The sequence below is a fragment of the Microtus oregoni genome, unplaced genomic scaffold, assembly GCF_018167655.1.
Source record: "Microtus oregoni isolate MIOR12 unplaced genomic scaffold, Mior012 000013F_ref0000133, whole genome shotgun sequence".
In the NCBI taxonomy this organism is placed as follows: domain Eukaryota; kingdom Metazoa; phylum Chordata; class Mammalia; order Rodentia; family Cricetidae; genus Microtus; species Microtus oregoni.
Genome location: NW_024543072.1, coordinates 46,569,804 through 46,816,703, shown reverse-complemented (window position 1 = coordinate 46,816,703; position 246,900 = coordinate 46,569,804). Strand labels below are relative to the sequence as shown.

The following is a 246,900-nucleotide window of genomic DNA, read 5'->3' as shown; positions in this document are numbered from 1 at the left end:
CCCTGGTGGTGTCAGTGAGGGAAAGCTGGCAGGCTGACCAACCCAGCTACCACCCAGAACCAGGACTATGAGTTCACCCACCCCAACATCCACCTCATCTGTGATCTGCTGGAGCACATGAAGGGGTCAAACCTACAGATTCAAAACTACAGGATCGCCGGGCGATGGTGGTGCACGCCTTTAATCCCAGCACTCAGGAGGCAGAGGCAGGCGGATCTCTATGAGTTCAAGACCAGCCTGGTCTACAGAGCTAGTTCCAGGACAGGCTCCAAAGCCACAGAGAAACCCCGTCTCGAAAAACCAATAAATAAATAAATAAATAAAACAAAACTACAGGATCTCTGTGACACAGAGCAACAAGGAGTCCTAATGAGGGCCAGCATCGGTAGTGTAGTAGAGGAAGCCAGAGGCCTTGGATCAGACCGATGACTCTTTACAATGAACACTTACAGTGACTCAATGGACCACACTACAGCTCCACACCAAGGTTTTGTTTGTTTGTTTTTTGTTTTTACTTTTAAATTATTTTTTGTTTTCTGTGGGGAGGTTGCAAGGACAGAGGGCAGAAGTGAGAGGACAAGGAAATGAGTGGGATTGGAATGCAAAATGTGAAATTCATAAAGAATCAATTAAAAAATACTATTTGATAAAAAATAAGTATATATTACATGTATAGAATATAAATATAATAATAATATTAAAAAGAATAACATAGTAATATAATAATTTGTATATTATGTGTATATTATATGTGTGTATAATATATATTATGCATATATGTATAATAAAACATTATTTCTCAATATAAATAATGAAACACCTAGAATTATCTATCATATGTGAACTTGTCTCTGATGAATACTTAAATAAAAACACTCACAAACACACATATCGATAGTCATGATCTTAACTCATTTATTTAACAAACACTGAATATTTCCTGTGTGTCAGGACATTCAAAACCTGAGAGTATAACAATAAATCGAAAGCTATAGAAGAAACATAAATAGATGAATAAATAAATAGTAAACAAATGAGTTTTGGGGGAAAAGAATGTTAAGTGCTGTAGTAATAAGAGCGCTGCGGGGCTGCGTCCCCAGCACCCCAGCCACCTGGCTAGCTTATGCTCCGAAATAACAACACACAAACTGTATTCATTTAAACACTGCTTGGCCCTTTAGCTCTAGCCCTTACAGGCTAATTCTCACATCCCGATCAACCCATCTCTAATAATCTGTGAGCACCGGTCTTACTGGGAAAGATTCAGCATGTCTAACCTGGCGGCTTGCTTCATCACGTGCGTCTGCCCGGGAGAGTGGAGCATGGCATCTCTCTGAGGCATCAGTTCCCGAGAGGAGAGCTGTGGAGTCTGAGCTCACTTCCTCTTCCTCCCAGCGTTCTGTTCTGTTTACTCCTCCCACCTATCTTCTAACCAATGACGGCCAAGCAGTTTCTTTTTATTTAACCAATGACCTTCCTCCATCAAAGTGCATAGAGAATAATGGAAATCAAGATGGGCTGAGATTCTATTTTAAATGACAGATATCAGCATATTAAAATATCTGTGGTTATCTCTGGGTAATAGGAATTGCTCTTTCTTTATTGTATGTAGCAGTCTCCCATTATCCACAAGGGGTTTTCTAAGATTCCCAGTGATGCCTGAAATATGAAAGAATAATAACCTTACATAAACAGTGCTTTTTTCCCCATTCATAGGTATCTTAGGATAAGATTTAATTTCTAAGCCAATCATAGTAAAAGAATAAACGATACTTCTAGTTGTATTATGATAAAGCCTGTGTGAATATGGTCTTTCTCTCTGTCTCTCAAAATACCGCACTGCACATGCCTTTCTTGTGATGATGTGCAGTGATGTAACATCCACAAAAGATGGGAAGTGATGCTGAAGTGGTGATGTAATTGGTACTGGAATATGACGTCAGGAGATGTGGGGTGATGCTGAGGTGAAGATGAAGCTGGTACTGGAATATGACGTCAGGAGATGTGGGGTGATGCTGAGGTGAAGATGAAGTTGATACTGGAATATGACGTCAGGAGATGGGGGTGATGCTGAGGTGAAGATGAAGTTGATACTGGAATATGACGTCAGGAGATGGGGGTGATGCTGAGGTGAAGATGAAGTTGATACTGGAATATGACGTCAGGAGATGGGGGTGATGCTGAGGTGAAGATGAAGTTGATACTGGAATATGACGTCAGGAGATGGGGGTGATGCTGAGGTGAAGATGAAGTTGATACTGGAATATGACGTCAGGAGATGGGGGTGATGCTGAGGTAAAGATGAAGTTGATACTGGAATATGACGTCAGGAGATGGGGGTGATGCTGAGGTAAAGACGAAGTTGGTACTGGAATATGACGTCATGCTGCTGTGTCAGGCTCCCTTAAACACAAGCACTGATCCACAGTGCCAATTCATCCAATAGTGGATACGGGAACTAAGTAACTGACTGCCAGGCGGGTAACAGATACAGAGTGGATATACTGGCTACCCTTTGAGAAAAGTCAGAAACCCAGGTAAAATCTTCTCATTTTAAAAACACTGTTTAAATTAGCTGAGACAAAATTCCTGAGCTAACCAACCTAAGAGGAGAGCGTGTTGCTTCTGGCTGAGCTTGAGGGCTTTCGGCCCATGCTTGTTTGGCTCTGCAGTTCCTGGACTTGGGTGAAGCAGAGCATCATGGTACTGTGCAGGCAGCAAAACTGCTGTGGTAACCAAGGAGCTGAGAAAGAAAGGAAGAAGACCTGCTCCTAATATCTCCTTCAAGACACATGCCTAGTGACAGAAATTTCCTCTACCTGAATCCCATTTCCTAAACATTCTCCTGCCCCCCCTATTGCCTTAGTGTTACAGGCTAATCACCTAGACAGCAGTATATAAGCTCCTGGGTGGCATTTAAGGTGTTAGACATTTTCAAAGTGGCAAATACCCAAGAGAAACAAAGGGGAGAATGGTTTATTTGGGTTCATTGTTCAAGGCTTCTGTACTTGGTTGTCTTACTCCATTGCTGTGGCTATGGTGAGGTAGAGCATCATCCTAGCAGGCCGTGTGATGGACGCTGCTGCTCGCCTCAGGTGGCTGGAAAGCAGAGCAGCGGAGGGGAAGCAAGGAGCCTGGAACAGGTACATTCTTCCATGGTAGACTCTAGGGACCTCTTTCCTCCAGTCAGGTCCGGCTTCCCAATGTTTTCATCACCTCCCAACAATGGCATCGAGTTACAAGTTCAACAGCCCATTCATGAAGCCAAAGCCCTTGCAGCTCAATCCCTTTGCTACAAAGCCTACCTTTGAGCCTTGCTTACACTGGGGTCCTAGCCTTCAGCACACGAGCCTTTAGGGCAGGGGCATTTTCGATCCAAACTATAATAGGAGAGAAACTGTAACCGTGTTTTAACCAAGCAATATGTGTGAGGGAAAAGGTTTCCAGTCTGCAGCCTGTAGCTGGTCAGAGCGTTCGTTACTCCACACTTGGGAGCAACAGCCTCCCCTTCATTGTTGTTAGAGAGCCATCCCCCTCTTCAGCTAAAGATCAACTGTGTACACCGAAGGCATCCTCCAAAGGCTGAGGTTTTCGCAAGCAGGTGTGTGATTCTTTATTCACGTGGTAGCTTGGCAAACTGTAACTGTAGTTTACAGAGATACTCACAAGCATCTCTAAGGCCAACCAGTCAGCCGTTGGGAAGCCCGGGAACTGGAGGTCCTAGTTATGCCAAAGGGGTGGGAATGGAAAAGAGACTGCTCATAGACTTGGGGCTCTGGTTTCTCAGCCAGGGGATGTCTATCAGATCCTTCAGATGGTAAACAAGTGAGCTAGCTCTCCTTGTTTCCAAGGAAACTGCCAGTCTCACTGATCTTTGGCTCTTTCATCGTCTGCAGTCCACACGCCAGACCTAAGAGACATCTTTAAAATATAAACAAATCCCACTGGCAGGCAATTTTGCCGACTTGCCCCTAGGCTGGGAGCCCCAGAGGTGAAGGAGAAGTGACCAATTGGCTTCCATCTAGTCTAGGCCAGTCTGGGGAAGTCAGGAGGGGTGATACTAGCTAGCCTTTGGTGAGCTGAAGGGAGTACCTAGTCTGGAATGTGGGAGTAATCAACACCTCCCCAGACATTTATCCTTAATGAGCAAGGGTTTGAAATCCCTGGGAAATGTCAAAGAAATGACGCAACAACTTTGTGTCCAGACAATACTGAAGAAGCTTTGGGTTTTTTACTTGGAAGAGAACATAGCTCACATGGGAGCCTTGGGATGTCAGAGCCAAAAGGTTCTTGAGAACGTCATATCACCCGATCCCTTCAACTGGCTGAAAACAGAGGCCAGATGTGGGGAGTGACACACCCATCTGGAACCCACCCCTTCTAAGCTTCCTGTGCAAGAAGGCTCTGCGCATGTGCCTTGGGGTCATGGCTTCTCTTGGGAGACTCTGCTTGCTCATCCCTCCTTCGCAAGTTACCATTCAGCTAGTGAGATCATTACCGACTTCAAAGCTGGCCCGAGATGCCATTCCAGGCCAGGCTCCACCGCCTTGCTGTAACATCCACCGACATAGATAGCATTGCTCACTATTTAAACATGCAGCACATTTGAACAAAAATGTCATTTAATTCCTTAGAAACTGGCTCTCCTCACTGGAAGTATCTGTTCTTTTCCTGATGAATAAATCCATTCATGAAAGAATACATTCTGTGCTTTTTTTGTGTGTGTGCTGTCATTCATCCCAGTTAACTCAGGCGTGGGCAGAGTTCAGAGGAAAGAGCGAGGTTCAGATTCTCAGCTGGGTGGATCTCAAAATCAGGGACTTTGTGGTGATGGCAGAACTAGTTCTCTTTAGATTCAAATCACTGAAGTGGCATTTCTAAATTTGTAACATAGAAAGCAGATGCAGGAAAGAATAGTAATAACGCCCCCGCCCTGTGCGGATGTGTGTGTGTGTGTGTGTGTGTGTGTGTGTGTGTATGTGTATTGGAGGTAGAATACAGCTCCTTGTACTCTGTCAGTGACTTGCACTTCCAGCCTCCCATAATCTCTTGTAATAATGATGCTCATTTATAGGGTGAGTACAAGATACATACCTTTGTTATTCTCATTTTGCCAATGAGAAAAATAGAAGGCTAACAGCTGGGATTCTAATGCCAACTACTCCATCCTCTGTATCCTTCTTTTCCCTCCTCTGTATCTCTTATTGAAAAAAATTTTTACACAATATATTTTGATCATGTTTTCCCCTCCTCCAATTCCTCCCAGATCCTCCCCACCTCCCTACTCACCAAATGATGTTCTCTCTCTCTCTCTCTCTCTCTCTCTCTCTCTCTCTCTCTCTCTGTCTGCCTGTCTCTCTCTCTCTCTCTCTCTCTCTCTCTCTCTCTCTCTCACACACACACACACACACACACGAAGAAAGAAAGAGCAAAAAAAGAAGCAAAAGACCAATAAGTCAAAAAGTTGTCAAAACAAAGAAAAATAAAACAAAAAGTCCACAAGAATCCCACTGAGTTTGTTTTGCGTTGTCCAGCTACTCTCGGGCATGGGGTCTGTGAGATGGGATTCATCACGGAACCTGGAAGCTAACTGATTTGGCTAGACTGGCTCAGCAGCCAGCTGCAGGGATCCTGCTGTCTCTGAGATCACAAGTGTGTGTGCCATTGTGCTGGACTTGTGCGTGGTTTCTAAGAAGCAAATTCAGGTCTGCATTTGTATAGCAAACACTTGACCAGGTGAGCAATCTCCCCAGCCCTATAGGAACATCTGTAAAAGAAAATCAGTCTTAGTAACGTTACATGTAGGATAACCTTTAAATGCACAACTCTTTTCAAAATCAGACATATTTCTCCATGTGCTTATAAAGTCATCCTCCAAGCAGAGATTTGGAACTAACACATGCCATACGATCTGTTTTGCTTGTTAGGAGACATAGCCCTCTGGTTGGTCATAGAAAGAGAGAAGTTTCTTGGAGAATCCCAGTGAAGGTACCAAGGGGACTTGGGGTGCAGTGGTTTCCTTTGTACACACAGCAGAGCTGTCTTGTGAAGAGCGCCCAGACGATTTTACCTTTTCTGTCCATATTTATTGATGTTACTATTTCATTTTTTGGTCTTTGAAAACTGACTTGGCAAACTAGTACAGCAAAGGAGATGAGCCTCGGCATCCATGCCTCATTCCTGAAACTATGTGATATAAAACTGACGCCCTCAGCCAGGAGCCTTTCTCCAGGAGTGCTGACAGTCAGGTTAGGTCCTTGCCTAGAAGGGGCAGGCAGGAGTCATGATAAAAAGGAAGGCAAAGAAAGTGCTCTAATAAAAAGGGCTACTTTGAGAAGATGGAAACTAATCATTTTGTTCAAACAATCACGAGTTTTCGGTTCAAACAGAGGAGGAATTGGGGATGTGTGTGTGAGAGAAATAGTCTTACACAGTCTTGGTCAAACTGTGACCTGATTAGTCATGACTTCAGCTCGATTCTCAAGAAAACCTCTGGAAGTCATTATGGCTTGCTGGGTGGGGACAGTCCGGTTCCCGTGAGATCATCACTCCTACTTGGTGTGACAGATTTTGACAGCTGTCTCTGTGGGTCTGCTATTCCTGGAATCCAAGGTGACTACAGGCTTAGGACCATGACTGAAGATTTTCCAGTGTCTTTTAGAGTGTCTGGGACAAGGTACTATGAGAACTGACAGAGGCATAGACGCCTCAGCCACGCCTGCCTGTGTGCCTTCAGCTTTGAAGGGGTTTGACAGGTCAGATGTGGCCAGGTTCTAACACGGGCATCCTTAAAGGAGATGGCTACACACAAGGATGCCTGACTTCCTCCCTCTCTGCAGACTAGGTTGGCCTTGAACTCAGGGATCTGCTTGCTTCCTCCTCTCCAGTGCTGGAACTATAAGCATGTGCCATTCCCCCTCCTTGAGTTACCGTGTGGAGGTACCAGGTGAGGAGTCAGGGGTTTTTTAGCAGATATGGTTTCTCAGGACCTGTTACAAATATTTCATTATTATATTTGTTGTTAGCTGTATGCATTTTCAGAAATGCCCCTTTCCAGGTTGGGTAACTTCCCTCTAGTCCTACTTTAATGAGAAGGTTTTTATAAATGGCTATTGTATTTACTAAAATACTTTATATAGTGCCCTTACAACATAAATTGTGTACATTTTCTTCTTTATAGCATTGATTCAATGAATTACATTGGTTGATATTCAAATAAATCAACTTTGAACTTTTGGGGTCAATTTTGGTTGATAATGACATATTTGTTTTTAAATGTGTTACCAAATTGTATTAATATTTTGTGTTAGTATTCATGAGGGAGAGATGTTTGATTTTATTTCTTTAGCATCTTTATCAAACTTCGTCATTAAAATTATGGTGGTCTCAAGATTAGCTAGGAAATATATTTTCTTCTAGTTTTGGGAAGAACTTCAAAAATGTGTTATTTCTTCTGTGTGAGACAGAGTAGAATAGGCCATCGATGTGGGCAGGAAAAGATGCAGCAGGACACAGAAGAGTAAAGAATTTATGAAGACACAATACAAGGATCCGGCAGCCAGGTTCCCGGGGAGACGTCTGTGGAGCTGAGAGGAGTGGGGGGTCTTCTCTGCCAGATGAGAGGGGAATTATTTGATCTTCTCTCAAGGAGCACTTGTATGGAGCCCATCTACCCCAGAGAGATAGGCAGGTATCACACTCTCTTTAGAGTAGTAAATTTTACAGTTCAAGATGTTTTTTCTGGAAAGAGGCCGTGGTTCAGTAGGGGCTGGATTCCAGACACCCGCTATGTCGTATGAATTACCAGGAGTTAGGCTCCGTAGGCACAAACTAATGGCTGAAGTATTGGCCTTTGCCTGCCTCATTTCTTTTTTTAAATGTTTGATAGAATTGGCGAGTGAAGTTCATATCACCTGAGTGGTGACGGAGATGAGCTGATCACAAAGTAGATTAGAATTAGGTAGACACAGGACTGGAGAAATGGCCGTGGGTGAGAGAGTATTTGTTGCTCTTCCAGAGGACCCACATTCAGTTCCCAGCATCAGCTGGTGGATCACAAATGTCTGTAGCTCTAGTTTCAAGGGATCTGATGCCTTCTTCCAACCTACGTGGGCATCAGGCATGCACATGGTATACATATATACGTGCAAGCAAATCATTCATACATATAAAAAGAAAAAATAAACGTATAATAATCTAAAAATAGGCACTTAGCTCAAATTTCCCATTTTCCCATTTTTTAGGCTTTGATGATAAGTTGTGCTTTTCAAATAGTTTATAGCTTTTACTTGAACTGTTGAAGTTTTATAGAATTAAGTAGAATTGTTGGATTTATATAGACACAGTTACTGAATTATAGAATTTATATCAATAAAACTACTGACAATTAATTCCTTACACTCCTCTTATTGCCAATACAATTTATAGTGGTATTCCCTCTCTGTCAATATTGATTCTTTTTTATTACTAGCAATATTGCTATTAGCTATTAGTGGCTTAGCAGTTTTTTTCAGTGAACAAATACTGACTTTGTTAAATTCTTCTACAGTTTATTTACTAACTCTCTGATTTTTAAATATACCCTCAATATATTTAAAGATTTTATGAACCTATATATGAATTTAATGATTTAAAACATTTCCCTTCTTGTTTGTACCACTTTGGATATAGGAATTTATTTTGTTGACATTAATACAACTCAAAGAATAACACCCATAGTAAACACTTATTCCACGTTCAAAGTCACCAGATAATACTGAAACGTTTAAGTTTCAAGACTGGGCAGATGAGGAACACTGACATGTGCGCCTTCCATATCCCACAGTCACAGAAAACTCTGCTTGTTGGGAGTTTCTGCAGTAACTGTCTCATGCTCTAAAAAGTAGCTTCTCTGACCAAGGCTGTAGTGGCATTTCAACCGTAGTTTAATAAATAAGACTTGCCTGAAGATCAGAGAGTAAAACAGCTCTGCTGGTCAGCCTTACAGACCAGGCAGTGGCAACACACACATTCAATCCTAATAGCATCACTAGTTGCCATAGAAACCAGGCGATGCATGCTTTTAATCCCAGCCCTATAGACGACTATAAAATGGGAGGAGACAGCTCTCAGACACAGTCTCATTCTGAGATTCCTGGAGGCAGGATCACCACTTCAGACTAAGGTACAGGTATGAGCCAGTGGCTGGCTGCTTTGCTTTTCTGACCTTCAGGTTGAACCCCAATTTCTCTCTCTGAGTTTTTATTAATTGTGCTTCACAGGGCAGAGTCGATCTGCGAGTACAAACATAGATATTTAAAGCAACAGTGTTAGCCCCCAGGCCCCTGGAAGTGGGCGCCTATGGAGTAGGTCTCAAATCAAACCTGAAATGGTTTTGTTACCATAACGGTCAGCCTTGCATCTCAACACACACATATATGAATATGCGCACACCACAAGCACGCGTGCACACACAAACACACACACACACATACACACAAACACCCTTTTCATATTTCTCATTTAGATTGTTTGCTTTCTTAAAATCAAGTTATTTAGATCCTTTGTGTGGTTTTGATAATGGCCAGTGCTAGATCTATCTTTTGCAAATGTGTTCTTCAACCCGTAGGTTATCTCTTTTCTCTGGCAGGTGTAAAAAGTGTATGGGTTTGATGCAGTCCCACTAGCAAACACATGAGACTCTCTCAGCATCACTGAACACTAGCAGGATTGAAAATTCACAGCACAGTGCGGCATTAACTCTGCTGTCAGAATGGTTATTATCACAAGGGCTCATTGGAATGTAAGTTTGTACTGCCGTTATGGAAAACAGTTTGGAGTTGTTGTTTGTTACAACATAAGTAAACAGAGAGAACATTGTGTTAAAGGAAGTAACTCAGAAATACAGACCATTCCCACTCTCCTGTGGAAAATAAAACAACCTGTAGAAGCCGACCAGAGGAGACCAACAGACACCAGACTCTGGGGTCCGGAGATACAGGGACACCTTGCACAGCGTGGAGGAGGCTTCAGTGAGACAGCAGGGGTAAGGTCTTTGTGGTCTATTACAGTGGGCTGGTGACAATTAACAGCAATGTTGTTGCTACTTCAGAATTGCTAAGAGATTAGCTTTTACCCATCCTTACCATAAAAAAAATAAATATTTGAGTTATGAGTATGCTAATTTGTTTAATTTAATTTCCTTTTATTCAGATATGACATAGATCACATTGCATCCCCAGAAATGTATACAATTGTAATTTATCAGTTAACATGTCTTGAAAAGATAATGGTATTTCATTTGTATTTTAATAAATAAAGCTTGCCTGAGGATCAGAAAAGTAAAACAGCCACACTGGACAGCCTTACAGACCAGGCAGCAATAACACACACCTTTAGTCCCAGTAGCCACACTAGTTTGCCATAGAGACCAGGCAGTAGTGGTGCATGCCCTTAATCCAGCACTAGAGAGAATTGTAAGATGGGAGGAGACAGCTCTCAGTGTGTCTCATTCTGAGATTTCTGGAGGCAGGATCGCCCTTTCAGACTGAGGCAGAGGTAAGAGCCAGTGTCCGGCTGTTTTGCTTTTCTGACCTTCAGGTTGAACCCCAATTTCTCTCTCTGAGTTTTTAATTAATCGTGCTTCATAGTCTCAAATCATTTTTCTGAAGTGGTTGCATCAGTCAATATATGATTTTACCAGCAGCCCCCGCGAGACCCTGTGTGACAGCAAATGAGGTGGCCTCCCAGCATTTGCTTCTGCAAAAATGTGCCGCTTTTAGATCCAAGGAGAGGAGAGTATTCCTAAAAACAAGCCTTGCTATATCCTGATTGCCGGGGAGGAGTTGGGGGTTTATGCTGGCTGAAACCAACAACAGCGCAAACTTTCCAGTTCTCAGAAGCTTCTCCCAGCCACGAGGAGGGAACAGCGTGGGTGGAAGAAGGCAGGGAAACCGCAGGACAGGTGGTGTGGGATGCTTTCTATGAGATTGCACTGCAGGTCTGAGTTAGACCCTGCCCCTGCCCCAACACTGGATCAGCCAGCCTTTCCCGCACTGCAGAATGTGTCTCAGCTCTATGTTTTGCTTTCTTCCCACGCATCTGAGACCTGTCCTGCGTGTCTAGTTGTTTTCTGAACTGGCAAGTGGGCAGGTCTGCTCATGCGCTGCAGAAAATAAACTCAGAAGCCTGCCAACCGACGACAGATCCAATGGTGGCACCCCGCTTGTCTTTCTGCCACCTGGGGCATGTGTGGCGACCTGCTAGACATGAGGATGTCTGAGTCACCCGTCCACTCTCCGCAAGGTAGGCAGCCCACTTGAAAATATACAGCAAAACAGTAGAGATTATCATTTTGAGGACCAAACTTTCTGACGGCTCAGCTAGGGATTGTCAGTCGGACCAAAGCAGGGGATGGAGATGCAGGACGATTTGCAGTGTAAATGCCCACCATCATTGGGTGGTGGGGTTCCCAGCAGACTTAGCAGAACTTGCTCAAAGTTCTGGAGAAAAGAAGACAGCTGGAGAAGAAATAGCATTCTGTTGTATTTTTGACAGAAATAGAGTAGCTTCAAATAGCCTCTTTGACATATTTTGTTTCCAAGCTGAACACCCTTTGAAGAAAAGACTTTTGTTTTAAAAAGTTTGAAAGGCAGCGATAGGACCTGGGACCCTAATGGGAAGAAGAGTGAGTGACAGAAGGATAGAGCTACAGTCTCTTTAGGACGGCAGAGTACTGTAACAGGAGGTTGGATATCACCAAGAGCCAACCAAGTAGGAACAGGCTTGCATTATCTCATACAAACTAAGCAGCTAAACACGAGTTCTGGGGTTCAATATGACATAAAAGTAACGAGGTGCTATGATTTGGATGGGATTTAGTGGTATCCTCCCTAACACTTTGTGTGATTTGAGCCTGGGTCTGTAGGGTGGCAGTTCTGGGAGGTGGTGGGTCGAGGGTTGCTGGAAAAGGAGCAAGCCTGCCCTCTGCATTCTAACTCAAGATAACAGTTTTTCTCCCAAATTGACTCTCAACATTGTGATGTACTCGGCCTACAATAAAAGTTTTCTTGTTTCTCACCAGTAAATACAGTAAAGAAAAGCTGAGGATAATAGTGAACCAGTGCTAGCACTCACCCTTCACACTAAGCACATGTGTTTCCCTGAATCCTCCAGTGGGAACTGTCCATGAAAGGACGCAGAAAGAAATGAGATCACCTATGCTCTTTAGTTATAAACACGCAGATTTGCCTTAGGAACCTACATCAAAAATGACTTTGACTTAGCAGTAACTGGTCCTAAGTGTGTGTGTCTGCCAGCAGAGAGCTCAAAGCTCCATTCTTGGTCCCCGATTTTCACCCGTGTGACCCTTTGCCCAGGAGACCACTCTCCTTTCTGTTTGCAAAGGTCGTCCCATAGTGCTGGAAATCATTAGCGTGTATGTTAAGTGTCGGACGAGGCATGCCTCAGATGGTGCTACTCGCTGGGGGAAAATGTGTGTGTTTCAGAGAATTCAACAGAACTAACTTCAGCTCTGAAGCTAGCGGCAGATGCTGGCTGGCTACATTGACCAGTTATTGACTGGTATTGAGCCTAAGCAGCTGAATGCAAAGCTTATTTCAAAACTCACAATGTGGTGTTGGGGAAGGCCCAGCATGCACACACACAGAAGATCTGGCCTCTCATTGATAGGTTCCTGCATGAATGGATCAATGGCCCTGGGACACTGTAGGGCCTGCACTCCTGCTGGAGATCCCAGGCAGAGAAGCTCTGGAAACTTCAGCCCTGACCAAGAAGGGAGCATTTAAGTTTGTTTGGTAAAACCAAGCAGACAGTCGTTTAAAAGAAGGGGCCCACACTCGCTGCCTTTCCCCATGGACTGAAGCTGAAATGCCACACGGGACCTCACCCATTAGACTACAAACACACCTCAGGGGAGAAATCTCTATTAGAGACTTGGGCTTTTTTGAGATTTAAATGAAACTATGTAAACATGTGACCCAAAGCCTATCAGAGAGGAGTATGCCAGTCACAGTTTCTAACAGTTAACTTTTGGAGGGCTCTGCTGCTTAAGGCTGCAGCCCACCATGTCCACACAGCTCTCTGAGCTCAGCGTAATATAGAGGACTCCCTTTGCAGCAAGTCTCCCTTCCTACCCTGCTTGGATCGTGTCTCTAGGCCTGGATGCCTGACCTTATTTGGAAGCTGTCCCTGAGCCTGGACGCCTGACTTACCTTAAGTGTGACCTCTGACATAGTTCCCTGCAAATGCCCCCTACCCTTGCTGTCCGTATGATAATTAGGTACTGTGCTCCAGTTGTGTGGTAGCATCATGCTGCCAAATGCAATTAGGTGATGCCCAAGCCGTTGTCCCCAGCCTGTATATTCCCCTTTCTCTGAAAACGTTGAGCTGTAACATTGGAACAACCTTCCAGAAGGCTATTTCCATTGTACTCAGAGTCTATACAAAGTCGGGCATACAACCCCTGCTCCCTCTGTCCTCTCGGACTGGTGGCCAACAGACACGAGGAAAAGGGAGATCTCACCCTGATAGAGATGAGTATGAAATGGAATAGCTAGCCAGCCCTTTATGGACCAGATCCGGTGATTTAAAAGACTACATTTAGCAAAAGGCCACTGAGAAGATTAATCATTCTTTGTTCCTCATCTCAACCCCTCACTCTGGTTGATCCAATTGTGGGCACAAATAGGACCCAACACAGCTGTAAGGTGACTAAGGAAAAGGGGAACTTATTTATCTGTCTCCACATCTTCATGTCAAAGATGGATTAATTACAACATATTGCTGACAGCGACTGCAGCGATGACACTCCCCCTGAATGTTTCCCCTGCTCAGGTGCTGTTTATCCACAGACATGCTATAGAGGAGGGATTTTAGCTGTGGAATTCACAAACACACAAGGCATTTCTCAGGGGCATTTCAGAGTAGAAGTGGGGGAGGCAAGAGTGTCAGTACCACCATCAATAACTGACTGGCCAATGGACCAATCAGAGCAGCTGCCTTAGGTGTGGCGGTAAACTAGAGAGACAGTGTTTCAGATAGAAGTGGTAGAACACCTTTAATTCTAACACATATGTGGGTGGAGGAAGCAGAGGCAGGAGGCTATCTGTGAGTTCAAGGCTAGCTTGGTCTACGTATCAAGTTCCAGGCCAAACATGGTGAGACACTGTCTCAAAAATACTCTGTGTTTCAGAGACATTTGCAGCTAGAGTTGGTGTCTAACAGCTAAGTGGGTTAGAGATGTCTTACAAGATAAAATGAGTCTTAGTCACCTTTAATGCATTGGTGGCAAAGGAAAGAATAACTTTGGCCAAAAGGTGAAGGGAAAGACTGGTTGGAAGAGCATGGTGAGGCGGGGTCTCTGTGAAAGATCCTTCACTCATCCCTTAGTGGCCTTGTCTCTACTCTATCACAAGGGAAGTGGGGGCGTCTCCGTGAAGGATCTTGTACTCACCCCTTAGTGGTCTTGTCTCTACCCCATCACACAAACCACTCACTCCTGGACTTGGCCAGAGGCTCAACATTCTTTGTTAATGCTAACATCACCTAACAATAGAAGATAAACTTCTTACCACTCACAAACCATTCTAGTCCAAACCTGGGTTGTTACGGCCATCACGATCAGTCTTTCCCGCTGGATTATTTCCTAGTAGATGCTGTCTCTCTCTCTAACTATGCATCATTTCTCATCTGGAATTTCACATCGTCACTCCCCTCATCCGTTATGCTATGGTTCTCAACTCTTGTGGTTGACCGAATGAGCAAACGAGTGGGAGACGGGATGGATGCATGGTATCAACACAGACCATCTTCACAGTGGATCTCTAGGTCCCCTTCTTAGATGATAACCTACAATTCTCCTCTGTGAACTAGCTCAACAAGAAACTGCTGTGTAAGAGATTATATAAGAACCCTCTCTTGCTGCACAGGATAACACTGGCTTTTGAGAAGCTGAGGCAGAATAAATTCCAGACTAGCCTGGACTATGTACATGGTCGGATCTTGTCTCACTGCACCCACCCCAAAGAACTTTCTCCCCTTGCAAGAATCTCTACCTTTTTTTGTTGATTAACATTGTCAGTTGTAATTAATTAAATAATTTAATTGGAAAAAATAAAGTTGCTAAATTTTGTGGTTTTCAGAGTGCTTCATTTTGCCAGGTGGGTGTTGCCTCATGACAAGTAGACAAGTCAAGAGAGTGAAGGTCTCACACAGCGATGGGTTCTCTCACTGATCTGGCAAGTTCGACTCGAAGGCTTACTCTTGAGCAGTGTGCAGGTGTAGCGCATGCTCAGTTCCCGGCAGGCGAACTTCCGCCTGCTGCATTGTCGGGACGGTGACGTGCTTTGTTTGCCCCATGATTCCTGTGGTGACACATTTATTTCCACTCTTCCGGGGCAACAGGAGGCTTCCTTGCTAATTCACCGTGATGCTGCTGTCTAATTAGGTGTCTTCGCACAGCAGGCGTTCCAGTCTTGAACATTTCTCTTGGCTTTAATGTGCCAGCCAGCTGCCCGCCTTTGGGCTGACTAGTCTCCTCATGTGAACCAGGCTAACACCCAGAAGACACCGAGCCCAGTGCCTGACACCTGGGAGCCCGTGGAGACGTATTCCTCATCTGGCATTTCGGTTAACCTTGGAAATAAAATAGTGCCATTATGTGGCTCCATTTTTCTTCATCCCATTAGAAGCCAGCGACGCTGTAAATGCAAACTACATAAATTGAATATTTCATTTCTGTTCAGCCTCATGAGGCAGAGATTTTTATTCCCCTGGCTGTGCAGGCGAAGAAGCCATCACTGAGAAGTGTGGTAACTGAGGTCACAACTGGGTGAGTGAGCAAAGAAGATGGAATAAATTTCCTTTTTTTTTTTTTTAAATATTTTCGAGACGGGGTTTATCGTAGTTTTGGAGCTTGTCCTGGAACTAGCTCTTGTAGACCAGACTGGCCTCGAACTCACAGAGATCTGCCCGCCTCTGCCTCCCAGTTCTAGGATTAAAGGTGTGCGCCACCACCGCCCGGCTACCTCCATAAATTTTCAACCCCAACTTTACCCTTCAGGGACTCCAGGTGGCCACTACTTAAGAGTGTGAAGGTACTAAACACGGTACACAGTGGGGAGAGAAACCAGTCCTCCCTGAGCCTGGAGAGGCTTCAGCACAGAGCCGGACCACTTGCTTCCCATAGGCGGCCTATTTAGTGGCCCAGCTGCAATGTGGACAAAAAACTCCGTGCCCTAAATGGCACAACATGACCCTCCCAGGGACACTGCATAAAAAGGAGCGAACAGCAGGGGCTCTGGCACCCACACTTCCAAGGTCTATCTGTGCTCCAGCCCACGGACCCGGGCATGAGTAACCACAGAGCGGCTCATACCAAAGAGCGCTTCTGCCGGTTGTCTCCAGCCCGCCTGCTGGCATCTTCCGGATCCTGGGTGAAGCCACCTGCCCTGTGGGGCAACAGAAAAAATCAGGGACCGGAAGCTTGTCAGGGACCATTCCCAGGAAAGTCTTCAGTTGAAACCCTGCCTCTCATGATTCTTGAAGAGGTCCTGGAGTAGGGAACAGAGCTCACGCTCCAGTCACCTGCCAGGCAGACGGACCACACAAGACGCTGACGCCCAGCAGGAGGTCACTTCGGGAATGCCAGGGCCTGCCGGCTGGGGGCGCTCTGCTCCAAATGAGGCACAGGTGCTGGACACCTGAAGGCAGAGGGCTTCTGGAAAAGCCCACAGCGCAGTCTGGCATTTGTGCGCAGCCCATGAACTTGAGAATCCAAACACATTCATATTCAAGTCTCAGCTCCTGAGTATGGGTAATTTGTACCCGGCATTGTGCGAAGATTTTTTTCATTATTGTGCCATTTAACGCTTGTAGCAACCCTTTAAAGAAAATGATGTAAAATATTCGTCTTGATTTAGGAAGAAATGGGCAGTTAGTTCAGCTCCTTGCTTCCCGACACACTCCTTGGCCCACCTCTCAGTTCTAAAGAAAGGCCAGGTTTTATCCATTAGATAAAAAAGAAAAGATGCCTAGGGCGGGGACCCCACTGGTCCTTACAATGAATTTCTTAGCCCTCTAAACCCCGGCCAGTCCTGGGCCAACGGAAGAACTCTTGTGAGGACTAGTGGTAATGTACACAATGACGAGCGGGCGGCGGTGGCGCACGCCTTTAATCCCAGCACTCAGGAGGCAGAGGCGGGCGGGTCTCCGTGAGTTCGAGGCCAGCCTGGTCTACAAGAGCTAGTTCCAGGACAGGCTCCAAAGCTACAGAGAAACCCTGTCTCGAAAAACAAAACAAAACAAAACAAAAGAGTGGGGATGCTTCCGTCCATGCCTTTGGCACCCAGAATCTTTGGGTAGACATGACCCAGGACTGGAAGAGATGTCCAGAGCCCATGCTACAGTTGCTATTTATTTTAAATTAAATCTTCTTCAGAGACATACATGAAATCAAAATGTAACGATTTTTGAATTTGAATGGTATGGGTTTTGTTTTCAATTTTATACTTTCTAAATGAAAAGTGTTTCCTTAGTATAACAGTGATACACATTGATGCATTCATTACCCGTGAAAAATAAAGTCGCTGTCAAAAAGGTACTGGGAAAAAAAAATGTTCATTATCACTGTTCAGATTTAAGTATTGTTAGATTTTTTTTCATTTACTTTCTGTGATTCATTAGTGAATTTACCATTTTTCAGACTTGGCTTCCTTCTCTGTAGGTTGCTAGCCTATGTTCTGCACTTAAAATGCAGTACTTCACTCTGCATGGCTATTTTAGTCTTTTCTAGAAAACTTGCATGCAACATACACACATCTTCACTTATACTTGAAAATGTCTCTAGATTACTTCTAATACCCAATACAATTTTAATGCAAATAAATAGCTATTGTACCATATTGCACAGTGAATAATGCATGAAAAATATCTTAAAAAGTCTAGATATCTTTAAAGCAAACACCTTTTTTTTAAAAAAAAAAATATGTGCTTTCTGGGCTAGCGAGACAACTTAGCACCAAGCCCAATGACTGGAGTTAAATTCCCAGAACCCACATGGCAGGGGACAAGCAACCCCATAGGTTGTCCTCTGACTTCCATGCATGTGGTGTCATGCACCTCCAAATAAATACATATATGTAATAAACAAATCTACAGTATTTTCTGGGCTAGGTAGATGGCTTGATGGGTAAAGTGCCTCCACTTTAAAAAATATGAGGTCCTGTGTTTGGATCTTCAGCACCAACATGGGAAGGTCAGGCCTGTTTGTGTGCATGTGTAACCCTAGCTTAGGACGGGACGGAGAAAGGTGAATCCCTTAGAATTCCCTAGTCGGTCAGTCTAGCCAATCGGTGAGCGCTGGATTCAGTGAAAGACTCCGTCTTACAGGATAAACTACAGAGTAATCTAGAAAGACATCCAGGCAGCTGGCATAAAGTTTGCTTGTGGTTTATTGGACTTGAGTGGTCTGTCCCCATCTTCGCATGACCCCCGTGGACCCAACAATGGTGTTGACCTCAGGCTTCCAGGCACACAATTTGTACATACACATATGACACATACGCAAGATAGTTTCTCTCCATGGTTGGTTGAATCTGTGGATGTAAAATACAGCCAGCTGGACATTATAATCATTCTAACATGACTACAAATACTCTTAAAACACGCAAGGAAGAATGACTGCTTTCCAATTTTCTTTACAAAGTTGTTTATTGCCTTTGGAATGAAAACAATTGTTCCCAGAAGAACTGCATTGTGCTAAAAAGATGTTTGTAAACTGTTACATTGCTGGGCTGGAGAGATGGCTCAGTAGTTAAGGATGCTGACTGCTGTTCCAGATGACTGGGGTTCGAATCCTAGCATCCAAATGGTGGTTCACAACTGACTGTAATTCTACTTCCAGGAGATCTGGTACTCTCTCCAGACATGCAAGAGGTGTGCAGAGATACATGTAGACAAAGCACCCATGCTCATAAACAACAACATAGATTGTGGTACCCTGCTTGCTGAGTGGGTAGACAGGTTAACAATGTTTCCTGTGAGCACAGGCCATGTAGGAGACGGCTGTCCAGGGACAGTCACACCACGTAAAACAAAGAAGGAAGGGTTGGCTTTGTGGGGATCAGATGGGATATGTGTTATGTCTATAAGACAGGTCAAGTCTTATATGATGAGGAATGGGAGAGCCGTAGCAATCAATGACAATACAGAGGGAACAAGATGCATGTTGGCTGACCGAGACCTGGAAGACAACTCTGTCTGCTGTGTGCCGCAGCTAGCTCCTATAGGTTCCGGAGGCTAAGTAGGCCATAATCAGGAACTTTGCAGGCTTGCTGCTAAACTGTGTCAAAGTTTATTGGCAGCTTGAAGTCTGTCGTGCTGGGAGTCTTAATACCCCAGAAATTTGACATCATCAGGTGTTACGCAATTAGAGCTATTTTTTTTTTCCTATTTGCTTATTCTACAGAGAGCTGATTTCCAGCACCCTGGAAGGAATGATCCAAAGACAGGCTTGTGTTGCTTCAGAAAGCTCTGGAGCCTGCAAAAACTAGAAGCATTAATACAGTTTGTTGAGTTGTGTGCGTATGAGCTGAAGTCTTGACCCTCTGGCTCTTTCTGTAACTAGAAACATGGATAGAAAAGCATGGGCTCTGGGAGACCCACAGGGACAAGTCCTGGGTGTTTGGGGATCCTCTTAAAGCAAAAAGACTTAGATCAGAGGAAGAGACATCATGAGGCAGGCACACTTGTTACTTGGTCTAACAAGGCCCTGTTGATGTAAGTGAGTAGGAAGTTCAGCGCTGGAGAGTCACTTCTGATTGAGGAAAAGTTAAGTGAAGGATTTGAAGCAATGGCTGTACATCCAGAAGTCTCTTCCAGTGTGCTCTAAGGAGAGAGGTGGCGGCAGGATTAGAGGGACCTCAGGTCTACCTTCTCTTGACTCCATCACTTACTTCTAGAGTTTCCCCATGCTCTAGGTGCCTAGGGCCAGGCTATGCATTCTTCCGTTCCCACTTTCTTATTGCGCTAATGTGCCCTCTGCACTTGCAGTTAGGACAGATGCTCCAAATGCAAGACTGTGGGCTACTGGAGAGAAACGCTTGTGAAAGGCAGGTGAGGAAAGAAAGCAGATGAAGAACTCCAGTGGGGTCTCAGAAGAGTTGGTACCTACCCGATGAGGAGTCCGAAGAGTTGGTACCTACCCGATGAGGTCTCAGAAGAGTTGGTACCTACCCGATGAGGTCTCAGAAGAGTTGGTACCTACCCGATGAGGAGTCAGAAGAGTTGGTACCTACCCGATGAGGAGTCAGAAGAGTTGGTACCTACCCGATGAGGTCTCAGAAGAGTTGGTACCTACCCGATGAGGAGTCAGAAGAGTTGGTACCTACCCGATGAGGAGTCAGAAGAGTTGGTACCTACCCGATGAGGAGTCAGAAGAGTTGGTACCTATCCGATGAGGAGTCAGAGTGTGGTATTACCTTTTAGGTGTCATAGGCCACTTAAGCCAGGATTCTAGAAGCAGCATCCCTTTGTCCCCACATGTAAGCCTGCTTAGGAAGGGAAAGTGGCCCTCTGCCGCTGAGGAACGCCCTGGAAGAACCACCTGCGTGCCCACAGTCTCCTAGCCTTGGGAGAGGTGCCCATGAGGTCACAGTATTCCTTTTTTTCCCCTTCGGGAAGGAGCAGCCTCCGAGTAATTCCCTTCAGCTTTGCTGCTCTTAGGAAGAATTTTCTAAAGGGCTGGGACACCGAAAGGGAAGGAGAACATGGTGGGAAATGTGTAATAACGAGGGTGAAGGGTCTTGGTCCTGAGGTCTTGTTTCAGGCCCGGCTCCTACAGGTGGGCCTTCTCATCTCTCGTATCTACTCAGCTCCTTCACTCCATATCCACTGCTCAAGGCTAGGATAGAAAAAAGGGCTCAGCCTCAGCAGAGCACATGGCTGGCCTTCCCTGGCTTTGTTACCTGTACTAAGAGCGCAGCCTTGCCAGTGATACTCAAAGTGGAATAATCACTCTTTTCTAGAGATGTCATTTTACACCACAAGGTGGCGCTCGTGGGGAGACAGCCATCTCCCTCCAGTTTCTCTGCAGATTTTGGCCTGTTTACTGACCAATCGTGGTTCAGCTGCCTTTGGTCGGTCTTCTTTTGTTTTTGTTTTTTAACTGCATCAGACTTGTTCCTCCCGTACCTCTCCCTCCCCGTTCTCTAATTCTTGCAAACAATGCTTTACAAAATCCTTTTCAGTCTGTCACATTCCAGACTCATTCAGAAAAGGGAAGCAGTCTCTCCTTTTTTCTCTTTTTGTCCACGTCATAAAAAACAAAAACAAAAGGCTCCCACATATCTACCAGGCAGAAAGGAACCCTAACCCAGCCTATAGGAGCCAGCCTCAGGCACAGGCTGACACAAGGGATGAGATTGTCACACGCTGCCCCTTCCACTGTTTCATAGGCCAGATGATTCTTTTGTGGACTGGAGATGATTTTACGATTTTCTCTGAATGAAATTCTTGAGGACAAAGGGCTTATTCACGTTCCCCCAGAACAAAAGGGAAGTCTAGCAGAAGTGAGTCTGAATTACCATCTTTTCAAGAAAGAGTGCCTTCGAATGTTTACCCCGAGCACTGTTTACCACCAGCTTTTACTCAGCCAATTAAAAAAAAATTAGGGAGGAAATTATAGCCACCAGATGGCAGAGATACAAATAACTTTTAAAATGAGGAAAAATGAACCAGTGAATAAATTGAGACTAGTTTATGTGAGAAAGTCTTACAAATTAAAAACAGAGGAAAACTATAGTCTAATCAGACCAACAAATACTGTTGCAAAAAGATTGGGTTTAAAATGAGCAAATAGAAAGCTGTATCATAAGAAAAATGTTTGATCGGGGAGGTTTTATTCTAGGAATGTGGAAATGGTTTTGTAATTCATCATGCTGGTATATTAAAGCACATTATTATTCTTTAACCCCCTGAGTATAAATAAAAGTGTAAGTAACATATGTGTATGTGGTACACAGGAACGAGCGACAGCAGCAAGCATCATTGCTCGCGATGGCAGGGAAAGTGTCTCTCATTAAAATCAACACTGAAAAAGGCATCCACATGGTCACCCTTACAAAGCAATATTATTTAGGGGTTCTCTTTTGTTTTGTTTGTATTTTGTTTTTCAAGACAAGGTTTCTCTGTGTAGATGTGGTTGTCGTGGAACTTGTTCTGTAGACCAGGCTGGCCTTGAACTCTGAGATCCTCCTGCCTCTGCTTCCCAAGTGCTGGGATTAAAGGCTTGCGACACCACTGCCAGGCTTACTTAGAGGTTCTACTAAATGCAAGAAAACAATGAATTGAAATATTGTCTACAAATATTGGGAAATATGTGACATGTTAGAAATTTGGTCAAAGCATGTTTATCCCTTGAGAATCCCAGAAATACAATAATATTGGAACGAAAACAACTTTTCTAGAATTATTAATGTAGTCAAGGGGCCAAATGGAATGTTATTTTATCAAAGGACATAAGGCTAGAATAGAAAAACAGTGAAAACATGGAGATTGGAAAGTAAACTTCCATGCCATAACATATAATTTCCCCAATAACATGTATAATTAGCAGAAGTCTAATTAGAATCTAAGTAGAGTCTTTAAATATGACATAGGATTTAGGATCTATGTGGAATGCTAGATATCCAAGAACAGTCCTGCAATGATGAAGAAGATTGGGGAAGACTTTCTACCAGACAATAAATTGTTAGAATCATTGCAATATGGAGCTTTACGTTTTTCATAAAATTTCCAGAACAGCAAAATAGCTTAAATATAAATATCAATAGTAATATACTGTAGGAAAAACAACATCAAATCTAATAAGGTCCATTTCTATACCGTAATAAATGATGCTGGCTCCCTGTGAAATCCATCTGAAGAAATTAAGAGTTTGAGCCTTATCATAGTAAAAATAGTTTTGGCTGATTAAAACCTTAAAATTATAAAAAATTTGTATATATATATTTAATTATATATACTTAGATACATGCATGTATATACACATGTACATACATACATATGAATAACAATTGTCTTATTGCAGAGACCATTCTTACTAATACAGGAAAGTCAGAAGCTATGTGTCTATATCTATCTATCTATCTATCTATCTATCTATCTATCATCTGTCTGTCTGTCTGTTTGTCTGTTTATCTATCTTCTACCCTCCATCAGTATTGAATGAAGGGGGACACATACATACACACCAGCAAAACATTCATGCACACAAATTTTTTTTAAAAAAATCTCAAAAAAAAATCCCACAATAAACAAATAAAGTTTGAGGCCAGCCTGGTCTATAAAGCGAGTTCTAGGATAGCCAGGGCTGTTACACAGAGAAACCCTGTCTCGAAAAAAAAATCAAAAACCAACCAAACAAATGAAACAAATAATAAAATTGAGAACATATTTTCAACAGAACTATAGGCGAAGGATTTTTACAGTAAATATCTACATATCAAAAAGGTCTTCATATTGAGACTCAACAGGCAATCCTACACAGGTGTGAGTAAAATAAACAAATAAACACTTTATAGAAAACATCCCCAAACGTCCACAAACAGATGGATACACCATTTACCCTGCAGAGACAGAGACTGGTGCTGTGACCACGGTAGTTATGGAATCTCCTCACGCTTTGGTTTCGTGGTCTTAGATGAAGATGATCGCACTACCCGAACCCTTGACTGCCCAAAAGGTGAAGGCCAACATATGTCAAGTGTGCTGTCTGGAGCCTGCACACACAAGAAGCCTGGTGCATCGCGAAGCGTGGTAGAAACTGTTGCTGAAGCTATGAATCAGGAAAATGCAAGTTAGGAGAACCCCAGCCACACTGCGCTGGCAAACCCAGTGGTGACACTGCTGGTGGGGTTCATAGCAGGGAGGTGGAAACGTGGTGTTCTGGCAGCACCTCTTGGCACCGTACTCCACAGCATCCTTGGACTCAGGACTAACTCAGGAGTGCACTTGGCAGGAATAAAGCCGCCAGTACAAGGATATTCGTGACAAGCAAACCGGGAAGGAAGCAAAACCAAAGTGCAGGAGAGGGAAGGAGCAAAATCAAGTCAAATATCTCATTATTCTATCATGCCATCTGTACCTAGTGCTTTATCAGTTTCCTTGAGAGATTTCATTTACAGTGTGTTTTTAAGTGATACAAACAAATGCCAGAGAGCGTGGGTGTGGTGGTTTGAATGACAATAACTCCCACAGGCTCCATCCCTGTGTTTGTATGCTTGGTCCTCCATCAGTGGAACTGTTTGAGAAGGTGCAGTCTTGTTGAAGGAGGTGTCACCGCGGGTGGGATTTCAGATTTCAAAAGCCTGTATCACTCCCAATAGATTTTGATCTCTTCCCCCTGCACCCCCATGCCCTGTGCTTGTGGGTCAGGATATAAGCTCTCACCTACTGCTCCAGTAACATAAGTTATGTGACTTATACATATAAGTTATATAACAAGGTATATTATAGAATATATTATAACTTATATAATATAACTCTGCAATACACACACACACACACACATATATATGCATACTGTTAAATGGGTACATGAATGCAAGAAAGGGTAAGTATGAGGTTGTTGCTGATTTCCTACCTATCTTATGTTCAGGACATGTTTGTATACATGGAATAAATTCAAAAAAATATAGGAAGTTAAATGCATTGCTCTGATGTTCCACTGCTTGGAAACAATCATCACTAACGTTTTAGATTTATCTTTCATGCGTTTCCTTATTCACAGCTTTCTGTGAATGGAGTGAAGGCTGGTCTCTTAAATCATGTGCTCTTTTATAGACAAAATACAACAAATCCAAATCTAGTTCCATCGTGGGGGGAAATCTCAACAAAACCTCACACTGAGAACTTTCTGCATGGGCTAAAAAAAAAAAAGTCTGGGCTAAAGTCAAGAGGTGCCGAGAAGTGATGGTCACTAAACCAGCCACGTGACTCTGAGCGGTCATTTCAGTGTTCTCGGCTCCAGTTCCTCCCACACGGGAGGGTCAGATTGATGACCCCTCTGAGTTTCCCTTCTGCTTTAAGCATCCATGCTTCTATATTGTTCCTGGGGAAAAGTTGGAGTGATGCACCGGAAGAAAGGTACAAACTGCAGAGTCAGACATCACTGGGACGAAACACCAAGTCTGGTATCACAGCGCATCCTCAAGCTGGAGCACTCCTTGCTCGAGAAATGGAGAAGTCTTACAGCTGCAGAGCTGCAAAGACTGCTAAGAAAATGTACACAAATCGGCCCAGAAAGTCGGCTTGGCAGTTGAGAGCACTGGTTCTTGCAGAGGACCTGGATTTGGTTCCTATCACCCACATAGTGGCTCACAACTGTTTGTAACTCTATTTTCAGGGGATCTGATGCCCTCTTCTGGGCATCAGACATACAAGAAGGACACAGACATACATGCAGTCAAACAAAATAAAACAAATAAATCTAAAATAAAAAAAGTTTAGTGGCTGGAGAGTTCGCTCAGTGGTTAGGAGCGCCGGCTGCTCTTCAAGAGGACCTGGGTTCAATTCTAGCACCCATATGGCAGCTCATAACTGTTTGTAACTCCAGTTTTAAGGGATTCAACACCCTCACACAGACAAAACACCAAGGCACATGGAATAAAGATAAATAAATCATTAAAAAAGAGTTTAAAGAAAAAGTATAAATCATGGAACACACATACATATACATGTGTATAAGTACAGATGAATGCATGGGTATATATGTATTGGGCTTAATTATATTAACATGCCTATATATTTACATGTATAGCATATAAATTCTGCATTGTCACATATTACGTAACATTCAATGCTCATGTGCATAGCTTATATTTTATATGCACGTGTATATATGTATCGCTATGCATATAAAATATGCTTAGCAGCACAGCACTCTTTCTAATTATGCTAATTGAGTAAAACTGTTTTAATAAACAAATAAACATAGCATGCTTTATCATCTTCAAAGGGTTACTCTGTTATCACAAGGCAAGAGAGCTGAAGAATAGGACCTGAAATTCAATGCAATCAGCGATGAACCAGCAGAACAACCGTGCAGCCATTTTGGAGGCTCATTTCTGTGCTCTCTACCCCTGAAAAGCTAAATGGAGATTTTCCTTATTAGAGATGCTTGTACAAGTCCACCCAAACAGGTTCTACGGCCTTCTGGGTTTAAGGAAGGGAGGAGAGGATATGGTTTCTCCCAGAGCCAAGGCTTCACATTTCCATTAGGAGAAAGAAAAAAATGTGAGTGGAATTTAATCAGCAGGAACATTTCCAAAATGGGATACCTGGACATTTTCACCAAGACAGAATGAGATGCAATCTCTTGTTATGCACGTGGCCGTGGTTTTGTACCATCTTGTCCCAGGAAGGATACCTTCACTTCCCAGCATTCCTGCCGACTCTGAGGAATCCCGGCTACTGCTGAGCTTGCCCTTCTGGAGGAAGTCAGATCCTAGAACATTCTTTCTTTAAAAAAGAGTCATTAGAAAGCTTCATGCAGATTCAATATTGACCCTTCAGCTTATATCAACTATATTGAAAGAGACAATTCCTTTGTTGTTTTTAATTTATATAGAGACAGGATCTCACTATGTAGCCCAGGCTAGTCTCAGACTCGTGATCCTTGCCTCAGCCTTCTGAGTGCTGAGATTACAGATGAGCACCAGGCCTGGCAAGATACAATTCTTTAAAATTGAAAAATTTACAATTTTACAATACTCATTCTGTATGGTGACCTTTAAAAGCCAAAAAAAAAAAATTAAAGTAACATATAAATGGAAGGTATTTTTGATTTTTTAATTGTTTTTTATTGAGCTGTACATTTCTCAAAGAGACTCACACCTTGAGTAAAGAACAAGAAGGTAAACAAATGGGTAGAGGAATTTGGAGAGTGTTATTTTTCTTGACATTAATGTGTACTATTCATCATGTGTCAAAGACAGGAATGTGATGTCGGGGCCAGAATGACAGCCTTGCTAGTGACCAGCATGAGCAGTGAGAAAGACACATTCTGCAAGGAAGACAGATGCTTTGGGTGGCTTAAGAAAATCCCCCTTTCCCAGAGAACTGTGGTAGGGGGACTGTCTACGTGGGAACGGCCGTGTTAGAATTCAGTTCTCTCCAGTGAGTTTCTCCTCCTCCCATAAACAAACAGTCTGCCCTTCTATGCAGCAGCCCCTTTGGTTGAAGGAACTGAAGCTTTTCCTGTAGCACTAGTGGCCAAACTGAATACCAGGCACAGACAAGCCGTTTGCTCATTTTCCTTTGTGACCCAAATGCTCAGCTGAAATGACATTGGAAGTGTTAGTCAAAAGAAGAAAAGAGAGACACTAGAGGATTTGCTCTATCCCTGGAAATATGTGTCATTACCCCCAAGGAATTAAGACCCGATAGGGCTGTGGGGACAAGTTCTAGGCAGGTGTTTCAAATGCCTTTGGGTCAAACTTTGAGATTCCTTCGGGCTTGAGTAGATAGCTGCAGTAGCTAATGGGTGTGCTAAGCTGCGATTCACCTTGTGCTTCAGAGGAGTCTCAATGACCAGTGGAAAGGGCGTGGTTCTGAGATTGATAATCCCCTAAAAGAAATCCATAGCCCAAAAAGATCAGATAAGAAACCAAGATGTATTCGCATAATAAAGACTCTGGGGGCCTCCTGTGCTCAGGAAATCCATTTAATGGTCCTTAAGCTGGCATTTCCAAACATTTTATTGCAATGCATTAAGATTCTGCAGAGCTAAGCAACTCCTAGCCTACAAGGCTGCTCAAATTCCTTTCAGCTCAGTGTTTTTAGATCTTTTAAACACAAAGTAGGGCTGGGAGGACGGCGGAGTACTTGAAGTGCTTGCCTCGGGAGCACGAGACCTGAGCTAGATCCACAGAACCATGAAAAAATGATGGATCTGTAGTAGCATGTGATTCCAGTGATGGAATCCAGAGAGGGGCTCCTGGCTAGCCAGTCCACCTAACTGGTGCTCCAGGCCAATGAGAGACCCTGTCTCAAAGGGAGTGGATTATGTTCTTGATGGTAACGATAAAGACTGCCCCTTCCCAAACGGAAGTGGCCTTGGAGGCCACTTTCTTCATCCCAGATGCTGTGATGACTTTAAAATATGTCCACAAACCCTCTGGCTCCTTTTTCTTTGAGAGAGAGAGGCTGAATTCTAAACCGGACGATGGTCTGAACGTAACAATCCACTTCCAGCAAACAGAACATAGAGCAAAGAATGAAGAGACTTCCTGGAACTTTCTTTCCGATGCTCTGTATGGAGGACAGCTGCCACGTTATAAGGCCCTCACAGGCTCTAGGGGACATGCTTGTGTTGGGGGCAAGGCCTCTGCAGACAGCCAGTGAGAAACTGTTGGTGGCCGGAAGTGCGGATTCTCCGGCCCTGGTCAAGCTTGCAGATGATGGCGACTTTGGCTTCCACCCTTGAGCTAGAACCACCCAGCCTTTCCGGCCTTCAGTTCCTGACCCGCAGGCACTGCGAATGATTGTTTATCATTCTACACTGCTAAGGGTTGGCGGCGACTTGCTAGGTGGCAATCTGCACCATAAATCACGTGGTCCTGGAAGCTTTGGCCCTCGGCTTTGTGGAAGCTCTTGACTGTATCCCGATTTCTCCTCCACTGGACGCCAGGCTCTCTAGTTATTCCCGCCTCTCGTACTCAGCTTAGTTTATGTCGTCTGTCCATCCGTGGCTCTCAAACACAGCAGGGAGGGCGAATGGCACTGTTTCTCTTCATCTGGCTGGTGCTCACTTGGAGTCACCTGGAAGAGCAGGAGTGTGGGTGGGAAGTCCAATTAAAAAAACCTGTCCTGGGGCTTCAGGGATGGTTCAGCAGATAAAGTCCTGGCTGGGCAGGCTTCCACACGCTCTTAAACTTCACTCCAAAAGGGAAGCCGGGATGCAACAGACTCCATTAACATGATATAAGAAATGGACTTGAAGTCTCTGACTTTTGGTCCAGGGGGAGCGAATCTACCTCTTTACCCAAAATACTAATTAACCACACCCTCCGTCAGAAATCTCTTGTTTGTTAGCCACATCTGTTGTCAACAACTTTGAGAGGGCAAAAATAAGCTCAAACTCTCTGACCTGCAGTCATGGCGGGACAGGCTCACATCTGTGGGTTCCCACAGGTCACCAGTTCATCTCAGGGCCTGGGAGAGGCTGCGCCTGGCTTCTTCTTGACAATGAAGGCAAGAGTGTGTTCCTGTTTGCCACAGACCTTTCCCACGTGTGCTTGCTTTCTCTCTTGTGCCTTCTCCTGTTGACTTGCAATGCCCGTGAGCACTGGACGTGCCTCTCCTGAGCACCAGGTCGTGACCTCTGGGAGAACTGTCTCTTCCCATAGACTACTGGATACTCCACTGGATTCTTCATAAAATAAACTTTCACTATTCACTGGGGCAAACTTCGTTAGCGGGTAAATACCCAGCAGCCTCCAGGCACAGGGTCGGGAGCTGTGTAGAAAGAGCCTGTCCTTAATGGGTTCCCTCACATAAAATGTAGCAAACATTTTAAAAAGGCAAACCCTCACAGGTGTGTGATGCAAACTGCCCAGAATGTGGCAGCTCCTCCTAGGAAGATTTTGATGGCGGAGACGGGGAATGGCCCACAGGGTCCATTCCCATTCTCCTGGTAGGACAACAGCCACATCGGCCACTGCACATGGCTTCAATCCTCACTGAGAAGGATGGTGACCAGCCAAAGAGCTGGGCCCTGTGCCTCCCAGAATCAGTCCCTGTCCCCTGGAAAGCAAGAGCTCTTCTGACAGAAAGACAAAATAGACGAAAGATGCCTCAGCCCCCACATGTCTTATTTTTAATTGATTTGGACACAGACTCTTCAATCTAGATATTAATATTTAATTGTTCTGTCAGGGCAGATCCTTCACAGTCTGACAGTTACAAATGGCTTGGGACAGAGGAGGACATGAGATGGCGGAGCCTCAGGAAATGAGAAAAGTGAGGTACTGACCCAGAGGGGATTATGATCTTAGAGACAAGGAGGAGCAGACACTGGCATCGGGGGCCTGGGAGGCAGGCGTTCACTCCTTTTTGACTCTGTTCCTTTTCTACATGTGGAAGCACAGACTGCTTTTTATTTATTTATTCTTCGCCCCCCAATGCATGAAGGAACTAGGTTGGGATTTAGGCAGTGAGGGTGTCTTCAATGAAATGTCCCTGAGGAAGAAGGGGTCATCCAACTTTTGACATTGTGACACAAACTGTCCTCTGTCCTCTACTAGCTTCACACGAGAGGACCACAGAGGAGAGAGAGAGAGAGAGAGAGAGAGAGAGAGAGAGAAGAGAGAGAGAAGAGAGAGAGGAGAGAAAGAGAAGACAGAGAGAGAGAGAGAGAGAGAGAAAGAGAAGAGAGAGAGAGGAGAGAGACAGAGAAAGAAAGAAAGGCAAATGATAATGATATGTTAGGCAACTTTATGGATGTGTTAGGTTGCATTCACAGTTGTCCTGTGTGTAGGCCACAGGCCACTGGCAGAATGTTCCTGCAGCGGATAATGTATTCCTGCCTCTTGGTGTTCCCTGCAGCAGATAATACATTCTTGCCTCTTCATGCTTCCTGCAGCAGATGATGCATTTCTGCATCTTGATGCTCCCGGCAGCAGATAATGCATTTATGCCTCTTGTTTTCTAAGTTTGTAAAGAGGTCAGTGGTGTTTTTTTTTGGGGGGGGGGGGTTCCAACCAGCCCTTCAGTCCCAGTGAACCCTGATTTTACATGCATGTTTCTTTAGAAACAGTGCCCACCATCTTGGCTGCCCCGTGTCAGAGTACCAAAGAAAAATGGCTGGGGAACTATTTTAGGTGAAAGCACTTGCAGAAGCAGCTAATAAATGTTTCATTGTGACTCATTCATATGCTATTAATAGGCAGGAAATGATTGGGGCCGGCTAAATTCCATTCATTTTCAGTTTCTCCCTTTATTCCTCTGTGTGTGTGTGTGTGTGTGTGTGTGTGTGTGTGTGTGTGTGTGTGTGTTTAGAGGTGCATATTTGTGTGAGTTACCATGTATATGTGTGCAGGTACTCATGCACATGTGTGGAGGTGAAAGGGAAGCCTTGGGTATCATTCCTCAGGTTCGATTCCCCTTAAAACAAAAACAACAACAACAAACCACTGGTCTCTCACAGGCCTGGAGCTCACAGCTGGCCAGCAGACCCCAGGGTTTCTCCCTTCTAGACTTTGCCTCCTCAGTGTGTCCACACCTGGCTTTCTAACATGGGTTCTTTTTTTTTTTTAATATTTATTTATTATGTATACAACATTCTGTTTGTGCGTATGCCTGCAGGACAGAAGAGGGCACCAGACCCCATTACAGATGGTTGTGAGCCACCATGTGGTTGCTGGGAATTGAACTCAGGACCTTTGGAAGAGCAGGCAGTGCTCTTAACCTCTGAGCCATCTCTCCAGCCCTAACATGGGTTCTTGTAAACCAGCTCAGGTCTTTGTGTTGTTAAACAGGTCTATCTCCCTAGCTCTTATTCTATTTTAAGGAACCAAGAGGTAAAGTCTATCTTCCTAGGTTCCAGCAGGGCAAAGGGCTTTGTCCTTTGAGCAGGCATGCACAGACCCTTCCTCCATGGCCTCCTCACTTCTGGTCTCTGTTGAACAAAATCCCATCAAGTCTGTTAGTCACAGGAAATCACACTGATGTGGTGATTCATTTTCACGGTGCCCTGCAGAAACAGAGCTGATTCTAATATGGCTTTTAATTCTCCAAGTCTGCAAGCTCAGGGGCATTGGTCCTCTCTGAAGTGGATTTTTGACATCCTGGTATAGCTGGTTGTCTGATCAGACTGGTTGGGATGGTCCCAGTATTTAATGGAGAAAGAGGGGAATACTGAACAGCTTCTCCTGAGCACTGGGTCATGACCGCTGTGAGAACTGCCTCTTCCCATATGACTGCTGTATACTCCACTGGATTCTTGATAAAATAAACTAAACCCCACTTTGTTCATGAACATGGAGGCCCTATAGTATATTTTTCAATGTTGGGAATGCACCTGTTGTGAATCAGCAAAGGACTGCATTTTGTGTTGTTCAGAACTTTGCCAAGATTTGTTTCCCTTTTGGAACACACACACACACACACACACACACACACACACACACTGACAATATCATTGCAGTCCTTGAGTTACCAAAAATCATGAGCACCTGTACCACGCTGCATTTTGTATCTGTCATAGTCTCCGAGATTCTATTTCTGCAAGCATCCAGCTGCTCCTCACGGCTCCAACTGCCACCAGGTGAGACCTTTACATGCTAAAACATATGGTGGTTATGTCATCTAAAGTGACTTTTGTAAGTTTCTACCAATTCTCTCTCTCTCTCTCTCTCTCTCTCTCTCTCTCCTCTCTCTCTCGTCTATCTCTCTCTGTCTCTGTTTCTCTCTCTCTCTCTGATATTTAATTTAATTCCAGGATACAAAGGAGGACTTTGCAGAATATATGTTAAGTTGTAGTGGTATATTATTAGTATTTTGGTAAATAAATCTTGCCTAAAGACCAGAGGCAAAGCTAAAACCACTAGAGGTCAGGCAATAGTGACACTTTTAATCCCAGGATTTGGGAGACAGAGTCAGATGGATCTCTGTGAGTTCAAGGCCACCCTGGGCTACATAAAATCAGTGCAGAAATACATCCAGAAATAAATAAATAAAAATTACATTTTTAATCCCAGTACTAGAAAGTCATATGCCCCTAATCCCAGCACTAGAGGGAATACAAAATGAGAGGAAAGAGAAGCTTAGCTGCTTAGTTTGCGGTCGCCCAGCCTTGGCAGAGGTAATACTTCTCTAGTGGCTTGGCTGTCTTGCTTTTCTGGTTTTTGAGTTGAATTCCAGTATCTGACTCTGGCTTTTTGTTATTCGTGTTATTTGCAGTTAAGGGCAAAGCGATGGATCCAATACAGACCCTAAACTGGGACTTAAGTCAGTTATACACTCCAGAATGGCGCACGTTCCCGGAGCTGCAGGGCTGCATCACCGATTGACAGTGTGTGCTATTCTTGCAGAGGAGACAGGTTTTGTACCCAGCACCCAAGTTGGGCAACTCACAAGCATTTGTAACTCCAGGGGATGCAGTGTTCTCTTCCGGATTCCAAGGGCACCTGTCCGAGTGTGCATACTCCCACCAACGCACAGAAGCACACATGTTAAAACTGAACAGTAAAATAAAATGGCACAAATCCCTGTGGACTGTCAGCAAGTAGATTTCCAAGCTGTACTCCACTCAAGGGTTCAGTACTTGAACAAGACTTGAAAATGCAAAAATCAGGCAGACTGTGCAGAGGATAAAGGATCAGCGAGGGTGGGGACAGTCACAGCGGCTCCCAGGTTCATGGGGAACCATGGGACTTGTGACAGACTTTTCCCTGCATGAGCAGGCAACAGTGATACAAAGTCTCCCAGTGTTTCAGCTGGATGCTGCAGTTCCGGGACCCTGTTGGCTGAGATCAGACTGGGTGCTTTGCCGAAGTGCAGTGGCTTAAGGAATTTGGTTGCACCAAACTCGTTTGCATGTCTTCATAATAAGAAAGGTCATGACGATAACAGGGTCATTACCTTGACTGCATGTCAGTTAGTAAAAGAGGGAAAGAGTGGCCAGGAGGGCACACCCAGGTGACATTTATGAAGTCACAGATTTGGAAGAGATGATGCACTGTGACTGGAGGGGCAAGCTCTTTTTTTTTTTTAAACCAGGCCACCCATTCAATGCATTTATAACACCTCACATGGACCAATTCTGTGCAGTCCATGGGGCTGGACTCAATAAAAGGACTGCCCATCTTGCTTGCTGAATTTAAGTTCCTTGCATGGAGAAAGGAAATAATTCAGAATGGAGGCGGTGTGATGCCTAATTTTGACACAATTGGAAAGAGGGATCCTCTGTTGAGGAATTGCCTCTTAAGTTGGTCTATGACCTATGTCAGTGAGATACTGTATTAATTGTTAATTGGTACAGGAGGGCTGAGCTGCTGAGGGTGGTATCAGCCGCAAAAGCTAGTTGTATACAAAAGCTAGTTGCCCAAGACAGAGGACCAGGCCACGGAGCTCTGTGTGTGTTCCAAGTTCCTGCTGTGAGTTCCTTCCTTGGCTTTCTTCATTGGTGGCCTGTAACCTGTAAGCCAAATAAACTCTTTCATCCCCATGTTGTTTTGGTCCTGGTATTTTATGACAGCAACAGGAAGCAAACTACAACCTGTGGGTAGCTATATACACATCTCTACAGAGAAACACTTAAAGGACTTGCTGGTTGTTTTAAGCTAGTTTGATCAAAGCTCTTTCTTGCAAAGGCTTAATGAAAGTATGATTATTTTGTTGTTCTGAAACAGATAGACTGATAGTGTGACAGTTTTGTCAACTTGACCTAACCTGGGGTCACCCAGGAAGAGAGAGTCAATAAATTGCTTAGATCACATTGGCTTGTGGGTATGTCTGTGGGGATTTTCTTGTTAATTTATGTGGGAGAATCTAGCCCACTGTGGGCAGCACCATCCCCTAACAAGGGTCCCTGAGTTATACAGATACAATCAACCAAGTAAGTGTGCTGACCAAAATTCACTTCTCTCTGCTCTTGGCTACAGATGTGTCGTAACCAGCTGTCTGAAGTTCCCGCCCTGACTTCTCCACAGCTATGGACTGCAACCTGGAACTGTGGGACAAAAGATACCACTGTCTCCCCGCAGCTGCATCTAGTAGACATTTAATCGCAGCAACGGAAGTGAAACTAACGGGGAAAGAAATGAGAGAACCTAGACGGTCTTCTGACATTCTCTTGTGAATCTTTAAAACAAATTCAGGTAAAATCATGGACCATTTCAGTAAAGCTGTGTTCCCTGAAAGCTCCTTACTTTGGTAAATGCCGTTCCTCTACTCTTCAGAGCTCTTTCTCTCTCTTGTCTGGACAACCCATATTCAACCCTGCTTCATTCCTTTCTTCTTCTTTGACTCCTAATAATTGCCAAGTGTCGAGTCAGGAGCTGGAGAATGTGAGTCAGGGCGTGCCATCCACCCGTTCACTCGGCAGGTTTTTTATTTATTTATTTATTTATTTGACTTTGTTCTGTGTTCCAGTTACAGCATTAAGTAGAGGGAATCTATGCCCACTCAGGGTTGAGCTCCCCGAAGACTCAGGATAGTTTTGAACAAGACAACATTCTTTCCTTCACAGACTTGTCTCTGAGCTGAGTTTACACTAGCCTGTGAGGAGAGTGACATCACCCTTCATCTCCTACCTCCACATGTGGAGCTATCCCAAGGACACGGTGCCTCAGTTACAGACGATGCCGTCCAGTTACCCAGGAAGGAAACATTGCCTGTGGGAGAAGGGACTGGGCTTCCCTCAAGCCCACTGGGGTATCTCCAGCAGAGGGTGCAAAGAGGACAGCGACCAACTTTAGAAGGAGAAAGTAAAGATGATCCAAACACACAGCCACCAAGACCTAGTTGGGGAAGGAAAGCCTGGCTCCCAGAAACAGCTGGAGGGGGGATCCATGGCAGGGTGGCTGTTATAGTCATTGATGCTGCCATGAGTTTTTCCAACATGAGATTGGGGAGGCTGGAAATCAATAGGGCAGCTAAGGGAAGGACAAGTGCTGGAGACCCTGGGTGGAAGCCTCTGGGAGGTGAGGTTCCCATGCTGGGGTCCCATGGAACCCTTGGAATGAGAGATAAAAAGAACATGGGGCTTACCTGGTGAGTCAAGTAGACCACATGGATGAAAAAAATTCCATCTTTAAGGTAGAATAGGGAAACCCTGGCTGTTATGTCATCATATAGAGACATTTTGTACAGACTAGCTTTTCTTTTTTCTTTCCCTCCCTCCCTCCCTCCTCCTCCTCCACTTCTCTCCTTTCTTCTCTCCTGTACATTCCTCCACTTCTCAAGAGCTGATTATCCTTCTGCCTTAGGGACTTGGATAAGAGTCAGGGATTGACGTGAGGCCCTGAGGATGGTTGCCACCCAAGAAACTACAGGCAGGGAGACGAAAGCTCTTAGGTAATTGCAGGTCAGTGTGTCAGGCAGAACATACATGAGAGCTAAGGGAGCAAGGTTGGAGAGCTAAGCTGGGGTCATCAGGTCACCTTCTGAAGAAGGACGCCTATACTGAGTGAGTCCTGAAGAATGAGGAGGAGAAAGGCATTTGGTGGGCTTTAGGCAGGCACTGGTGATCCCTCAGAACTGCACTTTAGGACAGCGGAGACTGTGTGAAGGGCAGGGCTTTTCTCTTCTCTGTGGTACCCAGAGTTCTTCTGTAGGAGTACTATGATAAGTTACCACAGGTGAAGGGGTCCAAAAGATCTCTGTCTCTCTTTCTCCTGCTCTCTCTTCCCTTCCTATTCCCTTTATCTCAAACTCCACACTCAAGTTCTGTCTGCATGGTGCATTTGTCTCCCGTGGTCCTCACCTGCTGTTTAACAACAGCATGCTGGTTTGGAACTCTATTATCTAGGCTTACTTTGAACTCATGGCAATCCTCCTGCTCCAGGGCTCCACCAGAGTGCTGGGGTCACAAGTGTGAGCTACCTAGCTTCGAGAGAGTAGATGTAAAATCTGTCCCTTCTAGGTAGAAATTGTCACTAATTATAAAATAAAGGATGCGAGTTTATGGTTCCTCTGAGCCAAGCAAGTCTTGAGAATTCATTTTCAGTTAGATTTATTAAGGTATAATTAAATAACACAAAATTTACTTCTTAGAAGTGTTTGGTATACCATTATTTCAAGAAATGGCTTCGTATTCTTTTGCAATTTCCTCAGCCCAGATCTTCTACCATACTGAACTGTTTTCAGTTTCTTTAATTTTCCATTATGTCATAAAAGGGGAATTGGCAATTTTCCCTTTTTGCATCTATGAGTAGCTACCCCACCCCCTGTTACTGTTGTTACATTATATGTACCTACCATGACTGTTAAGGCATTTGTCAGTAGATGAACATTTGAGTAGGGTATGCCTTTGGAGATCATGAGTTGGTTTGCCATGGATATTAGTATACAAGTCTTGGGTGGGTGGGTTTCTTTCTCTTGGATAACTACTTGAGTGTGGGAGTTTTGGGTAACACGCTAAGTGCAGTCAAATGCTCTACCACTGAGCTATACTCCCATGGAACATGCAAAGTGGATGCCCCCAATTCTGGGGTTACAGACACTTGAGGCCACACCCAGCTTTTACGTGGGTGCTGGGGTTCAAACTCAGGCCCACATTCTTGCTCAGCGAATGTTCCTACCCACTGACCCATCTCTCCAGCCCACGATTTTATTTCTGGAGACAGGGTTTTATGTAACCCTTGCTAGGTAGCTGAGAAGGACTTGGTGGCTCTACCTTCTGTCCTGGGATTACAGGTGTGGAGCCACCACATCCAACATCAGCACCATTTATTTAAAGGACAAGCTAAGCCGGGGGATGATAGCATTCATGGTGATCCAGAGGCTGAGGCAGGAGAATCAGGAGTTACAGGACAGCCAAGGCAGCTATCAGTGAGTTTCTCCGATCACTTCAGAAACAATGATTACTTTGTCTCAAAACAAACAAAGAACAAAAGGCCTGCTTTCCCCAGAACAAATTACCTTGCCACCTTTGTTTGAAAGCAGTCGATCATGAACGGGCGGGTCTGTTTCTGGACTCTTAGTCCTAATTACGGTGATCTTAGAAACAAGCTTTTGTTCTTTCAGGAAACTGGTCAGGTTTTAAAAAGACTGAGCATTTAGAAACCCGCTGCTGTCGGTCTCTCTGTGTATCTCAGGGCTCAATACAAGCATCATTTTCTGGTGATGGAAACACGGAGGTGGGCACGCCAGGCTCCAAGGGCTCCCGTTTTGTTCTGAGGAAAAAGCTAACGTTCGCCCACGGGTGACATCACATCCGCGATGGGGAGGTCAAGAGGAGCTGTTCCCACCCAAGCAAAGCAACCTGCGGCTTTATTAAACAGGCCCCCTTCCCTGTGCAGAGTTCAACTGGTTGAGAAGCAGTCTAACTCACAGTGAAAGAACACTACAAACTCTAGGATGAGCGAGCACTTTCTGGGAAGAGGCTGAGGAGGGGTAGAGAGAAAGCCAGGACAGAGGCACAATGTCCTGGAATCTTTGCCACTGTTAGGGCAGGGTCCGCCAGCTGGCCTAATAAGAGGCCGAGGCCACGATCGCCATGGCTAGCTCCCCTGGGGCTTCTCTCCAAAAAACCAGCATTTCAGCTACACAGCCTTCGCCTGTTCGTAGGCTTGAATTGTTCGGAGGCTCTAAACAGACCGTTCATTTTCTTTTTCCCTTTAGCACAGAAGGGTTTCACAACTCCAAATACCACCAAGGACCTGAGTGGTTCAAGTCAAAACATTCTCCTCAGGCCTCTGGTAAGAAGAAGGGCTTTGGAGGGAAAACCACCACGCAGCAACCTGGAGACCAGGGAGTACACAGGAGCCTGGGGCCTCTTGCTCTTAAATGCTGGGGGTCTCCCGCCACCATTGATACATGCCCCTATTATCTTCTCAGTCAGCCTCAAGAAATAGATCCGTCTGTTAGGCCAGGGGAGTATTGATTGGTCACTAATTGCCATGTGCTCTCAGATGCTGCCTGTCACAACCAATTGAGCAGTAGGACTGGAGTCCTGGTGAGGACTTTGGCAGAGGTGACCCCGTGTGGGATGAGTGCCATTCTTCAGTGTCCTTAGTAAATGAAAGCATCCAGCAAACACAGAAGGGAGCGTGTGTTGCTGGTAGCGATCGGAGACCTTGGGTAGACAGGGCCCAGTGATGACAGTGGCTTTGTTATGGGCTGAGTTCTCAGGAGTGGCCTGGGGAGAGCCAAGCAGAATGCCTGAGATAGGAGATGACACTTGCAGAACATCACTGTTTAAGTTTCAAACCCAGGAAGGATGACTAAGATGCCTATTTAACATACCAAGTGGGCCTGGCCATCAGGTTCTCCCAGCATCCCTCAGTCTCTGTTATAGGGTATGGCTGGCATACCCTGCCCTCTACCCTGAACTCTCCGGCTTGGGAGTTGGGCTGTTCTTCCCACAGAGAATGTCTGTATTATCCAGACATTGTGGCTACCCATCTCTTTCTGGACCTTTAGCCTCTTGGCTGCTGTACCTGGTTCCCCGCTTTCCCTTCTCCTCCTCCTCTCCCCACATGGCCCAGCTCATTCTGGACTCTCCCAGATGTCCCTGCCTCTGGCTGTGCTCTCCCACACATCTAAATTACACCTTCTCCTCCACCATACCTAGGAGCAGCCATGTCCTTTTCTTTCCTTTTCCTTCAGTTTCCCACTCATCCATCCCATGAGCATAAAAGGTTGAGAAGAGAGTAGTGAATTAGGAAAAGCAGCGAGGGAGACATGCAAAGGAAGGAAGAGGGACAGTGAGGAATTAGTAGACAGGAGCTGTTGTGAGAAGGGCTCTCCAGTGGCTGCTTACTGAACCTTCCCTGTGCTGCCGAATCCGAGGCTCTCAGTCCTCAATAGGATAGCTGCAGAACCCAGCATCAGATGCATGGCCCAATGCTGAGCATACAAATGACCAGCGCTCTGTAAACAATTGGAGCAAGTGCTTGGCATTCCAGCCACGAGCCTGGTTGTTCTGTTTTGGGCAATTTCCAAACTTAACCAGATGGACTTCCCTTTGCCAGGAACGCAACCATTGCAGCCACAGTATTAGTGATAACAGACCCCCCCCCCCCCCCCCCCCGTCCAAGGCCCTGGGTGTGAAAGTCCTGACTTTCTGTTCAGTCAGCTGAGGAGACAGAACAGGGAGTCTGAGTGGGTTCTGCCCTCAGTCCCGTAAGATTTTTCCAGAGTATGGTTTGGCTAGCAGGTTTGCTGGCAGCAGGATGTAAAGGGTTCATCTTTCTGGGTTCTGAATTCCAGTTAGGCTTGCTGTGGGTAGCAGGGCAAGCTGGGTTGAAGCAGGGATAGAGCAGGCTTAGGCTACTTCAGTACAGTGCATGAAGTTGGCCGGTAGACTGTTTCCTGTACAAGGGTTGCCAGGAGATCCAAGAGGTTTTCTGTCATTGGATAGTCACGAAGACCCTTCCTTTGCAAAGGGATGAACTAAAGCATGCCTAGAAACCAGGTAATCCCTGAAGGTTTGTCCTTATGCCAAGTACTCAGTCATGTGGGAATTGGCCCTGACCCACAGGAGAAGCTCTCTGCTTGCTTCTGTAAGCGTCTGTATGACCCAGTAGTCATTTCTGTCCAAGGTCAACTCATCTTTGTTCCGTCCCTAAGAGATGTTTCCCTCTAAGGACTTCACAGCCCCTTGGAATGAATGCACTGTTTGGGATCTCCAGCTCAGGGTCCCATTCCAGACCCTACCCTTAGCACAGCAAGCAGCAGCTCCCTGGAGCTGCCCTCCCCAGACCCCGCCCCTGAGAAAGTCTGCCAACCATCAGCTCCACCCCCACAGGGTATTTAAACTCCCTCCTAGGGGTTTCTGTTTCTCCTCTTCCCCTGGGACCACCTGGGAATGCTTTGATCAGATTAAAACCTGGACTTTAGTTCATCTTGATTGGTTCATTCTATCTGTGGAGTTACTCACTACTAGGTTGTCCGGTAGGGATATGTTTTTATTACTTACCAGCCTGTACCCTGTTCTTCCCAACATCCTCAGGGGTGGCCCTTTCTCTTTAGCTGTTTACTAGTGTCCAGTCCAGTAGCCGGAGAGGTGCACAAATGGATCTCCTCCAATCCCTCAGCTCACAGCTGTCTAGGAAGATACATGAAAATCCTAGGGACATTGGAATTAAGGAGAGGTCCTCAGTTATCCTTAGGGATATGGTGGAGAACCAACAGTGCACACTGCTCATGGACTGATGAGGACGCTCTGGCAAAGCGGCATCCTATCTGCTTGTTTATTTAATGTGTATGGCAGGGCAGATTCTCACCCCCTATCTACCACGAGCACTGGTTTGATCCATGAAGCCCTGGGCTGAGCATGTTTGGAAGGAGAGCTCCTGGCAGGTTTTTGTCCTTTGGTGTATGGAAGCACACTGGGTAACTCACCAAGTCTTAGGGAACGCCTGCTTCCCCACTGGCTAGTCTGCGTTCCCAGCTGCTAACCTTTGGCCTCCATGTCTTCTCACCAATCAGCTCTGCTTCCCACTCGTCAGGCACCAGGCTCCACTCCTGGATGTGGAGCTTGGCGTTTTTGCTAAGTCGGATGAGATGACCATATGCATATTGGTCATCTATGGCTATCATCTATGGGTCTGCCTCACCCTTGTGCATATAATTAAGATGCCTCCCCCATCCCCCACCCTGCTCCATAAGTCTTCTCATGCATTTGGGGTAGGACTCAATTTTACCTGACATTACCATCCACATTGGCCAAGAGTTCAGGGCCTCTTCTGCCCTGAGGGCTTCTGCCATTGTGGAGAGCAGTCGTGGGCATGTCTGAGAGTGCTGTGTGTGAGGGTCCAGCTGGCCTTTGAGCAGTGGGAGGAGATGCAGCTAGATGAGGTGTTTCAGGCCAAACTGCCCACCAAATCTCATGGGTTAAAGTCTCATCCAAGTCAAAGGCCTGAACAGAATTTGATCTCAAAGCATTGATCAAGGTCCAGTTCCGTTCCCAGGTCACGGGAAATATGGGATTTCAGAGGATCTGTCACGTAAATGGGGAAACTAGAGGAAAGGTTATGGAACCGTGGTACGAATCAGAGTTCTGACCAGAGTGCTGTCTGTTTCCTGGTGAGTCAGCAGAGATGACTGGACCTGTTCATCCTGTATCCATAGCCTTCAGGGAAACTGGGCAGGAGGCAGAATTACACTGACCTCTGCTTGGGCGGGAAGGGCGTGGCCTTTGTGATGCTATGCAGGTCTGTGCTAGAAGAGACAGGGTTGTTCCTGAAAGCTCCAGCAAGGGTCATTCTGGGCTGGAGCTTTGGCCTTGCTTGAGGGTTTGTAAAACTCAGCAGGGAATTTGAACTTCCAACTTTTTGGCTTGGAGGAAAATGCTGGGGGCTGGTTATCAATTGGCCCTTTCTCCCACTACTGTACCCTCAGGAAATCGTGAAGATACCCTATTTCTATGAGCCAAAGGCTGGTGGGCCAACTGATCAGACGAGGGCTTGTCAGAGGACAGCTGGTGCCATGGAGAGACGTCAAAGCCACTCAGCTGCAGAGCTGAGCAGGGCATGTAGGGATGCAAGGTGCAGGGCTCGCTATTCATGCTGCCCCTCCGGCATGCCTGACTTTGGAGTAGCAAATCCCCCCACTCTATACTTGGGTGACTCCAGAGCTCAGCATACAGTGAACAAATAACAAGGGTCAACTAGCAGGACGAGGAGACAAATAAATAAGTCTTTGGGGAACAGATGGGTTTTTGCAAGGCAGTTTCTAAGGGATCCCCTCCAGTCAAACTTGGAGAGAAGACTTTTTTTTTTTTTTTTACTATGCCCGAAGAAGTTAATTTATTTATCCAAGGTCGCAAAGTGTGTGTCTGTGTGTCAAGGGAGTACGCAGAGATAAGAATAAAGCTCAAGGCACCATATCGTATCACTTCCCACATGTGCTGTATGGCTAGGGGCTTTACCTCAGCTCGCTGGCACCCCTTTATCCAAAAAGTCTGGAATGTTTGGTTGAAAGCATCACCTCAGCTCCTGAACACCCCTTTATACAAGAAGTCCGGATTGTTTGGCTGGGGGTGTCACCCCAGCTCCTGGCATAAACTCCCTCCCCTGGGAGTTGCCTCAGTCCAAACTTCACCTCTGAGAAAGCCCACCAGTGACCCCTCCCCAGGGAGGGTCAAGAAAGCCTGATAAACGGTAAACCCTCCACGGGGAAGGTTGGGACCACTCCCACAGGCTTCTTAAACTGCCCCCCAGAGAATGAACATGTGGTCTCCGGGTTTTGTGTGGGCTCCACTTCCATGTTTCCCGGGGGCCACCCAGGAGCACCCCATTAAACACAGGCATCTTTAAAATGGTTTGATTTGGGCTGATTGGGATTATTTGTGTCGGCAGGGATGTTTGGTGTTCTAAGAAAATATTTAGCATGCACATTACCAGGTCTGTGATTTACACATTTTCTGAAGTAGACAGGAGAGGTTGGAGACAGCCCAAAGATCAGGGCTTCCATGGGTATCTGATATAATAAATGCCCTGTGGAAACAAAGTACTGGAAGAAACAAAAGGGGGCCCCTCCACAAACTCAGAGTCAGGAAGACAGAAAAGGAGGGACAAGGATATCAACAGGGTCTCACACAGACATTTCTACCCCCTCCCTCCCACCCAGACCCAGGTAGGAAGAAAGGCTTAAAAAAAGGACAGAGCCAGAGCAACTGTTAAAAATTATTTAATAGAAACTCCAATGTCAAAATGTAACAGTAAACAAAAATACACATGTATAAATATGTATATATAATTAGACTTGTATACTTTCTCAGACCCTTTTCAAAATGGAACAGAATTATCAGAACATCTTGATAGTCCAATCAAAAATAATACTCAAGCCACAGTCCACTGGTTCCATGGGATTCGTACGACTGAAGCACTCTGAGGGTTCAAGAAGTTCCATTCAGGAGAGAGTTGGGTATTGACAATGTCCTTTTCAGGAGATGCGGGAGGGAAGGTGAACAACACCCGCTCTATACAATGTACCTGTTCTCAGCACCGGTAACCACTACCATGTAGGGACAGCTCTCCTGTGTGTGTGTGTGTGTGGGGGGGGGCTCAGTTATTTAAATCTAAACTGTGTGAGTTTGCATGCCCCAGATTTCTCAGATTCAAAGCTCTCAGGGATTACCTTGTGACTTTTTCCTTCTACAGGCTGAGTGCCAAACAGTGATTTGGGATGCAATCATGGTATACTGATTTGCACCAAAGTAGTGGTATTCAAGTTGGGTATCCAACATACCGGGAGATAGATACCCATGGCCACACTTAACTGTTCCAAGAGAAAATAATACACTCCTTATACACTATTTTATGTATGGGTTTCAAAATTGTGTCCTTGTTTTTTTCTCTTCTTGGTATGTCTCTTACTATAAAGTAAATGTGCGGATACCTTAACTGAATAATGTACTGGAGGATGTACCTCACAGGGTAGCCATGTGGGAAGGAAACAGGCCCTGACTGCCTCACAGGTCCCTGCAGGGCAGCACAGCCCTTCTGTGCTCCCAGGCCCACCCCAAGCTGACTTCTCAGGAGCCCAGAAGAGCATACTAGGCTGAGGTTGAATGCTTCACCGGTAGCTTTCCCTTGAATCAAGGCCTTGTTCCTAAAGAAATACCAATACCTGTGGGAGGAGCCATTCTATGGCCTTTGACAACTGGCATGGGGGCCGTCTGACCACCTCTTGGCAGTGGGATGGAGATGAGCGGGGAATGAGCCAGGGCAGGAAAATGAAGAGAGGGAGCCCTAATTTTCAAGTGGGTGAGCGAGAGGCCATATGTTCCATTGGCTTCCAGCATCAGCATCAACACAGGCTAGAGGTAGCACGTGGGATACTCCAGAGGGAACCACAAGACACGAACTGCACATCCTTGGCTGAGGAGCCAGAGGACTATCTGGGAAAAGAGTGGGCGTCTGAGCAAAGAATCCTTCCCTCCAGTCTAGAAAGTGGGTGTGGATGGTAGGCGTGTCTGGCTGCACCCAGACAGCTTGAAGCTGCATACCCCAAGAGCAGCAAGTTAGGCCTACCTGGGATCCCCAAGCTGAGGACCCTGTGGCTAGAAAAGCTGTGCTGGGCCCCAAAGCCCCCAGCATCTCAGGGAACCTAACCCGTGATTCTTGCCTTGGTTTCCCAGCCATGCTGGCTTATTGCTGATGTATCTAATTCTGCTTCTTCTGCCTAAAACTTCATTTTGTGTGTGTGTGTGGAAAAGGAGAGAGAGAGAGAGAGACCCAGTGCTGCAAACCCTGAAAAGGTTCTTTGGAAAACCTAAAAGGCACTGCAAACTGTTTCCACAGCCAGATTCTGCTCACCTGGGGCCTCCCATGTCTCACTCCAGGGGAGATCCCCCCTCAATCAAAGTCCCTGCCAGGTCCCCAGCCACTGTGCAGTCTTTTGGATATTCTGCATCTACACATTGTTTATCTGTACTTTATGATTAAAAAAAGAAACAAAAAGACAACTCAAAAGCAACACCCCCCCCCCCCAACTCCTCTACTCTTGTGTCCTTGGCAAGACTCCAGCGTGTTCTTGGGACCTGGCAGAGGCTTGGCTGCCTCCCGGGGTCAGTGCAGGTGAGCTAACCCAGGGAAGGCTACGCAAAGGCGCTGCCACTGCTTAGAGCAACACAGGCAACACGGAAGCCCTCGCCACTTCCTAAATAGTTATTTATTTTAGGGAGCACTCTCATCTCCAGGTCTAGGCCAACCTAGTCCCAAGAGGTACTTCAGTTATCTCTCTAAAGATGGGTCAGGATGAACTAGCTGTCTCCAAACCAGATCCAGCCGTGGCCAAAGACCTTGAACTCAAACAGCGTTTCGGGAAGAGAAGTTGGAAAGGGAAGAAAGGATGGCTGGGCGTACATCTTCCCAGCCAGCAGCTCTGTATTTCCAAAGGAAGTCAATTTCCACTCTGGGAATGATCGCACTTAGCTTTCGGGGACACACACTGAGTGAAGAGCGCAGATTAAGTTTCTGAAACTCTCCTTCACTTTCCATGAATCCACAGGAAAGCCCTGGGGCCTGGTTTGCTACCCTGTTCTCATTTTCTGCTCTTTTCTCTGCTATTCCTAAGCTCCAACCCTTTCCCTGAAAGGAGGCCCCAGATGGCCCCCTCCACCCATGGGAAGTCCCATGTTGTCCTCTCAGAATTCTTCTGGTACTTTCCCTCTGTGCCCAGAGAAGTATGGATTTTGCTGCTATTTTCTGGAAGCTTCTATGCCTGAAGCCAGCTGGCTACCATTCCATCCTGACCCCACAGTATCCCTGATCTCCCTCAGGTAGATCTCCTTAGTGTAGGTTCCTGAAGGGTGGAAACTGTTTGGTTCACCTCTGTATTGCTTGGCCATCGGCTCAGGGCCTGGAGTCTACTAGGTGTGCAAATAATCTGGCGAATGCACACTGGGACTGGAAAGGAGAGAGCTAACCTATACCACACCTAGGACAACTGACAGGTACCCTGACTGGACACATTGATAACCGAGCGTCCCAGGGGAGTTACGGCAATGTCACAGCCAAGGCCACATGGATGGATGGGAATGTGTGAGCAATGCTATGGCTGGGCCTGGCAAGCGTCTTCAGTCCCACTGTGGGCTGAGAAAGGACACGAGTCAAAGAACCCACCCGGAGGCCCAGGGGAGCCTGACACATGCAGACACCAGGCACAGAAGGGCACAGGGCAAGAAGACCATGCACACACCTTGGCACTCCCACTGGAGTTGCTAGGTTTTCCAGTTTAAGAGTCCTTACAGTTATATGGATATTCCCCTAGACATTATTGTAGTGATTACAGAAGGGCAGAAGACAGATCCCCCATCCCCCAGCTTGTCTATGATTAAGCATTTATGTTTACTTTATTGATCTATGTTTGTGTATGTGTTAAAGAATAGATCCAAATTTAACGTCCTAATAAGGCAACTGCCTGGGTCTGAGCCAGCAAAGCAGATCTTTATGACTTTACATCTTTCGCTAGATGGAAAAAATAATACTTGGAATCTCCAGCAAAACTTCCCTTTGCTCACTTGCCTGTCAAAGGGGAAGGGCCCCTGAATGTCTGCACTGAAATGTCAAGCCAGGGACTGCTTTTTTTTTTCTTTTAAACTCCTGGGTCTGAGCCAAGTAGCCCTACGGTCTGATTTTCAACCCCGGAGAGCTGAAGGCAGGTCTCACTAAGTTTCGGCTGTTCTTTTTGCTTTAAATCTTATTCAGTCAAATCCAAAGGCTTGATCTAAAAATAATCCTTGAGAAGGAACGAAGAATGGATTCAGGGCAAGAGACAATGTCATATAGGAGACTTCAGCCTAGTGGGACCGTCCTGACTTAGGAATTTCTCTGGCTTTCAAGAGCTAAGAGCCATTCCCACTACCCTGAAGGAATCTAGAAGTTGCTAGGTTAGAAGCAACCAGGATCCTGGGGACCTACTTCCCAAGGAACTTGGGCAAGAACTTCTTTGGGATCTTGCTGTGTGAGTCAAGGAGGGCGTCTGTCGGTCCCCTCCAGGTAGTATCTTCACCAGCTGCTGCAGAAATGGCTCATCTTTTACCCTGCGGACTTTACAGAGCAAGGAGATGAACTCTGTGGAGTTCCTGGGCTGGCCTGACCTTGGACCACAGTAACTCTTTCTAGGTCACCACTGAGAGTCACCTCTGGGTGTGGCGCTTAAATGAGCCTGGAAAGATACAGACCCAGTACCCAGCAATCAGAAAGAGAAACATCCAAGCGGAGGCCACTAGAAAGGGTTTCCACGTAAGTCAGTGGTCCAGGCATTGCCTTTCCTCCTCAGAGCCTCTCAGATCTCTCTGCAAAGGTGAGGCTTTTATCTTTCAAATTATTCTTACTCTGAAGAAACAAGCCTAGGAAAACCAGGGAAGAGCACCCAAAACGTGGTGCAGGCTGCATCTTTCCTCAGAAGCTGAAAAGATGTGTCTAAATCCCCCAAGTCTTTCCCTTCTGAGCCCCAAAGCTCTTCTGTCACCAGCGGCCTCTCAGGGTTTGTATGACACTTGTAGCATTAGCGAAGGCCAAGAAAGACTCTCCATGAGGACAGCAAGCTGGTAAGGAGCCAAAGACAGACTCTAGAAGACGGGTGCCCTAAAAGGCTTTTTTTTTTTCTTCACAGTGTTGCAAGGTGAGTAGTAATAATAGTAATTATATACTTGAATGACATTTTTCCTTCTTTTAACATGGCCATCATGGGCAGAGGAATTCAACATGTAGGACACACTACTTAGAACGTGTGTGTGTGTAGTAAATGGTCTGTTCTGAAGAATACATCAGCTAAAGACAGAATACTGAGGGCAGCATCTGTCACGAAGTGAGCACAAATAATAGCCATTAGTTCCCTTTCCTCTTCCCACTCAAGATAAAATCAGCTCTCAGATATGACAGAGGATCCTCTGAAAACCATGGCGACACCAATGGGCCCCAGGGTTTGTCACAAGAGACATGTATTCTCCCACAGATTTGTGATTTTTTTTTTTCTGGAGACACGACAATAGAAAAGGCGACTGTGGAAATCAAAGGCGTCTTCCCCATTAGAGGAAGGCACTTCTTTGTCTATAAAAGTGATCCACAGACCTTACTCAAGGAATCCCAAGCTCAGAGCAATGGCAGAGGGCTCACCCAGCTTGGAAGAGGCACACTGGGGTCTGCCGACCACCCATGACATACTGAAGGCCCTCTTCCAAATGTCTTTTCATTTTGCCTTTAAAACACATATTCCCTATCCACTGACCATGCCTTGTTCTTCTACTGGAGTTTTAAGCCACTTAACAAAGAGATCAACTTCTAAAAAGGAGTAATGCTTCACAGCTCAGAGACAACTTTCTGGTAGAAAAAGCAAGGAAGGCAGAGCTTATGTAAAATTACAGAGTACAATGTGATGCCGCCCCCACCTCTTGCTTTTGAGAGAAGCCTAAGGGAGATGATTTCGATATCCATTGTTATATCTATTATAATGAAAATATCTGGATTTTAAAGTCTAGACTCTTTGTACTTTCCAGGATTAAGAAAGTGATATTCCCTCTTATTGCAAAACAAACATGTTTAATGAAGTGTCTTTTCTTGGGACCAGCAGAGATGGAGCAACTTTTAAATTCTCACCCAGCATCTAAACAGGACTTATCACTCTGCCAACCGGCACTATAGGTGAGTGAGGTATTCAGGAGAGGTACACTCTCTCTTAGCAGGGCTACAGGACCACTCCTGCTGGAACAGAAAAAAAAGATGGTGATGAGGGTGGGCAGAGGACGAAGTTGCAACTCAAGTGTCAGAGGCCATCCACCTGGGAGCTAGGGGTGAGGCTTACCATCCTGGGCTGCCATCTCTCTAGCATGGTCACTTGGTGCTTGGGTACACCCACAACACAGAGAACCTTTATGCCTCACAGTGGAGGAACAGACAAGCGCCAGGGGGCTGGGAACCAAGGCAATTCCTGGGCCACGCATTTCTTACTTGAGTCACCCCAGGCACAGCAGACAGGAGAGCCCTGCCACTGTGTGGCTGTTTCTGGGGGCTGACCTAGTTTTCTCATTTCTGGACTTTGTCCCTTCTTTGTCCCTAAATAGACCATAATGTCACTCTATGCTCCCACTTACGCCTGAGGCTAGGAGGCCTCGTGGAGGTAAAAGCGTCTTTTGAGTCTGTCTGCCAGCAAGAAACACATACTCAATTATGAGAGCGGTACTCCGTGATCCTGAATCTCTGCCAAGCAAAAGAAAGCTGGGCACACACGGCTGAGCCTTTACAACTCTATGGCTTGGAGGACACGAGGCGTGTGTAACCTAGCTGCAAATCTCGCCAGCAGACCCGCTCCACCCCCTGGCCACTAGACCAAATGCCCTAGCTAGCACAGAGCCCTTCCAAAGGCTCTTCAAAACAGCTTCCTGTCCATTTTCAACAGTTTTCTTCCTGCACCCACCAGGCCAATTCCTTCCCTCCCCCCTTCCTTCCAACTGCCAAGTCCTACAGACATGACAACTAGCAAGATGTACCAGCAGATATACTGGATAATTCTTCCCATTATGTCCTGATGTGGGGGGTGGAGTGGCTATTTTTAACTGAGATCCTTCCAGAAGGTATAGAAAAATAAAGTACAAACACAAATCACTTGACAATTTTATGATTCAAACCAACAAATGGAAAACAGACAGTTTTGAGTGTTGCTAACATAGTTAAGCCATTTCATGCCAACCCACTCAACCATCCCATTTCTTGGACCTATTTCTAGAGGTACCAAATGTGTCTGAAGATGAAATCACTTCTGTACAGTGAGGAGGTATCCAGTGTGAAACACAGGAGACAGAACTGTGACAACCGCTGCTTCCTAAACAGCACTTAGGGTTTTATTAACACTCGAAAGTCAGGTTCCCAAGAGATATGGGTAACATCCAAAAATGCTAAACGTGACTGAGGCAAAGGACACGGGTGTTTCATCTCCGGGTCGAGGGTGTTGACGTTCTGGGAAGACACTGTCTTAGACACCGAGTAGAGGAGTCACGTGGAAGACGTTACCATTCGTCTCGTTCTTGCACGGTAAGAACATGAGAATCCGGAAAAGGCCATCCACAGAACAGCGAACAAAGTCTCCAGTGAACAAGCTGAGGTGGGGCTTAGCAGTTCATTTACAGTTGAGGAAAACTATTTTCGTCCTTTGGCCAAAACCGTACAAGGGGAGGGAACTTAAAACCCTAGACTACTTGACTCTCCCTGCATTTTTCTGCTTGAAGCTGGATAAAAAAGCCTTAGCTTCTGGCTGCAACTCTATTTATGTAACAACCACAGCTGCTCCCCAAAATAGCCACTGCTGGCTGCAAGAATTACGGATTTTGTTGCTTACACTCGGGTCCATTTCCCATAGCACTCGGCTGCATTTTCTCTCCCTCACTTTTGTTGCCCTGGGTCTAACAGGAGATCTTGACATTCTGTGGACAGATTTAAAAGTCAAGGCTCATTTCAGCAAGAACCAATTTAGCTCCTGATTCTATTCTGCGGCGGACACCTTCTGACAGCTGGGAACATCGTAACTGTCCCTCTGGTAACTATTCCACCTTCCAAAGGTGGCAGTGTGGCTGATAGTGAGGCCCTGAAACTCACAACCCTCAAAGTGAAAAACACAGCATTCCTGTGTGTGTGTGTGTGTGTGTGTGTGTGTGTGGAGGAAAAACCCAACCCTGGACTGCTGGCATGGTGGCATGGCATTGAATAGGGTGCCCTCCCCTGAAAGTAACAAAGAGAACCCTCATCAAAGCTATCAAACATGATAAAAAAATACAAAAGTTATTTTCTCCTTTTGATTGCTATTTACTTGTGACAATATTTGTTAAAAATATTACTTCTGTCTTTGAGAAGAGACCATTCTCTTCATATAGTATGGAAAAATAAACTCTACTGAACACGTAGTCAATACTCCCCACCACCAGGGACTTTCGGCTTCCACATCTCCAAATGGCATGACCGGGCGACTGTCCTGTTTTCCTTTAGGCAGACACCTTTCACCCATACTACTGGTGCTGGAAACACAATGGAAGGACGTGGCAAGGCTCACAGAGCATTTTGAAGGGGGGAGAGTTAGAAAACCTACTAAAACCAAAAGTCACGGTGGTTTCCAGCCCTAAGAAGTCACAGGGTTGTCCCCTCATCTCTTCTGAGCACTCAAAGCCCTTCCAAACCAGGCAGCTGTCAACAGAAGGGTGGGGATCCATTCATCAGTGTCACTATGAAGGAACACTTAACTTCCACACTTAGGGTCATCTTAAAAGGGGAGATTTTAACCTGGATGAATGGGAGAAGACAAGGATACATAAAAACAGTAAAATGTTTATTTCTTAGAAAAAAAAGTGAGGAGGAGGGATTCAAAATGATTGTGGTCACACTTCCATTTGCATCTGAGCAAAGCCAATGCTACAAGCTTCATCCTGCACTAAGAGTCCTAGTAAGTGGCACGCCCTGCTGCTCACTCCGGTGTCACTTCCAGGAGTCAGGTCACAACATGCTCTTAACCAACCGTGGCTCTTCAACTTTGGAGCAGTGAAACAAGGCTCCCCATGGCCACCATCCCATCTCCAAACACCCACATTAACCAGTGAGAAGCAAGGCTCAGGCCATCTCTGGACCACTTGGAAGAGATGGATAAGGAGGAAAGAGGGGAAGAGAAGCTTGACCTCAAAGCAGAACCAGGCTAGGACTGAAGTCTGTATCAGAGTTCATCACTACATCTTATAGAAAATAGGCAGGAGAGCATCAGAAAACCAATAGTATCTTTAAGGTGAACTGCAGAATTTTGCTGCATACTTGGACACGAGAGAAGTGAAAAGTTGCAACAAGTTTTAACTAGCAGCAACAAAGAAAGTTCCAGAACAGTTTTTTTTGTATGTGTATGTTTGTGTTTAGCAATATTCCTTTGCAGATTCATTAAGAAACACTGTAATTTAATGGGGCATACGATATGGAACAGTCTTCGTTTGCTATAGTGCTGTTCAGTGAAGAGAACCGACCTTTGCAAAGGTTTCAACTGGGGTGTAACCTATTTACACAGTAGTAGCTCCTGGTCCGAGTGGGAGAACCGATGCTATGTAATATCCTCTTCTTCAGAACAGTAATCCCGACCCTGGCAGGAGAAAAGAAAAAGGACACGTGAATCAAAGACTCCAACCAGGGGCTGAAACAGTGACTGGTGGACCGTTTTCTTCCAGCTCCAGTCTGCTTTGTGATGGAATTCAGGCTTCATGGGTGACCTCTGGGTGCAGAACGATGGATTCATCACAAACCCACGCTGGCCGATTTTTAAGGTCCGTTTATCTCAAGGCGTGATATACCAAGCCCATAATAAGCTCTTTTAAAATGCTGGCCAGGATTTATGTCGACTTACATTACAGGTGCACACGAAATGTGGCTTACACAAAGAAGTTAAGGAGATGAAGCAGCTAGGAGTCTTCTCTCTCATCAGGAAGACTCAACAGTCACTTTCTGCTGCTCACACTCTATAGCTCCACACTTAGTACTTACAAATGCCAAAGGAGGGGAAAGTGTAATCAAAGGATGCCCAAGTTTTAACTCACTCTAAGGCGGTTTAAGGGAACAGCAAACACAGATTTTTACGAACATGTGTGACAGATCTGGGGCTGTGCCTGGTCCTCATGAATGACTCCAAGGACAAGAGGCTTTTGATGTGCCTGCCAGCAAGCAGGGAATGGCTGCTTCTGAGCATCTTGTATCCCTTGCCACTACCGAGACACAGCTGGGACCGGGATTGAGGTTCCATAACCGACCTGGCTGGGTTGCCTTGATCATCGTATGTAGCTCTCGGAGGGCAAGTCTCCAGAGAGGCACAGGACAGAACCGCTTTCTTGCCTGTCCCAGTGTCACAGGCCTGGCTTTTGTGAAGGACAAGCTGGATTATTTTGTTTGTGCCCTTCACTGAGTTTTCTTTTCAAATACAAACTAGACGCTCTACATTTGGGGACAAACGCTCTTTTAAAAACAGAAATTTTGGCCCTATGACATATAAAAATAAGAACTTTAAACAATTTAACCACAAGTCGTGTACGACAATGGATGCTCCTATAGTTTATCTTACTCAGATAAGCAAGCCATTTATCCCACACTGTTTTTTTTGTTAACTGTTTTACAGTACATTTACTTCAGGCAAGTTCAACTTAGAAATCTCATTTTTGTAGTTGATAGCATGAAGTATTGGTAGCAAACAATTCTGTTTACTGTGTATATACTCCTTTGATTTCAGGCTGAATTTTTACTAATATAAGTCATATTACATTAAAAACCCAGAATTTTTGGTTATTGAAGGTACTTTTCTAATCCCTTAGCCCACCACTACTTCCTGCATATTCAGTGAACTGGTTTTCTTTCAAACAAACCCAGAATTTTCTAAGTCACTGCAATGCTTTCTTTTATTGTCTATTTTTGTTGTTGTTGTTGTTGTTCATTTTTCAAGATAAGGTTTCTCTGTGTAGCTTTGGAGCCTGTCCTGGAACTCGCTCTGTAGACCAGGCTGGCCTCAAACTCATAGAGATCTGTCTGCTTCTCTCTCTTGAGTGCTGGGATTAAAGGTGTGCACCACCACTGCCTGGCTGGAATGCATTCTTAAAAGCACCAATGCTTATATATATATATATATATATATATATATATATATATATATATTTAATACAGCTATTCCTTAGATATATAACACGCTTGCATATTTCTTTGTTATATTATATATCTGCAAATTGGAAATATTTCACATTTCCCTAATGCTTAAGTGTCACTATAACGAATTATTACACCCGTCTGGATGCTAATCCCAGCTGTATTTCTTACTAATTTTGGTATCTTGTTCAAGTTACCTCTTTGAGTCTCAGTTTTCTTATCGGTGAAATAAAAACAGTGACAGTTAACTGGCATGACTATTCAAAAGTTAGAATTAACAGTGTCTAAACGGCAACTGGTAAATGAATTTGTTCATGGTGTGCACGCAGATGTATTCAAGTGTGTTCCACATACAACAACAAAACAAACAAACAAGCAAACACACACACATGCACTGCCATGCAATGAAGCCCTGGGATCGGCAGAAGGAAGAATGGTCACACAATCCTTGCCACACAGCCCCAGACTGCTTGTTCTGTCCGAATGAGCTACTTCATAGCCTGATTCAGTTTCTTCCACCATCAGAAAACAGCCCAGTGTGCCCTGCAGAACGGAAGTCCAATGACAGAGAAAATGGGTAACCAGTGCTCCCAAGAAGAGCGTGCAGGTAGCAGTCACCCCCATGACCGCCTTCCCGGTGACATGGCTCAGGCTGACACCATCCCTAGCTTTCTTTCTTTCTTTCTTTCTTTTTTTTTTTTTTTTTTTGATTTTTCGAGACAGGGTTTCTCCGTAGCTTTTGGTTCCCATCCCTAGCTTTATTCTGGACCAGGCAGGAGTCACTCTCTCTGTCGTCAGCTGGAGAGTTATAAAGGAGATTCCCCGCCCCCACCCTACAAGGTTCCTGACCATTGGGAGTTTCTTCTCCAGCATGGGAAACAGGATTTACAATCTAGCAGCACAAGGTCACAAGCATCACGTGATATTCTCCACGTGGCTTTAACTTGGGAGGCTCAGACTGGACTTGCAGATGGATGCCGGATAAGCAGCTGGGCAGGATAGGCTGGAGTCAGAGTTTTCATGGAGATTTTATCAGCATTGAAAAGTGTTCCTAGGTAGAACAACAGGCTTTGGTTTCTTGGGCATAGTCACTTTCTCTATCCAGTAGGGCGGTGATCAGGGATATGTTCAGAAAAAGATCCCATTCTGTTAGTCAATAAATGCTAGCTGTTACCACTTCCGTTGTCATTGTCATTATAAACACTGGGCTTGTTCAGGCTTCTGACAGGAGTGAAAAGCTTCATTTGTGAGTGAGGGCAGTGGTGGTAAGGCGAGACCCGACAGGAGCCAGAGAGCATCCCTCTGTCCTCAGCAGTGTATCCCAGGCAGATCTGAATCCTGAGGTACATAAAGATAAGTTCTATGGCTAAAATTAAAGTCCCTTCCCATCTGATGTCAAAGTAAGGCCTCACATCTAAGGAAACACACACACACACACACACACACACACACACACTAAATAGACACACATTAAAAACAAAACAACAAAACCTACAGGACCATTTCCGAGGCTCCAGGTTTACTGCCAGCACACACAGGCCCTCTATCACACCGCTTGACAGACAAAGCTGAATAAACCCTGTCTAAGCCAGACTCTGAAACTTTCATTTCCCGAGAATTTGTTCCCCTAAATTTTTCTAATTAGTATGAGAGGAGGAAAAACCCACACGAGCTGCTTTGCAGACATTATTTCATTTATTATTCATATCAGCCCTGTAGGGTAGGAATGGAGCAAACCTCAGCGAAGCCCAAGATCCCCGAGCTAATCTCCGCCTCTCCTGGGCACTCTTCTCCTCTGTTTCATTTTTCTTATCACCTGACAGCAGCTCAGAGGACAAAACACTTTGGGAACAAAGATTTCTGAGATCAGAACATCCCGCAGCTAAGAGGTACCACATGGCATGCAGTCCTAAGCGACCCAGAATCCTGCCGGGAGGGCTCCAATCCCAAGACCCCGTGAGAGCCCCTCATTGGCACACTGTCCTACTGGGCAGGCCAGGGAACCAGTTTCTGCTGAATAGGACTTCAGGTCTCATTTCAATTGTTAAAGAACTTTTAAAAACAGAATCATCCAACTTTCAGCTGTCAGGGAGGCAGGAAGTAGGATTGAGGAGGCTGGGAGGCACACAGTAAGTCTCTTAGCCAAAGTATGGCCCTCCACTCCCATACAGGGACCCAAAGCGAACGCCTTTGTAAAGTCCCTTTATGCAATTGTATGCTAGTCACAATTCCAGCCTTGTACAAAGTACCCACCAAAACCTTCCCAGGAGGCCCCGGCACATTACAAGAACGGAAACTCTAAATGATGCTGACAAGGGAAGATTATTTGGAAGAGCCACAGGGGTAACTGGGTACAGACTCAATGACAAGAAGAGCTGGGTCTGGCAGCACAGCCCTGTATGGAGGCTGAGGCAGGAGGTTTCCAAGACCAGTCTGGGCAACTTAACAAAACCCTGCACCCAAACAAACAACAACAAAGAGGGGGTACAGCTTAGTGATAACGTGTCTACCTAGCATGTGTCAGCCCATGCACCCCAAAACAAAACAAAAACAAAACAGTGCAGCCATGTCCTGCCTTCCTGCCACCCACAGAGCAGGTATGCTCTGGGCCTCTAGACCCTGGGGATGCTGCTGCAGTCTGATGGCAACCTTCGCTCCATTTCCTGAGTCTAACCTGCTTCTATATACCTTAAGTCTCCTTTGATTCTAAATCAATTTCCTCCTCATCTTCCCCTTCCTCCTTCCTTCTTTCTCCTCCTCCCTCCCTTTCTCTTCTCTTATTCTACCCCCTTTTAAAAACACATCCAAAACAAGCTAATGCCAAGAATCCCAAAGCCCAAATACAGTTATGTCATGTCCCAGAAATACAGCTTAAGCTGCATGGAAATTACGTAACTGATAGTGTACTAAATCTTAAAAATTGATCAGAGCATAACATTGAACTTTTCTTAATTTGAGGACACGTTAAAAAGTTAGATACCTGTTGTGTTTGTGTGTGTGTGTGTGTGTGTATGTATTTATGTATTTAAACATGTTAAAAACAAACTTTTCAGTGTAGGAGTTAAAACATAGAGAAAAATATACAAGCAACTTCAAGCAGAGGAGATAGCTCAGTCTGTAAAGCTCCCATCTTGCAAGCAGGGGGACATAGATTCAACCCCCAGAATCCATGTAAAACCTGGGGCTGCAGACACGGCTCAGAGGCTAATGTTCTTGCTGCATAAATGTGAGGACTGGAGTTTGGATCTCCAGAATTCACGTAAGAAGCTGGGAAGACAATGGCCACCTGCGACCCCAGCGTTCAGGAGACAGGCATGGGGGCTCTGGAGCAAGCATGCTGGCCAGATTAGCCAACTGGGCAAGCTCCAGATTCAGAGACACTCCGTCTTAATAGCCAATGTAGAAAATGACCAAGAAAGACACTGACGTCAGCCTCAAGCCTCCACACGTGTGTGCACAAACGTGACCTGCCCCCATGCACACACAACTGGGCATGGTGGAGTGCCTGGTAACGCCAGTGCTGGGGAGGTGGAGACAGAGGACCTGGAATTGGCTGGCCAGCCAGTCTAGCGTAGCTAGTGAGATCCAGAGAGAGGCTGCCGCAAAGGAAGTAGATGGCATTTCTAGGAGGACATTTGGGGTTGTCTTCTGGCACGCACACACACATCTCCCCCATACCCCTTTGTATCTGCACACACCTACACTCACACATTAGAAAAGGGGAAACTTCACACTAGCAAAAATAGCCAAAGGATTTACTATGCAAGCTGTGAGGAAAAATTCATACAAAACTTTTTAAAAATGAAGACATGAGAGGATCCTAATGAGAGGTCAAGCACAGAGAGCGAAGACTCATCCAAGACACAAGACTAGCAACAAGCAAACAAAAAGGAAAATAATCAACAGTAAAAAAAAATAAAAATAACCATAAGCAAAATATTTGTGGCAGTCAGTTCTCGAGGGCGCACAGGGCATGCAGCTCTCATCACTGTTGGCTGTGACTAACAACTGTGGCTGCTTTTAAAGTGGCCAGCAATTTCTATCGGTGAAGATCTGAATCCCGTTATAAGAAACCAGAGAAATAAAACCCAAAGATACGCGATTAGAGGGGGAATGGAGACTGCCTATAAGCAAGCAGTAAAGTCATCCATCATGCAATAGGAGCGTTTGAAAACTGGAGTGTGCAGATGGCTCTGCAGTTGGGCAAACTTACTGAGAACCATCGGCCCATGCACGTGAAATCAGCTTGCTTTATGGTGCATAAATTATACCTTGATGAAGTTGTCAAGTTTATAATTACAAGTATTTATCTTATAGCATTTTTTTTAAAAAGGCATGGGGAACAGTATTTGAAAACAGATATTAAGGTATGTTCCTATAGCTGGGCAGTGGTGGTGCACGCCTTTAATTCCAGAGCCCAGGAGGCAGAGGCAGGCAGATCTCTGTGAGTTCGAGGCCAGTCTGGTCTGCAGAGTGAGTTTCAGGACAGTCTGGGCTATACAGCAAAAGCTTATCTTGGAAAACCAAATATATATTCACGTACTGCCTACCACTAGCCAGACAGACAACTCCAGCAATGTCCTGCCTTCTCTGTGCCCAAACAGCCATTTACTGCCATACACTCACTACTCCCTGCCCTCACACTTCTGCAATAGTCACTGCCTGCTGTCACCCTGTCCCCACATGCTCCAAAAAGAACCTTCTCTTCCTCTCTCTGTGGTTCTTTACCCCACCAGGTGTACAGGGATTTTGTCCACAATGTTGGCCTCCCTTTCTCAAGGGGACAATGTTTCTCGCTCACCTTTGTTCTTTGGTGTTTAATGGAATTCTGTATGTTTCCCATCACATCACTTGTGGACACCCCTCCTTGAGAGGAGGCCGGGGAGTGTCAGAAATTGGAAACTGCCCTGGCGTTCTGATAGGAGAAGGAAGCTGTCAACATGTTTTGGACCCCACTGGAGGAAGCCACATCCCTTTAACAATGCAGCTGCATCATCTGTAGCTACAGTAATATAGGTCAGACTGGCTTGTACTTCTAGAACGGTATGGAAATGAAGAAAAGGCCGGGGTGAGGAAGAAGGGGTTAGAAGCTGATACTAGAATCCCACTGCTCACTAGTCACCGTTTTGATTTATTTATGGAATTTCTAGGTGAAGTGTATGTGGAATCATGCCCAGTCAGCTTGTCTTCTTTATCAGTCCTGGGGCTGAACTTACAGCTTCATGCATGCTGTGTTCAGCCCCAGCCACATGCTCAGCGTTGAATGACTGTTACCCTTGCGTAACAGCCTCTACTGGGCCCCGTAGAGCTTTACTGCAACAAGAGGAGCAAGGAGCATTTTGATTGATACACTGTGATGGCCTCTTCTGAATTGCTGTACATAAACTCACTGGGAGTTTCCCTTTCCTGCGCACTTGTTCACAAGCTCTTTCTTCTAGGAATGACCATCCGGGGCAATGGCTTCCAAGTCTCTGTGGAATGTGGACATTCAGCCTTGAACCAGGAGCACAGGGCAGGAGAACCACGCTTGACAGCTTCAGAATCTAAGAGCCACCAGCCAGAATGCAGAGCAAACAAGGGGTAGGGGGCTGGGAATGAAGAGCAGCCTCTGGGCCTGAGGTCTTACAGCTCCTGGCAGGGTTGTGGGCTGGAAGCAGAAGCCTTCCTCAGGGCTGGAAATGTCAGAGCCACTTGAGCCGCAAGGCCACTTTCAGCTCCATGTTTGTGTTTACAGCCCACTGACAGCTTACAACAACAGTTTTAAATGCGGAAGAAATGCTGAAGAAAACAGAAAATAATTAGCTGCCCTGTTACAGTCTCCTCCCCCAGCTTATTTCATTAGAGAAATCAATGGAGGCATTAATGGCTGTCTCTAATGAGCTTTATTCTAATTAGACTCACATATTATTAATCCAGTTGGGAAAAGGCCTGGTTGGCGAGGAGCTGCAGAGTGGGACAGCCTCTGACGGGCACTCTGGTCACCATGATAACAGTGTCCACCCTGGTGTGTAGGACTTCTCATCTTCAGGACAGGGCACATAGACTCTACCCCCTTCACTGTATCCACATCACCACCCACCAGCAACAGGGACCATTCAGAAGCTTTAAAGCTCCCACATCCCAAGCTTTGTCTCACACGGGTACATATGTCCCTTCAGTGATGCCCATCCCCACAAGGAGCAGTGATGAGAAAGCAGAATAAAGAACCTGGGATGTCTTCATTCTCCAGGCCATCTCGAATCCATGTTCTTTTGGAAGGGCCAGCTAGAAGATGTTTGAGGTTCTTTTCCTTCTGGCCACTGATACAGCTTAAACACGTGCAACCAAAGTTTCCAGAAAACAACCGTGAGGCCATGGTGGTACCAATTATCCCAGCACTCAGGAGGTAGAGGCAGGAGGATTGTAACATGAAGGCCTGCTCGTTGGGGTTTCTGTCCCATCCAGTTCCTAAAGCCAGTAAGCCCCAAAGAAAATCACACAAAGAGTCTACATTAGGTTATAAAACGACTGGCCCATTAACTTGGGCTTTGTATTAGCACTTATAATGTATATTAACCAATTTTTCTTATCTATGTTAGCCACATGGCTCAGTACCATTTTTGGCAGGGCAGGTCACATCCTGCTTCTTCGGTGATTTGGGCAGGACTGGTGAAGAATGGGCTTCCTCCTTCCCAGGATTCTCCTGTTCTCATCGCCTCGCCTCTACTTCCTGTCTGGTTGACCCGCCTATACTTCCTGCCTGGCCAATCCCGCACCAGGGGATGATGAGTTTGAGGCAAGTTTGGGTTACATAGTGTGCACTGTTTCAAAACAACATCAACCACAAACCCCCCAAAACTATCTGTGGCTACCAAAATTGAATTTCATGTAATTTGCCAAATATTGCAAAATCACTTCATCACATGAAGACCGTTCTCGCCTTGTGGCCAGACGTGGCCTGGTTGCTGCAGTCTGTTCCAGCCCTAGAAAGCGCACCAGCAATCCACCCCCACCCTGAGGAGCCAATGCGGCAGCGCTGCTCAAGGAGTCTGCTCTTTCCCTAAGGACCAGATACAGGAGCTGATTTCTGTCCTGAGAGCTTTAGTGTTTCTTTGGGGTGAGCCAAATTCTGCAAGATGACAACTTACAATACATTGTTCACAATCCACCACCAACAAAATGGTAGCAATCAAATCAAAATTAGATTTAACAATTCATCTACAATCTCGCTTCCCCGTTAAATCCGAATTTTCAGGTTCTAGCTGCTTCTCTGTTCACCTACATGTCATTCTCCTGCAGTTTCTATTCTGTAACAGGCATAATTTTCATTTCATCCCCTTCCCCCACCAGACATTATTTTTCCTAAAATTTCCCTGCTGTGATTTTTTTTTTTGGTGTATGATGATAAACAGATGCGCCATAAATTTTTGTGGAAGATTTCCAAGCTACCTAGATGGACTTAATTCTAAGAGGGTCTTATCGTCTTGTCAGGGCGTTTCTCAGCCCAAGCCAGGAACTCTAATACAAGCTACTGGGCGTGTGGGGGCTTTGTTGTCTCCCTGGGGTGTTTCCTTTTGTACAACTGACACATCTATATCTGAATTTATTCGCTTCATGATAGAGATGCGATTCCACATTCTCTAGTGCCTTTATAACTGGAAGTGACTGCATTTGCCTTAGAACGTACAATGAGGATGGGCGTTTGGGAAGGCAAGTGGTATCTGTGTTTTCTTCCCAGTTGCCATTAGCTTGTTGCTGGCTTAAAGATGTCTCCTCCTTGCTTTACCCCAAAGCCACTAAGGCTCTCTAGACAGTGACTGGTCTAGCTACTCACGGTGGAGAAGTGGAGGAGATTGCTTACCACTCTGACTACTCCACAGACTAGGCCTAAGGATGGTCAATTTTAACATGGTAAGTTTCCCGTCCTCCCCACATGGGCTGTGTCACTGGTGGCTGCATTCGGAGGCTCGCCTTCCCTTCCTTTCTCTTGCTTTCCGAACAGGAAGTACAGGGAACAGCTTAAGAACCCTAAAAGGTAGAACACGAGCTAACCAAGCAGGAAATAGAGAGGCCTCTTGAGTTCTGGGTTAGGAGAATACTTCCACGTGGCTGAGCCGGCACAATCAACTGTGTATCTCCAATAGTGGAGACTATTTGGCTCAATGGATTGGTTATTAACACCGATTAAATCTGACCAACTGGCCAACAAGAACAGCATTTCATAGCGTCTAGGCAATTCACTTTTATCTGCGACTATGACTACAGGAGGCTTTGGGAACGGTTTCAGCTGAAATCTAAAACAGGAATGGTTGGGGACTGCAGACCACCAGACCCTGAATTTTCTGTAAACAACCTGTTTTCCTCTGCTCTAAGCAGCCTGCATGGGAGTGGTTTCTGGTGAGGCTGTAGCTGAAAAATTGGGAGAGCTGGGGCCTGGCAAGAGCCCTGTACGAGCTGTCCTTGAGCACAATAGAGGGGCATTTTTGTTTCAAGGATGACCCGTGTCCCTGTGTCTCTGTCTCTGTGCGTCTGTGTCTGTCTGTGTTTCAATCTCCGGCCCTTTGCCCAGCTCGGAAGGAACTGTAGTAGTGCAGATTGTACCCTACAGGCGAAGTACCATAGGGAGCTACAAGGCATGTTTTAGGTGACCTAGTACAAGGCCCATTGCCCTGATGGTAACACTTCCTGGACATTCTGAACCGCTGCACACACTGGGAGCAGTTGAAGATGGGAGCAAGGCTGGTGACCACTGTGTCATCTGCCTTTTGTCCACTTGACATCTTGTCATAAATATATTCCTGCTTTCAGGGATTTCTATTGACTGAGAAAGTGAAGTTTCAGAGCAGTACCAAGCATGGAGCGAGCACTATGCAGCGACCACTTAGACAAAAGAGCTCTTTGTGTTTGGTATCATGCTTCTGTCTTTCACCCTCCCACCTAGAACATGAGATCACAATGGCCACAGACTTTACCTTCTCAGATTTTTTTTTTTCTTTTTCTGATGTTGGGACTCGAACTCAGGCATAGGTATGTACTCAACCACTGATATACTCCTGCATCAAGCTTACTTTAGAGACTTTAATATTTCTATAATATTGATACTGTGTTAGCTATACTATATCAAATATACTGTTTTTATGTGCGCCTGAACATCTAAATAGATAGCATATAAATACTTGTCACTTATAAATATTTCATACAGAACATACTATACTGATGTGAATGCATGCGACATGCATTTATCATATGCCTGCCAATACCTGACAGACGACTGGTATCTATTATCTATCTCTCTGCTGAATGTAAGTATAACTATATCATAGTATTTCTTTACAACACACTTTTTTGTATTGCATTTTTTGTGCTCTATTCATTTAATAATATCACTTGAAGACTGTAACTGTGCCATCTATACATCTGCTTCATTACTTTTAACTGTTGCATAACACCAAGATATAGAAGGTTTAATTTGTTTCTTGGCTGCTGCATGTTCGGATGCTTCCAGCTTTTTAAATTTTCATTTTTGCTATTTAACACAGACTACTATGGTGGCATTTATTGCATTATATAAGAGAATTTCAAGGGTATATACCTAGTAATGTAAGAGTTTTTAATAGTCTGGATTACACATATTTCATATTACATATGTGCATATTACGTAATTTGACAATAAACCTTCTGATGTTTTAAATCTTACAAATGTATTCTGAACTAGCTCTGGATCTGTGTCCGGGAATCACTTGTCATTAATACGGTGGATGCTGACTCAGTATGTTCCCCTGCTCCTTGTGTCTGCCATCACTCACTGGTACCCAGAGAGGAGGCAGCTACGACTGCCCAGCTCCAAACTTCCAAAGCTCAAGAATGAAACTGCAAGTGTAGAACGTTTTGGTGCTCCTCCTGCAGATGTATTTATACAGTAGAATCAAAGTCACTTAACCAGATGAAGAATGTGCTTCTTGTGGTGCCTGATGCACTGACTCTAGGTGTGGGTCACACTAACCCAATTTGATAGAATAGATAAGGGTCCTTGAAATAACTTCATACACACAGACTTATAACCTTTCTACCTTTCTTACCAACTAGTGTAGTGTTGAGCCCATGGAAATCGGGCCATTCAGGGACCCAAATATTTTCTAAGTGTAAACAAATGGTTGTTTGATAGGTAGGTGGTCCAGAGAAACATAATGAAGCCTACTGTTTTGAAGACTAACTATAAAAATAATTTAAAAAGAAGTGAAGATAAACCCTCAAACCAACCTCTCCATCTTTGGGAGGTGGGGTATTATATAAGACACAGAATAAATGAAGCTGAAGGCTAAGCTAACAGAGGGAGAACACTTGCCCAGCAGGCATCATGGAGGCTCTGGGTTTGATGATCAGAACCAAATACAAAAGAAGAGAAAAAGAAAAAGAAAAGGTGTTCAGTAGTGGGGACACTGGTCATGTTAAATTTAAAATATTCCTTGTCTAGGGAATGTTCTACCTAGTCCACGGTTTAGTCAGAAACGGTGTTTTGGTTGTGCCAAACACATCATGCTCCATCCTAGGTGGAGAAGGACGTCTTGTTTTCTACAGGAACAACGAACTCGCTCTGAGTGAGAGGAGACAGGGAAACTTGCTGGGAATGGACAAGATCGTCTTAGTGCCTCGTCAGCGCTCAGAAAGCTGAAAACCTAACTTAAAAGGCAGGTTTCGGTTTTTTTCAGTTTACCCTGAGGACTAGGTTCCCAAGAGACAGCCACAGCATTAGGAACAACTCCTGCCCCCACTGTTAGGAGTCCCACAAACAGAACAAACTACACAACTGTCACATATATGTGGAGGGCCCTAGCTCGCTCCCATGCAGGCTCTTTGGCTCTTGGTTCAGACACCGAGTTCCTATGAGCCAGGTGAGTTGTTTCTGTGTGTTTTCTTGTGATGTCCTTGACACCGCTGGTCTTTCAATGAGTCAGAAGACTATGAACTTATTCTTTCATGGTTCCACTTCAAAACTGGGTCTACTCTGAAATTCTTACAAATTTAAGATGATCTCTATCTTGCATTAAATATTGTAACCATAAGGCAGGATTTCAGGAAGAGATGTCCGGATAAAATACCCATAAAAAAGTAAAAGAAAGCCACATATTTCCTCTCCTGAATATCCTTGCTTCAAATCTTTGTGTTTAGCACAAGGAAGCTAGGAAATCAGAGACTGTCATTAATGGAAGAGGAAATAGTAAAAAACAGGTGAAATGAAAAATAGAGAGGGGGGATATTAAGGAAAGAACAGATCAAACAGGTAGTGAGAGGGATGGGAAATGAGGGTCCAGAAAAAGGCTTAACCGAAATGCTGTCTGTGGGACAAAGCTACTGGGGAACTCATGATCCTATAACACAAGCAAGAAATCTAAGAGGAGACAGTAAAACATACGTGTTCTGAAGGAACGGGGAAGAAAAGCAGAAGCTAAGGGTCTGTGTGGGCACGGGGATGCGGGTGGTGTGCAGAAGATGTAGGGTGGGCTAACTATAATTATGAATGTATGAAGAAGCCTAGTATAAAAGCAAATTATCTGTCAGGAGTAAGTCCCCAAGACTCCCATTAGATTCCTGAAGTTGGGGACTGTGACAAACCCTATATATTCTGTTTTCCTGTTTACACTCACATGTCATGTAATGATGAAGACACATTTAGAGAAATACACCACTAGACAATTTTGTTGGACAAACATCAGAGAGGGAGCTGGATGGCATAGGTCAGCTACCTAGAGGCTTGTTAAGATACCCAAGATGCATGAGATTGATATCAGTGTGGCAAGGAAGCAGAGGGAATACATTTTCAAACAGCTACCAGTAGTGTAATAGGCATACACACCAACAGCAGAGCCCTTTAAGCACTATGTACTGTGACTGTGTGTGCTTCTCCTTCCATGCAACTGGCAGTGGAGTACGTTTTTACAGTGGCATCACCACACACACACACACACACACACACACACACAAGCAATGGTGTGATGGTGTAACAGCACAGCTCCAACACCACAAACACACAAGCAATAGTGTCAACAGTACTGTGTGAGAGGAATTTTCAGCCGTTACAATATGAGGCGACCACTCTTGTGTATGCAGTCTGATTGGATGACAAACCCTGTGTAAATGTACACAGATCTTTACACACGAATAATAAAGTCCAACATATGGATTTGGCACAGGAAGAGCAATGACAATGAACAGTAATTATGGCAATAGTCATGAGTTACTTAAGAGTTCCGAATTATTATTGACTTTCCCTTTAGTATTTCTGGACCGCACTTGACTGAGTAATTGAAACTGTAGAGAAGGAAGCTGAGGCCTAAGGGAGCACTGTGTTAGGTGAGCAAGTGTGGGAAAGTTACTCATGCACTCTGAGCCTCAGCAAAAAGCAGACAACAGCCCCGTGTGCCATCTGTGGTAGCGCTCTGCTGGTGTGGTCTGCAGGGAAACCAGCCACTCCCAGAGGAGGGGAGTAATGGAAACAGGCATGGGACACCTGGAAGACTTGGTGCAGTGCCAGGTGGATGCACACATTTGGGGGACTTGTAGGGAGTGGCCTTCCTTTGTGGCCTCTTCCTGATCTGACCCACCAGAGTGAGCTGGAGCAGGCTAGGACTCCTGGGTCTAACACATTATTTTGGTATACACTCTTTTGTTTGTTCGTTTGCTTGTTTTGTTTTACCATCCTGTCCAATCCTTTGCCAAAAGATTTAGAATACAGGGGTAAAAGTATCATTATCCCAACTTCTAATTAGTAGATTTATCTTGAAATAATGTAGTATACTTAGTTATTTTGCCTTCTTACCTTTTCAATTTTTTCATCCAGCATTCTGAAGAATTCTTGTTGGCTTTCCGAGATGTGCATGCTGCAAAACAAAGAATAGTCAGTGCACCCTTGAACCCCGCTATCTCAAGTAAGCGATGGTGAACCCCTAATCTCTGGGCAGACAGTTGTTCAATACTGCAGACTTTCCTACTAAAATACCCCAAGGCTACTTTAGAACACACATCATCACATTGATCTTGCAAACCTATTTCCTAAGTCTACAAGTGCTCATGACTTAAGCAACATAACTTCCACTCAATGTGTAGGGGCTACTTATATTGATATCACTGGGTTGGGCCTGCCAATTTATTTCCTTCAAAAACACATGTGAGATTTTAAAAGAGCAAAGGACATGCAACATGGGAATTTTCAGTCCTGTGTGTGACAGAGAAAATTATTCTCATTCCACTGAAGCACGGATTTTACAGAAGTTGTAGCACCGACATACCTAGCTGATTCTATGAGTACGGGCTGAAGACACAAGAGCAGAGGACAGAACAGTTGCTGGACACAGCCACTGACCAGTTCTGCACCGTTAGTAACTGGAACTCCACTGGACGAGGGGTCAGTTAAGAGTGTCGAGGAGTCATCCTCATACACGTGCTTCTCGTCCCATTCACTGCATCGGCTGAGCTGTTTTTGGGGTTAACACGTAAGAAGGCGAAGAGAGCAGGGACCATAGATGGGAAAGGGGTGGCAGAATGGGCCTCAGTGCTATGTGGTCCTAGCCTGATGATATTTACTGACAGGTCCATGGAGGTGAAGGGCACTGGGTGAGAGAGACATACTACACTGGTTGCAGTGTCTGGGGACAAGGGTAGAGAGCACGCCTAGAATAATAATAATCTTTAGAGCACACAGGGAGAAGCCTACCTATGTGCCATTAGCATGACACATGTCATTCCTCACACCTTAGAAACCCTTCAGGCTTCCCATGAGCTCCACTCCCAGGAGAAGCTCTCTGCTAGGTGTAAGGCCACCACTTAAAATCTGTGAGCGAACGGCAGCAGCTGTGCCATGCAAGGAAAACAAGGCAAACCCGTGACACCACTAATCAGTTCACAGTTGACAAAGCGCTTTCACACATAGCGTGTGGTTTCGCCATCCTTTACGAAACCGCTCCAACAGGAAAATGTTCTGCTTGGGAATTGGACTCTCGTTCGTATGCAGTTCTGAAAAGCAGAGCAAGAGTCTGGGATGAAGCGGATGAACGACGCCAACAGCCTTCTCTCCGCAGAATCCTGAGCAGAAAAGCCAGCGTGTGCACTGAGCTTTCCCAGCTTCCCCCGCCTCGACCTGCTTAAGGGTCAAAGTGTCTGTTTCCCTGAGCCACTCTGGAGGCAGACCTGTCCTACCACGCACTCTTTTAATAGAAGGCCCACTATAGACAACCACTCATGTTTCCTTGCTGACTTCAGGCCATCCTGGTAGTCTTAAATCACCACACTCTCCTGCAGTACTGTGACACTCAGGGCCACGAGCACAGATAGGGCTGGTCAGAGTTCACGAGCCTGTGGCCTCAGGGCTTTAGTTCTGCATCTCATCTTGACACTGTTCTTTCTCTAGTGGTCTCTTGCTGGAGTGGTGCTGGTCTTCCCTCTGCTATGTTCCCGGATGTTACTTTACTACAGGCTTCAGATCAGCACGGCCAAGCTTTTCCGCGATGTCTGCAGGGAGCGTGAGACTCTGAGGTTTCCTGAGGGTGCAGAGCGTGAGTCGCTTGACACCCATATTAGCTGTATGGACATACTTTGACTCTTCTTGTTCTTGGCCAGGTTCTCAACAGCTGTAGGTCTCAGGCAGCAATTGTAAAGTAGGTGTGCATCTTCTTACAGATAACAAGTGCATCACTGACGACTAACGATGTTGAATACTTTTTCCATTTTCATGTATATGTATGTGGTTTGCATGTGCTTATGTATTTACGTTTGCAAATATAGGTGCATGTGCACGTGTGCGTGTGTGTCTGTGTCGTTTCCTTAAGGATGTTTAAGAGACTTCATGAAAATGGTGTTTTTAGGCTTTGGTGTTCGTGGCGCAAACTGCTGCTTGCAGTTCTTAGCTATATATACATTGCATGCAACAAAGTATATATTACATCGTTTGCTAATTAATGGATGGAGTGCCATTTAAATTCATGTGACTCTTGACCCCTCACCGCCGCAGTGTGGTTTGTCACGTGGCTGAGGTGCCTGGCCTCAGACGCTGCTTCCTACATAAACAAGCCTTACTGCTAACCATCTTCAGTTGTTGTCAATTTCCATGTGCGTCTTCATTTAATGATTACAACATGAGGACAGCCATGTCTGGTTAGCAGGCATATACAAGCACGGAGGACGAGGGAGGGTATCGGAACTCTGCCAAGTGTGGTTGCCATCTCTGTGGTCACAATGAACTTCTTACGGGTTCTGTTTCAGGAACTAGAGACTGAAGGTGGAGGCCACTAGCCTAAGGATGTGTGTGGAGACACAAGCACACCTCGGTGCTTTTAGTTTGTGTTGTCCGATGTCAGGGAAATGCTGCCTGCCAGCTTGCCTGCCTGCCTGCCTTTACAGACCAGACAGGCTCACTCTTGAAACACAGTATGCTTCCTGCTGTAGGTGGAACGGGGTGAATGGAAAGGGGGCTTGTTATCAGAACCTCATGCATGACATAAGCTCCTTCAGACCAATGTTTCTGTCGGAGAGACTATGGCATGCTTCTCCAGAGGAGCAAATGCTCCCTCAAGGTCCAAGTTAGCCATCTATCACCTCATTTAGCGGGGTATGAAAGATGAAGGCTCACTCTCTTTTCCCTGGGCTCATTCCAGAGGGAAGAAAGAAACCTTGTCAATACAGAATCTGATGAAACACACGCGTGCCCGGATGCACATGGACCCTTGCCTTACCAACACGGAAATGCTATCAACACAGCAGCACTGATATCAGAGTGCAAACCGCGCTGTGAGGACCAGCTCCTCCCTGAGTACCAACACTATTCTAGGCATCTTCTTTTCCTGATGCACACCTGGATGGCTGTGAGTTGGTCAGAGAGAGGGAAAAGCCACCGACAGTCTTAGCTTTCCTCTCCACATACTAGAAAGGGACTACGGCTACACGGTACATAAGTTTATACAGCAAAAAAATGTGGGGCTAATATTCCTACTTAAACCTTTACAAGAAGCTACACAGTGGTATCTGCTTTAACTCACAAAGCTCAGCAGATACCGAGTGGGCACTGCAATGTTCTGTAAGACCAACTTGTACCCTGAGAAGCTTTTCTTTCCGCTGCTTCTGAGTTTCATATGTAAAGCGATCCAAAGAAGGAATGATGGGCAACATGGGCTTCAGAAGTAAAGGCATTCAGCTTTCATTTTTAGTGACATATAAAATTCCCAAATATGGAAACTTCAGCCACAAAAATGTAAGGCAGTAATATGGTTTGGAACTGACAACCGCCTCCCAAAGGTAATGCCACAAAGGCTTAGTACCTAGCAATGTTCAGAGGAACGGTCTCTGGGGGGCATCTGGATCATGAAGCTCACTACTGATGAATTTGCTGACAGTTATTGATATTGGGTTACTGAGAGGTGGTGGGAACCTTAGTATGTGGGGCTTAGTTGGAGGATGCAGGCCACTGGGGGCAGGCTCCTGAAGGATGCATTTTCTCTCTGGCCCTTTACACATTTGCATTATCCCCGTCTCTATCTCCTTGCCTACACTTTCCTGGTTGCCATGAGTTGCTTTGTTTTATAATATGCTCCTGGCCAGGATGTTTCTCCTTCACAAGAGGCCAAGAAACAACAGAGCAAGTGGCTCTGAGACAAAATAAGCCTTCCGTTCTCCAGGTGCATCTTCTCAGGTGTTTGTCACAGCAAGGAAAAACTGGTTTATATAGGGGGCAGCCTGTCTGTTTGCAACTTGACATAAGCTAGAATTGTTCGAGAAGAGGGAACCACAACTGAGAAAATGCCTCCATAGGCTTGGCCTGTAGGCAGGCCTGCGGGACATTTTCTTTATTAGTGACTGATGTAGGAGGGCCCAGACTATTGTGGAGGCGCCATCCCTGGACAGGTGGTCCTGGATGGATGGGAAAGCAGGCTGAGCAAGCCAGGAAGCAACACTCTTCCACGGCTTCTGCTTCAGTTCCTGCTTCCAGGTTCCTGCCTTGAGTTCCTGCCCTGACTTCCCACAGTGTTGGACTACAAGCTATAAGATGAAATAATCTCTTTCCTAAGATGATTTTGGTTGCACTGTTTTATTACAGCAACAGAAACTTCACTAAGACAGGAGGCAAGACACTACCTTCTTAATGTTCTACCTTTGAAGGTACAAAGTATCATCCCCAAATACTGCCTCACCTTGCTCAACTTACCAACACTAAGGTTTTCAACAGCTCTGGGTCTTTGTTTTTCTATAGCGCTTCCCAGCACTGATATGCTTATCTTGTTTATCTACCTTGTAACAATTTAACCCTCAGGTCCAGATGGAAACCCAAGTGGACAGAGGCAGGATTTGGTCTGCCTTCACACCTGCACACACCAAATGTGACCACCAACTGGGTTCCTCTTAATCTTATCCTGCTTGGCTTTTTCCTAATGATCACCAGCCACTTCCAAGTGAGCTTTGGGGAGGAAGCCTCACTCTGGCCTTTCTGACACTCCCAGTGGCAGCTCATACACAGCTGCTTCTATTTGCTTAATTATTTTGTTTGAAATAAAAAACAAAACCAATATAAGCAGCTGTGAAGCTCAAAACAAAACTAATTACTACAACCTCAATTACAAGCTATAACTGACCCAAGGTTAGTTGCCAACTGAGTGTCCCTCTGCCCCAGGGAAACCATCTCTTGCCTTTTATCTTGCTGTGCCTCTGAATGTGCTAAAAAAACACCCAGTTATCTACTTTGGTTGTATTTTTAAAGTCTATAGAGTGCAACAAGCTCTATGTAACTACTGCAGGATTGCTATCAAATTGCAAGGGTCTATGCAGCATCGTGCACCACTGCAGAGACTTGGCTAAACTGCTGACCAACCTTTCATTGTGTAAACATCCTGTATTTCATTTACACAGCCCCATTTAAGGGCAATTATCCTTTTTCCCTCATTCTCAAGGCACTCTAAGTACACAAGATTCCATTTACAACTTAAAACACACACACAAACACACACATACTCTCTCCCCCCTACACATATGCAAACACACACATACAGCTTCCCCCTCTCATACACACACAAACACACACTCTCACGCGCATGTGTGCACACACGCTATGTGGAAAATGCTATTTCTAAAGTAAGCATACAAGTCCATTTAATATACATCTCTAAATGCTGTAGTGGACTCTCTCCCTGCAGACCGAGCAGCTTCCAGGCGTCAAGGTGAAATAAAGGGTTCTTTCTAGCACAGGGGTTCTCAACCTTCCTAATGCTGAGACCCTGTAATACAGTTCCTCATGGTGTGGTGACCCCCAACAATAAAATTATTTTTGTTGCTACTTCATAACTGTAATTTTGCTACTGTTATAAATCATAATGTAACTACCTGTGTTTTCCAATGGTCTTAGATGATCCCTATCAAAGGGTCAAGTGACCCCCAAAGGGGTCACAACCTACAGGTTCAGAACTATTATTCCAGCAGGATTGAGCAGTATCCATCCATCCATGCAGTTACCCCCTAAGACTCAGATCTAGGGGAAGCCTTTTAAAAGAATAGCCCATTTTCAAGGTGCTTGCATGGAAAAGTGATGGGTTGTGTTATCAGGGGTCTCGTGGTCTCCAAAGGCAGACGAAGTTACAGCAGTGACGAGCATCAGAGAGGCTTCTGGGGAGGGCCTGGTGACCAGCAGCAGGGGCCTTAAGTGGGAGACAATCAGCTGCACCATTACTCTGACACAGTCAACCTTAAGTGGATTTATTAATTATTTTTAATTTAAAAAATGTATTTAACTTTATGTGCATTGGTGTGGAGGTGTCAGATAACCTGGTACTGGAGCTACAGGCAGTTGTTAACTGCCATGTGAATGCTGGGAATTGAACTCGGCTCCTTTGAAGGGCAGCTAGTACTCTTAACTGCTGAGCCATCTCTCCAGACCCTTAAGTGGACTTATAAGTGTTCATTTTTCTTTGAAGTGAGCATTGAAACTCTTAGTCCTTTCCCTATCTGCTGACGAGTTCTAACTGCCATCACGTGGGCCTATGCTCTAGCAAATCAGAGACACTGGGCTTGGACAAAGTGTTTGTATTGGTAAGGGTTCTCTAAAGAACAGAACCTACAGAATGACTATCTATCTATCTATCTATCTATCTATCTATCTATCTGGGATTTGTTAGAATGGCTTACAGGCTGTGGTCCAGCTAATCCAACAATGGCTGCCTAAGACTGGAAAAATCCAAGAACCCAGTAGTTGCTCAGTCTGTAAGGCTGGATGTCTCAGCTGGTCTTCAGTGTACACTGGAATCCAAAAGAGCAGGCTCTAAGGCAGTGGAGGAACGGACTTGCTAGCGGGGGTGAGAACAAGCAGGCAGGGAGCAAATGCTTCCTTCTTCCATGTCCTTTATATAAGCTTCCAGCAGAAGGGCTGCCCCAGATTAGAGGTGGGTATTTCCAGCTTAAAGGTCCAGATTAGAAGTGGGTCTTACCACTTTAAATGATTTGGTTAACACACCTGGCAGGTGTGATCAGTCATTTGGGTTTTGGTTAATTCTAGATGTAGTCAAGTTGACGACCAAGAACAGCCATCACAGGGATCATGAAGCAGGTTGTTTTAAACTCAGTTTTCCAGGAAGGCCTAGCAATGATACATTTCTTCTGCTACGGTCTTGATGTAAGAACAGAACGGGGAGGAGGTGACATATGTCAAATATGCTTGAATCCTTGGGAATTTACTTGGTTTTAAGCAGAGTACTACAGTAAAGACTAACAGCCTCTCTTAAGAAATATAACGGTAGTCTCATGATCACAAAGTGAATTTTATCACCAATATGGAATAAGCCCTAGAACAATCTAGAAAATGAGTCAATGTTTATTTTTTATGTGCTGTTTTATTTACTTTTTCCTTTAAGACAGCTTCTTGCTTTGTAGTCTTGGTTTGCCTGGAACTTACTAAGTCAATTGGCCAGGAATGCATGGTAATTCTTCTGCCTCTGTCTCCAAAGTGTTAGGATTTAACCCATGCACCACCACGCCCAAGACATTAGCTATTTTAGTAAAATGATGAATGAGTCTTCATTTGTTGGAAGCCAGCAAAGTATCAAGTACCCAGGCCACTGAGGAGATGTACTAGGTACAGCATATTTTTTCAAGTTAAAGATCTCTTAAAATTACACATTATAAGCAACAATCAGATTAGGAAAGAGAGCCTCTGGGTCCACCTGTGTCTCACCCAGTCAGATGCACCATTTCGACTGAATGCTTTCTGATTTCCTGGCTTATCTTTGTTATTTTGCCATATACTTATACACGTAATACCGCTCATTTATATCTTTGAATTTAAAGGAGCATCCTGCTACTAACTGTTCTGAGAATGCCCCTCCCTGACGTGTGGAACATGTACCTTCCTCATTTATTTTCCCTGACTGCCACGTAGCGTTCCCATCAGAACACGCCACAGTACTGTTACCCATTATAATACCGATGGACACTTGGTTTTACTTCTAAAAGCTTATCTAAACTGCTGTTATGATGATGTCAAAATGTCTCCCAGCAGAAATGTGTTTCTCAAGGGCATATGCCTGTCCCTGGAGGTGCTGGAGGGTGAAGTCTGCCTAGTTTCAACTTTACTAGATGGGAGAACTGCATCCCCTGCTACTCCCTTCCAGTTGCACTGCTGTGAACCCACGAGTAGGGGTTAAAGGGGATCTGGAGTTCATCATCTTGACAACTTCTGTTCTGTCAGACTTAGACATTTTCGAGAATCTGATGGAATGAAATAACACACTTTTCAAACAGACCAGCTGCACAGGCTTCCTCCTCAGTCAGATGGTTCTTCATGTGTTAGCCCTTCCTCTGGGTTATGCAGTTTTATCTGTAGAATTAGTTCCTGCATTCTGGAAAATCTGTATTGTCATCTGTACGTCATCCTCGGTCTTGCGACCTCGACTGTCTTATAGTATAGTCTAATGAAGATATGTTCACAATTTTATTGCAACCACCAATCAGTAAATTCCCATAAGATTTATATTATTTTATATCTTAATCAGGATCTCCCCATCTGAGAGCCATAAAGCTATCCCTCTTATTTATTTTACTAAATGACCTGAAACTGTCAGCTTTGCTATGCACTGAGCATGTTCTGAGAGTAAGTTTTGTTTACTGTCTCAATTACTAAAGCGCTATAATAAACCTTGATTACCTGGTAGGCAGAAATGGGCCTTTAAGGACAACACAGGGAAAAGGGAAGGCGGAACTTACTTCGCTCTGGGTTGATGGACCAATCCGGGGACTTCTTTATTAGTTTTAAGCCTCGCATTCGAGCTGGTACTTTTTTCCTGAAACGCAAGCACACATGGACGAGATGAGAACCCGGGGTTAGGTAATAAGCGGGCATTTTCGTCAGAAACTCTTTGATCCTGAAGGAGCCCCTCCACCGAAGCTGGGCAAGCCACAAAGACAAGGGTCCTTGCAAAGATGTTACATAAGGCAGGCAGAACCTGCCAGACCCTGGAACAGGAAGTACTGTAATGAAAAGAGTTGGCTTTGTAACAGGTACCACTGGGCTTAGAAAACAGCACGCAGCTAGAGTTTAATTACCGATTTTCAGTGGTGAGAGAATCGACAAAAGGTTCCAGTATCAGACAGAGGGAAACGGGACAATCGCAGGCACTGCCTACCTGTGCGGGGGAACTGGCTGCAGGAGCATGCTAAGACACAGTGTGGAAAGGCCCTAGCTGGGATAGGGACGTGACAACAAATGACTAACAGTTTCACGTCACAGTAAAATTTGGGACCAGATTCTAGTGGATTAGTAGAAGTCTTGGGCTTTCAGCTTGACAAGATTTTGTATTTCCAGCGCAGCAGCCACAGGGCAAAGAATACGCAGGTATTAAAGTGCTGGCGTGTCAGTAAGCGCACTACCACCCCGCGCTTGTAGAGGCATACACAAAGTGCTTACCACGAAGCTTGCAAAAATACCCTTGAAGTGGAAGGAAAGAACATTCTGAGCCTCGTTAACAGGAGGCTGCTCATCCTCAAAGAACTTGAACTGTGACCAGAGTTGAAGAGGCCACTATTTAAGAGCTGGACTACCTTCCCAGCTCCGCTACAAGCCGAGTGGCCCGGAGGACATGAAACAGACAGGTCCCAAACAGACTCTTCTGTGTCCCTGCTTCTCTGAAGAGAGCGAATCCCCTTTGAGTCAGTGAAATGCCAGCAACTTTTCTGTGCTCTGGCTGGTTGTTATTTACCATCAAACATGAGTGGGTCTGCATAATATTAGCACTCTAAAAATATGGTAATTTCATGTTCTAGGAAAAGAAAACAATTACCATTTTCCTACAGGCCACCTTGCCTTCTTTATACTAAAAATACTACATTCATAAGCATTTAAGAAGTATAAACGAAGGCTGGTGAGGTGGTTCAGTAAGCTCATTACACAAGCCTCATGCTTGAGTTCCACCCCAGAGCCCATGGTGCAAGGAGAGAATGAACTCCGAAAGCTCGCTCCACCAGCATGCTGTGTTGGCCACGCTCCCCAGTGATAAGCAAACTAAATTTAAAAGGCATGGACTATATTCTGGTTACTTCACTGGGGTAGACAGGGAACAAGAGATAGTTACTGAAGCTTTCACAAAGCAGGTGGGAGAATTAGCTAAGTACCGCACGGGCTCCAATAGCCCAAACCCAAAGTCCATTGTTTCTCTTGGGGTTGTGCTGCCTGACAAAGGCCTAGAGCATCATGCAGGGTCTTCTGCAATCATGCAGGGTGTTCTGCACAGAGCAGCAGAGTACACGGACAGAGCCAACAACCAGTCTTTCTGTCCATCTCAGAGAAGAAAAGAGACGGACGGAAGCCTTCCAGCCGGGTCGAGCACACAGGTTTCTTCCAGGTTGAACACTTTCTCCTTGAAGCTATATGTATTCTTAAATACAAGGTGGGCAGGTATGATCTGCCACTCCCCTCTGGTCACATAATCTCCCAAATTCCTAGAGCTCAAATGATACATCAAAATTTTCAACATCCTGGAGGCAGGGAACTGAAATGTCACATAACTGTAACCTGCTTATATTCTTATTAAACTACTCTACATAATTATATTACCTCTTCAAATCTCCCTTAAAAACCTATTATACATACTTGCTAAGAACAACCCTCAAACGACAGAGACTCAATGGCAAAACTTTCTACTATGTACTTATGTCTTTATTTCATAGATTATAATTCAACAAGACCAGTAATAACAACTGAGGACCTATATTTTAATATATACTGACTTATTTAGTGTTCATAAATATTTGCATACATTAGCTCATTTTCACACCTACAACACCTCTGAATTAGGTAACATTTTATTACTTTTTTTCTCTCTTTCTTGAGACAGTGTTGGTCTTGAAGTCTCAAACGTCATTCCTCAGTTTTACAGTACACACCACCATGCCTAGTCACTTAATTCCCATTTTACAGATGAGCACACTGAGGCATAGGGCAATGAAGAACCTAACTGAGGTTATATAAGTAATGAGTGGTGATACTGGGCTTTGAACTTGGGAAGCTTGACTCCAGAGTTCATGGTTTAGTTACTGGCCACAGCTCTCAAATGTTTAGAACCAACACTTCTATCCATAGTCTTCAAGATATGACACCTCATTCATATTGTTTTTTTTTTTTTTTTTGGTTAAGGTTTGAATTTTAACACTGGCAAAACTGAAAACAAAGCCGTCAATGACAAACCTGTGTCAATTCCTTTCCTTGAAGCAAAAATCTCTCTTCATTCATTTTTGAGGAAATGATTTACCAGATTCCCAGGTTTGAGCACCCAGGATCTTTAAAGGAGCTATGCTATCCCATTAAAAGAAAGAACCGCACACTCGGCTAACATCTCCATCAAATGCACAAGGGCTTTTCTTCCTGGAGACACTGTCCTTGGGTAGGCAAAGGAAATGCTTCATCCACATCTCCTACTTCATTGCAAGGCTGGGAGAAAGATATGCCTCCGAGCACGAGATGTAATGAAATGTAATTTACAGTGCTTCACTGAGGACCTTCTTAAGCGAAAATGGAAATGAGTTTTCTACTGAGTCCTGATGGGGTGGCCATACACGCTGACTGCTGTATCACTGCTTTCTGTGGCTGTGATGAAAAACTAGAAGCCTGACGATTTGTTACAAAGAAAAGGGACTTATTTATCTCAGTTTGGGGGAGAAAAAGTCCAAGTTTTGGTAGTTTAATCGAGTTCCTCCCAGTAAGGGCACCCTTCTTAGGAACCTCAAAGCTGTGCGGTCCACCCTTTGGCCACAGTTCCTGTCTCTCACACAGGAAGAAAAGTTACTGCACTGACTGTGGAGCGTGCAGTCAACATCAACAGTCTCATGGGGTAAATTCATATTTCATGAAACTTCCCCAGCATAAGCATAACTGAGAATACAGATGACCACAGCCCAGTTTTAACACCTCCATTATCCCCCCCCCCAAAGGCGCCTTAAAACCATCGTAGATCCTGACAATCATAGCTCCATTGTCTCTACAAACCTGCATTTTCCAGATTCATATAAACGGAATCGCACAGTGTGTAGCTTTTTCTTCGGCACTTTTCACTTAGTATATTTGTTGGATTTGTTCACATGCAGTATATATCAGAACTTGGTTTTTAAACTTTATCATTCCAGTGTATGAATATACTGTATTTTGCTCACCTAGCCATCACTTAATGGACAATTCAGATTCTTTTCAGTTTGTGGCTATTATGAAGAATGATGCCGTCACCATTCACATGTGAGCTTTTGTACAAATATGTCTCAATTTCTCTTGGGGAGAGTCCTGGTAGTACAACTGTTGGGCTGTGCAGCGAGTTTAGTTTCCCGACTGGAAACATTAACATGCTATTTTATAAGTTGTTGCATGATCTTACATTTCCATTCACAAAGCAGGATGGGTCCAGGTTCCCCACATTCCACCACCTGGCCGTTTCTCAATTACTGCTACTCCAGGGGCCATGTAGTGGTATCTTACTGGAAACTTTATTATTAAAATTGGACTTTTAAGGATTTGTTCTTATATTTTCTTATGTATCCCCCAGGGATACTTTGTGCCTATCTATCTATCTATCTATCTATCTATCTATCTATCTATCTATCTATGCAGAGTATTGATTTAGTTACTGATTGCCTACATTTATCAAAGCCAGCTTTATTTGTTTATAAACATAATGAACTTATATTTCAGGACTTGTTTGTTGGGGGTGATGAGGGATGTGGAGTGATTTGCCTTTTTTTTTTTTTTTTTTAAGGAAGGACGGGACAGGAAACAAAAAAGGGCTGGAAGAGGTTGATGTGGTGGAGACCCATGGTCACAGCCAGATGGGTCACGGACAGGCACCTGCTCTAGGAATGAAATTGGAAGGAGGAAGAAGAGACGCCAGGATGCTGCTTCCCTTAAAGACGAGACTGTTTCAATGCTATTTCAGTAGGATGTAAGTATCCTTTCCAAATAAGCTGGGGATGATGACGCTGAGCAGAAGTCACGGATCTTCCTCGCTCCACACTGGCATCTGAACCCTTTGGGCTAAAACACGAACTCCCAGCCCTCTCAGGACACCCTGAATAGAGCTCCACAGTCCCAGGAAGCTGTAACTGAAAAGGAAGCCCTTGGCGATTCTTTACAGATCTGAGCCTCCATATTGTGGATGTCACCATCTGCCCTTCACAGAGCAATTTCCGGGATTCTCTACAGACAGCAACTCAGTGTCCCAGACAACCCTACAGAGGCCCCCGGCCAGGGCAGCCGCCCCTTAACTCTAATGCCCAGTGGCCGGCCCCATCGGCTGGAAGAAGCTCCCATTTTCCAAAAATGTCTGCGAACTACTGCCAGGTAGTGATGAGCTTATTCCAGTAACTAAGTTTTCCTTTGCATGGAATCATTTCTTTCTTTAGGAACGGCGCGCGCTTGTCGTGTCAGAGTAAACGTATCACCCCTTCTCATTTGCTGCAGACTGCCAAAGCAACTGTATTAACGCTGCTGCCAAGAGCTCCCCCACCCGCTGGGCAACTCCCCGAGGGGAGGAGGGAGACGGGAAAGATCCTAGATGCTCACAGAGGAGCACCTGCTCAGGACGCCGACAGGAGTCAACCTGCTCTGGACAGGGATGCAGCAGGAGGGGACATCTTTTCTCCATCACCTCTTTGTCTCATCTATCTGCCTGGGCTGACAGCAGGGGCTACAAGGGTCTTTTCTAGTTGGGCTTAAAGCACCTAGTGTTCTTTCCTGCCCAGCAGCAGGGAGTTCTTTCCTAGCAATCCCCAGGGTCAGAGTGAGGTCTAAGTACAGCTTCTGGGACTGCCACAATGTGCTGTATGGAGAAATGACACCCAGTAAGAAGGCTCAAAGGGTTTGCCCCACCTCTGTCTGTCCGTCTGTCTCTGTCTGTCTTTCTCCCTCCATATCTGAATCACTTCATTTTGCCTCATTTTCATTCATGGAAACTAAGTGGGGGGGACTACTTTGTCAGATCCTATAATGAAGAAATTTTAGGGCATGCATGCACATTTTAAAAATATGTTCAGATACAAAATAATCATTTCACCCCAGAGGGATGTATTTCACAGAATGTAAACTTTTTGAAAACCATCTCTGACATCCAATCTCTTATTTCTCACATAATATTAAGATGCAAAAGGATTTATCGTTTTGAAATAGCTTGTCTGCTGCATGATCAGGATTCGCTGGACCACATTTACCTCCCCAGTGTATGCTTACATATGGAAATGTCCACTCCGCCACCTGCAGCTATTAACTCGGCCAGCCAGCATCAGAGCAACAACGTGAAGCCCAAACATCCATTATGTTATTTAGGTATAGAGATTTCTAAATTTACTAGTATTTTGCTAAAGTCATTTACTGGTGATGAGGTTGAAATGGGAAGTCTTGTTTTTTAGGGATTCTTTCCCCTTCAAAGAAAAGACTGACCCGCATCCATTTTACAGCAAAGTGACGCAAAAGGGGCAAGTCAACTTTAGAGCAACCAATGCCTTTCATGCAGTTGCTTTGTAAGGCAGACTGGAAACATTTAAAGTACTCCTGTAGCTAAACAGCCACAGGAAACAGCTCGGAACAGATTTAATTGTCTATCAACAAATTTAGAACAAAGTCATTAAGTCACGATGTCGGTAATTAAAAGATACAAGCTACAGTGTTCCCAAATCCTGCTGACAATTATAAGTTAAGGACACTTTAAAGAGACAATGCTTCTCCGGGTTCTTCAAGGCATACACACACAGGGAATGCTTTGGAATACCTGCTTTGGAACTACAATCAATGTTCGCCCATGATGCTTTTATTAGCCAGGGAAAGGTAGCTTGCGCCGTGTAACAAGCAGCCTCCAGCTTAAAGGAATGAAAGTTTAATGCGAGTACATGTGACTTATCTGGTGCAGGGTGCAGAAGTCAGATACTCAGGTTAACAGACCTCACATCAATCTATCTTTCACCATGGCTGGAGGTCAGCCAAGGATAAATCCTCATATTCACTTGGTCATATGTTACAGAACATATAAAGTCAAAAGCACAGACAATGTGAGTCAGACAGGGCAATACAGTGAGACCTTGTCTTAAAAAATGTGTGTGTGTGTGTGTGTGTGTGTGTGTGTGTGAGAGAGAGAGAGAGAGAGAGAGAGAGAGAGAGAGAGAGCGCACCATTTTACTAGACCACATTTGTCAGAACTGCATTAGCTCTAGGTAGCCCTAGTAACTACCACACCTGTGGTTTTTCTAAATGCATACACTTTCGATCACAGTACTACCTAACATTAATGACAGAATTCTCCCTTTCTGAATAGTTGGATGCATAACAAATACCATTATTTATATTAAACCTTGAATTTTTATTGAAAAAAGCCACATCATTGAAAATTTAAACTGCATCAAAATGCCAGGCACTTCGGGAGGTGACCACGGTGGCGAGCACTGGTAAATGACAGTACACACAAACTGGACACACTCCAGAAAAACGCATGGAAAGCATACAGGATCACACTCACAGCTTCTCCATTGCTTCTTTTCCTTCCCAACCATCAAACAGAACCAAGCACATAGGAGCGGGAATCCCACTCACTCTGATCTTCATCAGGAAGACCAATGGTCTCAGGGATTCGACTCTCCGCTCATTGGTCATCCCTGTTTGCAGCTGACATGGGGTTCAGGGTGGGGCGGAAAGAAACAGGAACTGAACACCTGCCCTATTCCTCCAGGGTCGGAAGAGAAATGAAAGAATTCGGATTTTATTCTGGACATAGTGGAGAGCCCTGCAGAGTTTTCAGCAGGGAAGTCACATGACTAGATGAGTTCTAGAAACATCACAGCAGGAGCGTGAGAAGCAGAGGCAGGCTGTCTCCGCAGGAGCAGGCTGCAGCAATCCTGTGGTCTTTCGTGGACAGTACCGGGTAAGCCTGATGGGAGGGAGAGTACTGGACTGGGTGGTGAGAGGACATTTCAGTTCTCCAGGGCCATCCATTGGGAGGTGTGATGAAGAGACCGGAGGGGAAGGAGCGGAGCCAGGAGATGCTGAGAGGCCGGGTTGCTTGGGAATGCTCCCCATCAGTGAGGACACCTTCAGATACAAGTGCCAGAAAGGCCATTTGACTTCCTTCGAGCCAGTAAGGAATGTATTGGATTACCTAAGAGAACTGGATCCAATGTCATCCAGGTGGTAAAGTATGTCTATGTCTGTCTGTCTTTGCTTATCATCTTGGTTTAATTTATTTCATGACCTTGCCAGCTCCAGATCCAATCTTCCCTACTCTGTAGGTCCATAAGGCAAGAATCTTTCTATCTGGTCCCAGTTACAAGCACAGCAGGATACACTGCAATCAGCCAGAGAAGGACCCAGTTGGCTACTTCGGTGGCAGTGATGTCGCAGCAGGACAAGGGCCTTTGTTGGGAAAAGAGGATGCAATGGCCACCACAACATTTGTTATTCATCTGCCTATGGGTTCTTTGTCTTCCAAATATTTTCCATTACGACACACATGTGTATGCTTATGTAAAAACATAAACTATTAAAAATGATAATCTATGCAACACAGACCATACAGTGGGTGTACATGCTCACATTTAAGAGATTAAGTTTTGGACTGGTATACAAAGATTTCTCTTTTCCATTTCCCTTTCTCGCAGCCACTCTTAAATTCATTTTAACAGCGACAGGTAGGAATGTGCACATTTATGAGGCGCCATGTTCTAATACTTCTACAAAGAGATTTAGCAACTTTCCAATTTAGTTCCCACTTGGCACATTTTTCCCATCAGAAGTCTAAGCAAATGAAAAGTCCCTGTTTTAACGGCACCCTCCCTCTCTGGCTTTCCAGCTCATATGTCAGGTCTGCTGTGCTGTAACGGCTTTACAGAGCGGATGGGATTTGTCACTAGATTCCTATATAGTCCTGTACTCAGTAATCAAATCTGGCATTGTCCTATTATGTAAGTGCTCCAAGGCTTTAGGTAAAGACCGGCCGTGGCTACAGTTTGGGCTGAAAAGGTTTCTTCATGATTCTGATTTACAGTGCTTAGGCCATAAAGAGCGAATACGACTCTTTCCCCTTCCTTACAGGAGCACTGATCTGGACATGCCTAAAAGGCGTGCTCAGCCTCGAGTGTCTTCACTAGTCGCTCAGTCTTCTAAAAGCCTCCTAGCAAGGCTCCCACATTGCCTTTTTCTGCAATCGCTCCTAAATTTGGTGTCCATTCCCTTAAGTCTTAAGCAGGGCATTAACAGGGGTGGAGGGACAGTGGTGGGTCTGTGAAGCACAGCATGGTGGCGTGCCAAGGAGGAGAAGTCTACCATGTCTGCTGCCCTCATGTCCCACCTGAGGGTCAGTGTTGGGAGATTGTTCCATTAGGGCTTCATCCCTGGGAAAATGAGCTGAGGCCCACTGACTCGGTCCCTGTGGAAAGGCTTCAGAACATCTATCTGGTCTTCATTCTTTCTGTGTGCCCTCAAGGTCTGGATGAGGGGGTCGGATAAGAGGGCAGTTTGCTAATAGGCCAGTTGAACGGGGTTAGACGGCTAAGGAGACGCAGGGGCTACCAACATGATAGACTTCGATGATGGTGGCTTACTGTCCTTTGCTGTAACAGCACCTTTGTATCATTGTTAAGCTGCCTGCTCCCATCATGCACCTGACTCATGCATAAGAATTACCCTATTTTGGGAAATCCTGACCATTCCCTGGACTGTTGCCCAAAACTCACTAATATTCTCCTCCATTAGAGTTTGACTATGAACAAGTCACCCACAATCCCACCTATGCCCCCGATGACATCCTTCTCTGTACCAAACCACATTTTTCTCAAGTACTATTTCTATCCTCTGCTCAGGTGACATTGTAGACCCAAGTTTCTGTCCCACCTGGTCCCACAGCCATTCAATCCCCCCAAAATACACAGGCTTATATTAATTATAAACTGTTTGGCTTATTAGCTCAGGTTTATTATTAGCTAGCTCTTACAACTTAAAGTAACCCACAATTGTTGTCTATGTTTAGCCACGTGGCTTGGTACCTTGTCTCAGTGAGGCATTCTCATCTTGCTTCTTTTGAATCTGGCTGGCGATTCACTCTCCTCCCAGAATTCTCCTTGTCTGGTTGCCCTGCCTATACTTTCTTCCTGGCTACTGGCCAATCAGCGTTTTATTAAACTAATACAAGTGACAAATCTTTACAGTGTACGAGAGCATTATCCCACAGTATGACACCTCTCTCTCTTGAGGACTGGTGCTTAAGTCTTAATGTAAATAACCTTTTCCTTTCTTCTTTTGTGACTGCACAGATGCATTTGTGCTAGAAGCCCAAGGTTGGCCTGGGAGGGTTCTTTAATAATTTTCTACCTTATTTATTAAGGCAGAGTCTCTCATTTGAGCCAGAACTTACCAATATGGTGACTCTGGCTAGCCAGCTTGTTCCAGGGAGCCCTGGTCTCTACATCTCAAAGGGCTGGGATTATAAGTGGGCCACCATAAATGTCCCAAACTTTGGCTCTCACAGGTGCTTTGTAGATATAGGAGCTGTGGGCCGCTTCCCGCCGCCCAGCTCCTGGCCGCCAGCTAGCTTTACCCAAAATAATTACACGGAAACTGTATTCTTTTAAACACCGCCTGGCCCATTAGCTCTAGCCTCTATTGGCTAACTCTCACATCTTGCTTTAACCCATATTTAGTAATCTGTGTAGCACCACGAGGTGGCTTACCAGGAAAGATCTTAACCTGCGTCTGTCTCGAGTGGGAGAATCATGGCGACTGCCTGACTCGGCTTCTTTCTCCTAGCATTCTGTTCTGTCTATTCCGCCCACCTAATTTGCTGTCCTATTAAAGGGCCAAGGCAGTTTCTTTATTAACCAATAGACAGATGACCCTCCTCCATCAGTACATCACAAGCACTTGGTCTACCAAGCTGTCTCCCTGGCACCCTTATCTTAATCTTAAAAAACAAACAACATACTTTCCTTTGCTTAAAAAAAAATCCCGTTTTAACTTGATAAATCCTAATTTTGCTTCATACGGCCTTATCTTAAAATTCTCCTATGCAGTGTCACTCAGGACCACAGCTGTTCCTAGAGAAGCCCACGAGGGACAGACTCATCAGGCTGCACCTCCTACTGCCAACTACACTAGAGAAAAATCAGTTTTCAAAGTCATCTTGTTGATTCCTTCATTCCTTATCTATAGAACCCAGCAAGAATTTTCTCCTACTTGAGTAAAAAGCAAAAACAAAACAAAATTAAAGTACAGACTTATGAGCTTCAATCAACTATGTGGCCCTGAAGATAAGCTCGCTTGTTTTTCCAAGGCATGTCTTGGCAAGCCTAACTATGACATCCTTTGGTGTGACTGCAACCTCTAGATTTCAATATAGCTTATCAATTCAGATGTACCTGCATGTGTTTACAGTCACATGATAAGGACAACCCACCTTAATTAGAAATAGGATTTTCCATACTCAATTTCATGAAATAATTTAAACTTTTCTGGTGCCTCTGACATTGACATTTTCATATGAGCACTTTCAATTCATCTCATTTTCAGGCATATTATCCTCCCCTTATGCATGTGAAATAAGAAACACTTTGACCTTTTAATAGTAAGCCGCCAGCGTGGAGGTTTGCCAGTCACTCACTGTACTAGCCTTTCAAAGTAATTGATAAAAAGCTGCTTATGCCAGGTGTGGGGGCTCATGCCCATAATCTTACCACTAGGAACAGGAGGCTCAGAAGTTCAAGGCCATTCTTAACTCTGTTTCAACTTCCAGGACAGCCTGTGCTCTGTGAGACCTTACATCGGTCCCAAGAACCTCTGGGAAGGCTGTTTATGAAGACATATCTGAAGTCATTACTAAATTAGAGTTTGTTTTCCTTAAGGAAAAACAAAACAAATAAACAAACAAAACAAAAAACCATGACCTGCTGGAAAAGCTTTACGAATGTCCAAAGGAGCCACAGACACATCAGTCTTTTAAGCTGTATCTCCCTACAAATTCTGCATTCAAAACCAATGAGTGCATCTTCCTCTGAGACTCAAAGACAGGGTGGAATCCATTTTCCCCAAACCAACATAATCCATAACGCAAAAGGAACTTACCATAAAAATGATGGCTGAAAGGATATATTTGATAAAATCTAAGGTTTCAGGATGAAATTTAATGGACATGTGGGACCGTATGCCACTTTGCAAAGTCTCATGTCAGTTATATGCTGACAGGAAAGTTCACAAACAGCGCACGTTTGTTGTCCAACAGTCGCTTGTCATTCTGGGGGTACCCAAAGAGAACACGCATGTTGGGGTCTTCGCGCCTCCTGCTCCCCTCCCCTCTCCTGCCCTCTCTTTCGTTTCCTGCTACAAAAGATAAACTCCCAGATAATACTTCATTTGCTTCTGACATGACAGCACACACATTGAACTGATGTTCCCATGAAAATTCAACAACGGAAAGGCAGAGACATTGATTCTGGTTACGGAAGGTTTCTTACAATTATAAAGGCAGTAACAAGAATAAAAATAACAGCTAGTGTTGATGGCAGCTTTCCCTTGTTAGACGCCACATTAGCCCGTGGGCCTTAATTGATTTAGATACAGATAAACTCCAACCACAGGCCCCAGAGGTATTAGCTCAGTAAATGTCAGCCATTATTCTTACTGCTATGATTGTTTACTTAATACGTACCAGTTAATTCTGACAACAACCACAGAAGGTGAGACTAAGGAGGAGGCCATTAAGGAAATGGATGGCGAAGATAACTGTCATCTGAAGTGAAAGTGTGGCCCCAAATGGACTCTCTTTCAATACAACTTTGCATTATTTAAAAACCCAACTCTGCATAAATTAAAGAGGATGTGGGAAAGAGGAGTCCACTTGTTTTCAAAGCCGTCTTTTATGTCCTAATACCAAAAGATGAGCCACGGCCTGGATGGAAGGCACATTTGTAACAACACAGTCCTGAACACTGGTGCTGTCCCCATGTCACTGCTTAGATTCCGTAACTGTCCTTCCAGGCCAAAATAAATCAAGGTCCATAATATACAGGGATCAATGAACCCCGAATCACTCACAGGGAATGGGGACCAGGCTTCATTGTAAGGGCATGCCCTCTTCAAGGATAATCAATTAAAACATTTCAAAAGCTTAACTTACGACAACCAAAAAACACATAAATTAATTATCTATCCTGGGTATACTGGAGCTAGATCCTAACTATTTAAGGGTTCTGTGAGCCAACCACAGTACATAAACGGACTGACATCATCAACGCCTGCCTCCTCCTTCTAAGCTGGTTCTTCAGTTCTTGCTATAGACAGGCATTATTTCATCTGTAAGACTAGTCACCTAGGCTGCTGTTCTGTAGTCACCAGGGTGGAATGACTTTAAATAATTAGGTGGTAATGTCTCTCTCCAGTATCTAGTATGTGGTCTAGAGAAAATGAACGACATGGCAATGGGAACTGACTACCCTTACCCAAATGAGGACCCACTATGCTGCTCCAGAGTCACCCAATGGTTCCAAAATCCCCAGGAACTATGAGCAGTTACTGTAGAAGCTAGACACAGTAGTCTAGTCAAACGACCCAGGCTATGAAGGAAGGTAAGGAAGACACCAAGATGAAGATGTCACCCTCCTTGGCAGAAGCCCTACCTCCATTACTGTCTTGGTGGATAGCCATCACTCTAAGTTTACACATCTGTCTCAGGGCCTGGGTTAAACGCCGACATCTAATAAGTCCTTTAAAGCTAGCCATAGTATCGAGCTCTTTATGTACAGATGTGCTAGGCTTCTGTTGCAATGACAGATACAGGGGGGAAAGAACTTAAAGAGGAAAGATCTGTTTTGGTCCATAGTTCCAGAACCTTTAGAACAAGGTCAGCTGAATTCACGCTTTAGGCCCAAAGTGAGACAGAACATCCTGGCAACTGGAATTTATGACAGAGGAAGCGGCTTATCTCACGGGAGCCAGAAAGAAGACAGGCAGGAAGGGGCCAGGGACAAGGGATCTTTCAAAGACACTCTCCGACTACTTCCCCCTACCAGTTCCCATCATCCTACCATGTTCTATTAGTAACATAGAACAAGAATCCATCTGCAGATAAATCCACTGATTGGCTCAGGGTTCTGATGATCCAGCTGCCTCTCAAAGACTGGATCTGCTGATTGGCTCAGGGTTCTGATGATCCAGCTGCCTCTCAAGGACTGGATCCACTGATTGGCTCAGGGTGCTGGTGATCCAGCTGCCTCTCAAAGACTGGATCTACTGATTGGCTCAGGGTCCTGGTGATCCAGCTGCCTCTCAAAGACTGGATCTACTGATTGGCTCAGGGTCCTGATGATACAGCTGCCTCTCAAAGACTGGATCTACTGATTGGCTCAGGGTCCTGGTGATCCAGCTGCCTCTCAAAGACTGGATCTACTGATTGGCTCAAAGTTCTGATGATCCAGTTGCCTCTCAAGAACTGGATCCACCAGTTTTGGGAGCCAGGCTTTCAAAACATGAGCCTCTGGGAGACAGTTCATGTTCAAGCCACAGTAAGAGACAGCAGTGGTAGTCACTCAGTAAGCGTTGGCTGAATGAATACAGGAACATTTGTCTTTCTTATTTGTTACACTGTTCAGTGACAATAATTCCACTCAAAATAAAAATGGACACAGAAAAGGCTGGAGCATCTTAAGAATGAACCATAGATATGAGACACAAGGGTTGGTATCTTTATGGTAGCCTAGACTAAAGCTGTGACCAAGGAGGGCTGGGGGAAAAGAAAAGCCAGCTAGAAATAGCATTTACCAAAACTTATGGCATCATCACTTTTAAGGTAGGTTATAAGAAGTTCATGGTGGTTTTTCTCCTTAAAAACAAAAAGTTATTTCAGGGATGGAAAAAGAGCTTCATTTCACTCCTGTAAAGTATTTTCACCATAAATTGTTGGATCATAGTGACAACAAATGTCAGCTGTTACTCACTCATTCATACTAATAATCATTTGTGTAGGAGCTAGAAAACTCACAGCATCCAGGAGACGTAGAACAGTGGTGGTCAGAGGCTGGGAAGAACGGGGAATGAGTGACTCATGGGAACAGAGCTGGCGCCTTGCAAGCTGAAAGAAGCCCTGGAGAGGATGCTGTGCTGGTCGGGCAGCAAGGCTGATATGATGTACTAGTGTACTATATACCTAAATACTGTCAAAAGATGAGGTTCCACCCCTTCCTGAAGGGCCATTGGTTGCTGGAAAGGGCGTGTTGTTTTCTTCAGTGGGGTCATCACTGATAAGTATCCCATGCTTAGTAAATAACCCTCTGTAAATGCTCTTGGAAGTAAGCCTAAACTTGTTAGGATGGATGCATGCACACGCACGCGCGTGCACACACACACACACACACACACACAAACACACACACAGAGTAGGAGGCGGATGAGAGGGTACTAGGAATGAAAAACTAAAATTCATTATATGTATGTATATATAATTATGTAATTGTCAAATAATAAAATAATTAAAAATTTCAAAACAACAAACCTCATGTTATATATATTATCCTATATAATTTTAAAATATGGAATTAAAAAAACACCAGTTTAAAATTCTTTATCAAATCTAGTAAATGTGCTATTTTTGTATATTTCAAAGCCGACATTAAACAGAAAACATACCACATACATAGATCTATTAAAGCATTTAGTCGTGTGCCTACATAGTGTAATCTCAAAGGATCACATCTGTACCACATAATCTACTGAACAATAGCGGCAAGCCTGGCTGTTCTGGAAAAACTATCCATGCCATAAAGGCTGATACACAAGGCACTGGCCAGTGCAATCTCACACCTTTGAGAACTTTGGACTTTGAGAACTCAGAGCAGCTAAAGTTGAGAGCAAAAACGTGAGAAACATGGATGGCACCAGGTCTGTGTATGACTCCAATACCCGACCTCTTTAGAGGGAGCAATGCCATGCCATTTTCTAGAGAGAAGCAGGAGGAACCGACAGCAGCTGACGGTGGCAGCACAGCTCCAAGCTTCCCTGGTGAGAATCCAGGACTGAAAGGAAGTCCATAGAGAAAAGAGCCTTGAAAGCCAGGGACGGAAGATGCGCTCTGGGACAGAGCTGCTGTCTGACAGTAAGGCCCAGCCTCTGGTTGGACACTGTGGGAATGGGTGTCTGGATAGACTAAAGGACTTGCTGAATTCTGGCTCTTTGTCTGCCTGGTACATGGAAGAGGCATATGAGAAGGCTCATCTCTTCTCATCTCGTCTCATCTCGTCTCATCTATGGGGAGACTCTACGCCTTCTTGTTGACTTTCCAGGCATCAAATGGGAGGCGACAACCAAAGGTCTTGGCAGTATGAATGCTGACTTCCCCATTAAGAGCTGTGATTTTAGCTTGGTATCCTTCCCTTAGAGTGCCCGACTGCAGGAAATGAGCATTGTGACCTGGGATCTGGTGTGTCTGTGTGTGGTGGTGGGTATGGATGGGCGTTGGGGCGGGGGTGAGCGAGGAAGCCAGGGGTTGTATTCCTCATATGCTCTCAAGCTTAGTTTTTGAGACAGGGTCTCTCACTGAGCCTGGAGCTCCAGGGATTGTCAGGATCTTCTTGTCTCCCCCACTTCCCCAGAGCTGGGATTACAGGGGCAGACCCGACTTTCCGTGAATGCTGGGGATCTGAACTCAGGTCTTCATGCTTGCGTGCCAAACGCTGCCCTCACGGAGCCAGCTCCCCATCTCCAAATGGTTTTTAAAAATGGAATCCCAATCAACCCTCTTGGTTTGAGTTCATCTTCTCTTTGGTACCTAGAGAGGCCAGGTGCTAGCAATTCCTAGGCCTTCATCATCTGTAGGGTTTAACTGGATTTTTCTAGGTTTGCAGAGTCAGCTTCTACCTCTGCTTCCCGTTTACAGAACACTGACATTGCTGTCTCCTAGTCTCAGTGAATTAATGTTGTTGTCATTCTGAAAAGCCCAACAGCTGTGTTCTGCTTGTTCTCCCCATTCCCACTGTTGTCTTGACACTCTGCATGAGTTTTCTATTTGTACAACTGTACCCAGCAGTTGTTATTACTCCACTTAGAGATGAGGAAACCGAGTTTCAAGAACTTGCTCAAAGAATTTCAGGTTGGAAATCAAAGCCTTAGCTGCTACTGCGGTTCACATCCAAGCGCTCCTGGTGGAGTGATAGTAACAATGACAGAGGGCTGACACTGAGTGTTTCCTTGGTGACCAGTAGCTTTCAGTCGCTCAGCAACTACACTGGTGCTGTGATCCATTTCAAGGAGGACCACAGCCTGTTGCACAGTTAGAGCTTCCCCAAGAGCTCAACACTCAGAGATGGTGGCTTCAAAGACCAAACCCATTCTCCAAAGTCAGTTATATATGAAGCTTTCCCTAGCCTACTTTAGGAATCTTTCCCAACCCTGTCACTTCTCTTCCCTAAATGAATGACCAAGGTTTTTTTTTTTTTTTTTAAAAAAAAAAGGAAAACAACTTCCTAATCCAATCAACTAAGACAGAAGCAAGGGACAGAGGTTGCCCAGAGTGACAGTAATATTATTTCGAAAATATTTTTTAACAAGAAGTAATTTTGCTAGGTTATGCAATCCCCTCTGACCCGCAGACTGAGAACAATGTCCAGAATTGCCTGTTTAATTAGACACGGAGAAACAACACATGCTTGCGAGAGAAAAAGGCAGCCAGGATTTGCTTCTGGGTGTGCTTTTCTAAGACTACTTATGCTAGGGGGAGCTGCTCAACAGTTTTAGAGTTTTCTTCATGAGCTGTGTTGGAATAACAAGAATGTGTAGGCTTTTTTACATACATACATATACATATACATACATACATATATATATACATATATATATATATATATATATAAAATTAAAATTTGCTTAGCTCCAGTCTGGTAAGTGTTAATTAACATGACATTTTTCTACAGGAGACATTTAAAAATAGTTTCACTCATTCTATTTACAGTGACTTCTTACTCATGCCGAAGCACCAATCACCACTTCTGCCTTTCTCCATGCACGTCCGAGAACTTAATGAAAAGATAACGCCGTGTAGGCGTTGAACCGATGGCATGAAGAGTCGAATCTTAAAGCAGGTAATAGAACATACGACATAAAAGTTGAAAAAAAATCAAATCAGTGGCACCAAAATATCAGCAGCCAGGAAATCTGGTCCTGGCCTCCTGCACAGTCGTTACTAAGTCATGATGAAGGGACAAATGGACTAAGGAAGAGCGGGATGGACAGTGGCGCATTGCTGAGCCTCTAGCAGACTCTTCAAACTGCTGTGCTAACAAGGTAACACAAGGTGGGGTAATATCTGCAATCTGTCCCTTCATTTTTCATGTGTCTTGTGCTTTGGGGCACCTGCTTACCTCTGTAAAAATGTGTGATAATCACTCAAGGAGTAGTTAGCTAAAAACTGGTAATGCCTAACCTTGGGTGTCCTTCTTTAGGACCCACAGCCCTAGGATCAGAGTAACTCTGGAGTCTTGCCATTAGCTCTCAGGGTCCTTTTCTAGGTTCCCAAAAGATGCCAACAATTATGAGTTGTCCTAAATCTGCAGTTACCCAGAATGCCAGGAGCAACACAGCCTGGAAAGACAGCCATCCCCTGTAGATGAGGGCAACCACCCTACTATGTGGAGGATGTCTCTGTCCTGAGAGCCACCCTGTCCCGTCTTCGGACCACATCATAGAACTAGAATGGAAACAAATCTTGACACACTGGTTAATTATGGCGACCTCTTGACCTCCTGTCTGCACTCTTCCTGTGAAACCTAAAGCTCATGCCAGTATCCTGAAGATGAGTTTAGACACATTTGTGCCCTTTATCTGTTCCTCTTCCCCAGGTGTACTGATTAAATCCCCAATCTGTTTCATATTATCTTAGTGGCTATCGAAATGTCTGAGTCTGTTTTAAACCTGGTTTGCCTTAAAACTTTGGTTATAAATGACATAAATTTAATTTCATGGGCTCATCCTTAACTGGAAAGCATCCTGCACACATCAGAGGCTGAACAATGAGTGTGATTATCCCGAAGACCAAACAGTTAGGAATTACGCACACATACAAACTCATGTCTATCTCTGAAGTTTCACTGGTGGTATAAGGAATTATTTGTTATAGAATTCAAAAGTTCCACATGAAATAATTTTAGTAGCACATGCCTAGCATTTTTTTATTCTTAAAGTAACTGATTCCATAGTTATACTTTTTAGTACTTCCTCAAAAGTCAATGAGGAAGATCACTCACGTGTACTGAAGGGCGCTATGTAGATAAATGATAGCATACTAAGGTATTGTCAGGTCCAAAGGAAACTCTATTTCCCTAAATTCCCAAAAACAGAAGAGACAAATGGCTATCTATTGTTCCTATTAGCATATCAAAGCCCATGCTGGCCTCCAGGCTCCCTCTGTATCACAAGGTCCTGTTGCACCTCTTAAAGTCCAGCTAGCATCTTAGCTCTTCTCATCTTCTTCCCTACCCCAAACTTTCCCAGCTCATAGGCTATCATTCTCCTTATGACCCTGCCATCTCCATATGCTCATTCTCTTTGTCTTTCTCTCTCTGTCTCTCCCTTCCTCTCCACTCACTCTCCCATGCTCTCCTCTCCTTCTCTCCATGTCCCTCCCCCTCTTGCCTATCTCCTGGCCAGGTCCAATCATCTGGCCATGCTCAGTCTACTAATTTCTCTCTTTGCTCTGGGCTCTTCCAGATCCCTCCGGCTGTTCTCTCTCTCTCATATCTACAACAACAGCAACTACAACAACACAATCTTTCCCCTTAATTATACCTCGGAGTGGTCACATCATCAGTCTATACAGGTATCACTATCATATCTTAGGGAAAGTGATATCTTTCCATGCATTATGATTATTTTATGTAGCTGGTAAAGCGGTGCTGGGCAAAAGGATCCCAGTGAGTATGTGTTGATGGATACCCTGTCTGGACAGAATCAGACACATCCACGTTCGCAGAGACACACCTTTGTAGAACAGGAGAGTTATTATCACGTCCCTCTGATTAAGAAGGAAGCGACAGTGAAACATTCCCTCCTTTACTTTCTATTCATGAAGTCCAAGGTAATCTCTGCTGAGTTCTGATAGCTTTTGGAACACAGAGGCACAATGGGCTTCCTCCCTCTGCTCTAGGACTCCTGGAGTTACTTCCTCAGGATACACAACACATAGCTCCATTTTGATGGGTCTTCTTTAGAAAGAGGGGATGTTGAAAGGGTTTTGGTGAGTAAAAGCTGCTCTTAGATGATGAAAGGAGGAAGGAAGGAAGGAAGGAAGGACGGAAGGACAGACAGACCATAGGGGAAAATCTCCCACAAAAGGGTTATATTTCAAGAAATTCTGAAAAATATAGCTATTCACCAGACAAAATTAGACTTTTCAGAACCTGAAGTGACTTTTAAGGAAGTTGCCTAGAAAATTTAGGAGAGAAATAACTGGATGGGGATTGGGAAGAAGGTATGTGGTAAGATTATGTCTGTGACCAAATCATGATAGTTGATCCTAAAATGTCAAGAGTTACCTCTACACTGCCACTGGGAGTATTTACCACCCAGGTTACAGCTGCCTAGAGACCAGGTGTCCTCTCATTCTCCATTCTGAGGCCATGAAATTGGGGATGGGGTACTGCTCATGGCCATGTTTCTGAGCTGAGCACAGGGATAGGTATTAGCATTCTGTGGGCTAAGGAAACCTGGTGCCCCACAATTTATTCTATTTTATAATTAGCTATAATTACTGTTTTTTGTGGTGTGTATGTGTGCATGTGTATTTATAGGCATAAATATTAGTGCATGTGTGTCACGGCTCCTGTGTGTGGGTCACAGGACAACTTTGGGTGTTGGTCCTTGTCTTCCACTTTGTCTGTTTTCCACAGCTAGCTGACTTGTAAACTTCCGGGGATTCTTCTGTTTCCACCTCCTGTCTCCCCACAGGAGTAATGTGATTCCAGACTCCTTCTGCATGTCCAGCTTTTACATGGGACCTAGGGATTTGAACTCAGGATCTCATGCTTGCACGGCAGGCACTTTTACCCACTGAACCATTTCCTTACCCCCATGATTTATTCTGAACCTGGCAGATGCCTTTGTCAAAGTGACCTCCAGCACCATCAGAGATTTCCATAGAGGCTGCAAGTGTAACTCTACCTACCAGGAGTCCTCACAGAGAGCACTGGACATATGAGTTCTCAAAAATGTTTGCTTAGAAGAAGAAAGGGAAAGGAAGGTGTTTTCAAAAGGCCCCTAAGCACATCAGAGGTTGACATTTACACACAGACAATTGGAGAGCACTAATTAAAAACAATTCCCATCCAGTCTTTAATTTGGGCAATGTAGTCACCAGCTCCTGAACCCACGATCAACTCAAGGTGAAGAGAAGGATTCATTTCATGGTGGCTCTGTGCCCGCCACAGGCTGCCTGGCCAGGCACTGGTGTCTTCTGGAGGTGGTGAGCTAGAGACAGCACTGGTTGCACGGGGTAGGAGGTGGTGGGAGGGGTGGGGAGTGGAGGTTCTGGAGAATGGGAACTTTCTGTTAAGTGTCTGGGGTCACGGGCTGCAAGGAAGCAGATTCCCTTTCCTTAATCCTGACCCCCCATCCTCTCTCTACCTTTTTCATCTGCAAGATTCTTTCAGCTCATTGGCTTTTCAGAATGGGAAGGGAAGTCATATCCAAATGAAAAACTGAAAAATACATGAATCTTTGAAATGATTCTGACAGGCCATTTTTTTTTTCCCCTTCCTTCCTGGCTCAACAGACCCAGAGATGTATGCTATCAAGTTTATATAAACCATTTTATCTACTCTAGAGCATTAGTGTAAAACATTGGCTCTCCAGGCTTATAAAAAGCTTACAGTGTCTTTTCTTTGTTTCTTAGAAATCCCAAATCTGAAATAACTTTCAAAGTATGTACTAATGATGTCACGTGTTGATAGCAGGGCCATGCTCAATATCAAGGCAAAGCAAGTAGACCCTTCTTTAGTCTTTTGTACTGAACCAATCACAATGGTCCCATGACTAACTACAGCTGTCCCCTGCCTACCTGCTTCATAGCAGACATCTTCTGTGAGTTCTTGCTAGCCCACATGACCTGGCATTTTACCCACTACCTTCCCCAGCACTGAGGGTGGAATCCTCACCCACATTTTTAACCCAAATGCGGACAAGAGTAAGAAGCCCACCTCACTGTCACGTTCTCAGCGTAAGCATTGGCACAGAACAGACTCTTCCTGAGTAGGCCCACCTCAGCCCCAGCCTCCTGTGCTCTGCAATTCCACGCACAGGGTCTGTAGTACTTACAGTCACCGAGAGTATGGCGCTTAATAGAGACCAAAGGGTTTGGCGTGTCATGTATTAACTAATTTAGCACTTGTTACTTGTCTAGGCGGAAGTAATGATACATTACTGCCAACACTATTTAGGAGGAAGACAAGGCCTAACTTCACACTAAGGATTTGGCTCTAGATGAGTCGGGTGGACTGCCAAAATGACCCAGGAGATGCCTCTTCTCACATGGGATGTGTTGATGTCACTGGAACCTGTGAGGGTCCCGGGAGGCTGGAGAAGGGCAGACAGCTGGAGTAAACTTCTTACTTTATTCTCAACAATCTCTTCATATTTTGGTTCGTAACTGGATGGTTTATGCAATATTTTAACTTTGGAATTTGTTATAAGAGTTGAGTATTAAAGAGAAATCCTAGGAATGACTAGTCTAAGAAGCAAAAGAAACGCACAATTTGCCAGGGCCAAGTTCTGAAAGTCCTGTGAGTGAAATCAGCATCCATGACTCAAATAAACGGGGGCCACAGAAATCCTCAGGGTTCTTTACCGGTGTACACCGACGGAGCACACGGGGTAAAGCCTTCTCGTGGGTGTGTGTTAGGACAGATGTGAGAGGGAGCCCGTGGGAGCGGAAAACACAGCTGAGGTCACTTTTACTTTAACGGCTGCTAATGAATTAATGAGAAGTGGGAAGAAACAGGATCCGGGAAAAGGACCAGAGTAACCCTGCCCTTGGAAAGCTGGCTGCGACATGGGAACAGCTGCCCTTTCCTCTTATCATTGTGAATGCCAAACAGATAAGGCAGGGCACACATGAAGCTTTGTGTGAGGATGCATGCCTGAGTTATTATTAAACAAAGGGCTCACCTCAAGGAAGTCCAAGGACAAGTGTATTCCGGTGAAGTCCCCTGCAGTCCCCACATCGGAACAGGTGCGTCCGATCAGTCATCATCTACAGAAAAGGCTCCACCAGCTACCTGTGGTAGCACTGCCAAGCCATTTTAAGTTAAAGCAAAAATTAGTGAAAAATTAACATACTCAAAAAGCACCAAAATAAGCAAAGTACTTTTAAAACAGAAATTAAATCACGAAGGGAATGCTTCAAATTGAGTTTCTCAGGCCAACCCAACACTCTAAGAATAATAATGATTAATTCATGATTCCCTCATTGGCATTCATGAGTCAGGAGGCTTAGATGCTTACACTGTGGTTTCCAATCTGAGAGAGCAAGGGAGGAGGGCAGCTGATACACAGGCAAACAAATCAGAGATAATTCCTAAGTCCCTGTAAGGCCTGCCAGTGTGGAGAAGCCGCATATTGTTTAGAGCGAGATAAAAAGAGATAGGGGGAAAAAAGTCATTTCAGGAACAGAGTGGGAGGGGGGATGACAGAAAGGTTAGTAAGTCTTGTGATGCCCAGGGCTGCTTTTATCACAGTGATTCAGTCGGACAAAAAATAGAAATAGATTCTGTAAGCCAAGACAGTCTTCCATTCATCTTTTCCTTTCTAAAATTATAACAACCTTCGGTAACAATAAGGCTCAGGCATTTAAGAAGCGAGTTTCCCCCCTCCTGGCCTGGTGGCATGGGGCCCAGACACTCTGCAGATGTCACCTTTCCATGCTCAGAAAGTCCAAGTCCCTCTTTCTTTGTGTATTTTTCTTCGACACCCTGAACTATTCCAAAACAAAGCACAGTGGTTTTAGGAGTTTTTGACTGAAATTGTTACATGACCACACAAACGTGAAAAAACAACGATTTGCTATTCCAGAGGCCCGGTCTTGAACCAGAAGATGCCTTCCTTCCTACTGTGTTTACAAAAGCAGAAGGGGCTGCCCCCGGGACTTCTCTGGGCTTCGGGAACAAAGGTTTCTTCTACAGAGACTTGGGGCTCTCCTGAGCTCTAAAGCAGGGGAAGCTGCTGGATGTATGGTCAACGTATCAGGAGCTTGCCTAAGTGAGCGGCTCCCCAGGGGCTGATCCCAAGTAGGAACCCCCAGTGGGACCAATGCTACTGACCACCCAGCTTCATCAAGCATTGACTTCTGTAGTGGATATGGTCAGCATCCCAGAGTGAGAGGTGATAGCTTGAACACTGAAGTGTGTGTGTGTGTGTGTGTGTGTGTGTGTGTGTGTGTTCCTGGGGTGGGGAGGGCAGGAACCTTGAGGAAGAGAAGAGGCAGTAACTGATTAGGATAACATGTTCTATAGATCTAGAGTACACTTGGGAAGAAAGCCAAAGGAAACAGCAAAGCTTTGTCTGTCCTTAGCAGGAGTCCTCCCTGGGTCCACAATGAGTCTTCCCAGGGGTCCTCCCCAGGTTCACAATGAGTCTCCCCAGGGTCCTCCCTGGATTCACAATGAGTCTCCCCAGGGGTCCTCCCCAGGTTCACAAAGAGTCTCCCCAGGGGTCCTCCCCGGGTCCACAGTGTCTAGTAGGCATGGAGGGCCAGAGGCCGGCTCCACACAGTGCTGATCTGTGTGAGACACTCCAGTTGCTCAGCAGCTAGATGAAAATTATTTTTCTCGCCACAGGCACACTTGGCTAAGTCAGAAGAAAGCCTTTGGGTGGAGAGACGCCTTCCTGACTCTGGACTTCTGACTTGGTTGAGCCTCCCCCAGCAACCCACCAAAACATCTTTTATTTTCCTCAATGTCACCCTCTGAATGGTGGATAAAATCAGAAAGTGAGATTTTACTAAAAAGAACAATTTAGGAGCATTGGAGGGCTGACTAGGAAGCTACTAGGTGTGTGTGCGCATTGGCCAGCCTATGCCAAAACTTGGCTTTTAACTCAACGAGGAAAGAGATACTCTGGAGGCAAAGCTGAGTGACCATGGCCTAGAAACAAGGAGTTGGGTCACTCCAGGTTCCAATGCTCTAACACGAACATATTTTTATGGTAACAGAACTAAGAAAACTATGAATCAAGGAATTTCTAAAATATGTTGAATGTGGTGCACATGCCTTTGATTCCAGCACTTGGGGTCAGAAGCAGGAGAATCTTTGAGTTTAAGGCCAGCCTGGTCTACATAGTTTCAGAACAGCCAGGACTACACAGAGAGACCCTGTTTCAAAAAAGGAAATAAAATGAAAACACTGGTGGAAACATTTGAAGGGTGGCTTGGCCAGCAGGGGCAACCTCAGCTACAGACCAAGGTGCTAGTGAACAGGCCTAAGTCCCGTGCTTGGAAGAGAATGTTAATTCATTCCGCAGGTTTTAATCTGTTTATCAGGATGCTAGGTCTGACACAGATGTGGGCAAGGAATAGCTCTTGAGGAATGGCTGAAGACCAAGGCCAACTGTAACTAGTCCCTGGAACCGTAGTAATATTCCAATCTCTCCATTGCCACTGAAGTTCTAATTGGCCTTTGTAGACACAGCTTTTATTTCGGGAATCTCCTTCAGGCCCCAGGCAGGCGTGAGTCCACGAACTCACTTCCACATCACACCTGAGTTCTACAGGAGAATGGGCTCTGGTATACACTCTTCCATGTCACAGGCAGTGGCGTATGGACACTCACCTCCCTGAGCATGAACCCCGAGGGGCTGCCTTGGTGAGGCCACCAGCAGCCTCTGATATAGCCTCTGCTTGGCAGCAACAGCACTTGTGTAAAGGAAGCCCAGACAGACCCCATGGGCAGGAGAGAAGGGTGGGAAGGGGCTGAGGGAGCAGAGGACCTGACAGCGTTTGAGGCACAGATCTTTGGCACGCACAGCACATACGTGGCTATTGATGCTCTTTTGATAATCACAGTAATATTTTCACTGTAGTAAAGAAATCATCTATTATTATATCCATTAAGTGCTGTTAACATTTAGAATATTGCCTATAAAAGTTTTGCCTCACTGCCTCCTACACGTTTACAAAGTTGGAATTATGAAATTGGACATCTTTGTACTAATTACTTTTATTGGCATATGCCATTTCAATACCTGGTCAGCCTACTTACTGAAGCAACGCTTGCTATTCCCAGTTTTCGCCACCATTGGCCTCCCACGAATCTTAAGAGTCTTCTGTGGCTGTGTCTCTCTGACTTTTCCTTCTTAGGACCACTGGCCAACTGGAACAGGATCATCTCTTTGGCTTGCAGTATCTTTACCCGAAAGCTGGTACTTATTTATATTTTCAGCAGCAGAATATGGGGGGTCTGACTCACACTTTGCCAAAATTAACAGTATGATTTTTAAAAACAAACAGAAACAAAAAGCCCCACAAAAGTGTTGCTGACACCCTAAGCAGAAACATCACTTTGTTGTATTAAGTCTGTGTCTCTGTACCTCTGCTGAGGCTAACCTTTATTCTCTCCCTTCCCGCAGCCCATTTTCTCCTGCAAACTGTTTCTCATCTTCTTTGCCCACTTAAAGGCCGCACTAAGCTAGCTATTTTACGACTGTCAAAACAGTTTTCTTTGTTAGAGGTATCGATCATTTCTGCATGACACTTGTCCTAAATATTTTTCTGAGGCGGTATTTGCCCTTTTAAGTGTTTTTGTGTTATCCAATCTATGACATTTCAAATTCACACCTCCTAAGCATACTCTTGCCTTGCCCAGAGTCCCTTTCTGTCCAATGCACTCCTGTCCAGGGGAAGCAGTGGGCTCAACTTCCCAACAAACAACAGATTGCAACAGGAAGAGCAGCTAGCCAGAAGCAGAACTGAGTTATGCAACTGAGCTTCATTAAGGATGAGCCCAGCAGGGAGGCAGCTGCAGCTTCAGGTCCTTCCAGAAGCTGGAACAACTTCCCTCTGGACCCTGGGAAGGTCTGCCCCAGCCCTGGCCCTGCCCTTGGGGTACCCTGAGATCTGGTTAGGTGACATCTTGGTTTATTTATGGTCATTTGAGTTGGTTTTGCCTGTCATAATCAGGGCTCTTTACTAAGACAGGTGGAAGTATAATGATTGTTCCTTTTGTGGTTTCTTTTGCTTTCTGTTCAAAACACTATCCCATTCCAATATGGGCTAAATACTTGCCAATTGTTTTCTTGTAGGTTTTAAGAGATGATTAAAAATGACAATAATTCATCTGTACTCACTGGTATGTGGTTTTTCTGTCCCTGGTTTGCAGTGTCCTGGTGCGCACACACTGTGTGGGTATCTGTGGGTATTGCCCCATGGCTCTTTGTTCAATTCCACTTAATCCCATATCTGTTTTAATCATTTTCACTTCACTATTTTCTTAGGGTGCACGATAGCATGTTCCCCTTTATTGCTTTTTAAAATGTTTTTGTAGCTCTATTCTGTAAAACATGTTATAAATTTCTCTTACCATATCACCAACCATGAGCTACGCTTTAGATCCATCAAGTAACTCCATCCTACCCAAGCAGTAGGAACTAAACTGGAAGGCCAGACTGCCTGCCTGAACACCTGCTTATCAGCTCTGTCTGGTTATATAAGTAAGACAGCTAAGAGAAATTTGGTAAATAAGTTCTATGTGGCATTATATTTTGCCTTTAAAAAGTGGGTAAAGAAAATTGGGCAACCTACAAAATTCAAGAAAATTCATTTACTCTTCTTTAAATTTTTTTTTTTAAACCAAGAAATCCCATCTAGGGCTGTGTTTTACTATTTGATTTTAGAATGTAATATTTGGTACTTCTCGGGACCTCGAGGGAAGACATCTTGACAACCTTCATCCACCACTACATTTTATCCTTTAGTTGTAATTCTGAAGGCATCTTCTGCAGATCCTAGGTGCTCTGGTGAAATAGAATCAATACACCTTTCCAAATCAGCACCATTTGTGAACATAAAGGTAGATACAGAAATTAATTATTTTGGTAGCTCAGTGATATTTTCCTTTAACATGACAAGAGATAGCTCAGGAGGAAAACACTAGCTTGGAACATTCCAGGCCTGTGTGGTTGGTTCCCTTTCTTACCTGCAAGTAATTTTCACACCCCACAAAACCAATCAAGCACGCAGACAACAGCAAAGCTCTCAGTGAATCAGCACAGCTACTGTGAAAATCTTCAGAAAGTCCCCCAGAAAACTAAAAATAGAATTACTCCATGGGGAAGCAAAATGAATCAGTGGGTGAGGTCCTTTGCTGTCAAGCCTTATAACCTGACTTCTTCCCCCCGGGAACCACATGGTGGGAGAAGAGGACTCTGATAGTTGTCCTCTGACCTCTAGAACTCATAATAAATAAATAAATAGAGGGACTAGAATCATTGTACAATGCAATAACCTCTCATTTGGGTTTGCCTAACAGACTGGACATCAGTTTGTCCAAGTGTCTCCTGTACACCCATGTTCACTGTACACATTCACAACATCTAAGTAACAGCATCATGATCTCCATCAGTGGATAAACAGATAAAAGCTGTCACATGTACACCATGGAATACTACTCAGCTTTTTACAAAGAAGAATAATGTTGTGTGGGACAACACAGACCTGGAGGTCACTAAGCTAAGTGAAATAAATTAAACACTGGAAGACGTGGAAACTAAAACCATCAAACTCACATCAACAACCGTTACCAGAACCTGAGAGGTAGGAGGAATGTAGGCACGATTGTTAAAGGGACCACAGTTAGATGGGGGCAGTATGGAGTTTTTACATCTGTATCACACATTGTGTTCACATAGCTAGTTGTTAAATACCGTACATTTTAATGTCATATGTTCACCACAAAATACCAAATATCTGAAGTAAAGGGTAGGTTAGCCAGCTAAATTTCATCCTTCTGTCCTTTATTAAAAATCATAATATCACTTTGTATCTCCTAAGTGACACCCTATGATAACTATGATTTGTCATTGCAGAATTTAAAAAGAAGACAAAGCCACAGAGATGTTACCCCACAGGCAAAGATGTGTGGAGAACACAATGTTTTATGAACAGAACACCGCAGACTGAAATATTTAAGTCCAACAACTAAAGGAGGAGTAACTCTTGTAGTCAACATTTCTTCATCTTGCAGATTCAAGTACAGACTTTAATACAATGCCATTCACAGAGAAGCACACTGCAAAGAAGCAAGGTCCTGCGCGCACGCGCGCGCACACACACACACACACACACACACACACAACTAAAGGGTGAGGAATAAGTTCCTCTACTGAGATGTCTAGTCATGTGTTTAAACTGTTTCACCAATGAGGAAACCGAGTCCCAGCTTAGTGTTCTAACGTTAAACTGTGAGGCGGCTGCCCATCCCATCAGATGTGCCTCACGTGTAAGCGTGAACACTGATAATTCAACTTTAACATTACATGGAAATAACTGTGACTTACGCAGCTCAAAGTGCACAGGCCCTGTTACCATCATCACACCCATGGTCACAGTCAGGGTGGTTTCTGCACAACACTGCATTTCTCTCTCTGAAGAGAAGTGTCTTGAAAATTATGCTAAGTAAAAAATACAGGTCTAGCTCCGAGTACAATGCATTTCATATCCAAGTTCACAGGCTTCCTGAGTGGTGTCCAGAGACTCCATGAGTTTATCCTGCAACACTTGCTAAGGACTCGATGGACACTGTTCAGTCTCCTAGAGTGAATCTGTGAGGAGTGTGGATCAGATGGCTAGTAAAGGGAAGTTCCCACTCAATACAGATCGGATTCTCTTACAGGTTCACTGGACACTTCTTCTTTTTCTTAGACAGGGTCTCATTTTGTAGACCAGGCTACCTTGAACTCACAGAGATCTGCTTGCCTCTGTCTCCAAGTGCTGGAATTAAAAGGGTGTGCCACTAGGCCTGGTCTAGTTCATGCCCTCTGTTAGGAACAATTTAACCTTCCCACTGGGCAAAAGAGGGAGGGAGGGAGAGAAAAAGAGACAGCGAGAAAGAGAATATGCTTGTGTGACTGGGAGATGTGGGTATGAATAACCGCAGGTCCTAAAACCCTTATTGATTGCACTGATTCCCACCTGGTGGCAGCCTGCCCATTGCCCATTCTCCCTCAGACCATGCAGTGGGAGGCACCACCAGGAGCCAGGAGCCATCAGCACGGCTTTGAGAGACAGACCAGATGCAAGGCACAGAAGAGGACAGGCCTTCCCCAGGCTGTAGCAACTTTGCAATGGTCAGAAGGAGCAGGTGACACCAGAGTGGCTGCTGGTGAGGTGGCAGTGGCAGCTGTCTGTTTCCAGTCACCTAACTGTTACTTTAGAGTGTCACATTTCTGATGTCCTAGGTCAACATCTCAGACTGCTATGGATACCAAACAAGCATTACTGGGATTCTTGTCTGATATTCTCCCACACCTCTTCCTAGAGGATGGCACACTCATTTCGACTGTTCCCATTTTAGAAATTAACTGAAGATATTAGATAAAAAACTTAAATATCTATCCGAAAGGTTAACAACAACAACAACAAGAAGTAGAGAAACACACGTGGCTTTTTCTGTCTGCTGTATGTGGAAGGTAACACACTGGACAGGTTTGTTTTCTCTCCCTCCCTAGTGTGTCCGTGCAAGCCTGCACATACATGTGTGTGCACTAATCCTGAGGTGGGGGATGAAATGACAAGATCTTCTCTAGGATTTCCTAGATTTCCTCCTCATGACTCCCAGAAACCACATTCCGATTAGCTACCCTAAAAACCTGAATACATGTCCTTTGTGCAGAAGAGATTCTGTATGGCAATGAGATAGTATCACAGACATAAATCCAAGCAAGTACAGAACGATTACAGTTAAAGACAAAAAGGAAGCTACGTGGGTCAGACCCCTGCAGAGACAAGAGAAGGACACTATTTCAAATACACACCTTAGCACGGCACTCGGCAGCTTGTCCTAGAAGACCTTGCTGTTGTTTACTTCTTTCTATACTTAGTTCCTGGAAGAGCCCAAGGTCTCTCCTACTTTGGTGGTGTGCATGTGTGTGTGTGTGTGTGTGCGCGCGCGCATTTGTGAGAGTATGCAGTGTGTTTAGGCCAGAGGTGAATAGCGAGTCTTCAATCACTCACCACCTTGCTTTTTGATGCAGGGTCCCCCACGGAAACTGAAGTTTATGAAGTGGACTAGACTGGGAGGGCAGCAAGCTACAGGGACCAGGCTGTTCCCAGCTCCCCAGGACTGGGATTATAGGCATAGGCGGCTGCACTTGGCTTTTTTTTTTTAATTTATTTATTTATTAAGGATTTCTGCCTCCTCCCGGCAACCGCTTCCCATTTCCCTCCCCCTCCCCCGATCAAGTCCCCCTCCCTCATCTGCTCAAAGAGCAATCAGGGTTCCCTGACCTGTGGGAAACCCAAAGACTGCCCACCTCTATCCAGGTCTCGTAAGGTGAGCATCCAAACTGCCTAGGCTCCCGCACTTGGCTTTTCATGTAGGTGCTAGGTAGGGGTCCCAGCCCAGGTCCTCATGCTGACTCAGCAGGTACCTACTGTGTGATCTATCTCTTCGTCCATCTCTGCTGATTCTCACTGTAGTTTCCTTTGCCTAAAAGGCTACTGATGGCCCCTTTCACTACCCCATCTAGTGACTATCAGCTCATTCCGAGGACTTCTCTTCGGCTCGCTTTGATCCACCAGGTCAGCCTGGGCTGTCAACTGGGTGAAAACTGTCATCAAGGTACAGGGGTGGGAGGCTGATCTGCCAGCTAAGACAGGAGTGCCGAGCTGGGCTGGATCCAACTGGAAAAAAGAAGGCTTTGTGAGAACTAAGAAAGGGGCCCATCAACCTGCCACACTATGCCAGCAAGTCTGCAGAGACCTGGAGGCTGCCTTTCAATTCCTCCACACAGAGGGGATTTTTTCCCCTCATTTGTACAAAGGCAATACATAACCTTTCATTGATCCTGCAGGTCTAGCCTTGCACATACAAGAGGCCTTTTCATTCCCAGCACTTAAGGGAGTACGTGGTCATTTATGCTTAACCGGGTAGCATCAGGCTTTCCTATTGGACAGCAAGAGCCATCACAGCAGGAACCAGGCTTTCTGCTCATAATTACCTCTGCCACGGCTAAAGAAAATGCTAAAATGTATATTTAAGGAATGCGCTGATGAAAATGACTGCCGTGGAGATGTTATACTGAAAGAAATGCTCAACTTGGGGCATGAAGGTTTACACAGACACCGCTGTCTGTGGGATCCTCAGTTTTGACAGACTGAAAGATGGATTCATTCGCTCATCATCAGGAGGATTTTCATTGAAACGTTTCCCTCCCGGGCTGGAAAGAAACACACGCTGCTTCTAGAAAACAGCAGCGTCAGGCTGGCTGTGCCTCAAGGCCAGCTTGGAGCGGAGCGGCTTTCAGACAGTATTCCCGAGCTGAGAGACATAGCTCCCTCCAGTGACTCAGGAGATTCCGGATAGACCGGGCATCTTGGGACTCGAAGTACTTGTTGAGACAAAAATTCCTGCTCAGTTATCTGAGGACACGAAGGCAAAGCGTGTGCCTGCCACTCAGGCTGCACACTGCAAATGAGAAGCTGAGGCCAGGGGAGGAATGGTTACAGGCCGAGCAGCACCTGCCAGCAAGCCAGGTGCTGCAAACGGAGTGATCTGGGTGGGGAAGGACCAAAGTTCACAGAACAGGCAGTGGGTAGCCATCCCTCCAGGGGGAGATGTCTCAATTCTAAAGTTCTAAAAATTCCCGACCAGGAAAAGGAAGGGAAAAAATGGAAGATTTGGTCGCCGGTAAGAGTTTTCCATTCTTAAAAAAGAGTAGTATACCAAATTGTATGCAAATCTATTTTTTAAATTTACATAAAGTACAGGCTGTGATACGTCCCTTCCTATCATAATTCTTTACTTACTATTATAATTTAGATATTTTCATGCCTGCATTTACAGATCTTCTTAACAGTTTGCAACACAGTCTACAATATAACGCATCATCATGTCATGGAAAGATGGCCAGGTGGCTTGGTGGCACTTCCCCAGGGCTTGTGTTGAGAGCCATCTCAGGAGCACAGTAACCTCTAAGGTGGCTTCCTGGAATCCCAGCCTCCAGAGTTCACACCTTTGGATAGTTGCTTCCCATAGGACTGGCCTATGTAACCAATGATCCGTGGTAGAAATGTGGGCGCGTGACTTCCAAGATTAGATTATAAAAGCTTGAAGCTTCCCACTCAGTAGCTCTCCTGCTTGCTGGCTCTGTCTCCGGGATTATGCTCTGTCAGAAGCCAGCAGCTGTGCTGTGAGAACATCCAGGTTGCCTACACTGAAGGCCTCCTCCAGACAGCCACGATGGAGCTTGGAAACCAACTTTCTAACCCCAGTTGTCTTCAGACAATGGAAACCTTGGCTGACAGTAGTCGTGAAATATCCCGAACTGAACCTCCAGCTAAACTGCCCTGATCTGAACTCAGAAACTGTGATAGGGGTTAAGTACTTGTTTTAAGTTAACGCCTGTGGCAATTCCTCACACAGTGATAAATAACTAGTATACCAGTATAATAAAGGCCTACTGGTGATTACCAAGATCAAAAGAATCCATGTAAGCCAGACTTGGTGGTACCTTGGAGCTCAGTACTTGAGAGGTAGAGGCAGAAGGATCACGAGTTCAAGGCCAGCTTTGGTTGCCACGGATTAGATCCTATCTCAACACCACCCCACATCCCCCTGCTGCAAGTATTTGAGAAATTTGAAAAGATTTGGCCCAAACTTTTACCAAGAAATGTGATACTAATAAAGCAGGAGATGATTTCCCTGAGTCCTCAGATAAGTGCGCTCAACTAATGGGGGAATGCCACCGTTGCGTTGACTGTTTCTTTCATCTCTAAAGTTCTCTGGACACACCCACTGCATTATCAGGGAAGCAGAAGAAAAGGTTCTTTGCAAGGAGCCAAATGGTTTATTACCAGATACTGGAAGCCGGCATGCCTCAACCTCCACACCACTACCACAACACTTAACATCTCCCAGACACAATCACTGCTGCAAAACAATAACCACCGAAGCCGGGTTCGACAGTAGACAGAGCTCCTTCTGAACGCACTCTACACAGAACAGCAAGTGATTGTGAGGTTTATGTGTGAACTTCACGCTTTGAACATCAGAAGAGACCTAAATCCAAACATTGATCTCCTCCACTACGACCCAGCCAAAAGTTCCCAAGGAAAGCAGAGACAGTAACGGAGGTCGGATGCCAACTCAATGTCTGTGTTTTATAATGCCGTAGAACTTGGGTGAACCATCACAACAGTCTCAGGTCAAAGACAAACTCAACAGTTCTTGGGGAGGAGAAATGGTTCTGGGGAGAGAAACACTTTACCGTTTTGTAAGGCCATAAGACTGGAACTCAGTGACATTCCAGAGAAGCAGAAGAGCACCTGAATCATGAGCACCCCCTACACCCACCTAGCCCCAGAACCACACCCATCACAACAAACGAATGCTCAGTGCTTCAAAACATCATTTTCAAGGATATTTCACTAAATTATCCATCACATGGATTTCTACTGCTAAAAGTCATTAAAAACATATTTTTTAAAAATGAAAACAAACATAGCTCTTACAAGGATGTAGTAGACACACTATACCAGGGAAGTGGTAATTTTAGAAAGCATTTTCTAAACATGGTTCGAAACCAATTGGTTGTATGGTACGAAATGGTCTCTTTATCTTTAATCTCTCAAAGGAACAAGCGAGAAGGCTTGTCTGGCTGCTAAACTGACTTGCTGATTCTCCACTGAGTACACCATGAACAAGTAACAATATAACCTGAGAGTCACTGTTACTTTCCCAGGCCACACTGGTCAGTCACGGGAGGAGTGTTGGCTCCTGTGGCTTGTTCTCCAAGGCTTAGATATGAGGGTGCGTCGCTTGCACTCATCCCCTAAAGAGAGCTCTCCTTTCTTTCCACGGACAAAGATAGCTTTTGATGAAGCCATGAGTTATTCTCACTGCCACCCCCTACCTTCGCCCCAAAGGATGCTGTACTCTTGGGAAGCAGGATGTCTTTGAAAAGTTCAATTGTGAGCTTAGGGCCCATGAATGTAAACTTTACTCCTACCCAAAGCTCTGCTGAGTCCTTACGCAAACATGAGCTCTCTCTTGTCACTGGCACTGGCTCCATACACACCATACACACACAGGCATGTCACCGGCACTTGATCTATACACACCGTACACACACAGGCATTTCCCACTACTCTAGGAGTGAGCAAGCACTGCCTCTTACTGTACTCAGGATCTGCGTCATCTCTAGGCAGGGAGGGTTAACGGCTTCTCCGGTGAGAAGGTCTCTCCTCCAGTTAACAGCTCAGAATTCTGACATGCTTGTCACAGGTATTGCCTGGAGCTTCAGATACTAAAATGTAATGATATATTTCTCTACAACATGCATTCCTTCCCCCAAATCACTATTCATCCTATAATTTACTATCCTGAGTGAATATTACCACAGACTATCATCGGGTCATGCCACTCCCTCCTGCCGGGCTGCCTGCCTACATGATCTTAAGACAGGTTACAGAGGTACTTAAGAGGTCTTTCTCTGTGAAGTAGGGATATTGAAAATACAGTTATTTGCAGCCAGTGAGCTGAGGTATGTGGCATGCTTAGCCTGTGGCAGGCACACAGTGTTTGTTCTTGATTTTATTCTGTAAATTTCCTGGTCCTATCCCTCAGTATTTCCACACCCAACAAAGATCCGGCAGAAGGGCTGGGGTTTCTGCTCAATTAGGCAGCTGCAAGCGGCAAAGGCATTGAGCCTCCCGACAAGTTGTGACAATGTCGTGACAGCCTAAATGTGACTGCACCCTGTGTAGGAACGGAATGCCTGACAACAAACACAAGAACATAGTTTGGGCAATTAATCACCTTGCTCTTTCCCCACGGAGTTCACTTTCGGAAAGTCAGGCATTCCGTCCTTAAAAAAGTGTATGTAGATGGCTGGCCAAGGTGCTACAGCACTCAATGTGGCGGCACGTTAAACACTATCATCCTGCTGAAGTTGAGAGGGTTTATCTTGAGCATCTCCACACACCTGTCCATGATGCCACTGGGCCCCACTCCTGGGCACACCTTTTCCAAACAGCAAGCCAAGGTGAGTGTCCCACTTCCACTTCCAGGTCTACTCTGCTTGCCACGCAGAAGCAAGCCAGGGCACTGCTGTTGAAATGTTCGCCGAAGCACACTGGAAACACTTCAGGCATTGTCAAGGGACTACAATGAACTCTCTAAGTAAGTATGCCATGGTCAGATGTTCTGCAGGGTCTGGCCAAAGACTTGCACCCTTTTCTGCTACCTTAAGATATCCAGGTAGGTACCGTAAACAGTTCTAGCCTGGGACCTAAGGAAGAGACGTGGTCATGATTGTTGTGTCAGGAGGGAAAACAGAGGATGGACAGGTAATCACCAACAAAGTGGTCCACTGTAGTTCCTGCGACCATTACAGATAACTCTGTCAGTGAGCATGATGCATGACATGGAAACTGTTTACGCCTGCCAAACAGACAAAACAAACGTATGTGTCACCTGAGCTTAAAATAGATCACATGCTAAGTGTGGTAGGATAGATGTACCATTTATGTTCTGTTTGTGTTGCCACCACTACCCCCGCGGGCACAAGCATCAGAGGACACCGCACTTTGGGGTTCTCATTCAAGCAGAAGTCGAGTACTGATAGAGGCTCAGGTGGGACAATACGGTTTCAAACCCTACTTCATCCATTCTCTGGAGATCTATGTCTTAGCAAATTTCTTCATTTTTCTATTCCTCAGTTTGCTTATGCAAAGATGATTGTTAGGAAGATTTTTATGAGCTAATTTATGTGCATCACTTAGAATATGCAACAAAAGCACATAAGTAATATTATTTATTCTTGTAATGGGCTTTCAGATAGAAGGATTTATCCTTTAAAAAGGTTATTTTAAAATGTATCAATATACTTCAGCAATAGTTTTCAACAGTCAGACATGATAAACACTTAGAGGGGAAAGTTGGGATGCTGGCATTTATTACATGACCATTTACAGTTTACAGAACAAAAAAAAATCACTCATGTGACTACATGTGGAACATTCTAATACACCAAACTTTCCTCAAAATTAATTTAGAAACTGCTAGAAACCCAAAGAGTAACAACTGCCACATTGAAGAATATACTACAACAGTCAATTTCTTTTAGAAATTAGGTCAGGCAGTCAGTAATTCCAGCATAGATAGAGGAGGGGCTCATGGTGATCCACTCCTGGTTGAGGAGCTATTGGTAACTGAAGACTGCTGGGGAAGAGGGAGCCATTTTTCTTCAAGGATATGACTAGCTGCTGGCTCACACAGGCAAGACTAACTAGATTTAATGAGTTATTAATAATAAAACCAAGTCATGAAGGTGGGAGGAGCACCTACTGGGGAGCTGGAGGGGACTTGGGAGAGGATATGATCAAGAGATATTGTGTATATGTATGGAAGTGGCCAAAAATAAAAAATCTAGTAAGAAAAAAAAAGAATTGCAAGACCAGGAACAGAGAATTGCAGGCAGACAGCAGAGTCAAAAGTTTTACAATACACCTCTAAGAAGCTTAAAACATAAGATATTCAGGGATACACATTCACTTTAAAGTTAGTATTTATGAGTAACTATTAGGAAAAGAGCAAATAATCTAAGAAAGTAGTTAGAGCACCACTGATTAGCATCTGGATAAGTGTTTTAGAAAGATCAGGATATATATGCTGCATATAAGATTATTTGGTACCTACCTAACCACGTTGGACATTTTATTTAATGAGTTCACCCTACAAAGACTGTAGAGTGACTACCTCAGTTCCCATTGCTTATTACTCATGGGAAAGGGTATTTCTCTCAGAGGTGGCTTATATTGTAGCAACGCATTCCTAAGCTCAATGGTTTCAAACGACAACTCAGCTTTCATGTCCATCATCATTGGGGATACCACTCCAAGTCATGGTCTCACTCACAGGCAGAGACTAAGAGACCAACAATCCAGACCTTTATTGGCCATGACACTAAGCAGGAAGGGATCTGTAGAATTTTGTATTGGCTCCAGGGATCCCCTAGGATGTAACACACATCACCCCCACTATCAATGTAGATTCAACAAGCATATGGTCACAGGAGCAAGGATGTTCCCGTGATCTCGGAGGGACAAGACTGAGAATGCCAGTAGTGGGCATTCCCAGTGGCTTCAACACTATACAGGGGCTTTTCCGTATTCTTCCACTGTAATATAAAGAGTAAAATATATAGTGTGAAATGCCGTGGGCATGGAGCTTCGCTGGTGAAATCAATCAAGCAAAGAAAGGATGAATGCCGGACTCTATCAAACTTTCCCAAAAATTAAAAAAAGGACACTTTCTAACTCATTCTATAAGACTAAAACAACCCTAATTCCAAAGCCAAAGGCACTACACAAAAGCTAAGTACAAACCAATATCTTTTACCAACACTGAAACAAAATTCTTAACAAAATATTAACAATTCTTAACAAAATATTAACAAACTTAATTCAATAGCATGGGGGGGGGAAGGATTACACACCATAACCAAGTTGGGTTCACTAATGGAATATAAAGATGGTTTGTTCAGCCATGTATGGAAGAGTGAGAAAGGCCCAGCAATGACAACACACAGGAACCAGCCTCAAATTATTCTTAGTTGATGCAGAAAAAGCATTTGGCAAAATCCAACACTCATTCATAATTTAAAGATCAAGAAATTAAGAAAAGAAGATAAAACATGATAAAAACTACATACAAACTCCAAAGCAAACATCACTCTCTGGCCCAAATCTGATAATTCTCTAATATTCAGAACAAAGAATAAATGTTTGCTGTCGCCACTTCTACTTGGCATAGAACGTGAAGTTCTAGCCAGAGCAATAAAGTGAGGAAGAAAAAGTATCAAAGTTATAAAATGATCTGTTTGCAGATGACATAATCTAATATGTAGAATAACCTAGAAAATGTCACAAAATATATTGTTAAAACTAATACGTTATTTCTGTCCGGTGCTCCAATGTGGGTCTCTGTCTCTGTCTCCTTTCATCGCCTGATGAAGGTTAATATTCAGGAGGATGCCTCTATGTTTTTCTTTGGGTTCTCCTTATTTAGCTTCTCTAGGATCACTAATTATAGGCTCAATGTCCTTTGTTTATGGCTAGAAACCAAATATGAGTGAGTACATCCCATGTTCCTCTTTTTGGGTCTGGCTTACCTCACTCAGGATAGTGTTTTCTATTTCCATCCATTTGCATGCAAAATTCAAGAAGTCCAGAAATCTCAAGGTCCAAATCAGGAGCAGAAGGAGAGAGAGCACGAGCAAGGAACTCAGGACTGCAAGGGGTGCACCCACACACTGAGACAATGGGGATGTTCTATCGGGAACTCACCAAGGCCAGCTGGCCTGGGTCTGAAAAAGCCTGGGATAAAACCGGACTCGCTGAACATAGTGGACAATGAGGACTACTGAGAACTCAAGAACAATGGCACTGGGTTTTGATCCTACTGCACGTACTGGCTTTGTGGGAGCCTAGGCAGTTTGGATGCTCACCTTACTAGACCTGGATGGAGGTAGGTGGTCCTTGGACTTCCCAGGGCAGGGAACCCTGATTGCTCTTTGGTCTGATGACGGAGGGGGACTTGATGGGGGAGGGGGAGGGAAATGAGAGGCGGTGGTGGGGAGGAGGAAGAAATCTTTAATAAATAAATAAATTAATTAAAAAAAACTAATACGTTATTAAAAAAAAAAAACCTCGGCACAGTATGATATTGATATAAAGAAAGACACAGAGAACAATGGAGTGGAAGGCCCAGAAATAAGTTATTGCATATTTGGTTGAAGGATTTTTGGAAAGGTTCCAAGACAGTTCAGTAAGGATGTGCATTTTCTCTGAACAGCTGCTGCTCGGAAAGCTGCACATCTACATGCAAAATGACAACATTGGGCCTTCGTACCATGCACAAACTTCGGTCAAATGGATAGAGATATAAGGCCTAGAACTACAGAACTCTTGGAAGACAGCAGAAGAGAACTCTAAATACAGCAACACAAACCAGAGCCACACAGCACTGACGTTCCAAGGACCAGGGCTCCCACCTGCCTGTCCTCTCTACATTACCAAGTGAGGCCTGCTAGACCCAGAGGGATCTGCTTTGACCTTCAACTTAGCACAGCTATGCCATGTTGGGCAGAGAAGTTTCTTTCTGTAGAATGCAGCAATCAGTCCAAGGGCTGAGCCTCAAGGACCGTGGAGGGTATAGTCCTAATGGAGACATCTATATCAGTTCCCACAGGGCTCAGGGACTATCTCAGCAGAGTGGGCAGGGAGAGAACAAGAATTGGGTGATGGGCAAGGGTGCTGTGAATGCTGTCCCTTGGACGTGGCAATGGTCTCTGCACTTAAGAACTCACAGCAGTTATGGTTACTGAACAAGGTCAGGCAGTCAGAGAGTAACTCCAGCATAGATGGAGGAGGGGCTCATGGTGATCTACTCCTGGCCGAGGAGCTATTGGTAACTGAAGACTGCTGGGGAAGAGGGAGCCATTTTTCTTCAAGGATATGACTAGCTGCTGGCTTGGGCAGGCAGGACTAACCAGACTTAGTGAGTTATTAATAATAAAAACAGGCCATAAAGGTGGGAGGAGCTGGAGGGGACTTGGGAGTGGATATGTTCAAGACATATTGTGTATATGTATGTAAATGGCTAAAAGTAAAAAAAAAAATCTATTAAGAAAAAAAGGATTGCAAGACCAGGAACCATAGCAGACAGCGGAGGCAAAAGTTTTACAATATTAGATTGACAAAAAAAAAAAAAAAAAAAGGATCTATCAATAAAGATTTGGGCAACAAATTAAAACAGAACTTATCATGAAAAAAAATCTAAAAAGCCAACATCAACAAAATTAAAAGGCAAATTACAGAATAGGAGAACAAGTTTGAAATAGATCCAATAAAAACTCATGCCCGAATTACAAAAAATTCCTAAAACCACCACTGTCTCCAGAGGCCATGTTCTCCTTTGTATTCACTCCAGGATCCCAGTCCACTGAACAGTGCCCTCACATCCAGGGAGGCTCTTCACTGCTCTTTTACATCTTCCTGGAAACACCCTCACAGACACACCCGGCGGTGCCTCTATCCTGCTTCTAAACCTCATCAAGTTGACAGCGAAGACTAACCACTGAACGCACTTCACAGAATATCATCCAAACTTAAAAAAGAAAGAATTCTGACACGGCACAATGAGGCTTAATCTTGAAGATGTTGTGCTAAGTGAAACGAGTCATCAATAAAAGACAAACATTATAGATCTCCAGTACATGGGGTACGTGGAGGGGTCAAAATTTGAGGCAGATAGCAGAATGATGGCTGCCACTAGCAGAGGGGTGTGGGGTGTGGGTGTGTGTGTAGAAGCTATTGATTAATCTAACAGAATCTATTTAATGCCATTAAACTGTACAGTCAGAAAGTGACAAAACTTTGTGTATTTTGCCACAACTGAGCAAATCCTCACCTAGTTATAATCAAACATTATGAGTAGCATGCTTCTTCAATAATGTTCCTTTGTTATGCTTTCCTATCTTGGGCTCGGAAATGGAGAGAATTAGTAATCTTCACCCAACAGAAACCAGCTTGATACTTATTTGATATAAAACAAAAAAACACGTGTGTACAGAGAGTATGAGGAAATTAAAGTCTCAGTCCTTTATTTCTCGCGTTATGAGGTAAGAACAGAGAGAACACTTCTTGTTTGTTCTCCCCTTTGTGAGAAAGCCATCCTTTTCCCCTCAAAGGAAAATGGAGGCATTCCATCAGGGTATTCTCTCGAGTGTGACAATGTCACCCTGTCCACACTGTCTGAAAGTTTATCACTAGTCTGTAGGCAATTAGACACAGTGCTTGTATTTATTATCTTAATTCTCAGGTATATGTCCCTTGCAATTGCTATGTGGGCACATGGCACTTATATTACAAGACATGACAGCAATCCCCCACATCTTTTCCAGCAAGGTGTGTGTGAAATATTTCTTTACACGGTCGCCGTGATTGATTTAAGAAAGAAGCTGACTGGCCAGTAGCTGAATGGATAAGGATAGGCAGGAGAGCCAAACTGAGAATGCTGGGAAGAAGGGCGGAGTCAGGAGTCAGAGGAGATGCCAGCCAGAGGCAGGGGAGCAGAACATGTAGAAAATGAGGTAACAAGCCATGAGTCAATGACAAAGCATAGATAAGAAACATGGGCTAATTTAAAATGTAAAAGTTAGCTGGTAACAAGTATAAGCTATTGGCTGAGCATTTGCAATTCATATTAAGACTGAATTTGGGAAGCAGCTGCCAGCATGGGAAAACTCCACCTACAGGTCTGACCTTTGGCTCCATTCCAGCCAGAAAGGTATACACAGGGGTTAGGGAATGGTCAGGTCTTGGAAGGAGTGCCGTTATCTTCCTTTGGTATTTCTCTCTTCTAGCTGGCTGGTATGAGGCCCTGTTGATGGGCACTGAAGAAGCATTTTAAAGGCCAGTCAGGAAGCCGTGTGCTGGGCATGGCAGAGCAACAAGACAGAAGGGGCCTTGGTCTCTGAATCTACAAAGCTTCCATAACAGCCCTTGCAGTCTGTCTGTATGCTGGCATTATGTAGAAAAGACATACATGCTGTAATGGGGCACTTGGCCACAGATGAGCAAGCGTGCTTGTGTGAGCTGGTTTATGCTTATGTTTCGACATGAAGAAATTAAGAGCAGAGAGGTTGGGAGATCACCTCGGGGTTACATGGCTTCCTTTTCTGTAATCTGTACATCAAAATGATGGGCATAAAGTGAAGCACCCTCCAGTCCTTTCGTGATTTAAAGCCATCTCCACAGCATCATGATTCACGGCAGACTAGCAGGGGTAGAAACAGTGTGTAATTCTATGAATGACATCATTTCAAGGGCCTTGCCATGACCAACAAGAACTCTTAGCAGAATGATTTAATCCAGCATAGATCACAGGCTCCAAGGCTAGCAGGAAACTGAAGTTTCTGACAAGGAAGCAGCCACACCAGGCAATTCTCAACCCCTATCTCCTACTTAAGTCCTGGGCAGCTGTCAGTGATCTACTCAGCACCTGACCTCAGACACAAACTGGGGTTTGGCTTTGGCTGTGAGAATGTGAGGCTTTTGGTGAGCAAAGGAGAAAACTCAGCCTCACTTAAGGTCAAGTCCATGCGAGGGGCAAAGAGCCACACTTATTTCTGGTTAGCTTTCTCAGCAGAACGGAGAAGGTTTCACTGTCTCTTGAGTTTGTTCACTTGTTTTGAAACAACATTCAACAGGGAATGGTGCCTCCTGCTGTCTTTCCTGCATAGGAGGCTGTGTGTAAGAAGTTGGGAAATGGCTGAGAACTGCTTTGGAGGCAATTCGCCTACCCACTTAGGCTCAGGATTCAGCCTATGGAAGCGGGGACAAGCAGGGCTTCTTTCTCCCTGCTGGAACATTTAAGGTTGTTCTTGGGAGTTTCTTGTTAAGAGAGTTGATTCTCAATCACCTGACAACTGAAATCGAGGGTTGGGGTTTACACACCCCTCTTCCCAGGTCACCTCACAGCTGCCCAGAGTCATTTCCATGCAAGCAGGACTGACAGCAACGGGAAGGGGGCTTACTTTCCTATGACAAATTGCTGTTCTGCTTCACTGAACTTCGGAGGGCTCAGACTCGTCAACGCCGTTCCTGTTCCAAAGCTGATGTCAGTACTGGATTTCAAAATCCCCCCAGGGATTCCTGTAGTCTGAGAGCCTGAGCTCTCACCTTAAAAGACCCCCAGCCAACCTTTCCAGTTTCCTCGCCCTCACTGCTCCCTTTGCTGGCGGACCATGGCCGACACTCCTTTCCAGAAGCATCTCTCCTCATCTTTCTGTGCACACTCTCTCACCAGTGTCCTCGCCGGGTCCCTCCCCGACTCCGAGGGAACATGCTCTGTATCTAGGATCTCCAGAGCACTGCCTGTTTAATTGTATTTTAGTTTCTCGTGTTTCCAAACCATCGCGACAAGTTGTAAGCATCTCGGGGGGCAAGGGCTTATCCCCCTAACTTTATTCCTCTCATGGGGCAGTTCCTGGTTTTTGGAAGCTGTTCAGTTAATGTATGCTTATGGAATGACTGAGCACAAAGGAAAATGAACCCTTGAAATACAGCGCAAAAATGAATCAAACACATTAAAAAAGTTACGGTTTGTAACAAGGTCATTTGCTCTATCTTTTGTGCTGAGACGGACAGAAAACATTTGTAACACAGAAAAGCTCATTGAGAGACCCACGCGGGGGCTCAGGAGACTCGGCAGTGCCACCTTCATTTTCCTTAAAGCCGTGCGGCTGACACTGAGAAAATTAAAACAGAAACCCCACTTCACTCTGACGTAAACTGCAGGCACTAGCTGGCAAGGAGCACTCCTCTGTGCCTTCTCTTGTTGGAAGTCATTCAAATTGACAGACTTCCTAATGCATGATGCTCCACGGAGCTGGCGGCTAAGAGTGCCGCGTAAACCAGGGTGACAGGCAATGAACGGCCCTGCTATGAGAGAAGGCGAAGAGGGGTTCTCTTGAGAGTGGTCACCGTGGGCCAGGCAAGTGGCTCATGTTAGGGATTCAAAGAAAACCTCAGGGCTGGAGAAGGCGGACCAAAGCCCAGAGACACGCAAGGGCTCACCTGATCAGGGGATAAAAGCCACAAGAAGCCATTGTCTTCACTCAAGACATGTTCTGCATTAAGACGTGGCTTTAATACTGGGGCAGTGGTAAGCAGCAATGGAGCAGACAGGATGGGACGGAAGGGCGGTCATCACAGAGGGACAGCAAAGAGCCACAGAGTTCTGATCTAGTGTTTCTATTTTCAACCATAAACATGGTACCTGCGAGCTCTCCCCTGTGTTTGACTCAGAACTGGCTTTGGATTCCAACACCTGGAGTTTAGTGACACTGAGAACAGTAGCCACCATGTACTAGGAGCCTGTAGGGCGGCCTGTTAGGGGCTTCCTCTGTCTAGTCTTCATAGGCTTCTTGGGAGATCGGCACGACTGCTTCTGTCTTACAGCTGAGAAACTGAGGCTCGCATGTATGTTTCTGATTTGTCCGAGGCCAGACAGGCGATGCCATGTGATCAAGGCCACTCCCTCCGTCTCCAAGCTTCCCCACCACACCTGAACTCACTCTAGATTTCTATCAAATCAGATGAAAAATCAAGTTTGTTGAGGAAAATAAGACGAGTTTCCTTTAAACTAAACAAACAATACTCCCCCCCCCCAAATAACCCACATAAAATTATCTGAGTACTAATTCAATCAGTTACATTCATGTTCACAAAGAAAAATCTAGACAAAGAAGAAAATTTTTATTTCTAAACTAGCACACTGATGATATGAAATTTGAACCATGCTTCTTCTGGTCCTGTTGTGGGGATAAACACCGGCAGTGACCAGGTGGCTGGGGAAAGATCAACACGTTCCCTGAAACTGCCCTGAACTACAACCTCGGCTGTGCCCTGCAGATTCCTGGGGGGCAGGGAAAAGACCTGTCTCAAACTCCATTTGCTTACAATTGACACTCAGGACCTAAGAGAAAAAATCCAGGGGAATCTGGCCCTAGCAAGACAGCTATGCAGCACTAACGAAAAAGAGAAGCTTGGAAGATCTTAGACACACTTACACATCCCTTGGACTAAACATAGCACATCATGCGACAAATACTCACGAAGCAGACATTCATTCTTAGGGACAGAAAGAAACATTCTCATTAAGAAATGAACAGAACGGGACGGACGCACGACCTCTGTGACGGCAGCAGGATCCCCATGGCCTAGTCAGCAGTAAAGTCAGCGCTGTAGGCTGCCAGGTAGGGAGTGAACACGGGCGTGAGAACACAGGTACAGGACGGCAAGAAGAAAGCGGAAGTGGAGAAAATGGCAGACAGAGACGACACAGCACTGAGAGACCTCCAGAGCGGTGGCACCCGCAAGGGTGAAGAGTGAAGGACACTCACAAGAACCTCCGTTGTGTTAGGTGTGGCGGCAAGAAAAAAAAAATCTTAAGTCTAGGGCTGGAGAGATGGCTCAGTGGTTAAGAGCATTGCCTGCTCTTCCAGAGGTCCTGAGTTCAATTCCCGGCAACCACATGGTGGCTCACAACCATCTGGAATGAGGTCTGGTGCCCTCTTCTGGCCTGCAGACATATACACAGACAGAATATTGTGTGCATAATAAATAAATAAATATTAAAAAAAATCTTAAGTCTAAAACCACGGAGAAAACTGTAGTCCTCAATATCCCCACTTTAGACACTGCTGAAAGAAAATGAAAGGGGATGGAGTAGGAGTTAGGCTCTGGAGGGATAAAGTCTACAGAATACTTAAGTGTCTGCATGTGTTTCGTCAGGTTTTCGTGTGCACCAATATCACCCCAATACCATATCTACAAAAATCAGTTTGCTCCAAATACCAGAGACAGGAGGAGAGAGGAATCGCCTCGTGAGGAGAAGCTGATGGTGACAGAGCTGGGTCAGACACCCTCTCTTGTATGAGGAACAGGTAAGTGTGATGATTGATTCGATTTCTGATTTAAGAAAAGGACATATAGCTGGGTATGTAGGGTACTGTTTGACTGTAATCCCAGTACTCAGGAGGCGGAAGCAGGAGCATCAAAAGTTCAAGACCAGTTTAGACCCGTGTTGAGTCTGAGATTAGCCCAGATTCTGTGGCGAGACCCTGAATAAAAAAAAAAAAGTAATTGAGCATTCATAATGATGATCAAATGGCCTAACTGGGGCAAAAGGAACAGAGCATTAAATAAAAGTCATCAACACCAGCATTATAAACGCCATGGTCTCCTTCCACTGTCACCAATACTACCCGTGTCTCAGCACCTACTATGAGGCTGGCACCAATCTCATTTCAAACTTCAAAATGAGCCTATGTGCTGGGTGTTTTAATTATTGTCTCTATTTCGCAGATGTGGAAACTGAGACCCAGGGTAATCAGGTTATTTACCAAAGGCCCATAGTTAAGTCCTTACCTGCTTTACTTCCCTGCCTCCATGACTAGCTGTGACCAGAAGAAAGGGGTGGCCATATAATACATCTTTCTTTTTAAAAAGTCACTATTATATCTATGTACATATAAATTCTTTTACTCATAAAGTAGCTAGGGATGGAACTCAGGGCCTCTTTCATGTTAGAAAAAGTGCTCTACCGCTGAGCAACCTACACTGAATGTTTATCTCCTATACATTCTACTTAAAGGAATAGAAACCATTACAGCAGCTCCTGTATACAAAGGATCCATATGTGCTAGACATTGCATTAAGCATCTTGTGTCTGATCATTCAATTCTAACAGCTCCATAAAATATGAAGGTGAGGTATAGATATTGTAAATCTTATGATGACAATAGCAGTACACAGGGTCACCTAGCTAGCAGGCTGAAAGGCCACTATTGGAATAGTATCTATTTGACTCTGACACACAAACTGCTTCTTTGCTATGCTACCCTCCTGAGAGCATTAGAGATAAAAGGACATGGGGTAGACTTTAGTTTTGACAAGACCCAGTGACTGCTTCTGCCAAGTTTACCGAGAACCCCCAGGAGGAAGCCCAATTGAGCAAATATCCCCCAGGCATCTAGGAGGTGAGTTACGTAACTCCTTCTGTAACCTCCTTCATGCTGTGCCTTCCAGTGCTCCTTCAGGACTAACCTGTACTTTTCATCTCTTCTGCTGGGCTATGTCCTCACATCTCCTTCCTTGCAGGTGCTCTTATGACAAGCATCCTTCTTATCATATCATCTTACCATCATAATGATTATTATATATTTCTAACACTCATACATACACCTATGCATGTGCAGCATCAATAACGCCTTTGGAAATAGCTCAGTGGCCATTTTATTCAACAGGCATTTGTTATTCCTGCCTCTGGTGTTTTCTTCAGACCACTAAAGCTATGCATTCATTCACACACCTTCAAGAGCAAAGCATAAAGCTGTGTGTCTTTTCCTGCCTTTCTGTATTTAAAGCCTAAGTCTGGCAAAGAGTAAGTACTCCAGACACATTTAGTAATTCAAAAAGAAAAATGAGATCAGGAAGAAAAGAAGAGGGGTTATTAAGTTAGGTGAAAACACATTGCAAAGAGTTATCAAGGCAAATGCCTTGGGGTATCATTTGTATTTATCATTAAATCTGTAAAAGTTTTTTAAAAACATAAACTACTCCTCTTACAGCAGTGTTGAAACTGGCAGTCTCCAAACTACTAGGAGGGTCTTGGCAGTGACTGTCAAAAACAATAAAACTATTCACGACCATCAAGTCAGTGATCCCACTTCGGAAAACAGATCTAAGGAAATAAATCGACAGAAGAAACTGCTGTGTTTGGGGACACGCTTATAGAAACACTATGCACTACATAATGATGAATAACAAGAAACAGACTAACACTCAGCTGCAGGATAAAAGCTACGGAAAATCAATCTGAAGTACTTTTACACACCCATTAAAATTTAACATGATGATGATAAAGGAAAATGGAAAATGATATAAGGTTAAAGAAAAAGATCTGAAATGCACAATTCATGCCAGCCACGACTATGGATCTATAGAAGCTATTACTCGAATCTGACAAAGACTGACAGCATTCTCCCCGGGTGAAAAATGTATTATGATGATAGGACTCTTTATGTCCTTTAAATCAAATTTTAAGATGTAGTTGCCCCGAAAAACAAAGTCAGACATATATTGAATACTCGTTTACATTTTATTAGATGAACTACCTCAGGCAAGAGGCTCAGCTTCTCTCATTTTACCTGATTCATTGTCAAGTAAAAAAAGTTTTTTAATTGCTTTGCATATTTCATTAAATTAATATATGTGTCAACATGTACTCAGCATTTAATATGCACCTGGCTGTGATGCTTAATGTTCCTCATTAACATGACTGGATTTAGACCAACCAAGGAGACACACTTGGGGTTGGGCCTATTAGGATGATTTCATTAAGGTTTAACCGAGGAAGAAAAGCCTGCCCCGAATATGTGCAGTACCATCTCAAAGGCTGCGACCCTCGAGTGAAAGAGGAGGGAGCCAGTTGAGCTCCGGCATTCATCTCTCCCTCCTTCCTGACTTCAGATGTGACAGGAAAAGTGTCTCGTGGTCCTCCAGCTGCTTTCCACCACACTTCCCCCTTCTATGACAAACAGCACCCCTAAACTATGAGCCCAAACAAACTCTTCCTTCCTTAAGTCGCCTTTGCCAGGTCAGTCTTACCAATGAGAAAAGTGACCAATACACCAGCCGTCAGAAGCACTTCAGGAAGGTTAATCTGCGGAGCCCTCCAAACCCTTTAAGATGATGCACTGGATTCTGCAGTCTGAAGTAACTACAGCAAGATAATGGCTGTCAAAGGCTTCCAAACGGCCATGGGATACAAAGTGTCAGCAACGGCAATGGTAACAGCGGCTCCCCATCCGATATCCCAGACTGTGAGCAAAGGCTTTCCTTGCACTCTCTCATGTAGTTGTCACAAGAGCCTGTTATGAAGACCTTGTGACTGTGTCCTCAAGAAACTCAGACTCGAGGAGGTAAGCACACGTGAGTAAGAGTGTACCGATGTTTGGACCTGGGAATCTGAATTCACAGTTGTGTATCTGACTATCATGTGACAGTGTGTCCAGTTTTGTTAGGGTGCAATCAAAGCCCTTCAGATATTGAATCTCCCACGCCATTAGGCCCGGGAAGCTCTGAGTGGTCACCATGATTTAGGTCCCTGACCTCTGCTCCTGTCATCCCTCACCTGACTTTTTCCACACTGCCCTGCAGCTTTCAAGATTCTGCCTTCCCACAGCTCCTCACATGTAACTGACTGTTCCCATGACCTGCTGCTGAGTCTGCAGTTAGAGCTTTAAAATTAGTAAGTACCATCTTTTACATGTCTTTACCATTCTGTTTCTTCTGGAATGTAGACAACCCATAGAGGCCATGTTTCTTACAATTCTGTAAAGCCTTTTATTGCTATTCTAGGCACAATTCCCATACATGATTACTTGTAGAATAAACGAAATATCCCAACAGAGAAAACACTCCTAAGAATGCAGCCGACACAGACAATAAGAGGAGCATTTGGCGCTCTGCAGTGGGAACCTGGAGGCTCAAGCTAAATGAAAACAGCGTGTGGGTCTCTCCCATGGAGGCTTCCCTAAGGGACTGCTAGAGTCAGGCACACACAGTGCCATAGGTTCACATGTTAGGCCCACCAGAAGGTTCCATGGAAACAGGATGCTAAAGGGTTTGCCTCCCAGTGGCAGACATAGGACCCTGGGTAGTCCTGATCACACCCCAAACCAAGCCAGGAACTGAGACGTAATACACAGTTAGTGAATGCCTACTCTGCGAGTGAGTGAAAGAACGGATAGATAGATGGGGTTGAGCTTCCTTTTTTCTGGGTTCCATTTGTCTGCATGCTTTAGATTTACTTTATGTGTGCGCTTCGCCTACATGTGTGTTATGTGCACCACAAACATGCCTGGTGATCAGAAGCACACCAGGAGAAGTGAGAAGAGGGCACTGATCCCCTGGAATAGAAGTTATAGATGGTTGTGAGAAACCATGCCGGTGCTGGAACCGAACCCAGGTCCTACGCAAGAGCAGCAAGTGCTCTTCAACACTGAGCCATGGCTCCAGCCCCTGAGACCTCCACTTGGAACATGCTCTACCACATCAGTATCTGATTGTGGGGCTTCCTAATTGCATGGCACTCCTTGAATTTCTGTGAAAAAAAAAAAATTAACAAGTTAAAACAACAGGGTTAAACGCCGGTCCCTCTGAGCTGAATCTTGAGTCTTTTTCGTTTCTTGTCAAGGACTGAGATGTTACCAAGAGCTTTAACCCTGTGAAGATCCTCCCTCTTTAAAAATAGAAATTTTACTTTTGAAAAAGGAAAAGGTCATTTGTAACGTAAGCATTCTTTCCAAGTGTGAAGAGAGAGATAAACCTGGTGAACCGACGCTCCCCGCGTGGCTCGGAGTGAGGCACTGCCATTAGAAAGCCCAGTGGATGAAGATGCCTTCAAAAGGAGAGATAAGACAGGGAAGACTGTTGAGTTCAAAGCTGACTTTAATTAGCCAGGCCACTGGGGTAACAGAGATATGCCAACATTCATCTAATTAGCAGGCTCTTGGGACAAGAGTGCTGCCTAAAGATAGACACAGCTTTTCCTCATTAATGTGTGACGGCAAATCTAGTAAAACAAGCAGTGTCATTCGCTAGAAACTCTCTGGAATTTGTGCTTTCTCATATTTCATATGCAATATGGGCTAATCTAAACCTGAAGGTCTGGAGCTAAGGTGCGGAATCTTCCCCTTTAAACCCACCAAGTCAACACTGACCACCATCTCACAATTCTCAGAAGACTAAGCAACGATTAATATGGACTATAATACACTATCTATGTTACATTCACAGAGTAAAGCTGGAATTAGAAACCTAATTTTTAGGATTCTATGGGCCGTGTCCAACAAAACAGTGTAAACTGTGATTCACAAGCACAGGAGTGCCCGGAATTTTTCTAGAAAGTTTTGAAGGTGTATGCTGTAGATGGGAATCCAGAAATAGAGACGGAGTAAGAACCACTACTTTTTACTACGAAATCACTGTGTTGTTTACAAAGAACATGTAACTTAGTCCTCAAAATAACCCAGACCTGTGACAATCGTTCCTGTTATAGATGAAGGGGGCAAGGGTCGTAGAGTTTGCTGAGTTAGAAGGAAGGTTAGTGTTTTTCTCAGGCTCAAGTCAGACTTCATGGACAACAGGACTCTTTGTTTCCTGGGGTAGAATGTGCTGTGGGCACCTAAGGGGTAGACAGTGTGCTGTGGGTACCTAAGGGGTAGAGTGTGCTGTGGGCACCTAAGGAATAGACAGTGTGCTGTGGGTACCTAAAGTTTACAAGAGTATTTCTTTCCAAGACAGCAAAAGGAAATTCTAGTCCCTAGTAATCCCAAGTAAAAAGGCCAGGTAACCTAGAGTTAGCAATATACATTGTTGATTCATAAAATTTCCCACTGCTTGACAGCTTATTCATTTTCATCACTGAGTACTATTCCATTGTATGGATATACCGTGGCTTGTCCGTTCATCTACCAAGAACATCCTGGTTTCTTCCAGTTTTCGGTGCTTGTGAATGGAACCGCTAACGGGAGTCACGTGGTTTCTGTATGGTCACAGGTTTTTCAATCGATTCGGAGAGGAGCCTAAAAGCACGGTTGCTGGACATATGGCGAGACTATATTTAGCCTTGTAAGAATCTATTTTTGCTTGGGAATGTTATATTTCTATGCATGCGAGGTCTAAAACCATAAACGGTTCTCGGGGGACTTGTATTTATTTTTGTTCACTTCTATCTTTTGCCAAGTGTGTTTTAAAGTAATTCAAAAGCAAGTAGTGTATTTATGAGCAATGAAAAGTTAATTCTGGAAGCACAGCTAAACACCAGGAGTGAACGCGTGGCACGTGCTACATGCTGGCTCACTCCCTCTCCCTGGCTGGCCAACGGGGATCGTGGATAATGAGCTTGAGCATCATGGGGACTAAGGCATCATCACTGCGGAGCACCAGCAAGAGCCCACCTTCCCTTTTCTGTCAATAGCTGTCCCTTTTACGTTAGCATGCCACAGACTCCAGAGAAGTAAGGAGCCCCTGGATAGCATCCGGGAGACCCGGAACCACGTCAGTCCTGCAGTGCAGAGTTCTAATAGTGAGCCTTCTGCTTCGTTCCTGGGACTAATCCTTTCTTCATATGCCAGTTCCCTCCTGCAGAATACCATCTCATGTCTGCGGTAAGTTCCCTTAACCATAAAAAAAATCCATCAAGGAAGTATTGATCTTGGATTAACCAAGTCCCTAAATTACTGGGTTAGGAGAAGCTTGTCCACAGATGAGAATCTGTTAGGTAACCACCCACTCAGACACAAAGCAGAAAACCAAGACAGCTCATTGAGTTTGGAAAGATATTGTCACTATCAACTGTTTTATTTTCAAAAAAGGGGGGAAATCTGGCATCAACTATCATACAGAACACTGAGTAAATAAATTAAATTAGCTTTATTATGCACGTGAGGCAGGCGGTTAGAGCAATATTTTCATGTCTATTATAATACTGACAGGCTAGGCAATACACCCTCCTGCTTTTAAAGGAGATAGATGAATATTTTATTCCTTGTTTATCCAAAATGACACGAACAGAATTTTGCCTTGAAGATGATGTCTGTCTAGTTCTACTTAAACACTGGGGTCACAGTTGAAAAGGAGACCAGAAATCTAAATCTAAGCATTGCTGTGTCTACTCTATCATATCATGGGCTAATCCAGAGACTGTTCACTACTGGGCAGGAGGAGACCGAGAACAGATTCGTCTAAGACCATTCAAGGAAAGCATCTTGAAAAGCAATCACTCCGCTAACAATGCATGGGAACAGGAAGTCATCAACACCCTGCATCTTTAACTTCGACCAGTAGGATCCGCCCTGTTTAATCTGTAGATACAAACGCTGCAGCGGACTACACAGGGTGACTACCAGCAAATCAAGAACTAATGTGCCACCAAGGGATAAAAGTTAAAAACATAAAACTAGTTGATATGTCAACTAGTTACAATAACTCCCTAACATACTCCATCAGCCTAAGTCACTGGTCATCCCTGCCAAGTGTACACCATCAGCCTCCGAAGTCACTGGTCATCCCTGCCAAGTTTCCACGATGGCCTCACACTTTCCCTTCTGCTCAACATCTTTCCAGTCTCCTTTGCTAATGACAAGCTGGCCTCGTTCCGGCCCTGCTACAAAGCTGGCCCACTATGATTCTTCTAGGACCCCAAGTGAGGACCCACCATTCCTTGCTGGTTCTCCCCAGCCTTCCCAAGGTCTCCCCAAGAGGCTCCTGCACTCGTTGGCTGTGCACATCTGTCACCCTGTAAGTTGCCTCAGAGTTACCACCTGACCTTGTCAAGCCTTCTGTTCCCTGAGTGCCTAACTGATGGGCAGAACTGAGTTTGCTGAGACAGGATTTACGCAAGAGACAGACACAGATGTTCTGGGACACAAACACTTAACTCACTCTCACCTTGCTGATGCTATGATGTATGGGAGACAGAAAACGTGACCTGAGATAGGATTTCAGTCAGGTTCTTCTATGCCTTCCCTTTGGTACGGTCTTGCTTTGTTTCAGCAACCATGTGTGAGAAATTAGGGTTTGGCTCAGTGGTACAGCATCTGCCTTATATGTGAGGGGCTCTGGGCCCAATACCCAGCACCCCCTATTCCCCAGCAACATTTGAGTCATTGATTTCTTTGTACGATGTGTGTAATGGTGTGTTTAACTGGCCCTTTGCTTCCTGGAAGCAAATAATAAATAATAAACCATGATAATAACTCTTTCTTCAAGGGTGATGGGTAAAATGCTTACTTAGAACCTACCTTTGTTTCTACCATAAAATACCAATAACAGCCATGGATCCAGGTGACTGTTTACCCAGGCATGGCAGTGATGGCGTGTGCTGGTCTGTACGGTACAGAACACCTGTGAGTGCTGTCTGAATCCCATAACATGTTGTTCCCAAATGAGGAGCCAGGCTTCTGCTAATCACCGGCCACTCAGAAGGCTGAGTCAGCAAACCCCTCCTCCTTAGAGACTAAACTCTCCTTCTGTGCTACTGGAGAACAAATGACTACAGTGCCAGTTAGAACCCCTAAGAGCTTGAATGTGTTTGGCAGGGGACAGGAAATCTCCCCAAATCGATGAAGAGGTACTGTTCTTTCAGCTATTCATTCTATGCAAACTGAGTGGGAGAGATGCATGCCAACACCCTCTACTCACACTCCCCGGAAGAACTTCAGGCTGATATCAACCCATATGACGAGGGAGGTAGAGGATTCCTCTATATGCACTTGGGCTACGTCTAAAGCCAAAGCAATAACTACATTGCAGGAAAGTATGTATCTTGTTGTTATAGTTTAAGTGTGAGATCTCCTCCACAGGTTCATGTGTCTGAACACACTTACACCCTTAACTGGTGGTGCTGTTCTGGAAGGCTGGACCATTTAGATGATGGGAGTACTGCTGAAGGAAGGAAGTCACTGCTTCTGGTTGCATCAAGAATGCAGGATCTCAGTGGGACCCTCCTTTCACCATAGAACTGCCCAGGGTCTTCCTCTCCATGATGGAATTATTCCCACACACTGGGAGCCAGGATGAACTGTCCCTCTCTTGTTGTTGCCTCTTCTTGGGTATTTGGTCACATCAAGACAGGTCACTAATTTCCTCGTGTAATTAAGATACCAAGCATGTCTTCCTTTACTTTATTGCAGGAATTTTCCAGTCTCTATTGGTCCCTAAACCAGAAAACAAGTCCCTCCAAGTTCAGACCTCCATCCCAACAAGTCAGCTAAGCCCCAACCTGGCGAAAATCCAAGCTGCAACTGGAGCAGAGACGCTCCATACAGTTTCCCACTTCTCTGCTAGGACGTATCTTTGCCACTGTCAGTTCACTTACCTCATGCTAAAAAGTACTAGCCATGTTTCAATGGCTTGGGAAAATGAGACAATTCAAAGTCACAGTGTTTTTGCTTTATTTTGGTTTCTAAAAAGAATGATCTAAACTTTCATTTGAGGACAAGCGGTCAAAGATAGTCATCTCTAGATCAGCAGGCCAAACTTGAAACAGAAGTCAATTTGCTATTGTATTAGCTGCTCCATGGGCCACAAAGGTAAACACAGGGCTACAAGTTACACAAACGCAGTCCACAAAGACTTCTGCATTGCTAATGATGAGAACATCTCTATGGGGGTGTTTATCTGATTAGAACAAACACTGTGTTAGCACCTGAAAGTTGACAACCTCCATTCACATGCCCTTTATTGCTTCCAGAGTGATTTGGTGTCTGTGGTCTTGAGTACTAAGCTTTCCTATTGATCTAAATCACCCAGTGGAATCACAGATGTTTCCAGCTGTTCCTCACATCAGTACTTTGTGGAACAGGAGCCCTCTTGCCAGGGGCTCTTTCTTACTTTACCAGCTAGATGTCGCAGCTCCTAAGCCTCTCATGTGTTTCTAGTGCACTGTGTCTTGTCGATGATATTTCCTAATTTCAAGTCTTTTCTGCAATCAAATGACCTGATGTTTTTGGGAAATTTAATGCATTAGGGGTATGTTTGGAAACTCACAGACTTAAGAGGGGTGTGTGTGGTGGTGCATAAAACTCAATTGCACTTCAGTTTCCCTGGTGAAGCCGTTAGAGCATTTCATTATAAAAGCTCTGTTCCTTGACTGTGCTCAGGAACTGGTGATTTAAGATATGGTATTTTGTTTTGGTTTTTAATTGTCTTTGTTTTATCTTTATGTGCACCGGTACATTCTGTGTGTGGGTATGTGCACATGAGTACAGTTTCTCAAGGAGCCAGAAGAGGGCATGGGGTTCGTTGGAGCTGTAGTTACGACTGGTTGTGAGCTGCTTGACACTATTGCTGGAGCCAAGCTTAGGGACCTCTTCCAAATATACTAAACTCTCTTATCTAACCACTGAGTCATCTCTCCAGCACCATAGAGACGTGTTTTAAATCATCCTTCAATGCTAAGGACAAGACAGACATCAAAATCTCATGCTGTGTATCACTGGAGAGAAAAGGATCTTATTTCAACAAAGATATCTTGAAAGAGTGAATGCAAATAAACAAAACACATGTAAATCTAGGAAGCGCATACCCTAAACATGCTAAATAAACACATTGGCATGAAATGATTTAACAGCTCTTGGGGGAGGATGTCCTCAGAACGGCAAGTGTTAATTAAAGCAAACCAGACAATGTTTTATTAAACAGTGAGCAGGGCTTCCAAACCATACACGGAATGTTCCTTGTTAAGACAGAAGCAGAGGCGAAGGGCTGGGTACTGCCAAGTGTAGAGGAATACACGTTTAAATTATTTACATGCAATATGATGAACTTCCATAGCATAAGACTTAATCAATCTCATGTCTCTTTCTGGCTGACTTCTAGCCCTCTCTACATGAATTGTATCTACCCAAGACAACGAGAAAAATGCCATGGTCCTACTTAAGATTCTCAAGTAGTCAAAACTCGAAATTTGTTATTTACCTCCTTTGAATAAATGAATTTTTAAATCAAAGTTTAAATAACAAAAATCTCCCTTGAACAGATAATTAATTCTTTCTCATCTGCTCCGAAGTAACACAACTCCATTAACAAAAGTGAAAGAACAGTAGCCAGTAACAGCATGTTCTTTGCCAGGAACCACACCAATCTTATGTAATCTGTGCAACTTCTCACTAAAGTGAGTTTCCCGATTGTGCCCATTCTGCAATCAGCTAGCTGAACTCTGTGTGCCGCTCGCCTGGAACATATCTATCATAGCTTTCTGAAATGTCTATGAGGTTTTCCATCTACATGGAGATTTGTGGGAAAACACAGAGCTTCGCTGTTTGGGGTTCATTTCTAAATATTTGAAATGGCATCACGGTACACAGAGCAATGCTGAAACTGGCGTGATTTTCCTTGTAACAGCTCCAACTCATTCTTTCTAATTGCTGCTTAGTGTGACGTAACTACTGTTCTCCTACTTACAGGAAGAAAATTCCTTGTTCAATTTTTTTTTAACCAATAAAAATAGTCCTATAGGTGAACGTCTTGTGCAAGTTTCCCTGTGCACCTGGAGAGCTGCCCACTGCACACCGGCTGTGGCAGCGCTGGTCCTTGGACAGACATGTGGAAGCGCTGGTCCATGGATAGACATGTTTAAACTTTCACAGACACCAACCACCACACTGTCCTCTGAGAGAGATGCTTATTATTGGTACATGAACACGTATTTCCCTACAACTATGCCAAAGTCGGATATTATCAAGCTTCAAGGTTTTGCCAATCTTACAGGTGAAAAATATTTTAATTTGTATTTTCCTAATTAAAGTACATCATATCATAGGTGATACCACCCCTACTGGTAGTTAAGAGTCACTGAGTCAAAGTAGGGGCCATATAAAGTGTATACGTACACTAAACATCTTATTTTATTTTAAAATACCAAGATGCACATTTCTTTCCACATGTTACCAGAACATGGCTTCTCCTTTTTGTGAGGGACAGCGACACTGCCCGGGTCCTCAAAGCACAGCTGTGATTCCTGTTTGGGTTCTTAAGTGAAGTGAGAAAGGAAAGACCTTGTAAGAGTCCGAATGCAGAAGTCAATTAAACAGTGAGCTTTTAATAACCTGCCTTTATCAGAACTTTTCAAAGCGTTCCATTTAAATTTAACAGCTCTCTCCATGCTGGTATTTCGCTGGTTTGCGTATTATTTAACTAAATTACATAATTACAATGACATTCAACCAGCACAAACCGGTTTGAGAACCAGCACACCTCTGGCTCTTGGAAACACAAAATCAAATGAAATAAAAAGCACAAGTATTTTCAGAAAGCAGCCGCCAGAGAGCCAGGCAAGCATGGCTGGGGGGGACAGTACCCTTCCGAAACACACGGAAAACTGGTGTCTCTGAGAGAGTGTGCAGTCCAAGCGATGGAGAACAACTTCTGTATGATGACGACCTCGTACAGTTTACTGTAAGCCTGTTTATTTATCTATACTTCTAACAGATCAATCCCTTTTCTTGTTTATTTAGAGGTATATTTTATGTATCTGAGATAGGAGTCCTTTCACTGTTTATGATCACAAATGTTTTCCTCCGGGCTCTTACTTATCCTTTACCTATGTCTTGCCCTTATCCACTACTTATGTCTTCTCCTTATCGACTACCTATGTCTTGTCCTTATCTACTACTTACATCTCCTTATCGACTACCTATGTCTTGTCCTTATCTACTACTTAGGTCTCCTTATCGACTACCTATGTCTCGTCCTTATCTGCTACTATGTCTTCTCCTTATCTACTACCTATGTCTGACAACTATTCTGTTTTACAAAAGTATTTCACTTTGATGTCAGGAAAAAAAATTCCTTCTTTACAGATTTTGTTATCTTTGCCCTTCATTAAGCAAGGGTCCCTTCGCAAAGACCTCAAATAGTTAAAAGAAAAATGGACTATGTAGATGTAAACAATGATAGAAATCAGAATATACTTCTATATGGATTCATCAGTCATGGAGAACTTAAGCATCTCCTGAGCAACGACTGGGTACATATACTGCTGAGACCAGACACTGACTTAGAAACTAATATAACGGAAACCACTTTTCCCTCTGGAAAGCAGCCTGCTCAATCAGAATCAAAGACATCCTTCTCCTCCCCATTCCCATGTAAAAGTCTGCACGCTGGAAAACTGCCATTGGAGTGTGGACCCTGACAGCTGGCCAAGTAAAGGAGCGGGGGTTGGTATACCTGTCACAGCCATCAGTCAGAATGACCACAAGTCTCTCTCTTCAAGTGTCTAGGGCCAATTCTGAGCACAGCGTTAACGAGGAATCTATCAGAAGAGTCAAGGAATTGCAAGGACAACAGGAGCGAGCAGGGCGGTGCAGGGGGAGTGGGATTGTGTTGACCTCAGCAGGATGAGCAGTGAGGGCAACTCAGTCTCCAGCTTCCTCAGGATCCCAAGAGACAAGCACCATCTAGCAGAGGTACAGAAGGGGAAGCCAAGGACAGGCCGTCCCAGGCAAGTGTCCTTCCACTGAACAGCCCTTCATTTTCACTATTTAAGACATTAAATTAGTCACTGACATTTTACTAGTTAGAGCTGTTGTTCACATGTGTAGAGAGAATGATGTAAACAAACAAAAACATCAACAACGAAACAAAAAACAAAGCCTCTAATATCCACTAGAATCTGCTGGAAAACGACAGCCACAGTCGTTAATACTGTGCCAATCTCTGTGCCGCAGGAGAAGACACAAAAGTGAGAACAAAACATGCATTAGAAAAAATGTCAGTGAGACGGAAATACTTAATGCTACACAACATTCTAAAAAACACATCCACTCAACAATATAAGCAAATAATCTACATATAAAATATATGCAAAATATAAACAAACCCATTTGGTACTAATGCAACTGAATAAACGTACTTTCTTAATTATTTTAACCTCTTAAAAGTCAATTAAGATGATAAGTGCCTAAATATTTTATAGAGGTGGGTTGCTGGGGAAGAACGTGCACAGTGATTTGTAACAGAGGAAGAAGCTCTCTAACTTTCTATATTACAATTCCCACAGGAACTCAGATGTGCGACACCTTTAAAATCATGAACGTGAAGAACAGGATCTTTGGATGGAGACTGACTTTAAAAGCATGTGGTTTTCCTTTGAAAGGCAACCTCTTCATTACACATTTTGAATAACGAAACGCTACTATTCATCCTGACCTGAATCTGTGTTGGGGGTGGGATCCACCTCCAGTACATCTCAATCCTACATCAAGCTTCTTTGTGTTTTTTTTTTTTTTAAATTCCCTTCAACTTGACTTTTAGAAACATTAATAATTTTTCTTTGTTTCCCTGGAGCATTTCTTATCAGGATTAAAAAGGGACCTATTCTGAGACAAACAGGATACAGGGTAATAGTGCCGCTTCCAGGCAAGCTAAGAATAGCTACAGCGTTTTCAAGAAATCTTGTCCCAGGGTGTGAGCCTCAGCTCAATGTGCGACGCAGGTTTTCTTCCAATTGTCACCACAAGTCATTGATAACAGAGAACTTCAGTTCTTACCAGGTTTTCTTGGTTCCTGGCTGCTATTTTCTGCTCCTCTTCTGCTCCGTTTTTCATGTATTTGACCTCTTCCACGGGTTTGATTCTATACTCATCTGAATGACAAAAAAAGGGGGGGGGGAATTTACTACAATGCAGAAAAGTGTCAGCAAAGCCAAAGCCATGCACTAGACCCTTGACCTTGTAGCCTTTACATGTGGCTCGTCTGGGACAATCTCAAAGAAGCATGCATGGGCATCTTGGGTCCCTCTGAGTAGGTGTCCTGCCTTGTCTGCACCGCAGACCTTATCCCGTGAGCAAACACTAGATAAGAAGGAGGCTCTTCCACTGGTGGAAATCTCTAGAATCCAGACATTGGAAAGCACCACACATCAGGAGACTGGGGAGAATGTCTTCCTTCATTCCTAGAGACCATCTGTCCCAAGTGCCTATAGCAGCAATTCCAGTTCTATGTTCGCACCTTAGTTTTTCCCCTTTTGAGCAATACGGTATTGTTTATGATTATAGAGTTGTACTGATGAACAAATAAAACCAACTGGAAGTTGAAATTTTTCTTTCTTAGGGCTCTTACATTAAATTCGAACAGTTTGCATGCGTGGGCAACTTGGGTCCCTTTCAGTAGGTGCTCTGCTACTACTATGTAGCCTTTAACCTCTCTAAATTTCCATGCACTGAGGCAAAAGACCAACTAGCTCGAAATGGGCCGGTGAGGCCCCAAGGCTGTATAGTACAGAAGGCTGGAGATGGAACCTAGACTTGTCAACAAGACAACACGGATCTCAATGTCAACATCCATCGTGGGACAAAACTGGGAAAGACGGCAGCCAATGTTCTCCTGTAGGACAGAGATTTGGCGGTGTCAAGAATGACATTTCCACCAGATTCCTGTCAACAGGAAATGTCTTGGTACATGAAGTTCAAAAACAGGTGTGATTTTGACTCATCTTTGGCCCAACTTGTGAAGGGAGAAAAAAAAAATCACAGAAATTATGGAATTACAAAATTTCATCAGCAAACTGCTTTGAAAATGGATGAACTCAGCCCTAAGAAAGCCAGCTGTCTGTTACTAAGAAGGCTTGTATTTCCGGCTAAGAGGTCGTAACATACTTTCCTACTGACTGAGTACAATGAGTATATTCCTTCAAATGTCTTGTTCTAGTATTTATAATACAACTGTCTAATGTGGTTGTACTTTCTCCATCCTGCCTCTAACACAGTATTTCTGAAAACTAGCTATAGTAACACCCAAGACAGTGTGCTAGTCAAATGCTTCTCTCCTCCTTAAGAAGCTAATGTATTTGCATATCTGCGTATAAGAAGACCCAATGTTTGTGACTAGGCCATCTGTGTTTTTTCCCCCACTTGCCAATTCAAGGTAGATATAGGTTCTATTCGTTTTTCTTTATTCTTATGTTGTGGAATGTTCCTTCACACTGTGTGAAGAGGTGCACTGTGACCGGTTTAATAAAAAGCTAATTGACAATGTTAGGCAGGAGGTGTAGGTGGGACTTCTGGACAGAGAGAGCTCTGGGAAGAAGAAAGGAGGAGTCACCAGTCAGACGTGTTATAACCAGGATGAGCATAGTGGAGAAGGGGTGGCAAACGAGCGTGTGGAAGAACGTAAACGTAAAAATAGAGGGGAACTTCAGTTATAAGAGCAAGTTAGAAACCAGCCTAAAGCTAAGGCTGGGCTGTTGCTATTAATAAGTCTCCATGCCGTTTTTTGGGGGGGCGGGTGAGCTGGCAGTGCAAAGAAAAACCTGCCTACATTTCTAATGTATGTTTGTGCATGAGTATGGTGTGTATGTATGTTCTGGGTTCATGTGCATACATGTGAAAGCCAGAGGCCAATTTCTGTTGTCTTCCTGTATCTCTCATTGTTTTAGACAAGGTCTCCTGCAGACTGAGCTTGATGATTCAGTCAGACCAGCAAGTCCCAGGGTCACCCCATCTCTGCTTCCCTAGCAGTGCAATTACAGGGTGAACCCTCTCACCTGGCTTTTTATACCAGTGCGAGGATTTGAACCCAGGCCAGCGCTTTACCATCTGAGTCATTTCCCCAGCCCCACTTCTACTTCTTTCTAAAGAAACATGAGAGACTTGAATACAATTACAGTAATGAGCCTTTCAGGAACCCCCAAATCTAGAATTACCAAGTTAATAGATGGATCTGAATCGTCAACTACAAAGTAGAAGTATTTCACAGCCCTTTATGATGACCCATGTGCTCACACAACCCCAGAACACAGGAGACTGAGACAGGAAGGTCTTGACTTTGAGGCCAGGCTAGGCTACATTGTAAGTTGGAGGCCAGTCTGGGATGCACAGTAACACTATTTCAAAATCAAAGAACAAACAAGAGAATACCATACTCTGATTTGATGCTCAGATAAAAAAAGGAAATTAATAATACTAACATATTAAGTACCGGTTACTCATAAGTTGTAAAACAATTGCTAATTTTAAAAGAATAGATATAATTATGTCCCTGGTATAATAATACAGAGATCAAAATACAGGTAAAAACACAGAAACTTAAAAATGGGCTGCCCAACTTTAGTTTGAGGCATTACTGTTTATAAATCAAGGCACAATGACATAATTGCTTCAGTTTAACTAAACATATGCACACTTAGTTGAGCCTTCAGCTATAAATATAACATCTCACAACCTGGATCGTGATAATCTGGATTCTATGACATTCTACCCAGGACCCCAAACCTCATGTAATCACACCTCATTACAGAACACGAGCAGAGACTTCTGAAAGAGCAGACTGCCCTCTGCACACTGCCCAGCACAGGTACCCCCGAGAAAGGGCCGCCCTTCTTCTCCTGCCCACTTCCCTCTCCCATCTCGGCCACCGTAAAACAGTGAAATCACACTCTGAGCAGCGTGGTAAAGTGAACATTCAGTCTTTATTTTCTCAGCTCTCCAGGGATCACAAATGAATTGAAAGTAATAGATAAACTATTAATATTTTTCTCCAATGAGATGGAAAAGCTCCTGGTGACTTTCAACACAGCATTACTTCAAACTCGGGCTTTTTCTTTTCCTTGCCTTTCTTTTCTATTCCTTTCTTATCTTTTCATGGAGACTGAATCCAGATCAATTTAGACAGCAGATAGCTTTGCCGGTGTTGTTAGCATCCTTGCTGTCTGGTCAGGGCGTTGTCAGGACAATACAATGTGACTGAATACATAGAATGAGCAAACAACCACCTAAGACTACAAGCCTCGCCTATCAGCACTACCTCTACAACACACAATGTAAAATCTATTCTAGCATAAAGCAGGAAGATCTCCAAGAAGCCAAATTTCTTTAAAACAATACTTAATAAAATAAAAGAAAAAGGCCTGCCAGCTTTGTGAAGCCTGGTGCCTGAAATGAGGACGGAGTCCATCTGGAGACAGAGGATCCAGCGGTGAAGATGCCGTGCATCTCCAGAGAGATGTGGCCGGCAGGAAAGTCTTCAGGCCTCAGGGTAGGCGAGCCCGGCATTCTGGGTTCCAGCAGTGGGACAGTCACAACTGAAGTCTATTTCCTTTGGTCAGTGGCACAGGGGAATTAATTTGTGGCCTCAGTCTCCTTTTATCAGAACCCCACCCTGTGCACAGCCACTGCTACAAGCCAGAGAGTCCTGAGAGTGGAATCGAGAGGCCACTAGGCGGAGAGCAGAAGCCGGGCTGTCCTCCTGTGCACACCTGATCCATCTTTCCTGTCGTTCTGTTGTCTTGTCAGGTGCCTCATTAAATGCAAGTCAGGAAGCTGACTATTCCCTAGGAAATAGTTTCAGGCTTCCAGTCAAAACAGATCTGTGACGGGATTTTTAGCATCTTATTCAAGGTAACAGCAGAGGGGTGGGGCTTGTGGGTAGCAGCCAATGATGAAAAGGAGAACTGGGTGTCAAAGTAGGTTCAGGTTTTCACTGTCTTGGAAAGTAGCTACCGTAAGAGCCCTTAATAGCTAGAGAGCTTTAGAGTTTCCTCTTCAGTCTAGCAAGCTTGTGAAACTTCTGACTTTTAATAATCCTGGAACTAGAAAAGCACCCATATCCTTCTAGTTGATTAAAGTCGGGGTGTTAACGTTTTTTTTTTTTGGAGATGTTAATTTATTTTTATTTTATACGTATGGGTATTTTGTCTGCAAGTATGTCTTTGTACCACATTAATTCTATGAGTGGCCTCTGAAGCAGAAGAGGGTGTCAGGTCCCCTAGGACTGGAGCCACAGAGAGCTGTGAGCCGCTGTGTGGGTGCTGGGAATGGAACTTGGGTCCTCTGATCTCTCTAGTCCCAAACCCAGGGTCTTAAAAATATTGTTCTTACTATTAAGGAACTTTTAGCAAGAATATCTATAAACCTTGGGAGACAGCAGTCAGTGTGTGACGGACAGCAACTCAGAAGGGATAATCTACAGCGGAAGAGAACGGCCAGGGTCACAAGCACAGACTATCCTAGCTAAAGACCCCCAGTCGGCAGGTAGCTCACAGCTGCCTTTAACGCTACTTCCAGTGGAGCTGATGACTCTTTCTAGTTTCTGCGGGCACTCACACACATGGGATACACATACACACATACACAAAAATAAAAATAAATAAATCTTTAAAAAATACAAAAAGAAAAGAAGGGTTGATCCTTCCTTATGGCTCTAGTGACTGTCGATCATCAGGGATGTAATTTGAAAGCACAAAGATGTGCAGCATGGGAGTCACGCTAACCTTTTCTAACAACAGTACCACACACACACACACACACACACACACACACACACACGTGCGCAGGCACCAATGGTCTGCACTTAAAAGCACATGTCTGCACACAAAATACAGAAGAGATGGTTTTCTTTTCAGCTTCCTCCCTCGAAGCCGCTTTAACTTAACAGAACTGAGCCAGGCCACGAATTGTTCAGAAACCCTCTCAGTAGGTCTTCGGAGGAGACATGAAGCATTTCCTCTCCTGGTCCTGGGCAGAAGGTTGGAGCTGAGCCAATAGCATAAGCAGGCAAAAAGGATGTTTGATGTCAAACAGCCTCTTCTTCAAATGCCTTCCTTCACTCTGTCACTCTGCAAGCCTCCAGGGTGCTGTTTCCCACCCCTGCCCTGCCCGGCCACTGCGGCATTCCACTAAAGGCCATTCCTCAAACTTCCTTTCCTGCAAGCCAAAGAAGGATCTTTAATTGGTGCATTCAAAAGTATGCACCACAAAGGGAGAAGCTGAGGCTAGATGTGTGCTAAGAACAGGAGTGGAGGAAGTCAAGGATAAACCAGTCCTACTTGGCCTTATCTCTTGGGGACTCTACTGAGCCTCCTGAATCCTGGGTCACTGCTTTTAATTAAATTTGAATTTTGTTTTTATTAGATACATCATACTCTCTCCCCTTCTTCTTTTTGTCTTCCTCTTCACTGCCCATTCCCTTCCACTTCATTTTGTACACACTTATAAACAGTGGAGCTGGAACCCAGATATTTCTTCTGTCATTGTGTTTTTAAGCTGATCTCTCTTATCATCCTATTTTCTGCAATTGAACAACATTGTGTTCTTCTTTTTGTTGCTATACTTCAGTGAGTGACATCCGTTGGGCTGACAGATGTTTAACTGCAGAGGTATTAAAGTGCACAGAATAATGAAGGTTTTGATTATGTCAGCATAGCTAAGTTCACTTTTACTCATTCTTCATTTGGAAAACACCTATCAATATAAACTACATTCTGGGTTCTGTAATAAGTGATGCAGGGGAGATGGGGAAGTGGATGTGTGTGTGTGTGTGTGTGTGTGTGTGTGTAGGGGGGGATTGGTGTGGGACCATGGTCTGTATTCTGTCAATTATATTTTAAATAAACGCTGATTGGCCAGTAGCCAGGCAGGAAATACAGGTGAGACCACCAGACAGGAAGTAGAGGTGGGTCAAGGAGAATAGGAGAATTCTGGGAGGAGGAAGCCCATTCCTCTGCAGTCCTGGCCCAGACACAGAAGAAGCAAGATGTGACTGCCTCGCTGAAAAAGGTACCGAGCCATGTGGCTAACATATACTAGAATAATGAGCTAATATAAGTTATAAGAGTTAATAAGAAGCCTGAGCTAATAGGTCAATCAGTTTATAGTTACTGTAGACCTCTGTGTGATTTCTTTGGTGACTTAATGACTGTGGAAACCAGGCAGGACAGAAATCCTGACAACAGGAAATGACACATGACTCCTGATCTGAGAACTGTCTCCTGTTTGGGTATCCTTCAGCTCAGAGTCTGACAGCATCTCACTGCCACTGTTCACCAAGTGGACCCTAAATTTGGAACGCTACGCATGAAACAGACTCAACTGGAGAACTCCCAACTGCCCTCAAGTCCTGAGTCAGGCAGTTCCTAGCCGTGACTTCTGTAATTGTACTTGCATAAGGTGATCTCCAGATACGATGGTTATTATTGAAAATTTTCTAGGGTAGTTATACATGGCCTGCTCCCAAGAAAATCCCTAACACAAGACTTCGGCACAGTCATAGAAAGATTTTTTTTTTTGCCAGAGTTTATATCATATAATCCTGATAAATAAAACTACTTTCAAAATGAAAGCATTTAAGTTTTAATGATTTAAAAATCTCAGTTGTTCAAAAGTAACAAGGAGAATTGCTTTTGGATGTAAACTTTGTAGAGATTGGACATGGAAATCTACTAGGGAAAGTACAGCTTGTTCGTATTTATAGATGCCTATTAAGATACCACATAACCTAAGTATGTGACTGTCACTAAGATTCAAACCCCTTGTGCCGTTCCCGTGTTTATTCGATAACAAAACCTAATGCTTGTTTATACTTAAATAAAAAGTAAGTAAAATTCCTCGTAGTGGCAATAATGGTCCTAATTTCATGGAACATTGGCTGGGTTGTTATATGGCAGAGTTTCAGATATGTAACAGAATTTATACATGTATAGATGTTTTATATAAAACCTAGAATAAATACAAACACTGACATTCTTTCTCAGGCGAACTATGGAGCAATGACAGACACATATGAAAAGACACTGCTACAGCGCCACACACGTCCTTCTTTGTATGTAAGACTGCTAACCCCACCACTACCTGGAGCGCCAGAAACACGAGCTGATTTTCTAATCCGTTTTGGCTGTCCCATCTGCAGTTGCTTCCTCCACCAACCTCACTCACGAATTCACAGGATGCCTGACTAGTAGGGGAGTGCATGCCATCTAGGGTGAGCCGACGTCCTCTGAAGCTGATGCCCCTACAAACCATGTAGAACGCTGTGATTGCAGTGAGACTGAGTGCCGTGCAGCAAAACCGGCACGGGTCCTCTCGGTAAACTCTACCCTCTGCTGGACCCGACCGCATAGCTTTGTCATTATGAGGTAACCCCATTTGAGATGTCATTACTGCGTCATGGACCATTCGCTTCTATCAACTCTAAAAGGGTCGCATCTGAGAGACCCCTTCCCCTGCCTGCTCTAACAAGCCTACCTGATGTCCCCATCAGCGAATTTGTCAAACATTGAGGAGTGGCTTTGTTTTGTTCTGCGCCTGAAGAAGTCCAAGCATCCTCTGCTCCAGTGGAAAATATCACTCAGGGTAACTTGACCCTTGTGCCACAGTCACTCTCATTTGCTTCAGAATAATCTCTTACTTTTTCGGGAACAGGCACCGTATTTTGAGTCAACACTAGACATTCTGCTTAACTAGCGTGGCTACCTTCTATTTTGGTAACAGTAGGTGTGTGTGTTTGTGCTTGTGTGTGCGTGTGTGTGTGTGTGTGTGTGTATGCACAACTGTCTGTGTATGTCTGTGAAGAACCAGAATCTAATGACTATGTCCGTTTCACTCAATTCTTTTCACTGGCTCCTGACTTAAGTGAACTTCTGGTAGAGGAAAGACTCTCAGATAATCCTTACAGAATGCAGAGAAATGTTTGTCTCATTTGTCTAGATAGTAGGCGCAGATGGGCTACTGAGATCTGTGGTACAGACTGAGCGGGGTAAGGAGGCTGACCCCAGGAACCAGGCTAGTCTGCATGGCACCTGAGCTGCAGGGCTAAAGAGAAGAAAACAGACAGATGTAAGGAGAAGCAGGAAGCCCTAAATAGGCTGGTCTAGAGGGAAAGCTGCAGGGCATTCAAGAGAAGAATGAGTTTTGAGGTAGTTCAAAAGAAGAATGGGAACAGCCAATGGCAGAAATTCATGGAGAAATAAGTTTCAACGTGTGGTTCATGAATGAGATGGCTTTTCAGGTCTTAGGGGTCATTCAGCAAAAGTTTAAATAGTCTTTCAATGGTGTCAGGTGTTCCTTTAATATGTCTCTGGACTGACGCTGGCTTGCAGCAGCCTGGCTTTACCTGGGTTATAGAACTATTAAAAAGACCTCGGCAGCCGCGAAGTCATTATTAGAAAGAACGGGAAGAAAATGGATGGAGTCATTTTCGGCTGAAGCAATTCCCTGATACAAGCAGTGTGATTGGACTTTTAAAATGGGAAAACACATCCAAACGATACTTCATGGTCAAATAATACAATCCTTTGCTGTTGAAAAGCACTCCCTGCTTGCCCTCACCCGTGAGTCTTGGAAACGAGTGGAGGCAATGCTGGAGTATGAGGGAGGCCTGCCGGCTCCACCCTTCCCTCTGACAAGTCTGTACTCTCCCCACAGGGACGGCACCCTCATAAGACAGAAGTCACCTCCAGTTTTCCTTGTTCTCCTTCAGGATGCTCTGGGGGGGGGGGGGGTTGGCTGTGGTTTACCTAATCCCATCTTAATCATCTGTCTCCCGCTCCCTTCTCCACCCTTTCTGCTTGGCCATCTACTGCCCCATCTTCCAAGATTCATCTTCTCTCAACTGCTCCCCAGTCTGCAGAGGTCAAGCCAACCAGCCCTGATCAACTTCACACAATCGTCATTGCATCTATGAAGATGTATCTGCGTACATCTGTATACAAATACTGTATCTTGCTATGGGACACTTTTTCCTACTGTAAGGCTGTAGAGCACAGCACACATTTTGCTGAGTACCCTAAAGACTCCTGATGCTGTTGGGGTGGGGAGAGACCAGCAACACACCTCTCTGGGAGCACCACCCCCAACCAAGGAATACATTCCGATTAAACCGACAAAGAGTGTCTGAAAATCCCCTTTCACGCTTAGATTGAATGCAAGGAAGCACAACTGGGCTCTGAGAGCAGAAGGGACGCTCGCCTTGGGTGTGCGCACTGCTGAGACCTGGACACTCACATAAGCACATCATCACCATCTCTAGTTCTGCTCTCAGCCAGAAACAAATGAAAAAGTGCACCAACAACCACGTAGGAGAGTTCTGACCCTACTAATCGCTCAGCCTGGCTCGATACACTTTCTAAATGCTCAGGTGTCTTGGTCATCCCACACTGTGAAGCTTCAGAGGATGCCACTGGTTCGGGGGAAGGTGGGGGGAGCTTGTTGGTGCAAACTTCTACCATTCCCATCCTCATGAAGAAAGCCATGGAGAAGGGTGCAATGATGAAGTCCAGGCTTAACCATTCTTCCCACGAACCCTAAATCTGCCCTGGGGTCCCCATCTGCACTGACAACGCTCGTTCAGACCCCTCCCTAGACTGACGGGGTACAGTGCTAAACCATTCATCTGCTCTCAGTCTCCCACAAACACACACCTGAGTCTCACTGCATGGCCCTGGCTGGCCTAGAACCTACTCACTATGTAGACTGGGCTGGCCTCAACTCCCAGAGAGACACCCGCTTGTCTCTGTACCAGAGAGCAGAGATTGAAAGCAGACTGTATTACGCCCACTCTCTGCAGTCCATTCCCCACACAACAGCCAGGACAGTGCTTTTTAAAAACTTCTTTATAATTGTCTTGATTAACATACCATGCTTGCAAATGTTTACAAGTGTTTTTCCTGTATATTTGCACTGTGTGATGATCAAATCAGGGTTATCAGTCCATTTTAAACACCATTTATTTGTGGTAAAAACATTTAAATATCCGTTATCCAACTTATCTGAAACACATTATTATTGACTATAGTCACCCTGTCATACCAGAATACCAGATTTTCCTTCTGACTGTGACATTACACCCACTGACACATTCTTACCCTACATAATTCTTTAAGCTTTAACACAAAGTCAGACTTCATCCATTGGAAACCCTCTCCTTAGCGTTTCTACCTCATGTAAAACAGAATCCCACATCTTTGTCTTGGCTACTGGGCCTGGCTGCCCCTCCTTATCTATCACCTGGCCACCAGGGTCTCAAGCTTCCTTCCTGGAACACAGCAGGAAGTCCTTCGCTTCTGCTCAGGGGCTAACTCCTTGACTTTTCCTGACCAATGAATATAAACAAGCCATCCTGTCATCTGTTGATACCCTTTCTCTCTCTGTGTGGCCCTGGTCCCTGTCTGATCATGCACATCTGTATTTCCAGCCAATGCCTTGCTCATCTCCGATGGTGTGGGCAAAACAGGTAGCCATTGTCGAATTACATCTTTTATCTGCTAGCAAAAGCCAGGCTTTCTTTTAATAATATTTGCGCAGTTAGTATTTCTTAAATAGGCAATCCTGATTTTCAGAGCTCAGTTAGAACTAAAAGCACACTGTTTTCTCTCTTAAACGTTGGCACTCTAACAGCTGCACCAAGGAAACGTGGTAAGGCAGAGGAGGAGAGTCATTCTATCAAGATATAAAGGCTGTGAAGTAAAGACATTGCTCGAAGGGAGGTAATCAGAAGTAAAAGATTAATGGAAAAATACTGCCACACAGATGACATAATAAATGCAAGGGTGCTTGGTACATTGAAACTAAACTCATACTCAAATATAATTTGAGAATTTCTTCTGTGGTTACATATCAAGATCACTAGTGATATTAATTTAGTAAAGCTTAGATATCCATGGCTGGAAGGGAATTCAAATGTAATTTAGTTTGTTTTGAATGTGGTTTTCAAAATGGAAATGCAATGTGGTCTAGATAGAGATTTGAACCTGTGTGGCTTTGCTTGCAGCTTGTGGGAATTGTTCAGTCTGGAAGATGTGCTTTCTATAGTCTGTAGATTTGCTATTTCTACTCTGCCCTTACTTTTATAGTTTATGTGTATACGCAACACCTGAGTGCAGTGCCCGAAGAGGCCAGAAGAGGGCACCGCATCCACTGGAATGGGAGTCTCAGGCACTTGTGGGCCATTTTATGTGGGTGCTGGGAATGGAGATCCTATGCAAAGGAAGCAAGTACTCTCAACTACTGAGTTCTCTCTCTGTCCCACTTTATTTCTTAATGATCATATATAAAAGTTTGTGAAAACATTTTAAATGAAAATTTAGATATTCATATTCACTATATCTTCAAACGTGGGATATGAGTTAAAAGGAAGTAGACTGCAAAAGTTATGTTTGTCCCTCTTAGTCTTCATCCCTCACAGGGGCCCATTCCCTGCTTATGGCCTTTTTGGCTAAGCTTTTATTCTGAAAAACCTTAAGAACATTCAAAGATACTTTCTATCCACGTTTAAACAGTAACTGTTAGTTACATGTTAGCAGACATGTATATACATACTACAACTGTGACACTAATTATCTGGTGCACACATTTTCATTTGGCCCAAGGAGTTCAAGAGCCAGGCAGAGCCTAACATGCAGGTGCGACTCTAGCAATCAACTTTCAACCACAGGTACCTTTGGCTCTTCCTTGGGATCAAACTGCCTAGAGTCCCACAGCCAGAGTTGGCTCAGGAGGAAATTACAATAAGAGGCTGTGTATTCAGAGCCTTGATGGCACTGTCATCTGAAGAGTCACAGGTCAGCTCTAGGAACAGGGGCGGGGCAACGCAGCTATTCCCGGAGCTAGGTTTTTCTCTAGGCAGGGGAGCCTCACTCATCTCATTTTACTCTTCCCCCTACAGCTAGCGCAGCAGACACTACGGTTTCCCAGCCCAGGTAGCTCACCTGTTATACCATAATACTTCTGTGTGCATTATTCCTCATGACTTTGGAGACTGCCAAGTCCAAGATCAGTGTGCCAGCAGACGTCTGGTGAAGCCTGCTTTCTCACAAACGGTTCCTTCTTCTGTGTCATACAGGGCATACGACAGAGGCCTGCTGTCCTGGGACCCTCTGGTAAGGGTGCTGAGAGCATTCATGAGTGCTGCCTCTCAGGACCTAACTGTCTCCCCAGAGACCTGCCTCTTAACAACATTAAACCGGGAGTTCGAATCTCATCATGTTAACTTGGAGAGGTGCTAAGAACGTTCAGAGCACAGCATCAGGGCACTGGTGGACACGGTCCTGGTGGATGACTGGTCCACAGGACACTTGTTGACCTTTAGTGCCAGCTTCTGATCTTCAGTTTCCTGCTGAGTGCTTTCTCACACAGGACATTTTCTCTGGTAAAAACAGTTTAAAGACTAAGGGGAATCTGTACCTTGGGTAGCCACTACCAGTAAGCGTGCATTGCCTTCTCATAGACAGCCATTCCCACGGAACACTCTTAACCTTGGAACTAGCCAATCAACACCCTTCGCAGAGGATTATTAGTTTAGGAGCACTTAATTGGTTGGGGCAATTTCCCTCACAGTTTAGAACACTGTTATCAGAAACACAATTAAACCGTGACACTAATTTATGATCACAAACTGCTCAACTGAAAACGGTTCATAGCTGAAGAACACTGAGGGGAGGGCAGGGGGTTTAAAGCTAGTCTGCTACACCACACTCCTGCTGGCTGACGAAGGTGATGTCTCAAAAACACTTTGCATTATTGGCCTCTTCTTATGCTGTCCCATGGGAATGGACATACTACAGACATCACCCACCATGTCCCGATCTTTCCCTCTGCAGACAGGTGAAAACTCAGGGCTTACCCGCAGCAACGAAAGCAACTTAAATCGTAAGGCAGCAATAGTTCCCAAAGCTTGATGCATGTACTGCCATGCACGTGTGTGTGTGTGTGTTTGCACATGTGTACGGGTATGCATCCATGTGTCTATATGCATTTAGAGGTCAGAGGTCAATGTAGGTATCTTTCTCAATCACTCTCCCCCTATTTCCTGAGACAGGGTATATCCCTGAATGTGGAGTTCACAGTTCTGACCACACTGGCAGCCAGTGAGTGCCCAGGGACCCACCTGTCTCTATTCTCCAGCACTATCCCTGGTCTGTGTGCGCATGCTGGCATTTCATCAGGTCACCTAGCTATCTAACCAGCTCCCTTGACAGTCTTCATGAGGAAGGTCTGCATGTAACATACAGTGCACAGACTGCATGCATCACTTCCTTGAAGACACCAGCCATTCACAAAAATACCCAAGTCAGGTCCAATCCCGCAGAAGACAAAGGGCATCCTGTCATATCGCGACTTCCGCTTCTGTCGTGGGTTAGCGATAATGCAGTTCTGGCAAACATGTGAGCCCCAACTCTAAAATAATTATTTCAGGGTCCATAGTAATCTGAGGTAAGGGTGATCATCTGAGAAATTAGCTTCCAATCTTCTAGCCTCTTTTTCTAGCATTTTCCAAACGTTTTCAGCGAATTTCCAGATCTGTAATATGATTCTGATATTGTCTGTGTGAGCTTTATAGTGTTTGGGGAGGAAATTGTGTGAAATTCCCGAATACTTCAGGCTCCTTTCCTAATGTGACATTTTCTAGCCGATTTCTTGCCAATTCGCACAGCTCCCCAGCCTCCTCTAGACACCGCTGTATGCACCATCTCTGAGCCTTACGCCTGTACTGTTGCCATGCCTCAGCCCCACCAGCTCTTTTATTTGTTCATCTCTACGCAAAGACTTTAATCACCCTCTGCATGTGTCCCCTCTGCTCCTATGACGAGCCCCCCTCTGCAGTATCGCCACAGGACACTGACACTTTACTCTAAGTAAGACAGCCATCTGTCACTCATTTATCAGTGCGTTGAAGGCAGAGATTACGTTGGCCCGTCTGTATGAGCCGTGATGCCTAGCATGCCAAAGCACGCAGAACAGCCAGCAAATGCTTTGTAGACTGACAAGACAAACCGAGGTTTGAATGAAACACACACCAAAGATCAGACCCCATCTGTTTACCTGAGCAAACATGACTTCGCACAGATCCCCATGGCGCAAAGCTATTTCCAGTCACACTGTACTTTCCTTGGGGAGCAAATCTGCACTGCCAGAAAACCCAATGGAAGCCCTCTGGAGGGTGGAAACATTTAAATTAGACTTATCAGAATAAATAGTTGCAATGAATAATAAGTGTTAATTATAAATACAAAGAGGAAATTCACATCACCTGAAACTACTGTGAATGTTGATGGGAAACTCCTAAGTACCTTCTTTAGACACTGATACAGAATTTTACAGGCATCACAAATAGTACTTACAGTTGGGTATGGTATCATAGGCTTCTAATCCAAGCAAAGACAGAGGGTTGCCATGACGCTGAGACCAACTGGGTAGATCAATGGGCTGTAGGCTAGCCTGGGCTCCACTGTGAGGCTCAGAAACCTCCTGCCAGGCCTGATCACCTGGTCCAAGCTCAGGGCCTACACAGTAGAAGGGAAGAATGGACTCCTACAAGCTATTCTCCGGCCTCCACACATGCACTGTGGCACACACTTCAATCAAACAAAAAGCACACAAATAAACAAGTAGATATAATTGGAAACAAAAACTCTTGGTGTACCTTTATAACTAAGACAAGCTGTGTAAAGCTGTCTCTTTCCCCTTCTCACTTTAGAACACGCGGAAGGACTGGTGCTACTGCACACATCCTGCTGATGAGGAAGACCTTTGGGCGTTCAGGTGTGTACCATGTCTGCCTGTCTAGTGAGCCCCTGACAATGCTGCAGGAGCAAAAGGAACACTATTTAAATCCCATACGCACACTGCTATTCTGTGCTCAGAAAAACTGCTCTGGCTTGGCATTACTCATCAGAACAAGAGAAAGATGTCTATCCCTGCCCAGTGTGAGGGGGTAAAAACTGCTTTGCTTTGCTTTATTTTGGTGTGTGTTGTGGGGAGGAGGGGGTGAGGTTAGGGGTTATTTATGACTAAGCAGTAGGCCATTTTTCTGTCTGCTTTTATTGGACTTCTGGAAATTTTTCTTCTTTAAATTGCACGGTCACAAATTCAACCCAGTTTTCAATCAGCACGTTCTTTGCTTTTAGAATTCATGTTTGTTTGGTTTTTTTTATTTCTCACATTTACCTTATTTGTTTTGCAAATAATATTCATGGGTTGACAGTTGTCCTTTAACTTCCCTCGGAGTGGTTTGTTTAGTTACTCCACACAGAGAGTTTTAGGTTTTTATGCAGCCAAATTTACCCACTTGTTTTATTGAGATCAGATTTCACAGCATTATATGGAAGACATTTTGCAATCTAAGACTATAAAAACACTCGCTAGTATCTTTATAGCCCGGCTGGCCGGCCAATGAGTCTCGGTGTTCCTCCTCAGCACATGCCAGCACAGCTGGCACTCTGGGAAAAAAAGCACTTTTCAAAACTTATTTTCATTCTTAGTTTCATGCATGCATGGAGTGGACTTTGTTCATTTCCATCCTTCATTATCCCCATCTCTCTCCAAAACACTTCTTCCCAGAAGGCTTGCTCCTTACTTCATGCCTTGTGTGTGTGTGTTTAATTAGGTGTCTGTATGAGCATACCTAGAAGGTTATTACTGGGGCATGGGCAACATACTAGTAGCTCCAGCACTAAAGAAAGTGCCAATAGAATCTCAGGGAGTGGTGGGGTTCTCATAAGCTCCTCTCACTTCTATAGTGAGATGCTGGCTGGCCCAATCATGCACACGGCTTGACTTGCGGAGTAAACACAGCTATGGTGAGCTCATGCATGCAGGCCGTCTACCCAGTGTCTTTTTGGAACGCATCTCCCCATCTTCCAACTCCTGCATCCTGTTCACCCTCTCTTCTGTGATTTTTCTCTGAGCCTTGGAGGGATGATACATATATTACTTTTTATGTGGGTCGTAAGAATGGAACCTTCTGCATGCTTGTATGGTAAATGCCTTATGGACTGGGATGGTTTCTTTAGTTCCTGGTCTCTTATCTTACATTTAAATTGTTAGAGTCATCTGAAGGGCCAGTGACATGACTCGGAGGGCAATGGCACCCACAGCCAAGCCTGACAACCTGAGTTCTACTGCTGGGACCCATATGGTGGCACCGTGGAAGGAGAGAACCAACTCCGGCAAGTTGTCTTCTGGCTTCCACAAATACACCTTAGCATGTGTGCACCCACCCACCCCCCACACCCACACCCACACCCACACCACACACACCACACACTAAGCAAATAAAACTGTAATAGAGTCATCTGGAAATTCCTAATATAAAAGTGAGGAATTCAAGGAATAATGTCTTTTGAAAATAAAATGTGAACTGAAATAATACCTATTTTGTACATGGTTTTAAATTCTCCTTTAGTTCTGAATGCAGTTCTCCAGTGACAGCCACAGGCGGCATCAGTGTCGGCTTCCTCCTGGTCTCTGTACGGTGCTTCACTAAGAAAGACCCTTTCAGAAACATCCGTGTTCCACATGCACATGAAGAGCTGGAAAGTTACAGATTATGAAACACACATGTTTCATTTATATCTGGTAATATGGACTGAAGTCCTCTGAAGGCTCATGTGTTGAAAGCTCGGCTAAGAGGTGGGGCCTGTGGAAGGTGGTTGGGCCGTGATCTATGGACTCATAATTTTTTTATTCATAATTCAATGAAACTATTGAGAGGTGGTGGCAACTATGGGGCAGGGCGTAGTCTGAGGAAGTAGGCAATTGGTCCTTCCTCATTTTCTCTTTGCTTCTTTGTTCTCATGAACGAGCAGCCTTCTCTGCCACACGCTTCCACTGCCATGACGGGTATCACTGCAGCCAGCCAGCACCGCTTGAAACTGTGAGCCACAGTAAGTCCCTAGACCCTGCGCTCCCTCGTGTGCTGTCACAGCAATAAAAAGTCAGTTCAATAAGTAAAGCACACACTTATCAAGCTGTATAGTGGGAGATTTTTAAAACCACACGTTCATAGACCTGTGTCATTTATCATCTTTATCATTTCTAAGTCACATCCTTCATCTCATTTCACACACACACACACCACACACACCACACACACCACACACACACATACACCACACACACCACACACACACACACCACACACACATACCCCACACACATACACCACACACACCACACACACACACATACACCACACACACTACACACATACACCATACACATACACCACACACATACACACACCATACATACACACACACATCACACACACACCATACCTACATACACACACACCACACACACACCATACATACATACATACACACACACCGCACACACACACCATACCTACACACACACCACACACACACACCACACACACACACACACACACACACACACACATATACCATACACACACAGACAAGTCAAGACAGAAAGGGAACAAACCATTATAACACAAATATTTAGAAATCTCAAACAAAAGATAAGGATCAACCGGCTATTGGAACAGTTGCTCAAATTGGATCAATCTGACATCTGTAAGAAAATGATAAGGATTCTCCCAAGTTTAATCGCAGAGGACCGACCGACAACTTTCAGAAGTTACAGCTGCACACAGAAGAGGCTGCCAACAGGATGACGGGGACTAGCAGTTGGCACCTACTCAGTGCTTATCGTGTGTCACCATGCAACAACGCGTCTAAGGCCTACAACTCCATGACACCCCACACACTGCACAGAGGAGGACCTAAGTCGCTAGCCTGACAAGTCTGTGTGTCTGCGGGGAGCCAGTTTACCAGATTCCACAGCTCTATGGACGATGTGACGGTGTTTCAGGTCCACCGAAAATACCCTAATTACCACAACAGACTCTCCAGACATCCTCGTTTAACAGCCAAGGCTGAGGTAAAGCAGGCAGTTAGCAATTACTTCCCCCAAAGCTCCAAACGCTGGTTTAGATCTAATGCTTCCCAACAGATAAGCTTATTCATGAAGAGGGAATCTCCTCAGTCCAGCTACCCTCCTCATTATACAAACAAAGCCACGCCTTTAGTCAAGTGACCAAGGAGGGCTCTTAGCTTCAAGCTCCTCTCTTACTACAGAGGCGATAGTGGAAACAGCTGCATGAACAAGCCTCATCAACTGTATGCCAGAGTCCAAAACTGTGTGTGTGATGCCTTGCGATCATTCAGTGGCAAAAGCGGCAGCCACACTCGAGCCCTAGGTGCTGGATTCTACACAGGAACTCCAAAAATTCCATGAAGCCAACCTGCCAGGCGGGCGATGCTAGGTGGAGATTGTCTAGAGACAGGCAGATGCCTCGGAAACTTCCTTTTGTTACACCAGCCAGGATTCCAGGAAGAAGCCAGTTTCAAATCCTTTGATGTCATTTGGGAAGGAAACACTGAGAATTGCCAAGGGTGAGGAGACGCTTCCCCTTCCACTCCTGCTGATGAGTCACTGTCTTAGACTCCCCCAGCTCCAAGCAAGCCTTGCTGCAGCTCCAGCGCGGCACACAGAACACTGGAAGCTGCCAGAAGCACCAGCAGCTTCTCTTCTGCCTTGCACAGGGCCGAGCTCACTTCACTGCAGCCAGAGGGATCCAAGCAGCTGCAAAATCTTGACAAGACTCCTGGAGGGGCAACTGAGTACCTAAAGGAAACTGTGGGGGACCCCCCCCCCCCCCCCAGGGCTCTGCCAGTAACCCTGTGATAATGGGAACTTAGGGCCAGAGTTCCAGATTAGAAAATCAATGGCTGTGTGACTCTGGATAAGGGCCTTGGTTTCCTCATTTTAAAAATGATCATGGAATCCAGAGAGGACAGGTTGTCTGTCGGTCTGTCGTCTGTCTGTCTGTCTGTCTGTCTCTCTCTCTCTCTCTCTCTCTGTGTGTGTGTGTGTGTGTGTGTGTGTGTGTGATCACTGGACAGTAGATCACATTAGAGGCCCTGTTTTCTTGCAGGCATTTTTTGAAGATGAAGTAAGATTCTACAGGTGTCATGTGCCTAGTATGGTGCCCAGCACACTGGAGAAACTCAACTGTCATTAGCTACCTGGTATGGCACAAGCAGTTTAAAAAAAAAAAACTGAATTAATTAAATATTGTCAAGTCTCCAGAAACAGCTTCCCTCAGGCAGAAGAGTGTTGCCTCTCAAAGGCTTTAGCACCCAAGCAGACTGCAATTTTTTACAAAAAAGCATGTTTTTATATACTGGCCACCTGTGTTTCTTTTTACTATTAATAATGTATAGTAATATATGAAAGAGTGAGTTTCATGGTAGTTTTATACATGTGTATAAAGTATTTTGATTTTAATGAACCCTTCACACCCACACTTACACCACCCCCAGCTCCCAATACTCCCTCTTCCTTTGTTAGTGTCTTTTTAAAAAAGGTAATCCACACATAGAAAACAAGTGATATATTTGAAAAACAACTGTTTATTTCATATGCCCACTTTTTGACTGGATTTGATAATCCTTTGGTGTTCAGCCTTCTGAGTTCTTAGCTTCCACAACCATAACCTAGCTCTATCCAAGTCCCCCTAGACACCTCCAGCTTTAACATTCTGGCTGTGTGGTTGTTGTGTTTTTGGATACAGGCTCTCACTAGGTAGTTCTGGCAGGTCCTGGAACTCACTCTGTAGACCAGGCTGGCCTCAAACTCGAGAGCTTTGTCTTCCTCTGCTTCCCGAGTGCTGGGATTAAAGTGTGCCACCACTCCTGGCCTGGACTCTTGGTATTTCTAGTGACTGCATGAAAAGCAAGCAGGTGCACATAATTTTAATAATGCAATCTACTTAATCTGGAAGACCCAAATCATCATTTTAACATGTGAGCAACAGTAGAATTTTTAATGAGCTATTTTATATTATTTTCTACAGTAATTCTTCATTTTGTACAAAATGGACAAGCATCTTGGGCCTAGCGACATCACCCACATACCAGAGCCACGTGCGGCCAATGGCTACTGTACCACACAAATACACATTCTCCTCTCCGTAATTACTGCAGGAGCAAAGTGTCCTTAATGAAGCTTCACTTTGTACAATCATTATGAGGGATAGACAATGAATTATTACTTTGCCTCCCACTGATCTGCATTTCTAAATACATCATGAAGAATTTTATCATTTAATCTTCACCACTGCCCTGAGAAATTGGTCCCTACAGAGTTTTAGACAGGTCATAGACTGGTGTAAGAGTATCTCCCTCCCTCACTCCCTCCATCCCCCCCCCCACGCACACACACGCTTCATGTTGTTACTTTATGTACCACCAAGAATGAGAGTATATTTAAGTCCACATAAAGGACAGCCGCCAGGTTCCTGACTCGCTTGCCAGCTTTTGATCTTACAATGGCAACCAAAAATTTTTACTACAATAATCTACCCGCCTCTGTTTAAAAGGCTGGTATAAACATCAGGTGCTCCTTAAACCAGACTTAGCAGCACTTAGAGCCAGTTTCGTTACAAAAGGGGGCTGGTCCGGTCAGTGTTCAACTTGACCTCTGGGTATCCCCTCTGCATCCTGCTCCTAGGCTCTCTGGAAACCTGGGTCCTCTGAAGAGTGTGCACTTTCTGCCCACAGCTTGCTAACCAACTGATAAGAGAGATTAGACTTATCAACAAATATACGACTTACTTTAAACACCAAAACCAAAGAGACGCTTTCCTGAGACCTTAGAAACGGCTCAGGCAGCAGTTTACCTTAGGAAAACAAAAAGATTTGAGGAGAAGAAGGTAGGAGAAAATTCACTCGGCAGCCTCACCTTCCTCATGTGGACGAGACGCACCATTTGAAAAGTTAGACAACCATGTGTAAAGAGAGGTCTGCAGCAGAGGCTTGAGGACTTCCTGGACAGTAGAGCTCACGGAAGATCCCCGCTAAGTGAAGCTGTGTGACTGGGCGTGGGGAGGACAGCAGCCAGGTCCCAGGGTTCCACCAAACGGTGAGAAATAACGCATCAGTACCATGAGGTGGGACTGAGTTTGAGGCTGTGTACTGTACAATAACAGAACCTTGAAACTGCAGGAGAGCCTGATGGTGGTGATAGCACTCGGGAGGCGGTGCTCTCTGTAAGTTCAGGTCAGCTTGGTCTCTGCAGCAAGTTCCAGGACAGGCTCCGAAGCTACTGAGAAACCTTGTCTCAAAACCAGGAACCTTGTACTATCTGTGAGAATATTGGGATGGGGGCTTTGCCCTGCAACTTAATTTAAGTAGAGAAACAAGGATGTATCTTGTCAAATTTAAACTACAGCATTCAGTAACAGCCCTTTCTTCAATACTGAATTTCTGGAATTCTACTGTCAGACTCTGGTAGGGTTTAAAAAAAAAAAGAATCTTTCATGACTAGTTATATTCTTGCTTTAATTAACATTGTACCACAAACTTGCAAACGTTTATGTTAAAAAAAAAAACTAACAAGATAGTAAATACTGGGGGAAATAAAATTTCAATGAGTATTAGGGTAATTAAAAAACAACAAAGAAACAAACAAAGGTCACCTCAGCAGAGTCTTTAACTACACTTCCTATATTTGGACCACAAGGACGCATAGAGCCATTGAGGACTAGGCAGACCTGGGACAGTCTCATTACCCAAATTCTAGCTGCTCATTGCATGTATATCCTTGCATGCTTGCAGTGTGGTCAGGCACGTCCTTTTGCCCGTCTTTACCTTGGGCCTGTCACCTGCTTTGACTCGTGAAATGTGGCATACATGCGTATCTATCCTTAGGACCCAGTTATACTCTTGTTCTTAGAAGGGATGGTTTGCCTTCAGTGGCTCAAGGTGTGTAGGACCAGGAAGATGAGTAAAGCAGCATCCCAGCTGACCCAGCAAGCAAAGCCACACTGCCTGTTGCACAACCCTGAGGCTGAGAGTCTACCCAGCAACAGCTGGCGAGCAAATGCTAACTTCTGAGAAACACACTCAGTACACTAGAGAAACACAGTCTTCATGCATGTGCAAGCTGCAACTCAACAAGGAAAAAGATGGCTAGGCGGCACAGAATATAAATACTCTATACTGACATCACAAAATGTTGTCCTTGAGCCGGGCGGTGGTGGCGCACACCTTTAAACCCAGCACTCGGGAGGCAGAGGCAGGCGGATCTCTGTGAGTTTGAGGCCAGCCTGGTCTAGAAGAGCTAGATCCAGGACAGGAACCAAAAAGCTACAGAGAAACCCTGTCTCAGAAAAAAAAAAGGAAACAAAAACAAAATTTTGTCCTTGCAGTCTAAGATTTTATTTCTAAAGATTGTTATTTGATATTACTTTTCCTATAATTTAACCTTGACTTGGATTTCTTCACCTGCATTTTATTCTCCATTCAAACTGGAGTCTTCAAAACTCTGAGTATGTCTGCCACTACCTCCAGCCTTTTCTCATCTAGTTCTCTCCTGAACTCTTATCCGGCAAGTTTAGATTCTTCCAGGCCAGGTTTGCATGCCACTTCTGCAAAGAATTCATCCTGATTCTGCCTTTAAAGTTAAGACAGTCCATGCCTGAGTCTTACCATGACAGGTATCTTCTGATATTTGACTTATTTTGCCTCACAACACTTCCCTATCCTCTCACAAAGTAGAAGACAGCAAGATCTGTGGGATATTTACCTCTGTAATCTCCATGATGCTTAGCAAAAGGCCTTAAACAGTAGACAGCGATGGGAAGCAGCCATACACTAGGGAAAGGCAAGGGATGAAGAGGTGACCCAGGGCCCCAGGATGCAGATGCTGATGCTGAATAGCCAGGAGGCTTTGAAGCAGTCAGCTTTTTGTGATTCAGCCTCTACATATGCAAATTGAGACAGCACATATTTCACAGGATTGTTGTGAAAATTCAACACGAAAATGAACGCAAATGCCTCCCGGTGTTGACATATGGTGGCAGCTCCATCTGAGGTAGCTCCCTTACAAAACTGATCATGACAGACCATCACACAGAGGCTAGTTTAAACAAATCCTGATGGTGGATCATTTTCTCTTAGCAGTTAAGGGTTACAATAATGACTCCAGTTACAATTAGCTGCTTTCCCACTATCTGCAGTTCCAGTGAGCTGGTGTCTGGCTCTGTTAAGATGCTCAAATATCCATTACTCCCTTACATTTCTAAATCCTCCAGATAGTCACCACAAGAGGCAAATTTGTCACAGGAACAGAACTTCTCATTCATGAGAATACATTTTAATAGAACAGTAGAAATTCCAGCTCCAGAACAATCATTACAATGGCTCAAATTCCAGGGCTGGGAGACGGCTCAGTCAGTTTAGAGCTTGCTTTATATGACAAAGACCTGAGTCTGCTCCCCAGAACTCATACAAAGAGGCCAGTGTAATCCCAACACTGGAGAGATGGAGTTGAGCCGGGTCCCTGTGTCTGGTTCAGTCAAAGAGATCCTGTCTCAAAAAAAAACAAGGTAGACTATGTTTGGGGATAAATAATCCAAGGTTGTCCTCTGAATTATACACACATACTCATCTGCATGCTTGTGTGTGTGCGTGCGTGCGTACACACACACACACACACACACACACACACACACACACAACTGTTGTCCAAGTGACAGCATCATTTGAGAATGACTGGGGGATGAGACATTTCTCAGTGAGAGTCCTTTTCCAGCAAGAGATTTTATAAATAAAAGAACTGTTTTTATTTATATTTTCAGTCAGTAGATATTACTATTGAAGTCATTTAGCAAAAGCTGTTAAAGATGCCCTGTACTAGCTTGAATTGTATATAAGTATTCACATTCCATCAGAGCAAAAATTGATTTTTCAAAAGACAAACCCAAGGTCAAGAAGCTCAAAAATCCAGTAAGTGACCTAGGCTTGGTGCCTATGGACGGGGAAGAGTCTGTGGGTCCAGAGTCTACAGGCTACTGAAGCAGCGGCAAACACCACCCTACTCCACTGGTCCCCCCAAGGAATGAAGACCCAGACTCCCAGAGCTTCTGGAAGCTGAGTTTCTATGTGGAGCATATTCACTTTTAAAGGCTGCTTTTTTGGGGGGAGAGGGGGAAGAGAAGAGGCCACGAAACTGTGATTTGTGTGACTTTTGTACTAGGAACACAATAACTACTCTTCGTTATATGTTTTAATATGGATTCACGCTATTAACCCTATAACACTCCCACATTCTCATTTACAAGCCTCCACTCACTCCACTCCCAGCTTGTATTTTCAAGTTGTCACCCACCAGAACACACACGGCACTGCCTGATGGAAACTGACTAAACCTCTTCAGTTCTTTAGGTTGAATGTGAACTCTTGTATAAACACCTCTGTGATCCTCCCTCCCCGAGCCTCCCTAAGTCCACATGATATAAACCGACAATAGGAAAAAAAGATCCGTGTTGATTTCACTCAAGTCTCGCCACCACTCTGACCCGGCGGAAGACAAGGATCAGTCAGGTTACTCACTGCCACCAACGTGAAAGGCCTGGGACAGCCAGGCCAAGAGCAAAGTGTGTGAGCACTCACCGCCAAACACATCTCCGTTCTGGTAGTTCTTCCCTTTCTGAGCCTCCTCTTCATTTTGAACAGTAGCAACATGCTTGGCAGAGGCACAGCCCATAGTCTCATTCGGTCAGCTTCAGCCGGGCTGAACTGCAAATCATCTCTACAGACACGGGGACATTTTTCTTCTTCTCTCTTTAAACACAAAGGAAATCCACTTCGTCGTTGCGTTGGTCACAGTGCGTGCACCTGCAAGCAGAGAAAGCTGGATGAGAAGGGGAGACTCCATGCCTGGGATTGTTCCATGCTGGGTGGGGGATTGCACAGCCCAATTCCACACTTGGTATAGTGTGGCCATCCCCTCTCAGTCCCTGCTCAGAAACAACCTAGGAAGGCCTGCCACACACAACGCATGTTGGGAAGGAGCAATTTCAAAGAGATGTAGAATGTCTATATTTTTCAAGGAAATGAGAACCACCGACTGGGCACCCACGGGCTTATAGACTTGCTGATGTTCTGAAACCTCAAAATGTCTAGAATAAAATGTCTAGAATAAATAGAACACTAGGAAGAGCCACAGTGCAACTCTCTGCCATCCCTCCCTGCAGGCCAGGGCTCAAAAGTTTTCTTGGTTTCAGGAGACCATTTTCCTCCTCAGACTGAAACATAGACTAGGTTATTCATCTAGACTAGGCTACACATCTGGAATAGGCTATGCATCATCTGGAGTAGACTACAGGCCTGGAGTAAGCTCTGCATCCGGAGTAGGCTCTGCATCTGGAGTAGGCTCTGCATCTGGAGTAGGCTACACATCCGGAGTAAGCTACGCATCCGGAGTAAGCTACGCATCCGGAGTAGGATACGCATCCGCACTAGGCTACGCATCTGGCTACGCATCTAGACTAGGCTACGCGTCCGGAGTAGGCTACGCATCCGGAGTAGGCTACACATCCGGAGTAGGCTACACATCCGGAGTAGGCTACGCATCCGGAGTAGGCTACACATCCGGAGTAGGCTACGCATCTGGACTAGGCTATACTTCGGGACTAGGCTACGCGTCCGGCCTAGGCTATGCATCCGGAGTAGGCTACACATCCGGACTACGCTACGCTTCTGGACTAGGGTACGCATCCTGACTAGACTATGCATCCGGAGTAGGCTACGCATCTGGAGTAGGCTATGCATTTGGAGTCTACTAGAGTTGAGAATTAGGTTTCCCTGTGTTCGCTTTTGGCTTAGCTCTCACTGTTTTAAGGACTGAGGAGAAAACGTAAGGAGAGAGAGAAAAACACCGCTCAGTTAGTTGTCTAATTCCAGGCTTGGCCTCTGTGTGCCAACTGGTCTCTCGTAAAGGCATAAGGACTGTTAATGAATAGGTCACTCAGAGCTAATCCCCGTTCTATTAGAGTGAGATGCCCTTCCCTGCAACACTGATCGAGCTGCCCCGGATTCTCAGGGTTTGCTGTGCCCAGTGTGCTCTGATATTTTCATTTTGTTTTGTTCTTTCTGCATTTCCATCAGTCTTACCCAGCCCTTCCAGTGCTGGAAACGAGGGGCTACAATCTCGAAGCTGTCTGTTGAAATCCCCCCTTCCACACCCCTTACCAACATAACCCTGACCTCTCGAGCCCTTGGCAGCACCAACACAGCACCGTTCTTCTTTCAACTCCCACCAACACCCACATCCCACCATTTCTGCTACGAACAATTGAGCCTGTCAAGTCTCCCAGATGGTGTTACCAAAGCACAGTGCAAGCCTCACTTTTCAGCAAAACTGCTGGACCCTAGGCCCTTCCTTAGAATGCAAAGGACATCAATAGAAATCACATCATTTAAGCCATAAAACCTCAGCAAAGAGCATTTTCTCAACATCCTGATTAATTTAATAAATGAAATTAAATGTAAATATAATGATCATGCAAATAATGACTGCAATAAATACTACAGTGATAATATATACATATATATGACAATAAATACTATGACATATGTTATCTGTATATAATCCCTCAGATAAGTCTCTTATTAAGGACCATGAGAAGAAAGTATAAGGCTGCTTACAGAAATATTACAAATCATGACACTCTGATTCTTAGAGAGTTGATGCTCACACCTCCTTCACACACCATTTTCATCTAAGGCTAGATGAGATCTAGGTCTATGGGTGTACGTACTAATACACATGCACAGGAGCTATTTTAAACTTAGCAGTTCTGCCTTTGAAACAACTATACGCCTCAGGATCCTGACAGTGACGTGCTTCTGACAATAAAAAAGGATATACACACACAGTAAGGGATGTGGTAGAACGCAGAATCCAAAAGCGGTCAAATTCTGACTGGGTGGGGGCAGCGACTAGACAGAGGAAGTGAGATTTCTGTGCCGTCACAAGGCGCGGTAGAAACTGACCAGTCTGAGAACACAGCGACGGCATACAGATGTGGGGAGCAGATGAACAGGAACTGAGCTGGGGAAAGACAGAGCAGGCCTGTGCACTTGCTCCAGAGGGGTCAAGGCAGGAAGAGGCTGCAGGGCTGATGCTTTGTGAAGAGCCTCAAGAAGGTGGGGCTGACCAACTCCATCCAGCTTAACACAGCTGGAATCGTCATCGCAGGAGGGCTTCTTGTGAGACTGTTAGACTACTAACACGGTTACCCACTCTGCCTACCTCATCCAGTTTCTGAAGAATCAGCACTGAAACAAGAGATGGGACTGGTCTCTACAGGTAGGAGAGAGCAGGTGAGAAACCCTCCCTGGCTCATAGCAGCTGGAGTTCTAGCTGCCCACGCTGCATGGTTTCCGGTTTCTGTCAGCCCTTTCTCAGGCCGGCATCTCCTCCATCCTCAGCTCGCCAGCAAAGGGGAAGGTCACAGGTGGGGAGGGAAGCCCCTTCCTTTCCAAATAGGAAGTCTACAAGCCATCTGCCTCACACAGGCACAGGGAGACAAACCACTCAGACAGGAACCTGTCCTTGCCTCTTGTCACCTCTTCAGAACCGACGAAGTGAAAACAGGAGAAAGAAATGGAAAGGAATTAGGCCAATCACCCAGGAGTCCTGAGAACTGAGAGACAACACCCTACCCTTCCCCATTCAACTCAGTTTGTTTTGTTTTCCAGTCTAAGTTCACATTTGAAATTTCATGCTTCTTATGTAGAGACTGAAGCCACACGCCTGCCCACGTGGGTGAAAGCAGAACAGAGCTAACCCTGCATATGCTATGCTTGTCCTTAGATACATATCCGTGACAATTATTTTACAAATTAGACACTTGAGAGAGTGTTAGTGACTAGCAACAAAACAGAACCATTGTGCGGCACTAAAACACGCGTGAACGTATTATTCTCCTGGGAATGAGTCAGGAACATTAGAACCTTCAATGATTTCAAGTCACTGAAACCAATGGAAGCTGTAACCAGAGGCACGGAGAGATTCAGATCAGAATCTGACAGGAACGAACCTTCTGACCCAGAGAAGCATTTCATGACGCTCCTCATTCGTAAAAGCTGGGCTTCAATTAAAGTTTTACTTGGGTGTAAAAAGTTAGTGATATGGAAAAGAACATGTTGCTTCAGGCTAACAAAGATGAGACAACTTAAGACAATGTAAGATGCTTCTTAAAAGAATGTCTCTGTTATTCAATACTGGAGTGAGGGTCAGGTTAATAGGTACGAGCACAATCTGTATCCAATTCACACGATTCCATAGGAAGTTTCAGTTTAATTACTTATATATTTAGCATACATTATATCATGTAATATCACAGAGAGGGGGGAGAGAGAGCAAAAGGGAAAGGGGAAGGGGAGGGGGAAGAAGTGAGGGAGAAAGGGCGAGAAACCGTGAACTCCTGGGCTTAAGAGATCTTCATTTCAGTCTCTCATGTGGCTGGGACTATGGGCATGCACCGCCACATCCAGCTCATCATGTTTTGATAAACGGCCACTCAGTAAGCACTCCCTCGCCAGCATCAGCGTAGAGTTTATTTTTTAAATATATTATATAGCTTGTAGCATTAATTTGATTTTAAAAGTGACACTTTCAAGGTTTACAGCTATTTTATTAAGATCACTCCGTTGGTGGTGATGGAATCATTTGAGGGGCAGATCTCCAATTCCTAGCCCAGATCACCGAGGAAAAGTTCTGACTATGTCATAAGCGCTTGTCCAATCATTCAATCATTTAATTAGTGGCTGTTAATCAAAAACTCCTTCGTAATACACCGTGATTGGTAGGCACCAAGCACACAGTTGTAGGCAAGATGAGATACGATTTTCCCCTCTGCCCCCATAGGATACAAATGATCACTGAAACCGGTAATTAGACCAGTTTTGCAGCATTGTGGTCCAGCTACTGCAGATTAAGTACAGAGCCAACAGGGAGTTTACCACAAGGGCACCTGGCTCCACTTTGAGCAAGGGAGCCTAGAGAGGTGCTGGGGTTGAGAGCAGACCACAACTAAGGAGTCATCATCAAATCACCTTTGAACTGCATAATCTTTCATCCTAGCATGTCATGTCAAGATTTCATCTCCACTTACAATTCTCTCACTCAACTTGAATTCAACTTAAGACTTCCTTCTGCACAAACTTGCAGAAATGTCTCCCCGGAAGACTGCCAGAATCACCTGCTCGCGAAAACTCCCCTTCGGTTTGTCCCCTTCCCAGAAACACTGGCTTCCTTTCAGCTTCCCTGTCTCCTTTAGCTTGCTGGGGTTCTTCCCCAACCCCCGCCTGGCCTACTCATTTACGCCTCTGAGGCAAGGCTCAGGGTGCACACGCCTGCAGAGCCCACATTTCCACCTCTCGCTATTAACAGCACGCTACTGCTTGAAGTTGCACATCACAGGGTGGGAGCTGAACTGAAGCATCTCTTTGAAGTCTGATGGACATTTCTAACACTGACTCACAGGCTGGTTTGTTTTCAAGCTAAAGAATCTATGAGACAGGCCCATCAGACAGCCCAGAAAACAGAGCCAAAATAACTGCTTATGGCTTTGTGTGTAATTCTCCTCAGATGACTGGAGCCGACATAACATGCGCAATGTCCTCACAACGTGAAAACCACAATACCACGGACTAACCTAATCCAACGTCATCTTTAGAGGCCATTTCCCCATTTTTTTTTATAAAATGCATCATCAAATCTATAAACCTAATTCAATTTTTTATGAAGGACTTTAAAGATGTGTGACCGTGTGTGTGCATCCCTTCCCTGTCTTTCCACGCCTCATGCAACATCCTAAGGAGCATGATTATTACTCCACACTAACTCATGGTATAGCGTGGGAAGTTCTGTCCATATGCACCCCTACCACATACCGCATAATTCAGCCCTATTAAAAAGGAAAGGTGGGGTTTCACTTTAAAAATCACTTCCATAAAACTCAAAAATGAAGCAAGAAAAATTCTATTTTTGAGGAAAATCAAAGAGATAAATGAATCCTTTGTTTAAACAAAAAAGATTTTGGATTATGCAATGTTATAGGTAATCTTGTCTCCCACTAGTTAACCAGAGACCTTTTCATTTTGGATAAAAATATTAAAGACAATTTTCTTGTGAAGAAAAACACATCTGGAAAAAAACTAAATAAATAAAATGGTAAAACCCATAAAGAAAGCCTAGGCCAGAAAGAACATGGATGTAAAGGCCCACACGAGGCCTGCAGGACTGGAAAGAAACCAAACTCTGATTGCAACGGGCACACAGAGGGCTATGAAGTCAGCAATTAAGAAAAGGATGTAGCTGCATTATGAATAGACCAGGGTGAAGTGGTCCCTTTTGTATTTTTGATTAAAAAGGAAAAGCAAGACAAGACAGCATCTAGAAGCTCCTCTCTCACTGAAGAGTCAGCATCCAAGCGCCTTAAAAAATACACACACACAGACACACAGACAAACACACACACACACTATACACACACACACACACACACACACACACACACACACACACAACTAATCAGTCTGTCTGCACATCTGCTGTATCTCCCAGTAATGAGTGCTAACACAAAAGCCCACTTGGGGGGAGACGAAAGGAAACTTAAAAGTGATTTCTAATCTTGAAGCTTTGCTATCCCTGAGCTACTGTTAACACCTTTTCACATCATTGTGATTGCTAAAAATACATAAAGATGTCACGTTTGACATGAAGGTATCTGGAAGTCAAATCTTCTGTTAGCATCAAAGAACATTCTCACCTCTCCCCTCACACTCATGTGGCATCACGGTGATTGGCAATAAGCTATTAACTCCCAAGACTTCTGTTTTTGCTGTGGGACAATGGTCTATACCCTGTCACTTGTGTTTTAATAACATGCTGATTGGCCAGTAGCCAGGCAGAAAGTATAGGTGGGCAACCAGGCAGGAAGCAGAGGTGGGGCGATGAGAAAAGGAGAATTCTGGGAAGAGGAAATGATCAGTCTACAGTCGTCATCCAAACACAGAGGAAGCAAGATGAGAATGCCTCGCTGATGTGGCTAACACAGATAAGAATTATGGGCTAATTAAGATGTAAGAAAGAGTTAATAAGAAGCCTGAGCTAATAGGCCAAGCAGTGATTTAATTAATACAGTTTCTGTGTGATTATTTCGGGGCTAAGTGGCTGGGAACCAATAAGTGGCCTCCCTCCTACAAACAAACAATCAATCAAAAAACCACTTTCTTCATTAGCAGATGCTTGTAAGCTTGGATTTCTCAGAATTGTACAGGGTAGTAAAATTACTTCTGATAATGACTGGCTTATGTCCAGGTTATGGCTTCAATGTGCAAAAACTGAAAAACAGAACAATCCTCAGCTCCTTTCCCCTTTCTCTATTCTGGCTTTCATAAACAAAATTAATTCTTAGAATGCTTCTTGTAGGGAACTGGTTAGAAAAAGCTGTGTAACGACCATCCTTCGAGCTCAGGACAAGAACTCTGTGCCACTAGCGTGTGCCTCCTAACTCTATTGCTGTGTTACCTGTATAGATAAACTGAAGTCTGTGAGCAGGAGACATGACTTCTGGGAAGGCAGCCAGCTAAAGAGCTCTTGATTAAAACCACACACCCACAGTAGTGTGAACTCTCAAAGTTAGTCCTGCAGAAGTCCCAAATTCTGTTCCTAGTTTCCGAATTGGGTGGCCTACAACTGCCTATAACTCTGGCTCCAGAAGATCCAACTCCCCTGAGCTCTACAGCCCCTCCCCCACCTACGCACGCGGCACACCCACAAACTCTATCCTCTCCCCGCTCTCTCTCACTCATACATACACAAAAATAAAATGAATCTTAAAACAATTAAATCAAACAAACAGGAATCAGAAACAAACGAGTCTTCATACCTTGGAAACAACAAAGGACTACATGGATTTTATTTGAAAACTTAATTTGGTATTGATATTTCAGAATGGATATATTTAAGATGGCCAGAATTAGTTACACTTTTAAATAAAGTAGGGACACTGAAAAGACACTGAAAAGATCCTAAAATCTTGAATTGCAGTTTCTCTATAAATATAAATACATATGTAAAATAAATATAAATAAAAATATAAACACACCTCTTACGTCTTCTCTCCTGAAATAACTTCCCCTCTTCCTTCTAGTGTCTGAACCAAAATACATGGAATGCTCCCACAAGAGGCTGGTGCCCCCTCTGACCTAAGAGCTCGTTCTGAGATCTCAGCCTTACATCCAACTATGTGTGGAGTCTGGGAGGGCTAGTGGCTCACGAAACCCAGACTGCAGACACACACTTCTACAGGAAAGCCTCGGCTACCTCAAACCCTACCTTCTGGAACCTTTATACTTTCTCTTACTATTTGTGATCTGGAGGGGCCCTGAAAGCTTGGAGAATTTAACAGGTAAAACCTCCTCGTGGATGGGAAGACGTTTCTGTCACAGAGACACCATCCTAATGAGCTAGGAAATTACACCCAGGGCCTTGTGGGAAAGGACGTGTAGGCAACTTCCTCACTTCACCACATCTTGGGTCTCATCTGTATGATGAGATCAGGCCTTGTGAATGGAGACAAAAAGATGACCTATGGCAAGCACCTAAGAGGATACCTGCCTGGCATGAAGAAACCAACCAAGTAAGTACCTATTGTCACAGTCCTCACTATTAATGGGACATTGGTGAAGAAAACTGGAAAGAATAAACAGAGGGTCAATAAGCTGTGGCAGGTTATTGGTTCTAGTAAACAAAGGTTAGCAGGCTGACCCAACATGAAGAGTTAAGTGGGAGAGCACCCTCTCTGCAGGAGAAGCGCGTGACCCAGTGCCAGGTGTCTCAATTAGGGTTTCTATTACTGAGATGAAACACCATGACCAAAAAGCTCACTGGGGAGGAAGGGGTTCATTTGGCTTATGTTTCCAGATCATAGTTAATCACTGGAGGAAGTCAGAACAGGAACTCAAGCAGGACTGAAACCTGGAGGCAGGAGCTGATGCTCAGGCCACGGAGGGGTGCTGCTTAGTGGCTTGCTTCCCCTGGCTTGCTCAGTCTGCTTTCTTATAAAAGCCAGGACCATAAGCCCACGGATGGCAACACCTGCCATGGGCTAGGCTCTTCCATTGATCACTAATTGAGAAAATGGATCTCATGGAGGCATTTCCTCAATTGAGGCTCCTTCCTCTCTGATGACTCTAGCTGTGTCAAGTTGACACACACAACCAGCTATTACACCGACTGTTTCTGTTGTGCTGGGTTGGGGGGTCGCCAGTCTGTGTGTAGCATGTCCCAAAGCTCTACAGGCAAAGGCTGTGTGCAAACACACCACAGGTCAGAAAGCGACACTTGGTCTCAGCTCCAGTGAGCATGAAGCTTGTTCTTACCAACTTATGCAGCTGTCTCTTTCACCAAGGGATTCCCAGGATTACAGCCTGTCTGAGGAATTTCTCTCTGTATTCTGTGCACCACACTGGCAGGCCAACAGTGGGTAAATCAATGGCCAATGAACAAAATAGCTTGGAAATTTCTTTTCCCAGAGATATGGCTCATAATCATTTTAAGGAAGGGAATCTGCCTTCAACCCTATCTTCTTTACTTTAATGGACAGTGACATCTTCACCATAACACCAATGATCAAAGTTCAAAATGTTCATCTGGGTTATCACAGAGAACTAAAAATGTTCAGTATATTTCTCCCCTCAAAGACAGAAGAGGACTAGTGAAGAATTTTCAAAACTTTTGGCACTAGAATGCTGGCCCTAATCTGTCCTGAGAAATGTGCTATTATTCTGACAATTTTTGTTTTTTTGACAACATGTTTTATTGTCCGCCTTCCTCTAGGGTCCAGAGATTCAAAATAAGATATCCAGCCTCCCACATGTATCACCCATTGTTAATAAGAATCAATACATGAGCTGAAGCACTTCCAAGATGGACCCATCTAATAGATCAAAGACTTCGACTGTTCTCGCTGGAATTTAAGTCCTTGGTTTACTATAGCAGAGAACGGCTTAAGGAGACATTTTCAGGAGATTAAATGATAAACATCATTTTCAGGTAACGTAAGCCAGACCCTTCCACCTACTAAGCTGGGTTTTGTTTTTTGAGTATCTCAATTTTCTTTCCTATTTTTCTCCAGGAAAGTGTAAGGCTTTGGGAAACTACACTGATTTTGCGGCATTCAGCCAAAAAGCCATTTTGCGCAGTCACTGTCATAAGAAGCCTGGAGAACAGATCCGAGAGGACGAGAAAAAGTCCCAGAGTGATGGCTATGCCCTAGAGCTGGTCAGCTGGCCCTGCCACCACAGTTAACCGTAACTCTGGGCTGAAGGGTCTTTTCATTGCATCTGCGGTTTATCTTTGATCACTGTGGCCAGAGAGGACAAAGAGAAGTGATGCTCCCCTTTAGTTTGGATGCTCTTATCTGGCCACTGAAGATCTATTGAAGAACATGTAGGGTTAAATAAAGGTCTCAAGCCATGATGACCTTGTAAATGGTGCCAGAAATTGTGACGGACTGAAGTAGTCATTCTGAATCTATCCAACGTCCCCTACTTGAAGTTCTCTTGTTTGTGTGCATGGTGTTCTCTCCTACTGGTCCACAGCATGTACTTACAGAAAGAGACCCTGGGACAAGCTCAAGAGGACTCCACAACACGAGCTGGAAGGCCCAGTGTAGCATCAAGACACGCTTGGCTATAAGCAGTCCTCACTGGAGACGAGGAGACTTCACCTGAAACAGAGCACTCAACCCTGGGCTCAGTGAGTGACTATTCTACCAGAGAGGTCTTGAAGAAGTGAAATGAGGATCTCAGCGTTCTAGTCCAGCTAGACCTTGTCCTGAGAGGTATCTGGAGAATTACCAATAGCTCATCTGCAGTGGCTATATAGATATGCCTAAAAGTGACAGACATACACCGGGCAAGCTGTTATTATTGCTGCGCTATGGAGACTGCCACCACCCTGTCCCCTAGTTCTATTTCATCCCTGTTATTACCACCCCAGACTGGAAAAAAAAAAATGAAATGTTTCTAATTCCAAGATATCAATGAAAATGCTCTTTTAAAAATTAGGATACAAATTAAAATTAGTATTTACAGATCATCTCCAGACCTGGCCCTCGAACTTCGGTTTTCACGATATTGTCTTCCTTTGTTTATATTTTGCTTTGCCTGAGAGAGGGAAAACTGCATAGTCATGGCCAATGGATGTCAGGGGGGCAGTTCTGAAAACATCAGAAAATGATTCAAACTTTTACTAAAAAAATCTGCTTCCCATAAATTCCTAAGAACCTTATCAACTTTCCATGGCAGAGATAAATTAAGGCCTTCCTCTGGCTTCACACCCACCAATATTCACCAACGCTTCCAGGATAAAGACTTTAAGAAGTATGGACTCCGAAGCGAGCCACATCCTCAGGCTAACGAAGGCCAGGTTCCTGGAACTACAAATGAGAATACTGTGTGCAGGGGATTTGGATTACTAACTCTCACTTGGGACTTGTTAAACCACGACCGCTTCCTGCTGTTTCAGAATAACCAGCACCCATCACACGGGTCTCACCAAGTGCCCTTCTCCCTCAGCACTACCCTCCGTTCACCACCGGCCTGCACGTTTCCGGAGAAAGCCTGGATTGCATCACTGTGGTGTTTCTCAGTCATGCCAGTCTAGCAGACACACTGAGGGCAGTAGTCCCTTGAAGGTGACCCCATCTCTGCATTTTCCTGCTGCTATGTTGGAAGCTCTGACTGGGAGAGAAAAGAAACTCAACAAGTCTTCAAAGTGCCAGGCAACAACGGGCTGTTGTGTCTCCCACCTGTGTGTCTGCTGCCACTCCACTTTGCACAGAGAAGGATTCTCCTGCCTCACCTTTGCCCGACGTTTGGTGTAAGCAAACCTTCCCAAAAGGCTGGAGCCCATGATGGTCACCCACCTCAGAGCCAGCAAATGGGCAAAGCAGGTTTTGTTCCCAAATAGTTTTATTCATCTGTCTATTATTTCCATAAACAGGAAGTACAAGACTCCTTGAGTGACACAGTTTGTGACATTTCTTGTTTCTTGTGTTTTGTTTTGTTTTTTTAAAGGTAGAGTCTTGCTGCATAACCAAGGCTGGTCTCCAACTTGCCATCCTCTGCCTCAGTTTCCTGAGTGCTGGGTTATAGTCAACAGTCACATGCTATCACCTCACGCTAACCTCGGTTTCTGACAGAACTTAGCTTAGAACATGTACTAAAAGTGTAGTAAGGGCTACAGAGATGGCTCAGTGACTAAGAGCCTGCTGCAGAGGATCTGAGTTTGGTTGCTAGCGTCCATGGGGATCTGATGCCTCTGGCCTCTGGAGGCACCTGCACACAGCATAAATCCCAAACAGAAACACACATGTGCATAATTAAATGCATCTTTCTCAAAAAGTAATAAATGAATTTCTTCCAAGAGCAAGCTTAATTCCTTGTCATAGGACCGAAGATTGTCCAAACACATATGCTATCCCATCTAGGTTTTACAGCTGCCTTGATGCACAAGCGTAGTGTCTTGCTACAAAAGCCCATGTTCTCAGCAATCCCCTTAACTCCACCAAGCCTGCCCACCCCTCAAAGGCCAGAACACATCTTAGTATCTCTAGGAAATGCCACTCTAGGCCACAGCACTTCCTTTTCCCTTATGTCATCAGTATGGATCTATGAACCAGCTCAGTATGGGTCTACCGGACCCATTCATCACCTTTCACGTTGCTAAACGTCTGCACTTATCTTTCTATCCCCACCCACCATTCGGAGTTAGTATTTAACTCTCATTTAGGATATAATTATACACAGCCTTGGGGCATCATCTATACAATTGTTTTGTATTGTGAACTTTTGGTGTCGTTTATAAATTCTGAGGGCCAGAGATGCTTTCAATGAGTCTGACACTATAGATCTTTGCAAAACGTAGGAGGCTAGCAAACATGTTACCTTATATGCTGGTTAGAAGTGTGTAGGATGAGAAAACGATAGTAATTTCAGCTTTAAAAACTTTTATGAGAGGAATAGCTAAACAAAATCACTATCCCAGACTGGTTAAAGTCATCAAATGTTGATATAATTATACAATTTGGTAAACATATTCTCTGAATAAGGGCTTTTCTATTAAAAAATTGCCCATATGATTAAAAATACAAACAAAGGAGAGATTTCAGTGGGAAGAATAAATGGGGGAAACTTTAAAGACCCTGTATCCAAAACTGATGCTGCTCATCCTGCCTCTAGCCCAGGAGCACCGGACTGCAGCAGCCACCACAGCCTCACCATCTAGCTCTTACTCCAGGGCTCAAGCTCGTGACTGAGTTACCACCGCAGCTCTGCAAAGGTAGCCTTCAACTCCCTGAGCACAAACAGTAACTTCAAATCAGTCTCCTTCACCGAGCGTGTCCTAGACATCTGCTTGTAGTTATGTGATGAGGTGCTGTGTCTAACGATTTGGCCTTATTCATTTTGTACCCCATTGTTTACCCTCCAAAATATGAGCAGCAGCTGCTTGCAACCATAAATAACAAATCTGCAGCATAGATGGTATGTTCAGGGTTCAGTACTTCAGGGTTCAGTAACCTAGCAACAGAGCAGTGAGAGACTTTTTTCCTAAACTGTGCCTACATCGATGTACCTGCCTGGCACAGACTTGGAAACCCACTGCTCAAGTCATGTTTGGCTAATGACGAATTGATTCTGGCAGTTAGATGGGAAAAACAACTGGAAGATAAAAGGAGCCTCGATGCCAGGCTTCAGAAACCAGAGCATCAAGACGAGGAAGGAGAAGAACACACACTACTTGGGACCAGTTGCCAATTACACTTTTGCCTTGGCACAACTCTAATAAGAATCTAGAAGCTCTTAAGGGCCAATGCCTAACATTTTTATATTATGGGTTCTGTAGGTTGATGTGCACGTCAAATGAAAACAATCAAATGAACTCATTACTACCTACATTCTGACAGATAAAGGGGAGAAGGAAGAGAGAAGAGGGCATTCTAATGCTTTCTTTTCATGAATGGATAAACGTTGAATCAATTTAGCCCCTGTCCTCCTCCCTTATGGTGTGGTCTGCTTTATCTGCTCATCTAGCAGACTTGAGAGGACTCTCGTTTCTAGTGGTCATTAGTAGTTAAGAGCCCTTCATTTCCTATATAATAACATCTAGAGACCTATTTATTGTTTCTTTTCCTTCCCATCCAAAAATGAAGGTCAAAACATGGTAAAACAACACGGCAATGTGTTCTTTAAAAGCTAATGGTTCCAGCAGTGGTACAAATAAATAAATAAATCAAATGCGGGGGGCTGTTTATTTATATGTCAAAGAGAAAGTGGAATTCTCGATAGGATGACATGGTCATTTGTTTTCTCCCAATGAAGCCATCAAAGGAGAGTAAGCCAGGAGCCTACCCTTCATCCCTCAAGGAGTAATGAGCTCTTGCTAGATAAAAACCACCCTCCTCCCTTGTTGCACTCACTTTGAAACACAGATGCACAATGACATCAGCAGAACAGCTAGACACCATCAATCTGTAAGACAGGAAGTGCTGCAGCCAGACCTGCAGCCTTTTCAAACATCAGCTGCCTCTTCCTTTGCCAGTGGCTCTGTTCTGAAATGCAGGAAGGGCTCCTGGTAAGACCCATCATTGGGAGGCAACAAAGATCAGACACAGTCCTATAGGTGGCAGTGCCCAAGATACAGCTTCTTAAACCGTGGCTCAGCACCCCACCTGGGGTCCCGAACATACAACACATGGACTTCATACAACATGTGCCATCACGCCATGCTGAAATGGCCTGACTCAGAACAGAGACTACAGTGCAGTATTTGATTTGTTTATTTTACCATCACACCAAGTCTTCTGCTCTTACAGAAGCATGGCTTAAAGAAGACATAGGTTTTCTGTATGTGAGAGTTTATGTGTGTGTTCATGTGCAGGCAGGGTGTGTGTGTGTGTGTGTGTGTGCGTGTGTGTGTGTGTGTGTGTGTGCGTGCAGACCAGATATTAGTGTCAGGCATCTTCCTTATTAAACCTGGAGCTCACCAATTAGGCTGACATCTTCCTTATTACCAATTAGGCTGGCAGCAAGCTCCAGGGATCCTCCTGCTTCTGACAACCCAGTACATGGATTACAGACACATGTTACCACACCTGGCTTTTTATGTGTGTACTGGAAATCTAAAATCTGATCTTCCTGTCTGTATTGTGTGACAGCTCATCTCAGCTGTCAATTTGACACATCCAGAAAAGGCGAATCTCATTTGAAGAATGCCTCCATCAGACTAGCTTGTGGACACATCTGTCAGCATTCTCTTGATTGGTAATTGATGTAGGAAGGTCCCACCCACCATGAGCAATACAAACCAAGGCAAGCAAGTCTGTGTTATAAAGAAGGGTAGCTGAACATGTGTCTGGGAACAAGTCAGCGAGCAGCTTTTCTCCGAGCTCACTGTAGGCCATGCAACCCTGGGATGGTGGCCCTGGATCCTATAAGAAAGCAATCTGAGCAAGCCACGGGGAGCAAGCCAGTAAGCAGTGTTCTAAGGCTTCTGTTTCAGTTACTGCCTCCAGGTTCCTGCCCTGACTTCCCTAGGTGGTGGAGCATGATCTGAGAGCTGGAAGTAGATAAAAACCCTTTCTCCCAAGTTGCTTTTGGTTATGCTGTTTTTTTCACAGTGGTAGAACCCTAACTAAGAAAAGAGCACGGGGATTTAGACATGCTAAGCATGTGTCCTACCACTGAGCAACATCCCAAACCTCCACAAAAATCCATTTCCATTTAATGTCCACTGAAGCTGCAGAATGTTTGCAATGCCAATAGTCATTCAGGGACCACGACCCACCTGACAGTGGCAGGGCTTCTCAAGTAAGGGAGAAAATACTGGCATCTGAGGCCTCACTGAGTGATTTCCTTCTACCTCTTACTCATCTCCCTTATCGAGTTTGAGCACCGCAGACCAAGAAGATTGTGATTAAATATCTCTTGAGAAATAATAATGATTTCTAGCCACGATGGAACTGTTTTCTCCCAAGGCTCTCGCTGGCTTTGCTATCTCAGATCTAGGAGCAGCCATCTTTAGAGTTCTGATAGAAAAAAAAAGTCTGAAATGGCTACAAATGAGTTGAACAGTTATCCAGAGGAAAGGAGGAGTGAAATACAGAGCGGATGCGAAGGTTGGGGGATGCTCTCTTTCCCTGTCAGCTCAGTTCTTTCTGTTTGCTGTACTTTTTGATACAGTACAGCGCAGCTGACCTAGAACTCACTATATAGCCCCAGCTCCCCTCAAACTCATGGCAATCCTCCTGTCCCAGCCTTCAGAGTGCTGCCATTACAAGCGTGAGCTTGCTTAAGCGGCTCACCTCAACCTCGTATACTCAGCTCCAAGCATCTGGTTCCTGGGGACTTGGGTGACCTCCACCCTTCCAGAGTATTCACACTGCAACTCCCCGTCCGCCATTCCCAGGGCTTTGCTAAACGTCTGTTCCTCCAGCCAAGAGAGAGGGACGGAAGCCAGCGCGCCTCTCCTCGCTTTTAAATGATGCCGCATACTGTGACTGAGGCACAGGTGTCCAAAGCATGCTTCCCGAGTATCCGATAAGGCTTTAGAAAAATGTAGACGAAGTCAATACACAGGACAGGCTACAATGATCCCCGGGCAGTGCTGGGCTTTTAAGCCAACACACAGCACAAGGAACACCAATAAAATCTCTTTTATGAGAAATTCAGGGAGTCATTCATTCACAGGGAAATAAAAAAAGAAAGCCACATGCTGTTTCAATGTTCTGTGAGGCTGAATTAGGCACTTTACCACCGTTGCCAGTTCCTTACCGGTACAAATTTAATACTTGACAGTATTTGCTCTAAAGCCATGAAAGCAAGCCTGAAGAGCCTGACAGCGCCGAGGAGCTGGAAGGGTAGCTAGGTGGTCAGTGACTGTTTCACACTCACGAGGACCTGGGTTTGATCACCAAAAACATTCATAAGAAAATGCTGTAGAAGTCTGATTTAGCGTCTATGCTCTCCAGAAGAAAAATAAAAGAAACATATTTAGAGAAAATACAGTTTATTTTGTTAGTTATGAACTCCCTCCTTGGACACCTTGGCTGTTCAGTAAATAGCTTACTCTCCGCAACACGCTGACTTAGCCAGTGACGACGATGGAAGCTGACATGGAGGTTTGGCCCCTGGAAAAGTCCTTGCTGTCACTGTTGCCTAGAACAGGAGTGAAATACTGGCTGACACACTGTAGGAAAGATGTGGCCTAACAAACAGCCTCGTGTGACACACTAAACGCAGCTGAGTAGCACAGCCGTCTGAAAACTACTCCTCGGCTGCTTTTTAAAAACCCCAACTTTCCTCAAGGAAAATGACCTCAACAATACAGAAATTTAATAAAGACATGAGCACCACTCACTCTGACCTCCAGTCATTCAGCCTGAGAGCCTTCACGAAGGCATGACTGTCCTGCTGTGTCTGAGGCACCCTCGTTTCATCGCTCTCTCCTGACACAAATTCTAACGCTCAAGCGTGGAATTAGCCTGAGACTCTTAAGTTCCTTTAGTGGCATATACTTAACAACAAATTAAAATTAACTTTGTTATGAGATAATTTCCAAATCTCTTGTGATAATCTGGCGGCAAGCCAGATCGTTGTAAAAGTCAGACTTGCTGTAAGTGAATGGAGACGTTAAATTGAATTATCATGGAGTTGTTTCAAATTATAGCGGACTAGACAGCATAGCCATTTACTGCAGCACACATGGGCAAGGCATAAGATGCAGTTCCTAACTGTCTAGGTCTTTAATTACACGGGGTAACTTCTTTAGAGAAGCGTCTGCTAATCTATTTTCCACAGGGCCCAGCATGGTCAAATGAGCGACGCTGGGACTGTGACAAACTCCTCCCAACTTCTTGTTGAACTCCTGAAGAGAAGCCAGCACTACAGAAGATGGGCTGAGGACAGCTCGGCAGTGCTATACTCATGAAGCTGCCATGACCGGGGTTTGAGGTCCAGAACCACCCCATGCTGAACAAAGCAGTTTGTACCTCAAGAACAGCCCTAATCAAAACAATAGTCATTTCCCCTCTATGCTTCAAATAACTGGTTTCCAGCAGGAACAGGGAACCTTCATGAACCCCGGCTCTTTCCCCTTACCTACAGACAGACAAACTGGACAGTGGACAGAACCTAGGCAGAGCTAATCTCTCTAAACATACTTCCTCTTCCATAAAGTAGGTAAAATAGCATTTACATTGTAGGATCCTCCTGAGGATTTGAGGCAAAATATGCAAAGCAAAGGCATATTATCAAGAACTTAGTAGGTCTTTTACAGGCGGAAAGGACCCTTTAAAACTATGTGCCTGTCTATGAGGAAGTACACACACCCTTCAATGATAAAGGGGGCCATTACTGCCTTAGTGACCTTTATCCTACCTGTTATTCCCAGGAAAGGTATCTCAGGAAATTCAAAGCTGATGCGAGCTCACTTTATCTGTGTTAAGGCCCATAGCCAATCAGAGGAAAGAGAATGTGGATGAAAGCGTGACGGTAGCTGGCACGATACCCATGGATGCAGAACAAAAGAACCGTAAGCATGTGCAAGAGGCCACAAGAGCTTCGTCCGTGCAGTACAGGGGCAGTGACTTTCAGTGCTGCGTTCCAAAGCCCACGTGTCTTACTTACTTTTCTATTGCTGTGATAAGACACCATGAGCAAAAGCAACTGCAGGAGCAAAAGGTTTACTGCATCTTGTATTTCCAGGTAGCAGCCCATCACTGAGGGAAGTGAGGGCAAGAACTCAAGGTAGGAGCTGAAGCAGAAGCCTTGGGAAGAATGCTGCTGCTTTGCTCCTCAGGGCTTACCCAGCCTGCTTTTATGTAACTCAGGACACCCGCCCAGTGCTGGCATTACCCACAGTGGGCTGAGCCCTCCCACATCAATCATTAATCAAGACTTGCCTCTACGCCAGTCTTACGGGGGAATTTTCTCAATTGAGAGTTCTTCTTTCCAAATGACTCTAAATTTTGTCAAGTTGACAAAAATACTAACTAGGATATCATGATACTGTATTCACAGACATCAGACTGTCTGCAACCTACCGAGTCTGCTGAAGAAGCAAAGTGAAATAGAATCCATGATTTTAAAAAAATGGTTTTAGCTGGGCTTAGTTGGATACAACTTTAATCTCCACACTCAGGAGGGAGAGGATCTCTGGTCTACCTAGTTAATCTCTGACCAATCAAGACTAAATAGTGAAACCCTATCAAAAATAAATGGAAAGAGAGTTGGTAAATAGACAGACAGACACACAGACAAACAGACAGATGGAAAATAAAGGAATGTTTCCAACTATTATCCTGAACTCCCTTCAGCTAGGATCCAGGTCTCCTCCCTTTAGATTTTCATAGCATTCTGCGTGTGTCTGTCTTGACAGGCCAATGCCGTCAGTCTACGTAGGTCTATGTACTACACAGCATACGCCCCTAGGAGGCAAGTGCAGTGCTACTCATCAGTTCAGTGTGTGTTGAGCATACTAGTTTACCTCTCAAGACGACAGATGCAATCCTAGTCATTCTATGTCCTGAATACCTTCCTTCATGCTGCAGAGTATTAGTTAAAGACGTATCGCATTTGTCTCTGCTGTGGAATGTTTGTTTAATGGTGCAAAGATGTGTTGCAATCTTTGATGTTGCATTTGTATAACTCTGTGAAGCTGTGTTACTGTGCCTGTCTAAAACACCTGATCAGTCTAATAAAAAGCTGAATGGTCAATAGCAAGCCAGGGCTGGCAAGCAGGGAGAATAACAGGAGGAGAAATCTAGGACAAGAATGAGGAGCGAGAAAGAGGAGGCGAGAAAGACTCCAGGGGCCAGTCACCCAGTCACCCAGCAAGCCACGGAGAAAAGTAAAGAAAGAAATACAAAAATAGAAAAAGGTAAAAGCCCAGAGGCAAAAAGGTATACAGGATAATTTAAGTTAAGAAAAGCTGGCAAAGAATCAAGGCAAGCTAAGGCCAGGCATTCGTAAGTAATAATAGGTCTCCATGTGTATTTATTTGGGAGCTGGGTGATGGGCCTGCCAAAAAGTTAAAGAGTAAAAGCAGCTAACAACACCTTCAAGTATGAGCTTCTAAAATACTTTAAGATCTGTGTTGATCACTGGACACAAGGCAAAACTATCCCGTAAAGAATTTGCTTACAACGCTAAAGCACAAAAGTCAATGTTATCATTCTAATGGATGTCTTACACAGAAGTCTGTATAAGTCCAGGGATGACTTATACTATGCTAGTCTAACAATAAATGATAGATATCTGACTTCAGTGGAGCAACTTTCACAGAGCTAAAGGTGAGTGATGAGAGCTGCAAGGCAAACCAGCTTCTAAATACTTAATCTCGATATCTACAGATTAGTGATGCTTTGGGCCTGCATCAGAGAAACCCCTTTCTGCAGTGGATGGTGGGTAACACAGAGACTGAATAAAGTGCAGAGACTGGGACTTGTGAAGCACTTATGTGTAGAACATCTAGCCTCCTCCCCATGACTCAGGGACACTGCAGAGGATGAGCTAGAGAGAAAGCAAAGGTTGGGGCAGAGTGTTAGAGGTGGCATCTTCTGGATATGACATGGCTGATGCAGTCATGACCTGACCACAGTGTAGTTATCTACACAACACTGGGCCACTCAGCATTACATCATGGGAGAAGGGTCCATGAAATGCCACACTCACTGAGAAGCTATGGTGGGAGGATTGTCACTCTCTTCAGTGGTGTAGCCACTCATAATTGGTGATGCTCCAGTAGACAAGCTCCCATTGATGCTTCTATGGGCAACTGTAACTAAATCCAGTGGGTCATATGCACAAAAGGGCCATAAAGTCAGAGGCTGGCTTGCCTGGAAGAGGGTTTCAGTTGAAGAAAGAGGGGAGATCAGACAGGATAATAAGGCCTCGAATAAATTAAATTCATTATCTCTATGAGTGAAAACATCAAAGAATAAAAACAAATATATAAAAAGAACTTTATAGCCGGGTGATGGTGGCGCATGCCTTTAATCCCAGCACTCAGGAGGCAGAGACAGGCGGATCTCTGTGAGTTCGAGACCAGCCTGGTCTACAGAGCTAGTTCCAGGACAGGCTCCAAAGCCACAGAGAAACCCTGTTTCGAAAAGCAAAAAACAAAAACAAACAAAAAAAAGAACTTTATAGTTAAAAGGGGAGATGGGGAGAAGGACCTAAACAAACTTATTTCTAGAGCACATACAAAGAGCCAACAGGTATTTGAGAAGGTGCTGGCATCACTGGTTCCTGAGAAGAGCCCATGAAAACCATGAGATACACGGCACATCGGCTAGGATGGCCATTTTTAACAGTTAGCTGAGCAACATGTGCTGGTGAGAAGGTGAAGAAATGGGAACCTTTGTGCACTGTTGGTGAGACTGTAACTTTGTGCAGCTACTGTGAACGACAGTATGGACGATTCTCGAAAATTAAGACTAGAACTACCATATGACCTAGCAAGCCTCTTCCTCAATACATATTCAAAGCCAGTGGAATGGGCACTCCATATCGACGCCTGTACTCTCATGCTGTCTGTAGCACTGTTCTCGGGAGCTAGCCTATAGAAAAAGCCCGTGTCTGAATGGATGACTAAAGACAGTACTAGTAAATGGAGTGTTGTTCAGTCTTATAAAAGAATGATCCCACATGTACAGAAATGTGGACCAAACTGGATGGCATCAAACTAAATAAAATAAGATAAGCGCAGAAAAACAAATACTGCTTGATCTCTTTTAAATGCACTGGGACACATGTTTAAAATAAAGTTAAATATGCATAAACAGGAACTAGAATAGTGATTACCAAAAAGAGATATGTGGCTTGGGGAGAAGCAATTCAAAGAACACAGGGCTGCAGTTATGGAGGATCAGTATTTTACACTGAAAAGTTACTGACAGTAGAGTTCAGGTACTGTTCCTAGACACATGCACACACCCTATATACACCTTATATATACCCCATATACATACCACACACACAAACATACACACATGTACACACCCTCTAGAAAACAACTGATATGAAGGTATCCTAAATGTGTTGCTTTGTTAGAATGTTATGGCCATTTCATTAAGCATTCATCTATCAAAATATCATGTTACATACTCTAAATAAATTAAAAAGATCTAGTAAAATAGAAACCCTGTGATACAGTAAGGTTGAATTAGCAGAAAAGCAGGTATCAAAGATCAAGCTACAAGGTGCATCTGGATGGAGTCAGGGAAGGCTGTATAGAAGATGGAGGGTTTGAGTTGGTAGTGGAGAGTTTTAGCATGAAAACTCTAAGATCTTGAGCATGCACCACCCACCACACTCGCTCCTCCAGAGGCATGGGAGCCAGGAGTACCATAAAAGAACACGGGAAATGCATAACCTTCCCAAGGATCACGTTTCTATATATTGAACTTAAGCCCTACTGGCTTTGCTGAGCTATCTGGGGTAATCAAGTAAGTAAATGCAAGCTCTAATCCTTGAGGAGACCAGGGGTCAACATCCTGCAACAGACAAGAACCGGATCTCAGCACATATAATACTCGTCTTTACTTAAAGAATCACAGAGCTTCTCGGTGTGTTTGATCCCAGGAAACCATTACTGACAACGTGACACTGACAATCCTCCTAAGATCCCCAGTCTCAGAGTCACGTGGTCATTCATTCATAACTCCTCGGCAGACACTTATTCAAGGCCTTGTAGTGTAGGTATTGTAGATGCTGGGAATCGATAGGAAAACCAAAAGACAGAAACTTCAAGTAGCTACTTAGTAAATCTTAACATTAGCAATCACTTTGAAAGGTAGTCCAAAAGTGTGACATTATATTCATTGCTGTCCCCAAAGGGGGAAATATTGCTGCCCAAAGGACACACTACACAGTTGTGAGGTATACAGAGCATGGTGTGACACAGCCACTTCCTAAGGCTTTTTGTCAAGGTGTGATCTGGGGACCAACAAGACCGAGAAGGATTTGGGATTATTTTAGGAATGCAGATGATGAACCTTACCCAGAACTCAGAGTCTGACTGATAAAAAAACTCACATGCACGCTGAAGTTGCAGAAATGCTGCTGGGACTGGGTTTATTTATAAGTTCAGTTGCTAGACAGCTTCCCTAGCAAGTGGCAAATAAGACATCTAAGGCTCCTTCCAAACTTCTGGGAGAGCCAGGGTCGGAGAACTTAACTCTGGTGAGGTTAAGCACTGCTGAGTTCTTAACTGAGCTTAATCCTGATTAGGCTCCGAGGATTGATTCTCTTTGAACAGATCTGGTCCTTATTAATAAAGTGGTGAGAAGGTCTCTACAGAGGGCTAATTTATACAAAAGAAAAAATAACTTGAAAAACCTCCCAAAGCACCCACGATCAGCTCCACATCTCTTCTCTAATCCAGTACCATAGCAATGCCACCAAAAGTCTAGAGGAAGCCCAAGTACCCTTCACACATGCCAGGTTTTAAGGTTGGGGACAAACCTACAAATATCCTCACCATCTTTAACAACAGAACTTTGAGAAAGCCAAAATTCAGATGTCAGAAGAGATCTATTATTAGATACCCATGACACATCACACCTCATTAAACTTTAATTCCCACTTTCAAAATCTAGACTGTTTTAAAACAAGGACGTAATTCATTTAAAATTCTTTATATAAGAGAAAATAAGTACTGTTCTCCATTTCCTCCAAAGAATGCAGATATCTGAGACCGTACAGCACTTGCTTGGGACCAATGTCTTCGAAGAAGTTGAGGGAGAGCAAATTGCAATTCCAGGTAACCTGCTAAAGGACCCAGACTCTTCTGTAAGCTTGGGACAAGTAGGTTATGCTGCCTGCTGCTGTTGAACACACTATTAAACTTAAAGAATCCATGACTGTAATTACTGATCCTGTTTATCCCGACCTGACAATAATTATCCATACAAACTAAAGGAATTATCTGTCCCAATCGTATCATACCGAAGTAGAAAAATGTGGAACATTTGAACCATTCCTATCCTTTCCTTCAGTTTCAGTAACCAAACAGGTCAAGTTTCTAACATACAAAATTCCTTACTTACTGTATTTCCAGAAGAAATGGAACTCACTCTGTGTGTGTGTGTGTGTGTGTGTGTGTGTGTCTGTGTGTGTCTGTGTGTCAGTGTTTGTCTGTGCTTGTCTGTACATGTGGGAGGGTGTGTCTCTGTGAGATAAATGTTCTACCAAAATCTGTAGGCCCCCACACTATACAGGTTAAATTCTCATCCATGAAATGTATTTGTTTTTAAATTCAGAAACAAAAGTCCCATCGATCTTTCTAAAGACTTGCTGCAATTAAATTAGTCCTCTCTGTGGGTCACATTTCAAACCATAATTCTAAGTCTCATCCTAGGCAAAGCTAAGGAAGGATTTTATTTACAGGAACTCTAACTTAAACGGACAAAGGCAGAACTATCTGGCCCTTCCTGCCCCTCATCTCAGAAAAAAGTAGCTATTTCTCTAAGAACAGGCCAAACATAATTAGCAGAAAATAACTTAATCCAAAAAATTAAAAAGAAAAAAGAAAATCATTTTAAAAATTAGTTCTAACTGAAATTTCTTCAGAGAGTAAAAACAAAATTAGGTGCCAGCCACTAATGAAGTCTTGGAGCATAGAGAGAGCATTAACATCAGGCCAATGGTCAGGCTGGAGCAACAGAACAGTGGAACACTGAGTTGTTTCTCTCTGACAAAGCTGGGTCTAGATTTTTCAAATGTGTTACTACACTGTACATGACGCAATACTTCAAACTGGAATTTTATCAATGGCCAAGGAAGAACTGCAAACAAAAGCAGGCTGTCAAAAGCAGTGATTTCGGCTGCCCCCCCCCCCACCCAAGGCAACACTGCAAGGACCTGGGACGCCCCATGCACCCTGCGGTAGGCACCCTGCAGCTCCTACCGCATGGAGCCTGCAGAATGGAATGGGGCCGTTCTACAGGGACGGTTTGGCTAGAACACAGCGCTGGCTCCTTCTCCCCCAAAACGATGGCTTCTTCACCCATTAGAGACATTTCATAGTGTGCTTCCCCTACCAGACGGCCATTCTAGAAGTCCACCATGGCTCTAGCGAGTCGGCTCACTGTTTAAGAGGGGAACTGCTGAGGAAACGCAATCAACAGCTTCTGGAAGATGGCAGTCCTCCTGGCAGAGGACTTCAAGCATCCTTCTAAGTGACTTTTCCACCCCGGAGGCCACTGAAAGCTTTTAAGGGACAGACAATGGAGATGAGGAAAAGCTACTAAATGTTTTAAAGGTCTTAAAAATTCCTCATCAAACAGGGCAGTTTCCAGTAAAACGATACTCGGTCACAGAACGGCAATGCTCCAAGAGGGTCAAGGCAGGGTGTAAACAAGGACACAACACAGATTCCGTTCTGCCCCAGAGAATACAATTTCACCGATTCTATGTGACATGGGAAATAAGGGATTCACAGAACTTTTCGTGGTGTTTATTGATTAAAGAGGCGAACCAAAGCTTGCTTTGAGACACCAATCAGTGAAAAGGTACGTCCAGTCAATATGGTGGCCGAAACGCCTCTTTCCTCTGGGAGATGATGGGGGTCCCGCTGCTATTGCATGAGGCATCTGGGACACGACTTTGTCACAAACAGAAAACGCAGGTCATTTCTAGAGCAACTCCTAACTCACCGGTTTGACATAACCGGAACAGACCCAGGGACTCTCTAGTGGTGACCCCACTAATGAGAAGAGGTCAGGGCATCCCTGGTGATAGATAACCTCAGTAATAACGGGGGGAGGGGGGTACTCCAGTTCCAGTCTGTGATCTTAGTCTCAGGTGGCTAAGGGAGGTGGACTACACAACAGTAAGCAAGGCAGTGACATATTATCCTTCCTTCCGTGACAGTTCTCCTATCAGCCAACATTCTACCTTGTCAAAAAGAAGGTCCCAAACTTTCTATGGAAAGTATTCCTCAAGAGTGCTTCCCTACCACACAGCAGCTGTCCGGGGATTTAAGAAGAATTCCGTATGTCACCAAGGGAGTCATTCATTTAAGCACCCAGCCTTAGCTTTGACCTGGGATTTGAACCTCACAAAATATTTGCCTTGATGGGAGGGAGACTGAGAGATCACTGGGACACTCATTAGCACTTTAATTTCTGTCCAACAACAAGCTAACATTAACATTTATTTCTCAAATCAAAACAGTTTACAAAGGCTGTAACCAGTCGGCCAAGCGTGCGCTCGTCCCGTTTATAAACATGGGAAGCCAAGTTTTCTGATGCCCGGCTTTCACTCCTGCCCTTTCTGTGAACTCGGAGCAGAAGAGCCTTCGATGTGCCAAATGCTCACTGGGAGGAAATTACACAATGAGCTTTAAAGAAAAAACTGTCTCACTGTGTAGCTGAAGCTAGCTTTGAACTCTCGATCCTCTCAAATGCTTGGAATGACAGGCATGTGCCACCAGACCAGGCCCAACACATTTTTGTTTGGGGGCATGCTTTGCAGCCGTGCTTCCTCAATCTTTAGAGAGACCTCTTCTCCTCACCCCCCCCCCCCATCAGAGCCACAAGACATTCAACAAATGTTGATGGGCTGGCTGAGATTAAAGACAGTGTTCAAACACCAAATTTAAAAAAAAAAAAAACTTAAAATTACACTTAATGTACACTATGCACTTGTATAAAAATGTCCTTACACAGCACAGTACGATGTAAAAATGATTAGCATCATAAATACCTTAAGACTTTTTTTTTAATTATGTGTGTGTTTATGGAGGGGGCTGTACAGCCGAGGGGAGGTGCCTGCAGAGGCTAGAGGGGTGCCAGGTCCTTGTTGGAGCTACAGGCAGTTCCGTTTCACCCTGCATGACTGCTGGCTATAAAGATTAAAATAATTCATTAACTGGAAAAAAACAGGTTCTATTCTAAGTTGACCTTTCTAAAACCTTTCATGAACATCAAATTTCATTAATTTTAATGCTGATGTGGACAGAGTATATAAAAGTTAAAGCAAAAGAACAGGCGATCTAGATGTATTCTCTCCCTTCTCCCTCTGTGTGTTGGGACGGGGGGGGGGGGGTGGCATCTAGGAGCCACAGACCCCTGCAGTATGCCAAACCTACAATGCAGACACTCCATCACTTACCGCAGTAAAGCTCACAGACTTCTCATTCACTGTATTAAGATATTGTTAACATCCATTTAAACGCATGTCTACTGGGCAAATGACATACATTCTACCACCTGCACTGTCCCCACATTCCATTTACCTGGCAAGCTGCAATGGGACCAGGAAAGTAGAGGAAAAGACAGCAGGAAGCAGCTTGTCTGGAGGAACACTGGGCCCGGCTGACTCCAGCAAAGCCACACCTCCCATGCTCTGCATTTGGCTGATTCTAGCAAGTTTCATAAAATGGGACTTCTTGAACTAAAACTTGTGGGACCCTTTGTAAAAAGTCTAAGGTGACAGCTGTATCAGGCATCCAGCCAGGACCCCACCATGCTGTCTTCAAGGCTCACAATCTCTGAGCCGTAACACACCGTCTAAGCATAAAATTCTTCCCTCAGTTCCATGCTCTGTACCCATGTCCTACAAACCAGTTAGGGGGACTTAAGATTTCCAAAATCCAGCCAGCCTTCCTTTCTGACTTACAGAACTTGTAAGCATGCCCTGCCTCTTGGTTCAACCCCCTGGCGTGAGGAAGTTGCTAGGCACTGAAAGGAAGCTATGTAGAGAGGCATGATCACACAATTAGATACAAGCTCACAGTTGCTAATCCTTGGCTTATAAATATATTAAACACAGGGATCTTAATTATGACTGGTATTATATGTATAATGCTGAGATAACCGGGAAAGCCTTTTCTGTTTAAAATTGTTCTCAGAAGAATTAAATTATTAGTTTCTGGGAAAAAAGGGGGTCTACTATCAATGCTGAGTTCAGTGGTTCATGGGTATTAAGAAATCCAGTTAGAGCTGGTGACACACCGCGTAAGTCTGATGATTCAGAACCTGTGTGAAGGTAGAAGGAGAGAACTGACTTTACAAAGCTGTCTCCTGACCTACGTAGGCACCAAGAAATGTGTGGATACATGTGCGCGCGCACACACACACATAATTAATAAAATAAAAATTAAAAATAATCTAGTTAATCTCTTTGTATTATTAAAAGTAGCATACAGCAAAGTTAAAATAATATTTTACTGCCTGACTGATTTCAAAAGATGTATTTAATCAGAATGATTAGGAAGAGAATGGTCTTACCACAAATGCTTTACCCCCATATTTTAAAGAAGTCACTGAAAAAAAAAAAGAGAAAACAGGAGAACTTAGAAGTGGAGCAGCACACACAGGTCCCTAAAGAAAACTACCTTTAAACACGCTGTCACGTCCCGTCTCTCCTCTCTTGCGGAGATGAAAGCCAACAGAAAAGGGGCTATGCAGTGTCCCTGCCTCCATCTCCAGGCAGAGCAGGGAGTGAAGTCCACAGCAAGGAAGACCAGTCCTTGGAGGCTCAGGGCAACTTGCACTCAGCAGCTCCGAGTCTTAGGCATTCTCAAAGATGCTACAGAGGTCTAACAGGTGAGTGCACAGCCCTGGAAACCCATGGCTCAAGCCCACAACAATCCTGGGTGGTGATGTTTGCAAACAGTAGCACCCGAGGGGCCCAGCAGAGCCTTCCCATAAGATGGGAAGGATAAAGAGACATTTTCCACATTGACGGCAGGGCAGGGCAGGGCAGGGCAGGGCAGGGCAGGGCAGGGGACCAGAAAACGGTGGGGATCTGAATCACCATAGTCTAATAGTTCTGGGGAGGAATAATGAAGACAGGAACTGGTTAATGGAGCACTTTACTGAGACCCTATAAGCCCTAGTATCACCAGAAATGCACAGCAAGCAAATCTGATTAGTGTCACATTCCCAGAACAGACAAAACGGGGCTGGGAGCAAAGCAATCGGCACCAAGTACATGGTGGAGGTCGGCTGATCAAGTGCGGGGCAGTGAAGGTCTGCCTAGGACACTGTCAGACACAGACTCAAGAGACATTCCGGTAAGAAAGGAAGAAAAATCTAGGCGAACTCAGAGGTGTGGCACTGAGCAGAAATTACCCAAACCTAGTCTCTGAAGTGTTGATGCAGACAAGAAGGTAAGAAGTAGACAAAAGGTGCCTAGGGCTGATGCAGAGGGCAGACTTGCAGGCCAGAGGCCAGAGGTGAAGACTCAAGCATGCAGTGGAAGGGAAACGTAGTAACTGAGGACGGTGTGAGGCAGTCCACAGCTGTTGAAATAGGAGCGGCGGGGCTGCGTCCCCGGCACCCGGCCGCCCCCAAGAAGTGATGTGGGAGTGTCATATATCAATCTGTTGATTTCATTGGTTAAGCAATAAAGAAACTGCTTGGCTGGCCCTCATAGGTTAAAACATAGGTAGGCGGAGTAAACAGAACAGAAGGCTGGGAGAAAGAAGCTGAGTCAGGAGTCGCCATGATTCTCCCACTCCAGGCAGACACAGGTTAAGATCATTCCTGGAAAGCCAGCTCGTGGGCTACAGCAGATTATTAGAAATGGGCTAGTCCAGGTGCGAGAGCTAGCCTAGAGAGGCTAGATAGAAATGGGCCAAGCGGTGTTTAATTTTTTTTTTGAATTTTTTTTTTTTTTTTGGTCTTTTAAAAGAATACAGTTTCCGTGTAATTATTTCGGGTAAAGCTAGCCGTGGGGGCGGCCGGGTGCCGGGGACGCAGCCCCGCCGATCCTATTACTACACACAACATCCTTGAATCATGCACAGCCGAACTAAGATGAAAGTCAAAGGCTGACTTCTGAGAAAATGCTCATTTGCATACACAAAGTCCTACACCTCAGAGGAATTCATTATTTTTTTAAAGAACTATGAACTGATTAAGAATTCTAGAATAAAGCATGAACTGAAGAGAATGGCAGTTCAGAAAGGAGTAGCCAACTGGAGAGAAGGCCCAATGATTAAGGGCACCTGCTGCTTTTGCAGAGGACCCAGCAACCTCGTGGCTGCTCACAGCTGTCTCCATTCAAGTTGCAAAAGATTCAGAGCATCTTCTGATCTCCACGGGTGCCATCCATGCCTGTGGTGCACATACATACATGCAGACAAAACTCATACTCATAAAATAAAAATAAAATTTAAAAAATAGGCAACAGAAGAAGATACTGGATCAATAACAACGTCTAGACTACAACGACAGGCCACCCTTTCTAAAAATGTGCGGTGGGGATCCTGGGAAGGACAGAGAAACGAGAGTTCATTTTCAAGTCATGTTTCGATTTGTTGCTGTTTCTTAATATTTACTTCTGGAAACTTAATATATATGAAGTAGAGAGAACACTTAAGTGTGAAGACCTGAGTTCTAATCAGCAGGTTCACTAAGGCTGGGTGCAGCAGCACACAGATTGATGGGCAAGCAGGAGGTGGAGTCAGGACCATCTGGTAGCTCTTGTGTGGGGACCAGATAACCTAGGATAGGCAGCAAGGGTCATGATAAACCCTGTACCAACAAGTTAAAAAGCAAGAAGTGACACTCATGGTTGTCCTCTGACCTCCAGAGGAACACTGTCTTAGACTTGTCAACACACACACACCACATGGCAACAACAAAAACCCGCAGTCTTTTATTTCTGTGTTTACTTCCATAGGAAGTTTTCAAGTATGTCATGAATTTAAAAATGTCTGCCATTAAAACTGTCAGAATTACACATTTCTGTGCTTTCTTCCAGGAAGACTCATAGAAGAGAATTCTCTACTATGTCAACTCCAGGGATAACTATCTTTATCTTGTAAACACAGTCTTGTAAACATTTCTTTATCTTGCAAGAAAAATATTTAGTCAATGACAGTGCCAATGTAACTATTAACATAAAATAATGCAGCCACTCAAGGCTGCACGTGACACTGTAATTCTCACCATTGTCTTCACATGACATCCATTTTCAAGCGAATACACTCGATACATCAACTGTCCTTCTGAAAATCCACTTCTGGCCTTTGACCTTTCTCTTGTCTATACCCCTAAAGAATAAATTTTCCTTCAACATTTATATCAAATATGGTCCAAAGCATTAAGTGCCCCTGTGTATTATAATTACCCAGTCATTAGAAATAAATACCATGTCTAAAACAAGGCAACTTTTGATTTATAGAGCTGTAGTTTGGGGCAAAACTGACCCAGAAAAGTAAATAGATTTTTCATTATAAAAGTGCACATCCAGAAACCGGCATCTGAGAACCAGCGGCTTTCAGGGCATTTGTAAGCACACCTAAAAAGTGACTTCTGTTAAGACGAGCGCTAAGTCAAATAGCCAGCAAGTGATGCCAGTACACAGACCGGAGACAAACAACCACTGTAGAGAACAAAAAGGAAAGGCAAAGGCCCAGCTCAAGCATTACCTCTACTGCTAGGGTTTTTTCCCCACCTCTTATAGAAGTAGTAACCCACCATGCCTTGCTATTTTCTCATTTACATCCTGTCTATTTCAGCACAAGTCATATTCCACATGACGGCTGAACAAATCCTTAAATCATTCTAGGTGTTTCCATGCTGAGAACTCAACAGGTGTATGATAGTTTAGTTTGGAGACTCTTGCTTTTATCTTCCTTGTCTACCTCCACTCCTGGTTAACCTCCTCTCTGAGAGCATTAAATGTCGTTCCCTGTGGGACAGCATGGAGCATGCCATTCATTCTCCTCCTAACAATCACATGACCTGCACAGGAAAGCTAGATATGACACCTTCATTTTCACATTATAAAGAACTAGGTTAGAATGTAGTATGACCTCCCCCGAAGTGTCCCAGGCAGTAAGAGGGTGTCCTGGAGTCCACTTCACTGCAAAATGATGCTGAGAATAACAGACTGGGGTGATTATTATTATAACCTGGGGAGGAAGCCCAGAAAGAACATAGCAAGGATCTTCCTTCGCTGAGATCTGGATCACTAAGCCTGGGGTCTCCATGCAAACTGGCTTCATAGGAAGCGAGAACCTCCAATGAGATATGGCTAACACCTTCAGATGAAAGGCTCGGAAGGAGCCTGCACTCCCCAAGAAACAAGAATTCTTTGATTGAAAGAACTTTAATACCTGCTTATTCTGGAAAATCATGCTGTGCTTCCATTCCTGCTTGTGTGCAGCCCCCACCAGGAATGGGGTGTCTCGCTTCAGGTACACTAGAAATGGGTACCGTTTAGACTTTGTTTAGCTATCATGGCCCAGGGATTTGTTTCTGAGCCGCCAGGTCAGCAGGAACCTACAGTTGCTCGCATCTCTTCAGCTGCTCTGAAAGGCCAGCTAGACAAATGGCACTGATGGGATAAAGAAGTTCAAGAGACTTCACTAATGTCCCTCGAGGGATGCTCTGGACAGCTTTGGGAAGAAGGGTTGTAGCACCCGCAGGAGAAAATCAAGACAAATTACAGGAAAAGACCTTTCCCAATTTTCCCAATATGTCAAAGAACCCTGTGTGGTGGCATAGGCCTGTAATATCTCAGTACTTTGGAGTCAGAGGCAGGAGGATGATGAGTTTGAGGCCAGTCTGGGGTACTGAGAGAAACCACAGGCTCAGAAAAAGAAGCAAAAGTAGAAGTGGATATAACACTGCTTTCACGGGTACAGTATTTACAATGAAATCTTAGCTCTGGAACGAAGCAGGAGCTCATGAAAATTGCCACAGGAGGTGGGGCCCTCTGTGAGAGAAGAGAGGAAAGCTGTTACGGTACTTATAGACTTTTATCTGGTGAAACAGAAATCCAGTACACCCAGTGGTGAACAAAACTTCAGATTGTAAAACCAGATGATGATATGCATCAGAGCAGTTCCTGTCATCCCCAGTTCCCAAACTGTGAGAAGCTAAGGAAGAAGATCTTATCTGATGCATAATAGTCTCACCCAGAGCAGTGTGTGCAGGGTGCACCGACAGCCTACAGAAATAAACAGACTGCGGTAAGAATAGATGTGCTAACGAAATGGTTACAGGACTTTGCACCTAAACTTTAGGGAAGTACCTGTGAGCAGGGGCTCTCCAGGAAAAGGCACGGAGCCATTCTTCCCCAGCATGGCTCACCTTCCCTTCACATTCGAACCCAGGTACCGCTGCTGCCAAGACCAACTTCAAACTACAGTGCTTCATACAGAATTGGAAGGGGGAAATGAAGCAAGTGCTTCTACATTAAAAAGTCACATGATGTTTTTAATTATTTCAAACATAGCTGGTCTAATACCAAGCTCTGACTCACAACAGTCACACCTGGAAACATGCAACTCACACGGTAACAGGATAAACTGGCAGACTCCATGTCACAGCCCTTTCATTTAGAGCTTCCTCCTTCATACACAGAAAGTTTTTCAGCACAGGATATATCCAGAGAGATGCAAATAAGGACCACCTATCAGGTGACATGAAAGGAGACAGGAAAGGTGCTATTTGCTGGGGGAAAGGGAACCAACAAAAGAGGGCTGGGGAGGGCAGCATGGAGGAGGACACAAACAAGGTATAAGGATAAATACATATTAAAATGCCATATTGAAGCCAATTACTTTGTATCCTGACTTAAAATAAATTTAAAACAGAAGAAGATTTTCCAAAGACTATCAACTCTAGAAGAATAAAGACTTTAATCTTCACAATCAAACTAGTTCAGATCCTCAAAGTATTTAAAGATCATCTAATCCAAGTCTTGACCCAGAAAGCATATGTCAATCACTAGAAACATGGGATTGGAGTCAAACTGGTAAGTGTCCTGGGGAAACTAATGACCGGTGTACATAAAACCCCAGTAATTCTAGGTGCCTATAGCAGCCAGGACCCAGAGCCTGTTAGCCAGAGGGTTGGGTCATCAGCATTTATGAAGATCATTTAATGCTCTATATTTCTCATAAGGTTTACTATAATCCTCTTTTAAATATCACCCTCATATAAATCAAGAAATTCAGAGATAAAGGGACTTAACGGAGGTTCTATTGCCAACAGACTCAGAACTTGCCTCGCCCAACTTACAGTCTACGATGGCATTAAGTATTATGAGCAGCTGCTATTTGAATGAGTGTTTATTATGTGTCCAGCTCTAAGCATTTATAGACATTTTTCCATTTAATCCGATCACTCCCACCTAAGGGCTCACTGTTTCCACTTTATAGACGACTATCCTAAAGTTAGGTCCTGGGTGACTTGAAAGATCACCCAAGAGTAAGGGGAAAGTCAGGACTTAACTCACAAGCCATGTGACCCCCACAGTCCAAGGAGCACTTCCTTATCAGCCTCTTCTATTTACTGATCACACCATAACTGAACAGAATCCAAAGGTTGGGCTGTGATGTCATGGCTACCTTCCATCTTACCAGAGAACATCAGGCCAATATCCAGACCTGCTGGACATGAAATACTGCAAAAGCAGACGAACAATTACTTTAATTATTGTGTAAACCTTCTACAATAATGACAAATTTTAGATTATCTTGAGGTTTACAGCAGTTTTAAACACACTAAGAAGTTTCCAAGATGCTCGGAAGTATACATTTAATCCACAATGCTTACATTGCTAGTTCTGCCCAATCATTGATAAAGTAGGAAACATAAAACCTATCTCCCAGGGCTTCAGTATAGGATTTAAGGAAGGTCATGTATGACCTTAGCTTCGATGCTTGTAATCACTCAAAACTGTTAAAATCACACAGCACTGCTACTGCCTTCTCATTTGGAATTGGCCCTAAAAAGGAACGAGGTCCTTTTAGGCTCACTGAGAATAAAAGAATAAACAGTCCAGGGAATAAATGCTAATTGTGTGAAAGTCTAACACTGGAAACACGCTCCTAAAGTTAGGGCAGAGCTGATACCTGATTTCCAAACAAAACAGATGCTCCTCCCACCTTTTCCTAAAATGAACACACACACACACACACACACATACATATATATGTATATATACATATATATGTAGTATCTCTCAATAGAGGGAAGATTTAAGAAAGAGCTGTGGGAATTAATTAATGGTAAAAGAGAAGGAACAGACACAAGCAGAGACAAAAAGGGACTAGGAGAAACATGGTAACTCACTAAAAATAACTCCATCACAAAAATTAAGAGGAAGCTGTACTGAGGTGAAATGTCTAGTTAGCTCAGGATGGAAATTTCCACTAACCAACTTGGCCTATCAGAAGGTACCTCTCCCCTCCATGCCACTCCAAAGGAAGCAAGTGGAACTTCAGCTCCCAAGTAGGCTGAGCTAAACAGAGGGCACTAGACAGGACCCTTTAGGTTCAAACATAGAAGACACCTCTCCCAGTCTCTGGCATCAGTATTCTAACAGAAATGCTACGCCACTTCAGGACTGGACCTTTTTAAGAGAAGCTGGAATCTGGCTAGTCTCTTAGCCAGGAATCTTTCACTGAACAAAGAAAACTAGGTTTCTGTTGTATGACAAAACTTTCCTCAGGGAGACACACCCAAATGTCTACTTACCCCAGACAGGGATCCCACAACAGAGCAAAGAACAGATACCACCTAAGTCCTGTGAACCAATGCGCTCCACTGGGTTCCTTACAGCAGGAGTATAGGTGAGGGGTTCCTTACAGGGGCAGAAATTACTCAAATGACTCACGAAGGCCCACCCCAGCATAGATGACAGGTCCCAAAGCTGGGAAACCTGAGGCACACTGCACAGCCTGTAGGCAGCTCAACAGGCTGGGATGTATCCTTCCCGAGCAACTGGTCTACTCTCATAGGGATGTTCGTTTCTGCTTCTTGCAGCACGGTTTATCTGTGAGTCTTCTTCTCAGCCCAGCTGAGTCTTCTTTGCAGCTTCTATTTCTGACTCTGGCAGGGAGGGGCCGAGTGAATCTAGTCAGTTTCAGGAACTTCCGGGAGCAATTTTGAGCTGTTTACCTTCCTGTTTAAGGAGCTTCCCTGGAGGATGGAATGTTTGAATCTCAGACAGTTTCTTAATAATGTTTACCATACTTAACAATAATTGCTGAATGCCTAACTTAAGGGAACCTTTAAGTGACACACAGATCACAACCCCCACTCCCCATTTTTACACATACACACACACACCACACACACAGTTTTCACATTGTACTTAAAAAAATCTTTAACTTTCCTCAAGGCAATATGTAAACAAATTCCTTAATTAAACAAATAAAAAAAATAAGAGCAAGTGTTTTCTAATGCTTTTGATTTTGAAGCAAGTTTCCCAAAGCCATCAATATGTACTGTGGAGGAGTCAGAAATCACTTCTTATAACTCTATTCCCCCAAAATCATCTTAAAATCCACATTAATGGCTCCCACCCTCATGTGACTTGGCTCCATCAGAACTGGAGGAGCAGAACCAGGACACATGTCTAATATGATTCCTCAAGTCATGGTATCTGGAGAAACCAACTGACTATCAATAGAGCAAACTCTTAATTTCCTTTTTTTCTAAATCAACCACAAGAAACAAAAACCCTTAAGGAATCATTAGATTCTATTTTTATCCCACTGTTCTTTGCATCATAACCCTAACTGTCCTTGCAACACTGAACACGTAAGATGATGTCCCATCACATCATGGATGTCCTGTCTCTAGTTCACAAACTGCCAGACTGGTCTCAAGTAGCTTACAAATCTTATTAACAGTTTCTATTTTAACTAAAACACAGAATGTAATCCTGGTAGAGAGCAGGTTTAGGGAGGGAGGGAGGGAGGGAGGGAGGAAGGAGGGAGGGAGAAAAAGTAAAAGCTTTTCCGGAGACTGTGATAATCAGGTAAAACAGTGCTTACAGTCTGGGCTGTCCTGGAGTAGGTTCAGCTCCATCACACACAACCCTCTCACCCTCATCTGTGTTGATGTAGAAACCAGGGCCTCCAGAGGCAAGGCAAACTTTGTACTGGTTATTTTTCTCAGTGCTGTGACACTCTGGAGGGGGGGACAATTTCACTGTGGTGGGGAAGGCATGGGGCAGTAGCAGAGGTTAGCCCACGGCAACAGGAGCATGAAACAGTTTGTTTCTGGATGGGAAAGCAGAGAACAGGACCATAGGTAAGACTAGCCTAGAGCCGTCACAGCAAGCTCTAGTGACACATGCGTAAGCTAGGCCCTACCTCCCACCGGCTCCATGATCTTCTCTGACAGAACCACCTCAGCACTGCTCAAGATCAAACAGTGAACCAGGGTCAGCACCAGGATTTAAGGCGGACCCATGTGAAGAAACAAGCCAGGGACAGAAAAATGACATTTTTAATGACGTGTCATGACTGCAACCCCACGACGTAGCTTCTGTTATCTGTTTGTGTTGTGTTTTTTTGGTCAGTGGGGAGATTCTTGTTGCATTTAAGGTGACCGTATTCTTGTGTCTCTCTTCCAGTTGCAGAAAGCTTTGCCAGGGACTTCAGATTGGGTCTGGAATACCTCCCAAACACCTACATTTTAAAGAATCAATCCCAGCTTGGCATTACAGGGAGGTGGTAGATACTTTAGTAGGAAGTGGGGCATAGGGGAAGGTTTTAGGCTCTAAAGGGATTGTGGGATCAGACTTCCTTCTCCTTTCTGTCTCTCACACAAGGCACAAAAAGAATGAGCCTTGTTTACCATGTGTCTTGCCGGTTAGTACTGCTTACCTCAAGCAGTGAACTGAAACATTCCAGAGCCAAAATAACTCTCTTCATAAACGATTGTTGTATTATTTTTAATAACACAAAGGTATTCAATAACAGACAAAGCACAGTCCCTATCCTCCAGGGGTGCACAATCTAATAAAAAGGTACGTCCCATCAGCAGTGCTTCCAACCAGAGGGTCACCAAGAGATCTGCCGGTGTATTACCCTCTGCAAAGTGTACCTCGTACTGGAAGCCAATCTATGCCTGACCTTGAGCAATCTTGCCAGCTTACTCAATATGTCTTGCTAGGAGGATAAACTGCTTTCTCTCTGCTGGGAGGGGAAAGCTAGAAGCATTATGCTGGGGAGCAGAAATGGCCACACATGCAGAGGGACCCATCTGCCCTTCCAGTAACACGTCATCCAAAAAGAGAAAAATAGGGGCTTCCCTGGGTGACTACAGAAGCCCCAAGACCACTTCCAGCTCTTCAATTCGTAACAGCTGGAAAACAAAGCAAAATCGACTTCTCAGTCAGCAAGCACAGAGCATGGAAATGAGCAAAGCCCCGTGTCACACTAACCTGGAGGAACAAGTCAGCTCCTAAACGCAACTGACAATGTGAACTCCAACCTCCTCTTTTTGTTTAAATTTTAAAATATAGTCATTTATTTATGGCATGTGTGTGCATATGAAGAATCATTCCATCAGAGGTCAACAGAGGGAAGCAGTTCTCGCCTTCTACCATGTGGGTTCCAAGGATCAAATCTCAGATCGCTGGGCTTAGTGGCGAATACCTCGGCTTGTTAACCATCCGCCTAACCCTTCCTCTTTTTTGGCCACTGGGGAAAGTTCATAAAATGGTGCTTGTGTTGTAGATTACGTGTAAGTTCCCACTGGCCCCCACCAGCAAGCGTGCATGCTGTCTGACACCTCCATGTCTCCTGTCCACTTCAGCTGCAGTTGCTCCCTGTCTTTACACTCTGGGTGTGACACCAGGAGGAAAGGTTCTCAAGGAACAGAGGAGCCAAACACAGGGAGTTGAGATATGAGGTGAAGCTAGACAAGGGGTGTGGGGTGTGTGGGAGACACCTCTTGTTAAACAAAGATTTCCTTATTTACTCCTGATGTTTAAACGACTAGAACAAGAGCCTTGGTTTCATACTTCAGGTCAGTTCTGTGTTCTTTATAGGGTAAGCTTGATCCAAATACCAAATCCCTTTTGTGCTTACAGGACAATGTTTGTACCCTGAAATGCATGTGTGTGGTTATGTGTAATGGAAGAGAGAGGCTATTAAAATCCCTTCCACGGTGGGGTTCTGATGTGGGAAGGTCATTTGTCAATCTGTTGTTTCATTGGTTAATCAATAAAGAAAACTGCTTGGCCTGATAGGACAGGAAAATTAGGTAGGCAGAATAAACAGAACAGAATGCTGGGAAGAAGGGAAGTGAGGCAGACGCCATGCCGCTCCTCTCCAGGGCAGACATGATGAAGCTCCAGACCAAGATGGACGTACACTAGAATCTTTCCCGGTAAGACACCACTTCATGGTGCTACACAGATTATTAAAAATGGGTTAAGCAAGATGTGAGAGTTAGCCAAGAAGAGGCTAGATATAATGGGCCAGGCACTGTTTAAAAGAATACAATTTGTGTTTTGTTATTTCGGGGCATAAGCTAGCCAGGCGGCCGGGAGCCGAGTGGCAGGAACGCAGTCTACCTGCTCCTTCTACAGGATTCAAGGAGCTTGCTCTTCTGAGAAAAAAAAAATTTCAAGTGGATTCCATTGCCACACCCCCATCTAGTCTCCTCTTTTCCACAATGGGCAAAAGAGCCTCTGGGCAGTCAATTTCACACAGCTGGCTTTTCCCTACCCTTTAGGTCTCAATACAAAACTCCTGGTTGAGAAGGATCTCCCAAGGTACGTGCCAGGCACCTGGGCCAGAAAACTACTGACCTAGTTTGCTGACTTTATGGCACTCACTAGTATCTGAGATGTTTGTATGAAAACAGTTCTTTCCTTGGTTATGGCTGCCACTCGCTCTTAGGACAAGGTGTCCCATGAAACCAAGCACCCTCTGTGTTGTTTTCAGCTGTGTTCCCAACCAGAGATCAGTGCCCACCACTAGGATGTGCTCGATAGAATGTTTACGGAGTGAAGCACACACTTTGTGGGCTGCCTCAGACAGCGCTGATCCTGACCCTCAGTGCAGAAATTCTGAGGTTGAAGGAGGTTTAAAAAAATAAATAAATAAAGATTCTAGACCCCTTCTTTGGATATCAACTATGATCATGAAAACATCAAATTTGCACTCAAGATTCTTGTTCTCATCACTGAACGTAGCAAAAGAAGAAAGAGGGAATTCCTAGTTACCTCGAGGATTTGGCAGACCTCTTCAGTGCATACTTTAAATCACCAAAAGCCTATACATTTTGCAAAGGCATGGGGCTGTATTTTTCCTTCTTCCTCACACAGGCACCAGATCTTAAAAGAAGAAATGATGAATGGTCATAGACATAAATATTCCAAGGATAGTGATTATCAAAGACGAACTACAGACCACTATTTGGGGAACAGATGCTGGTGTGTATGTAGCTCATTGACAGGTCCTAACCCCTATCAATTTCAGACCTGCTTTATCAGTCAAGAATCATTCATAAAGTACTTTATAAATTCAAACTTTACGAAATATTAATTTAAAAATCTGCTTTTTAAAAATATAAATAACTGACTGGAGAAATACATTATATTTATGGTCACTTTAATGAAAGGATTGCCACTTCATTAGCGGTGAGACAGAAAGAAACACTAAATTCTTACAAATAATAAAGTATATCATGCTTGAATTACAATTAATTTCTGAGTAGGCGCTTAGAATGGATGAATCCACTAGAATTGACTGCAAAGTTTCTTATTATGTGATAAACATTCACAAGGACACAGTTTATAAAATGATCCTGCCTAGGGTTGCCAAATTTGGCACACATACCATACATACACAAAAATCTCCAGTTGATTTGAAAAATGGGTGAATTTATGGTAGATAACGTTGTTAAGTATATCCTAAAGCAGATCATATTGGATAGACTTACACTAAAAATTATTTTCCATTATAAGTAAAAGCTTGTAATTGTGGCTTTTTTATATACTGTACATTGCCTGGCAAGCTGACGGCTATGCTAAACTGCTAGAATATTCTACTGTTTCAGCTGACTATTAGGACAGCAGATTCCCCGTCAGTGCCTTGAGTTGCCCTCAGACCAAAATTCAGCAATTCTCTGATGACAGATGGTAACAAATGTGACTAAGCAGACACCTCAACACAACATCCACAGTGTCCATGGAAACACATTCAAAACTGTCTGCCTACTTTCCTAAACTAATTTAGAATCATATAATCACAGAATTTTAGAATTGGAAACCTTCAGAGATTCTTTTTTTAAGAAAAAAAAAATATGTCACTTGCAAATGCAAAGAACTTTCCTATGACCGAAGTCAGCACGGGGGAAGGGACGGGTGTGCTCAGCACATTTAACTTCAGAGGAGCCAGACGCCAGGCCTCTGCGGCTCCAGATTCTCTCAACCCTCCCAGTGTCAGCAACTTAGAGGCCATCTTGATGAGTACGTCTTCAACAGAGAAGAAATGGACTGTGAGCATCTCTAGACTGAATGGGCACCAAATTCATCGGTGTGAGCCAAGTGTTGGGCACCCAATGGGTGTTTAAGATGTGTCTTGATGAAAACTGAATGACCACGTGGTCTGGAGTCACTGAGACCAAATATGGAGGAACCTAGGTGAGGAAAACACCCCCAAGGTAGACCTATGCGTACATAGGTCCTCTTCCTTAACTGGGTCCTCTCTCTGTGACACCCTAATGTTAAAACAGAGCCTCTCATCACTCCCTGCATCTGGATCCCATCCAACAAATCTCGTTCTTCATTCTGTTCAGACCCTCTTACTTCCTCACTGTCACCTAGTTTATCTACTCAGGCACAGGCCAGCAGACCATGGGCTTTGCAGGAACCTATGTCCTTAGGAAGGAACGGTATCTCCAGACACAAAGGGATACTGGAACAAACAGCATCCGGAAGACAGGAGAACAAGAAGCTCGGGGCCAGCCCTGGCTCCATAAAACAATCAAAAACCATCTTGGGCTCCGTGAGACCCTGTTTCAATGCAACAACAATGAATAAATCCTTACTTGGTTGCCTGGAAAATATTAACACAACTCAGTGCTCATGTAGTTAAATGTGTGTGTATACTTTATTAATTCAGACACCTGAGGCACAGCTAGCTTTGTCCAAGCAACGTACTTCCCCTCCTCATCTGCAGCTGCTCTGATCATGTCTCTCACACTGCTTAGGAAAGGAAATCTTTCCTTCTGGGCCCTGGTCTCCATCTACAGTTTTCCTTCTGAAGCTGCACACTACAGTCATGTTCCTCTTTGTGTAGCAAACGTGTTGATCTGCAAAGTTTCATCCATGGTCCCCTACATGGTGATAAGATAAAGAATTCAATGGAGTTCTGCTTGGGGATTTTCCAAGGGTTGAAATTTAAAGGGGCTATCGTTGAATGGTCGCTCACCAGAAATAAATTACTAACCTCCAAGATACTGACACTTCACAGTGTCCACAGAAGTGGGGTCTATCATCGCTCTCAGTTTAGAAATAAGGGAAGAGTGGTGAAACCCAGAAAGGTGAAGTGTCCTACCCAAAGCCAAACAGCTGGAGCCGAATTTAAACATGGGCCTCTCAATATAGTTCTAATCAAGTAAGTAAGCCTTAGAGAGTAGAGTGGACAAAGTCATTTCCAAGGCCGGTCCAAGTCTATACAAAGTTAGGATGGTCACACCCAAAATAAACTAAATCTAGGAGAAAGGGGCTAGAAGGTTAAAGAAGAAGACAACAATCCAACTTTTCCAACCACGGACAACAGGAAAGGATGGGAAAGGTCGGATATGTAAGCCTTGAACTAAAGAGCTGCTCAGCCTACATTCTGGAGCTGCAAGGTTGGAATTCAGGAAGTGGAGCTGCCTGGGGCCAATAGCTGGAGGGAGACACGGAGTTCATTCACGGCAACTCTATCGTCAACAGTCGGGAGCCAAAGGCTGCCTAGGACCACCAGGTCAAAGAGAACACCAGGCTTCCGGATGCCATCACTCAGTTTCCTACCCCACAAGGACAAATAACAAGAACTATCTAAAAAGGGGAGAAGGCGGTGGAGGACAGATGACTTTCTGGGAATCTCTGGGGATCCACAGAGACCACAAAGTAACTGCAAACACAAGGAAACAGGTCAACTTTCTTTTTTCTCTGTCTTTCTTTCCAAACTGGAATAGATTCAGAAAACTAAAGAAGTGGCCAGGTTTCTGTCAAAGCTAAAATGGAGTTTTAGCAGAGATTTTTATAATCACAAGACACTAACGGGGACTCACTAAGAATATCATGTCAAGTTAACTTTTTTTTTTTTTTTTTTTTTTTTTTTGGTTTTTCGACTGACAGAGCCATTGGTGAGCAGAAAAAGTCTGGTCCACTTGGGGTGTCAAGAATCTTGACACCTGAAGCATATAATAGCAAATTAAGAGCTGAACTCTGCCCAAACAGAACCTTCTTGAGACCCCTCTGCCAGCAGCCCTCTGAACACCTTCGCATCTCCCTCCCAGGGGAGCCAGTCACTTGCTGGGGTAAAGGTAGCACACCCAATGGTTGTTTTACCTGTCTGAAGCACCCAAGTCAAGGTAGTTACTCAGTGCAGGGCATAGAGAACCTCAGAGTCGCCTGAGTGGGGGAACTGATACACGTCCACTGTGTAAGGAGCACACAGTACATCCTGCCTAGGAGACAGACGAAGTCTTGACCTCTCCTCAGAGAACGTTGAGTTGTAGTCTGAATGAGAAATGTCGCGATCAACTCATGTATTTGAACACTGTCCCCCAGTTAGTGTTGTTGTTTAAAGTTAGGGGACCTTTAGAATGTGAAGCCTTGCTGGGGACAGGCTTTGAGAACTCCTGGCCTGCTCCATTTACAGTTAACTTACTCTGCTTCCTGTGTGTGACTAAAATATGCTCTGTGAGTTTCCGCTCTTGCGGCCTGCCGCCATGCCTTCCCCATGGCTGTGGACATCTAGCCCTTTAGAGCTCTAGCCAAACTGAAGTGTTGTCTTTTTTACAGCCATTGTATTTACCACAACATCAGAAAAGCACAGGCAGGGATTGAATGAATTAAGAAGCATATAGCTGACGTCAGGGTGAAGAAGGGATCCTATTGGATGTTGTGAGAGAAGGCATTCGGAAAGACGTCCTTAAACACCAAATAGCACTGAAGCCAAGAATCAAGGTGGGTTGGAAAATTAACAGCTAAGAAGACAGTTCTTCTGAAAGAGATTGTCAAGCTCAGCAGGTGGACAAAAGGCCCGTAAAGTGGAAACAAAGCACAGTTACCCAGAAGGCAGGCTGTGGAGAAGGCCAAGCCCGAGAGGGGGGTGAGATGCCGGGTGATGCCTGATCCAAGGGTAATGGGCCTGGAGCTGAAGGGCTGGCAACAGGGGAAAGATAAGATCTGCTGGGCTCTGAGAAGAACCATTCTGCCTGTGTGTGCAGAACAAATTGGGGGATGGGTAGATGGGGGGATAGAAGCCCCCAGTGAGGAGAGTCTCTGTAATAATCCTGGCAGCTTCAGTTAGAATGAACAGATGCGGATCACTCCCAGGTCCGAGGGTTCACAGTTACATAACAACAGCCAAGTTCATTCATGCTCTGGTAAGAACATGGAGGAAGCACTCCTCGGGGCCATGTTTTTCCTTGGCTCTGCCCTTGGTCCCTGTCCTTTTCCAACATCTTTATCTTGATGGGGACGAAGCCAGAGGGAAAACAGCAAAGCCTCCCACAATATAATTTTGGGAGGGATGTTCAACACCAGATCCAACCGAAGCATCCTTTGACCTCTCTCTAGACTCAGGCAAAGGTGGGATTCATAAGACTGAATCCCTCTAGCCTGTGTTCTCAAGGACCTCTCGGGCTGGGGGTACATCTGGGCAAACATTCACCAGGCTGTGATAAGGGCTTCCACAGCACTGTAAACACGCTTGCCAAAACGTGTACTGACAAGAAAAGTTAATTCTAATCCAGAAAATATGAGCTGTTTTTCAAAAGTGGCCTCTGGCCTTGCCATTACAGGCTGGTAGCATCACGAGTGGTGGGAGAGGAGGAGGGAGGGCTCTCCTCACAGCGTGGAGAACCTGAGGAAGGTGAGAACACAGGACAAACATCCAGCAGGAGTTCAAGGGCAAGACAGGCCTCATCCTTATTTTAGAACACAGGATTAGTGTCCACGTGCTGGCTTACAAGTCACTCCACACACATGGCCTGTTTAATCTCACATCCTGATTGGTTTCTATGAATGCTGCTAGCAACCCCTCCTCCATCCACCCACCCACAAAGGATAGAGTCATAAGACAGAGCCAAGGAAACAGGTTCCCCTCAAGAGCTTTTACTCCACTCTGGATCTAGGAGATCGTGTATAACCAATGACGTGACATTTAAATGAAAGTGATGGTCCTCCATTCAGATTTTAAGACAGATTTTAAGACTCTTCCAGAGGTAGAAGAATGGAGAGAATCTGATGCTGGCCATTCAACACAGGCTCACAAATACTCTGCTTCATTCCGTGCATCTTCGTTATGACTGGTCAGAAATTCTGGTCAGGGCCCTTCTAGAGAAGAGATCGATGAACTGATGCTGAAGTCAGTGCTATCCAGCATGCCCACACACTAGCTCTACGGCCAAGAGTCAGTAAGCACTTCATTCCTACGAGGTTCAGTTTGGGCATCTTGAAACTGGTCCAACAAAACTCACAGGGGCCACTGGGATATGGGCGTGACGGTCACATGAAGCTGGACCACTGCACTAATGGTCGTTAGAACTCTAGCTCATATCTCTATCCAGATCGGAACACAACTGCATCAGAACACTCAACTTTTGAGAGATATTAAAAATGTGTAGAGCATCTGGGAGGAGCTGTGAGACAGACTGCTTAGAGCCTTGCAAGTCTGGACACTGGGAAGCCTGAGTGCCTGCCCTGGCTCTGTCACTCAGCAGCTGTGTGATCTGAGGCAAGTCACAACTGATTTGTGACTCAAATCTTACCTTAGAGTGATGAGAGCTGAGATAGAGGTTCCAAATGACTTCCAAAGCCTCACTCAGCTCCTCACTCGGCTTCTTAAATTTTACAATCTACCATATGAGGCTCTCATAAAGGAGCTAGTTTCCCAGAGAAGAAAGTCCTCTAACACAAGTTTGTGAACATGAAAGATGTGTGCAAGGAGATGAAGGCACACAATGAGGGAAAGAGAACAAAAACAAAAAAACTACAACAAAAAAAAAAATGGAACTAGCAAGACAAGGACTCAAAGAGCAGATTCAGGCTCAAGCTAAAAAACAATTTCCAGTCATCAGGATTATTCAACAACGGACAAAAACAAAAACGAACATCAATACATGGCTACTGGGCTGTGAGATTCTCAAGGCAACGATCCTGATCCTCAGCTTTACATCCCCAAGACCTAGCCTCATAAGGCACAGAGGAAACACTTAAAGGATGGGTGCATGCGTGGATGATGGAAATGGATGGGTAAGAGAGAAGCAGAGGGGAACAGAAAAGAGGGAGCTGTCTGATGAGGCAGTGAACTTCCCATTGCTGGAAGGTTCAGGCATCAGCTGGATGACCATCTGTACGGGCTGCTGCAGAGTGGAATTCTATCCCGTGTAGGAGGTTCCACTAAAGGTCTATGTGGTATTTATTTCCTAGCTTCTCTCCCCACTAACTCATCCTACATATTTTTGTCAGATTAATCTCCCTAAAGGACAGCTCTGTTGATGTCACCCTCCCACTCAGAAACTTTCAATTTCCCTATTCAACTTCCCATTTGCTATTCAATTAAATCCAGAATCCTAGCATTTGAAGACCCTATTCCTGCTGTGTCTTATGAAGTTTGTTCATCTGTCAAAACCCAGCTTACCCATCTTTCCACCAAAGTGCTGACGATTCTTCTCTTTTCCTGCAGTTTACCCAAACTCTGCCTACTGTACCTTACTGTACGGAATTATGTATCTGGTGATAGTTCTGTCTTGTGATATGTGAAGTTCCTGAATGAAAAAACAACCTTTATCTCTATACCTCTAACATGAGGCAGAGCACCTAACTTTTGGAAATAATTCACTAAAAATAATGGGAACTGCTGACTTATGATACGTCGAGCATTCAGTCAAGCATTATCCCCTTGGTTCTTATAACAAATGTATTTATTACCCCCATTACATAACCAAGGAGGTGGAGCCTTAAGGGAGGATAACTAATGTGCATAAGACACAAAGGCAATGGGTTATAAGGGCTGTCTTCAACCCTGCAGTGCGTGCCTGGAAGTCCTAGATAGGAGCCACTCCACAGAGCTGATTTCCTATAACAGGACCAAAATAATTCATGTGCTTACTCATTCAGCAAGCATTTACTGCACTACTAGGGGACCCAGGCTGTGTGGAATCTCTGTCTTCAAGACGCTTCCAGCCTAACATATGAAATCTGCATCAAATACTACCTGAGAAAAATGGACAAGAAAAAGCTCTCACACTAAAGGGATGGAAAATATGACTGCCATGCCTTCCAATTCTGAGAACCACCGTATGCTGAGCCCTGCAGGAAATCATGCCATGAAGCTTTGTGGATAAACACACGGCAGTGCAGCAAGGCTGGCTACAGTAAAGAGCGCCATTTCTGAAGTACAAGTACCAGGGTCCAACTCCCAGGACGGCCACATTCTTGCTGCTGCGTGCCCTTACGCAATTTACTTTCCACACATCAGTTTTCCCCGGTCGGGGAAATGAGACAGACAGTATTCCCTGCCTCATGGGGATGGCTCAGAGATGAAAGACTGAGCCAACAATGAAGACCAACAACGCTCCTACCATGCAGTGTTGATAGAAACTTCACTCACTGTTAAGTAAGTACAGCAAGTGAGGGTCTGATTCCACTATCCAGACACAGCTCAAGTAGCCTCTGTATTCAGATTTTCAACACTGGGATAGGGAGGAACAACAACCTACTTTTGCTCATGGTCTCAGAGGCTGCAGTTTGTTGCCGGCTGGTTTTGCTGCCTTTAGCTTGTGGTAAGGCAGATCGTCATGGTACAGAGGGTGTGGCAGAAAAGACCCAAGCACCTCATAGTAGCCAGTAAGTGAAAGAGGCCCCAAGGTCATGCCCAGGGACTTCCTCCCCACAACTAGGCCCCACCTCTCAAAGTCTCCATCACTGCTATATCAGATCATCAAATTAAGTCTCACTCAATGGATTAGAGTCTTTATAACTCCCTCACAATGATTGGGGTCACCAATTAGGGACCAAGCCTCAATAAATAGTCTTTGGGGGAACATGTAATGTCCAAACCATAAGTCTTCTTCAGGGAGGATATGATGAGGTTTGAACTAAGTTTTGAAAGGCAAGTGAAAGGTCAACAGGGAAGAGGAGGAGACGAAAGTCTGCCAGTGGAAGTCATCAGCACCCATACTGCCTTGTCCCTATACTGGTGCTCATTCTGTGCTCTGACTGACACGCATGCGCTACCCGTCATTGAGTGACAACCCACCTGACGTCAAGACCGACTCCCCACCCCCACTTCCCACATGCATGGCTGGCACATCTCTTTAGTAGTTAGAGCTTTTGGCATTTTTACACACTTTGGTCCATATACATGTTTACTTACATAGTGTATGAATGGATCTCCATGGGGATCCTGGGGTGTTGGTCTTATCCCATGAAGCAGCTTATTTTCGGAAGCACCAGACAGTGCTCACCAGCTCAAGCTCAGACATACTTGTTATACTAATTGCCACTACGAGGCTGAAATTAGAAAGCATCTCCAACCTGCAGGCAGCACCACCTCAAATAGTACTTCCCACTTGACATCTTGAACTTCTAACCAATAGGAGGAGCTGTGATTTATTATGGAGAACTGGCACTCTTAGTAAAAAAAAAAAAAGAAAGAAAGAAAGAAAAAGAGAGAGAGAGAGAGAGAACTGATAACGCAAAGAAACTCCACCCTGCCAAGCCCACATTTACTAGCAACTTATCCATATGCTTTTTTGATTTCCTCATTAAAGTGGAATAGATGAAAGCAAAGTGGGAAGGTCTATGTTTGGGGAGGGGTGGTTTGTTTGTTCAAGGCAGGGTCTCTCTGTACAGACCCAACTGTCCTGGGACTTACTCTATAGACCAGACTGGCCTAAAACTCACAGAGATCTGCCTGCCCCTACCTCCTAAGTGTTGGGATTAAAAGCCTATACCACCACTACTTGGATGGGTATATGTTTGAAATGATCAAAAACCTATAAAAAAAGTTTCCTGGTGTCAGGACACACCAACCATCACTGCAGTTTTGTTTTCAAGTTTAAAGGAATCTTATTTTTCTCCTGGTTAAGCTTTGGTTTGGTCAGACACAGTACATGAATGTACTTAAGGAGAAAGGTAACCAATATCAGAGGAAATGCGCAGAAAATAAACCTAACAGTGGTGAACGTGTGACTTTCATGGTTAGCCCAGTCACAGGGAGAGAGAGAGAGAGAGAGAGAGAGAGAGAGAGAGCGCTGCAATCATGAGGCAAAAAGCAAATCAATGAAAACGAAGACAAACTTATCCAAAGCTAGATAATCACTCTTTCTCTGGACTGTATCAGATGATTCAGTTGTCATCTGTATACTGACTAATCTTTATTTCCTACAGATCTCACTTTTAATTATTACTTTAAAATATTTGGAAAATTGCATCTGAAGATTAATGTGTCAAAGGATTATTTTAAATATTAGCCTACTTTTAAATTTTACTGTGTGTGTAGGTGTTTTGCCTGCATGCATGTCTATGTACCATGTCCATGCCTCTGCCCAGGAGAGGCCAGAAGCAGTCCCTAGATCCCCTGGAACTGGAGTTATGAATGGCTGGGAATCACCACGAGGGTGCTAGAACTCACACCCAGGTCCTCTGGAAGAGCAACAATTGCTCTTAAACACTGAGGCATCTCTCTAGTCCCATACCAGCTAATTTATAACAACTCCAATTTAACCTCAGGAAGAATAGAAGTGCATTTGAATAAGATACTGTTGGGAAAGGCTTCAGGGCTAGAGTCGCCCTGACAACAATGAAAAACAATGGCCTAATGGCAGTCAAACCCAAGACAAACTAGTTTTTTCCTCCTAGCAGTTAAAATTAGATGACTTCACAATGTTATCTTTCTTCAGGTAAAAGTGAACTGTGATCACAGGTCTCATTTTAACACAGCTGGCCAGACCTAGAGAATTTAACTCTTAATAATATCTCACAGCCAAAATAATGAGCTCCTGCTTCCTACATGAAGTATCCATCTATAACCCAAACACAGACCAAGGTAATTTAGGCCAACAACTCAAGAGTAATTTTAGGCTACAAAACTGCTTCGGCTTTTATCCCCAAAGATATATTGTTAGTGAAATAAACAAAATCAGCACATTTCCTCTTGCATAGCCTAAATCCTAGCTCTCAGAATGTGAAGGATAGTTTCGCAATTTCCCTGAAGAGTCCCTTCAATTTGTTGTTATTACATTTTGTGTGTGTGTGTGTGTGTGTGTGTGTGGTACCTGTCACAGCTCATGTATTGAAGTCCAAGGACAATCTGCGAACAGGTTCTCTCCTTCCACTACGTGAGTTCAAGGGATGAAATGCAGGTGTCAGGCTTGGTGACAAGGGATGAAATTCAGGTCATCAGGCTTGGTGACAAGGGCTGAAATGCAGGTGTCAGGCTTGGTGACAAGGGATGAAATGCAGCTTGTCAGGCTTGGTGACAAGCACCTTACACACCTTCCTTGTCACCTCATCAACAGCTCTCCAATTCTGAATAACAGAAAGTATGGTCTGAAGGCAGACCTACAATTTAAAACTTGACTCCAACGTAGGGGGTCAAAGGTATCCTTAGAGATCCACACCCTCTCCTCCTCTGCTCACTCCAATGTGGCCAGTGAGCCTGTGCGGGAGTCAGATCCCGAACAATAAGAGAAATGCTAGAGTCACCGCCCATCCCCAACCCCCAAATGTACAGAGCTATAGCGACTATTGGCACAAAAACAAACTCGAGGATCAATGATTCAAAATGAAGACCCACACATAAACCCACACACCTATGGATATCTGATTTCTGATAGAGAAACCAGAAATACACACTGGAAAAAGACAGCATCTTTAACAAATGTTGCTAGTCAAACTGGACGGCTGCATGCAGAAGAAACCAGACAGATGAATACTTATCGCCCAGCATAAAACTCAACTCCAGATGGATCGAAGCCCTCAACATTAAACCAGATACATTAAACCTTACAGAAGAGAAGTGGAGAATAGTCTTGAACTCATTGGCACAGGAAAAGACCTTCTGAATAGAACACGGCTAGCCCAGGCACAAAGATCAAGAGTTAATAAATGAGACCTCATGAAAACTAAGAAGCTTCTGTGTAACAAAAGACACCAGCATTCAGACAAAGCAGCAGCCTACAGAATGGGAAAAGATTTTTACCAACTCCATATCCGATAGAAGATTAATATTCAAACCCAATGAAAACTGGGGTACAGATCTAAGCAGAGAATTCTCAACAGAAGAATTTCAAATGGCTGAGAAACACTTAAGAAATGTTCAACATCCTTAGCCATCAGGGAAATTGAAATCAAATCTACTTTAAGATTTCATTCTGCACCCATCAGAATGGCTAAGATTAAAAAAAAAAAAAAAAAGACAGCTCGTGCTGGTGAGGATGTGGAGTAAGAGAAACACCCATCCATTGCTGGTGGCAGTGTACAGCCACTATGGAAATCAATGTGGCAGTGCCTCAGGAATATGGGACTAGATCTATGTCAAGACCCAGTTAAACCACTCAGGCATATAAACAAAGGACGCTTCATGCTACCACAGAGACACTTGCTCAACTATGTTCACTGCTGCTATATTCACAAAAGCCAGAAACTGTAAACAAACTAGATGTCCCTCAACAGATAAAAAAAATGTGGTATATTTACACAATGGAATATTTCTCAGTTGTTAAAAAATAAAATCATGAAATTCACAGGAAAATGCATGGAACTAGAAAAATTCAACCTGAGTAAGGTGACCCCCAAAAGACAAATATGGTATGTACTCACTTATGTGGATATTAACTGTTAAGTCAATGATAACCAAGCTACCACCTATAAAACCACAGAGGTTAGGTATGGGGGGGGGTCAACTGATAGATCTCCCTAGGAAAGGGAAATAGACTAGAAAGTTATAAATGGATGGAGGGGCTGGGACAGGAAGATCAAGCGGAGAAGGGAAGCAAAGAAGGGAACAAGGGAGAGACAGCTAAAATTAAGGCTCTTTGAGGGGTAGTATGGAAACTTAACACAGTAGAAGCTTCCTAAAATATTCATGTAAGATCTATTTCAGTCAAATAATGGGGAAGACAGAGCCCCACCTGAACATCTCGTCACCAAATGAAGCTTCCAGTACCAGAATTGGGTTACAATTAATTGAGTTCTTGGCCAAAGGGGTCCCAAACAACCCAGACTTTTGCCAAGACTGGAAGTTGCTCTCCACAAACTGAGAACAAGGCCCTATTGCTTAAGACAGCACCTCCACAACCCACTGACCATGGGAAAGTCGAGATGGAGCCTGCACAGAGCCTTCACCCCTGCACACCAGTGTCTTTGCTCCAGGATGTTACTCTGGATACTACCAAAGGAGAAACAGAAACACCAACCCAGCCACAAACTCTCTGTCCTACCATGGTGTCTTGCCTGAAGATATGCTAGGGCGCTGGTGGCACAAAATTTGTGGGAGTAACCAACCAGTATCTGATTTGATCTCAGGCACACTCCACAAGATGGAACCCATATCCGACACCACATGGGTGACTAAGAATCTGAGACTAGATATCTAGAGACCGAGGGAAAAACCAAATACTACTGTTCTAAGGGGGGAAAAAATAAGTAGCAATAAAATGACTCCTAATGACATTCTGTTATACTTTATAGATCAGTGTCTTGCTCAGTCATCATCAGAGAAGCTTCCTCCTGCAGCAGATAGAAACAAATACAGAGACACACAGCCAGACATTATACAGAGAGTGGAACATTCAGGCCTAAAAGGGGTGTTTCCATCAAATCCCCCCCCCCCACAAGGCTCAGGGAACCCCACAGAAGAGGAGGCAGAGTGTAATAGTCAGAGGGGATGGGGGACACCAAGGGATGAAGGCCCTCTAAATCAACATGACCAACACACACAGGAACTCGCAGAGACTGTGACAGAACGAACAGGACCTGCATGGGTCTGCACCAGATGGAGTCGTAGAGCTGAAAGGAGAAGTGGACACATTTCCCACCCCTCACCCAGGAGCTATCTTCAATCAATACACACTTGCAAATGAAAATTTAATCTTCTCCAAGGGAGTCTCAGTGGGGAAGCAAATTACTCTTAAGGGTAGGCTACATGACCATGACTAGATGGTCAAAAGGAAATGAACACAAGGGCATCTTTGGAAGTCTCTTGTTTCATAATGTCATGTCAGGCCTCGTTTTTTATATCTTATTTTTAATTTAACACATACAGAGGCTTCCAATTTGGATTATTTATGGGATTTCTCAGAGTGCAAAGGAGTGGGGCTCTGCATCTATGTTTCTTGTGACTTTTCTTGGGGCTCTTATTTTTTCTTTACTTCTTTTCTCCTTATTTTGGTTGTATTCCGATGTTAAGTTTTTGTTTATCTTATTATCATCTCTTAGATACCTGTTTGTTTTCTAACGAGAGACAGGAAAACGGGGTGGACCCAGATGGGAGGGGGTATCAGATCATGTCACACTCTACAGGCAGCCCTTCCCCTTCCTCTGCGAGCAAACATTGGAGGCCTGGGCCCCTCTATACTCTATTCCTGGACCAGTATCTCCCCTCTCTCTCTCCCTTTTATCACCTCTCTGGTCAAGCTGATCTGGATGCCTAGGGTTGCACTGCCTTGAATGCTCCCACACACTATATGGCTACCTTCACCTGAATCTTCCAATAAATGCTCCCTCCCCACTAGACTCCTTTAAATTAACATGTCCTTTAACTCTTCTTTCCCCCTTTTCTCTCCCCGTGGTATTAATGCTTTTAAAAAGGACATAATTCCTTAATTTACTATATTTATTGCCTGCTTCCCTCAGTTAGGCAGAGGATGTACTTAGTGAAGGCTGGAATTTGTCTAGGTTGTCCACCCAGTGGACTCTCGAGTGCTAGGGATAGTATGGCTCTTTCGTGAACATTTGTGGGGTGGGTGACAATGGCCTCTGGTTGCCTCACTTCCTCTGATTCTATGAAGTACTGATGACTTCCTGCACCGTAAGCTGGTGATTAGATATTCCACCACAGAATCCAACTCAAGAGACTGAGTTGCACAAAGTGCTACGGCTGGGAATCTGACACTCCCTAAGGATTCTCACGATGGATGCCCAGGCCACAATGCAACAGTGTTGGCAGATGGAGACTCTGAGACGTGTCCACTGATGTGCTTCCCGGGGAGTCCTGGCTGCCATGGGGCTGGACTGGTCACTCAGGAGCAGATTACTTTAAAGCAAGATTACCCAATCATTCGACCTCTTCCACGCGCACCTACTCATCACACTCGAACACGCTCCTGCCTGCTCTCTACCACCTGCTGCATATCCTCAAAAGACTCCAGCACCATACTGCTTAGACTTTCCAGTCATGAGAACTATGAGCTAAATAAATCTTATGTTTTTAAATCACTCTGCCTTGGCTACTTTGTCACAGCAAGAAAAATAATGAACAAAGATGCTAAAGTACAAAAGTGTGTGGCTGCCATCATTTAGTGAAGGCTTCCTATGCATCAGGCATGGTGTGTTACATTTCATTTCATAATCACCAAAGCCAACAAACAGGACATTATTGTCGTCATTTGGCACAGGAGTAAACTGGGCTCAGAAAGACTACACAGACAACATAATCTAAGAACACACCACTGAAAATGCCCAGGGGAGCTCCCTGCAGACCCAGGGCTGAGCCCCATTTTGTCTCTTGGCAATATTAACTCACATCTTCGACAGTGTCAAACAGTAAGAGCTATAGTCATGGTTTTAAAGGGCTCTGGGGTACAGTTAGTGATGGGCAGAAAAGCAGGACTCAAAGAAGAGAACAGGGAGAATATTGTAAGAGAAACTGTACTCTTCTTGATTGTTTGATGAGCCAAGTTCAAATTACATAGCCCAGGCTAGCCTTGAACTTGTGATCCCCCTGACTGAGTTTCCATGGTGCTAGAATTATAGGACTGCACTATACCTGACTAAAGCTATACTTTTATAATAAAATATCTGATCATCTTGTAAAATCATACTGATACTCTGACAGACAAACCAAGAACAGAACATCAACGGTCCAGCCTACCGAAGGCAGCCCTGGCCAGGACAAGCCCTAACCTCTTTACTAAGTCTTTGCAAAGTGGCATCATGCTGCCCATCATGCTAATGTAGTCCCTACAGATCTTGACATTCAATAACAGAAGCCTATCAATGCATCAAGAGAAAAAACGGTATTCAGTAAGTCAGCTATTTCCTGGCCATAGCTTCTGGCATTGGGAAGTCTGACAGCCAGTTCACAAGCCCAGCAAATCAAAACCTAACTCAACTAGGACTTCCCACAGAGCAGCAGACAAAGTTATGACTCTACTGGAAGGTCACGTTTGCGAATCACCACTATGGAAGGTCAAAGGCTTGGTCAACATCTAGACACAAAGGAGACAGAGTCTATGAGCAAGAACGACCAGCAGGGCCTACCACTCTTCAGGGAGAGGGAGGATCCAAGTCAGGCAGTCACTTGTTTGACTTAGAACAGGCTAGGAGTGAAGACAGAGCTGCAAACCCTGTCCGGGGCAACTGGTGCCACCTCACCCAACTCTTGAGCCAAACACAGTGGAGACCAAGGAGGGGAGGCCAGTCCCTACTAAGAAATAGGACCAAGCTTCGTCACCTGACAGGCCTGGCTTTCTTCCATGGTTACTTCATCTTTTCACCAAAATTCGTCTATGGCTTCTGTCCCAGACTCGATGTAAGGAGATATATGTTTTTACTCTTTCCAGACAGAAACAAACTAAGTGCAGAGGTTAAAAGAGAAGCTAATACTTCAGCATCAGAAATTATCTCTCATACACGGCCAACTCGTTTCCCTCTTGCATACTAATTCTCTATTTTGAGCTTAAAGATCTAAAATTAGGTAACACATAAATGACAAAAATGCATTTTCTGGTAACCATTAACACCCCCCCCCATTTTAAATCCCTACTAAATGGTTTTAATCACATAACAATCCCTAGTCTTAATTTTTGAGATCTATAATTTGTACCCATTTTAATATCAAATAAACAGGCTGTCCTTAGGGGAAAAGAGATTAATTAAAAGCCTTCTCCAACTGCAACCACTGTCAGAGTTGTCCTGACACACGGATGTCTTTGGGGGAAGGGCGTACTTAGGATCTAACTATACTTAAAAAATAGCATTGTTGCTATGGAAGCAGCTCTATATTTTGACTGTTTTTTTCCTGATGGCAGCAAAGGCCATATTCTTTAAATGCAGCTTTTCTCTTCACTTCAGAGTGCTGTGACAGTAATCCACCCCATGTAGCATGCCCTGCCTTGCCCAGGCAGTCACCCATCCTTCATGCACTGCTGAGCCCAAGACACTGAGGGCAGAGCATAAATCAACCGGATTACACACACACAAGTGCAAGCAGAGGCCCATGAACGTGTGCATGAGTGCACACGTGTGTGTGCACACACAACACACACACACACACACCTCGGTCACTCACCCTTTGATGAGTCAAAATCGTAGAATCGTAGAGGTCACCCAGCTCTCTGTTACAGCTTGTCTGGTCAAACTCTGGCCCCTCAGCTTTCAGGCCTTTCATCAACAGCCACTAATCAAATCATGGACTCGGGAGTGAATCATTTTTGCTTTACACTGAGTGTTTCAAAAATTTTCCATTTCAGTGTGCTGGCCTTTCTTCATGGTCATCTTTGGAAGCGAGCACTTGTCCCAGAAGCCCAGGGACACTGCTCTGATGTACTAAACCTCCCTTCTAGGGTGCCTTCTGGGCTCCCATGGCACCCAACAGCCCAGAGGCTGCAAACTGTCAACCTTGAAGGACTGAACACAGAGAAGCAACCAGCAGGCAGGCAGAGCCAAGCTTGCCAAACGGGGTAGGTAATCTCATTGAGTAATGCTGTATTTCATAAAAATGAGGTGTAACCCTCAAGCCATGAAACAGGTTTTCTCTTGCGGATCATAATCTCACTTTGAAGGGAAATTCTAAAGAGGAGTTCCACATATACAGGGTGATGGATGTGCTCAGGTTTGGTTTGTTTTTACACAATGACAAGGCCCTTCTTTGGAATTATTACAAAATCGCCAAAGGCACTATGAAGACATTTTCCACTGAGATATACATATAGATCAAGATTGAATAACGCTGAATCAATGACGTCAGTTTTCTCCTAATCTAGCAATTCGGCTGATTTCCACAAACTTCATTCTTTTCGAACTGTTCTCATCACCTGCTTGGTGGAAACAAGACATTAAAATATGATTCTTCAAAGAATTTTCAAAGATCCTTGAATAAATAAAAGTCTTACTTAAGTATCTAAAGTGACGTGAGAGAGCCCTCACCCAAAAATGTTTACTGAGCAAATTCCAGCAAGAAAAGAATATATCAGTTCACAGGGAGTAACTATCTAGACCCTTTTCAATTTACAGTATCTTTAGGGAAATTATTTTGTTTCTGTGAAGATTTAGTTTCTCCCTGGCAATCTTTCTGGTCTGGGATATATTTTAAATATATAAAAGAGAAACTGCAATTGCTATGACAGTAACCCCTGTCTTCAGCAGATAGATTCCAAGATGCCCAGTGGATCACTGAACTACTTATACTAGTCTGTTTTCTGTTGTTGCAGCAAAACCCTTGAAGCTGGATACTTCATTAAGATTATTATTTAGCTCACAGCGCTAGAAATCTAAGGGCATAAGCTAGGATCCTGGCAAGTCCCCAACCCTATACAACTGCATTACAGTAAGACAAGAATCCAAGCACGTTAATTATATATATATTTTCCCTGAATGAGTGCTTTGCCTCCATGAATACATGGGCACCACTTTTGTGTCTTGTGTCTCTGGAGTCCAAAAGAAGGTGTCAGGTCTCCTGGAACTGGAGTTACAGAAGGCTGTGAGCCACCATGTGGGTGCCGGGACCTGAACCCAGATTCCCGCAAGAGCAGCAAGTGCTCTTCACCATTAGGCTTCTCTCCTGCCCCGACAGCAGCAGGAAAAAAGAAACCCACATGCATCCACCATCAATCTTTGAGGCCAAGGCCCTCAAACCCTCACTAGCCTTCACCAGGCCTACCTCTTAAAACTTCCATCAATTCAGCACTGCCACAGTGGTGAGCACGCTTCGAACATGTTAACTTTTGGGAGGCAAACTACACCCAAATCATAGTGTATGAACCCAGTATGGAACCATGGCTTCTTTTTCCAAAGGGTAATATCTACAACAAAGTGTTTTCCAACAGTATGCTCTAACCCACACCCTTGATCTGACAACTGGCATGGCTACTCAAGGATTACCCGAGCACAGTATACTGTACGGATACACTGGGTCAACAGTTCATTCACATTCCAGGAGAATGGAGCAAGATGGCACACGATTCTAACACACTACTCAGAATGGCATGGACTTTAAAATTACAGCTTCTTTATTTGTGGAATTTTCCACTTAATCTCTTTGGACTGCAGTAATGAATAAACAAAACCATGCAGGAATAGATTTTAATGTGTGTTCGTGAGTAATGGACTTAAGAATGGTCTTCTTACTCTATATCATAATAGAGAGAATGACCTCGCCCTTATGATTGTGAAATCAACACACTTATCCTCTGACAGTTCAGGTTGCGCCATCAGCATCAAAACCCCTGTGCCACTCACGTTTACCCTCCTCAAAGAACCAGCACTTCAAGAGAAAGATGAGCTCCCAGCGCTCTCTTTGCTCAGGCTGACTAGCAGTGAGGAGGCAGGATGGTGTTTTCCAGCCAGCACATGTGAATGTAGCAAGCACCTAAAAACACAGACGGTACCTTTCTAACCTGGCTACTCTTCACTCCTTGATGCTTCTGGTACTTTCTCTTCTCTTGTTCAACATTAAATGGCTCCCCAATTTCTACTAAAGGAAACTCCAGAGCATTAGTGGGTCACCTCCCACAGTTAGGAAAGTGCTGGCTCATGACATACGATGTGTATTTGCGACCATGTGGGCCACAGTCCAAACTCTGTCAGAACAGAACACACAAAATGGGCACGTCGCTGATTTCCAGCCCAGGACTCCTGCAACAGAGGATCATCAGTTGGTAAAGCTGACGGACTGTCACTTCGGTGAGCTTCTTAAGAGACTGGCGTGTGCTCTGAAGTCTGAATCTGTTCTAGTCACTAGGCCTAAAGACTCGAAGAGGCTAAACGATTTTTCGAAGTCGTACTACTAATAGCAAAGCCAGTAGTCAAGGTCCTTGCTTCCTGCCTGCCAGTGAGTGTGCTTAAACACATAAAGCCCCTTTGCTGACCTATGTCCATCTCTAGTCCAGTAACCCATGCTTGGCCCTAGTTCCAAAAACTAGAACTGCCATGCCCGGGGGACCCACGGGAAGGCAAACCCCACTATTTTTAAATGATCCTTCCAAGAATATAAACAAACAAACAAACAAGATCACTCGTGTGGCCAAGTTCATAATTACCGTCTAACCCAGAGCAAGGCTCTGGGCTGTGGGGAGAAGCACTGTAGTCCTGAAGGCCACATTGCTCAAGTTATACTGATCTTCATCAAATGCACCTCTGAGCTAACAGAAATGATGTTCAAGGGCCGAAAGATGAAACAATGGGAAAGGAAAGTCTTTGAATGATCTCCCCTGGGATGATGTATGTGAGCAAGTGTCTCTTCATCCCAAACAAATGATTCTACCCAAGTCCAGGTTGATGAACCACAGAGTTTACTGAGCTTATCTACAGGAAGATGGGAAAGGGGTTAGTTACAGGTGTATGGGTGACAAAGGACACACCCCAAGATGGGTGAAGACTCATGAAGGCTGCACGGCAGCACCCCAGCCAGGCTTCACGCAGCTGCATGGATGACACTCCCTGTGAATCACAGCTTTCTAATCTTCCCCAGCCTTGCAAGCCTCCTCAGCCTCCTCAGCCTTCTGAATCTCTCATCCCTCTGGGAGAGAATGTCTTGATTTGGAGGAAACAATCTATTTTTTGTTTTGTTTTGTTTTTCGAGACAGGGTTTTCTCTGTAGCTTTGGAGCCTGTCCTGGAACTTGCTCTGTAGACCAGTCTGGCCTCGAACTCAGAGATTTGCCTGCCTCTGCCTCCCGAGTGCTGAGATTAAAGGCATGCACCACCACCACCCAGCCAAGATCTTATAGAAGGCAAGACGATCAATAAACCATAATCAGAACTATCCACTTAAGTTCCTAAAGTATAAAACTTGCAAATGGCACTCCAATATTTTAACAAAAGGACAATATCAACCAAAAGCAGAATACAGACGCTACATAAAGCTATTCAAGAAGATAAAAATAAATGTGAGGTTGGAACAGCTATTGCCAACCATCTCACCACCACCACCACCATCAAGAGGCCTTTTCCACTTGGTTTGGACAACTGTGGACCATACAGCGATCCCCATAGGAAGATCAATGTGATATTTACAACCCAAAGCCTATTTCCTACTGTCTCACCAAATTAATTTAATGAGCAGCTATTAACTTCTGGTCTAGTGTTGGGCTTTACAGGGTGAGAAGAGACTCTATAATTCATGTTTCTACTACAAAAGTCCTCTGTAGGTCTGTCAGCATTGTTATAATAAATCACACAGGAAAGTGCATGACAGTACCTGGGATTCACCTGGTCTGAAGAAGAAATACCTGCAGTGTGCACAGAGAAGCTAAGGTCAGAGGGACTTTCCTCCTTGCTCCGCCTCTCTGGATCTGACACATCCCTGTCCCCTTTATGCTGGTTGCTTTTGTCAACTTAGCACAAACCTATACATATCTGAGAAGAGAGAATTATCTTTTTTAATTTTTTCTTTTTTTATTGATTTTATTGAGATATACATTTTTCTCCGCTTCCCTCCCTTCCTTCCCCCTCCCTTTCAACCCTCTCCAATGGTCCCCATGTTCCCAATTTACTCAGAAGATCTTGTCTTTTTCTACTCGAGGGAATCATCTTAACTAAGAAAACGTTTCCATAATATTGGCTTGTTGGCAGGTCTGGAAGGCATTTTCTTGATTAATGATTGATGTGGGAAGGTTGAGCTCACTGGGGACAGTGTCACCCAAGGGCAGGTGGTCATGGATTCTATAAGAAAGCAGACTGAGCAAGTTATGGAGAGTAAGCCAGTAAGCGGCACCTTCCATGACCTCTGCATCAGCTCTTGGCTTTAGGTTCTGGTCCTGACTTCCCTCAGCAACATCAGCAACAGACTATAAATATAAGTTGAACCTTTTCTTCCCCAGGTTGCTTTTGGTCATGGTCTTAATCACAGCAACAGAAAGAAAACCAGGACACCCATCCTTCCCTTTGACTTTCCTTATTCACAAAGTAAAAGTAGGCCTGAAGATCACCTGGTCACACACAGCCATATTTTCAACAGTAGAGACATTTTTTTCCCATAGTTCTGGGAATAAGAGCAAAGATGAAGGGTGCTGTCACTTCATTTTCTGTGACAGTGAACTCAGTGTGTGTGTGTGTGTGTGTGTGTGTGTGTGTGTGCGCACGCGCGCGCGCGCATGCACATGTGCAAATGTATGTGTCCTTGCACTCAATGCATCGGCCTCCTGGGTGCTCTTTAGAAAGGCTCACCTGGTACGGTGAGGCTTGACATAGCTACCGCAGAGATTCAGTACAAGCTCTTAGAGCAGCCAATAGAGGAAGGAAATATTCTTCATACGCATGAATAAACCTAATATAACCAACTCTGACATCATCCTCATGTCCTCACAGGACAACAATGCTAATCCAAAGCAGCTCCACATCCCCTTGTTCCCAGGCATTCTCAACACTGTCCGATGTCATTCAAATGAATATTAGTACTGAGTACAAATAAACTGAAATATTTATGGGGATTGGAAGATGAGCTTTACTTCTAGAGTTGGATGGTAGATATTAGATTTTTCCATTCTTTGGTGCTGGGGAAATTTCCTATGCCGAGGATTGAGTACGGGGTGACAAAGTTTGGGCAGGTGCTATTCTACCAAGCTACACTCCCAACCCTGGAAAGTAGCATTTTAAGAATTTCTCCACATATTTTTGGCACTGCCCATACACCATGGTATACGGAAGCCTCAATCACTCCCTTGATTGAAGAATTCAAAATCTGCTCACAGTGGCCACTGCAGGCTCAGATCAGCAACACAGCTCTACCCAGCAGGTGTCAGGAGGACTACAGAGACTAGACTCCTCCCACTTGCTTGTGCGACCTTGTGCTGAGCCCATCCTGACTTTTAACTCCTCACGGTGTATAAAAGTGGTGTCCTATGAAGTTTCTGCTCACACTCATCAACAGAATTATTTTTAGACAACCTGGAGAACACACCAGGGCTTTTCCAGGGCTTTTGTCAGGTAAAGTTAGTCTGTCAACGCTAAAGTCCCTTCAAAAAGAGAACTTCACCCTGTATAGTAACAGAAATAGCCACACTTGTCCAGAACAATAATATATTTTTACCTTATAACTTAGTTTTGTAACCAATTGTGCGTCTCCCTTTCAAGTGGCTGCAGGGTAATTTGGGGCCAACTTTGTAGACTATCTTTAAAGTCCTAGGCAGGCCTTACTCCGTGCATTCCTTTGTAGACTATTGCTAATGCCCTAGGCAGGCCTTACCCCATGCATTCCTTTATAGACTACTGTTAAGGTCCTAGGCAGGCCTTACCCCAAGCATTTCTTTGTAGATGATCGTTAAGGTCCTAGGCAGGCCTTACCCCAAGCATTTCTTTGTAGATTATCGTTAAGGTCCTAGGCAGGCCTTACCCCAAGCATTTCTAGACACGAATATTCTTCTGCTTCCACATGACTGATACCATACGGAATTTTGGGGTTTTGTCTTTATTATTGTGATTTTTTTTTTGTAAAAGAAACAACTAAATAGGGCCAGAGCAGTCACCCAGTTGATAAAGTGTTTGCTTTACAAGCTTGAGGACCTTAGCTCAAGTCCACAGAACACTTGATTAAAAGAAAGAGAAAAAAAGTCAGGCATGGTGCTGTCTACTTGTAACCTGGTGCCGAGGAGCGAAAGACAGAAGATCTCTAGTCTTTACTGGCCGACCAATCTACCCTACTGAAGGAGTCCTAGTCCAATGAGAGACCCTGTCTCAAAATCAAAGTTGGTAGTGCCTGAGGAACAGCACCAGAGGTTGATCTCCAGTGCGCACACACACATACACATGCTAAGCAAATAACATTTAGTAAGTGCCTAGGCATGGTTTATTTGATTCAGGCTCCTCCAAAGGGATGCTTACCTCGTGTCAGAGCATCTAAGCACCGAAATATGATCCAGATCTGAGTTCCTACGATACACCTTCGAATATGCATTCCTCACCCAAGAAGCCCCATTGCAGGCCTGCAGTCCATTGCAAAGCAATGACCTAGCTTGGTTACTTCCTCAGTAAAGATTTGTTTTGTCTCACAGGGATGATGTTGAAATGTGGGGGGACAAAAATAAGCTAAACGGAAATCTAAAAACTGCCCAATAATATAGTCATCACAGAACCCATCACCTAGGAAGACAGGGGTAAATTACAAAACAAACCCATGTCCTTTGAGGTTCTATATGATGATGGACAGCTCTAACAAATAGTTTCTAAATATACAATCATCTTGCAAATTTATCAGCTTTATCATTAGCATAAGGAGAGCATCAAATAAGTTTAGTGTCTCACATTGGGGCTCGAAACTCAGCGAAGCAAACCAAGGGGACCAGAACTGAATTTTGGCTTATGACAGAAATGAAGACCCTTGAAGAAATACATAAAGCCAGCCCTCTTCAGTTATGCTGGATTAAGGGAATGACAGCGCTCACTTTCCACACCTAGTGTGAAAGCACCAAGAGGTGCTCAGCAGCTTACTGCAAAGAACAAATTAGCATCCTCACTCGTCATGAGTAAGAAGTATCCTCACATGTCAGTCATGAAAAAGGAGCATCCTCTATAGGCTCAGAGCAAGATTCTCAAAGCACATACACTTATCAGCTAAATCCTGGAAACTAGACAGACCCTGGGATCTCGAATTTGATCATAAACTGTCCCTTAAGTCGAAAGATTCAAATTTAAACTAAAACACATTGTCAGTAGAATATAGAGAATCATTGAGAGATTTTCTCCAAACTGAAAATATTTCATTTACATTACCTATGCAGGGTTTGATGATTGCCCAAGAAAAGAGATTATTTGACGAGAGATTTCAAGAAAAGAAATATTTTTGGTAAATTAAACTTTCATTATGTCAGGTAAAATAAATTCAATGACTACATTAGAAAAAAATCTAAAACCTGATGACAAATTCTTGTTCAATACTATCATCATAAACCAGAAACAAGTTCTAGCTATGTAGAACCCACTGTAATTCATTTCAATTTGCAGAAATATGTCCACCTGGGAATGAATGGCTTCACTGTTGTTTCAACACTGCACAGCAACCCACAGTCCGGTCTACACTACGACAATTCAGCATCTTCAGGAGCTAGAGTGGAGGCCTAAAATCCTATTTTATCTATTCAAAAATCATTCTATAACTCGGGATAACCTTCCCAAGACAACTCCCAACCTCTTTGGTCATCTTCATCTATGCAATTATCTGCCGTTATCAAAATATTGTTTCCGATGCTGTGTTTCTTAGACAAATTATTCACAGATCTTTTAGCTTACCTAGCATTTTTCTATCTCACTGGCCATTTCAACAAACTCTGAAATGAGAAGAAACTTGCAGTTTGTTTTTCTAGATACAAATCCCTTTTCCTAGATGATGTTGCTAAAAAGTATGGATTCCTCCCTTGGCCCAAGGTGGAGTTAAGAGATGAAAGCTCAACATTTGCCTGTATTTTAGGCCTTTAGTCTTTACTTTGGCTGAAGGCACAGGGCTGTCATTGTCCTTAACCCTTCCTCCTGAGTCACCTTAGATTCCAGGAACTTCAAAACCACCCAGGACAGACCACCCAGCAGATGAGAATAACTAGAAGAGGAGCTATATCCAGGAATGTCTCCTGGGAAGCACCTTACCACCTCAAGCAATAAAGCCTTCTTTACTATTAATAATTTTAATTATGTGTACGGAGGGCGATGGTGCACATGAGCACATGTGTCTGCAAAAGGCGTCAGGAGGCATCGGGTCTGGAACTGGAGTCTCAACCAAACTCGGATCCTGGACAAGAGCAGTAAACACTCTTCCCCAGAACCAATAAGGACCTCTTTGATCACCATTCCAAACCAGAACTGAGAAAGCGATCAACCAGACCCCACATTGACTGGGACTGTTTACGTACACAGATCTCTTGCCTATACCCCAGTTCTTTCTGTAAAGCACACATGGGAAGAGTGAGGATGGACTTGGGGGGTCAGTGGACCTTTTATTTGTTTTGTTTTACTGATGCAGTCACAATAAACAAATTTCTCTGCTCACCACTGCTCATCTCTTTAATTGCATACAGGGAAGAGGTGACCAAGCCTAACCTGCTGGGGCTGCTGGAGAAAGAATTTTGCTATCAAAACTCTGTTACAGATGTTATTTTACATTTTTAGAGAAGTCTTATTTCAGCTCATATTGAAAAAATAAATTTCCCACCATCTCTATAACTTCTTCTCCACAGAGAATGTTTAATGTATCATTTTTATTTCTCATAAGCTTGCCAATTTTTCATCCTTTATCCCCATTCTGCTATATCTCTTTCCCTGGCTTTACACAAATTTATATAAATGTTTTGATTCTCTTTTGCCGGTAGCTACTCTGCTGCCCTGCTAGGGAAAATGGCATAAATAAGAGTAAAGCCAATGGGGGTATGGCAAGAATGTAGGATATTACTCAGTAACTCAGAGACACAGGGAATGAAACAAGTCCCTGGGGCTTCTGGAGTCACCACAACATTTAATTCAATTTGGTATATATCTGTCAAGCCCACTGTGAGCCTAGCATGATGCAAGGTGAGAGATGAGCTACCCACATGGGTAGGGCATGTAGACCAAAGTCCTCACTCAGCAAGGAATTAATTATTGTTCTGTAAGGAGTTGGTAATTCATGACCAAGAGAATTCTAATACTTTGGCAAAGATCGCTTTCTTCTTCTTTCTGTTTGAATTTGCCAGGACCCATGAGGAAAAACCCTTCACACTAGGACTCATGGGAGAAAACTTGCCTGTAGATCCCACTGGGCACATTTTCTACAGATAGCCTCACCTTCCCCTTGAGTCTGCAGAGGGCATCCCCACCCTCCAGGATCCCTGCTCTGTGTCGTTTACATCCTCCCAGTACTGTGAAGTGATTTCTTCCTACAATAGGCAAAGATCAGAATCAAATCCAATATGAGAGGGACCTAAACATCAAAGAACAAAGAACAGGTGGTGGGGTGGGGTGGGGGATGCTCAGCTTCGACTCATCCTGACCAAGGAGAAAGCACAGCAAGATCCTATCAATTTTAGTCAACTTCAGGTTGAGATGTTCCCAAATTACAAAGGGATCTGTTTTGCAACTGAATAAAAATAAATGGAAAAACAAAATACAAAAATCGTGCTGAGCAAGAGATGGCATTGTTGAGGACTAAAGAGATGGTTCAGCAATTAAAAGGGCACACTGTTCTTGCAGAGGACAAACCCACCCCTGAACACACCCACACATAGAATTTAAAATAATAGTTAAATAAATAAATATAAAATAAAATGATATAATTTAAACTCCTAAAAGAGAGGAGAGAGTGTTGGGAACTATCCATGTCTCACCCTCATGCTGAAATAAGCCTAGGGAGTTTCCAGCAGAAAGAATGCCTCCGACATCCATGCCCACCAGGTCACTGTGAAAGCAGCAGAAGGCACAGACTTTCTTCTAAGATTTCTGAATGAGTATTGTCATCATTAGACAAAATGCCTCTAATGTGTTATTTTTGTTATGCAGGAGACTTCATCAGATTGGGATGTAAGAGAAAGGACTACAAAATCTGACCAGTTACAACTGCTATTTCAAATGTCAGAGAATCCCCTAAGGGTGGTGGAGCCTTCAGCAGAACATGCTTTCTGTCCAGTTAGCCCTACCGGTGATTCTGTCCCCTTCTGAGCTCTTATCAGGGATTCCTTTCCTTAAGATATACAACAGGTTTTTAGTACCTCTTTGATAGCTAGGGGTTTTTTTTTGTTGTTGTTGTTAGTTTGTTTTTGTTGTTGTTTTGAAACAAGGTCTCTCTATATGGCAGTGGCAATTTCAGAACTCTCTGTGTAGATCAGGCTCACCACAAACTCACAGAGATCTGCCAACCTCTGTCTCCCAAGTGCTGGGACTAAAGGCGTGTACCACCATGCCAGGCAATAGCTAACATTTAATCTACAGCTCAATTTAACAAAGCCCAGGTCCTAGCAAATGACCCAAAGACAATCTACTGTGGATTTGAATGAATAAATGAATGAATGAATGTCAAGGGAATAAGGCAGTGTTTTCCCACCGCTAGAAGGGGTTCTGCTACGGAGCTCACCTAGAAGCACAAACCTGAGCTCCAGGAGTTGCTACAGAATCAATTAACCCGGCTTTTGTGCTCACTCAGCTGCCCACCTAGTCAGTGAAAAGTAATGTTTCAGTTCAAGATTTATGTTTGATCTGCAGACACACCACCAACAAAAACAAGCCATTCCCCACTGTGATGTAATAATATTAACATTCACACGCTTCCCAGTTTAATAGAGCAATTTGAATGTTTTACCAAGTGCACTGAGTCATCTACCTACTCAGCAAGGAGATGCTGAATTGCTACCATTTCTATTTAGTCTTCTCCTCTGGCGGCTAATCTTAGTATGATTGGTCTGCTGATCCTCCAAGAACTCTGAGTTCTATCAGTCTTTTGAGCTAACAAAGTTACAGGCCAAGTTAATAAGATGTAAAAATGAGAAGCCAGATTCCCAGTGCTACCTAATGGTCCCCAAACTCTCTTCCTCTCCTGACAGCCAGTAACCCATCTGTCCAAGCAGTGCAAAAAATGGACCTTGCCTCTGCAAACTCTCCCTTCCATCACAACTCTTAGTGCAACCAATATACACATAACTCTCCACACACGCCACTCACATATACTATACGCACACCATACATACACACACACACTACACATATACACAGCATACACACACACACACACACCACAGCACACACACACCACAGGTACACACACACATACATACACATACCACAAACTCACACACCACACACATACACATACCACACACAAAACTCTACACACACGCCACCCACATATACTATACGCACACCATACATACACATACACACACTACACATATACACAGCACACACACAGCACAGTAAACACACACCACAGGTACACACACACATACATACACATACCACAAACTCACACTACACACACACCACACACATACACATACCACACACATCATACGCATGCACACACATACATACACACACCCCACAGGCACACATGCACACATATACACAATACACACACACACATAAATATATATATATATATATATGCCACACACACAATTTCTTCACACTTGATAAAAGGAATAAAAAGATACCTATGTCAAATTTAACACTCATCTGGCAACCCAGTAGCCATGAATGGTTTTCCAGAGACCTCACAGACTGCCTTAAATGTTCTTGTCTGTCTTTCCTCATTCCCACAAAAGTCATGGTGCTTCAAAAGGAACAGCGAGTTATTAAAAACCACTTATTAAAGCTATCAAAGCAACCCAAGATGGTGTATTCTGTCTGAAAGGGAAACATGTCTGTGTATTTCTACATGCGCTTGCAGTGGGCTAGCAGATGCACACACTGCACGAAGTGGATGGAGTGGAGCCTGACATGGGACTCCTGGGGCTGGATTCAAAAGAAAGAAAATATTACCTAAGGGATGCTCTGAGATTTTCATGTTAAAAGCTACCCGATAAATGTATATCCATTCAGTTACAGGAAATACCATCTAAGTATATATTTAATTTTTCCCACTTACTTTAGACACATAAAATGTAATGACCAGAAAATTAGTTGCACACAAAGATTCAACTCTATGGAGAAATAGGGGCATAGGGACAAAGAAAGAGGAGAAAGACCCATTTACTGTGTCATATGCATCCAAAATTGGACCAAAGCCTCTGTGTTTCCCTTACTCCCCACACATGCAGCTGGCTCCTTGAAAGAGGAGCACCATGAAAAGAGGTCAGAACGAGGCTCAGGTACTTCCTGAATAGCCCTTTAATGAAGCAAGCATTGGAAAAGGCATCCTGGACGTATTTCCTGTATTGTGGAGGTGTCTTCAGGCCACATGAAAGTGGGCAGTGCCAGCTCATCGAATCCTCTCCCCATTGTTACCTTCCTTGCCATTCAACAAGCAACCTGACCACACCTTCACGCAGAAATCATACTTCCCAACGAGCAATACTTGATCACACAGATCAGGGTCGATTTTCCTTCTCTGGCACTGACATTAACTCCTGGTCCTTGCTTGAATCCTTTGTTTGTGACATTTAAGATCCAAAAAAGGGGGGGGGGTCCCCAAATGGTGAGTGCATGACCTGACTGAAAAGTAGAAACCCAAGCTGGAGCTGCCATGCACTTCCTTCCCGTGTGTACACACGGTGCCTCTTTGGCCAATCACATGAGTCTGTTCAAGGAAAAATGTGGTTAGTTTTTAACTTGATTAATCATGGGGGGTTTTTTAGGTGAAAAAGAAAATGTAGATTTCATTCTCACACATAATATAAAACTATCATGTGAGAGATTCTCTCATAGGGTCGTGTGTTTCCTGATACTTGAACCTAAAGTGACTTGGCAAAGACGCAAATCAGTGAAAACGGGAGAAAGGTGTGGCTTGCCAGTCATTCTAGAAGCACTTCCTTAGTCATCAACAGACACACAAAGACCTACAGAGCAGAAGAGATGGTCAGCCACCATTTTCACTCCTACACCGACTTTCTCTTTTTGACTACAAAATGTCACTGGCTTCTGCTAGTGCTGGGGACTGAACCTGTGTATCCTATATGCTAATCAGGCACTCCACCACTGACCTACATCCCTAGCTCCCCCCAACACACACACACACTTTTACTTCCTTGAAGGAGCTAGCATATCACCTTCCAGGGAAAGAGGCCCAATGGCCATGGGGGCAGGAATCAATAGAGGAAAGGACAGCAGCTCCCAAGTAGTTCTCCTGTGGTTTCTACAGAATTTTTGGAAGTCATAATTTCTGAGTAAACCAGGTTCCCTAGCAACCAAATGCTCAGTTGAATTTTCTTCCCCATCCTGCCACCCAGTCCCCCTTAGCTGCAGTTGCTGATGGAAATATCAGTAAAAAGGATGGAGGAGTAGACCTGGGAACTTGAGAAGATAACACATCTATCTGTACCACCAAGCCTAAGGAAGGATTATCAGTGCTCTTTCTGCTTTATAAAAACTTCAATAGCTAAGACAAAAGATGAGGGAATGCGTCTGAGTTACCATTATAAATCTGAATATGTAGGTCCTTTAAGAAGCAAGAAACCATCACAGGTGCTAAAATTTGACAAGCTGGAGAGAGACCCAGGTAGGGCTTGTACCTCCCAGGTTTGGAAGTTCACGGTAGCCCTGGGGACACAAACTAGGGATGGCTTCATCTTTAAGAACAAGAACTTGGACACAGAGACAGGTTTCCCACTGAATCAAATCCACTCGCACCAATGAATACATGGAAGTCAGAGTTAGGAAACAGCCACTTGGCAGTTCTGCCATGATGTCAAAATTCACTCGCTCTAACAAACAACTGCACCCCAGAGACTGGGGGATTTCACTGTCTAAAATTTTAGGAGGTAGGAATTTGGTCTTTCTGGGATGGTTCTCCATCAAACAAAAAGGAACAGGGGAGAAGCTGAAGCTCTCAACAAAAAGAAACAGCGGAAGTCAGAAGGCTCTGGAAGAGAAACTGAGAATGTGGATTTGGGGGCCAGATAAACCTATGTTAAAACTCCACCACGGACTTCCTGTGTGACTTCAGACTGATACCCTCTTGGGCATCCATTTATTAATCCGTAAAGGGAAGCCATGTCTAGTTTTCCATAGGGCTGCTTTCCAAGCTAACTGGCATATAACGTGCTTAGTAAGAGCTTGCTTTGAAAATTTGCTATTGTCAGGAAATTTGCTACTGCCTGCCTATAATCCCAGTCTTTGGGAGGTGGATTAATAGTTCAAGGCCAGACTTTGCTACATAGTGAATTTGAGACCAGCCTGAGGTAGATGAGATGCTGACTAGTCAAGACGAAGAAAGGAAAAAAGGGGGGAAAGAAAGGGAGGGAAAGGGCTGGAGAGATGGCTCAGTGGTTAAGAGCATTGCCTGCTCTTCCAAAGGTCCTGAGTTCAATTCCCAGCAACCACATGGTGGCTCACAACCATCTGTAAAGAGGTCTGGTGCCCTCTTCCGGCCTGCAGACATGCACACAGACAGAATATTGTATACATAATAAATAAATAAATATTAAAAAAAAAAGAAAGGGAGGGAAGGAGAGAGAGGAAGATTTATTCTCCCTTAATAAAGTTTTAAATGGTCATGATAATAATCTAATTAAGTAGTGCAGTTCCTTTTGCTTGGTATGGAAGAACTGGCCAGTCTACATACACTGCACCGGGTGATAACACAGTCGCTTGTGTGCACACACTATGTGAGAACATATTTCCTTCTGCTCGACACAGACACCAAACGCAATTTTTGCCTTCAGTTTTTCATTCAACTGAGACTTTATTGCTATGACATAAGAAGAGCCAAGGCTTCATACCTGCAGCCACCCTCCAGCACACTGGTCTATAGCCTCTGTGTCTATATTCAGGCCATGGCTGTTTGGCTCTTCTTTTGCAATGAAATAACCAAGAACGCATGTAGATTTTAAAGTATGAATGCAAATGAACATCTGTATGCCTATCTCTGGACCATGAAATTTCCACATGCCCGTTCCCAAGCACAACCAGTCCTCAGCCTGAAGAATCTATAGCCCTCACATTCTATCACCATTTCCTTGCTTCTTTGAATAGACGTTCCTACGAGCAAGTCTCTCATTATACCAAAAGGTGCTTTACTGAACATTTTTGAACATCAGATAAATAGAGCTCTACTATATTGCTGTCCCATCTTGCTTCCCCCTCAGACACGATAACTTTAAAAGCAAGCAGGCTTGAGGGAAGGCAAGGCAGAAGGGTACCACGGGGTGATTTACCAATGTGTAGGTTATACTCGATTCTGTCTGTGAGAATGCAATCTGCCTTACTCAGTATACTGTAGGAAGATGCATTGGGCATCTCAGGAGTTCTGTATCCTGAACAGCACTGCTCTGGGCATCCTTGTACATGTTTAAGAGTTTCTCAGTGGGAAATCAGCCCGGCTCGTATAAAAACAACTGAAGCTTCTGCTCCCAGTCTTGCCGCACAGTCTAGGGGGACCCCATTCTGCTATCCTGATGGCTAAGGACATGATGTGTTCCAAGCCATCCTTCCACAGCCAATGCACCAATTTAGTATCACCAGCACCATAAGCATGGCCCCTCTGTTTCATGTCTTTGCCCAACACTTGACATTAACAGATTTGCCAAGTATGAGATGGTATTGAACCATGAACAGTTTTAATATTAAAAGATATTCTACAACCACTATGATTAAACAGAAAGGTACTGGAGCATGAAGGGACAGAACTGAATAGAAACTGTAGAAATACAACTGATTATTTATGGAAATTAATTCTCTAATTGGGGCCTATCTAAATTCATTGAGCAAAATGGACTATTTTAAGCAGGGGCTTGCAATACCCAGATAAGCATGCTGAAAGAAGAGGAAACTGGATTCAGTCTCCACACCATCCACTAAGATAAACTCAGAGTTGAAATGTTAATGAGGAAATTGCACAACTACTAAAAGACAATATAGGTGAATCTCTCTATGACCAGGCTCTCCAAAACAGCAGCTACTAACCACACAGGGCTACTGAGTACCTGGGAAGTGAATATTATTTGACTTACTCTTAACTAAATGAAATTTAAGTTCAAACACTCATACTTCATTCAGTGATTAGGAAATGCTTAGGTACACTTGGGACATGGTTATATGAAATCTCTCTTTTTTAACTGCAAATCTGTGAAACCTAAAGACAGGTAAGAACTTACAACGGAAGCTTAGTGCCCAAGTTGAGATATATTAAAACACTGGCATGAACAGGTGCTCCGACGTTAAGGTCACTTACTGCTGTGGCAGAGATCCTAACTCAGTTCCTAGCACCAACATGGTGGCTAACAGCTGCCTGTAATTCCAGTTCCAGGGGCCGAACACTCCTTTCGGCCCCAAGAGCTGCTGCTCCCAGGGTGCATGTAAATACACATGCACACATACATCCACAAAATTCTTTTCAGTCTTGTTTCTTAAGTTAAAACATACAGAAATCATTAAAAATTTTAGTACGGGGGTGAATGTGATCAAAATACATTCTACATATGTATGAAATACAATGTAACATTATTTTTGAATAATATGCACTAATAAAAATTCAAATACCAATAACTTTTAAATATTGATTACTTAAAATAACATTTTTGAGTTAAAAATATATTATTACAATTAATTTCATCTATATATTTATGATAGCTACTAACAAATCATATGCATGGTTTATTTTATATTATTATAAAGTATTACTCTAACACCTGGAAAATGAGGATAGTTTTTCCAAAGTATGACTCAAAAACACAAAGCAATAAAAAAGACAAAATTCATTTATATAATGAATAGTGCAATCAGTGAAAATGACAAATGGTAAACTCAAAAAAAGTTCATAAACATTAGGAATCATATCTCCAATATAACATAAAGAGGGAAATATTAAGAGATGATTCATGGGCAGGAGGGACAATTGAGGCAGGATCACAAGAAGAGGTGTTCAAGCCAGCTCATTATAAGAAAGACACAAAGTGGGCTGGGATGAAGTCCAGCTGGGATAGTGTTCACCTAGAATTCATAAAGCCATAGGTTTGATCACCAGCACCACCCAAACTGGGCATGATGGTGCAAGAGCACTTGGAAAGTGAAGGAAGATCAAAAGTTCAAGGCCATCCTCACATAAGAGGGGGGTACTGAATTACATTACGTATATAATCATCTCTCACTATTTAGATAACAAGAAATACTAAGGTTTCACAGTATATCTATGGTTACATGGGATATATAAACACTCCATACTTATATGTAGAAACTATGCATAGAAACTTCCAGAAATATGTAACTCATGTTTTAAATAACTTTACTTACAATAATGTGGTCATTGCTTCATTTTAACCTTGTACTATGCCTAATTTATAAAGTAAGATTTATCAGAGGTATAGGGAAAAATCCATTGGGGATCTTGTAGCATTTCTGAGGGCGACAGGGAACTACTCTACTGAGCAAACGGCACGGTATTTATCCTTTGGCCCGGTGATGCTACTTCTTAGAACCTATCATAAAGAAAGGCCATGGAGAAAACTAGCAAACACTCAAAAGGCCGTTGTAGCCCCTGTACACTCAAGTCTTCTGCTTGATTTTCAACTAATTCTCCATCAACAAAAGCAAACAAGTTCCCACTACAATGAAGTGAAGACTAGAAGCAGCCATACGTTCAGATGAGTAACCGGGATACTTTAACACAGCAGAGTCACAGTTGTAAGATGCTACAAAGTGTAAAAAGGAATGTATGGAACTACAGGAAGCTATTGTTTTTCTAAGAAGAAAAAAGTCAAAAGTTGTATTACTAAAATAATATAATAAATATGCACTAAACATATACATATGTGCATATTAATTAGTGTCTTCCATACATGCACATGTGTTTATATCCACATCTCAATAGGTATGTACATATATATAAACCTTCATAATTCTGCCCACTGGAAAAAACAAGCAAGGTAGCAAGAAGTCTTAATATCCAGGCTTGGTGTGGAAATACCATTTCTCACTAATAAAGATCAAGGTTGGAAAAATGCAACATAAATCTGAAATACCTTGTTGAAACAGAAAGCAATGAATCTGTCAATGACTTCCTACTCTTGTCAAGCAGATTCAGAAACCAACTTAAAGACTCTCCCACTGGAAAAAACGTAAAAAGAACTTCAAAAGAAATAGCCATCTGGAGGCTGAAGCAGGAAGATTGCCAATTGGAGGCCAGCCTGGTCTAAAATCAAGACCCTGTCAAGAAAAAAAAATGTACAAAAATCAATAAATAATCACGGGGGTTTAAATACAAACTGCATTAAAACCCATGTGTTCATAATGGTATTTACATAAACAATACAATAAAAGTCTACACTGGTCTCGATTGGAGGATATTAGAAAAATCAACTCAATTATTTTGAACATTAATTAACAGAGGGAAGGAAACAAATTAATAATTGTACTAAATGACATATACCTCAAAGTAACCAAATGGTTGATATGTTTAATGAGAGAAAAGTTCCGGCTAGGAAGTTCAGATAAAAAGCGAGCAAGGGTAGATAGAAGGCTATCCTGATTTTATAACCTGTTCTGCAATGGCAGTGACCCTCAGCAGCTTGAAGGGACTGGGAATAATTCTACTGTGGAAGGAACAGGTTGACAACAGCAAAGCCCACCGAGTCATCCATTAGAGCTTGTATTAGTCTCAGTACCTCACTTACTACCCACCAGACCTCAGTCAAGGTCCTTTCTCCTAACTCCTCCCCCAAAGAAGAGGGTGTCTGTGACCACATGTACCGGGACGGGTACCACACTCCATGTGAGGAGCGAGCAGTGTGCAGGAAAAACAGGAAAATGTGAAGACAAAACCAGGAGAGCCACAGAATGCAGAAACCTCACAGGACACGCTGCTGTCTCTTCAGCAAACAAGCTCTAGGGAAAGAGAATGAGGAAGGGATGCAGATAAAGAGAGAGGAAGCCTATCTACAAAAACAGACGCATCCCTCAGCTGTGAACATCGCTTGGATCCTGCGTGTCACAAAGGAAATCACTATAAAACAGAAAGAGGCAATCAAGAGAATCTGCTCTTGGGATAGCTGATAAAAAAAGACTTGCTGTTGAAACAAGTTTAGGCTTGATAGTATTATGGTTATATGAAAAAAATGGTCCTTATCTTTTAGAAATTGTAACCCAGTAGGTCAAACAAGACGATAACCATGTGTGTAATTATGCTTCAAAAAGAAATACAGGTAGGGAGAACAGGCAGAGAAGAGGGCACCATTGGCGAGGAGTAAATTGTTAAAAACCTGACAATGGAGTCAGAGAAATTAATTCTGGTCTCGTAGCCACTATTTGTTACCCACAGACTTTGGTAAAGGTCCTAAGCATGATATGTCTCCATTTTCCTATTTATAAAGTAGAAGGAAGGGTAAGTGCTACAGTTAGCTATTGCAAACACTGAAGAAGAGAATGTATACAATGCACTCTTACAGTACCTGAAAGCAAGATAAATACTCAGTACACATTAGCTTCAATTAATACAAGTAGTGCTGTTGTAAGTCAAGATCCCAAGCTAGAAGTGGAGGAAGCTGAAGAGAGTGTGTAAATTAAACCCTTCCCACTTTATCGGGACGCATTACCCACCTCTACCTCCCGTCTCTCTGCAACCAGTCTCTCTGTAGGGACTGCAAACAGGAACATCAGACTCTTGGTGGCCTTCCCTACTTACACTACAAATCTTTAATGACATGGCTTCTCACCCTCCACTTCTGCAGAAAAGAGACAATGTTGTAACTGTGTGGTTAGCCGTAATGGCTATTCATCAGCAGGATGTATTTTTATCCTCTTACAAATCAATACACACACTCGGAAATTCAAAATGATTGAACATTGTGCTGTTTCATCCTCCTTCCAAAACACAGCTCCAATTTGTTACCCCCTCACCAGGTTCTGGCGTAAGTTACGCAGTGCTAAACTGAGATTTTTGAACAACAAACGAACACGAACTTTAAGCTTTGAATGAGGCATACCCTAGCACATAACCATGGCAAGTTGCCAGCGCTTTTGAAGAGTGAGGAAATACTTGATATTCTTCAATGAAGTAGATATTCCCAGCTCTCTTTAATAAGAGTCATCACAAATCCTGAGTAAAGTTCATACATCTTATTTTACTTCTTCATGAAAGAATTCTGACCAAACACCACCGCGGGATCTTTTCTTTCCCCTCTCTTGCCTAGTCTGCTTGCCTTTTTGAGAACCTCCATTATGTAATTTTCTTCTCTGTCCTTTCTATCACACATCTTGAAGGCTGGAGTTTCCCAGAACCCATTGTTCTGTTTTCTCCCAGATGTTTTCCCATTTCTCATTACATATGAGAGGGCAATCTCCTACCAAATCTCAAAAGCACTACCACATTTCATCCATCCATCCATCCATCCATCCATCCACATATCTACTCAACAAACATGGGCTGTATACCCTATGGAGAACTTTTTTAATAGGGAAGGATCAAAGAGATGCAATCTTGCCCTTGTGTTCTTTACACTTGGGTTGAGGAGTAGTATTAATGTTAATCCAAAAATCATAAAAATAAACATGCAGTTGCAATGCTGAGATGACATACAAGGGAGGAGTTGCATGGCATGGTAAGAAGGTAGAAGAGAGGGATTTAACCTTGCCGTGGAAATTACAAAATGATTCCCTAAGAAATGATGACTGAGCTGAGAACAAACCTGTAATTCTATCCCAACTGCTCTTCTGAAAGCCAGGCCAGAGTTTCAGCTGCCTATTAGGCCTCTCCATCCAAGAGAACAGACATACCTAAAACAGTAGATTTTAAACTGACGCGGTAACTTTTCCCCTCAATGCTTAGATTTTCATCTCAGAGAGCATGATCCATTCAGAAAATATTAGCAGTTATCCTTCATTTTCTTTCATCACCTGCCCTCCCCCCATTTTACTGGTTCCTTCTGATTCTGTTGTTGTTTTTCATCCTTCTCCTAGACCTCTTCTCCAGGCTTAGGCATTAGCTTAGCTCTCAGTACCCCTGATCAGGCTGGCATTAAAACCACAGTTCGTTAGTTCTCTCATTGTCCCCGTTAGTTTTTTCTCTACACTTAAGAAATGACCGTGCAGAAAAAGAAGTATCTTCCCTCTTTCAGAGACTCTCACTGCCGAGATGCTGGGTAAAAGTCCAAACTCTACAGTGAACTCTACAGTGAACTCTACAGTGAACTCTACAGTGAGCTCTACGCAGTTCATCAGCCTCAGTTTCCAGGCCTCCATCACCTGGACAGAGCAGCCTCACAGATCCACAGCCTCATCACAGAAGCTCTTATGCCCGCAGTGGCCTGCTTCATCTCCCCCGCTCCCTGACCTGTTTGTCCCAGAATGCCAGTCTCTGAGAGTCAATGAATGAGGAGAGTGGGAAAAATTAAAACTGATCAAACCGTAACTTACTGTCCAACCTGAGACCTTTAGTGATGGGGGCTCAAATAGCCGTGCTGAGCCAGGGGTGTGAACCAAGACTGTTCCCGGGGAACATGGGTGTCCTGTGGGCCTATCTCCCAACTCCAGTGCTTTCTTATCTCAGCTCCCAAAGCAGCTTTAGGAATTCACCACAGACCACATGTTCACGTGACAACTCTCCTGCTTGCCCGGGACCTACCCAAAGCCAGGGCTGGGCCTCTGGGTCTCTGTAGCTCCAGCATCTCCCTGGTGCCAGGCACTGAGATGACACAAATCGTCATCAACAAAAGCAAATGTTTGTTCAATACATTACTGGAGCAAATAAGAAAGATTAGTTGCCTTCACCTTGGCCAACCGCAACACTATCTTTCTCCATCCAGACTAGACTTCCTCATCTAGTTAAGAAAAATTTTAAATAGGAGCACCATTTCCATTAAAAAAAATTCCAAGCTTCACATCAATTGACAACTAGAGTTGTCAATTAACCAATAACTATTTATACAACATAATCAACTCTTCTGGCTTGGTAGGCAAGACAGGAGAGCATATAGCTGGAACCAAGAAATTACATAAATAATGATGGGTGGGGGATACAGTTCAGTGGTCGAAAGGCTTGTCTATAACATCCTGGGTTCCATTCGCTGCAATGAAAAAAATTATCTCACCTAAAACCAAAAGTAATAATAAAATATATGCTACAGGAGTACATGAAAGGCAAAGAACGAACTAATTCTTAGAGAAGAGTGAATTCCTTAGAGCATGAAGGAGTTGAACTCAGACTTGAGACAGGGCTTCGGTCCCAAGAGAAACAGTTAAGAAGGAGGCCCAGGTCTAAGGAAGTCACAAAGGTAAGCAGATCTGCTTTGGGGGAGCTTTCTCAAAGTGCCACAAGTCTCTAGCATAGAAAACTGAGCATCTGAATCTTCAGGAGACATTAAACAACTCCAAGAGATTCCTAAATTGTGAATTCCTCCACCAAAGTACCTGTCCGGCATGCACAATGAGGTACATGTTGCTTATTCCCTTATAACCTTCCAATCCTAGCAACTGTTACGTGACTATCCCAGGAAATTACTTTTGCTAGAGCTTGCAGACAGAACTGAAGTCACCCCTTGGCATACAGGAAGCACTCTGCCTCACCTTACTCTACCCAGGCTCATGAGGAGCCGTGTGAATCTAAGGCCCCTACCACGCTGGAGACAATGAATGCAGTTCTTTTTCTTAACAACGAAGTTCAAGGAGAGGCTGTCAGGAGAGCAGCTGAGATGTGCATAGCGCCTCTCAGGCTGTTCTGAGACCCACTTCACTTTCCACTTACCTCTGAGAACAGGTACGAAAATGTCCCCACATTCCAGGGAAACAATGTACTTCTCAGGCAGAAAAAGCCGTAAGTCAGCAGTGAAGTGGAATATATGGGTTTGATGAGGACCTCAAAACACCGCACTATTTGCCACCAACAAAGAAAGCAGAGAGTGAACAGAGAGGGAATCCTCACTGACACTGCCCATGGTCTCCCAGTCACACCTCCTTCCAAAGGGCTCACTCACCGTACTCTCTGTGTCAGAGCTAACTATCAAGTCCAGCTTTCGTAAAAGGCCAGTCCTGCATTAACAGGTCAACGGCTTATGTGGCTCTGCTTTTTTTCCCCTGGGTGTGAGAATCAAACCTAGGACCTCCGACCTGCTAGAAAGGTGCCTTCCCTACCACTGGGCTGTATTTCATTTCATTCACTGATGTTAGAGTCCTCACCCAAACACCTTTCCCACGGCTCTAGTCTCCCCAATAAGCTCAATGTGGACCACAGACTTACAGGTGAAATAGACAACGGCAGGTCTTTGCTAGGAAGCCTTCGCTTGGCAAAAATGTGATAACCAGGGGCTTATCAAATGCTCATGGAGAACTGCCATGAGCTACTGATTATTATGACTACCAATTATAAAATCCCAACAAATGGGGGGAAGTATGGTTCAAGTTACAGCAATGTTTGTTTAGCCAAAAGAGAAGAAAAGATAAAGAAGATGAAATAAAATCTCTACTTGTGATTAGCAAGGAGAACCTGGTATGTAACAAAGCCTTTGAACGGGACTATCACGGGAAGCTGTCAAATGCTTTCCAAGATTTGTTGATCAAATCTTTATAAATAACAATCGTCATCAGGATATTTCCTTTCGCTACTATCCCACAAAGGACCAAACTGCTAAGTGAAGTGACACACGCAAGCCATGCTCCAGTTGTTTTGAAATGGCCTAGGAGCCTTTCACGTCTACAATATAGCAGGGTGGAGTCAAACGTAAAAACAAGTTCCAAAGTTCCCGATGCTCGAATTCCACCTATCACATGATGTATACAGTGTATGCCTGTCAGCTCCCGAATTCTGTAAACACATCTGTAGAGATGGCGGGAGGCTGTCAGACAGGCAGAGGCAGGTATGTGCTGGAAGAGCTAAGGCTTGATGGGGGTGGGAGGGGGGTGAGGAGGCGTGGGGCGAAGTAGGACGCCAGCAGAGGGGCCCTGAGGGCAGAGGGGAGGATCTGGGTTTGGAAGCCCTTGGGCAGCAGGTGGGCCAGAGAAAGTGATTTCCTGGTTAAGAGACTAGTGCATCTCATCCTCACAGGAACCTCTCTTGCAGGTGAGACAAAGTGGTGGGAGGGGCAGCCAGAGGGGGCTGGGGTGGACATCCATGAAATGGAAAAACACGGGAAAGCTCCAGGAAGAACAGGAAAGTGAAAGGGAATATTTGGCAGAGAAACTGGAGGTAAGCATGGCCAGCCCAAGAGAACAGATTTCTGAGAGAACCCCAGGATGCTGGGAGCCTGAGTGAGATCACTGCACTGGGCAGGGCTCCATATTGCTTTTTTCCGGGTTATTCTGGAGGAAGCAGCTGTGGACCAAATACACTGGGAGTCGAGAGTGCTAGAGCTCTCCCGGGACCTCGCTACCAGGAGAGATGCCAGCATAGAAGCCCCTGATTGCTGCCACTGCAGTTGAATGTCCAAGGCGACTACAGACATGAAAGGAAACCGCCAAGAGATGATAAACAGGAGGTATAGGTGTTGGCTGAGCTCCTCAGACAAAAGGGTGAAGATCATAGGAGAGGAGGATTCATCAGGTAAGGAAATGGTGGCTATTCCAAATTAAGATGACCCTAAGTTAGAGCTGCGGTTATCTGTTAAAGTATCCTGTTTTCCATATTTACTTCCCCATCAAATATGTTTCAAAAGCTCCACCCTGATAGAGAATACACAATCTTAATAAACTATCACACAGATTTATTAAAAAACTATGTCTGCATTTAATGTATTTCTCCAAGGTTTTAACACATTACAGACCTGAACTAATTAAGTTAATTCCTTTAGTTTGATTACTATCTGAGTGACTTCCAAGTGCAAAGTAGTAGTGCCCTGCCAGCTGCCACGGGGGTTTCTGAGATGAGACGACAGCCCTGCCTGCCAGCAGCCTGGTCAGGAGCTTGCGTGCAGATTAGGGAAGCTGTACTCTTTCCCAAGTGTAGGGAGCAGAGCAACTTACAACTGAGGGCATACATCTTTCCAGCTACACATTTATAGGAAAGTAAGGATCATATTAATAGCCAGTGACTGCAGACACTGCTATGCATTCATCTCCATGTTTATCCTGTCCTGGTTTACCCCCAAGCGCTCCTCTCATAATTGCATAACGGCAGCATGTCATGTTGTTTCTTACTGCAACTGTAACTCGTAAAATTAAACTTCAGAACTGAGACAGGCTGAATGATTGCCCACTTTAAAAATATGTATATGTATAATTTACACACCACTTCAGATAAGCTCTTGAATTATGAGCCCTAAAAGTCAAAACTGTCACCCTAAAATGCAGTTTTAGTATGACAGTTCTTCCTGCACAAAAGACCTATTCCTGTGTGTGCACGCTGGCGCATGCACACGCACACATGAAGTTTTCTAAACAGTATTTTGTACTGTCTGTTACAATCTACTTTTCAGATTTTATTGAGAACAATTTACTTCCCCCACACTATGAAGTGATGTTTAAAGAAGAATCATGAAATAGTTTAAAATTCGCATATTTGCTAAAAAAATATTCGTAATATAAAAATGACTTTTTTTTTTATTTTCGAGAGAGGGTTTCTCCGTAGCTTTTTTGGTTCCTGTCCTGGAACTAGCTCTTGTAGACCAGGCTGGCCTCGAACTCACAGAGATCCGTCTGCCTCTGCCTCCCGAGTGCTGGGATTAAAGGCGTGCGCCACCACCGCCCGGCTAAAAATGACTTCTACTTGGGTCAGTGACATGGCTCATCGGATAAGAGTTCAAGCTATGAAACCTGACAACCTGAGTTTGAACCCTGGAGCCCACATGGTGCAGGAAGAAAACTGACTCCTGTAAGCTGTCCTCTATCCTCTGCACACACATGGACGTGTGCTCACAAACACACAATAAACAGAAAGGTTACTGAAAATACTCTGCATACTAACGTAGAGCAGGATCAGAGAAACACCTGAACACCCACCATGTACACTGTGTGGGGTCTTCGCACCTGGATCATCTCCCATAACCCTCCACTCACTGTGGGGTGGAGTCTCCCCTGTAATCATTTCCAAAACAGTATTTTTGAAAAGATATACTTTTTCATGAAACTAAGTCTAAACCCTCCATTATCAGAGTGGATTCTTATTTACTAGCTGTCTGGGTTGCTTTGCACAGTCAATAGGTTCCTGAAACGTTGAAGGCAAATGAACTTTTTTGTGGAAATCATTTTCATGTAAAATTGCATTGTAAGGACAAACGTGCCAAGCCTCCTCTCTGACTGACAGCCAGCAGGGTGCTGCTCAGAGGGCCGGCTCAGGGGCTCCAGTTCATTCCTGAACACAGCCTCAACCCCACTACTCTCCTGAGTTCAGGGTCTCAGGGTTTAGCCACAAGGTGATCCAGAATTAAACAGTTTAAACCAGCACCCACAGCGGAAGACCTCAACAACACAGCAGGGGGAGAAATACATTCAGGATACACAAAGCAATGCCACGCCCCCTCCATACTCAATTCTAACAAGCTGAAGGAAAACAAAGCATTGTATCATAAGACAATGCAAGTGGAGCGGTTTTTTTTTTGTTTTTTTGTTTTGTTTTTTTTTTTTTTTGTTAACTCACTTTCTTCTTCCACAGTGTCCGGCTAGAACTGCCGTGCTAGTCTCTCCTTCGAGTTACCTTCAAACTAGGGCTTGAAGAAAACTTCAAAGGATACAAAAGCCCAGGCGTTTGTATCTAAATATACCTGCCACAAAAGGTGTTTATATGGCTACCAATTATAAAGATGTGTTCAAACGGAGCCCACTTAGGTTTCTCTGTATAAATCTCCCCCGCATCTCTCTGACTTAAGGGAAGCACAGGGACACTTAGCTTTTGACAACTTCGTTGATAAAGAGCATGCAGTAGAAGTGGTCGAACAAGAGCCTAGAGCAAGCCACTCAGACACAACATGGAGCAAAGCCTGCTCAGCGCCAAATCCAATACTAGACTAAAACACCTGCATCCTAGACATGGTACAAGTTGTGAACCATCTTCGTCCTCAGTGGCACGGTTGAGTCAGTCACAACAGGAACCCAATGAATGGAGTTCTTCATTTATCTCTTGAGACTCTTCAGGAGATTCAAGTCATTTCTTTGAAGTGTGTGGTGGTGGTGGTGGTGGTGGTGGTGGTGGTGGTGGTGGTGGTGGTGGTGGTGTGGTGGTGATGGTGTGTATGTGTGTGTGAGAGAGAGTGGGTGGAAGGGAGGAGAGGGAGTGGGAAGGCAAGAGGGAGAACCCAAGCACATCTGAAGGATGGAGGACAACCTCAGGGGTCATCTTCAGGAACTTTGACCCCCTCCTTTGAGACAAGATCTCATCAAACCACATTATACAATGCCCTATCAGCTCCTAGGAATCCATGCAAAATGATTACGGGAGGTAGGCTGGGGAAGAGTAAATTACTAGCCAAGAAAACAAAACTATCAGTTTTTGCTCAGCTTGGAGTGAAAACTTTTAGCCCTGAAGAAGGAAGCTGAGAACACTGAGATCCGTCTAGAATGAACTTTTTCCAGCTGGAGGATGTGGACACTCTACCGCCCACGTGGACAGAGGGCAAGTGGGGTTTAGGTTCTACCCTAGAAGGGGTGTGCATGGAGAGAGTATTTTCCACATGAGGTGAGAGCTAAGCGGCAGAGGTAACTCGGCCCTCCTGAGACAGTCTCCCCTCCAAAAGGTCCAGAGCACTTCTTGCTTTCCTAGTAGTGCGGCTCTCTGAACCTCTCTGAACCTCGTTCACACAGCGCCAAACATTAGAAGAGATTACATTTCCATACTGCCCTTCTGAGCCCCCAAGAGCTAATGCGAGCCTAGCTTCCAATGCCTTTAAATACGCCGGGTTGTTCAATCCCAGGAACCCTTCCTTCCTTGTAAGTAGGAAAACAAAAACAGATGATGGAGTCCAGATTAATTTCCAAATCCCATCAACTGGATTTCCAGCCAAACAACACAGCACATACTCAGGCGATCACATATGCCATCTGCAGAAGTATGAAAAAAGGATAGAACCCCCCCCCATCCCCACCCCCGAATCTACACCTTGGACTTAACCGAACCTTCTTAACTATCACCCAGTCCCTTCGCCCCTCCCCCCATATCTGAAGTACTCCAGGCCCACTCCACCCATGTCTGTTTCATCCTGGTACCTAATTCTACCAAACTCAGGTTATTCTCCTTGGGCAGAAAGTAAGCCCATGGCCTTGAATTGGAAGGGTGCTTTTTATAACCATGTGTGCAACCAGCTCGACAGTTCCCCACGTTTCTAAAAGGGAAAAAAAAAGTCCTGCAGGAAATCTGTGGCCAGCCAGCCCCCTCCCAATGTCTGAGTCAGAGTATAGCGTCTTCAGAGAGCTTCTGGCTGATCAGGGTGTATCACTTTCAGAGCTGCTCAGCAACTGAACTTATGGCTGTCTTCCAGCCACGCAGAACATAAGCTCTATTTTAAAACACTTTTCCCAACTCACATACGATGAAGGTATCTCATAGGTTGACAACTTCCTACTGGAAACAAATCACTTCCCTCTCAAACTGTGTTTGCTAGCTCTCAAGATTAATGCCTGTTCGGCTGTGCATATTGTTCTCTTTGGCCATGCAACTCCATTAGCGAGGAAAGGCACCCCCAAATTTCACCAGCAAGCCTGAGCCATTCATGGCCTTCAGAAGAGGAATGAATGGGCAATGAAAGCTCTTCGGCCTAGAGACTTCTCCCACACAAACATTAAATATGGGGGGATCTCTCTGGAGGGAGGGGGGCAGGGTGGATGATAAGGAAGGACATTAAGCAGCTGAGCAAAGGCAGCCCAGGAGCCGCCGCGGCACTTCTCGAACTGCCTGCAGAGGGGAGAAAAAGCTGCTCATGTAATATAACCAAGCACCCTCGGGCTGCCGCGCAAGGGCACGAATAATAAATACACCTAGGAAGGCAAACAGATTACAGAAAACAAGCCACCCCGAAAAGGTCAAAACTTCAGAAATTCCGGGGATCACATCACCCACATAAACGCACCACCAGTGGGAGCGAGAGAAGGGACTTGGAGACTTAGCAAAACATTCTAAATTTGGGTGGTTTTTTTTCCTTCCCAGCTCCTGCTTGCAAAGTAACAGTGGCTACAGGCAAAGCTAGAGAAGAGCAGGAAGGCTGAGGGCGGCGCGGGGTGCGGGTGGGAAGGGAGGGGTGTCTCACACCAGCCACCCAGGCCTCGATGTGACGAAAGTCGTCAGCAGCCTTAACCGCATCCCAGTCCCTCCACCCAGCAAGCAAGATGCCCCCCCTGCAGCTCCCCCAGCCTGGCTCCGGTCCCTTGCAGCGTGCAGCCCCGGCAGCCCCGCAGCAGCAGAGGCAGCAGCAGCAGCCCAGCCCGGGCAGAGTGCCGGCAAGCGCCAGGATCGCGGCTCCCATCCCTTCGGCAGGCACCCCACAGGCCTCCCTCCTCGCCCACCCGGGATGCCCAGCGCGCCGGCGGTGGCTCCAGCTTACCTTGGGCGCTCGCGGGGGGGGGCTGAAGGTGGCAAGCCCCCCGCCCCCCGCCCCTGGCCTCCTTGCCCGTTCTCTTCGTCCCTCTTCCACGTCCTCCTCCTCCCCACAGTGTGGCCGGGGCTCCCCCTCCTCCCAGCCGCCTGGAGTAAAAGCAGAAAGCCCCGGAGCCGGGCCCGCGTGCGTGTGTGCGGGAAGGCGGCGTGCGGCCAGCTCTCCAGTCACTGAGCGCGGCGCGCCGCTCGCAACTAAAGTGTGAAAGAAGCGGTGGCCGCGGCGGCCGCGCCACGGAACAGCCCCCCGGGAGTGGGCAGGGAGCGAGCGGGAGCTGGCAGACTCCAGCGAGGAGGGAGGGGACCTCCGCGCCCAGTCGCTCACTCGAGGGGCGGGGGCAGCCAGACACTCCCCCGCCGCCCGGCCCCTCCCCTCCCCAGCTCCCGCGCGCGTCCGGCTCTCCTCCCCCGGGGCGGGGCCTGCGGAGGGCGCGGGGCCGGGCGCGGCGATCCGGGAAGAGGGGCCCGGCGGCCGGGGCTGCGGGGAGGGAGGAGGGTAGGCAGGCTGGAGGATGTCTGTCTGCCTGTTTGTGTGCTGTAGGGAGAAGGGGAGCGAGGTGTGTGTGTGTGTATGTGTGTGTGTGTGTGTGTGTGTGTGTTGCAGGAAGGGCGGACTGCATGTCTCTGTGGCACGTGTGGGTGCAGCGGGAGGGTAGTGTGTGTGTGTGTGTGTGTGTGTGTGTGTGTGTGTAGCATGGAGGGCGAGGTGTGTCTGTCTGTGTGATTTCGCGCACACCCTTGCCGGCGGGAGGGCAGACCCAAATAAGAAAGCTGTGTCTTGTCTGGCCTTCCAGGGGCCTGTCAGTTGGTGGCGTGGGAACCGACGGAGGCTTCACCGGCGAGAGGCAGGAGCCGGGAGGGGCGGGAGGAGGCACGTCTGTCCTGCAGATCCAGAGATCTGGATCCCGAGGGCTGTGCCGGCTCAAAGCTGTGTGGGGAAGGCTGCACAGCCTCGCCCTACCCCTCCCGAGCCGGGCTGGGCTGGCCGCAGCCAAGGCCACGAAGCCCGCCTCTGCTCGTCCCCACCTTGCCTCGGAGCTGCGGCGCTAGCAAGACGACTGAAGGAAGCGTCTGCGACTTAGTAAAAGCCAAAAGCTGCTGGGGGAAGCTGTGGATGCCCTGCACTGTTCTCCCTACCCTTCCGAGCCTCCTAGGACAGAAAGGGTGAGACCACGCCAGCTAAGATACTGACGAGGGACCCAGCAGTAAGATCATCCCCTGCAAACGAGCCAGTTCTTTGTGGACCCCCACAGGTCAACCAATTTCCTTCCCTTTCGGGAGGGGTATTTTTCTCCTCATCCCAGGCGTACTGGGC

General features: G+C 44.4%; 1 protein-coding gene across 2 annotated transcripts; it reads right to left on the bottom strand.

The window, feature by feature from the left end:
* Positions 1 to 51,472: 51,472 nt before the first annotated feature.
* On the bottom strand, positions 51,473 to 245,917 carry CUNH1orf21 (chromosome unknown C1orf21 homolog). 2 transcript variants are annotated; one of them, XM_041662526.1, is made up of 6 exons: positions 245,536 to 245,917; positions 159,684 to 159,908; positions 135,199 to 135,293; positions 75,027 to 75,103; positions 66,616 to 66,676; positions 51,473 to 52,278 (listed from the first exon to the last, which is right to left on the bottom strand). In XM_041662526.1, the coding sequence occupies exons 2-6, from the start codon at positions 159,775 to 159,777 to the stop codon at positions 52,240 to 52,242; spliced, it is 366 nt and encodes a 121-aa protein (XP_041518460.1). In that variant the 5' UTR covers positions 159,778 to 159,908; positions 245,536 to 245,917; the 3' UTR covers positions 51,473 to 52,239. The 2 variants fall into 2 exon arrangements, with proteins under 2 accessions (XP_041518460.1, XP_041518461.1); XM_041662527.1 differs by lacking the exon at positions 245,536 to 245,917 and adding an exon at positions 199,095 to 199,187.
* Between the last annotated feature and the right edge of the window lie 983 nt (positions 245,918 to 246,900).

Bases quoted from the DNA above. Each gene is read 5' to 3' on its own strand.
- CUNH1orf21 (XM_041662526.1), bottom strand. From the start codon at position 159,777: ATGGGCTGTGCCTCTGCCAAGCATGTTGCTACTGTTCAAAATGAAGAG. The intron at 135,294-159,683 runs GTGAGTGCTCAC...TTTGTCATTCAG, and splicing joins GAACGGAGATGTGTTTGGCG to ATGAGTATAGAATCAAACCC. The intron at 75,104-135,198 runs GTAAGAACTGAA...CTTGCGTTTCAG, and splicing joins CCAGGAACCAAGAAAACCTG to GAAAAAAGTACCAGCTCGAA.